General features: G+C 38.0%; 5 protein-coding genes across 12 annotated transcripts; 2 read left to right on the top strand and 3 right to left on the bottom strand.

Moving 5' to 3' along the window:
- Positions 1–49,581: 49,581 nt before the first annotated feature.
- On the top strand, positions 49,582–118,266 carry CNGB3 (cyclic nucleotide gated channel subunit beta 3). Its single transcript, XM_063327145.1, has 18 exons — positions 49,582–49,689; positions 52,262–52,337; positions 64,571–64,682; positions 80,027–80,181; positions 81,625–81,810; positions 82,391–82,599; positions 84,486–84,536; positions 86,829–86,915; positions 88,147–88,211; positions 92,070–92,192; positions 99,715–99,856; positions 101,780–101,939; positions 102,366–102,463; positions 103,522–103,605; positions 104,392–104,510; positions 109,082–109,228; positions 113,899–114,079; positions 115,253–118,266. The coding sequence occupies exons 1-18, from the start codon at positions 49,582–49,584 to the stop codon at positions 115,493–115,495; spliced, it is 2,346 nt and encodes a 781-aa protein (XP_063183215.1). The 3' UTR covers positions 115,496–118,266.
- Positions 113,860–149,073, bottom strand: CPNE3 (copine 3). 6 transcript variants are annotated; one of them, XR_010070049.1, is made up of 19 exons: positions 148,948–149,073; positions 148,421–148,529; positions 139,852–139,991; positions 139,081–139,260; positions 137,771–137,845; positions 137,246–137,317; positions 136,374–136,457; positions 134,742–134,831; positions 131,194–131,292; positions 128,349–128,435; positions 127,735–127,794; positions 126,677–126,810; positions 126,177–126,231; positions 126,024–126,075; positions 125,240–125,373; positions 122,894–123,130; positions 121,223–121,441; positions 120,032–120,129; positions 113,860–113,968 (listed from the first exon to the last, which is right to left on the bottom strand). XR_010070049.1 is itself a non-coding variant. In XM_063327147.1 (17 exons), the coding sequence occupies exons 3-17, from the start codon at positions 139,981–139,983 to the stop codon at positions 121,331–121,333; spliced, it is 1,602 nt and encodes a 533-aa protein (XP_063183217.1). In that variant the 5' UTR covers positions 139,984–139,991; positions 148,277–148,529; positions 148,948–149,073; the 3' UTR covers positions 118,443–121,330. The 6 variants fall into 6 exon arrangements, 4 of the variants coding, with proteins under 4 accessions (XP_063183217.1, XP_063183216.1, XP_063183218.1 ...); XR_010070048.1 differs by having other exon boundaries at positions 120,032–121,441; XM_063327147.1 differs by lacking the exon at positions 113,860–113,968 and having other exon boundaries at positions 118,443–121,441; positions 148,277–148,529.
- A 175-nt stretch (positions 149,074–149,248) lies between these two features.
- RMDN1 (regulator of microtubule dynamics 1) lies at positions 149,249–164,114 on the top strand. The gene is made up of 10 exons (XM_063327150.1): positions 149,249–149,465; positions 149,970–150,081; positions 153,185–153,272; positions 155,011–155,170; positions 155,875–155,964; positions 156,607–156,662; positions 158,760–158,847; positions 160,493–160,523; positions 161,789–161,922; positions 163,918–164,114. The coding sequence occupies exons 1-10, from the start codon at positions 149,325–149,327 to the stop codon at positions 163,954–163,956; spliced, it is 939 nt and encodes a 312-aa protein (XP_063183220.1). The 5' UTR covers positions 149,249–149,324; the 3' UTR covers positions 163,957–164,114.
- A 2,979-nt stretch (positions 164,115–167,093) lies between these two features.
- On the bottom strand, positions 167,094–224,193 carry WWP1 (WW domain containing E3 ubiquitin protein ligase 1). 3 transcript variants are annotated; one of them, XM_063327143.1, is made up of 24 exons: positions 223,771–224,193; positions 203,482–203,572; positions 199,684–199,822; positions 197,211–197,335; positions 194,251–194,388; positions 194,087–194,150; positions 191,776–191,957; positions 188,327–188,672; positions 186,680–186,775; positions 185,866–186,040; positions 182,539–182,593; positions 182,361–182,445; positions 182,134–182,262; positions 181,094–181,166; positions 180,932–181,003; positions 179,816–179,904; positions 176,993–177,152; positions 174,016–174,149; positions 173,770–173,910; positions 172,263–172,383; positions 170,955–171,059; positions 169,575–169,671; positions 169,187–169,259; positions 167,094–168,010 (listed from the first exon to the last, which is right to left on the bottom strand). In XM_063327143.1, the coding sequence occupies exons 2-24, from the start codon at positions 203,549–203,551 to the stop codon at positions 167,911–167,913; spliced, it is 2,769 nt and encodes a 922-aa protein (XP_063183213.1). In that variant the 5' UTR covers positions 203,552–203,572; positions 223,771–224,193; the 3' UTR covers positions 167,094–167,910. The 3 variants fall into 3 exon arrangements, with proteins under 3 accessions (XP_063183213.1, XP_063183212.1, XP_063183214.1); XM_063327142.1 differs by having other exon boundaries at positions 194,087–194,153; positions 223,771–224,192; XM_063327144.1 differs by lacking the exons at positions 197,211–197,335; positions 203,482–203,572; positions 223,771–224,193 and having other exon boundaries at positions 194,087–194,153; positions 199,684–199,823.
- A 21,478-nt stretch (positions 224,194–245,671) lies between these two features.
- Positions 245,672–264,719, bottom strand: ATP6V0D2 (ATPase H+ transporting V0 subunit d2). Its single transcript, XM_063327141.1, has 8 exons — positions 264,403–264,719; positions 258,543–258,714; positions 256,248–256,426; positions 253,453–253,532; positions 251,547–251,624; positions 248,117–248,293; positions 246,667–246,744; positions 245,672–246,106 (listed from the first exon to the last, which is right to left on the bottom strand). Exons 1-8 carry the CDS (start codon positions 264,530–264,532, stop codon positions 245,945–245,947), a joined length of 1,056 nt encoding a protein of 351 aa, XP_063183211.1. The 5' UTR covers positions 264,533–264,719; the 3' UTR covers positions 245,672–245,944.
- Between the last annotated feature and the right edge of the window lie 23,639 nt (positions 264,720–288,358).

The following is a 288,358-nucleotide window of genomic DNA, read 5'->3' as shown; positions in this document are numbered from 1 at the left end:
TGTTAAGTTCTTGGCATTCAAAACTGCCCCTGACATAGAGGGCCACCCCACCACCTCTCCTTCCTTGCCTATTCCTTCTGAAGAGTTGGTAGCTGTCATTCACTGCACTGCAGCTGTGTGTGTCTTCCCACCACGTTTCTGTGATGGCAACTGTATCACAGTTTCCCTGCTGTACAATGGCCTCCAACTCTTCCTGTTTGTTGCCCATGCTGCGTGCATTCATGTAGATGCACTTCAGCCAGGCTAATTGCCTTGACACTTCATTGGGGGGACAAGCCCTTATTCCCCCTGACTGCACTCAGATGTTTCTGCAGTTGCCAACCTATCACTACTCCTCATGTCTTTGCTAACACATGGGTCATCATCTCCCACCTGACTAAACAACTTTTGAAAAAGGGATTTGAATTTGTGTTTACACAAACAAAAGAAATTTCACTTTTTCAGTGGGAGTATGGCAGTTTCATTGAGTCTTTTTAACTTAACAATCATTTATTTTCTTTAGTTTATTATGGAATAGAAAACACATATCCCCCATCCCATAACCTAGTGGATAAGGTAAACTCACAGGAGATTTAAGTTTAAGTCTCCTGGCCAGGAGGAACTGAAGTTCAGTCTTTGTCCTGAATGCATGTTTTATAATCTGATCTCTGACATATAAGGGGTGGTATCCCTAGTGACATACCTCAAAAGAAAGCAGCTACCACATTTAAATCAAGTCCAAATTTATGCGTTTGGCACAAACTGATAACGCCTGCTACATCTGTGTCAGGGGAAACAGACAGAGACATACCTAAGCTCTGGACCTTCACCAGACATGAAACCAAACTGAGGTCTTCGGTCTTATTGAAACTGAACATTTCTGTACATTTCCAGACAAGTCTTTATTTAAAAATGGTGCACATAGGAAGCTTAAGTATCACAATCTAAGTAAAAATCAACAAGGATTTTTCAGTTTCAACATTTTGAATTGAGATTCAAGCTATAGGAATCTCAATTTATGGGAAGGTTTGGATGTTGGTTGAGGAATGGCATCATTTAAATCTAATATATTCTTTCACAAAGCAGGCTGTTATGGATGAACAAGAAAGAATCCTTGATGTCAGAGACAGTAAAATATAGATTATTTTAGAAAGTTCAAGGGTTTTCTTTAGCTATTTTGAATTATAATATATCCTATACAAGAAAGACAAAGGTTAACTTGTAGAAAACAGTTTCAGCAGGGGGTGAAGAACTGAGAGCTGAAGACATCTAATTTCCCTGTATCCATTGCTCTAGAAGGTACATTTATAGAACTGTGCGAGTTATGTTTAATAGAAGCCCAAAGCTATTGCTATCAGAGGGGAACTCAGTCTTTTCCAAAGCAGCTTATTAGAAGTGAAATTAGTAGAAGAGTGGAAGAAAACTGATAGATTTTCTCTGGGGGGAGATCTTTGCAGCGGGGTGCCTTATGAAAGCCAGAATAATTAAATTGATCCAACAGAAGGTGGAGTTTGCTGGACAGACTATGGTTCATTGGAAGTGTTTCCTCTAGATGTTTTCATTCTGCCTTTGTTCGTAAGTCTGACATGCATAGACACTGGAATAGCCTCAAACTAGAAACGTTCACTTTTTTATTTTCTATAGTACCTCATGGACAGGAAGACAGAGCTCCTGCACGGGTAAAGATGAAAATGCAGGACATTTTACCCTCTGAAGGAGAAAGACATAGGAGGTATACCCTGCCTAAAAAGGAAGTATAAATCTCATAAATTAATGCAAGAGGAGTAGAGGGGAAATCTAGAGAAAATAGAATTAGGTCCTGGGTTTTCGTCTCATTCAATTTCAGGCCTCAAGGGCCTTTTTCACTGTGTTGGCAAGAGGAAAATATTATCCTGGACATTTTGCTATCATATGAGAAGATTAGACTGAAGAAAGATTACAAATACTTTATCACTATGAATCCCAAAACCACTTTGGTATAATCTGAAAGGAGGTCCTAAAAATGTACAAATGTATTTCACAAATTTACCAATATCCTCGTGCTTGTGACTTATGTTGCAATTTGACAGAATAAGCCTGCTCTAGCCACTTTTAATAATAATTAATAAAATTTAGCAAGCAAGAGCATTTAAGCAAGCATGTTACTATGCTAATTATCTTAATAAAGTAACTACCTTAGTGAAATATAAGATACAGTTTCAAGGTAAGGTCACAAGGAAGACTACCTTCATAAGCTCATAAATAAATTTAGCAGATAACCAAATTAAATTTTGAGTTTGATGCTACAGGGCAAGGGATCTTGCATGTTCCTTTGCTTTTGCAGTGTACTTTTTCCATCTACTCTGCCCCAGGGACCACCTTTGTAGCTTTGGATTAATCAAGCAAATGCAAGTGTTTTCAAAAAAAAACCAAACCGCCACAAATCCAAATCCTCTTATGGCTTAAAGATTGTTCCACTGAGTCATACTGAGAAGTTTCATCATTTGAAAAAATCAATTAAACAACTATAGATTAAGGAATCTTTTGAGAATACAAAAGCTGAAACATAGCTAGGATACATTCTTGGAAAACACACCTTCACCTTCTAGTTGACTTTAGTGATCCACAGTCAGTAGTAGTAGTTTGTTGTAAAAAAATACTTCAATGAATGTATTTTCTCTGCAAGTTTTGAACACGTCTGTTAATGTTACTGTTTTCGGTATTTCTTAACGTGATCTGGATTTCTGACTGACGAAGAATTAAGGGAAATAACAGGAACAAATTCATGGCTTCTCAGGATGGTGTCAGTCCTGAAACTACAAGCTGCCTTTTATATTTTATCAAAGTAAAATGTATGCACAAACAATTAAAGTTTTCACAGGTTTAAATCACATTGGCCTTAAATCTTACAAGGGTATATATTAGTACTGGAGTGGCATATGGAATACTACCAGCACCCTGAAATTTTCAGAAGGAGAAAAATTGTTGAAAAGTATCCCTTGTATAACATAAAAGATGGATGACATTCTCATCATAAGCGAAAACAAGCTGAATAGCTGTCCGCCCACTAACTTCGACAGACAGAGATATCAGGACATGGTTTAAAGAAAGTGCATTTCATGAGTTCAAAAGATAGTGTTTGCCAGCTGCAGATATATAGGAAATTCATCAGAGGCAAAATGATAGCAAAAGAAAAAACCTCAGTACTACAAAAAAAACACCTATGCTATGATTATATTAATTTATCATTAATTATTATATTTCTCTCAAGTGTTCCAGGGTATTTCCAAGCTTTTCATTACCTCCTGGGAAATGATATCTTTATAATATGAATGTTTGGGGATCCTAAAAATCTACTTGGAAGTATTTGTTCATTTGGCAAGACAGGAAATGAACCTTTTACGCAATGCTTCATATGTCAGACATAGACTTGTCTCATAATACAAAAGATATTAAAGATTTCGCAGCTTACTATGTTTCCAGGTTAGAGAGTATGAATGAACAAAATTACCCTTGCTATAAGAAAAAAAAAAAGTTTTGTAAGAATAAGAATATATATATATGAGATATATATATATAAAATATATATATATACACACACATATAAAATGATATTTTTCTGTGACACCTTGGACAGATTATGTGACTTGGGTATTATTTTTTCCGTAAGCGGACAATGGCAGCCAAAGCAGCTGTCCTGCCACACGATGGGGTTTAATATTATCAGCATGTGAATTAAATGGTCTAAGTAACATGAATTTATCCCTCTTCTACCAGCCAGACTTTTCTTGACCAATAGGTATCAGAACAATATGGTTTTAATGAGTTTCCAAGGGAAACTGTTATTTTTACAACAATGAGCAATAGTGAAATTTCACAAGCAAGAAACTGAGTTTGGGAAGACGCAGTCCTATCCCTCTATATCCTACAGATCTAGTTAAAACATTGTAATGGAAGACAATCCTAACAATCTGGAGCCCATGGTACATAGCAGAGGAGTCATCACTGATGGGACATCAGTGGTTCCAGCCACATAACCTCCTGCAATCTTGGTGTGCACTGAGTGAAAGAATCCAGTCATGACACATGAGTTCCTACAGATCAAGTGTACCTAACTATGGCATAGGGGAAATACCTTCTTCAAATGTCTTGTATTTAGACACTCCCTCATCTATAGGATTGTATAGCTGTCTCTGCTCCAGAATTCTCCACACAGCCACAGCTGGACAACCATACAAACCCTACAATCTTGCAGTCCCTTGCAGTGGAAAATCATAGAGTCATAGAATGGTTCAGGTTAGAAGGGACATTAAAGACCATCTAGTTCCAACCCCCCTGCCATGGGCAGGGACACCTCCCACTAGACCAGGCTGCTCAAAGCCTCATCCAGCCTGGTCTTGAACACTTCCAGCAGTCTGGAAAAAAGACGGCTGAGGGGGGATCTTATCAGCACTTATAAATACTTAAAGGGTGGGTGTCAGGAGGATGGGGTCAGGATCTTTTCAGTGGTGCCCGGGGGCAGGACAAGAGGTAATGGGCACAAACTTGAACATAGGAAGTTCCACCTAAACATGAGGAGGAACTTCTTTACTTTGAGGGTGACAGAGCACTGGAACTGGCTGCCCAGAGAGGTGGTGGAGTCTCCAACTCTGGAGACATTCAAAACCCACCTGGACGCGTTCCTGTGCAACCTGCTCTAGGTGACCCTGCTCTGGCAGGGGGGTTAGACTAGATGATCTCCAGAGGTCCCTTCCAACCCTATCATTCTATGATTCTATGGGGCAGCCACAACTTCCCTGGGCAACCTCTTCCAGTGTCTCACCGTCCCCACAGTAAAGAATTTCTTCCTAATATCTAATCTAAATCTCCCCTCTTTCAGTTAAAAACCATTACTCCTTGTCCTATCGCTCCATTTCCAGGTAAAGAGTCCCTCCCCATCTTTCCTGTAGACCCCCTTTAAGTACTGGAAAGCTGCTATAAGGTCTCCCCAGAGCTTTCTCTTCTCCAGGCTGAATAAATGCTTTACTCATAATAATGCTCCTGCCAACTAATAGTAAGTGCATACAATGACCTCAAACAGCTCTCTGTGGGCACTTGTGAAATGCTTACAAAACTTTACAACACTTTACAACAACATTTGGCACAAATGGCAGACCAAGTTTTACAAATGTGGAGCTAAAAGACTTCCTGAGCAAGAGTACTGAGCAAATTCAGAGTTCTCCATATATCTGACTTCAAATAGTCTGGCAGCGAGAAGCCTAGGACTGTTTAACAGATCAAGGTGAAATCTTACAGCAAATACCTGAAGCAGTATTCATTCAAGAAGTACTGAAGTTAGATCAAAAACTATAGAAGGATTACAAAGAGCAAACTTCCTAAAATGAAATGCAACATTTGAGAACCAAGTTTCCAGAATGGAACTCACAAATACAAATTAGGAGCCTAATTTCCCTCTTTGTTGAATAAGAAGACTCAGACTCTTTTAAATAAGTGTATTGGTTTTGAGTGGCAAGGTTTTGGTAGCTGGTGAGCTACAGGGGTGGCTTCTGTGAGAACCTGCCAGAAGCTTCCCCTATGTCAGACGGAGCCAATGCCAACCAGCTCCAAGATGGACCTGCCGGTGGCCAAGGCCCAGCAAATCAGCGATGGTGCGAGCGTTTCTGTGATAACATATTTAAGAAGGGAAGTTGGGAGCGGGGGAGTAGTATCATCATCTTTCCAATTAGTAGATAGTTCTGAGATTGCTCTCTCGCCAATTAATTGTTTTGTTAATTAGACTGCTGACAGAGTTCAGAAAGTCAGCAATTCTGTAGCCTGAAAAGCCCCAAAATGAACAAGTGAACCAAGGAGAACAGACAGCAATTTTTTTTTAAGCCAGTCCGCCTTAATAAACAGGAGCATATTAACTTTCAATATCTTTACCAAGGCTCAGGCTTTTTTGCTTTTTTGCTTTTTTTTTTTCTCACTGACAGAACCTGGTAGTTGTTTAGAAAAGTCTGAAACTCTGACTAGCACAGCTAAAGTCCTGGATTCTGAGGTGGGCATGATAGAAAACATAAGCGTCATCAAGTCTGCGAGTAGAGGCTTCTTGCCTAACAACTCCTTTCTAGACTTAAAGAGTGACACTAGCAAGGTAGTGATCCCTAAGGTCAGCCTTTTACATGCGGGCTTCTTGTTGGTGTGCTTGCTCAACACCTTAAAGCTACTTCTTGCCTGTGGCTTTCATGACACAAAAAAATACCTTAGATGCAATATTGGGATAGAAGCCATTTTACACCTCCTTGCTGAACCCAGGTGACTATCCTAGGAGAGAAATTTGAGGTGTACATGGTCAGATATGATTAGTAATAGGTTGCTTGACTCTAGAGCTCTACAAAGCTATCTAGGACTCCAGTTCCTATTCTCATTTTGCTCTTTAATTGAAAAATATAGTGTTATCACATAATGCCTTGTAATCCATTTATTTCAATCAGATAACTCAAAGTATAACTTTGTCTCTTCATGAGAAGAAATAATATTGTGCAAACACAAGTTTTTTATGTAACTGTTTTAGAGTATTTGCAGGAATTGACAGAGGAAGTTCACTGCAAGGCATAAATATACACATTCTGGACATCCTGATCATATAAAATTCTCAAATCCCTATGCAGTTATAAGAAAACAGATCAATTATTTATCTTCTCTCCTGGCTATACACATTGAAATTTCTTAATTAAAAAAAAACCAAACATATTTAATCTATACCAGCCTTCACTTTCATTGACTGTGTACTTTAAATGATTACTGGGAAAATACATTGCAATTTTGCTTGTATGGATTTAAAAAAAAAAAACAAACTAATATCTTAGTGTTTCAAGTTACAAGTTTTTATTGGGCTAATTAGACCCAATTTGACAGAGTTCCCTTTTTGTCATGACACTCTGATCCAGCAGCTAAAGAAAACAGCAGAATTTGATCATGACAAGACAGAAAATTCAACACTTTTTGCTACAAAAATGGAATTCATTTTTTCAAATTTGTTGCCACTCTGCTGTGCATGGCAGTAGAGATCAAGAAAGCATTTACAAATGATGGAAAACAGAATGTCAGTAGGCAGTGAATTTTTACAGATTAGAAAGAAAGATGAATTTATAACTAAGGATCCTTTTCCTGCCTTTGTTCTTCAAAGGTAGCTGCAAGGTATAATACACAGGAATAGTTGTCAGTAAAGGGGTGAAGCTTTCTAAACATTATTTTAAGAATAAAATTGAAGTGTTTCATGGTAAAAGACTTAAAACATTTTATGTTCACTTAGAAGATTTCCCAACATCATAAAAACAATGCACAAAGGAAATTTTTCTATCAGAAAAAGTATTAAGGCATGAAGTTGCATTCATGGTACTTCATTTAAAATCTCATAATTTAGCCTAAATAATAGAGAGGCTATTTAAAAAACAAACAAACAAACAAACAAAAAAAAACAAAAAACCCCAAACAAGATTAAGAGATATATTCCAATCTTACTACATTGTAACAGAGTGAACTGTCAAATGCTCTCATGTAGATGAAAGATATGTTGAAATGCATATAGTAATTGTGCAGTTTAAGCATAATGAAAAACCCTTGGGACACAAAATTTTATGAGACCAATGAAGTCTCATTTCACATCTTAAAATTTTAGTTATTTTAACTTATAAATTATTCATTGTGAATACTTTACAGCTTTGTTAAGCTGTTGGAATTTGGGAAGAGGATTTCTTTTCTTTATGAAACTTCCTATGACAAGTACGTACCTGACATTACCTTAAATAAATATATGTTATAATCCATTTTTTTTTAGGGTATGGCCAGACCTTACCTCAGTGCCTCCAAACTCATAAAGAAACTACTTTTCCTTGCTACTATGCTATTGTGATTTTTAAATCAGAGTACAGAGTGATAACGTGGAAGAAAGAATAGAAGCATGAGGAGAAAAAAAGGTAGAGAAGTTAAATGCTCTAGCAGATGTAGTGAAGGGCTGTAAGAAACTATACATTATTCATTGCACTGCGTGTCTATGAAAAGGTGTTATCCAACCATGGCACTCTTACAGAGAATCTTAGAAATTCACACTAGAACTGAGCCTGTGTATACTTACATAAAGCAGTGGCAGACAGCAAACAAGGGTTGATGTTATTCCATACTACTAACTTGGTGGGCAACTTTGGTGGTGGCACTTTTGCACACACACACCCGCCCCCTTGCTTTTCTCAGCTTTGTAATATCTCCTTTATGAGCTGCAGTGGGACTCAATGACAAAAATACGTGTGTAAGAGGCTGACACCGAGCAGGGAAGCGTTAGTTTTGAAATGCAAGGAAACAGGTATTTTTTAGATCCTCTGCATTCAGGCCATATATCCAATGGGCAGTTCATTCCCATATTTCCAAGATGGAATTTGGCAGATAGTTCTGAAGCAAATGTAGTTTCCTTCAGGAGCACAACAAAATTAAAACAGGAGAAATGTCCTGGGTACCAAAGATCACTGGCTTTGGCTACTCCTAACCTTGTGCATAGACAAATTTCCTTGAAAATCTGGGAGAGGCACAAAGAGAATTTAAAGTCACAACAAACAGCATGTGGGATAGATCATCTGCTGTTACTGGCTAATGTACTCCACTACCTTATGTCAGGTCCCCATCATGTAAAATTCAGCCTGTTTTGTCACCAGACAAAAAAAGAAATATAATGTGTGGCTTGTACAATTGCCCTGATTCAACTGTTTTGTACGCTTGGACGTTTTTATCTTCTCAAAGAATTCCTGTTCATTTATTATTTTCCATCAGGAAGAATGAAATAACAGTGAGGGCGTTAGGTTTTTTCCTTTTATGTAGAAATGCAGCAAATACATTTCCACAAATAAATAGTTCAAAGGCAACATTCACAATTGCCTTTCAGCATGAAAATAGCAGAACACACAAAACATTTTGGAACGTTAGTCTGGTTTCATACAGTGCTTTTCAAATGCTGTGATAAGAGGTCTTTTCAAAATAGAAGACTGAATGATGGAAGTGTATTGACTGAAGGCAGGATCTGCCTTTTTTTGTTATTCCATATGTCGTTACAAGCTTTTGACATTAGAACAAGTTTTATATAAATGATGTACTCTGCAAGAACTGCCCTTACTCTAAGAAAAATACCAGAAGCCAGTAAAGATAGCAAGGCAAAAAGCAGTCTAATTTAAAATCTGTCAGAAATACAGAGGCCTCCTGGTGAGATTCTCTATGACAAGGTCTTAGATATGAGATTACATCCAAAGCCCAAGTTCTGTATAGAAGTTACAGCTTCAACTCAATAGCTTTTATAGCCCCTCACTTATACTGGAATTGAATTATATCGACTAAACAGCAAACTTTATCACTGTCTGTGGCTGAGGAAGCAAGTGCTGCACTGCCAAGTCGTATGGACACTTAAACAAGACAGTAACTAGGGCAGTTCACTTATAAAGCGTTCACCTGGCAAAGACAGCAGAATACTGTAATGCAATTCAATAGGAATTAAAAAAGAATTGGTCCCAGAGGTTTACATTCTCTGTCATGCTATACTCCGTAGATTTGTACATCTACAAAATGCCTGCGTGGGAGATTTTAAACAAGATCAGAATGGTAGCATTTCACATCACTTTTATGCAAACCACATTACTGTAGAGACTGTATTCCTTTTCGTATAGCATTTCTGGACTGTAAATCTAGGCCTTCTGGTTGAATGTCTCACATCATGGAGCCCAGTCTGCTGTCAACACAGTCACCTAACACTCTATCAATAGTGTATTTAGCATCACCTGCAAAACAGCTGGTCTCTTTGCCACAGTGCCATGATCAGAGGCAATTCCACAACCTCTGCTTCACTGCAAACCCAAGTTTTTTCATCGCCAGTCTACACCTAATATCAGGTAAGATAAACACAGAGACACTTTCATGATCAGTCTTATATTTAAAAAATATTTATTATATAAAAAATGGGTTTTTTTAAATGAATACACAGAAATACAGATTTTTATTTATTATATAACCTCCAAAGTATTTGGAGTTCATTAATGACTATTGGGTCCTGTTACTCTTTCATGTTGGTATCTTATTACATGGGTACCAGAGCCTAGAAGATTCCTCTCCTCTTCAAAAATGCTGTAGAGTACAAGCATTTTTCCATTATAATGGGGAAAGGCAATTGCTTCAATGTTATACTAGAGACCACATGCTGAATCAGCAGCAGAGAAAAGCTGAGCTCTCCGGCACTGATATCCACTCCTGTTTAATCGAAAGCTCTGGAGAGCCCCGCCAGAGTGCAAGTTCCTTATAAACACTAACCTCATTGCACTATCTCCCATGAGGATTACTAGGATGCTGGAGAAGAACATCTTGTTATTTCAAGATCTTCAGAAGTACCTTGCAGCGTGGAAGTGTACCTATAATCCTAAGAACTGTCCTTCCTTAGATTTCTCATCCATCCTCAGATTTCTCATCTCATTTACCTCCGAACTTGGAAATAGTATGCGAATCATTCGTATAGGTGGCCAGTTTTGAGTAGTTGCCTGAGACCTCAGAACTGTCCTCAGACAAAGAACAATTTCTCAGAGTATAACTTCCTGTCCTTTAAAACAGAACAAGATTTAAAAGTACAGGACAATCGACAGTTTTCAACTTGTGAAGGCTTTAAGGGTACAAAAGAGAAGGTTTAATTCTTTTCATGATGATTTACTTTTGAGGGAGATAAAGGTTAATATATTAAATGAAACTGAGGATGAGATTCACATCAGTTTATTTCATACACATAGATTAGTATGCATTTAAAGTAAGTCATCTGACCTGTTTTAGGAGAGGAACTGTCAAGAACCTTGTTTATCTATTCCTATTTTCAATAGAAGGAGCCTGATATAGTAAGAAAACATTTAGATGTCTAGGTTTTAAATGCCTAAACTGTAAGAGTTCACTTTCAAGGTCAGGGTACTGTCACTGTCACATCTTCAGGTGACAAGAACCCAAGTAAAGCCTAGGGTTGAAACTCAAGTCCCTGGAGACAACTGTCTTCTGTGCTAAGTTTTACAGCAGCACCATAGAGCAATCCCACGTTGTCATCACTGTCAACGGCAGACAGTGGGGGAAAACAGGGCCCTACTGTCTTCTATATCATGAATCTGTCCTCAAACCTCCTAACAGAGGTACTGTCACTCACTAATTTTAAGACATAGAATAAACTATAAACCAGGATTGTGGCATTGACAAGAGGAGTAAAAGGGGATCTCAGATCTGAACTACAATATCCCTCTTTCTTGTTTTGGATAAGAAGGTGGTATGTGTCTGTATTTTCTCCACAATAATCACTGATTTTTCTAGTGGAGCAAAGCAAAACAAGGACAAGAACTGAGAAGAACAAGTCTAACCCCAACGTACTCAGACAACACTTTTTTACCTTATTTTTACCAGACCTCTAGGTCAATCCAGGTAACAGCATTCAAGTCCAAGAAATTACATAGATGTTGAGATGGTTCAAGCAATCTACATGGACATGTAATATTCCCAGTGCACTTTGAATATAATTATAAGCCCAGCAGGAATTCATAAGGCATTGCAGAGAACAGCAACGACAATTATTCTTAACTGTAGGCCCAGCTGGCTCCCAATCTTAAACCAGCAAGGGTTTTGCTAATAACCATAACAATAGCAGAAAAATAAATACCTTTGCTCAATGCAATCATTATTTACTTGCATCCACCTCACTGGTGTAATTTAACATGGACTCTATTTTATCTGATCTCCTCATGTCTCCCAACCAGGATACCCAGGACATATGACACTACGGGATATTTTGGATAACTCCTCTGCTTCCACACTGCAGAAGAACCTCAGAGTGGAGCTGAGAACAGTGAATTAAAAAGAGACTCATGAAAATCTGTACAGGTCTCTCTTATTTAATTAATTTGCCTCCTAGATTGAATATAAACTTGTGTATCAAGGTAAGATATATCATGAGCAATGACAGCAATGGGGACTGTGATTTGTGTCAGGAAAGATTTCACAGCCGGTATCTGGGATTTTATTTTTATAAAATGAATTAAAAAATACAGTTTGCCAGTCACAACAGTAAACTTTTCAAGGAAGAGGGGAAAAAGACTGAAATCTGAGTGCAACTGAGTCAGAATGTGAAATTTGAATGTCTCCAGGCTGTTAATTCAGGAGAGGGTGTAGACTGGCAATTGCTAGAAATTATATGGAAAGTAAGTTGTGACATTCTGTCAAACTTCACCTGCAAGTACAGAATATTTATAAAAATAAACTCAGCTCAACCCTTCTGTTTCCACAAAGCATGAAAAATAGAAGATTGAGGTTATTTTCCCACTGTAATGAAAATGAATCTGTTTAATAGATCCAAACTGAAAAACATGTTTTGCAATTCTAACTAGTATATTTATCACACTTACTATACACAGGAATGTAGAGTAACATTTTCAAAAGAGTCCAAGATTTTCCACTGGCCAGACTCTGAGTTCTCTTGAAAAGTTTGGTTTTAGTTTAAACGAAATGTGCAGAACAGCAGTTCCCAGGCATCATTGGTCCTTGAGTAAAAATCCTGTGGAAGCAGTACTTTGAAAGCAGCCCTGTATTGTGTCCATCCCATTGTGCTTCATTTTAACCTGTCAGTTTCCTCTGACTGGGAGCAACATCACCGGATCATATACAATATTCCCTCCAACGTAAGAATTAGAAATCGTCGCTCTGAAATAGCTTCAAGAGAAATAACTGTTAGATATGTAGTTTTACTAAAGATATTTTAGACTATCAAAGATATTTTAGACTATCAAAGATATTTTAGACTATTAAAACTTTATTTTTTCCTATTTATATTAATTATTCAAAACCCAGCCCTACAAGCTGATACATGCAGATGGATTCTAATTCTTATATTTAAACCCACTGATTTTTGTAAAGCTTTTTTAAGCATATAGTCATATTACTAATACAGACTTAGAGCCCTTTGCGCCTCATTCTTTCCGAAGCAAAACCAGACAGGAAGTATCATTTGTCTCTGCATTTGTCTTTTATTGGCTCTAATGTAGCAACATTACTGTCCAGATTCATTGTATTACCTTATGTTTGTTTACATGCAAAAAATATATGTACGATAATGGAATTCTTTAAGATAATCATCAACATGCTTCTCTTCATATAACACTTCTTTAACTCAGTCACGATTCTCCTTTGTGCTTTTTTCTTTAAAGTTTTGCAATAACACTTTTTTTTTTTGTATAATTATTTGGCAGAATAGCATTGTAGTTACTTCTGCAACGTGTGCAAGATCTTTGGAAAGTATTATTAGTTCTAGAAAACAGGAATTTTTGTGACCTAGATGAGTGAAGATCTCATTTGTTTAAAAGTAAAACATAATTTTTGAAGAAAAAAAAATATTGCACTTTGTTTCCCACTCAGACTCGGGGGAAGGGAGCGCACAGAAAGGATGTTTTAGAAGTTTCCCTCAAATGGTATGCACTTTGCAGCCATTTCTGGTGAGATGTTAGCACACAAATCTATTCTTCTCAGACAAGTTTTGGCCCCCTCCCTACTTAAGATTTTACTGGCACAATATTTTAATTAAAGTATAATGCTTTACTGAGCAGAATATGGCTACATGTCACTCTATATGGCTTGCATATAATTATATGTTTATAATAGGGGAAGAAGAATTGAGATGAGGGAGTGGATTGGTTTACTTACTGCAGCAACCTTAAATCAGTGTAAATTTCCAGTGTAGGCAACACCTTACCTGGCTTCAGCAATCACACTCTATTATGTAGGAGCTTTTCACGCTGTGGTAGGAGCCAGACTGCTCTGAACTCTTGCAAGTTCTGAGAAGGCTTTGGGAAAGCTGGAGCCGAGACTGAGAAAGCACAGCAACAGGCAACATTTGAACTTCATGAGGAAACAGCCAAACCTGTACTGAAAAAGAGCAGTTAGTTGAAGTAGGCTATAGAGCTAAAAAGCCTAAAAGGACTTTGGCTGTGTGTAAGAGTATAACCTACTCTCAAATCCAAAAAAAAAAAAAAAAAAAAAAAAAAGGTATTAATGGGGTTTCTGTCAAAAAATAAAGCTATATTCTTAAAGGATGACCAGGTCAAATGCCAGGATCAAGTAATCTAAATCCCTGTATCCCTGTGGATGATGCAGAAAGCCAGACTTGCACTACTGAACAGGGAACGTATCCTGATTATGCTAAATTTGTGTGAAATTAGGCAGGTAAACAGTAAAAAAAGTAAAAAAGTACATGAAAATACTCTAAAATTCAGAAATGACAGAATTAAGATTGCCTATAAGACCTTGATAGCCTTCCCTATGTATGATGGCTGAGCTCAATGGTGTTAAATGGTGTTAAATACAGGTGGCGACTGGTCACAAGTGGTGTTCCCCAGCACTCAGTATTGGGGCCAGTTCTGTTTAATGTCTTTATCAATGATCTGGATGAGGGGATTGCGTGCACCCTCAGTAAGTTTGCAGACAACACCAAGTTGGGTGGGAGTGTTGATCTGCTTGAAGGTAGGAAGGCTCTACAGGGGCATCTGGACAGGCTGGATCAATGGGCCAAGGCCAATGGTATGTGATCCAACAAGGCCAAGTGCCAGGTCCTGCACTTGTGTCACAACAACCCCATGCAGCATTACAAGCTTGGGGAAGCGTGGCTGGAGAGCTGCCCAGAAGAAAAGGACCTGGGGGTGTTGGTCAACTGCCAGCTGAATATGAGCCAGCAGTTCTTGGCCAACAGCATCCTGGCCTATGTCGGGAATAGTGTGACCAGCAGGACTAGGTAAGTGATTGTCCCCCTGTACTCAGCACTGGTGAGGTCGCACCTTGAGTACTGTGTCCAGTTTTGGGCCCCTCACTACAGGAAAGACACTGAGGTGCTGGAACGGATCCAGAGAAGGGCAATGAAGCTGGTGAGGGTCTGGAGCACAAGTCTTACAAGGAGTGGCTGAGGGAACTGGGGTTGTTCAGCATGGAGAAAAGGAGGCTGAGGGGAGACCTTATTTCTCTCTACAACTACCCAAAAGGAGGTTGTAGCCAGGTGGGTGTTGTTCTCTTCTCCCAAGTAACAGGTGATAGGATGAGAGGAAATGGCCTCAAGTTGCACCAGGGAGGTTTAGATTGGATATTAGGAAAAATTTCTTCACCAAAAGTGTTGTCAAGCATTGGAACAGACTGCCCAGGGAAGTGGTGGGTTCTCCATTCCTGAAGGTATTTAAAAGACCTGTAGATGTGGTGCTGAAGGACATGGTTTAGTGGTGAACTTGGCAGTGTTAGGTTAACAGTTGGACTTGATCATTCTGTGATTCTGTGAAAGGTCATTTGCAACCTAAATGATTCCATGATTCTATGATGATAAGATCTCTTGTTCCTTAGGAGACCTGTCTCATTCATTCCAAAAAGGGGGGTGTTATTTGAATGAGCACATATAGCATGTCTTGTTTTGCCATAACTGAAATTTTTTTTCTAGCAATTTTTAATTCACTAACCTTAAAACTCTGCTCTGAAGGGGATGATTAAATTCTTATAGCATCCTGTGATGCTCTTCCTTCTAAGAGATGTTTGACAAGTGATATTTCATTTTCTTAAACTGTCCCTGACTGAAGATGGATGAGGATAATCCCCACTTTGCAAATAGAGAAGGCAATGAGATATCCCAGCCAAATCTTCCCAAATTTGCATGCCTAGTTTGAGGTATTAAATACTTGACTCACCTCCTAGTAGCCTCACTGAGCACTTGACCACTCAGTCCACAGCCGTCAGAGGGTTACAAACTTCTGCAAACTGGAACCCAAAGCCTTCAGTCAGGACCCCAGGAGACAAAGCATGAGACATCTGGTGATCAAAATGATGACTGGTTTTAGTGGTTTACCTACTATCAGAAGGAGCTCTGTGTACAAGGCAGAATCAGCAGTCATTTCTCCAAGGTCGAATTCATATAATTTGGAAGGAGGCTCTGCTTGCAATTCCATATGATTCAATACTTTCCTTATAATTCAGGTAGGGAAGCCACAGACTGCAGTTTCCTTCACAGGCAGTACAAACCTGAATCATGTCAAAATTAGCCACAACCATATACTACACACTGCATAATTAAAAAGCAGTCTTAATCCTGCCATATTCTGATTTATAACCGTGTAGCATTACAATCTCCAAACTTAAGAGTTCAATCATGTTTGCCTAGGTTAAAGACAAAAAACCTCAGACAAATTTCAGCATGTGTCACCACACACAGCCTTTTGGCAGGATTTTGGAGAGGCATTAGGACATTCATGGAGCCCTGCATTAAAGCATTCTCCCTCTCCAGCCAGCCTAATATATCATTCAGCATGTAGAAGCATGTAGACATGTAGAACTGCTCAACGTAAGTGCTCTACATTTTATATAGGATTGACTGGTTGAGGAAATTTATCTTTAGCTGCTCCAATCTTGGATTTAAGATTTTAAGGCTTCATAGTCCAAAGAAACATGTATCCCAAAGTTTTCTGGTCATTGCCTGTTCTATTTTAAGTCAAATCACAGAGGCAATCACTTGAAATTGTCTCACCACAGCCTCAGGTTACTCTCCTGAAATATCCCTGAAGCATTTTCTCCAAGGCTAGCCTATAACCCTCAGACCATAATCCCTTTGGAGCTCCATAGCAGGAACTTTGGAGTCTCTTGCTTTGTTACTCAGAAACCCCGTATTTAGAGGAGCAGAACTCGAAAGCATCTCTGCAAAGCTTCAAACAGCTACTTCATTTTATGCCAATGCTACTTTATTAGGCATGCTTGTTGCTTATAGATTCTGTATGTTCTGTATGTTCCTAGATTAAGGACTTCTTGGGACCATTAGTTATTTCAGATAGTCCACAGAGATGTAGGCCTACTTTCTTTCAAGTAGTACAGCAGATGTCCTCATAAACCTGTTGCCCACTTTCCCGGTACGATACTGGGTGACAGCTAAGTTGCACCCACACAGTCCTCTGGCTGAAGATGCTAACACACAGTAGAGACAGTTAAATTTCTTTTCAGAATGCTTTCCATCAACCTGCTAAAGCAGGTGACAAGATTTCCTAGAGGCAGTGGTAGAAGGCTACACAGACGTGGAAAAGTGCAGATATGCCCAGGAGTCAAATTAATCTGTTACACTGAATCAAGAGTAACTTCTTTTCCACTACTCTGTACTAATAATTGGGATTTATTTTCTTTATGTCTTCATACATGGTCTTAGTGTGGTACCATGCGCGATCCTGTATATCATATTGTTTATAGATGGCCACAGCAAAACAGCATTTCTGTGCTGTTCACCACGGCATCCATTGGTGAAAAACATCTCCCACTCCAGACTGACAATTATCTGAAGAAGTGACAGGGCAAAGTGAATTGATAAAACGTTACTTCTAATTCTTTTGGGGGAATCAAATCTGCCTCAAATCATGTTAATGCAAATTACTGTGGCAAATATGACATCTCTCTCTGAGAGAATGTTAATGTAATTTACTGTAGTGAATATCACATCTCCATCTGCTAAAGCAATCTGTTAAAATTCACTAAGATTATTATCTTCAAGAGGCAGAGGTTCTTAATCTTTCAGGTTGTTGTTTTTTAAGTTCCTTCTGATGGAAATAGTATCTAACATGTGATGTTGACTGACAACATTTGATTAAATTAAAAATGGAGTATGTAAATTCCTAGCTCTTCCCAGCTCACTGTAAAATAGCAGCTGCAGGGAAGCTAAGGCCAGAATTTCAATAGCTCAAAACATTCAGTTTCAGCCAGGATTTCATCATGAGTGGTAGATAGAGACCAAGACTGTGAGAGTAATATGATAAATTTCATATTTCCCTAAATTATATTAGCTTTTAACAAGTTTTTGCTTATTAACAGAGATCAAAAAAAAACTGCTCCAAAGTAAAATATCCTATCTTGAGAAACTATGGAAAAGTAAAAAAAAAAAAAAAATCAGTGACAGAATGCGATGCTTATGACTATTTCATTATTATGGTTATGCAGCGTTTAAAACAGCAGGATACAACCTGTAGGCACTATCTCTGTGGAAATCAGGTAAAAAAGGCTGAAATATCTCAAGGAACCACATCTCTTTCCTAAGAGCTACTCAGTGTAACCCACAATGCTTAATCTATAATAAAATGGGAAGACGGATATTTTTACTATTAATTGAAAAAGTTCCAAAGACTAATCTAGGGAGGATGTGTCATGTAACTACACAAAACATTACAAGATTCTATTTCACAAAAGTCTAAAATGGGTCCAAAAATGCACTACGTACTCATGATCATACAAATGCTGAGATTTGCGTTGAAAAAAATTCACTTAAGATTTTTTCACTTTAGCAGCTGGCAGGTATTATGATCTTAAATACAAAAATATCTATTAATATGTATTAGAATAGCACCTTCAGGAGAAAAATAGATAGGGTGCAATAGCACTTCAGCAGCTTTGATTAGGGTCCCTTGCACTGATCAAAACAGCTGAGTATCCCACTCTAAGCCACTTTTCCAGTGTTTGGGTGGATTTCACCAGACCAGGTAGGGAGCACAGAGGCTTGAAGGCTGAAGTCAGAGGCACAGAGCTTTGGAGTTGTGGGAATGGGGAATTAAAATACTATTACTAGGATCAGTAGGAAAAGAAACTAAGAGGTACCTCTTTTCTGGACGGAAGGGTTGCTTAACTTCCCTTCCCCCTTTCCTCTCAGAGGTTCCCTTCCTGGTGGTGGTGAAGCACAGGAGAACTTCACAAAGTCAGCTTTCAAAGTGAGACATACAAAATATATATAATCTCTGTTCCAGCCTCACTCTAACTGTATCTGGCTGCTGGGCAGCTTCTTCACTTTGGGGTATTGACACCTGCTGGCCAGTATAAAAATAGCAAACTGGTTTTTCTCAGGAACACAGTCCCAGAGCTGGATGCATATGGTTTCATATTCCTTCTCTGCCATATGGTAGAAACTTTCTAATTCAAACTGGTTGCAAGTGAAAAAGATACTTTTAAAACTAGTATATCTTTAAAAAATCTTTTTTTGAATTTGTTGTTCTATTAATGCCAAGACACCCTGAACAATGGAAGTGTTACCATGTCTTTCCAAATACTCCGGTATGCTATAAACAACAAAAATGTTCCTTGGTTTCTGATTTAAGCGGATTTCAATAAATTCAAAGAACTTTGTACTCCGTATTTTGCCTGAAAACAACTTAAACTGAAAGAAAAATAAAAGGTCCGGATATTGAGTCTATATATTTTTGCCTTTCCTATGTGTATGGAAATCTCTACTCCCACTTCTTCAGTTGTTTTGTATGTGTTTAGCTGTAGAATCTAAATGAAGGACACCATCCTTTTAAACATTCATACAAGTTAAATATTTTCAGTGGAATACTGGAGAGATTCATGAAAGAAAAGGCACTGAGGGTCAGTAATTGCACAGGAATGACATTTGGCTTGATATAAAAAAGTTTGGAGTCTGAGAGAGCATCAAGGGAAATGCAATATACTTGATATTTCTGCTTCCACTTTTCATACAACTTTTCTTAGGCATCCACTTTTGATTATTCTCAGTGACAGGATAATGGGTTAAACTGCCTTTTGGTATGGTCCCATACGAACATTCTAAAATACCGGAAAATGTCTATTAATGAATACGTGGTACCATAGACAAGTGTATGACCAGCATCCTGCTCCTTGCAAGTTGAGGCTTAGGGACAGATTCATTTGTATTCCTTTATGATCCCACTGAAGTCTGAGGCTCAAAAGAATTTTCTACTTAACTCTACATCAAATAATATCTCAGTAAGTGTTTTTCCTAATTATAAAAATAAAGTTTTACATTAGATATTCCACTATTGGCACTTGCTCACTTATATTTTACAGACTGTATGTTCAATATTCAAAACATATTAAGGGTGTAAATTCAGTTTTCCTCTTTAGCGTATGTTAAATCCCTCTATGAATTCCTCCATTGAAGAGTCTGAAGAGTAAAGTGGTTTTTATTAACTGCAGAATAATCCTTAGAATATTGACATTGACTTCACAATCTCCATCAGTTTTCATCAATATTTCTGAATGTTCCTGTGTAAATAAACCCTAAGAAGGGTTAACTTTGTTTTTCTTGATCTTTATTTTGGATAAACTAATGTATTCAGAGAATATAAAAATTAATTAGCCATGCTGATGAGGAAGACTGTAATATGACTGTCATCACATTTTCACTGCAGGCAAGATGGAACCACTCATTTTCACCATTTTAGCTCCCTTCATCTCATCCAAACAGTCTGAGCTGCTGTAAACTGAAATGGCAAGACGCATGACTGCAGGGACATTGCAATGCAGTACATTTGTAATGCCAGCTATTTTACATTTCAATTTATACAAAGTCTTCTCCACCTTCTCTAGCATTAGTAGACCAGTTTCCTATTCTATTTCCTGAGAAGAAACAGGAGGAATTAGAGTCATTGCTAGACAATGAGACACAGGTATTGAAACATTAATGAGAGAAAAGAGAGGAAGGAAAATCTCTTTGTAATCTTCATGAGTGATAGTAAAATACATAAATAAGCAAATATTGTAAATCAGCAGCGTAAACAAATACAAGTGTCATGTTTCTCATTGTGAAGAACGCATAATCTAAGACAGGACAGGACAAATAAAAATCAACAATATGCATGGGATACTAATAAGTTGAGGGAAAGAAGAATGATAAGAAGGAATAGGAGTAAGCGAGCTGACAGTCAACAACCTGAACAATCAAAAGCATTCTGGGTTTTGACAGACTTTTGTAGATGGAAGAAACATCCTTTCAATACTTCCCCATGATTGAATAAATTTCTTCATCATCACCAAGAAAATCTGCCCATATAAATACTCTTAGAAATAACTGAACAAATAAAGCCCAGAAATTAAATGATTTCTTGCAATATCTCCTCATGTGAAGGAAACACTGATTGGTAGCTTAGTAAAAATACAAACAAGCAAAAACACACAGGGAGTGCTGACTTTGTAAACTAAGTACAAATCCAGAATACAGTTTGTGATAAAAATTACTGCAAACCACTGCGCCTGGAAATATAGGTTGTAACTTTCATGAATCACCCTGTTGTTCATGATGTTCTTCTTCTCACTTTCCTTGCTTTAATTTGCAATTCTTTCACTTACATGGTCAGAGCATAACGCTGTTTCGCCCACACAGTTGGCGCTAGTTTCCAGGTCTTGCTGAAACCAACCAGAATTGTCAGAATGGAGGCAAGAGAAAGTGAATGCAACACCACGACATCTGGGGAGTTAGCTCAATTTCCAGTATGGTTTTAGAAACTCTTTGAAGAACCAAATGCTCTTGGTTATCTTCCCCTGCTTCTTAGCTCTACTGTTCTTGCGTTAAGAGACGAGGAATGGCATTTGGTTGTGTGTCATAGCTGGAACGGGCCCAGATGAGACTTAAAAATTCTTTCTTTAAAAGAAAAGAGTTCTGGGAGCACTGTTGATTTGCTAATGTTTCCATTATCCCTGGTACCCCTACTGAGACAAAGGAACAAGGGGTGAGCACACGAGTTTAATATGCTTATCCAATCCAATACTAACCTACCACCTGAAACCTGGTGGCATTCCACCTCCGTTTGCAGCATTTATTCCCAAAACACTCCTTCACAACTGCAGAACAATGTTCCTCACATTCTTCTTCACATTCCTGAGGGTGAAAGAAAGCGCCTGCGTTATTTGTAATTTTTTTTTAAAAAGTGTTAAGCACTGGGTGAAAATTAGGTGGCATGGAAGCACCGAAGTGAAAAATGCAAACTACTAACATCGCATCTTGAAAAGCATTTGCATACCTTGAGTCTCCTATTTGTGCTGACAATTGTGCTCCATGTTCCACATGCAGGCCTGTTTGGGGTTGGCGAGCTAGGCATCCCTATAACTAAATCCCTTTAGCATTCCAGCCTCATAAAGATGTTAAGAACACACCACCAGCGCAGAAGTTCATACAAGGCATAGCAGTTTCAGCTGTTCCTGTCAAATTAATGGGTTGAAGAGAAAGGAGTGCTGCCAGCCCTACACTCTAGATCAGAACTTTCCTCTAGGGAACAAGAAACCTGGGCTTTCCAGATATCAAAGGGAAATGAAGTTCATATTTTTCATAAGAGCATGCTAACCACCAGACAAGTAAGGCTAGGACATTCCTGCAAGAAAAGAAAGACAAAGTTGCCAAACTTGGTTCTCATGAGGATAGGGGGACTTTGTTCAGTAACTGCTTGATTTGAAATGCATAAAATACTCTTAGGAGCATGGATTGGGGACTGGCACCAGCCCTTTCTCTAGTAGGTACTCTAACATTAATGCAAAGGCATGCTGCCTCGTGCTTGTCTTCTTTTATTGTCCCTTGAATCTTGTGTTCACAACTGCATAGTGGTTCAGACTTAGCAAAAAGAGGGAAAAACATCACCACTGCCCTCCACCCTGTCTGTACTGGTGCTCTCCTTAACACAGCAGATGTCTCTCAAATACACAGTAGCAAGGAGTGCATAGACCTTAAACTGACCGCTTTGGTAACCACAAATCTACTACATGCCCCAAATAATATCACTTTGGTTTGTTTTAAAGGAGAGAAGCATGATCCAGCCAGTCCTGCCCAAATGCGTATCCTCAGTACCTATACTCAGGTGATGCAGAATTTCAGCAAGTTCCTACAGCGTGGCACAATCTGTTGGCCTATTTAGGCACCTGGCACTTGGCGTGGTTAGGTCCTGACTTAACTCAAGGTTAAGATTCTCACTGCTGGATTCCGCCTCAAAGATGAGTTTTTGCAGACGTGCATCACAGTATTTAAGTTTCCTTTTGTATCCAGAACTTCTGAAACATTTACCAATATCTACTTAGCTGCATCATGAAGCTGATTTAAAAATCAGAGATATTAATTTTAACTGCCTGGTTCCACAATTAACTCAGAATTATCATTCTGTTCCAGTGGTTCAGAATTTTAAAACTTTATTTTAATTGCCCTTAGACTATAACTTTCATATCTCCTCTAACATTAACAGTTTGAAGAGATAAGAGATTGCCAGAGGCGAAAGAAGAAAAGAATGGATTTACAAATGCAATAAGAGGACAACTTACGAAACAAGAAGGGTACTTTGTTTAATTTGTATTCTGCATTTGATTATATATCTCTCTGCATGCAGACTCTGCTTCTTACCTTTCAGGATTTCCAGGAGAATCTTGTTAATGCGCACATTGACCTTTTGCAAAGAACATAGGCAGAAAGAGGAAAATGTTTAATCTGTTTATTATTAATTTCAATCACTACAAAGGTTTCATGCAGCCCACAAAATATATATTAAAATGAAGGTTGTTAGTCTATATTTAAGTTTATCCCTGAGATTTCAGCAGGTTGAACCACCTAAGCTGTCTTTGCCAAAACTGTATGAAGAGATGACTGATGGCCTGCACCACGTGGTTTTTGGCCTTTGAGAGTGTCAGAGGAGGCAAAGTTCAGTATTCACAACAAGGCTGCATTTACCTCTAGCTATAAGCCACTGAAATATTGCTCAGAATCTGTGTGTGGAGATTTAGGGTAATTTTTTCTATTACTAGGAAGTCTTGCTTAGAGTAGAACATTAACTTCTTCATGTTCTGACATCACGCAAAACCCTGCGTTTCTGATTATGGCATTTTAGTGTTTGTGAACTCAGGTTAAATTAAGTGGTTTAACCACTGCACTTGATGTTTCTCTGCAAATGAAAGAGTAGGACAGAATTATGATTATGTAAATATTTTGGATAAGTATTTCCATACTCTTACACAGCTGGATCTAAATTCATTCCTCCCTCTGAACTCCCTGGATAAACAACATTTGGCTTCCTACCAACCTCATTTGTCCTAGGTCATTCAGACACATTATTACAACTCGATTCTAAAACAGTTTGGTTTGAAATAATAAAAAGTGCATGTGTTGCAGATGTGCAATTTCTTTTGCTATGAAACTCTTGTATTAAGCAGCAGAAACAAGCTGGAGGAGATACTTCAGGTACCATACACTGTCAATTTCTCTCCTGCTCCTTACCCTCAGTGAAAGGATGTTGCAGGTGTAACCCAGAAAAACCAAAACAATCCCTTTACTTTTGTGTATAACAGAAACACAAGGAGGGACACAGAGATGTCATACTGAAATGAGTCCAGCAGGGGCTATATAGATGGACAGCAGGCTGAAGCTGAAGCATGAAAAGTGAAGCTGAAAGCCAGGTTTGTTCAGTTTTCAGGAGAGGGCTAATGGTAATCTGACTGGAAACACTGCAGGGAGACGCTGGAGTCAGACTGGCTTGGTGGTGCCCAGTAATAAGATGATGGTGACAGACACAGGTATTAGGAAAAAACATCACAATGAAGAAGATCAGCCATAGGAACAACTTACCCAGCTGAGCAATCTTCATCCTTGAAGGTATTCAAAACTTGACCGGACAAGGTCATGAGCAAATGCCCTGGACCATCCCTGATTTGAGCAAGGGTTGGACCAGATGACCTCAAGGAGTTCCTTCATCATTCTACAGTTCCAGCTTCTGTACATGTTACCGTTGCCGAAGCAGCTGTGTTTAAATTACACGGATGAGCCAAGGGGATGCCTACTCTACAGAGTAGGTCCCAGACCCACATCAATAAAGTCAGTTTGTGGTTCTGCAAGTGACTTCAGCAGAAGCAGGCTCTAGGCTTCAATTACAACTATTTGCATTTATTCACTGGTGCAAGTTTACAAGTTCTGATACTCATAAAGAAATGTTTGAAGTTGTTTCCTAACAGTTCTGCTTCATTTAAAGCATATGCAAGAGTGAAGTAATCCAAATTCAAGAAACCCGAAACTACTGTTAATCTCCCCTCAAGATGAAATATTTTGTTTCATCTCAAAAACTAATTTAATAGCTTTGCTTTTCTATCCTGCATTTGCATCCATCCCTATACTTCATTTTTTCCATGTTTTTTCTCTGACACTTCAAAGAAGGAAAATAGAATATGCAGTGCAAATCAGACTAAGTTTTTCTGGGGTACTTACTCTTCATTTAAAAAAAAAAGAACTAGTACAGAACTTTATGGTTTTCATGGCTGCTACTATCCTATTGAGTTCTACACCCCAAATGATTTCTTACAGCAGCTTCAAGAAATAGCCACGCACAGGAGGCTGTGTACTTCTAAATCTGGGTTTATTACCTTTGATACTGCAATTCTTGGATTATTTGTTACCATGGTTTTACACAGATATGCCTCAAACCCTAATCAGACCTACAATGGACTTTTGTAAGGCACACAGACTTTAGAATCTCAATTTTTTATGTAATGTTTTTTGCATCTTTTTGAAGGCTTTCACCTCACTAAGCTATACAAAAGAATAGATGATAATTCAGACTCTACTGACACAAAAAGACCTGAATTTTTCCCTACAAACAAAAAAAAGGCAGAGAAGGAGAAGAATGAAAACATATGTATGACAAACACAGAAGCATTCCCCAGGCATGGTGCCTGGTGATCAGAAACAGTATCAGAGGGAGTAAATTGCTGTTCCAGCACCTACAAGTCAATGGGAATATCAGCAATTATTTTAGGCAGAGGAAAAAGTGGCATAGCTACACTAATGGTATTCCACTCCCTTGTAAGGAGCATCGCATTGATTGCAAATCACTGGGTTTCAATAGATTTCCAAAGTAGCATGTATGTAGTGGTGCCCAAGCTTCATATTCATCTCTCTGCAGGGTACACTACCAGTCTGAAAGACTGAAGAAAATCTGCTTTCTCCCTGTTTTTCAGCGTATAAGATAAACATATTAAGTCTCTTAGAGTTTGTTCAATCAGATCAGGCAACATATCCTGCATGCATTTGGACCGTGTAATTCAAAACTGGACTTTGTTTAAGCCCAGTATTATTTTCTATCTGAAAATGTTAGTAAATAAGGTGTTTCTGCATGTGTAAAGTGTTATTTACATCAGTTAATGACATTTTTAAGTGGCAGCTAATTTGTTTACGGTTTGTTAAATCATTTTTGGTTGAAATTTTGCAGTTCAGAATTTCACATTATTTCCCTAAAAACGTCACTTTCAGAATATCTATGTAAACATTTTCTCACTACAGCTAAACATCATAATTTCTGGCAAATTATATGCAAACATCACAGGTATAACTATGGGTATGGGTATGAGTAGGCAACTAACATACTGCTGTCAAGGTCAAGAATCTAGTGGAAGCCAGATAAGATGGAGCTTTGCAACACCACATGAACCAGTGTGCCTTATGGGGGTACATCCAGAGGAACATCTGCGGTAGAAGTTTCTAGTTATCTGTGCAACAGTGCTCACTGCAGTCCAATCTACCCAGCTGAAAATTGAAAACCTGCTGAATTTTACTGCTTTCAGTAACTTACCTGGTCTAGTTCCTCCACAGATCTTTTGAGTACTTCTACATTGCACTGGACCCCAACTAACTGATGTGTCTGCAGTTGGACCACACAGTACTGGGGTAGGAACTAGAACTATTCAGTTTTAAGGACAAAAGTATTATTACTGTTTCTACTTACCCAAGCCTATTCCTGCACTGGGTGGAGCTTAGATAGAAAAGACAACCTGGGCCAAAATGTAATGATATCAAATACTACTCTAGTAACAACTGATTTTTTAATGGTGACAAACTGGAAATATACAGGTATTATCAGATAAGGAAGGAGGGCAATTACACTTCTCACACAGCGCAAGGAAAATCAAGAGATACATCTGAAACCCTTGATGCTGAGGTACATGATTTAACTGCAAGACTACTGCTCTTCCCGCATTAAAAAATGATAATGACCGTCTTTCAAATACAGAGTTGTTGGAGAGACCAAGGGGAAGCCGTCTGCAATCTGTGCAGTACTGCATTTTCCCTTATCTTACATTCTCTTTTTCTCAGTAAAATGAGTGATGAACTTCATATGCCTATCTGCCATCCTTTGAATCTCAGTATGCAGACCTGCGTATCTCACCTTTAAATGTTTTGCACACTAGAAACTCAAACTGCTAATAATTGACTTCGGTAAGTACAATTTTCAGAATGCGACTAATGTATTTACTCTATTGACTGTACTCTTTGAAGTGTGGTGTAAAAGATCCTGCAGAGACTAAAGTAACTACCGCCCACAGGTAAAACTGCCATCATCTTTTCTGTATTGCCACTAACTGGCCTAATTACCCTCACAACGCAGCCCATTTTACTCTGGAACGATTCCGCCATCTTCAAAGCATGTCTTCATTTAAATTTAATCTGAGGAGTATCAGGCTCCAAACATGTATAGGATGATTTTCTTTTAATCCACAAAAAATCATAAGAAACTTAAAGTAGGTCAGTTTGAATCGTAAGTTATTTGATTTTGTCTCTTTTAAAAGAAAAAAAATAACCTTTTAGCGCTGGAGAAGCAAAGTCAAGAGGTTTGTCCATCATAATCACTTGACTTACATACACTGTTTTGTGTACCTTTTACTTCAATGTTGCTAATTTCTTCCAGTTTCCTGCTTTTTCACTCTACTTCAAAGGAAAATAAACTAGCACTGAACAAAATCTGTATTTTTCAGGCCTGAGATCTCAGACACATAACATATGTAAAGACTCAGCAGAAATTCTCCATGGTTATAACAGGTATTACAGTAGTTTATAAAGGCAGAACTGCAAAACGACTAGAGAGGATTATTCAAAACAAATTAAAATGAAACATGCACTGTAGTACTGGAATACACCTTATACACTTGTTAAGACTTCCAGGGCTTCCTTTTCTCTTTTCAAAGTGTTGATGTGGTTTTGTAAGTGGAAACAGTATGATTTTGAGCTTTGAAGACACAGCACTTGCTCCAAAGCCCAAATTATCACAAAAAGATAGGCATTAGATGAAACAACTCATGAAAAAAAAATATTCCTATATAGATAAATTTCTATATTTAATTGTTTTTCTTAAAAAAAATAAAAAATACGCGCGTCCACCACTTGCTTTTCAAGTTATTTCCTAAGCAGAAATAGCAAAACTCAGTGATCTCTGAGTGCGTGTGTCCCACAGCACCTCTCGTAAGTACAGTAAATTATATTTCCCCTTCCTCCTCCAGATCCCAGACTTGTCCTTCATCCTGCCCCACCACTTTGACCAAGCACAAGCCACCAAGCAGCTGGTTGACCCGGAGCTATGGACAAACTGAAAAGTATCCATAGACTTGGCTGGCTGATTCCTCTTTGATCAGCTCAGGGCTAACAACTGCCTGCAGCATCAGCAGGAACACAAATTCATATTTCCATATAATTTGGTGAGAGTTTTGTACCTTTAATTTTTTTGTCAGATTCGGCTAAACTGAACAACATAAAAAAAAATTACTGGGGTGAACTAAAGACAGGTAACATGACGGTAATAAGCCTGATTTTGTTAAAACAGTCAGGCATTATCACTTTGTTATTGCAAGAAATGCTGTTTTGATACAGTTTGAGTCATTTGTGTTTTGGACAGCTTAAAGAATTGTATAATCACAGAAAATCTGAACAAGTATCCATAGTAAATCCCAATTAAGGGTTGTTTATCATCCTCTGAAGGTACTTTTATCTTCTGGTTCAGTGAAAACTTTGCTTGATGTTCTAAAAGCTTAATGCAATGCTCTGCGTAACTTTGACCTTAAATTAAAGCAGAACAATGGAAATGCTATGTTTGCAGTATTATTTATTTGACCTGAAAATGCCTTAGGATTTATTGTAAATTTAGAGGCTGCAGAGCTCTGGAAGAAGCTTTTAGCAGTTCACTAATTTACTGCCTTTGGACATATCCTGAAAGGCAGAGATAGGACATTTATTTTATTTTTTTTGCTCAGACTTGGACTCTTTTCTGCTTACGTTGGCAAACACAAAACCATTAATAAGCAGAATAAAGAACAACTTTCCAAGAAATTAGTGAGGCTCACAGATGAAAGGGCTAGAACTGTTACCTATAAAGGATTGCATGTAGGGCTATTATTACTTAATTTCACAGCGAGTGATGTCTTCAGAAAAAAAAATATTATTGTTCATCATTAGAAAATAGAATAGTACACATGAAAAATTTTTAAACCTGTGGAAAAAGGAGTACTGGAGAACAGCTACCTTTATATAAAATAATATCTACTTTGTCCATGAGCATGTCTGATGGTCAACTGGCACACGTTTCCCACAAAAACCGCTACCAACACTTAGCAATTCAGTTCTGGTTGAGGGTATTTTTCTTAAAATTTTGTATCATAAGTCAAGGAGATTAACCCATTTGAAAATATACTGAATTATTCCTGACAAACTCTTTGCCATCCAGTTCTGATATTTATACTAAATAGTTTAACTGTACTGTGAAAGTTTTAAATATTTATTTTATTGTAGTAGGAACTCTAACTTTCAGAAGAACGTGAAAAATCTGCAGCTTCCCTACAACAACCAGTAGCTGAGCAGTTAAGATGCAAGGGCTGTGTGGGTGTAAAGATTCAAGTTTCTGCATAAGACAGTTTGGAGTTGTCCCCAGATCTCATCGACAGAAAAATGAGACAAGTGATAGTCCACAGAACTGAATGATTCTACTTTCAACTGTCTCCCTCCCTCGTGTAGCCCTTACTACCTTTACACAGGTTATAAATCAAGATACAAACTTAATCCACATAACCACAAGCAACATTTATAAAAATATAAATAATTTTTAAAAAAATCAAATGGTCTCTCTCCTGCTCTTTTCTTGATGAAAAAAATCTTTCCTCACTTAAAAAGTGTTTTCTGTCAGATTCTGTATGTGCTTTTCCAGGAAAAATTCAAGTTTGTTAAAGCAACAAGTTCTGATAGAAAAAAGCCATCCCACTGGAAAATTCCCCACTAGCTCAAGTCCCTTCCCTGAGGTAATATAGAGAGTTTTAATATTCATTCCTACTACGTTTTCACCATAACTTCAAACTGGACATGCTGCTGCTCTAGAAGCATTATCCTGGGTCCCTAAAATTGCTGCCCCAGAGGTATTTTGCCCATGGAAAAAACAGTTAAAGCTGAAGCTTTCGCTGTCCCTGTATTAAAACGCCTGCTCTTGAAGCTGATGTGAGCAGCAGCCCCGGAAACCAGTTGACATGGCGCAAGTTTTAAAGCACTCACAAACCTCAGAGATGCTGCGTGTCCTTCAGTGCCACCTCCTGCCATGCCACGGCTCTGTAACTGTGCAGAACTGCACAGGGTCTCAGAGCAGCCACCCCCTGCTCGCCCCAGCCCTCAGAGCGGTAGCAATGGGGCTGATGAGGCAAGGCACAGCCAGTTGCCGTCTGTCCCCCGCTGTGGTGCCTCTTCACACACAGCCATCCCATGGATTTGGGGGAAGCCACAGCAGTGAAGGACTCCTGCTCACTCCTACTTGCAAAGCGGTTTTCCTCAGTGCAGAAGCTGCTGCAAGGCAAGGCACTGAAAAGACACATTTCTTCAGTCAGAGCCTGCTTTCCCTCGTACGCTGCTTCATTACAGCTTAATCCCGACTGTGCCATTACAAGCTCTTACAGATTTGTTCTGCCCATATACTCTGGGAAGTCTATATGCCCCTATAGGTGAGCTGCAGATGGAAGACCCCTAGGCTTTGTCTCTCCAAGATTGCGGCATAATTATAAGAAAGAGTTCTACAGGATACTTGTTCCAATTTTATAATTTTTCAATGTTCCCCATTCAAAAAAAAAAAAGTCTAGTGTGAAACTGAACAGAGACATATCACGATCCAAGTTCAATCAAAAAGAGAAGAAATTCAGCATACAATCAGTAGCATTTTATCATTTTGCATAGCTGGGAGATACAAACCCTTCCAAATATAGTACTCAATATATACGGTATATGTAATATAATGCCATGTAAAAGCTTATTTATGTGACAGTGGCCTTAACGATAAATAAAATGGACTTGACAAGGACAGACTTAATGATGTGGCACTCTCATTTTAACTCTGATTCTGTCTCAGGACAGTGGGTAAGAATTCATCCATTCTTAAATGGGTTCTTCTAGTAAGGACTGTCATTAACCTCTTGTGAACCTTTTATAAACTGAGGAGTATTGAAAACGTTCTAAACCAGTAAGTGATGAAAATATGAAATAAATGTTGCAGAAACACAAATCCGCTGGGTTCTATTCTTTGAAATCTTTCACCTTGCACGGATTTGAAGACAAGGACTTTCTTTCCTTCATAATAGGTATAATCTGAGTGATTGATTGCATGGTTGAAAATTGAATTTAGTATTTTTGAAATATGCTTTGTTTAGGGACCCAATATATTTGAGCCTCCTTTTGTTTATGGCTCAGTAACTGCTCCACTAGCTTGCTTTCAAAGATGCAGCAATTTTTCCCCTCTGCTTATTGTCAGTTTCTCTAGAAAATTATGTATCTTGTTTAATGATTTTCTTCTCAAAATCTCTTTCAAGTAATTTAAAACTTTTTCTTTCGAATAAACAAACCTATATGAAGAAACCCTATAAAAATTCTTATCTCAAGGGACTGCAAGATTTTGTTCCTATCCAAATACAAATTCTTGTCACAGACTCAGTAGTCCATGATTCACAAATCCTATGGGATTGCCGCAAAGCATTAAAAACTTATACACAGAGGCATAGTTTTCATCAGTAAAAACAGCGTGAGAGGAAACCACACAGAACAGAGATCACTCTATACAAGGATGTGACTCCAAAGTTTATAGCTTCATAGAATAAAGCAGAATCCACAGAGAAATTATTTTCTTAATTTGTTTTTATTCCCAGGAAGACACTTACTGAACAATTAAACCCAAAACAGCAGGAAAACCCACTCACTATGGCCCTAAAACACACAGAATGGAGGGACAATCTTTAAATTTAAGACTTATTCCAGGATTAAGATGCCACTGTAAGCAGGTGAGAAGATGGAGAAGGTTATTCCCCCTCTTCTCATCAGTAGAGTTTATGCATCTGAATTTATCACAACTGTGACATCAATTCACATCTACCTGTTTGTCCTAGTGTGCAGCTATGTATAACCATCATGTCCTCTATAGAAAATATTCCCTTCGCAATATGCAAATATCTCAATATTTTTACCTTCAGAGCTCTATGAAAATTGATCTCTCTTCTTGGATGTTTTGTACTAAACATCCAAATAGACTCTCGGCTCTCCAGTCTCATTTTCAATACCTTATTTATTTGCCACTCCTATTCTCCCTTTAATCATTCATGTTGTGTTCAACCCATAACCTATTCTCTTCAACTAAATCTCTGCGAAAATCCTATTTTAAGTGAGAATACTTCATTAATTTTTCCACATATGTACATATTTCTTCAATATGGAAGTAACCTACCTTCTTTGTGGTTATCTTTTATGTTTAATTTGTCTATTCAGAGTTGTGGAGTGAATTTCTGAAGTTGAATAACTATTTGTACTTCATGTAAAAGCATAACATCCTTTACATATGTTGGATCATAAACTGAACTCTGTATTTCAAGATGGTATGGATTTCATGTATTTTTGAGTTTCATGTATGTATTTGGCACATTGATGTTAGGGAGTACGGGTCTGTTAACAGACACGGTGCCTTTTCACAGAATCACGGAATTTTTCAGAGTTGGAAGGGACCTCTAGAGATCATCTAGTCTGACTGCCCTGCTAAAGCAGGGTTGCCTAGAGCACATTACTCAGGACTGCATCAAGACGGGTCTTGAAAGTCGCCAGAGAAGGGGACTCCACAACCTCCCTGGGCAGCCTGTTCCAGTGCTCTGTCACCCTCACCATAAAGAAGTTTTTTCTCATATTTGTTCATAACTTCCTATATTCCAGCTTGTGCCCATTACCCCTCGTCCTGTTACTGGGAACCACTGAAAAGGGTCTGGCTCCATCCTCCTTAAACCCAGCCTTTAGATACTTGTAAATGTTAATAAGGTCTCCCCTCAGCCTTCTCTTCTCCAGGCTAAAGAGTCCCAGCTCTTTCAGCCTTTCCTCATAAGGGAGATGCTCCAATCCCTCAATCTTTGTTGCCCTACACTGGACTCTCTCCAGTAGTTCCCTGTCTCTCTTGGTATTCCAGTTGTGGCCTCACCAGTGCAGAGCAGAGGGGGAGAATGACCTGCCTTGAGCTGCTGGACACACTCTTCCCTAAGTTTTTGAATAGCTAGTCAAATAAGAAGATAAATGACATAATATGGGTGGATGTTATGGGGAATTTCTTTAGTTCAAATCACAGAAAACTACATTTTTGAAGTCTGAGGTAGCCAACTGAAAGTAAAATAGGCAGTCATCTAAGACAGCATGGCACTGCCAGCTACCCTTCCTACATTAAGCAGTCCCAACTTCTTCTGCATCTGAGGAAGTAGTAAGAATTATGTCAGCTACTAATAGGAGTGAGGGGAGATCATCTCCCAGCAGCAACCTCAGCCCTTCCATCTGTTCACAATGCAGGAGCAGAAAACTCAACCATCTAGCAGAGTTTGCTCTCATCCCAGCTCACAGCCTTGCCATGACAACACGGAAGATCCTCTTCTGTGAAAAAGCAAAAAACAATTTTAACATTTCTGATAGATGATGAGGCGACATTTTCCCCCCATTCATATGACATGTATCCAGTACCTATGTCTGGTACCTAAAGCAAGTGTAGGGTGCTGCACCTGGGGAGGAATAACCCCATGCACCAGTACAGGTTGGGGGCTGACCTGCTGGAGAGCAGCTCTGTGGAAAGAGACCTGGGAGTCCTGGTGGACAACGGGATGACCATGAGCCAACAATGTGCCCTCGTGGCCAAGGCGGCCAATGGCATCCTGGGCTGGACCAAGAAGAGTGTGGCCATCAGGTCAAGGGAGGTCATCCTCCCCCTCTACTCTGCCTTGGTGAGGCCGCACCTGGAGTAGTGTGTCCAGTTCTGGGCTCCCTGGTTCAAGAGAGACAGGGAACTGCTGGAAAGGGTGCAGCAAAGGGCTACCAAGATGATTAGGGGATTGGAACACCTCTCTTATGAAGAAAGGCTGAAGGATTTGGGTCTCTTCAGTCTGGAAAAAAGACATCTGAGGGGGGATCTTATCAATGCTTACAAATACTTAAAGGGTGGGTGTCAGGAGGATGGGGCCAGGATCTTTTCAGTGGTTCCCGGGGACAGGACAAGAGGTAACAGGCACAAACTTGAACACAGGAAGTTCCACCTAAACATGAGAAAGAGCTTCTTTACTTTGAGCACTGGAACAGGCTGCCCAGAGAGGTGGTGGAGTCTCCATCTCTGGAGACATTCAAAACCCGCCTGGACGCGTTCCTGTGCAACCTGCTCTAGGTGACCCTGCTCTGGCAGTGGGATTGGACTAGATGATCTGCAGAGGTCCCTTCCAACCCTATGAGTCTGTGATTCTATGAAAGCACATGAATTCATTAGACTAATCTAACATCCAAAGTCAGAAACCATTATAGGAATTTTCCTGTGTATGTTAATAGTCCATCTTTCCCCAAATACAGGAAAAACAACAAAAAATGTTAACTTTATCACCTCTCCACATTATTCTTTGTATTACCTTTGCAGAAGTAAACAAATAAAACATTGAACAGCAGCCATGGTCTTCCACTGTACAGTAAGGAAAAGGCATATCAAGATGGTGCAGGAGAACTGTAAACTGCAAATTGGGGTAAGAGCAGGACATCTGACTCAGTCCAGAACAAAGAAAAGCTGTGTATCTTCCGAGATGGGAAGGAACTATAGAAGGACATTGTCATCCCTGGGTACTACTGCAGTATCACTCTGTGGAATAAATACTAAATTGGCTAAAAATACAAAAGTACAGCATTGTTCACACATTAAGGAAAAGTATAAAATCAAGAGGCTTCTGAGGTAGAAAACAGCCGCAGCTGGCATGAAGGATACAACACCTGTGGTTCCCTGATAAGCTACATGAGGTACAGGACAGAATGCAATTATTCCGTGGCTTTACCTTATGATGTATAGTGGATACGGGAATGGGATGATACCATGAAACAAATAAGCTGCCAAGTAGCTGCCCGCTCGATACTCGGAGCCAACATTTTGTCAGATTTTGATGAAATGCTGTCCTTTGTGCGAACTTTGCTCATTATAATGTCATTATAATACCAAAACACACCTCCATCCAGAAGGCTACCCGCCTCCAAGGTGCGACCACTCCTTCTTGAGTCTGCGCCCTGAATTTCTTGTAAACTATACCTTTAATTGTGAAGTGAGAGAAATTTACACCAATCACGATAAAAGTATGTATGACTAAAGTCACTCAAACTCCACCTTGAAGATAACAAATAGTATAAAAATAGCCCAAGAGAGGGGGGATACCCAGGGAAGACACCATCGCAAAGAATTACATCACTGACTTCTGGGACCAGTCAACGGGCTGAGCCTTTCTTCCTCCCCATAGGGACGCCTTTGGGTAAGACTTAGATTATACCGAGTGCTTCCTTGGGAAACTTAGAAATTTCTCTAGAGACTCTCTTTTCTACATTTAGAGCCAGTCTGTATCTTTATAACTTTGTCGCACATTTTGTATATGTAACAATACTTTCATTTGCACGTGCTTTGCAGACAGTGTATTTATCACCGGCAATCCTAAGAACCTATATATCTGTTGTTTAAATAAACTGCACTTTTTTTTTTAAGTAGCTAGTCGTTTTGGTTTCTCACTGAATGTGACCAAAGACTCAAAAGTGGCCGTGCTAGTTCATGAGGATGACTAGATTGAAGGTGCAGTCCACTATTAGTATATCCAAATTGTAATAGTTTAATACATATTAAACGCGATTGGACTGATAATGCCAAATTGGGCATCACTCAGAATTTAAACCTAGCCGCACCTGGCCTCCCACCTCGGTGAGGAGTGTTACAATGCAAGGGGGTTTATTTTCTGCCAAAACCGCTTTGCCCCTTTTCATGCAACATACTGCTTCTGTGTTATGACTTATAGAGTTAACATGCCCCGCTGAACAAAGTTTGCCCATCTATTACAGAAGAACTCTTGATATTTACGTTCTTGTGACTTTGTTATAAGACCTCTAAGAGATGTCAAGTAGCTTCATCTACAGGCACTCATCTGAATTGCCCAACTCAAGAATTCAGTTGTCCTAATTCCTTCCATAATGTTCTGAGAAGAAAGGCATAAATGAGCCTAATCTTCCTTCAGGAAATCCCCCTCCAGATAGCTGGGATGAATCTCAGTCTCTGCTCTCAGCTCCCCAGTGAGACAGTAGTACTGCTTTAAGAAATGAGAATGAACGTTACGAGATGGGCACGTACTCAGATACTGTGATAACAGGGTCTCACAAATGCTGAGAAACAAACCCAGGGATAAAAACAAGGATAACTTTAAGGAGAATGTTGCTAAAACCTTTCCCTTGCAATACATTTTGTTTTTATGAAATACAAATTTTTCCTATCTTTTCCTTTAGCTTCATAACTAGAAGAAAAAGAATTCTGTATACCACTAGTGCTTTCTTTATAAGGGATCATCTGTTAAAGGCATTGTGATTTTCTACTGAGAAAATTGGCATGTAGCCAAAAAGTGGAGTAGAGTGATTTAAGAAGAAAATATATACATACATATAGACTTCCCATACAATCTGAGAACTATTGTTCCTAGACTGTTTCCATGCTATGACAGCAGGCTTTAATGATTACCATTCAAAACATACTTCTCATCATATACTGTTCACAGATCAACAACACATGTAGTGCATCAGAGAAGGAAAAAAATATAGAAATTGCATAAAATTAAATTAACATGGAAACCCAAAGGATAGTATCTCCTCTTAAAGGAAACGTAGCAGTCAAAAAAAAAAAAAGAGTGATTTGCATTCCTGAAACCTGCATTTCAAAAATAAATATATCTCAAAGCAAAAGCATCTCCCTAGGATACTTTTGTCACTGTATACTTGCAAAACAATCTCCTTATTTGAAGATATTTTTTTTCTAACTACCAAATCAAGTTGGAAGAGACTTTGCTGGGTTCCAGAAGTAAAATAAACTGTATCAAGTCAGAGTTTTTAAACACAATGCTTTTCCAAATTGTCATTTTCAAATTCATTGGACCGGTGTGTGACAAAGAGTAAATCAACATAAAAAGGAGAACAAATAAAATATACAGCAGGATTAAGAAACAATTAATACAACACAAAGAGCTGGCAAGAAGGTGACTGATGATTTGGAGCCTGCTATTTATCAAAGGCTGAAGCATAGTAGGTGGCTGAGGTTATTGTATTTTTCTAGCAGTGACATCTGGTTTCTTGGCAGATTCTGTAGGCAGTAAGCACCTAAGACATTTTTAGCTTTGCATGTGGTTAGGCTACTGAATCCAATGGGAATGCACAAACTCTTCTGTGTAGCTCATGACATAGTTACCTCATGTTACTGTGCTACAGAGCAGTACAGCAAAATGTGCTTGCTCCCACCCAAAGAATAAATACTTAAAGAAACATCCATATTATAATGTTTGTATAGTCAGTATGAACTACTTATTTCATTTAGAAATAGCAAGATGTGATTTTCAGTCTGTGTTAAAACAAACGGTAAAGACATGCCATTATATCACCAAACAGGCTCCTTCTCCTATGAGACCAGGATCATACCTGCACACTTAGAAAACGTTTGTTACTCGTTTTACCTCTTTTGGTCCTTCAAAACCAATACAGCTGAAAGCAGATGAAAAAGATTACACTTCCGTCCAGCTGCCAGTGGTGCAATTATCTGACGATTTCCCCATCTCTTGTTCCTCAGGGGAGCACTAAGCAGAAGTAGTGCTGAAAGCAGAGCTTGGTTATTTGTGAGAAATGGCAGAACATATCAGTAATTTAACTACAGGCTACTCACATTTTCAGAAGAACTTTTGGATGGGAGACTGGTAGCCAAAAGTTTGATTAATGCCTAAGATGAAGTTTGATTAATTTCAACTAATACATATCTATCAAATGTGACAGGGAAGCAAGACCTGATGACACAAGAGGCCCCTTCTTGTGCAACATTATCAGCTAGAATAAATTAACACATGAACAGTTTTAAGTACTATCCAGCAGGAGGGTAGAGACTGCAGCAGGAAGCCCTTAATCTACAGCATTTGGCTGTAAATTCACGAGACCTGGCCCCTAAGCATTCAGCATCATATTCGCAAAAGGTATTTATGTGTGCTTTATTCTGTAATAGTCATTTAGTATTTATTGACTTTAAAGGGAGGTAAGCAATGAAACCCTTTGTAGATTTAGCACTTAGCTCTTACCAAAGAGTAGAGCACTTATAATTTATTGGTATGAAAAAGATGAATGAACGAAAAAAAACCACAATACCAGGGCTTTGGCATTACCTGCAAAATTGCTCAATGTATGTTCTGGTAAACAGCAGACCCAACTTCTGAGACTTGAACTCATGACCCACTAACTACTTTTGGTCAATAAGCAGAAAAAACATACCTGATGAACCATTGTTACCACTTGCTTGATTCTAAACAAAATTTCTTCTCCAAATACCTAGCTAAAGAGCCCTGGCTGTGATTTGCTCTGTACATCAGTGATGCAAGAAGCTCCACTGCCCATTAGAAGTTGCCACTGCTTTTTCTAACAGACCACCAATTAAGGATCCCAAAAAGTATCACCATCAGCTTGTATGGGCTGCTTTCTCTATGACAGATTTGGCAGAGCGGTGGAAAAGAGGTTATAGAAGCTTAACAGAAAATAAATTAGAGTCAGGAAGCAGATTAAGGAGACCTGCTATAACATTTAGCATGATTTTAAGCAAGACTCAGTGCTAGGGCACGTACTGAAGAAGCAAGAGAACTCTAGTGGTCTTACGACAAAGTGAGACTGGATCTCTGGATTCTCTGGTGTTGGCATAGTAGGAATCAAGATAAGCACCTAAGGAAGAATATAATGTTTAGTGGTTGTGGAGGAGATTAAGAGGGAAATCAGAACATTTAAGAGACATTTTGCAGAATGTGAATGAGGAAGGAAGGAATTTTAGATTATTATATAAGTAGAAATTAATAACTATATGACTGACAGCAAGATAAATCGGTTTTCTGGGTTGACACTATGTTGGGGGTGAAACGGGGGGTAGTTTTTCTAAACTACTGAAGACACGTGTTTCTCAATATATTCACGGGTTGAGGATACAAAAGACCAGGGTAACTGGAGGCATGAGTAGATGCTATCCTAAATGCTCGCACACATGCACATAGAAGGAAGCAGAAGAATGGAGTTACTCAGGAACTTCTAGCCTGCCTCTATCAGCCAGATGCCCTTAAAACTAGGGGTTATTTGCTAAAGACCAAACAGCCAGGTATGAATAAACAGGAAAGTTGTAACTAAGAACAATTTTTCCAGGATTTAACCTGAATGAAAACTAACTACTGGTCTGCTGCTTTATAACTCTGGAAAAAACTATAATTTTAAAGAGAGACATAAATCTTCTGCTTTCCCTGATAAAATTTACTGCTCTTCATAAACTGCTTAATCACGAACTTACTAGTGCTTTTGATTAATGACTGGGGGAGAAAAAAAAAAGTCATATTTTATCTGAATAAATGGCAATTTTGTAGCAGTGAGAGCCGTAACCAAGCTAACTCTGTAACAGAAGGGAAATGGCTTCTTTCCAGCTTTTACGGCACTGATTGAGCTTTTAAATACTAAATAAATCTCTTTTCCTACACTGCTAAAATTTTCATTGTTCCAAGAACAAGCTTAAACCTGAGATGATATCAAATACATTAGCAAAGTCTAACACAGGAGGGGGAAAAAAGCGCCATATTTTAACCTGCCTTTTAAACTCTTCAGGTGTTCTGTGGGATTTTTACTCCTTAAATAGAAGTAGACTTCCAGCACTAGTGGCCTTAAAAAAGCAAATACTTTATTGTGTCTTACCAGCAAACATATTATATCACCTTTGTAATCTCTTTATCTAGGTTTATCTCAGGCACACAGTACTTCAGAGTCTAAGAACATTCTAGTATAACTCCTAACACTTAAGACCCAGTCTTCCAAAGGCCTACGGACATGGTGAACTTTAAACAGAGAAATAATTACATCAAATTCTTTTTTTTTTTTTTCCCCCCTCAGCTTCGCTGAAGGAATTTACCTTTTTTGAAGTTAGCCATATGCGCATATCTCAGCAGACACGGAATCGAAAAGTGTGATAGCTAATGGCAAGTAGAAGAATCACTAGTGTGAGTAACTGTCTCACACAGCTGTTGTACGTATGAGAGAATCACTCCAGTGTTACGTAGGGACACAGGAGACAGACTGGTATTTCACATGAGAGCAAGCTGATTTCAGGACATTGAGTTAGAGAAGGTTAAGTTACCCTTCTCCTTAAATTATGTGACAGCTGTGTAGAGGTAATCTTAAAAGTAAAGAAAGATGCTCTTGTGGAGAGATTGGAGTATTGAGGTTAAAGAGGCAGTCAACTAAAATGAAAAGAAATCTGTTAAGTTTAAAAATATTGTGGTGGTTAGCAGGGATCCAACTGATATTGTAGGATTTTCCTATCTACAGGATAGAAGAGTCATAATTAGAAGCATTATTTTTAATTAGGAGAGAATGTGCTAGTAATAATCTATCAGTTTAAAATTTGCAGATGGAAGAACAGCTTTTTGTTTGCATTGCTCTAAAATCTAAGTAAAAAGGGAGCACGAATTCTTCACAGCATTACCTGAACATAAGTAAGCCTATTGCTGCAAATATAAAGTGAATATAGTAGGTCAGCCAAATTAATATAGGAATTTTTGCCATTAAATGCTCTTCTCTTTAAGCCTGTCTCACTGTTTAGGGGGAGTGACTCAATGGTGAAATACTGGCAGCCTCTACAGCTTCTCTTAGAGCTGATCATGTTACCAGCAGTATAATCAATGTTATATTTGCGAATGAAAGGTCCAGGAGGAGAAGAAATGGAGCCTGACTTGTTCATAGAGTCATTACTCTTCCACCTTTTCTCAATGAATCATGAGCTGCAAAATCAAATCCAATCATTAACACAAGACCCTCATGAAGTACAGGACAAACAGGCCAGGCTTATTCAAAGCATTTTCCTTTTGATTTTCACTTCTGCAAGTTTCACATACCCGGTAAGTTCAAATTATTTGTTTAAAATTTCCTGGCTTTACAGTAGAAGCTACCACCCTGCTTTGCCCTTCCCAAATGACGGAAATGCAGGGCTAACTCTTGCTCTTGCTCCCCCTTCTCTTTTTGTTTTTCAGTTAATCTTTGAGGTGTAATCTACACAGCTATAGCGATTCAACAGGAGATGCTGAGAATAGCTCTTTTCATCTTTACAAAAGGTCAACATAGTACTACAGAAAAGTGGGAGCTGTGAGTATGAATCCCTTCTTGTCAGAGGTGAGAACTGAAGCCAGGTCCTGTACTTGAGCTTAGGATACAACCCACTAGATAGTTCCGTTAAAATATTCTCACTGCTTTCTTTTAGAAGATGAGAAAAAGCAGAAGCCAATCCAGCACTCTGAAGAAGTTAACCATGGTTACGCACTACTTTACTGGATCAAGCTACTTAAATAAAAAAGTGAATGTTTGCCTAACACCTGGTTTTTGTAACGCGCAACCTCATCAGCGTGAACTGGGCTGTTAATTTGTTTTAGAAGTACCATTAGTAATGGATTAAAAATAATAAGAATTCCTGCCCGTTCCACCAGAAGTTTCCCCATCCGAACAACGCATTTGGTATTCATCACAACTGCAAAAGCACAAAAAAATGTTAGAATCGAAAACAACTACATTGGTCTCAATCCATGCGTGGCAGGGAAAGCCTCCTCAGACAGTAATTACAGCTTTAAGTAGAGAAAAATACACAAAGGAAAACTGTAAAAGTTTGATGAACTGGTTGAAACTGGGGCAAGTCCCAATTCAGTGCTTTATCAAATATATCTAATTACATTTAAAAAGAGGGTTTTTTTTTAAGAGTTTTTTCTTTTCTCTGCTAAGCCACTGTCTGTGCAGTGCTCAGTTTTCAGTTTGTTGCTATGTTGTTAACTAGATTAGATAGCTTGTGTTGGTGGCATGCTTTAAATATTTATCTTAGCAAAAACATAAAGCCTAGAATCACTGCAGTGGGAAGAGGATGCTCTGACGGTACGTAGAAAATATGATGGGTTTAGAGGAATACATTACACACTTCTGAGAGCTTTCATTCTTTTGATAACACAGTGAATTTCAGCTTTCCAGAAGAGATGCAGTTTATAACCAAATTCATATTTCCATTTCCCTCAAATAGTGTTAACATTACTGGCTTGAAACACCCTAAACGCATCACCCTCTCTTCCTCTCCTCCCCACAATGATCAGTCGCTTACAGGACAGCACAGGAAAGCAGTGGCCACAGATATTTGCCCTCCACGGTTATTTCTGCTCTTCCCCACAGGTGCCTGCCTTGCACCTCTGGGTCTTTTTTCATCCATATTCAGCCATGTGTTCATCTCCCCGGTCCCTCTTCAAGAAAGTATGTCAAGCTTTTATAACTAAAATAATTTAAAAGTAAAGTAGTCTTAGGAAAAAACTAATGGGACTGCATCACTTAAGTTACCACATTTGCCTCTGTTTCTTAAATGTCTAGATTTTATTAACAAGGGAAGCTTCAAAAGCCCACAAACATTGAACGTGAAAGCCCAACACTATACTAATCACCTTCAGATATGTTTCAGTGTAAACAAAATAAAAATATCTTTTTCTCTAAGTCTTTCCTTCCCTTTAGTCCTATAAAAGAATATAATTGAGGAATGTTGAGGGGACATAAGTCAGGCACAAGGCATGAAGAATGAGATTATATATTGCAAACATTCTGAAGAAGAGATACTTACTTTGGGTTTGATTTTTTTTAAACAGAAAAAAAAACCCTTTTTTTAATGGGGTCTGCTTTTCGTCTCACATTAAATGGATTTGAGTTCCAAAACAGAACAGGTTCTAGACCTAAACCTCACCAAAATTTGAGACTGTCATGGTTCAAGAATTTCTCTGTTTTTCCTGTACACTGAAGTTTCCTTTTCCTCATGTGCCCACAGGTATGAAAGTTAAACTCACATGATGTTTTCTCACAGTTTTATTTAAGGTAATGAAATTTCTTTCTACCATTTTGCAAAGATAAGTACTACCATCCTTGTTCTTCATGGGTGTTCTACATAAGAGAAGCAGTGATTAGCAGTTAAAAAAGTCAATCATAACTAGCTAGTCGTGTGTGAAATCATATGAATGCGGTGACTAGGGAATAACTCTTACATTCTGGCTTTGAGTATAAAATCGTATGTAAAGGAGTGGTTCTGAAACAAGTATCATAATATATTTTACGAAAAAGTTGTTCGGATTTTTTAACAGCAAGATCCATTCCAGGTCGCCGCTATTTTAGAAGGCTAGAACCACATGTTCTTTTTTTGGGAGTCCTGGCATTTTACTGAGTGTTCTGGCAGTCAGCGTGTGCTTGCACAGTTCAGAGAAGATCTTACTGATCCTAGCAGCATTTAGGGGAAAATAATTTTACCAAAGTGACTTACTTTTCGACCTCTTGAGGTAAAAAGCCTTCAGGGGAAAAAAAAAAAAAAAAAAAAAACAAACAAACCCAACTTGTCCAGTGTTTTTCAGTAAAAGTTTTAAAATTCAGTGCACAGTCAGCCCATGCAGTTCCATGCTGAAATACAGGTTCCAGGCCAGGAGTCAGCTCTTTAAAAGGGAAAGGCTGTCTGCCCTCCCTATCTCTTCCTAGGGTTTCCTGCTGAAGACATTCAGCAGAGGAACCCTTGTCAACTTCCCTACTGTAAATAGGTGCAGTACATATTCATAAAAATGTGACAGTACAGAATAAAGCTTGAGCTCATCTTACATATTTTGAGAAATTCTAACACATGAGCATCATATTTTGAACAACTCCAGTCTCCCTTGAAGTGGCTCACACACAGAAGGCTTCCCATGGGAAATTTCCAGCTGACCACATGCAAGCAATTTCCCATCTAAAGGGTGTGGCAGAGAACCTATTCCCTTCTCTAGTAGTCTATTCTTCATGGAGATGCATGACAAATGGGAAGAGAAAGGGGAATATGACCCCAGTAGCATAAGATTACTGAATGACTACATGTGGCATGAGCACTGCTTTATATGTAGTTTGCTTCTGAGACAGGAAAGACCTCTTAGACATTACAAATCAGTATTGCTTACCAACTAAGGTGGTGAGGACACCCTAAATTACCAGTTTGAGATTATGTGGTCTTCCAGTAGGAACTGCAGGAGGCCTAATTCTTCCAGTGACCTAGCCCATGGCTGAGACTCCTCCAGGTAGATCTCATGACTACCTTCCTGGAGGGGCTGTTCCTTTTTTCTCCTAGGTCCAGACTCATTTTGGATATTCATTTAAGTGAGAGAGAGAGAGACTTTTGAGCACTACCCTAGTTGACAAAGCTTTCTCATGTGATGAGTCACATTTTAGGCAGTAACACAGTTACTAAAGAAATTCTGCTTATAAGGACACATAAGAAATACAGCCATAAACATCTAGTGGTGGTGCCTTTTTTGTTCTCAGGGGGAAAAAAAAAAAAAAGGAAGTAAAAAGACAGAAAGAGGAAAAAAAAGAGAAAGAAAAAGCTAGACATGCTAAAGGAACTGCATTTTCTACTAGCAGGCAAGAACCCTTCCTCACCTTTCATTACACCTGCAGACCAATGGCATAATTAAACATAAGTGGGCTTACATTTTCTTCTGTCTTATGCCCCATTGCTTTGATTCACAAGTTACTTTCATCAAAAGAGGTCACTAGCAAGAAGAGGCTTCAACCATCATAATTTTGGCAGGCTGACAGTCAATTTTGTCACCTCCTCCAACCCACCCATCACGTTATGGCATGATGATGGTATCACACTCAGGGCTAGCCAGGATCTGGGGAAGGCTCCAGAAAAATGAGTCTTCAGGATATGGCTCCTACCTTAACTAAGTAATTTTTATAGACGAATGTGAAAAGGAATAGGAAACATCAACACCCTGTCTTTTCCAGCCTATTGCCACAGAAGTGTTCCCATCTGTTTTTTCTCGTAAGCTGAACAAATCCTTTTATTTGGATTTGAGATATAAAACTGAATTTGAAAGGAAAAAGTAGAATCTGCATTTCTTGAAGGCCAAAACCATCAAGATTATTGTGTATTTCCAGATTCCTCCAGACCATAAGACCTATTACTGCCTCAAACAGGAGGTGGAGGCTGATTCTGGTACATTTGTGCCAGGGTATAAACTGCACCATAAGAAAAGCCTTATGAATCCGTGCAAGATCAGCTATATCAAAACAGCAAAGAATCACCTTTTAAGTAACTTTTGTAATTTCTAAAGATACGTCACTGAAGGCTACAGTTATAACATATACATCTGGCCACGGCTGCGATAATAGGCTTAAGGAGACATATTTCCTTTAAAAGCATAAATTAATTTTATTAAGTCAGAGTTAGATCATAGTATCACTCGATGTTGTGGCTTGGGCCAGGTTGGTCAATGGCAAGACAACAGATCCTCTCCCCCACCTCTCACTCCAAGGAGGGGAAAAAGAGAGACAAAGCGATTTATGAGTTCAGAAAAAACTAAACTACTTTAATGAAATACTAATAATAAAATAAAAGAGGAAATCATGAAATAGATACACTACATATAAATATGCACAAAACCGTATCAAGCTCCCAGGGAGATGTCACTGGCAAGCGCTGGAAAAGTTCCAGACTGGACTCAGTGACAAATGGGAACTGGAACACACTGACCAGGATCAAAGGCAGATGAAATGACGGGGTCCTCCTCAGATATCAGTTGTTGAAGAAAGAACCCTCAAGAAAGAGCCCACTAGAGAAGACCTAACCTGACCCCTTTGATCCCTCAGCTTTTATGCTGAGCATGGCAGATGGGATGGAACACCCTATCGGTCAGTTTGGGTCACCTGACCTGTCCACAGGTGTACCCCTTCCACAGGGTAAAGAACCAAGTCAGCTGACCCGGCTTGTCACAGCAACAAGTGTGAGCAAGAGCCTCTCTCGCTGAACAGAAAGTTGGCTCTGCTCTACCCCAAACCAGAACACTTGAGTTTAAAAAAGATGACAAATACTAGATATGAGAAATCTGAGCTCCAGAACCATTTTTTTTTTCCTAAGCGGGGGCAGGGGGGGAAAGGTCTTTTAACAAATTTCTCAAAATTAAGGAAGACATATAAATTAGTGCTGTGATTTGTGTTAATCCACAAAAATAGGCAAAACTGTGAAATATTACACTGTATATAGGAAAAAATATTATAAGTGCTAGATACATTTTCTGTCTGACTATTATTACAGAGTCTAAAGAAAGATGTACTACTCTTAGCTGTCAAGATCCTTGAATCACAGAGAGAAACTGAAGAAAGATACCTATGAAAAACATTACATTTTGCATCGTAGGAAGATCTGAATGGAAGGGAAACTCTGGCTTTGATCTTTTTAACATGCTACACATGATTTAATACAAAAATAAAAACTTCAGATGAAATCTGTTGATCTGTAGATTCAAACAAATGGAGCAACTGACACTGCCTGCTGAGGAATGCAAAGCAGTCCTTGTAATTCACTCTGTGCCTATTAAATACACTGGTAGTTAAATCTGGTCTCACAGGGCTTTCATGTATTTTATAGCAAGTATCAGGCAAAAAAACAAAAACAAAAAAAACCCAAAATCACACCAATACACCTTCAAGAACAGTCCTGAAGAAAGGAACCTCTTCTCATTAGCAACTGTCTGAATTCTTCAGAAAAAGAAGCTTCTTTTTCCTGCCTTTTGTAGATGCTTATGATTTGAGAAGTACTGCATTCTTTAATACAGGGTCCTGGTTTCAGCTGGGATAGAGTTAATTTTCTTTCCAGTAGCTGCTGTGTTTTGGATTTAGTACGAGAAGAATGTCAAAGAACATTGATAACACGTATTGTTTTAGTTGTTGCTAAGTAATGTTTATATTAGTCAAGGTCTTTTTCAGCTTCCCATAGAAGCTGAGAGGGAGCATAGTCAGGAAAAGCCAGCCTAAGGAAAAATGTTGTTAAAATTTTAGAAAGCCTATGCATATGCCAAATTTTTAAGTGGGGAAGCAACATTTCCTTGAAGAAAAAATGTGGGAAAGGGGGTAAATCATTAATAAGTATAGGATGTACTTTACCTGTATCTAGAGAATATGTAAAACCAGCTTGAAATACCTGTACCCAGTAGGGTTTACCATAAATACAGCATATAGTAAGCACTGGTCAAAGGCACTATAGCTAAGAAGCTAACTGGATACAGGCTATCTGCTTTGCTGCTGTACTCTTAATCTTCTTACTTAGTAGTGCATCATGATATTCAATTAACTGAAGTGATTTTAGCATGTTCAGAGTCTGATAAAAATAACTAAATAGCCATAGTACATAGGAGAGAAATGAAATATTCAAGCAGATTAATCAATTTACCAGGGTCAGGAGGTGAACTTGTACCTCCATCGGTATCAAAATATTAGGTTTGTTGTGGTCTGTTTATTATTTACAAAATCACATCATATGAAGGAGTTTCAAACATTTATTTAATTAGTCACAGACTAAACCAATATAACATTCATTAACTGCAGATGCCAATAGTTATTAACAGGTTCCCAAAGGCACTTTCCCTTTAATGTCTACTACATTCCTTTTTCACGCCTTTTAATTATAAGTTAAAAACAGCATAAACACTATAATAAAAAAAAGAATTAAAGCATGTTATTGTTTGGCATTTTTTTAAAAGACAAATGCGCATGATTTTGCGGAAATTCTTGAGATACTTATTTTTCTTTAATAAATGCTATGTATTCTCATTTTATTATGCTTTATGCACAACTTTACCACTTTTAATAAACAAAGATCAAAATTATTTATTCTAAAAATTTTAATAATGAAGAATTTAATTTTTACAATATGAAAACAATTGCTTTCAAAAGGCTCAGTCAGCAGGTAGAGTATGTGACAATTGAATAGTTTCCTGCATTAGCCAATTTAATCCACTAAAATTGCACAGAGTAAAAGAAAAACTAACTTGTTTTCTAGGATTTCTTCTGAGATTCTTCTGTTATAAGCCAATGCAAAAAGGTCATGGAGGCAGAATTTAACATCCAAAAGAAAAGAAACTACCTATTGTCCAGACCTGCATAAATAAATGAAAATACTTTAGATTTTAATTTATAATTTAGTCATTCAAACACTAAGTTTAAACACAGACTGAAACATTAGGAAGAATTGCACTGCTTTTAAAGTAAACCACAACACAGACCTTAATAAAAAGGCAGGTTCCAAGCTCTTGCTGCATCTAACAACTAAGAAAATATAGCAGGGGGAGGACGGGGAGAGGGACATGGACGGGGATGTCCCAGTTACAAGGCTGAAGTCCAGCCTACTATTATAAGAACTGCCTCATAAGCGTTGATGTAGGAAAAAGGCTTGCAAATTAACTAACGAAAATTGTTGGTTCATTCTTATAGCTACTACTATGGTAAAATAAGGATTAGAAACTGTTCTTGCCAAAAAATAGAAGCTCCAAGAAGGTAGCCATTGGGATGTTTTCAATACTTTAATATAATTGTCAAAAATGTAATTATAGAAGTAACTCAAAGAGTAGGTTTCTGCATTTCTTGATGCCTTAATTACCAGCATAAATCAATTATAATCTATTAGCTCAAATTCAGGGCTTAAAGTGAAGGCATAGACTTGTAATAAATAAAGTGGAATTAAGGACAATAAGAGACGAGTTGCAAAGATACTTGTTAACATGGGTTGAATCAACATGGCTTTAGATGTATTTGAAATTGAGTTTTACCTATAAACTAAACCATGTTTGATTTTATAGAGAGACTCATATAGAATGACCCAAAGCCTATAGAATCTCCAAATTATGTCCTAGTTATAAACTCTATAAAAATTTATATTTTACAGATTTGTAGGATACTCACCTAAAACTTAATCCCATCAAAACTGTAGCTAAGACTCCACATAAAATAGTATTGTCTATAAATACTTTGGAAATGAAAGATGAAATTATTTCCGTTCTTTAAAATAAGAAGGGTGGAATAAAACCAGGTATAAACTTGCTAAGACGAATCCTGGCAGGAGACCTTTTAGTGTCATTCACTCAATAAATAAATAAATTTTAAAAAGCTGCAAAGAAATTAAGCCTCTTGAGATCTCATGTAATCTACTGTGCAGCTGGTGATTATCGGTCATTTAATGTTTTGCATTTCTTGTTTAAGCTACAGGTGTCTTTAGGACTTAAAAGTTCATTTCTAAATATAAAATAAATGCATAATATCCACTACATTTAAGATCAGACGCTGATTTATTCTAACCAGAAATTGTTCTTTCTCCTCTGAATTTGTGCATGAAAAGTTGATTCTGTATATAGTATAACCATCAAGACTAGAACTATGTACATGATAAAACAAAAGTACTAATGGTGAGAAAAAGCCACGACTGAAACAGACTGTGCAAGGAATTTAAGGCATTAATCAGACCTAAACCTGATTAAGTGTCTAATTGGCTTAAGTGTCTAATTGTAAGAAAACACGTGCTATATACCTGTTCATGGTAAAAGAGTTAGAGGCATAAGGAGAGTTGAACAGGCAAGATGTTTAAAAAAATAAAAGCAGTATTTTCTAGAGCAAAATTATCACCTGAGGAAGCAGATTGCAAGAATGAAGCTGTCCCTCCACCACCCAAGGCACCTACAGGCCAGGTATAGTTTTTATTGCCTAATATAGACTCAGTAATATTACCTTTTGTTTAGAAAGTAATTATGTAAGTAAATGGTAAAGGTTGGATTTTCAAACATACTTTCTGTGCATGGTATGAGCCTTTATTTAGCAAAATCCTTTATTCCCCTCCTCCCTCCTGCCTTTTCTTTATGAAGAAAATACAGATTTCCTCCTTTTGCAATTGCTTACCAAATAGAGATACCCTGAAATAGTACAAGCTTATGAGAATTCTTGATCAACGTTGCAAATGGAGAATTAGAGATATTGGTATGGCTGCTTTTGATGTGCTGATGTATTCCTCTTCATCTTGTTCCCTGCTGGCAGAAAATGTCGGTATATCCTTTCTGAATTTTGGAATGGCATATAGGTATATATCAGCCTGCTTCCCTATAACTGTCGGAAAGGCAAAGTAGTTAAATAGCTTTTTTTAAGATGTATTTTATTTGTCTTAGTTTTACTAATATAAATCCTGCTTAAAAAATACAGTAAGCCATATTAGTCTATGGTGTCTATTTTTCATTTAGTAGTTCTTTACTGTAAAAGTTAACTCATTCTTTTCATTTTAATTAATGGAATATTTTAAAATGAGACAGAAGGATAGAAATTCCTTCACTTTTCCCAATAATATCTTAGAGAGCGTTTTGGCTTTTTTTCAGCTTGACATTATCAAAACTTTACTAGACAAAATGGCAACAATTTAGGATTTCACCAAATAATTAGGAAAGTGAAATGACTTCTTTAGAATCAGCCTGAGCTATTAATCTGAATTCATGCTGAATGAAACAATTGAAACTCCACCATTATACAGTTAATGTAAATAAGCAGCGTCTTTTAACAAATTCATATCAGTTGAGAATATACAAAGACTCTGACTTAATTTTTGGGAGCCTTGATTTACATGTATAAGAGTTCCACAAATTTTACAGTTTTAAATAAAACTGATAGAAACATAAGTGTTCGTAAGACTGAATCATTTCCTAGAATTGATGTTTTTTGGAAGTTCATAGGTTTGTACAACCTCAGGAAGATCTGTGGTTTAATCCAGCCTAACTACAACTCAAATCTGATTTTTTATTTATTATAAATGTGCAAAAAAATGTTGTTTGATGATCCATACTGCCATCCACACAAAATGTCAAAAATGTCTATGTTCAACAAACTTCATACACTGCAGATCTGCAGGCAAATTATTGCTCATGCTTCTGCACGTCAGTTTTCTTGGGTCAATAAACCATTGTCTTGAAAGAAGAAAAATCCTGGATCTCAACAGCTGATTTCTATGCAGCCTGATACCTCACTTGGCAAACTGCTCTAGGAAAAACATACGTATTTAGATTTCCCTGGAGACATGGATTACTCTTTTCACCAGAATAACTCCATACATCACCAAACACTCAGGTCGTATCACCATCAGCTGCACTATTATAGGTACTGTTAAGATGGAAGCAGATGAATGGGTCAAGAATTAAGCATTTTCTGCCTGCAAGGAGATACCAACTAAAGAGAAAAGAAGAAACGTACATAGTATCTGGTAACTGTAGAGCACTATTCTCACATTAATTTCTTATGCTATTAGGAGAAAGCCTGAAACAAAGAAAACAACCTTTACAAGAACCTCTAGTATGCACAGAGATTGATTAGACTTTAAATTTTCATTTATATATATAGTATCTAATTTAATTATTTATATATATATGTATATTAGAACGTCAGTGCCAGATTGTCTGAATAAAAGCAGACAGGAAAAAAAAAACCTTTCATAGAAAGACAACCCCAAATTAATCTCAGAAACTCAAACAAAGAGAAGGTAATTGAGTTTGGAGATAAAAAGGGGGGAAAAGTGCATGAAGACCTGAAATCTCCTAAAGTAAAATAATTTTCCATATGATTGTACTATCTAGTATCTTTCTCTATTAATCATCATGATAAACACCAGGAAAAAATCATTCTACCTGGTATAAAAAATGCTCATGGCCTTGATTAGCATTATGCTGCTACATAGCGCTGTGAACACCTGAGACTCCCCATGCACTTCTCACTCTCTCCTTCAAGCCAAGATGAACCAAGGTACAGACAGATACAGGAGGGCTTGGTTCATGGATCTAAGCCAGTAAGTGCGGGAGGAATTTAGTTTTTTGCAGTGAAAGTTGATACCGCCTCTGTATTTTGTAATGACTGAGATCCGTCATTGTGGTAAGGTAGCTCAAAACATATCAGGTCTATCAGCCCAGCAGAAGGTTTAGGCAGGAGAAGGACTAATTCATGAGATGCAGCCTGGCTTGTGAGTGGCAGCACTGAACAAGTCAGCATCAACAACTTGAACGAGGCTCTGGGCACATGCAGAAGCAGAATCCCAGCATCCAAGTACTTTTATGAACCCATCTCTGGAAAATCTTGTCCAAGAACACACAGAGAACACCCAGGAACAAAGTTCAGTGTGTGTCAACTTGGTTAATCAAATTTCTAGGAGAATGTTGCAGACATCAAACCGTCCTTATCATTCTCATCAACGAGCATCTACAGTTTCTAATCCCGTTGTTGTTTTTTTTTAAGGGTGAAAACAAAAAAACAGATGAACCACAGAAAGCAGAGGCCAATAAGAAAGCTGAACCCGAACCAAAGCAACAAGGTCAGTAATAAGCTTTTTATGAGTATTCAAATATCACCTGGACAAAATATATGTACACTATATAGGGCTGTAAATAAAATTGTTCTTCTTCCAAATACTCTGCCAGGTGCTGATCTTGTTTTTTATTTGTGGAAGAAATTAAGAACTCTGAATTCCCATTGACCCCAAACCAGTGATTTGTTACAGAAATACAAGCACTATCCAACAATAATAAAAGGCGACAAGGTTTCAAGCACACAGTTCCTTCATGAGCTTGTCCACTTTAATGAGCTAGTCTAACAAAATCTATTTCCTCTTATTGTAAGTTGACTTCTTAGAAACTCTACTTTAAAATAAAGGTATTTAGTATGTTAAGAAAAAAACCTGCCTATTTTTAATGTATCTTTTGGGTATACTTCTCATACTGCAAAGACGAGACAGGCTTTAAACTATCTGACATTCAAATCTTTCGTTGAGCAGCCATTCAAAACATTTTTCCACAAAAAAGGCAAGCAAAAATTTAAAAAAAAAAAAAAAAAAAAAGTGTCATTAAAAATTATTTGCCATCAACATTCAGAAGACATCCAGGACTAGAACAAAGGAACATAGAACTCAGGGCAGTAACTCAAGGTTAAAATGAGGGATATATCCCTTATAAGGATAAATAAGGATATCCTTATAAGGATAGATATGCCTAAGTAGCCGTTTGCTGAAAACAGTGGCAACTGGCCATGGCTATTCTGCCCCTCTGTTCCCCCACCTCCCAGTAGCCTATTTTGCTTATACCAGAACCAGAATGACTGCAACAGCCACCAAAATTAAGGTTCAGGATGGGTGAAGCAACAACTATTGCTGGGCCATGTCCCCTCTTCCCTCCCTCACAGCATCAATGGTGCAGCTCTTTCCTTTTCCATCCTCCAGCACCGGAGGAAAACACCAAGTCCAGTTTTCCTGGCACCTCATGCTTTTTCTTTGGGAGAAAAATTCAGGTTCATTTCACTGGAGCAGTGAGGCGTGGGCTGAGGAACTTCCAGCTTTCTGTGATGAAGATGATTTAAGGAGAGAAGAGTAACGGAAAAAGTCTACAAGGAAACTTGCATAATCCTTACTTGCGTTTTGTGTAATTGTAGCAAGTACCGCAATTCCTTTCCTCATATAATGAAACTTTAAACTAAGTCCATTTTAATGCAATTATCTTGTTATATAATGACTGTACCACTAAATCAAGGGAAAACAAAATCTGACATGAATTAAATGTAGCAATAAGCCAACAACTGAAGAAATAAAATCTGATGTTTCGTGGCTTTTTAGCAACATTAAATCACAGATGCTATCCCATGACAGAATGAAGTGTCATTACAGAAAATGTTTTTGTTTCCATCTGATCTAATTTTACGATTAACGTAGCTCATGAATCTATATTTCAGGATACTAAACTACTTTTTTTTTTTTCCCTTCTAAAATATAAAATAAGTGGTGGCATAGAAGCAACTACCTCATCAATTACTTTAGGAAAATATAAAAACATAGTTAGGCTCCATGTTTGGTTTTTGAAATCCATTGTTTTCTGGAAGGTGCTTCAAGACTCATTTTCAAACAGCCACAAGACAGTTTCTCCTTTTGCATCCAGGTATTAATGAGTTAGATAGACAACAGATATACAAGCCAGAGAACTTACACAGGCACCACACCTCAGGACAAGCTTATGAATTCCAGTACCCTATATATAAGTCCTCACCATCTGAGCTGAATAAGGAGCTCCATTATCTCTGGGTGGAGAAGTGAGGCTGATCTCAAGCAGTTCACAGGAAGGTCTAGGTAAAGACTGCTGCAAAACTTGATGAACTTTGTATCAGACCTAAAATCATGTGGACAGCTGCTCAAAAAAGGAAATGAGAATACCTGTGGGTAAGCAAAGCACAAGAGACCAGAGAAAGCATTTTGTGGTGTAAGTACAAATTTGGAGAGAATTATTAAATGCGCAGCCAGGGCTCAACCACACTAGTTAAGGGAGATCATTGAAATGGAGAAATTAAAACTAGTCAGATAAAAGCCTTTCCAAAATCTCTCATTAGTTTCTCTAGTATAACCAGAGTAAAATAGACCAGCAAAGCCTCTAATCATAGTCCCATTTTGCAGCTCCATAGTCCTGAAACACAAACCAAAAACCCAAGTAGAGCTTATCTTAACCCGCTTCTTCTCACATGGCCAAAACCAGCCATCACCTTCTCCCTTCCTCTTAGCACTTCACAAGGCAGCATGATGTTCCCAGCACAGATGAGAACTCAGCAGGAGGCACAATTGTAGCCTGTTTGGTTAAAACTTGTCCACTTACATCACTCAGCAACACCTGGTACTTTTGGCCTCTCTGTTGGCTACTCATTGCCTCATGTCCACCTCCTCAGATGTCCTCTCTCTCACTAGCTTGCTTTGTGATTAATTCTCTGCATAAGTAGTTCACTCTGTAATTAATTATCTGTTCTTAGTCAGTTTGTTCCATAATGGGTTCATTTTTTAATTTATTCCCTGCATTTATTTATGTACTTAACAAAGTGTGATTCACCTAATTACAGGTTCTCCGTGATATTGAATCCAATTGCTATAGTTTCTTTGCATATTTATCACCTCCCATAACTGACTGGCTATAGAAATGCTTCACTTGTTTCACACAGTGTTGTTCAATAACTCTGTTGGTGGTTATGCTATTTAGAAGGCCACATCCAGCCTCCACCTGCTAGCTGGTGCCTGCATTATCATGCTCTGTATCACAAATTTTTTCACCTACGTAGCAGCTCCTTCCAGTATGATTCTTTCCAACCCACCCCTTTTCTTTCCCTTTCTCTAAACACTTCTCAGCACCACATTTAAGCGGTGCTCTTCTGAAGTATGTCCTCATCTCCTTCTCCATTTTCCCTCACTGGAAACAATTTTCCTGTTTCAAATAGTCTGGTTTTTGGTCTTCCTACTTCTACTAAATCAACAAGTGTCTCAAAGATTTTTTCCAGATTCACAGACATGTTTATGCAGCTTTTGCTAAAATCCCTACTGACATTGCTTTGCCCTTGGTAGGACCTGAGTGAGAAAGCTAGACTAAAACTATCACAGGTATTTCCATACATGCTACAATTGTACCCCTGGAACATAAAGCAGACAGAATCTCCCATCTGGGAGATTCCCATGTTAATTTTCAGTGATATTTAGTATCTTCAGTGCCTAGATGCTTTGGAAAGCACACAGAGGATATATAAAAGGTTATATACCTACCTGCAAATTAAATGCAAGTGCCATTCTATAGCATGTGAGATTTTAGTGCTTTTGACAGAGTAGGAAAATCTATATCCTAAGTGAGAAGGATTTAAAAAACAAAACACCAGCAACCGAGAATTTTAATCAGCATCCCTGACCGAGTAGCACCTCAAAGAAAGGTCTGCTCAAAAGGAATTTCAGTCCACTCCAGACTCTCTCCCAGTGAGTATACTTCTGTTTCGGTACTCGAGGAATATTCACTTTTCCACTGTATATTTGACTAATAAAAGAAAAGCAGCAGAAGCTGCTGCTATCTGCCACCCTTCATATATTAGCCTAGTTGTTTTATAATAAGGGAGTGTAAAACCCATATCCTTCATGTTCCAGTAGAGTTCCCTAACTACCCACATAAAGTTTATACTAGAGAGATGTGGGAGGAAATTCTGTGGCCTTCCTAATTGCTGGGCCACTGTGCAGAAAAGAATGCAAAAACCTGTGAAGTCTGAGAAGACTGAGTACAACACGGAGCCCGGAACTAACCTAGAAGCTAATCGAAACACTAACCTTGTAGGAGGAATGAAGAACTTTGATTTCAGTATGTACTTATATTACAACAAAAATTAGTTAGGAAAAATTAGTTCTCACAAGGGGTATTTGACCTTATCGCAAATAAGCAAGGCCCAGCGCCAAGATTTCCTTTTCTTAGAGGAAAACTTTGATCACTAGCTGCTGTATAAAAGATGGCCAGTGCCTCTTCCTGTGGATAGAAATAAAGCAGATGTATTTGTTGAGAGTACCAAAATCCTGTTGCTGTGAAACCCCAGCAAATTTCTACTAATTAGGCACCAACTAACTCTATTCAGTTTACAACGGAGTTATAAGCCCCTGAGAAGGGACATTTGAATGAAATGTGAAATTTTGCAACTAAAACCTGCCTTTGTCCTGTTATGAATCTGCCTCTTAAGCTGCTTTACTAAACCTGTCCCCTAGCACCTCAAAATCTAGGGTTAAATGAGCCGTTTGTGTTTTAAAAAATACAAATCAAGTACAGCAATTTGATATAATATGCTGCAGCTCAATGAACCAAACCTGTCAATGCAAAGAGACTTTTAAATAATAATCTTATTCCTTGTCTTCTGATCCTTTTACTCTTCACTGGCACTCAGTCAACAGGCAGCTATTATTCGCATAAAATGTATTTTTTAATGATTACCAAGAGCTTGAACATGTTTAATCAGCTTGCTTCCAAGCTGATGTGATGTCTTTTAATTCCTTTCAGATCTTCATTTTTCACATGAGTGACAGGGCTAAATGCTAGGAAAACAAACCCAGCTTCTTCGTATACTCTTTCTTTCTTTACATGGAAAATAAACTTTTATAATACTTTTGTTCGCCACTGAAGAGGAGGGCTGACTTAAGATGGACCTGGTTTCTGATTGTTTTACTTCAACCCTGCTGATTTCTGAACTGTGCTCCCCTGCACAGAGCATTTTTTCAAAAACTTGTACTTGGAAAGTCACAAAGGTGTGTATTTTGTAATGTCAGAGATGAAGCTTCTTCTCTCCTTCTTCCATAGGTTTCCTGTGTGTTTATTTTTCTTGACATCTTCATGACCCTATAGCCACATCTTTCATGGGCATAGCTCAAGAACACCTCTGGGAGGCAAGGACAATCAGGCAAAGGATTAGCTATGTCAAAAGTAAGCCAGGAATTTTGTAGACCAGTTCGCTCATTCCCACTCTACTACTTCAAATGCAAAGTCGCTCTTTACTCCTGCTATTTAAGAGAACCTGTTCTCCATGTTATTTAGCAGGTGGTAACATTTGAGATGCTATTTAGGACTTCTAACCTACTTTGAGACTTTGAAATAGTTTGCAAAAAGAGGAAATGACAAAAACATCACTGTTTTTAAGTGCTTAAAATTACATTTCTAAGGGATATATGTCACTGAGATAGCTAAAAAAACAGATTACTCAAACATTAGCTACTCTGCCTCCTACTAGCAGGCTCTACCCATGTCTTTATGCAGTGTTTCTGATTTCAAACAATGCTATCTAATCTTAAGTATTTCCATGCAACATTAAAATCACCAACATTGTTGTTTGTATATTAACTAAAATAGTTTTATCATATGAGCACAAACACCAAGCTACAGAAGGTTTTGAGGCAGTCTTTAAATCTACATATTCAACAGAACAATGATAAAGGATTCCTTTATCTTTGGCTTTTTCTGTCACAGATGAAATATTTGACACGGTTATGATTTAGCAGCAATTCAAGATTTATTAATGGTTTCAGCTGGATCAAAAGGTTGAATTTTAGCAGCACTTAATCATTAACCAATTTCAGGATTAACAAGGTGATTCAGTAGAATATGTTGTAATTAAAAGAGTGACTTAATTACAGATTCGAGAATGACAAGATTCACATTAACTTGCTACAAGGTGCCCTAAATCAAAATATACGTATGTACATATGTATAAACACAAAACATACAAACACATACCATTCAAGGGGTTTCACACACACATTACCCAAGTCTGGGTTGGGTAGGACCAGAGTCCCTTTGCAGTGGGTGACCCCAGTGAGCTGACAGGTGCCCCTTTCAACTCCAAACACTCAGACGGACAGAAATATTTGGATTCAGTGACATATATACTCAGGAATACATTTAACTGCTACTATCTGTCTGCTGACATTTATTTATGTCTTTAACACTAAAAAATCACATTTTATTTGAAGTTTTTCTTCTCTCCATTTTATTCAGTAAGGATAATACATTTGTGATGATAGAGGCCAGTTATTATGGCTATGAAGAGTGTATCTGGACGTAACTGATGGAAGAAATTGAGCTTTTAGAGCCAGACTAGTAACTAAGAGATTTATGTTTTATTACTTTCTGGAAGAAAGTCCCTTCAGAGTGGCTGCTCCAGAGGCACACCTCCTGATGCTAAATAACCAGTAAGGTTGGTGGTTTCCACAACACAAAGTGCTTTCTTTCCTGTCCCTAAGCCTCCTGCTGCTGCTTGCATGGACAGAAGCAGGGTTTGTGTAGTAGAAAAGAGACTGCTTGCTCAGGCAATCTCTTCTCTTGCTCTGAACTGCAGGATGGCAGCTCAGCTCCTCCATCTCCATGTTGACCTTCAGAGGGAATAAGAGGAAGGAGCTGTTCTAGCCAGCCTGGAGAGGTGATAATAGCCTTTTGCAGGTCTAAGGCTTTTGAAGAACACCAGTTACAGCAGGAATAAGACTGGAAAGTAGAACAAATGATGAATTAGTGTAAAATGACTGACTTAATCTGCACTTCTGTTTGCTAAGTACTCACTATGTTAGGAAATAACATTTTATGCTCTACTGGTGGAAGGTTCATGATAACATTCATAGCCACAAGCTAACACTTATCTCAGTGGATCCATGGGGTTTTAGAGTCCTTTGCTGACATTGCCTATTGCCAGAAGGAAAGTCAGCAACACCTCCGTGGGGCTATGTCCATGACAGATGGGTTTTTTATCCACAAATACTTGTGTAAGCTTAGGACTGAAGGCTTTAAAAGAATCAAAATTATTAAGGCAAGAACGCCGTCTCTGCAGTGCTGTGTCCTGGCATTGACAAATCTGCCTATACCAACAGCTTCCTCTGTGGAAAACAGTCCTCAGGCCTAATGCCTACAGCTTTAGAACAGCATGCACAGTGCTAGATTTTAGAAACGTGAAAATGGAGTTGGTCCTACATTAAACTACATTTACTAATTATTTTGCTACTAAATCAATGTCTTAGTTTAAACTAAGAAAAACTTTGCCAGCTCTTCCAATGTTATGCTTAGCTCCTGTCATGGTTTAACCCCAGCCAGCAACTAGGACCACAGCAGCTGCTTGCTCACTCCCCCAACTGGGATGGGGAAGAGAATCGGAAGAGGTTGAGATAAAGACAGTTTACTAAGTAAAACAAAAGCCATACACTCAAGCAAAGCAAAACAAAGAATTCATCCACTACTTCCCATCAGCAGGCAGGTGTTCAGCCATCTCTAGGAAAACAGGGCTCCACCACACCTAACAATTTCTTGGGAAGACAAGTGCCATAAGTCCAAACGTCCCCTCCCCTCTTTCTTCATCCCCCAGCTTTATATACTGAGCACAACATCATATGGCATGGAATATTCCTTTGGTCAGTCGCAGTCAGCTGTCCTGGCTCTGTCGCACCACAGCTTCTTGTGCACTCCCAGCCATCCTGCTGGCAGGGCAGCGTGAGGAGCAGAAAAGGTCTTGGCTGCTTAGCAACCACGAAAAACACCAGTACACTATCAACATCATTTTCATCTCAAATCCAAAACATAGCACTATACCAGCTGCTAGTAAGAAAGTTAACTCTATCCCAACTGAAACCATGCCAGCCTCGCCTCACAATATTCTGCTTTTTATGAAGCCTGAAATCCTGGTTTCCTGTGATTATTACAGTTTTAATAAAAAAAAAACTCCAACATTCAGGTTTTTTGAGGTGCAGAGGGAAAAAAAACCTAAATTATCAACCAAAAAGGCTTAAAGCCCACAAATAAATACAAAATATCCTCGTTTTTGCTCTGCTGCAAAAATGGGAAGTACTCCACTACAGGCTATTCTGCAAGTGTATGCGTGTCTGTGGCAGCAGAAAATCAAATGAATTTGGAAAGGCTGTCAAGAGTCTCTGTCCAAAACTGTGAAGTGAAAAGTGCAGATAAAAAATTCTTTATGGAAACATGACTACAGGAGCTGAGCAGCCTCAGAATAAGTTGGATATACTCCTCCACCATGCAGAGATCTTCTGGCTACCCTAACCTGATCCTGCAATACTGTTCCAATCTTGGTTTACTGGAGGTATGAAAATAGGGGACAAGAATAAATAATGAAGATTTAATACTACTAAGCTTCCTCTGGGAGCATTGTCAACCTGACTAAGGTAACACAGGTTGATGTCCCACCAATAGCCTTTTTTTATGACTATTTTGCCTGGCCTAAGTCTCTCCTGGAAGAACAAAGACCTGTGGAAAATGAGCACAATCTGAAAGACTAAGAGAGTGAAACAAATTAGTCTTACAACCTCCATCTTGTTCCTTGCTCCTTGCTATCCTGGGAAAATCACTGGTATGATGAGGTTTCAGTGGGGTCTCAATTTAACCAGCTACCTTTTTGATGGATTCTACTGAGCAGTGTTTTGCCCACAAAGTTATACTTCCACAACTGAAGCTTTTCCCTTCCATCTTAGAACTGGCAACACTTATCCCAACTCAATTTTAAATAATATTACACTTATAGGGAGGCCAAATGATCTAGAATACATTGACACCAGTGGGCTGCATTCCTCAACTCCCACTACTAATATATTAGCAGCTTTACCTACTTATATGCCAATATAATGTGAATGCAAACATTTAGAAAAACTCAAATTTCCTCTTTTCTCAAATAAGCGTGGAACTATCTGTTTTTAAAATTGTTTTAGATGTTGGTGTCTTGTCATAATTCTGTCTCCTTTTTCTCACTCATGATTTTTTTACCATGACCAAAGTTATATAAAGCCAATAGAAGATTTCTTTGTTGTCCTGTAAGACTTGCCATCTACCTGCTGGATTATTATTTATTCTAGAAACCAATTGTTGTACTCTAAATGTCCCCTAAAGTGACTGCCACATTGTTCTTAAGGGCATTCATTCCTTTGGGTCTGGTCTCATAAATCAGAAGGGCATGAGCTAGAATTAAGCAGTGAAAAGTGACTAGGGTTGGTTTTTTTTAAATGTGACTACACAGACAGCCCTCACAATTTCACACAGAAACAAACTAAGACTTGACACACAGCTGGCAGTGGTGCTAGGCTGTCATATCCTAATCCTAATGCAAATAAGCCCTGTGCTGGTCCTGGAGATTTATGAACTCTAAAAACTTGTGGAAATTTGGAATATTCATGGGATTACAATGTTTTCCATTGGTTTGAGTCCAGTCAGCATTTAATGGTTAGTGTGGGTTCAGGCCTCAGACCGAATACCTTGAGAATGTCTAGCAGGCTGAGAAAGCATTATCCTTCTGCAATGAGATGCTTATATGCAAGCACCATATTTTTTTTTACTTTGTGGTCTTGCCTTCCCATACACATGTTGTCATTCCACAGATTGATTGTCTTATTCAGAAACCTGCTACTCTATATAGTCTGTCTACACTGGCATTTTATTTCAGATGAAGAATGCCCTTTTGAAACAAATCTCCCAGTTGTCCCCTAGTGTGTTCTGTTTTTTTCACCAAAACCCTCTAGGAATGCATGACTTATTTTCTTTAGAATAAAACTCAACCAGAAGAGGCACTCTGTGAGTCAACGTACTTTACTCAAGCTGCTGACGGTCATTTATTTTGGAGGATCACAACAGACCTGGTTTAAAATACAGCTACCTCAAACAGATATGTTTTGGCATGGATGCCAGGCCGTCAGCACCATTTCACTGTTCTGATTGTTCCTGGTTGTATTTCCTGCTAGTATAGATGTAACTACTGGCAATTACCATAACAAAGAAAATTCCCAAAGCGAGGTGATTATAGAAATGTTGAGATTGGTCTTGCTGTCACTCTTGAGTACATGGCTTTTTTGGCTGGTGGAGTCGGGGCACAGAGAACTGGGAAACTGCAAACCATGAATTCAGAAGGGGAGCAGAAACCACGGCAAGTGCTGAAATTTTTGGCTCTTGCATCTTCCTTTTTTACAGCTTGTTATGTTGACCACAAAACCACAGGAGGATTGTGGGCCAAGGAAAGCACAGAGTCAGTAGCATCATTTGTAGAGATCCCGTGGGGTAAGGGTTAAACAGAATTTTAACAGGTTAAGGTTCAGTAGCAAGACCAACAAATAGGTCCAAAACCCCTTTATTTTCTGTACCTGCAGCTCGTCTGAGATTTTCTGACAGAGAACGTCCATGAAATTCCTAGGAAAAATAAATGTTATTTCACCATGATAATGTATTCACTGTGCTAGAAGCCTGAATCCATTTTAAATTTCCTCCCTCCTAAAAAAAAAAAAAAAAAAAAAAAAGTCTTTTTGACTGGAACTCCCAGAAAAGCATTCTGAAACTCTCTAATCAAATGGTAAGAAACTTTTTCATCCTTTCTTGAGCCTTCCTGGGGACAGGAACATCAGCAGCCCTCTGCTTCCTCACTTCCTCGCTTCCCTGAATGTGTGCTAATCTGTACCTTGAAAATTACCTGGCATATCCCTCAGGCAAGATGAAACATTCCCTAGTGTTATATTTCCAACAGACTTTTCCTCAAGATAGTGCTGCAACACTAACCGCTGCAGAAAGGAAACAATAATCTGCATTTCCATTAAGTGGGCAAGATACTGTTATCAATTTAAGCCATAAATCCAATTGAATGTCAGAGTTTTTAATGGAATTCCTCAGAAAAATCTTCCCAGCTTACAGGTGATAAGTAATACAGATCCTGCAGACTTCATACTCAATAATGCTAAATTTCTCTCAGTGATTATTTGAAAACTAATCCCCAAGTTGACCAGCACATTGGGGAGCATGATTTTCTTTGCCTTCTATTCAGTTCCTTGTGTGACTCTGGCTTGAGTATTTCTGGCATTTTCTTACTCTGCAGGTAAAGTATCCATAGATACCTCTGTCTGAGTTTTGTCTTTGATCCTGTTTAAGAAAAGAATTCCTGTAAGAGCAATAGGGCTCACACAGGGCATTGTCGCTTCTTAACCTGCGTGCTGAGAAAAATCTTCTCTCTAGAAATGCCCCACTGGTCCTGTAATCAATTGCCCATCCAGTAAAAGTCTGAAAGAGCTCAAGAAACATTTCATTTGTTCTTAAGAGAAGCCTGGAACAAAAAATATTATCCCAAATATGAATAAATGATGGTAGGAGTGTAGTTTGGTTATCAAGTGCTGTAAACAAACTGACCCGCTGTCCTTCACTAAGTTTTGTTTCAATGCCATTTCAAGCAATCACTTTCCATCCAAGGAGCTTACAAGTTTACTGTTGTGACTGCTTTTAGCCCTCTGAAATGAATAACAGCTCTCTAAATATGGAGATTAACTATCAGAAAACTAATCTTACACTATCTATCCAAAATACTCAAGGTTTGTTCTTCTTTGAGCTGTCTTGAATTTAAAATACAGCCTGCACAACAGGTTCCTGATTTATTTGCTATGATGCTTTGCTGCCAAGATTTTTCCTCTGTAATCACATTACTTAAACTATTTATGAAGGCTGAGTTTGTTCCTTCTTTATGCAAAGTGTCAGAATGAAGACAGCTTTCAAATTATTTTTCAGTATGAACATTTAAAATAAAGATATAGGACTACTTGGAAAAGTTAATCACATAAGGCCACTTAGGTGGCAAGAGACTATATCATTTGCATAGAGTTTGCTTCAAACCCTACAAACTTCCCACTTAAACTCCTTTTAAAAAAGTTGCTTGTAACAAAAATGAATAAATAGACTAGCCAAAGTTCTACGTACTCACATCCTTAATTATATATTTCAATCACAATTTACTCAGCAACAAACAGAACTGTTATGGCATCTGAAGCAACAAGAGGTTAATGGCAATTCAAACACTGGTATGAATTAGCAAATAAGCTACTCTTCATTTTTCCTCCTGTATTTCACAAGGCATTTCTGGACAGATCTATCTATCTGACCTCCACATATTTTTTTTTAAATAAGCACGGACTAAGATTCTATCGTACTGCATGTGTTCTTGTTGCTTATGAACATTGAAGACCTCTGTATTGACCATTGTTGAGCAGGGTCCAGATGCATCTATATTAAAAAACACAAATAAGTTACATATTCTAAATGGTACACTCATGATAAGCATGTTATAGATCTATGCAGGAAATTATTCAAAGATCAAGTCCCAGAATCAGTGTCATATAATGCTCATCCACTGAAGAAATAATGGCAGCCAAGCTGTGATTCCTCCAAAAGTATTATCATAATTATTTAAAAATTAGTATTCAAAAATTGAAACCTTTTTTCCTAGATACAGTACCAGTAAAAGCACCTGAGCCTCCAGAAACTGAAAAACCAACTGAACCAGATAAGACAATTCAACAGGAACAGCATCAGCTCAATGATGGGAATGAAGATGCTAAGTGAGTAAATTAAATTAAAAAATTAAATTTTTTTTCCTGACATCTTGACTTAGTATTTCTGTGTGCCATGCCTCCTGTCCTGTAAGGATCTGAAGAGCTTTATTTCAATTCTAAGGCACCATATATATAAGGAATTCATTTAGCATGTGCTTTTGAAAGTTTGCTGTGTATGTCATCCTAAATTGCAGGAATGAGGAAAAGGATTTGCTCAGCTACACTTATATACTAATTTTAACAATGCTGTTGCTCAGCTATTATTTCTCTACCTGAGCAAAGAAGTAAGTCCCAGGATTCTGCCCTGAATGGCTGGAAAGTTTGTCACATCATTCTGACTTCAAAGGTTTTTACCCCACATGGTTTTTTTGCTGAGTTATACCATTAAATCAACATTAGTCTCTGTAACCAGAGGATTAATACTGTCTCTTCCTGAGAAGAGACAACAAATTAAACAGTAATGGTCCTTCAGGGGAAAATCTGGGGTCATTCAACATTTGGAAAAAGCTTAGGTGACTGTTTTCCTAAAATAGAAATAAGTGTGAAATCTAGAAAACAACATACTTGGAATACTCTACATTCATTACAGAAGCGTAGATTCATAGAACAGCTCAGGCTGAAAGGCTGCTTCAGAAGGAATGAGGTCCAAACTCCTGCTAAGAGCAGGAAAAATTTGGAGGTTAAACCTAACTCTCAAGTTAGATCAAGTTGCCCAGAACCTTGTCCTGTATAATTGTGAATGTATATCTTCAAGGATGGAGTTTCCACAGTTGCTCTGGGCAATCTGGTCCATCGTTTGACCATCCTTATTGTGAAAATTATTATTTTACATATAATCAAATTTTCCCTTGCACTAACTTGCTTCTGTTGCCTCTCATCCTTCTGCTGTACCTCCAACAACAGTCTGGATCCATGTTCTCTATAACCACACACTGGGTAGTGGAACACTGCAATTACCTCTATTTTCTCAACTCTTTTCATCTGCAGTCTGAACAAACCCAGCTTTCTCATCATCTCCTCATACGTCCTGTGCTCTATTCCTCAGTCATCTTAATGGCCCTCTGCTAGTGTTGCACCATGTGGTCAGTGCCTTTTAGGTAAAGGGGAGACCACAGCTGGAATCAGATGCAACTCATAAATGTCAGAAGGAAATAACCACTCCCCCTCAATCAGCTGGCTGTGCTTTTTCTAAAGCATAGCATGTAGTTAGCCTTCATTGCTGCAAGAACACACTGTGGATTCATATGAAATTTGATGTCCACCAGGACCCCCGGATCCTTTTATGCAAAGCTGTTTTCTAGTCAGTCAGCTCCGAGCCTTTACACTTTCATGGGGTCATTCCATTCCAGCTATGGAAACTTGCATTTGCCTTTCCTCAGCTTCATAAAGTTCCTGCCAGTCTGTCTCCCTCAGCCTGCTGAGATCCACTTGAGTGGAAAAATATGGATACACTCAGCCCAGAACAGAGTAGAAACTCCTCCTGCTTGCTTTTGCCTTCTATTATTTTGATTATCCTGATGACACAAAGCAAGAGTCTTTCCCTGACATGGAATTATTTAATTTATAGAGAAGATTAGCTATTTCCTCTCCTTCACCAAGAAAACCTTTGTAGTGCAGCAGCAAGGAATACTAATGCATACGCCTCTATAAAATAATACATGCAATTAAAAATAACTCTGACTAGAGTAACTGGAAATGTTATAAATAACTTGGTAATTTGAATGTGAATCAGTAGGTCAACAAAGAAAACCTAGATAAAGTGTCTCCTTGTCGTTGTAGGATATGTTATTAGATGCTTATAGTTCCACTGGTAAATCCTGTAACCATGGTTCACATAATTACAATATGCTCATGAAACAAAGGAGTATGTTGCTTATTAGTAGAAAGCAAAATCTGTCTGTTAAAAGGAAATTAAAAATGTTGATGTTAAGTATTCTCAGAGCTGTTCTGATTCACTGTCATGTGTGCATCCAGATATATCTAGTCAGTCTAATTTGAGCAACGGTTTCTAAAAATACAGTAAATCCGTGGTAAATTCTGTCAAAACAGTTACTCGCTAAATTCTGCAGGAGAGCTTGGGAGGCATGGTACTGATGTCATCACATTGGTATGAAACTAAACTAAACGGATCTATTATACGGCTTTCAGAGCTGGAGGGAGAACCATTTTAAAAATGTGCCTTTGAGAGAATTTAATTCATTGCCCCTGAAGATTCATGGGAGTATATTCAGACACTGTTCTTGATCAAGGTCACTACCTTATTGCGTCTATGTGTTCGAATTTACTCACTAGAATATTTTTAAGGAAATCAACTGTCTTTATCACATGAGAAAAGCTGCATAAATATGTACGCATATGGAGAATTTGTGTCAAATAGATACATGTAGTCTACAAAAACAGCAGAAAATTAAACATGCTCAAATCACTCTCTAGCACTGAGGCCAACTAGAAAAATACAAAAAGCCTCCTGAAAAAGTGCCAGTTGTGAATTTTCTTTGATCAATGCTAATTTCTGGGTATTCCCATACCTGGGAATTATTTGGAAAAGTGCTAGTTTGACTAGTCAGAACTGTATCAAGGACTGTTCATACAATTCAACAGGATAGTCAACTGACAGTCCCATTGTCCGGGAGTTTTCCCTGTCACTGTTTAATCTAAATTTGGATAATGTCCAAATGGAGATTAGTTATAAGTGGTGTCCCTTGGGGATCTGTACTGGGAGCAATGCTATTTAATATCCCACACAGACAGCGGGATCAAGTGCGCCCTCAGCAAGTTTGCAGACAATACCAAGCTGAGTGGTGCAGTTGATTCACCAGAGGGAAAGGATGTCATCCAGATAGACCTTGACAGGCTTGAGGAGTGGGCCCATGTGAACCTCATGAAGTCCAACAAGGCCAAGTGCCCAGAGCACCTCAGCTTTCAGGGAAATGATGTTAATAGAAAAGGTTTCACCATATTTTCTGTTACTGTGACTTCTAACTTTTTCAAATGCATCTATGCAGGCTCAGATACATAGACTAAGGAAGAGGGATGAAGGCCGTTGTCCTGTTTGAAAATGTACACTTTTCATTTAGAGCAGACCTGTGTTTGTTCATGCAGAATTTCAGGGGAAATTAATGAGCTTCCATGTAAGGACTTTAAATTTAAAATCTTAGGTAATATTGTTTTATGAACAATGGTACTAATGTAATTAACATATCTGAAATCATTAGGACTACTTATACGTATGATAGTTTACAAGATTGTGCACCAGCTGTATCCTTCTTCCAGTTCAGCTGCATTAGAGTAGCTTTTTACTCATCGTCCAGCACAGCCTGTATTATCTATTAATAGGAAAATAGGGTTTTGAACTTCCTCTGAAAGAACAAAACATTTTTTTCTCTTGCTAAATGAATGGCAGCTTTGACAAAGACTGCATTTACTCATGAAAATTCCCATAGAAATTGTCCATGAGAAAAAAAAGTAAGTCCGGCTTTCCTTCTCAGCATTTTCTCATTTTTGAAATACAGAAGTATACAGCGACGGATAAACAGTAGAGAGACACAGCACTGGTCTCAGCCACCTGAAGACTATGTCTGAAAGAGGAGACACACAGGAATGGCTGATGTGCCAAGGCGCTGAATTACAGCTGAGGGACTGAAACTTTTAATGCCTGTTTCCTAATGGCTTAGATTGGATTGCACACAATTCTGCCCTGTCTGCCAATATATTGTTTCTTCCCTCCATCTTTAATGATAATGTAACAGAACGATAGGTAATTTCCATGAATTGCTATTTCCTGAGCAATAATAATCTCTGGGAGGGAGGGCTAAGACTATGCTGTGTCTTCACAGCAAGAAATGAGGGAACAGAACAACACTCAGGACCTAATTTGCACTCTAATAGAAGACAGTGGAGTCTTATTAACAAGGAACTGGCATAAAACATCATTGCAGCTTTTATAATATATTGAGATTGCTTTCTGTTGGGGAGGGTTCCTAAAAGCGGGTATGCGCATACACAATCCTGCAACTTTTTGAAATGCAGTGCAAGCATTTCACATGAGGTACTGCACAGCACTTAAACAAATGCGGCGTGTCGTCACCAGGGAGGTGCAAGGAGCAGCCCCTACCGCAAGGACTGGGGAGCTGACAACATGGCGGGCAGGGCAGGGGCCTCCCCAGCCAGGGCTCAGGCCCAGCCCCAAGCAAGGTGGTCAGGGCGGGCACAGGGGCAGCAGCCAAGGCCAGCCCAGAGCCCAGATCACCAGGCAAGTCTGTGGTGACAAGACTTTTACCTTATGGCCTTGCACCAACACAGGGGCACCTCAGAAACACACAGGAAGGGCAGCAGGAAACTGCCGTTTTACGAGACAGATCTTGAGAATAAAAGGCTCTGATAAATAGACAATATGATGGTTTCTTCTGGTTTTGAACTAAAAGAAAACTTTTTAAATATGGTGAAAGAAGCATTGGCAATGTTATTTCTCTGCAGTGAGATAAACCCAGAAACATACCTTATCAACAACAAAGTTGAAGGAATATTTTAGGTACCAATAGAAAAACTCTCCTGACTCCAGAACACCTTGTTCTGCAAATGGAATATAACTATTTGTACACAGGAGAAAATGACATAACATGCTTTGTGAGGGTACTGTTCGGAACTCAAAATCTAACAAAAAAATATTAAAATGCCATGATTTAGGTGATCTCAAAGGTGACATAGGAGAGGCAAATGTGAGACCTTTGTATGATCCTACACTGAAGGCTGGGAACCAACATAGACCCTGTGGCATACGGTAGCTGATGAAGAGGAGAACTGTATAAAGTGTTTTCACATGTAAGAGTAGAGGGGAGACAGATGCCTAAGGAACAAGTAGTAGTTGATTGTTGATATCTGGCATTAAGGGATGAGACAAAGAAGTTGCAGCAAGTCCTAGAAAAAGTAGAGTATGGAAGAATGGTAAACAAAGCACCTGAGTGTATAGATCAGAGAAAATGGGATACAAAGATCCACCATGACCTCTTCTCTCCTCTGTGTCTTTTAAAAGCCTTTAAGCCCGGCTAAAGTGGTAAGAGTGTTCCATCTTCCCAGATTACCAAGGTGATTATGATGTACTATTTATACTAAGGCAGTACTCTGAAACCCCAGTCAAGGATCATGAACCCTACTCTGCAAAATGCTGTGTAAAATGACAATCCATATTTGCAGGCTGCATATCCAAGAGTACATAAAGAAAAAAATACATCAGGTAACCGGGACTTCAGATGCTTTTAGATTTCACCTCAAGATCTTACATATTCTGGGTTATGTTTTGAGAGGAACAAAAAATTATATCTGATTACACCACCTTCAGAATCTAGGTATTGTAAACAAAACACACTCATATAAAATGCACTAAATAAATTTTAATAAAATATAAAAATTATACAAAACACATTTAACATTCCCACCCAGCAAATATACTCTTCTTATTTTGCTTTTGCAAATTCAGAAACACAGCTTTCAACATTTTCAAAAAAAGGGGGCTCCAGTGTCACAAACTGCCGTATGAGTGCAGGTGTTTCAGGAAGACTGAGTTTTGTGCTCGTAGTTTGCCTTTTTCATAGACATATCCTATTACCTCATAGACTATACTAGTCTTTTTCAGGCCTATAAAGGAGATTTTTTTTTCCGCTCTAATTTGGCTAATGGCAAAAAAAGATAACAAAACAAACAAAGATTAAGCGGCAATTTGCTATGTGGTGCATAGCCAGGTTAATAAAGAGAACTCCTGCTGGTAGCATGTTCTTAGTGAGTAATGCACTTCATTTAGCTCAATTACTTTGACCAAGAAAATTACCGTGCTTATTAGTGCTTGCCATCCACTAGTTGCGACACATCAATTCACCAAACAGATGCATCTTAGAGAAACTATGTCCTACCACCAGAACAAAATCTCAGCACCCTGGTGAAACAGACCCAGTATCAACCCTCTGCAGGGTCTCCAGAAATCCTTGATTACTGTAGGAACATCAGGGACCCAAAAAGATGGCATTCATGGCACTAAACTCCAATCAGTTTGAGATGAAGTAAAACAAGGCCAATGCTGGGTACTTTTGAAAAATCCCAGTTGAAACATAGTTACAAGCGTATTTTGTAAAGGACTAATACCTTTCCTTAGTTGTTTCCCGCTAATCACTGCAGTAAACAGATGGAACGCATCCAGTACATTTTGTAAGTCTGACTGAAAAGACATTAACGGATTAAAAAAATCAAAATACTTTTCTTAGCACTTATATTCCTTCTGCTTAGGTCTTTCTTTCAGAGCTTGTCACTTTTAGTGCTTTTTGGATTCAAATTTCTGCAATGGCTAAATTGAGAACCTGCAAATTAAATAGAAAGGTGATGGTGTGCTGCCTGTTCTAAAATGGATTAAACTTGCAGTAATCATTGCTGAGATGTATTTTCCTACAGCCTTTAAATTCAATCCATTCTGCAGGATGCAGTTACCCGTGCTGTTTAATGCCATTCACCCTGAATGACAATCAAGTAGGTAGCCTGCAGTTTATAAGGTAGCAAATTCGGAAGTTTTCCCTTGAAAACTAAATCAAGCAAGTAAAGGGACAGGAATGTCATTCTACATGCTGCTTCTTTTTCATTTTTTTTCTTTCTTTCCCTGTATTATTTTAAATTATTTGTTCATAATATTCATATATATTTATTTCTGACTGCATAAATGGGAGAAATTATTTTTTTAGAATATGTAAGAAAACAAGATTATAGTTTGACACTGATTTATTGCTTTAATTAAAAGCATTTTGTGTAAATCCTCTATTGATCCAAAATTTTTCTAAGTAAGAAGATACTTTTTTGTGAAGGAAGAAACAATAATTTATTAAAATATATTATCTCTGCTATTATCTATTGAATCAATTGCAGGGTAAAAAGCAAAGCAATGAGAATTGTGACAGGTACACTCGTGTGTGTAATATAATTGCACCAAACAATTACAAATATAACAGTGTCTTCATAAATCTAAAAGACAAATCTAAGATATAATGCTTATTATCATTTAGTAAAGGAAAACTGATTATTACTTCATGACTAGTGTAAGTATTCATGCCTATAATTAATCTTATCCAACACCTGTTATTAAAATATCCCATCTCTAGTTATTTACTCATTTTCCAAATATTAGCTACTTCAGATGAAAATGTCCCATGTTGTGCAGCACAAGAGAAGAGTAGAGGAAACAGCAACAGGCGGAGATACGAGGATCAGATGAGAATTCAAAGGGGTCTGGGACCCCAGTCTTACTCAGTGCCCTGTATAAATGATACTTGGGAGATGTGTGATGATCTGTTGTCCATAGGGAACATGCCTAACTTTTTGATGAATTGGAAAAGAATGTGGCAGGAGCCTGCAGAAGGTGAAAGGATGGTCTTAGCGGTAGTTGAAGCTCATCTCAGAGGAATGGGTTCTTTCTTTCTCTCAACAGGTTTCTTTGTGATACTGGGAAAGCTACATGAAATGAGTACCTGCACAAGTGGCTGTATAGCAGTTTACCATTAACAAAGGTAGACTTGCAACGACGTTGATCGCACCAAGCTAATTTTATATAATTAGCATAGACAACAATACTATGTGGCATTAAGTTCAGTATAATGTGAAAGTCTACCAGGGTTCCCAACAGTGGAGCAACTTTAGTTACCATGCAAGCTGAATCCATGCCACCACTTCTTTCTCTTTTCTTTTTACCCTCATTGGTTGAATTAGTGCTTCCTAGAGTGTATATCAGCTAAAAGATTCTTATTCGGGTGCTCACACCTCTGCACACTGAAAATTATAAAATTAATGAGCATTCTTACTCAGCATACAATTATTACCCTTTTCCCAAATCCTTTTCATTTCAAATTCAATTATTCCCTTTTCCTTTGCAAAAAAAAAAAAAAAATTGCAATAGGAATTGACAATGTTCTAATAGCCAAAAAGTAAGATAAAAGAGTAGAGACTCTACTTTTTATCCTGTATTCACAGTGGATAGGAAAAATTGTACAGAAAGAGATTTATGATGAGAAAAGTTCTTACAATGAGACTGGTGAACCGTTAGAATAAATTCTTTAGGAAGATTATGAAATAGCTATCACTAGACATATTTAAGAACAGGTTAGACAAGAATCTGTGAGGAATGGCACAGGTATACTTCATCCTGCTTCAGGCTGTGGGGACTTGGATTATAGGACGTCTCAAAGACATCTACAGTCTTATGCTTGTGTGATTTTTTTAGCATTTGTATGAAAACAAACCAGAAATGAAATTTAATTTTTTCACATTTGAGACATTTTTTTACGACTTTTTTTTAAAAAAATCACTATGGCATATGTTACAGTGTTTTAATTTTAGCTTTTTATTCCCTGCGTATTAATAAAAACTGAAGAATAGAAAGTTTGAAGAAGGATCTGTTTTGTGCTCATGAACTCTGTACAGCACTGGATCATACTCTGATTAAGACATTTTTTCCTTAGCCATTGCATATTAGCTTATGCAAATAAATTATGAGTTTGCATTTAAATGTGTTTGAATGTAACAGATGTTATGTCTATATGAAAAGAAGTATCTTTTAAAATTCCTGATAAGAGGCAGATGCCCCAGACAGATCTAATCACTTACAGATAAGAAAGCCCCAATGACACAACAGCAGCAGATAAGGAAATAAGTGAGGGAAGACCGCCTCACTTATTATCATATGGTTCTTTCTTAGAATATTATACTTTTGTTCTAAAGCAATTCGTGTCAGAAAGGATGCTGCCCTTATTTTTTACATCATAGTAAATATCCAGAGCCATTAAACAACTTTGTATCACCAGTGACATTAAAGAAAGTGATTTTTCAAAGTTAATTGATACTTTCAACATTCATCCTACTTTCTTTTGCATAGCTGATACTGCAAAATTACTAATTAAAATGAAGTCTTATTCACATTTTAATCTGGTACCTCAGTGAGAGTTCCATGTGTTCAGCATTGAGACAGGCTTCTCCTTAGAGACTGCTGTAAAGAAGATTAGAGGATTCACAGCCTGTTGTGATTGAATAAGTAGGAGGATTGTCAAAGAAGCTGCTGTGACAAACCTTTGAACTAAACAGAAGGGAGCTCATGCAGCCTAGATGATTAGATTTCAGTCTGCACTGCATCAAGAAGTTTGTGCTGAGTCCAATGCCAGTAGACAACTCTGAAAGATAGTGGCTTCCTTGAACATTGTTGCTTCTATATCCATTTTGCTGTATGAATACAATGTGACATCTGGGAAATGGATGATCTCTGCATTTTATTTCAAGAACACTTGCTTAGGGCCCAAACAAGCATAATTTCTGTACAAAGGCTGTGAACTAAAGGAACATCATGAATTCCAATGGAAAGTTTTATCTACATGGTGTCCACGTGAACCTTATTAACGCTTATGGCCTATTCTTGCTTCTATGTATAACCAAAACTAACCTAAATATTATATCACTATGTTTAAATTAATGAAATATGCAAGAAGACAGATAATAGGACATAACTAACATCAGTTTAAATTGGAATTTCATTGTGAATAACAACTCAATCCTAAAATAGAATGAAAATAAAATGTATTTTGTTCTTCTTCATTGAAAAGAAAAGTTAATATTTACTGCCAGTATGTCAAAATATACTGCCAGTATATGCAGCAAATAGAGAAAGACATAATCTTCTGGATCAGTAAAGGTGGGTCTTTCAAACACTTTCCCTCTTAAAAGAAGAGATGATGGGGCAGAGGAAGATACCTGTTTCAAGACTGCTAATGAAAATAAAAATTTAATTCAGAGCTTTTTGAAATTCCATGGGATCTAATGTGTCAACAGTTTGTTTCAAGACTGTAAGATGATATATTTATCTTAGAAACTCATCTTCTTAGGACTTGAGCTGTTGAGATTTTTGGTAGCCATGGACCCAGTGTGGTCCCAGTGGACCCAGAATACAAGTTCCAAACCTTTATATATTTCAAGTTTGTTTGCTGAAGATTTCCTGTCATGCTGCATCCATTCTCTTATGTTCTTGGGAATCACTGCCTACAAAAGTTTTCATGATCTTAGCTAATGTAATCTTTAAATCTGTCATGCTTATTTCAACTGCTGCTCACTCATATTAGAAGGCGGTCTAGAACCCCAGTTTTTAAAAGCTTAGAAACTTTCTTCAGACCTTTAACTCATACGAATTCATGATGTTTCTATTCACGTTCAGTCTTATTACAATACTGTTCCTCAGCTCAAATACCTCTTTTCCCTACATGGTTCTCCACTAAAATATGGATTTACAAACAGCGATCATATTGCCTATCAATCTGTTTTGTTGTCCTTTTTAAAGCAAGGTTCCCAGTAGCCTTGATCATTCTAAGAGACTTAGAATACATTTTCCTACGTGAATTCACCTTTTGAGTATAGCTGGTCAGAATAACTCTCACCATTGGCTTATATACCAATATTAATGCTTCCTTCACTGGCAATATGTCAGATGCATTCTAGGGTTACATGTGCACCAATGTTTTTCATAGCCAGATTACAGGATGGCTCATAGACACCCTGCTGTTGACTAAAACACTTGGATATTTATCCCTTTGTCATCTGCAATTGATGATCCCACCATTTACAAAAGAAATTCCTACAATTTGTTTCTAAACTTACATGTCTCCATGATGCAGTATGAGATTTGTTCTTGTTTCTATTACTCAGTCTAAATAAGTCAATTTTTCCTGTATAGGAATCAGTTCTACTTTTTAATCTTCCAATCCAATGTCTTATCAAACGTCATTAGCACACTACTACATTTTGTACGAATATCATTAAAGAAAATATTAAAGCTCACTCCTAGAACTTCATAAGCTGCCTGTGCAGGTGAAGGAGAAGGATCGGCTCCTTTTGCAGGCAATTCAGGACAGAAACCTGTCTTAGCAATTCTGCACCTCTCCTCAGAAGAGCCTTCTACTGACTATAAAGGGAGCATAATCAGAGTAGCTAAAGTCAGGCTTTTGGAGTACCCTTGTCCCTGTATCAAGCAGATGACTAACACATTTTTTTCTGTTACAGAGAAACATTAGGTTTCCTAGCCAGTTAGGACGTGTAAGCTTAGACATGGAACTAGGGACAGATAGCGGGTTCTGGTTTCTATAACATTACCACGCTGGGATTGTCATCACAAATTGAGGATGTGTTTTTGAATCAATACCCTTCATGATGCCTACAACTACATTTTCCTATCTCACTGAAATTCTTCTCAGCTATACCATCATATTTTATGGAAAATTTGTATAGCTATGCTTTGCCATATCCTTCTGAAAACTGGTTATTTGAATTAGGGATTCTCGATAATTTATTCAAGACACCGAATTATTTTTTCAAGACACGAGTTTAAAATACAATCATAAATCATAATGCCAGTGCTCAACAAAAACAATAAAAGTTCTATTGCAAGATCGAGAATTGTATTTCCAGGTAGACAGGAGAAAGTTTCTTAACTGCTGCAAAAAGAAGCGTTAAAACTGAAATCAGCAAAAAGTGCTGCTTTCACGCAGCAGCATACGTTTATGGAAAATATTTTCTCAGGAATCATCTGGTAGACAAAAGGTGGAATTGAACTCAGGTATTTAGTGTTCATGGCTAAAAAGCAAGAAAGAGTTAAACTTCAGATTGCAACTTAGGAAAGGGTAAAATGAACTTATTCTGAAATAACTTATTGCATTTCTTGATCCCTGTTTTGGTTGAACTCTTGACACAGAAAACTTCCAAGCCACAGTACTTAACAGATGTTACGTACACTAGCACACTCAATACAGTATTTCCATGGCCTGTTCTTTCAAGGCCATTTTCTTCCACTATGCTATAGGTGTCTAAATCTTTTCTCTTGGCATGGGGAGAATTAAGGCACTGTAATTTTATTCACTAAACAAACAAGTTAAAACCTACAAGTTAAAAAGTTAAAGCCTACAAACTAAAAACATAAGAAAACTATGTTGTTATTATACTTCTAGTGTTACCTATGTTGCTATTGTTAAACAAAACATGTTTGTGGTAATAACAAAACTGTGTGCGTGGTATATGAGTTGTGGTCCTGACTTTTTCATTTCCTGGGCCATGTGAAATTATTACTTTTGCAGGGAATAAACACTTCCACTCTGTAAAGGACTCTATGGTGTAGTAAATAATATAGACCTAGGCCTACTGTAACATATTGCACAAAGGTCAGAGATAAATTTGCTTAAAGAATAATATATCAGCTTAGAGACAAATCCTAGCACTCAGTACAGCTCAGCGCAGGAAACCGAAGGCAAAGCATCTTTCTGCCCAGCTAAGCAGTGTGTCAGTAAGGCAGCAGACTTACCTCCAGCTGTGCAGATCTGCCCCTGTATGGCACAGACTATTCAGATACGTAACACAGACAGGGATGAACCAGGAATTGATCGATCCCCACAAGTTTGATCACCCCCTGAGAGCTTTCATACAGAGAATAAAACCAAATAGTGCCCAGTATGAAACCGGTACAGTCTGTAATTATAACTGTGAGGTGAGAATGAACATAATTATGGATTCAAAATAAGGCATTATCTATCTCCTTAACAGAACATGCTAAAAACATAAGTCAAACTAACCTTTCTCACAGGCACAAGAGTGCCTCAAAGTCTGAGGAGTACCAAACCAGAACCCGAAAACGTTGCATGTGGTATGATGGACAAATTAAAATTATTGTGTGGTCTCTTTAAAGAGAATTATCTTAGCAGGGTCTCTGACCTGGAAAATGTACTTTTGTTCCTGCTGGCTGTCATGTTCTTGTTTTTATAAAACATATATTAACAGAGTTAATAAAATTTTACCACATGAAAGAGCGCACACATAGTGAAAGAAACATCACCGAACAGAAAAGAGAGAAGAAAAAGAGGAAAGCACCTCAACTCTGCCCGGGAAAATGATCTCAGGCCAGACAGGAGGTGCTGAGCCAGACCATAATTTCCACCGAGAATGCCGCACGTGGTGAAAGGCAGCTGCATGGCACTGGCGTCACACATTCAGGGCAAAGCATCACCTAAGGCCAGAGATGGAGTCAAGTTTATTAAAAGTGATTTAATCAAGTTTGAATGGGCTTCATTGGCCAAAATGACTTAAAGTGCACCCCCACACAAGGCACATGTACAATACACACCTTCAAATTAGCAGTGTTCAACCTGCAGCCTCTTCTGTCTGTATTAACCAGAGAAAATTTAAAGTAACCGTTTCATTGCTAGAAAATAATGCAGAAGATAATGCAAACCAAATGAGAAGGAGGGCAAGGAAAATCAATTTCTCATCAACTGTGGGGAGAATAACTTTAAACAAATTCACATAGTTTCTAAGCAGTACCAAATAACAACATGGTTCCTTTGGGCTACACTGCAATGATAAAGCACCAAATTTATGATAGAGGAGATTTTAAGTTGTGTTGGAAAGGCTGTGAAATAGCAAGAAAATCCCACGCATCATATAGTTTATCCCTAGAAAGCTGATAGAACGGGCCTTTGGCTTGACATTTGTGATAAGTGTATTTTAGTATAAGATAGCTAATGCCCCGAGCAAATACAGCAACAGCAAAGAGTAAGAATTATTTGAAATTCTTTACATAGAAGCTGAAAAACTAATTGTGACATGTTAGCTCAAAACAAGAAAGGATTTCATTACACTGCAGATGGCCTGAGCAAAGGGAATATGTGACATAAAAGGAACTGTGATGAGATTACAAAGTATATCAGAACTGTTTGATTAATCTCCTGTCTGGGGAGTTTTAAGAAATAGACACTACAGAAGACTTAAATTGGAGGAATGATAAGCACATACTTCCAGACTTCTGCTTCTTCTGCTTTTAACAGCTTATCTGCTGAAGGATTTTCACATCCTTAAATTATACTTCCTTCGGCACCGTGATATGGGTTGTGTCTCCAGAAAACTGTGTTTCTCAAAAAGCTACACGCATCCCACTCTGACACTCTCCTTTTTTAGTTACAGCTCCTTCTGTTGGGAACTTCAAAGTAGATTCAGGTCTTGAGGAGACATGGTGTTTATTCAAAGATCACTTGGAGTGTTTTTAATTTCTTCCCTACCCAAGACATTGCCACACCACTTTCCCTCTACTCATCTTTGGGAAGCTCTTCTCAAGAATCTGGAAATTTCAGGCGCACCTCATTCTTGGCCTGCTTCTTCTCTTGCTGTAACATCCACGTCACCATGGAATTTGGGACAGAGCTGAAAAACTGACAAGAAAGAAAGAACAATTCTCTGCTGTACTCCCTGTATAGCTCCTGGCATAGCTGTCAGGGTTTCGGTACAGGGGCGGCAGTTGTGACCTGTGTGGGAGAAAGTCTCAAGCTGCTCTGCACCGGTCACTGCTGTTTCCAGGCAGCTCTGACACCAGTGTGCGACACCAGATGAAAAGTGTTGAGTCTAGGATACAGAAGAAACCCTATATCCTGGTCTCCACATAGAGGAAGTCCAAATGCATGGCCCAGCTGCCAGATAGGTGGCACTCCAAAACAGCCCCAGTGTGCATAATTGGATACTAGCAAGTAATTGAGGATGAAATTTCAAAAGAGTTGATCAAGCATTAGTTTTGGTGCAGAATATGAGAATGAAGGCGTTTGAAAATGAACCATCCTCAGGTTTGAAGAAATGCTGTGAGTGCTGGAACATCAGCTCAGTGTTACTATGACCCTGAGCAAACACACAGTGGGGAACTTCTTACGGGAAACAGAAGAAGCTTCATCAGGAACACCAGTGGTTTGTTTCCACTTGGTAAAACATGCATTTTTTTACATCATATTAGCTGATATCCATTACAAAAATGATATTAAATCAATTTTCCCGAGATTAAGAAGCATAAAGTAAGCATAATCTCTCCTCCCCTACCTGCACATCACAGTCTTTAACTCAGTTATGCCCTGTCATCATTAGGATATTACCATATAATAATGAGCACATTTTTTTGCACAGATGGTAAGAGCTTGCTTCTTAGCAAATACACAAGATAAGTTCTAGGCCTTAATTAGCCACAGTAGAACTTGGTGAAAAGCAGCAGTGGGAAGTCATTAGTGTAGTGGTCTATACAGAGAAATATCTGCCTGAAATATCGTGTAGACTGCTGCACGTAGCCAGAAATATCAGTTGACATAAGCAGGAAGCATGAGCAGTTAACTCAGGTGTCCATTTACCATGAACTAAGTGATTTGGATAAGCAGTGTGGCAAATAATGATCCAGTCTTAATGTCTGACTTCTGCTCAGAAGTAGATTTAGCACTGTGTCCTTCCAGTGGTTTCCAGTATATTCAGCTTTTTTCTTTTGTTTTAACTAGAACACAGAAGCCAACACCTTCAGGTTTCCAAACAAATGAGTATGCTGATGCCCAACTTCAACAGATTGTCAGAAAAATGCGCGAAAGGGCAACAGTCTATAAGGAAAAGCTGAAAGACCCTCTGCTGTCTTCCCCTGAGGGCAGTCCTACAGCTTGTAAGTGACTCCAGAAATAGCTGTCCATTTGTTGAGTTTAAAAATGAAAATTATTTTGTGGGAATAGAAAATACTGTCATAAAATTTTTGAGTAAGTATAGCGTGTTTACCCGCTGAAATGGATGTTTGTGCCCGTTGAAGTCAATATCCATATTAGTCTATAGTAAACCAGGTCCTTAGGTACGAGCTCCCTTTGAACCACATGACTAAAGAATTTGGGGAAAAAATCTTGGGCAATGTCTAGAATCATCCCTGTCAAGTAGTTTTATGTATATTAAAATAGCTCCCAGATATGTTTCTTCATGCAAATGAATCTGAAACATACGAAGAAACACATATATCTTATAAGTACATATTAGTCACTCTGAGATTAGATTTACTGTATGAAAGTAAATAAAATTTTGGCCATGGCAGCAATCTTCCAGACACACCGATGACTCTGAGCACATGCTTCAAATAGAGCAAACTCATCCGAAATTAATTAAACATTTACTTTTGACAAAATATGAAACATAAAACAAATACAATATTTTCCCTTTTTAGAGGAAAGTTCAACCTTTTTTTTTTTTTCCTTTTCACAAAGAATTGAGTGTGGTGATTTTATATTCTACATATTTTAGAAGCTCTTTATTGCTTACCTGGTTTTTAATAAGCTGGAAAAAATAGCGCCTGAAGTAATATAAACTATACCAGCTCATAAAGGAATTACTTTAAAAAAATATATATGTATATATTTCTTTGTTCTCTTTGTAGAACTTGCAATCATTTATTTCCCAAATCATTATAAATCCAGTTTGCCAGTTTACTGCTGGGACTGTGTATCTTACTCAGAGCTAAAGCCACCAGAATTAATGGGACAAATATGTGGAAAAAAATTATCTGTCCCAAAGACAGAAGAACTGGGGTCAAAGAGGTGCCCCAAGACTTTTGTAAGCCCAGAAACATACAAAACCATAGGCTTCCCATTAGTTTCACCTGCTGTATCTTGTATATCTGTTCTCAGGAGAGGGGAGAGATCAGCCCATGGCACAGACATCTTTTCTTATTTCCATCCTCACTGCATGCATTATTTGAAACAGTCACGTAAAGAGAGATGCCCAGTGGCACTAATGAATGCTAAATTATGAATTACCTTATTTCTTGTCAGTCTTTTATGGCATTACTTGTGGTCACTGTCCAAGGAAATACAGTAATATATATATTGCACTCTGTAACATGAAGTACCATGTTCTTGATAGAAAATGTACATGATCATATCCGTGGTGATTTTATTCTCCAATCTGTTTTCTAATGCATTCAGTATTATAATGAATTGTAGCTTTAGTCACTGCCAAGTGTTTTTAGAAGAGTTTTTAACATGGTAAGGCTCTTGTACATGTTAAACCAGGGTGTAATAATTAAGCCATTATTAAAATGTCACCCTCTGTGCCATTCTGTGGCTAGCACCATCAAAGAAGAAGCCTCCACCCCCACCAAAAGAAGAAAAAAAAGAAGAAAAGAAAGAGGATGCAGAAGCAAAGCCAGAGGAGGATCATTACTGTGACATGCTGTGCTGCAAATTCAAAAAACCTCCACTGAAGAAATACATGGAGTATCTGCGGCTACCAGACAGCATAGACTCATACACAGGTAAATTAAAAGCCATGCAATAGAATGGGGTAAAAGGCATATCGAAGTGACCTGCTATTACATAGTACCTGTGAGCCGCTGCAAGATCCACATTCCAGTTCACAACTCAGAGGGACACATAGATCCTGCCCTAAAGAACATTTATTCCAAACAGGGAAAAGACATGAAAAGTGATAACAGTTGTAAAGATGGTATGCACAAAGCTGGTATGCAAAACAACGACAATTAAAAAACAAGTCTTCTGATTCTTGATCTAGAATTTGTCCCATTCATTACGGCCAAATAATTCTTTTGTCAGTTATAACATGCACCAGCAGCATGCAAAATGTTTTGAGTTTCTTCAGATGCATTAAATTCTATACGCTCTCATAAACTCATCTTTTTCCCCTTTTTCAAATTCTTTGTGTGACTCCTAGTTCCAAGCTGTATCGCTTTAGCAGCCTGTGCCATTGAAAAAGGGTGACTGGTAGATTGCTCTGAACAGAAACATTCCCAGAGACTGCAGTACAATAAATGTGTCTAAAAGAATGAGAAAAGATTCTAAGTTCATGGCTGTAAATTCAATGTTTTTTACTTTCAGATCGCCGTTACGTAGCATGGCTCATGCTTGTGACAGTCGCCTATAATTGGAATTGCTGGTTTATTCCCCTTCGCTTTGTGTTTCCATATCAAACCCCAAGTAATATAATATATTGGTTTACCATAGACTTCATTTGTGATATCTGCTACCTGTGTGACTTACTGATTTTCCAGCCCCGCGTGCAATTTTTAAAAGGTGGAGATATAATAGTAAGTATTGGAAGTGGGATTTCCACGGGTAGTAGTTGTAGTGTACATTATAGAAACTCCCTCTAATCTGACGCACTTTTTCCTGCTATGTCAAAATTACGAAACTTTATTAATCAAAGGATAGCTATGTTCTTCACTGACATTCCATTATCCTAATTTTGAAGAACAAAATATATTCATTGTCTAGATACTTAAAAGAAAAAGCAGTTTTGAAAGTAACAGATGAGAGCAGTCGGAACAGGCATAAAGCTCTTTCTCATCAAGAGTAAATTGGTGCAGCTTCACTGGAATCTATGTACTCATACATGTATGCATGTGTTTGTATGTTCGTGTGGAACTTTCAGCTTTCTATTCACCTTGTGTAAGAATCATAGTTGAAGTGGTATTCTGCTAGGGCTGGACAGGATACGTGTGTTTTGTTACAGATTGTGAGATTGTGTGGGTTTTTTGCCAAAATCAGAGCAAACCCCTGTAATTTCAGGATGCTTTGAAAAGAATTTATTTGAGATATTTTGTTTTGGGAAAACATGTACATTCAATTTTGCTTCTTGCTACTATTTTTGTGCGATTTTTTTATAGAAAAATGGAAAATAAAACTGTAAGCAAGTACCTGAAAAAAGGTAAATCTTGCCCTTAATATATCAAAAGGGCATCTAGAATGTTATTTTTTCTTTAAAATCTTCCCTACTTTTGATTCTTTACCTTCCTATGGAAGAATACCTAATGTGGAAAAAAATTAGTTTAGATTACTTCAGTGGTTCACCAGTACCACTGATTACTGTGTCCAATAGACATAAAATTCAAAATTATATATCCTCAAATGTAATTTGGAACTAGCTTTAGTTCAGTGCTTTTACACAAAATGTTACACATTGTGCATACAAGATATTACTGATACCTTTACAAAGGAATCTCAGATAAAAATATGCAAATATAGTTTGGGTTGATATTAAATGCAGTGCAGTGTAATGTATTTTTCCATGTCAAGACATTCAGTAACTGGCAATCTTGCCTAAATCCCACAAAACTCAAGTTTTATGAACAAGGTTAAAACTCTAGCGTAGAAAGCTTATCGGGTATTTCACTTGAAGCTGTTTGTAAAATGCATAGATTTTAGAGTGTGAAGAGATCATCTACTGCCTGATCTCCTGCATTTAGTTTAATGCTTAAACTGATAACAGTAAAAAGTTGGCACGGAACTATCCTTAATATTTTAAAGTTATTTTTAAAGTGTCCTTGGTATAAATACAGAAAGTATAATAATAGATACATTTCTTTAGATACTTGTGATTACCCTTTCTTATTAAGGTATTAGCATCAGTTCCCATGGAGAGCAATTTAAAAATAAATAGCTAATCATTAGTAATGAATGCAATGTTGATTATTATAATGCTAATAATGGTAGCATGTTAATGCTAGCTTTCAAAGAGCTAATTTTGTACAGCACCATCGGAAACATTCTTTGCATTTTTCTTGGAACCACTGAAGTCAAAGAGAGGTTTTGGCCCTGAAATTGAAGGGGTCTGGGTCAAGCACCAACTGGTGGAGGTGTCTTGAGAGGGAAAATCTGTGGGAAAAATATAAGATAATTTGCTAGAGCAAAAGCCGGACTTGGAAAAAATCAGAGAAACCTCAAACCTGATTTTTTCAAGTAGGTCTAATAAAATCTGGTTTAATGTAAACTGGTCTAATAAAAGTACTACTTCTTCCTACAGATATTTGTCCATTCATACTTTTAGACCATCATTAATATAACTATCATCCCTACTATCAGAAGATTATTATTATCATTATCATTATTATCATTATTATTGTCGAGTACCAGAGGCTCATTCTTGACATTCTGTTCTTGACTATGCCTTTTTCTGCTTTTGTTATCACTGTAGACAGACAGAGTGGAAATGAAGAAATTCTACCACAGCTCTATGAAGTTTCGGGTAAGCAGCCCCTGTGTCACTGATGTGAATATGTAAGTTCTGGCTGTAGGATTTCACGGGATTTTTTTCATTCACTGAAAATCACTGTTGGTTTAAGAACATCAGCAGAAAGCATCGGCTTGATGGCAGGTCAGTGCTCACCAGCTGAAGATCGCCATCTTCATAAATAGTGCTTACTCGTAAAACAGAATATTAATTTTGAATAATAATAAATAAATTAAATAGAATTAATTAAATTCTTTGTTTTGATGAATTTGTACAAGGTCATCCCCGCACACACTGAAAGACAATAGCACAGTTTGCCAGGATCCATTAAACAAAATAATAAATCTTGAATTTAAATTATGACTCCATTCAGTTAACTCTCATGTGTGGTACTGAATAGGTCATCACTCACACAAGCAAACAAAAATTCAAACAAAGATTTTTGATGCTTATTGTACTCTGTAAAAACAAAGATGCATTTGATTTAGGAAAATTTTTCATTTTGTTCCTAAATATTGTTTTTTGCCAACAGAGGATAGGTACTCTATTGAATTCCTGATGCACATCCAGCTTTGTGACACTGAGCCCTCGTCCCTCAAATCTCAGTTATTGCCCCCTTCTCTTCGGTAAATACTTTTGCACCTGCCTCATTTCGGAGTTAAATTTGTCTCAGTGACTGGGGTATTACTACTTATATACTTGAGGTTAAGCTATCCAAAAGTGCAGGAAATATACACTATACAAGGAAGTGAGTAGAACAGAGTCAAACATACAGCAAGAGAACTAAGTGGATACGTATGGTTTTATTTCAAGTTCACACTTGCAGTATGTTTAGTGCTCTTGATTTCTGCAGAAACTAATGACAGTTTAGTGAAACTGGGAGTCAAGTGTTCTCACCAAATGCAAGATAGAGGTATAATCTGGGAATTTGACATATGATTAAGTATTAATTAACAGTTACTGATATTAAAGCACTTCTGACTAAATTTTGCTTCCTCTTAGACATATGTCTGAGAGAGGGAGAGAAGCCATAAAAGGCTGTTTGTCCTCAATCAATTTTTTGGTTTGGTATGCTTTTTTCACAGAGTTCAGGTATTAACTGCATCTTACTTGCATGGAATAAAAAATTGGTGCTGCAGACTAGTTGCTGCCAACACAAGTTATGTCTCCCGGGGCAAAGGCATTTCTGATTACAGTGAGATGAAGCCAACAGTTCCACATCCCTGTTTTGTTCCCAAATAATGTCAGCAACGGAGCAAGGCATCACAAGATCTTTAAAAAGGCAAAGCCAAGTTTGCCACAGCTTTCCTTCTCTCCACAGAATTCTTGGAAAGAATCACTGAATCACAGAATATAGGGGTTGGAAGGGACCTCTGGAGATCATCTAGTCCAACCCCCCTGCTTGAGCAGGGTCACCTACAGCAGGTTGCACATGGAACGCGTCCAGGAGAGTTTTGAATGTCTCCAGAGTTGGAGACTCCATCACCTCTCTGGGCAGCCTGTTCCAGTGCTCTGTCACTTTCCAAGTAAGGAAGTTCCTCCTCCTGTTTAGATAGAACTTCCTATGTTGAAGTTTGTGCCCCTTACCTCTTGTCCTGTCACTGGGCACCACTGAAAAGACCCTGGCCCCATCCTCCTGACACCCACCCTTTAAGTATTTATAAGTGTTGATAAGGTCCCCCCAGAATAAAGAATAAAGTAGGCAGATAAGAAGAGTGATGACACAGTGATGTACTGCAGGGAGATGTTGAAAATCTTAGTGGTATGGGAAGGAGAAGCATCCAAATATAACAAAAGACAATATCTATTAAAAAAAAAAAATAATCCGAACTTGCCATCCTACCATGAATCTGTTGTCTGAACACGACTTCTGCAGGTTGCAAACAAGGAGTCTAGTTCATCGTGTTCCCACAAACGGCAGCCTGGTTTTAAAAGTCGTAAGACTACTAAGAAGTGCTTGTGGAGTGCTCTCCCCACCTCTACTCATCAGCCACATTTTAGTCTTGTCAGAACTATAATTGAAATAGCAGAATGTATTAGTAATCAAACATCTGAGCTACTGTTAATAAACCCCATGAAACAGATGAAAATCTCAGGCACAGGGGACTTAGAAGCAGGGCAGAGCAAAGCTGCTGGGGTTTTCAAGGCGATAATCTTGCCTGCCAGTACTTTGGAAGTCAGAGGCTTAGCGTGCTGACTGTTCAAACATTATACTCAATCATGATACAATCTAAGTAGCTTTTTGACAGCAAGTAAATGCATTATGATTATTGTGAAGTTTAAATTGACCTCTCTGCTCTTCAACAGCTCGATGTGTTATCAATATTGCCATTTGAAGTTTTATACTTTTTCTTCGGATTTAACCCAGCATTTAGAGCAAATAGGATGCTAAAGGTAAGATCTATGTTAGTGATGGATGGTTAACCACACAAAAATACTTTTATAACCCAATGGAAAGTTGTTTACAATATCTAGGAATATGAAATTTAGAAATTGGAAAATATCTTCAGGATAAGATACAATGTCAGTAAACAAACCAACAAAAAATACAAGATATAATTTAGCCAAATGAAGCCCTTATTATTTTATTTTTATTCTGACATTATTATTTCCTGCTTTCAAAAGGTGTTTTGTGATTAACACTGGTTTGTTTCCTTCATTTAAATTAGATTATTCTTAAATTATCTGTTTAGTTTTCAAAGATGACTAATTAATGCCAATGTATCTTCCTCTTCTGTTGATAATGTCAGTGCTTAAAAACAAAGGAGGGAATTTTAAGGACAACTATACTCAGCATACTTAACAATCATAAACCCACTTTTGTTATCAATTCCAAAGACAGCTGGTGTTGTGCAATGAAGGGACTGAGAAGGGATTAGGCAACAGCTCTCTCCCTGCATTTCATGGTACCTAGCAGGCCATTCTGTGGGTAAATACAAGCGATACATTGACAAAGAATTGGCTTTCATTTAAAGTTGGAGGGGGAACAAGAACTCTGAGAATAAAATGAGGGTGCTCTTCACTTCAGTTTTCAACAAAACTTCAAAATTCCATAAATTGGAACCAAAACAATATGAAAAAATGAACAGTTAAACAGTACCTCGTGTTAGGCAAACAGATATGTACCGAATACAAACAAAGAAAAAAGCTACATGTGAATATGAAGGGCTATAACTAAACTACAAATAATTAACAGGAGGAATTGTTACTACATGGTTATCACCTAGTATGTGGTTGTCAATACATACAATCACTTACTGAGAATTACTGGAATTTCAGAAAGAGTAAAAAAGGTTTTTTTATGTGTGTAATTCTCCCTGATAAAGTTGCCCAAGCAATTACATATCTTTGGGGAAGTAGAAGTCATTCATCTGCAGCAGTCTGACCTAAACAGCAAAGCTATTTCTACAATCAGATTAATGAGACATTCAACACACAAAACAATGTTTAACGCAATTTTCGTCTCTGCTTTGCAGTTCACCTTTTAGTTAAATGTTTAAAGAAAGTCAGACTACTGAAAAATCCGTTATTTTCCAGATGTGTATGTGAATTAATACCAGTACTATTAGAAAAAGATGTGTGGTGAGGAATAGTGATTGGATTACTTAATTTGTTTTCCATTCAGCATAACACATTCTTTGAGTTCAATGATCGTTTGGAAGCTATCCTGGACAAAGCATACATATACAGGTATGTGCTTTTTTAACTCTTGTAGCATGCAAAGCTTGGCATAGAATGCATTTCATTTGGTTTCATGAGTTGTTAGTGAAGCACTGGATGGAATATGATACAGCTTTAAAAGTTCAAGATTTTTTTTTAATATCTGTCTTTTAATCATTAAAATAATAAATGTAAAGCTTCACTCACATACGAAATCTAACTCAGTTCAGCTGGCCTGCTTCAGGCAAAATGTTCACCAAACTGAGGCTCCTGTCAAAATTTAACTGATCAGAAGTACCAGAAGTTTCCTTAGTGAAAGAGCTAAAGAATGTTTCTTTACGTTGCTAATAACAGTGCCAAATCCCCAGTAGTTGTTTATTTGAACTTAATAAGAGTCATGAGCTTGAGCCTGTGTCAACATCTTTCTTCAAATACGTTCTCACCATGAACCTGGCATATACAGAAACTTGATCTTCCTCTGCATTGACTAAACTTGGAATGAGAATCAACCCAGAACAAATCTCAAATAGTGACTATAACTGTTGTCTGCTGCACTGTGTTCTCACTTTCTGCATTTACTAGAAGAATTTTGGATCCAACTTAAGCAGTCCATGGTCCGTCATAGGCCCATCAACAGTCAGTAATGCTGCTAAGACCCAAGAGAACCCAGCTACTGTGCCACCATTTTTGTCATCTACTAACAGTGTCATCATCCCTAGTTTACCATGTGCAATTACTATGCCAACAGATTTTATTTTTCCTGTCCTAATTTTGGGCCATATATTGTTCCTGGGCACTGCTGCAGCAAAAATAGGAATCTGTTCTTTATCATTTTATTCTATTTCATAGATTATTGCACTTAAATGGTAGACTTGGGATTTATACATTACGAATGAGATAGTTTATGAGATTTAGAAACTCTAAAATTTGAAAAGGAGGTTGGAACATCATCTCTTTCATATTTTCATATACCTGTGAAATAAAACAAAACTTAGAAGTTTGGAAGGTCTGATAAAGTATTTTTCAGATGCGGACCTTCACAAAGCTCATTCTTACATTGCCCCCTCCTTTCACTTATTGAAGAGTCTTTTGTGGTTTGGTTTTGGTTTTGGTTTTGGTTTTCTTTGTTTAAATTCTTGTTGATACAAGAGAAGACTTCTCTGAGTTTCCACAAGATGAAGAAATCGCTTTTTAGTTTCTGAATCACCGCCTCCCTATTGTCTCAAATTTCTAGCATCATTAAAAAGAATTACTTTCATCTGTCTTGCTTATATTTTTTAATGTTTTCTAATGTTGAGAACTTTTAAAATTAATTACTTTCCATAATATGTCCTTTGCTTTGGAGTCATAATGCAATGACCCTTCTGTATATCCTACTGCTGTGAGTACTGGGAGAGGCAGACTACTAATATGGATGGTTTTGAATCAAGTCATTAGTTTGTATATATCAATAATGTTGTGTATATATGGATTTCAAAGAAATGGGATCAAATTAGAACGCCCATTTTCACCCAAATAGATAATTTTGCAAAGGACAGAGTTTCGCACTGTATAAGAGTATGAAATGGGAAATGGTTCTTTAAAGGACAAGTTGAGAATGGGACGCGTGTGTCTTCAAAATAGCTTAACTTTGAAGGATGTGATGTTGATTTGTGTGTCGAAAAACAGAGTAGATGCTCATTTAGAAATGTTAAGACACACACAGCAAGACCTCACTGGTCCTGTAAAAATACACAAAGTGCTGGAAAGACAGAGCCAGTTACTCGGCAAAGCTCTTCTGCCTCGTTAGTTTAGACAGTTTTGTAGCATGGTACTGGTTGAGTGCCACAAATGTGTGTTGCTGCTTGTGTCTTTGCTTCCTGGTCACAGACCTGCTTATGTTTTCCAATATTAAATCACTTGAAGAATGTAAATATCACAAATTGAATCAATTTTTTACCTCATACTCTTAAGCGGTCAGAAACCTGAAATGTGTGAAATAGAGCATACTTCATAACTCAAATGCAATTTTAAATCCCACCGAAGATGTGCAGAAAAACAATGGTAGAGCACATGGACTTCAATATTGCTTAGCATATATAGGGCTAACAGTATTGACAGTTTATTATCTATAGGCTTTCCCATCAGTGCATTGTTAAAGTTTGTGGTAGGAAAAAAAAATGCCTGCAGACTGTGCTACCAAAATGTTATATTTTGTATGTGCAAAAACACCTATTAAGTATGTCATGCCATGCCCTGATACACTGCTTTAAAACATACTTCAGAAAACACCAATTCGCAGTTTTAGAGGTGCTCATTGGTAAAAACATTTATATGGCAAAGATCTTTTAATTGGCTTCCAGAATGCATTAGGGTAAGGAAAGAAAAAGGACAAATGGAGAAGAGAGGTTGTTATACAGGAGAAGAGTACCAATGGGAGCTAAAAAGTATGAAAAAGATGAGCTGTTTGTATAAACTACTACATTTTATTTCAATGTGACAATGTTGTTTTGATCTGAGATCCTGGTATGGTCACCAATTGAGTGACAAGGCACCAATTAACTGGATAATGTCAAACTAAACTTCTACACAGCAAGTGTATGTGCCTGGGTGGATTATCTTCTCAAACTCATTAGTTTGAGCTTGTAGGAATAAAGCTAGCAAAAGCTACTATATCTTATCTACCCATTGTGGTAGATTCAACATGTACCTGGAGAAATATTATATATATTGTAGCAAAGGCTTTCAGCACTCACTCACTAACTTTCCTCAGACCTCAGGAGGCCACTTGCATGGATTCAAAGTTGTGCATGAGACCCAGCATGGTCAATATTGCAACATTATTAGATCACATTGGCTATCTCAATAGCTTGCAACCCTAAAGAGAGCTTTCCTGGAAGCACACCGACATTTAAACAGAAGAGTGACAATCGTTTGTCAATATCCTAAAGAAGAAGAGTACACATAGGTAGATCGCTCAATGGCGTGGAAAGGCAAAAGAGGGCATGCAACGGCACCTGAAGAACCAGCAAGGGAATGCATAATACATAAGCACCACAGAGGTATTACATCCCATTGACTCAGTTTATAGACCTAGCTTAGTTAGAACTTATCAAATTTTCATAAAACCACACACTCAGTTACTGTGCACTACAAACTGCATTGAATTCTATCTATGGCAGATAAACTCATTAGCTACCAGTCTTCCTGTGTTTAGGTAAGTCCTGTAATTGTCCTGCTTATTTATCCCTTGCCTGTATAAATATTTGAATGGAGAGCTAAATCCAGGAGATCTTTCTTTTGATCCCCATGCACTGAACAGAGGATATACAATGAGATCATTCTTGTATTAAACAGAAAGCTGCTTAGTGCGTAAGTAGTTCGTCATTGGTGTTCTTCAAAGAACCGGCCATAAGCATAAGAATGGGGATTAGGAATGATATACCTCCTACTGTATCCACTAAATCATACTATTTAGCAGATCTACTGGAGGCTTCCAAGCACGAATCTTGTAAAGCAGTTCATTTCTGACCTCAGACATTTCTTGGCTTTGGTTCACAAGTTTAGAGCCTATCTTGAACAGAGTTTGGCGAACACATTAACCCTCTAGCCTCATGAATATAGCTTCACATTTATGCAAATATTCATAGAAGTGAATTATAAAATCATCAGGTAACCATAATTTAAAAATTACCCTGTGTCAAATATTGTAGGAAAGATATTTATTTGACTGTGGATAAACATGAGAGACAGGTAACTGCTAGCTATTTTTTCACAGAGTCAATACATGTGGGGAACTACTTATTGGATGCTTAATACAAACATTGTTGATCCAAAAAAGCAATGGGTTCCATATTAAAAGGAAGGAAAAATGTAAGTTGTTTTACAGGAATCTGTTTACTTTTATAGGGTCATTCGAACAACTGGATACTTGCTGTTTATCTTGCACATTAATGCATGCATCTATTACTGGGCTTCAGACTACGAAGGACTTGGCAGCACTAGATGGGTGTACAATGGCAAAGGAAACATGTAAGTCCTTTTCTCTTGCAAGAGCTTTTTGTTGATTTTGCTCCTTCCTGCATCCCCCTCCTTTTCCCATGCTTGCAGGGTATGCCCTTATTTACAAGTGCTTGGATAGCAAACTTTTAGCACCGTGACTGCTGATTAGCTGCTTTCATCACTAATACGTATTTGGAGGGCAGGTGCAGTGAATAATCAGTTTACCACTTTCAGCTTTTACAGGTTTATGAGTCAGTGCTAAGCACTAACTTAATTAAACATTTAGTAAGCAATAAGGGTCATAAATTAAACTTACTGATTGAATATGCACACGGGAGCTGTTAAAAGGGTTGCAGAACAATCCCTCAAAGGAATAAGAGGCACAGATTTTTTTTTCTGCCACACAACATCGTGTTATTAAAATGCAACGTTTTAGTCCGTCTAAACACCGTGCTGATTGATCTGAAAAAAAATTCCACCCACTTCCTCTGATCTTTTGAGAAGGTCGTGCTTAAACATGTGGCAGAGTGTCGCCAGTGGGAAGGACTGGATACTGGCTTGGTTTTCCACAAACTCCTTGTGACAGCACTAGGCTGGGTGCCAAGTAAGGGACATTCATTAAGATGATGGAGAGGAAGCAAGAGAAAATAGCTAAGTCATAATATATTTTGTGTGTAGTAAAATAAAAACGTATCTAGCAGGTTCCGATGTATGAATGGTCATTCCTTTCAAAGGCTATAATATAGTTAAAGCCACAGAAGCTCAATTTATTCATTAATTACATTCTTTGCAAAACCACATATAATACACTACTGCTGTCATAAATCAACCTTTAAATAACTTTTCATGTTTCTCTTGGAAATGTGCTCCTCTTCCTTGTAATTTTGTCAGACTTCATGAGTTTGGTGTGAAGTCACTGTCTTGAAGGGTAAGAAAATAGCCTTTGAGAGTAAAACATACACTTTGCGTAAAGCAGCACTGATTTTTTTATAATAAGCATTCTCTCAAAAAGAAAATGACATGGATGAAGTTTCCACACACCACTAAAATACGCAGCTTAAGTCCTGCAGTCAGACGTGCAAGCAGGCTCACGGAGCTCAGCGGGACCCCTTACGTAAGTGAAGTTATACACAGGTATTCATTCACAGGACCAAGGCTTGCAGAAATCTGACAAGAAAAATGCAGAACGAATTTCCGTTATAGCTATTTTTCTTAATGCCATTCTTGGGAATCCTTGCCTCATAATTAAAAAATAAGGTAACTAAGACTGATCGACCTGAAAACTGTGAAAGTGGAGCGCTTACTTGAAGACTGATCTTCAAGTTTTTAATGCCTTTTCAGAACAGCCTAGAGAACAGGCAAGAAAGTCTTCCTGTTTTTCATGGACAAGAATATTTTACATTTCACCAGGGAAGCAACTGATAGAAATTATTTGCTAGCTTGATCACAGACAATGCAGTTTTGCCCGGAGGCAATGGTCAGGTTTTTTAATATTTTGTGATACCTTTTCCATGAGAAGACAAAAACACTTCTCAAATGATGTCACACTGAAATCACATGGTATTTAGGGCAGAATTTTTTTAAAACAATAATAATAAACTGATAAATCAAGGTCTGCATTAAACTGAGGTGCTGAACGAAAATGCGTATTGAAATATATCCATGTAAGCCTCATTAAGCCATCAATCTACCTTATGTTGACATTGGTTGGTGAATGACTGACTTTATTCTTTTGCCCGTATCTAACTCATACTGGATTATACAGTCCCATGCACAGGAACCCCAAAGAGTATCCCGTGTTGAGCTGCATTTCATAAAGTGTAGCTTGGTATCCCACTAACAGCAAATGCCTTCTGTATGGCATAGTCATTGCTTTAGAGAATCAGGCATGACATACTGCCTGATTGTCAAATATTTGGGGATTTTTGAGGTATTGTGTGAGCATTAGTTATTATTGGAGATACAATGTGAATTTAAACATACGATACTTCTAGGTGTATTCATTTCTCTGGAAAGCAGAAATTAAGAACAACCCAGGACAAATCTGTCAGAAAATGTAACCAGAACTGCAGTGTATATGTTACGGAATAGCAGCGCAGATGTAATTTCCTTTCACATACCAGTCAGAGTTGCCAATATTTGGAGCAAATATGTCATTGTTCTCATGTAGAATAGGAACACATTGAGAAAGAAGATAAGACAAACATAGTTTCTTAGCTAATTAAAAAAAAAAAATGCCAGTAAGCAGTTTGACAAAAAAAATCAAAATCCTAGTGGTCTTGGATTGCACTGACCCAAAGCAAATGATCTGATACTGATTTAGTTGCATGAATGTTTTATGTAGAATCCCTGCTGTGTCCACAAAGTTTCTAGTTATGGCCAAAACCAGTTCCTAAAAATGTTAACACTTCTAGGATCTCTTTTTTTCTTTCCTTTCCAGGCTAAAAAGAATACACAGTCAACAGTTCCCCGTATCAATTTGATTATATACATGTTTCTGAGCAGGCATACTAACTGGCGACCTTCAATTTATAACTAACAGCTGTACACAGCATTCAAACCACACACAAAGTTATCAAAGTAGCTCTTTTTGCAAATTTCTGCTAGCTGTATTCTTTTCCAGCTTGTGTTCAGGCTCTAAAGTGTTAGTGCCGGTCTAAAAGATTTGAGAGCTTTTGCATGGCAGCCTTCAATTGAAGCTGGTGACTTGAAAAGTGCAAAAGACAGTCAGCTTTACCCTACTGAAACGCAGCCAAATTAGCCACACAAGATGTTTCCAGCTTTAAAACTGCACTCATGAGCTTGATATAATTATAGGCAGATAGACCTCAGTCTCTCCTAATGCATAAGGATAGCTAAGTGAAAAATTTGAACTATATGTGTTTATTTACAATCTAATTTAACTATCCCAGTAAGAGATAAGTTTCCCTAATTCCTCAGGAAAATGGACAAATCCTCTAGAATGGACAAATGGACAAAATGGACAAATCCTATTCAAGGCAGGAACATAATGTCATTTTTCTGAATTGTCCCATGGAAGTATCTGTCTCTTTCATCATTGCCCATAAAGGGAACTAAAACTAAGAAGTTAAAATTCTCATGCAACCCCTGCCTAGGTCAGCATTAACTTTAGTCAAACCAAATCATTACACTTTGCTCATGGTATATTTCTCCTGCTGTTTGCCAGTCATCCACAAGTAGTCTGCAAAATTATCCTGCAAACTTATTAATCAAGACACATATTTGCATCCTGCATATGTTTCTCTGTAGCTTGCAGCCTTCCTGCTCTGGGCGCAGACTTAGTGGATATCTGGAAGTCCCAGAAAATGGTCACTGTGCACGTCTAGAATCATAGAATCATAGAATGTGTTGGGTTGGAAGGGACCTTTAAAGGTCATCTAGTCCAAGCCCCCTGCAGTAAGCAGGGACATCTTCAACTAGATCAGGTTGCTCAGAGCCTCATCAAGCCTGGCCTTGAATGTCTCCAGGGATGGGGCCTCCACCACCTCTCTGGGCAACCTGTTCCAGTGTCCCACCACCCTCATTGTAAAGAACTTCTTCCTAATGTCTAATCTAAACCTGCCCTGCTCTAGTTTAAAACCATTGCCCCTCGTCCTATGGCTACCTGCCCTTGCAAACAGCCCCTCCCCAGCTTTCTTGTGGGCCCCCTTCAGGTACTGGAAGGCTGCTGTAAAGTCTCCCTGGAGCCTTCTCTTCTCCAGGCTGAACAAACCCAGCTCTCTCAGCCTGTCTTCGCAGGAGAGGTGCTCCAGCCCTCTGATCAGAAGAACTCTACTTCTTTGCTATGCATTGCCCAATGTGCAGTAAGACTGGCATCTTAGAAGCTGTCTGGCGGGTATCAGCCATACATTGCACTTGCAATAGGTCTGATGTGTCGCACTCGCAGCGCTTGCTGTACAGAGGCAGTTTTGTGCCTGCAGACAATCTGTGAACGCACAGCCCAACCCATAGGTCAGACCTAAAGCTTTCAGACCCGCTACTTGCTTTTTAGATGAAAGCTTTGTAGTTTACACCATTCTGTCAGAGATGATCATACCCACATCATACCCACTCAAGAAAAAAAGAGATGCCAAGAAGGAGGTCATCAGAAGAGGAGTTTATAAAGGCCAGCTCTTTACTCTGCTTAAACCCATCCTGGCTGGAATCTGAGAGGAGTCAAATGTCATAGCCCTGAAATAATGCTTCCCTGAGCTGAAACGAATGTGTGAATATCACCTTAAAAATCCCATAGCCACATGCACAAAGATTTGATTTACCTGTATTAACAAAACCATGTAAGAAGCTTAGTGTATTCTGAAATGGATTTTTATGAAGAAGATATTTCTATTGGCATAATATTACAAAGTATCTTATTTGCAGTGTTTCTGAATGTTTTCATACCTAGGACTTATTTTAGGGAAAAACCTAGTAGTTTAATTGCCTGAAGGATAAACACAGTCTCCATGTTGTGCAGAGGGAAAATCCCTTTCTTGTCGCATGTTGTTTGCTTCAACAGTAATTTTATAGCAGGCTAGCAAGCTTACCGTACGGTGAGCAAAGACGGTTTCCAGACACTAGCTAGTAGGAAGCAGAGCTGCTAATACTGTTGAGATACGGGTCTGTTTTTTCTTAAAAAATGTTCTTAACAAATTAAACAAATTTTACAACCTCATTTCTCCCCTTCTTAGGGAAAAAAAGCTGCTTTATGTTTCAACTGCGGAACTTTTATTTCAGATTAAAATAAAAACAACACAATGAGTAAATGGAGAAAACACAAAACCTGTGCTGAAGAGATAGTGAATATCATGTGACTTTGCCAGTAGAAAGTTTCTTTTGAATTAAAATTACAGAAGGATACACTGTATTAACTACACCTTCAGAAAAGGGTGGGCAGGTCTGAAAACAACCTCTCACATTTTGGATATACAACACAGCAGAGAACAATGCGAACCCTAAACTCCTTTGAGGAGCTGCTTTCATTCTTTGTAGACATTCCCAGAATGAAAATTATGTTGTCTGTCATGGTGGACTTAGTAAGCCTGGCATCCAAGGCCATTGGGGTGAGGGAGTTGGTTAATTACTTTCATTTCCTATAGTAACCAGCACTGAAGTAATGTTAATTTCTTTACTTTTATATTCATAAATTTTACATGTTTCAAGCACTACAGAATTCTCAGTGATGGCAAATGAATACGATATTAATATGCTTCATATGATAATTTCCCTCAGACAAGCTAGAGACATCATTTTATGCTTAAATCCGCAGTTCTTCCAAAACAGATCTGAGGCTTTTTCTTACTATTTATTTATACTACAGAAGTCTAAGAGAAAGCTGCCACTTATACATACTCTGCTGGAAGCTTGCATAGGTGATGGGTTTTTTTGAACCTGAGTGAAAATATTATAGTGGTGTAATCCAGCTGTTCATTTTGCACCCCTAACAAGGAAAAAATATATGATGGCAGATATGCAATGAGTTTTTTGACTTGAGGACTCTGAATGAAAACAGCCAGTTCTGTCTGTTAAATTCTAAAACTAGAAAACTATGGTAAAAGTGATCATCGTTACTGCACTTCAGTAATCTGCAATCAAGAAGAAAACTGACTTTGTAATGAAAAGCAAAAACCAATTGCTTGGTAAAGCCTGCCATTTTAGTGAAAGGCTTGGAAATACTTTCAGGTGATTAAAAAAAAAACCCAAACCCCTCATTGGAACTGGTTGTTATTATGAGTTTATTTTGTCATATTTGTACAAAACTGACCCTCCAATTGTATTGTTACGTGGACCATTTATTAGTAGGAGTGAAGTTCATGTCTTAATAAGAGAAGAGTTTAAAAGTGGAGGCAATCAAATTAAAACGTACACCTTAAGTCTGCAAGCAGCTCAGGTGGCCTCACATTCAGGGTAGGCATGAGAAGATGCATGCTATTTCAAAACAAACATCTCCAAAGGTATTTCTTCCGGTTTGGGTTTTTTGGGGGGGTTTTTGTTGTTGTTGTTGGATTTTTTATTTCAAACTCAATAAAATTCAACAAATAGAAGGAATTATCATTGCTTCAGAAGCAATATTCATAGATGAAATAATAGCAAATCTCATTGTACAAGTAAGGAAAATGAACTTCCACTCCTAATCATTAGGGAAGCTGAAGTCTGATTGTACAGAGACTTAAGAAGACGAATTCTAATTATTTGGGGCCTTTAAAAATATTCCTAAACCAATCACTCCTTAGCTCAGAAAAGAAGGAAATTATAGCACATTCACGACAATGGTTTGAACTAATTAATCCCTGCTGAATCCCTGCACCGTACGGGGGATGCTGCATTACTAGTGGTGTCATGTTCTACCACAAAATTTAAAACAGAATCTTATTAATGTCAAGGCACTTTGCGTATAAAAAAAAAGAATTAGTATGACTATCCTCAAAAAATCAAAAAAATTCATTTTGTCCAGGTCCACCGTTGTTTTCACAAACTTGTGTTATCATACTAATAGAAACACACCACTTGAATGCAATGGGCTTTGTCATGCGCAAGGCTGTACAAAGAGGGCTGTACAGACAGAACTAAAGGGTTTTGGCCGAAGAGCTCACAATTCAGGTATGAGAAGTGTGAGACAGCAGATGGATACAGGGAAGAAGTCGATATAAGCCACATGTTGAAGCAGAGTGTCGATGACTGACCATTGCTCACTGCTATATTTAGCTTCTAGATCAAGAAAGTTCTGAGAAAAATCTTGAAGAGTGTTAACAAGGTGATTTTGTAGCCATTGACGGACAAGTCTTCCCAGGCATGAGGGAAATCAGTAAAGAAGGCAAGAAAGTGTTTGTTAAGGTGATAGAAGGGGTAGTAGAGGCCAGCCACTAGGAGAAGTTAATGCAGGAGTCAACCTTTCAATGCTGAATAAATGAAGAGGTTTGGAGATGCTGGATTAACTCACAGCTTGTGGAAACTTGTAACTCCTGTTTGACATAACCCAGGAGGCAGAGCCAATGAAGGGTACTCAGAAGCAGAGGGAGGGGAAGACCGGTGTGGTTAAAGGGGTAGGAAAATGAATGGCCACGAGAAGGACAACACTGGATTTATTGTGCCCCCCCTAAGGCTTCACATTGGTGTCATGAAGTGAAGCCATGGAAGAGACCTTAAGATGTTTGTGCGTCTAGTATGCTACAGATAAACTCTGTGAAATCTCCAACACTTTTACACTGCTTTTAACATCATAGCATCTTCACTGGTAGCATTCTAACACTGTAATGTCCACCTTGGCTATTTGTTACTGAAGTCTTTTGTAATGCTGCATAGAGTTACTGGAGAACACTAAGTAACCGCTGCGTTGCCCATATATTCTTATTTTGGTACCAGTGAGAACATTCAGCCCAATATGATTTACATAACTGTATAATTTGTAAAATCATAACCCTTTATAAAAAATGCTGAGGTCTTTTGGACTGAAAAGCACCACTGCAAGGGGCGCCCAGCTCTGGTATGTATACACTTAACTTCAACCACAGAAGTACCTACAGGCGGTAACAAAAAATGTTATCTGTATCCACAGGTATCTGAGGTGTTACTACTGGGCGGTTCGTACTTTAATCACCATCGGTGGCCTTCCAGAACCACAAACTCTGTTTGAGATAGTTTTTCAACTGCTGAATTTTTTCCTGGGTGTCTTTGTCTTCTCCAGCTTAATTGGTCAGGTACATCAAAAAAATCAATAACTAGATACGTTCAAATTACTGTAATGTAGTGATAATATATTCAATTTAACGGAGTTTAGTTCTGGGAAAAAGCTTAGCTTCCATCTGAATGTCCCTCTATTTAATTGTCATCCATACTTATTTTTCTGACAAATACATGTGTTTAATCAGTTCCCAGTTTTGTAGCCCTTTTGCACACATGCTGATTTAAAGCCAAGACTCTGCAGGACATGGATGATTCTCAAAACTATGTATAATTCCTTTTTTCTTCCTCACACCCAAGGAGACAGCTTCTGACATTCACATTATACTGTTAAATCTGACATAAAAATTGCAATTGTAGGTATGACATTAATATGTAAAAATTAATTAATAATTCATGCTCAATACTCCTGCGAATAAAATGCTGTAAATGGAAATCCCATTATATTTTTCAAACTAGAATTCTGCTCGCTTCCATAAATTAAAATATATTTGTTAACCTGAAAATTAACTTTTTCCTATATCTCTTTGTTCTCCTTTGGTGGGGGGGGGGGGGGGAAAGCTCATAGCACAGAAAAAAAATGAATATAACTGAAATATTTCTGGCTTGTAACTATTAAACTTGGGCTTTAGATCCATAGGTTGAAATATCTTGCCCCCAGAAAAACAAATGCCATGGTTTCCTGTAGAAATCATTCCAGACCTTTTGATTTGTACATGCTTGTTATTGAAAGGATTATTATGAAAAAATAAAGCTGAAAAATTAAATTTAATTTTTATTTCGGATACAGGATTTCAAAAGTTCAATCAAACAGTGAAAAATTATATATGTCTCTTGCTGTTTAGAAGTGCAGGAAGAGATAACCATCATGAAACAGACTCTTGACTATAGGATTTAAAATTCCTCCATGAACAAGAATTACCAAAAATAAAACAAAGTGTTTCTTATAAAATATTTCTTCTGGAAAACTACTGAATTCTAGTACATTGAACTAAACTTCAGAGTTTGCGTATGTATAATTTTTTTTTTCCTAAATTGATATAACTGTCAATGAAAGCACCATTCCCCAAGAAGATTCTGCAGATCAGTTTTTGTAACCGGTATACTCATTTGCAGACTCAAACCTTAAATCTTAACACACAAACAGCTTCATCGCAGTTTGTTATAATTCCTGTTTATAAAGAGCCCTTACAAGTACTGAGTTATTCCTGGTTTGGCACACCTGCCTAAAAATTGTTATTCCTACTGCAATCAATTGCATCTCTGTAATAAAATGCAGAATTCAGCCCACCGGCACGCTAATCCTTGGCCACTGCAATATGAAGCTGTTCTACTACAAACACGTCTAGATAGTCATGCTTTTGAAGAAGGAATATCTATGAACATTAACTCATACACTTTTTAAAATCTAAATTACATTTGTATTGGAACGTTAAATGATGTTCCTGCACTAAAATCTTCAAGGTGACCTTTCAGGTCAAAGTGCATTTTTAGGATTAATCTAGATTCTCTTAACTATTTGAACAATGGAAAGATCTTAATTCTAGTGGTGCCAGCTGACGTTACTAGAAAAATTTAGCCCAATTTGCTTTACTTCTGACTTGCATTGCACATCAAATGCGGAGTAGCTCTATTATGGATTTTTAAGAAAAGCATTATCTATATTTTTCATCCATGTCCAGAAATATGAGACAGAAGAATAAGCTAAAACCCACAAATGATTCCTTTAAAATTATAAACATAGGCTTGCCAACACAACTAGATTAAATCTGTAATGCTTCTAAAAAAGCGGATGAAGCCCCTATTCAAAACACGCAGCTGAATATATCATCAGTGATTTTGCAAACGAGTGTTTTATTCTTTTCATATGTTGTTGACAAGATATTCAAATCAAGGCTATTTTTGCTGAAATGTGTAGTAACAACCACTGATGTTTGCAGATGAGAGATGTAATTGGAGCAGCTACAGCAGGACAGAACTACTACCGTTCCTGTATGGACAACACTGTCTCCTATATGAACACTTACTCTATTCCAAGAATTGTCCAAAATCGTGTTCGGACCTGGTATGAATACACGTGGGACTCTCAGGGAATGCTGGGTAAGGCTTTCCAATTCCAGTTACGTAGCAGCTCCAAGGGAGAGTGGTTGCAGAGATACAGATATAGGGTGAAATTCACATTTCTCCTTTTCTGAATTGCATGCAAGAAGTGAGAGGAGGGTATTCCCTTTACTTTAGAAAAGAAAAAAACTCTTTACTCTCTACTTTAGAGAAGAAAAAGCAATATGACGCTTACTACTTTATACATTCTATTAATTTATATGATGTTCTGGTTGTAACTTTAGACACGATATGTAACTTAAAAGACAAAAGCATATTAGCAGCTTCCTTATTTGAAATCATAAATGCTGGAATAGCTGGATTAAGTTATTTTTCTGTACAATGCTCATTTTTAAGGACACTCTTTCATTCTTCCTTTATATTTTCTAACTGAGTTTGCTTTTTCTTTTTTTGTTTCTTTTACAGATGAATCAGAATTACTGGAGCAGATGCCAACCAAAATGCAATTAGCCATTGCAATTGATGTGAACTTTGCCATTGTCAATAAAGTTGACTTATTCAAAGCAAGTAGTTTTACAGGAGAATGCAGAAATGTGTGGTATTCCTGAGACAGAAACCTTGTACTGCGCATCTTGCAACATTTAAGAACATGTTTGTTAATATGCAAGGCAAAATAGGCCTAAGAAGTATCTCAGTCAATGGAGACAAGTCAGGACAAAGCCTTTGAATTTTCTGTGTCAAAGCAGAGATTTAAAAAAAAAGGCAAATGAGATTAAGAACCAGACTTTTTGTATTGCTATATTAAAGCTGATGTTATCATCAGACTGTAAGTGATTTCAGAGTATAACTGACCTCAAGAATCAGACATACAAGACTGTATTTTTTAATACAGTCCCCCTTGCCTTGCTGTATACCGCCCAGCGCTGCCTGAGAGATCACTAACGCTGTGTGTTCCAGCAACACAACTTTGATGTAGTGAATGCTACTTTTTAGTAATGCTTTGCGCAAAGGAGCTTTCTCTTTGTCATCACGATAGTTTTCCAGAAAAACAACTTAAATGTGGTAGTTAAAGTTCGATTTTTGACAACAAAAGGCAGGAGACACTAACCTTAACACTAATTTGTTTGTTAGGATAATTGCAAAAAAATCACATAGTATCTCTGTATAAACATTACATTCTGCATGGTTTCTGACATATTCGCTGAAGACATGGAATTCACAGATTCATACCAACATTTGACATGATCTGTTTTATTTTCCCTGGAACAGTATTAAAAAAAAAAAAAAAAATCACATAAGAGACCCATAAATCTGTGAACATAGCCCTAACTGAGCTTCCATAGCAAATTTAGAAGTACAGAAGCTTAGTTCATAAAAAGTGAAGAGATGTTCAACCCAAAAGGAACTTTTTAAGCATCTGAAATGACAATTCTTTCAGTCTTTTCTCTGCTCTAAAAGCTGATCCTTATGATATTTTGAGTCCGCATTCCACTTATGAATCCCTGGACCCACGATCCCATGGATCATTCATGGGTTGTTGGGTTTTGCTGCCCAGCGTAAGCACTAATAATCACTTGTGTTACTGAATTAATAGAGCAATCAATTCTAACTCTTTTAACAGGGGTGCGATACCCAGATGATATATGACATGCTGCTAAGGTTGAAATCCATTGTGTATTTACCTGGTGACTATGTCTGCAAAAAGGTGAGCATTGTTTTCTCTTTCAAAGAATAATTATAGTATATATTTTAGAAAAAGAGTTCACGTATCGGTCAACAGTGTCCTTTAAATAAAATTAATCCTCAATGAATTAGGTAGCATGAAAATAATTAAGGTACTCTTTGTAATAATAACAAAAGTGCTCTCAAGTTTCAACTTAGAACAAGACAATATGGTTTTTATTACTTATATTATCAAACATAAAATTATAGCAATATGGGAAAGTAAAATATGGCTTATTAATGATACATCATGAAGTGTTAATATTTAAAATGAAGCAAGTTTATTTTTTTATACGTATATACATACAAACCTAGCCTACAGATTTCAATCTATGATGCTTTGCATGTGCTTCGTTTGTGTATTCAGAAACTAGTAGAGTGGAATTATCAAAAAATGTAGAAAATACACTTTTTAGGCCATGAAGCATAGGCTCTTTTGCACTTCCTTGTTATTAAATATGCTGCTGAAGTCCTTTAGTTGATGGAACAACTTGAACAGTTGATGGAAATGAACAGCTACAAACCTGATTATCATCTGGTCTTCTTTCTCCAAGCTGGCCTAGATAGTTTTACTCCTGTTCAATTATTGTCCCACGTCACAGTTATATCTGCCAGAGTCAGTCCTTGCGCTTGTGCTAAGGAAAAGTAGCGCAAACGTTTATTTCTCCATCATACCAGTAAACATGTGTATAAGAAAGGGGAAAGATATTTAAAGAGTTTGTCAGATCATTTTAATAAAACATGAGATCTTATGTATTTGTGTTCCCAGGGAGAGATCGGCAGAGAGATGTACATCATCAAACAGGGTGAAGTTCAAGTCCTTGGAGGCCCCGATGGTACAAAAGTTCTGGTTACACTCAGAGCAGGAGCTGTATTTGGGGAGATCAGGTAGGTCCACTGCTATTTTTAATACTTTCTTTAGAACTGATCAAATAATCAATGGTTCTTTAACTCCTCTGTGGCAAGCTACCACAGCTATCATGGCAGGCTAGAAAGTTGGTAGAAGCAACCACGAGGACACTGAGCATGGCGATGCAGGTCAGCAAAGGAAAATCTAAGTGAGCATCAGAGACTAATCCGGCAAGATCCGAGACCCGTGTTTTGGGCAATGTACACAGAAATATACAGACAGATTTATCCTTCAGCACTTCAAAGATTTAACACATCTTCCTGTTCTGAGGCCTGCAGTACAGCAGGAGAAAATGCATTTTCTTGCCTGTATAGTACGAGCAGGTGCCCTTACACAGCAGATGGTAAAAATGATAATTAATTTCCAACAAAGGCGATAAAAAAAAATCTAAAATAGCAAATAAAACTGGTTCATTTAGGAGCTGAAGTAGGGATTAAATTGCCAAAAATCAGGCATCCACATTTGAAAATGTATTTGTTTAAGAGCACACAAAACAATAAAAAGGCTGACAGACCAGATTTTTGGGTGTGAGTTTGTCTGGATGAGAAAATTTTTCTCAGGTAGTTACAAATGTTTTTTATATTCTCCATGTGGTTGCTGTGCAAAATCAATTCATTCTTATGCGCCATGTTCCCCAATTAGACAACCAAGTGCTAGATTTTAGGCACTGCATCCCCTGCTGAGGTTGGCCGGAGGAAAAGTAATAAAATACATGTGCTGCTGCATGCGATAAACTGGATTCTTGATTTCTTCCAGCTGCCTTCCTGTTATTGTTAATCCTCTTGCTGGTAGCTTTAATCTGCCTTTTGAAAAGCGGTAATCAGCTCTGTGCCAGGTTTACACTTATCTTCCACGTGTGTCTCCCTTTGTGGTAGGGGAAACATTCCCCTTTATCCAGTGACATGCATACAGAACTTGCTTAGACCTCAAGTGGAAAACGCCTGATATATCCCATAGATACAGACCTTTTCATTGAGAGAGAAAGTGAAATTATATCAGTTCTTTGAGAGAAGGTTATTTGAAACATATTTCTCCGTGTGACAAGATAATACCTGAGCAAAGTCTCAAAAAAAAAAAAAAATGCTGTATTGTAAGTTATGTGGAAAGGCTGAGAATGCACTAGTTTTCAGTAACGGCTGGATACTGAAAAGATTAAAGAAAAAAACTACAGCAGCCCAGCTACGTAACAAGCACATAAGTTTCAATTATTTATTAGTCGTGCATTTGCAGCGAGGACTTGATTTCTTAAACTGAGAAATGATAATGATTGGTTTTGAAACAAGGAAGGGATTTTCAAACTTTTGATCTAATACAGATAAGCGCTTGTTTCTATGTGAGAATTACACAACAGCCTTTAAAGATTCATTTCCCAATACGTGTTACTCTTCGCATAATTGCCAATACGGCCAGTAAAACCCTCGGCAATGCTAGAACTCTACGCTTCTAGTCTTTTTTTATTCATCATTGACCTACTGCGGCAGCATACCTGTTCAGACACACATAATTTGCATATAAATATCAGGCAGAGGATAAACTTGAGGAGAAAATACACAGCAACTGGCAGACATCTCCGAAATTGAAGAAAAGTAAAGACATGAAGCACTAAGTGTATCAGTAGAGATTTATCCTCTTCCTTGCAGTGAAGTGTTAGAAAATAATGAGTTTGTATAGCACCTGTCTATATAAGTTTTGTCAAGGTCTTCTGAATACTGTATAGCAGAAGGAAATGAAAAAGATATTCTTTAAGGGATGAAATACTGCTTCATTTAGTATATCCAAGTTTTCCCCTCAGTATTCATAGCGTGGTTATCACCCAATATCAGACTGATTTCCTTCTGATTTCTGAATCAAGATTTGTTTAAAGGAGTACGTCAGCTTCATTCTAAGTGGTCTAACTACATGGTATACAAGCCAATTGCTATTTAATCTCACTCTGTTCAAAATGTATGTAAATGATGCATAAAGACTCTGAGGGCAAAGGAGTTGAAGGAAGCACAAAATGTTTATTTCAAAAAATCTCCCCGAATTACAGCAGAACGCCAATGCAAGGCTAATGTTCAAGCAAGTCCTTTGCCAATTTTATCCTTGAAAATTATTACAGAAACAGATTAAGTAACAGGAGTTGCCTTCCAATTAACATCTTACCCTCATTACTACTTTCCTGTATAGATAATATCAGTTTGGGGAAGGAAAATAATCTCAGAATCAGAGGCAAACAGATTGCTGCCTTAATGAGAGCCTGTCCGTACAGACAATTGAGAAAGAGAGAAATTCAGCTATAACACAACACTTCATTAGCCCAGAGAAATTTACGCTTTAAGCCAGATGTCCTCATTCATCCGTTTACTGATATTTCACTAGAACATTTCCTATCAGAAAATGGTAATTCTGGAAAAATTAACACATTTCTCCATTATATGTATATTTTTGACAGGAAGATCTCTAAAGGCTTGGTCTCAGCTTTAGCCTGTCAGCTGTTTTGTAACTTTAAATTTATTAAAAAAAAATCAAAACTAAACGGAGCATTTAGCTTTGTGAAATATTATGTTTTCCACTTTGGCCCAGGATTTCCCATGAAGTGGCAGCTGCTGCTTTTCAATGAGCTCTGCCCTTTGGTGTTTGACATCCTGCTTAGAAGCAAGATTCAGACCTATTTCCCTTCCTGACTTACCAGTTCTCTCCACATGCACACAGGGGCTGAGCTGAGCCGCCACAACCCTGCGTATTCAGCTGATATGCACGCCACTCCCTGGACCAATTTGCCAATTTCAATGAACAGCAGCTTCCTACAGAGATCAGCTATTTAGGAAAAAAAAAAAAAAAAAAGACAAGCTGACTCATCACTTTGTCAACTTTATACCTCTAATTAAATTTGCTAGCACGAGGATGCAGAAGTTATCATCTCAAACTAATATTACAGCATTTCAGGCTAACAACTGGAGTAAAAAATGAGAGACAAACAATGTAAAATTCTCTATTAATGTAGATATTACAGTATGAAGAACAATTGCAAGGCCAATGTAGTTAATTTTTAAAAATTGGTCTATCATGTCACTCTTAGCACACTAGCCAAAACAGATTCAATCAGAAAGTCCATAACGCTGTCCTTAGTCATCCTGTTTGAGCAAGGACTGCCTTACTTGTAAAATTCACCTCACATCATCACCATAATGAAAAAGCTGATCTCTTTAGTCCTAGTCTGCCTTGGTAAAATGAGCTTTCTCCTCGGAAAGCCTGAAAATGATTGTTCAATGACTTGTTGAGAAGTGATTCATCAGAACTCAAAAGCTGTTTGCAATTCTCTTTAGCTGCTTTTCTTACTGTGCAAATAGTTTTATTCTATCTGAGGAATTGCGCAGAATTGCTTAAAGAGACGACGATATAGTGCATTTTCAGCTTGAGCTCACATATTGATTGCTATCTTGGGTTGGTTTGCAGAAAACTACTCTCTGTGTGTGTGTGCACGCACACCTTGCACACACAGTTGCAGAGGTCTCATACTATCCTTTATAAATCAAATATAATCTATTATCTGTATGATCTAGTATTTATAAATATGTTCAATAAATATATTTAATATGAAAACAGTTTTTTATGAATCAGTTATTAATATTTTGGATAAGTATTAATTCATGTTTTATGAGGTCCAGACTATCCTTTATTAATAACTTTTACATTTAGAGATTACTAAGTACTCTCTAAGTATATTAAATCACTGGAAAATATTTAAGGGACTAATTTTTAGCGTGGATCTACTTGAATACAGTGATAAAGCAATTTTAGTACTAAGAAGAAAATGCAACTTCTCTGGCTTATCACCACAGCTGAGAAGTGAAGTCTCTTCATTTCATTTGCTTAATGCAAGATAAACAATTTAATTTTTATTCATACAACACCTAATTTTTATGTTGATATCTTTCCCATGGCCAACCGCTGCTTGCTGAACTGGTCTAACGCCTTACTTTCAAAACAAAGTAGCCTTCTTTTTCTGGTAGACACATTTGTAACTGTCAGCATGAAAGGCCTTCCTAATCCTTATCATTTGACTTGCCAACATTCAAACATGAGATGTGGTATGTGAGAAAACTGAAAACCAGAGTCCCACAGAAGTTATTCACTCAGGAAAATTAAATTTCTTGGAGAATCATTCATTCATTGCAAATAATTTTTTCAATAATAAAGGACTTATGCTGCTCTACTTATGATGTAAATAATTTTCAACAATAAAATTGAGGACATGTCAAGTTCACTTGAGGACTAAAACAAATGCAGTCCTTGCAGTGGGTGTCTCTTGGGAGAAATGTCTTTATCCAGCAAGACCTTTCACAGCCCTGAGCATCTACATACTCCTGAGGAGTAATGATGATTTGCCTTCCCCAGGCAAGAAGGTATTTCTAATCCCAACTGCAAAGGGACTTTACAGAACATCAGATAGAACAGTTGGGTACATAAGCGAGCTTTACAGTGACTTTAATGGAGAACCACCAGCAAAGAGATTCCTCACTAGGGCAAGTAACGATGTGACTGACGATGTTTATTTTCATTGCAGCCTATTAGCCGCGGGCGGAGGAAATCGAAGGACTGCCAACGTGGTGGCTCACGGTTTTGCCAACCTTTTCACTCTGGACAAGAAAACACTCAATGAAATCTTGGTGCACTATCCTGACTCAGAAAAACTCCTCATGAAGAAAGCAAGGTATGTCCTGATAACGTTTTTTAAATCACCTTGTTTAGCTACAGAATAGACAGTTGTGGCTTCTGGACAGATTTGTGTTTCTTTCTTGGAAGAGTAATAGATGTAAACGCATTTGCTTTCAGAGGTCAGATTTGTCTGGTAGTATTAGTGGAAGCCACGGTCTTGGCAGGGATCCCAAGGTTTGTGGAAATGTGGTAAGTAGAATGAAGCCCTGAATGTAGTTGCCTTCTCCATTGCATTAAAGGTAATAAAACAAACAGGAGATAGAGATGCGCATCAGGACTCCTTACGTAGTCAAGAAAGAAACTGCAGGACAGACGTTGGTTAAGGATTAGGTTTTCAAAGATTCAACCAAACACCTGCAATTAATTCTACACAGATACGCTTCAATGCACACACAGACTTGTATGCATTTCCAAAATCTTAAGCATAGTTAGGACTTGTTTTAAAGTAAGGCACAACAAGATGGAAGTACACAGATTTGAGGTGTGCATTTTGTTCAAAGGGATTCTGAAATGGGATTTCAAACCCAAACTGCTTTTTTTCTTGATTTGGCTGTAGCTTGCTGGGATCGCCATTTCCCTAGCTTTTAAAGGGCAAAATATTGTCAGATTTTGCCATAAAATTATGACAAAATGAGCGCCTTGTAGAAGATCCAAATACATGAAACAGTTTGTCATTATTAGTATACTTCAGCACTCTTATTGTTTTCAGCTGTTGCCTTGTGTTGGTATCAAAGGTTGCTCACAGACTTGAAATTCCACCAGCAAAGACTAAACATAGCACAGGAGTGACATTTTGTTTAGCGGAAGTGCTAGCAGATGGTTGCATTCAGCATGTTACAACAGCCTTGGTTATCAAATGACAGCATCTTGAGAATCATCATGCCCCTGAGGAACAAGGAACCTAGCCACAGAATGGGCTGATTGCCCACTTTTCAAAACCAGCATCAAGAGGTAGAAAGGTGGAACAAATCCACTGACTGGTGGTCCACAGCATTTACCCTTCCTGACTTGTCTTCAGCCTCTTTCTGCAGAGTTGTATGACCATCATTACTTGTTATTCCTATCTCTCTGTCCCCGACTACCTTCTTCCACTTTCTTGCCCACCTTAATCATATACTCCCACGCCATTAAATTCTGCTTCCTCTAGACAGCCTTTCTCAACTGCAGGAGCTTAATAATCATCCATCCTTCTTATCTGCACTCCCATTTGGGCCCAAAGCCCTCTCTAGATACCAGACTAAATACAGGATATCCTGTTTAATTTTGAAGATATGCAGTACCTGCCCTGTGCTGGAAGCCATGTATTCTGCTTACCTGTCTAGGCATACACTAGTTCTTCCAAAACTCCTGTGTTCTGTGCACAGTCAGCCACATGCCTAGAAAAACAAGGCACAAACAGGAGATTTGTGCACTGTTTTGATAAAGATTGCAGTTATGTTCAGTTTTGGAACCAAGTTATCAGTTGCTCTGCCCTGGAAGGTTTATGTTAGAGTCCTCTGTGGGATTGCATTGGCCATCCTACACCTTGAAATAACTCAAAGAGTTATTCAAGCAAGAAATTTGTTCTTATGTCACATACCTGACAGTCACTATATGGTCTTTACATGACCACAGAATGGTTTGGGTTGGAAGGGACCTTAAAGATCATCTAGTTCCAACCCCCCTGCCATAGGCAGGGACACCTCCCACTAGACCAGGCTGCTCAAAGCCCCATCCAGCCTGGCCTTGAACACTTCCAGGGATGAGGCATCCACAGCTTCTCTGGGCAACCTGTGCCAGTGCCTCACCACCCTCACGGTAAAGAATTTCTTCCTGATACCCAATCTAAATCTACCCTTTTTCAGTTTGAGGCCATTACCCCGCGTCCTATCATTACAATCCCTGATAAAAAGTCCCCCCCATCCTTCCTGTACGTCCCCTTTAGGTACTGGAAGGCTGCTATAAGGTCTCCTCGGAGCCTTCTCTTCTGCAGGCTGAACAATGCCAACTCTCTCAGCCTGTCCTCATAGCAGAGGTGCTCCAGCCCTCTGATCATCTTCGTGGCCCTCCGCTGGGCCCGTTCCAACAGGTCCATGTCCTTCTTGTGCTGAGGACTCCAAAGCTGGACACAGTCCTCCAGATGGGGTCTCACCAGCATACAGTAGAGAGGCAGAATCACCTCCCTTGACCTGCTGGTCATGCTTCTTTTGATGCAGCCCAGGAAGCAGTTGGCTTTCTGGGCTGCAAGTATGCGTTGCCTGCTCATGTTGAGCTTCTTGTCCAACAGCGTGCCCAAGTCCTTTTCCTCAGGGCTGCTCTCAAGCCGTTCTCCACCCAACCTGTATTTGTGCCTGGGATCGCTGTGACCCAGGTGCAGGACCTTGCATTTGGCCTGGTTGAACTTTATGAGGTTCACACAGGCCCACCTCTCAAGCCTGGCAAGGTCCCTCTGAATGGCATCCCTTCCCTCCAGCGTGTTGACCGTGACACACAGCTTGGTGTCCTTGGCAAACTTGCTGAGGGTGCATTCGATCCGACTGTCCATGTTGCTGACAAACATGTTAAACAGCACTGGTCCCAGTACTGACCCCTGAGGAACGCCACTCATCACTAGTTTCCATGCGGACATTGAACCATTGGACTGCAACCCTTTGAGTGTGGCCATCTAGCCAGTCTTGCATAAACCCATGCAAACTGCTGAAGTGCACTTTTTAAATTCATGACAATAAAAGTTAAAGAAAGTTAAATCTTCACTTCTGGAATTCCCAAAATTACCAAGTACAAAACGCTGGAGAAAATTACAGTATTATGGAATTTACTGTACTTCATAAAAAGCCTTAAGTCAGGGCTTTTGCAAGGATAGAAAAGTTGCCTTGAAAACTGTACAGTAACCTAATAGAAACTGAAAGCACGGGAACCCTCTGCTTTTCACTGGTTCCATCTATCTTGGAACTGCCATCTAATCTTTACCCTCATCATTCATTCTCACTTCTTGTCATTATGGTTGCAAATCAGTACAGCTATAGAAGGGTGTGAAAATCTAGTCCGCCACATGATTGGCAGTAATTTTTATATCTTCAGGGTATTTTCTTCTACCGAAGAAGACCAAAAATAAGTACCACCATCTAACCTGACCTATGAGAGATGAGCCATGTTCAGTTAGTTTCGTAAACTATTACTTCCACAAGCCTCAGCAGGACTCCAAATTGAGCACTAAATGCTCTCTGAATTTGCATCCAGAAGGCCACGTCAGAGACTTCCACCTTAGTTATGAGGCATCCGCCCCCTCTCCATGCAACTTCTCCCCTTATAAAACTTTCATCTGCTTTGCAACACCTTAATTTGAGCCTGCACTTGTTTATTCTCCAGGATATAGGTAAGCAATTGGCTGCTCATGGCTTGGACAGGCTTACTCTTTCCTGGGTAAAAAACTGGCTGGCTGGGACCAAAGAGTTGCGATGAATGGAGTTAAATCCAGGTGGCAGCTGGTCACAAGTGCTGTTCCCCAGGGCTCAGTATTGGGGTCAGTTCTGTTTAATATCTTTATCAACAACCCAGACAAGGGGATTGAGTGCACCCTCAGTAAGTTTGCAGATGACACCAAGTTAGGTGGGACTGTTGATCTGCTGGAGGGTAGAAAGGAATTGCAGAGGGATCTGGACAGGCTGGATCAACGGGCTGAGGCCAATGGCATGAGATTCAACAAGGCCAAGTGCCAGGTCCTGCACTTGGGTCACAACAACCCCAAGCAACACTACAGGCTTGGAGAAGAGTGGCTGGAGAACTGCCCAGCAGAAAAGGACCTGGGGGTGTTGGTGGACTGCTGTCTGAATATAAGCCGGCAGTGTGCCCAGGTGGCCAAGAACACCAACAGCATCCTGGCTTGTATCAGGAACAGTGTGGCCAGCAGGACTAGGGAAGTGATAATTTCCCTGTACTCGGCACTGGTGGGGCCCCACCTCGAGTACTGTGTTCAGCTTGGGGCCCCTCACTACAGGAAAGACATTGAGGTGCTGGAACGGGTCCAGAGAAGGGCAACGAAGCTGGTGAGGGGTCTGGAGCACAAGTCTTATGAGGAGCAGCTGAGAGAGCTGGGGTTGTTTAGCCTGGAGAAAAGTAGGCTAAGGGGAGACCTTATTTCTCTCTACAACTACCCAAAAGAAAGTTGTAGCCAGGTGGGTGTTGGTCTCTTCTCCCAAATAACAGGCGATAGGATGAGAGGAAGTAGCCTCAAGTTGCACCAGAGGATGTTTAGATTGGATATTAGGAAAAATTTCTTCACTGAAAGGGTTATCAAGCATTGTAACAGGCTGCCCAGGGAAGTGGTTGAGTTGCCATCCCTGGAGATATTTAAAAGATGTGTAGATGCAGTGCTTAGGGACATGGTTTAGTGGAGGAGTTGGCGGTGCTAGGTTTACAGTTGGACTCAATAGTCTTAAAGCTCCTTTCTAACCTAAATGATTCTATGATTCTAACTCCAAATTAGAACAGTAGACTCCAACTTTACTAAAGCCTAGGGTAAAACCCTTACCTTTGCCAGGTTTGCTCTTGCCACTGGAGATGGGACGACAAAATTTGCTGGAAAAGTTGCTAGATTTTCATCCACGAACGTGACATTTTAGCTTTGCAGGAACTTTGCTCAGTTTCACAGCACTGATGCGTGTTCGTATTCCGTCTGTTCTCCAGGGTGCTGCTGAAGGAGAAGGGGAAACCTGCTCCAGGACCACCAGCGCAACAACCACGGGGCTTGGCCGATCTGTTTGGGCAGAAAAAGGAAACTCCAAAATTGTTTAAAGTGATGCTTGGAGGTAAAGGAAAAGAAGGCCTTGCTAAGCTGCTGAAGATGAAGAGAGAACAAGACATTCAGGTAATGCCACGGAAAAGAGAGTAGGTAATTCCAGGTGCTGAAGAGGGAAACAGGAAAGATACTGGGAAGGCCTGGGCAAACAGAGTAGATGAAAATGTAGCCTTACTGCAGTCAACAGCAAAACCTCCCAGTAGCTGAGATATAACCACTCTACCTAATCTCTGTAAACACTAATTCTAAAGATTTGGCTCAAATCTTCCTGGATCTCTTCTAGGCACAGCAGAGAAAGAAAACCAAAGAAAAAAAACAAGGAAAAAAGCAAGCAAACAAAAATCCTGAAAGAAAGTTAAGGATAAAATAGACTTTACAAAAGGCACCTGATCTTCTAGTTTTATGTAAACAACAATAAATACAGAAATACCCTAACATAGCAATTTGATCCAGCTGACTCAAGTACACGGTGAACTTTCCAATTCAAAGTCAGATTTTTGACTATCACAAATCCTGAAGACAAAATTTAAAGCTTAGCCCACACAGCTAAAACTGATTAAATCTCTAATATATTGCACTTATGAGAAAACTGTTATTTCAGCTGATGAAAAGTAATTCCCACATTATACTCTGTTCTGAGAAATGTTAATGTTGATAAGAACCTGCTCACTTCTACGTATTTACCCAAAGGTGGCAGAATTCTTTCCTGTCTTTATAGCTGAACTGGCAGTGTTTTTATTTATTTTTTTTAAGTTTAATAAAGAACTTTGGTTACACAAATGACTGCAACACTATGACTGGAGCAGAAACATTGCTCAACTTAACGTGTACTTGTGAACTTAACAGCAAATAGGCTTGGCCAAGGAACTGGGGCCCTAGGAAATATGTCAAGATTTACATAACACTTTTTCTTTCTATACTAGTGTAAGTACATAAAGGAAGGCAAGACCTAAGGAGGGGTTGTGTCCCCCAAAAGGTGCCTGTTTGACCCTCCTGTATTAACAAAAAGCAGATACTATCACTATCCACAGGCTTCTCCTAGGTTTTTATGTTGACGTTCTGATTCTGAAATTACATTTTTTCATTTAAAAACTGATTTTCAGCACCTGAATACAAATTTACATGGGCTGCATGCCATTAATCACAGTATCCATGCTGTGCCTTTCCACTGCATATACAGGATTGAACTACTTCCTGAAGTTCTTCTGTAGCATGGGAAAACATTTAACTTCTTGTTTCTAGGAAACTCAAGCTGAAGCAGAGAACAAGCCTGAACCAGAGCAGAAGAAACCCGTGGAGCCCACGGCATCATCTGTGCCCCCTGCACAAAAGGAAGAGCCGACTGCAGACACTAAGCCTAAACCACCTGCAGTTATGCACAGAGGAACCACTAACGAGTCTCTGATCATTAGTATGTCTCCATCCCCCAGAGCAGGAGAAGGAGAGATCCTTAAAGTTGAAGCTAAAGAGAAAACACAGAAATAGATGGTGCTTTGGGCTGTGGCCACATCTATTGCTGAATTCAGAGGGCTAGTGTGACTTTGCTTTTGGGTACAGAAGATTAAAAGCAGACACTACTCAAGAGAAAAGTCTACCCCCAGCTCCTCCTCTTCTCCTGAGGCAACCAGACAAATTACTTATATACTTACCTCTTAACCTTGAGCCTGAGGAGACAACTTCTGGTGTAATAGAAATTAGAGCTCAGACTGTATTTCAGGACCGCTTGCTTCTTGTTCGATCCATGCTCCCCCTTCTCTCTTACTCTGTTCTGTTTCTGCTTCTCTTCTTCCCTCTCCTGTTTATCCTCGCTTTCTTATTGCTGTTCCTGTTGCTCAGTTTGCTCTTAGTTTTTGTATGTGTTCTTTTCTATTTCCTTTTCTGGTTTCCCATAATTATCCTTTTTCTTGTTACTGCCCTACTGTTTCTGAGGTTACTTATGTTTCTCTCCATCCTTCTCTCTCCTCCCCTTGTACTTCTAATCAGTGACGTGCTTTTGTGACCAGCATGGCTCAGCACAGAAAGCTGCGATGCTGCGCATTGGGATGTTTTAGCTTGGGACCAAGGGCTATGAAACAAAACCATTGTCAAAAAGGTAAAAATCACAGAATACACAAAGGGGAAGCAGATAGCAGAATTACTGCCAGTCTTTTGAGAGCACGAGCACCTGCTCTAGTTGTCTTCGACCCTGGTGAATAAACATGGCAAAGACTTAGATATTTTCCCCCTCCCAGGGGCAACCTTCAACTCTGGGCTGCCACTTTACGCAAGGGGCTGGGCATTCATAATGCTCTCTGAAGAGCAAACAGTTGATACTGGCTAAAGTTTTGAAGAATCTTGGTATCTAAACTAGCCACTTCAAAAATAAAGGTTATTTTACAAAAAGCAAGATTTACACTTTCTGGCATAGTTTTAACCAATGGTCCATTTGTTCACCTCCATCGTAGACCTCGTTGGATGGTGCAAAGTGAGGGCTGAGCTACATGGTAGGTCTGATCTAAAGCAAACAGAGGGCTACAGCTGTTGAACAAGGAGCTCCCACACTGTCAACCTTCTGCATTGACTCATCACAGAAAGGGATGCAATATTAAACAAAAAGGCTGAAGCTGTGTTTTAAGCTTAATTATCAAATACTTTTTTCTCTTCCACGGGTTTGCGTCTCCTCTCTCTCCCTACCCACTTTCAGTCCCCACTGGATGACAGTTTTGGGAACTAAAACCATTACACAGAGGCCAAGCCAAGAAAACATAAGGGCAGGCTTCACAGCTCCTCAGCTGACCGGCCAACCAAGGCACCACACCAAAATTAAACAATTCACTTTGCAGTATCTGCTCTATATGATCCTGCGGGCTATGCATTCTGTAGGCCTCTTCTTTAAAGCCTTTGAACTTCTCCAGTCACAGGCAAAGCTGGCAGCCTAGCCAGAATCACTAGGAGCTTTGCCTGAGTGAAAGCTAGATGACCGATTCCATATGTTGTATATTCCACACATCCTCCACGACCAAATTTCTTTCAAAAACAAAGTTCTGTGGCATTAGCAGTGAGGTCAAGGTCCAACTGTTACATAGGAAGAACGATCTTGATTTGTGTGTTACTTGTTATTTGATACGTAAGAAAAAAAGGATGTCACAACAGAGGTAGAAAATGATAAGATGCATCATAAAGATTTGTTCATCTATTGCACAGCCAGGAATGTCTCAATACAATCTCCAAATTAGAAATATTGCAGAACTGCTTCACAAGTGAAGTCTTCTGTGAATAATGATGATCTATGAATTGCCGACATAAATGGTATCAGGTAACTTCAAACATTTTCACTGTTGGCATACTTAAGCTCATCAGTCACTTGCTGACGTACGTTAGAAAGCAAGGGCCGAGCCTGCAGCAGCACGCATTACACTGCAGCAATGCAGCATCCCACGAGTTGCTGCTTCGCTACAGCTCTTAAGAGCTCGGGATTGCAGGAAAGGCTTCTGTTCTGTCTGCAAAATTACCAAGTTATGCCCAGCTCTTGAGTTCCTTAGACCCAAAACAAAAGAGGAAAAATGTCAGTGTTTGTTGAAGATTGTGGCCACGCAGAAGTAATATCCCTGTGGTTTTCTCTGACATCCTACTTTTCTGTTGTTGGAGTATTTCACCCTTCCCAGAATTTGTCCATTTTTAAGGGTGGGCAGGAGCAAGAAGGGTCCAAGAAGCCAAGCTGCAACCATTCATAGGGTTTTTCCATCAGAAGGAACACCACAAGAAAGGTCAAGATGTAAGACGTATGAAATCCTTTCAGGAACTAATTCTGCCCTGTGGATTCCTGACTGGTGAAGTCAAGTGAATTACTCTAGAACACTTAGAAGACACTAATTCCAGTATCAAAACTCACTCACATGCTGCGTGGCATCGCACTCTGCTGCAATGCTTTCTCTCTGGTACCTCTGTTTCCCAATAAAGCATCTCAGACTCGACTGCACTTGAATGCAAAGAAACTGAAGGGTGGCACAGGACAACGTATTGTCCTGCTAAAACTAAAAATACCAAAAAAAACCCTATAAATAACCAAATCTCCAGGCCTCTCTACTTAAAATGTAGATGCTGAAGAAGGCTGGGAAAACCTGATAATAATTGTATGAAATAGCATGTAAGGAGAACTCTAATGTGGCAAAGAGCATGGAACAGTCACTGGTAAAACATCCAATTTCAGAATATCTTCCTGCTAAAAGCCAGCATGAGATGCTTTATGAAATATACTCTGCACATTCAGAACCACCGAGGGAAAAGGCATTTTTCCTCTCATCTGGTAATACTTGTTATAAATCTGAGCTGCTGAGCCTGTGGAATACTGATCACAGGAACTGCAAAAGCAGCATTTATCATTACGTAGGAAATGCTGAGTACAAAAGCACAATGGAAGAACGGTATACTGAAATTATATTTTTAATGCATAGGCATTGTAAATCAGTTAACTTCATCAGAACTGAAATACATAGGAAAGTAAAAAACTCTGGTTACGCGTTATTTCTCTCCTGTACAGATGTATATATTACGATCATTAAATGGCAAAAAGCATCCGATTATGAAGGCTGCTATGCATCCTTTTTATCACAAGGTGGCGCAAGTGGCACACAAGCACGCTTCGCTTTACAAAACTGCCAATAATTTGCTTTGTCACCCTCAAGCTAATAAGGCATTTTTTACATGTAAAAATAAACAAACAAAAAAAGGCAAAACAAAAAAATAACTCCCCTCCCCCTTGACACACCATCATCTGCATTCTTTGACTGAGAACATTGCTTCAGCCTAACTTGGAAGTTTCCAAATTTTCCAAGGGGCTGTTAGCTGTACGCCTCTACAGGTTACACCAGGAAAATGGTTCTTGCCACCGTCAGGTCTGAAACATTTTCCTTTACCCAGAACAGGTCCCATTAAGCAGCAGATGTCATCGATACACTATTTATTTCCATACGCTTGAGGAATCTGGGGGTACTTTTCCAGCAAGAGATAATGAATTCTCTACTACAGAAACTCAGAATTTATATATAGAATAGAGACAAAAGGGTTTATGTATTTTATATGCAGCAGATATTTAGTATAGTAATTTTAGTATAATAATACCTATTAACATACTTAAATGCATTTAAATGTGCTTCCACAGCAACTTAAAACAGAACTGGTAACAAAACTCAGATGCAGCATTATATTTTTGGCAGACAGCTCAGAGGAACTTCAGTAGTATCCTGTACTCCTATCAGTAGTACTCGTCCACTGCTCTGAATCTACACAAAGCATTAATACCGCATCCAGTTATCTCTGTACATGGAGCATGTTGCAATGAAAACAGTTCACTGTTCCAACAATCATACAATATCAGTATGCAGCAGCGTGACTTAGGTTCACTACAACTACTTCCTTATCTTAATATTTTGTGTTGCATATCCGGCATGACACTTAATTATAATTTATACATAAAGTAACAACGCATTTGCACTACACTGATAAAAAGATGACTGTAGATTTTTATATAAACAAACACATGAATTAGATTTCAAAAAAGAAAGAGCTTGGCTTAACATGAAACAAAATCTCCCCCTTAGTATTCCTCTACTGAAACTATTTAGGACCCCTTCCAAGGAAAATGGAGTGAAGAATAACGTATTAATCCATGATTGGTAACTAATCAACTGCCTACAAAACATTTAGTATGTTGTACAGGATGCGCAAAACAATCTCAATACATGTATCCTTCATCCATCAATGTTAATGCAAAAAAGTGTATGGGGAAAAAAAAAACAACTCAAAAAACAACAGAGCAGCTCCAGCAGATAAAAGAGTCACATACACCATGACCTGGTGCAACCTTGAGTGCTCAAGTATGGTAAATTTAGTGCTAGTTACACTAAACACGTTACAGCTACACCATCCAGAATCAGATCAGTCGGGTGTCTAACTCTAAACCACTTCAAATGTGAAACTGCAAAATTAATGTTTAGGATGGGCATTTTGGAAGTGATAAATAAGACCTTTACATCCACTTACGTTACATGCACTGGCAGGATCAGAAGAGCTCCTCAGAAAGCAGTATGCAACTGGAAGACAAGGAAGCTTCATCTGTCCACTAAGCACATGATTTACACCTGGTGTAAACAGTGAAGAGAAAGCTCAAGCCACGAAAATAAACCAGAAACTGTCTGCCCTAGAGAAACGCAATATGATTATAGGATTAGAGCTTACAGACTTTCTTATGTCTTCCGAGGGGGAGGGAAGAGGCAAGATGGGGGTTTTTGCAGGCACTTTTCATTAGTGAGCTTATGAAAAAGAAGCACGATTCAAAATATGACAAAACCAACATAAGTAAAGTAGCACTTTCAAGAACTGTCTTTGCTTGAAAATATGTAGTTATAGATCAGACAAAACTTTTTAACTGAAAAGTGCATTCCCACTTCACAAAAAGCCTTTTAAAGATCAATAGTCATGATTGTTTTATGGAAAAAGACACAATAAAACAAAACCCCAATCCTGTTTTCCAGCACAGTACACACTGAAACACACCTTATAGCCTTTACACTAGTAGCCTCAAAGGCCACTAGTATTTTTCTGAGATGTTAGAGGTTTACCTTGATTCACCATAGTTATTCCTGTACCACCTTAAGAGACTGCATACTATAAAAGAGTTTATACTTTAATGACTTCTTTGGCTCATGTTCACACAGCCCTGAATCCCAGGCATTGGCCAAAGGCACTGAAGTGCCAAACGTGAAATAGGCATGCCAGGAGGGCCTTTACGCTCTGTTCTGGCACTTGTCTAATTATGAAACTCCTGTGACAAAATTGTGTTATGGTGGCTTAATACAGAACCCTGAAGTATTCCAGATTCGCTGAAGCACATAGAAAATTTTATCTGCTTGGTGGGGCTACACCCTCTTTTTCATTTCAGACTGGTTTTCTGATCACTGGAAAACTGCAGTCCTCAGTGTTGATCCCCACAAAAGTAACTGAACGTTCCCACTTGCTGTGTATATCAAACTGGCAGCTGTCCCACTTCCAGCTGTTCTCCCCCTTCTCTCTGCATATTCAACCTCTTTTTTTTTTTACTCTTTTCAAAACAAAATGCACCCACATAAGCCCTATCTTTCAAATCAGCACCAAGTTTTAACACAATTATAATTTTTGGCCCTCAAAAGGCACACTTGGCAAAGTGATTTGCAGGCAAAAGCTAACAGACATTACCATACAGAGGTGAGTGTATACATGTATATAGAAGTATCTTGAGAACCCAAGCCTGTAGATACAGCGAGTAAAACAAGCGCAAAGTCTCAGCTCCCCTGCTCAGCCCATTCACTTGGCAGCAGGATTCTTGGGAGGCTGCAGTTTGTAGGTGCTGAAGTAGTTCACCACTTGCTGAGGGACTTCTGCCAGGACACACTGTGCCAGAGCTTCCTTTGGAGACTTGTGAAAAAAAGAACACCAAGTTTCAGTTTCCACCAACTGTTAATGGTGATCCTAAGATGGGTAATAAGCACCTAGTCTACTAAGCCAATTTAAAGTCTGACATTTTACAGAGGTAAATTACACAGTGCCCTTCTGGGACAGATGGAACTTCCCTGACATCTTTACCTTCTCACTCCCATTACCAGAAGCCAGCTGGCTGCCTTGCTCTCCTGAAGTAATAGGAGCTGGGTGTGCAAGGTGCTGCCATGTCTGAGGATACCTTTTGTCATATGAAATACATGCGCACACAAAGTGCAGACGTCGAACTTCAGCCTTGTAAACACACTTCCACTGTTTGCTTAAGATAACCCTTCAGGGGCATGTCTAATCATCTGCAACCTTTTGCACCAAGTCTCATCCCCAGTAACTGTATTGCTACAGAGCAGCTCTTCTAGACACACTATTTTTACTCTAAGACTAGTATCCATGGGAAAGCAAAGCACCCCTTTTTCTAGAAACCAAAAGCATGTGAATATATAATTTTATACTGAATATTAACTCTATTTCATCTACATCCAGGTGCATTATTCAGTAAGCATATGCTATATTGATTTTGCTCTCTTTCTCCTTTCAGTTTGCCTGAGTTGCTCTGAGTTTAAACAACAAACTTGTATCAAAAGTGAATATAAAAATACAAAGACAAAATAAGAAGGTATGAGGAGTATTATTGACAGGGTTAATATTAAGAACCAAAACAAAACTAGAACATATTAGGATGGAAATAAAAATACTGATCTTATCTTCCCCCTCCTGAGAAATTTTTTGTGGTTTTTTTTTTAAATCAATTTTTTTTTTTTCCATCGATATGACCTTTAAAAGTCAGACTATATTAGCCTGTGAATATTTTATTGGGTTCTACAGCAAAAAAATCAGGACTCCATTCTTTCACCGTCCTTTATTTTTTTATGTATTTGCATAATGAAAATGAAAACTGTCACCATTATTGTGCCCACACACAAATTCTACTGATTATGACCTCCCCGATTTAGTCTTGAATTTTAACACTGCACTAAAATGTGAGACTAATCCACATTTACAAATAGGCATCCACAATAAAAAGGACTTTTCCATAAGAACAAAAGCACAGTAAGTTCTTCTTCTCAAATGAAAAACACATCCATCTGTTTAATCAAGTCTGAGGTGATTCCCCTGTAGCAACTTGTCAGAAATGCAGTGCTCAAACCAGAAATGGAGTCCTTTTAAACGTGAATCAGCTCACCTAATGAGAATTCTACAGATGCTGAATTCTTCTGTCCTTTTTTTTTTTTTTTAATGTTTGATAAAGACCTATCTCAGACTTCAGAGTTCATTTTAGAGATAGTGCAAAAGCTTAGGAATATACGTAGGATATGCTAGCAAACCCAGCATGCCTCTACAACATTTATTAAACATGCCATTAAAATTACTTACATTTTGGAACTTCCTGAATGGCACGAACTGGACAATGTCTCTGACAGCTGCTTCTCCTGATGAGGACCTAAGAACTCCATTGTCACCATCAAGAAACTCCATAGCATCGAAGTCTGCTCCTCCAACACCAACAATGATAATGGACATGGGCAATTTTGAAGCATTAACTATGGCAGTTCGAGTTTGATCGAGGTCTGTTATCACACCATCCGTTATGATCAGAAGTATAAAGTATTGCTGTCAAATCAATAAACATCACCTTATGACAACGCAATAGAAAACATGTAGGCATGTACATTAAAAAAATGCACATACAGACTACACACTGTTGTCACTTTGAGCATGTTCAATGCACTCACTGAGTTTTTACAATCAGACATCTAAGTTGTGGTCAGGCTTCATCTGTACAATCTAAAGAAATTTGTAGGGACAACATAATCAATCTTTTAAAACAAGTAATCTTTAGGCAGCCACCTTCCAAAAACCCAATGGTATCACCCTTTTCCTCTCCGAAATCCCCAGACAAACCAAGAGTTAACCTGCCTTCTAAGTATTTGTCCTGGGATAGAAGGCAATTTATTGAGGTTTTGGACAAATTACACCTGTGAAACTTGTATTTGTCTCCTTTCTGGTCTATCAATACATTTATGAAATGCTACCCTTTGCTTCATTCAGTTAAGAATAAATGAACAAAAGAATGCCACCAAGGGTAATGGAACAGGCCTTCATTTTTTTCAGTGTATCCCTAAAATCCTAAATATAGATTAAAACACATCTTTTTCTGCTGAAAAAAACAGCATGCCCATTTTCAAATCCCTTTAAGCATGCTTTCTAGCTGCTTTATGAAGTGAATTACCAAGGCATCTGAGACCACCTTGCAGTATTTCAATAATTTGTTCAAGTACCACTTGGATTGCTGCCACTATACTGCCAGGGCTTCTAAACGTTGGCACCTTAGCCTCCATTCCGGATTGAAGTACCAAGGAGCAGCTAGAAGTAAAAAGTTCAGAAACTATCAAACACTTTTTGAACTTCTGGTCTTCTCTAACTTCATTCATTTCAGATGATTACTGGGCAGCACAAATTCAAGTTCCAAAGGTACTCCCAGTATTGTTAGAAGTCTTCCTCTTCAGTACTTTGCTCCCCATCTTCCCCTATCTGCCTCTGAAATAATTGGTTTTCCCTTATCTCCTGTGTTCAAGTATCACCTTTTTTCATTGCTCCCCACCACTCCATTCCCCTACTCCAGCAAAACTGTCTACAAAGCAACCATGATCAGAGAAGGCTAAGACCAGCAGCATGATAGCACATCCCGTTGGATTTATTTCTCTCTTCTTACACTTCCTCCATAAAGGAAAAAAACACCAAAACCCAACTCAAACTATCTACAATACGCGTTAAACGGCAAGGCTGCAAAATTTCTTCAATGTATCCTTTCAGGCAGAAAAAAAATAAATCTCTTGCTAAGCATATTGCACACTCAGGAGAAAAAAAAAAGAAAGATTACAAGAGGTTTTGCTCCTTTCCCAATATATATTCGTGACAGTTACTACTGCAAGACTACCAAGACAAAACCTCATAAACCTCTTGACATACGAAAACCCATAGCTCTTTTCCAAATTGGTTTCCACAGGTACTTTTATATGCAAAAATAGCTAATTTTATTTTCTGATTTTACTACCCATCTGAATACCAGTATTTGCTATAATCAATGATTTAGGATAGATATGGCTTCAGGTTTGCTGAACTTGCATGGATTATCATCTAAATGATTCGATACTTCAGATTTGCTCTTCAGACTTCCTATTTCTTAATATGATCAACTCATGCATACCATTTTAATACGGAGGAGGGCACAGCACATAAAGCTTTATAGTATGGACAGTTAATTGTCTTTGTTGATACCTAGGTGTCATGAACTATATCCTCCATTTCTTCGTTACCTTACTTAATTCTCTCAGCTATCTGACGTGAAACGAGGTTTAGTTGATTTTTCTCAGCTGAAGTTAAATCATTGTCCTATATGCAAAGGTTTAAATTAGACTAACAGCTGTATAGCACTGCAAGAACTTTGAACAGAAGATACTGTAAAGGTGCCCTGTATTTTTAAGTTGGTATTTCAACTCTGAAGAGTTTGTTTAGTTAATTTAGGAGAGAATTGTTGTGTACAATCCGCAAAAATCAGTTTTTATCTTGTGTTAAGGGTACCAAACACTAATTCACAAGGTAAACGGCCAGTTGTTGAAACAAGTACACTTACAAGCTTAAAAGAGAAAAATAGTATTCAGAAACCAAAAGGGAAAGAACAGAGTAAGAAAAATACACACTCTCCCATAAAGAACTTACAGATGCTGTTTGCTGTTGTGTAGCTGCAGCAGCAAATCTTGCCACATGATTTATAATAGGAGAAAAATTTGTTGGCCCATATAACTTCACTTGAGGAAGACAAGCCCGATATGCATCGACGATGCCTTGGACTCCTAGAGAACACAAATAGATCATATTGATTTTTTCATATTAGAATTAGGATATTTGGAAGCACTTGATCTTCCTAAAACACTGTATGTATCAGTTATTTAAAGTGACAGTGCAAAGATTTAAAACTAGCCATGATGAAAAAAAACGATTCACGAGCAATGGACGTCTTCAGCTTGACCAATGTTTAACGCACATGCTTAATGTGCTTGGCTTTATGTGAACAGAAAGGCCAAATACTGTGTGCTCAAGCGTGTGTCACTGAATTACAGCAGTTCTCTTTGCCTGGCAGCCTGTGGTAGTTGGTGTGATCAGAGAGCTCACATTGAACAGGCACTAGCAGCATCATACTGAAACCAGACAGCTCCACGCCAGCAGTGAAGTAGAATGAAGTGGCTTGACAACATGAGAACTTTTCCCAGCTTACCTGTACTGTGCCCTAGCTGTTTAAACCACTTTCACAAATCATTACAGAAAAGAGACCAAATGCTATTTCTAATAACTAAGGGAATGGTTATAAAGTTGTTTCCTGCTACATGGCTAAACTCATTATTTAATTGGAACAATATGTTTCACACTTCTCCTTCAAGTGGTTTTCATGCCTTCAACTTAGACATTTTATTCTCTGGGTGTGATGTTACTTTCTCAGACTTACCATTACAGAATGGGTTTGATGGGTTAAAATTTAATGGGAACTCATGTGAGACCTGTCAACAGACAAAAGACATAGTCAGGGCCGGATATACAATCTCCTCCTGAAGTAAGTGCTTTTACTTGTCTTATGTAATGCATTTACACATTCCATTACCTGAAAGGAAGGAGGAATTTGTGCACCAAATCCAAAGGCTGGAAACATCTTATCTCTAAAAAAGCAATTTTAAAGAAAATAAGTGAGTGCCTGCCTTTAAAAGCTGTCATAGTTCAGTAAGCTTAGCTAATCAGTGCTGCTCTTGATCATTAAAAATGTTGTTTATTAAGCATTAAGACACAAAATTAAATGGCAGTTCTCCCTTGTAATTGTTTTTAGGACCAAAACCAGTCTTTAACACCAAATTGGCAAGAACACAAGCATTTATTTAAATTAATGCTGCTCTTTACATTACAGATGAAAAGCCTTGCTTGTCTGCTGTAAACAGAAGCTTCTGCTTGTGATTATGTGACTGTGCAGTGATTATGAAGTCTTTTCTTAGCTCTATGCTCAGAAGTTTCATTCCCATATACCTGCTGACATCTTCAACACTGGTTTAAGAAGCTACCACAAAAACTTACACGTCTAAAAAATGATTTAAATAAAAATCTAAAACTTACGTATCATAATCCTGAATGACCAGTCCTACAGACCAAATGGCTGTTAGGTATTCGTTAACTCCATTAGGGCTGAGGTAATGCAGAGAGTCTGGAGAGCGGGGGTCCCCATTGGAGCCTGTAAAATCTATCCCCACCTGTCAAATGTAGTATTTGTATCAAATTCCTGTTAGAGGTAAAATGATGTTTCTTATCTCTGTCAAAGCCAAAGCGAAAATCATGAAAGAGTTGTAAGTAGTAGTTACCAGGGCATCTACAAATCTAGCAGGTACACACTTAGATGCAGCTTTCTTGGAATATCAGCACTCTTAGAACAATGCCACTACAAAACCAGCAGAAGCTCTGCATCTCTCAGAAGGGCTGAAGTGACTTTCATCTGTCAGGTTTTCACTGTTTACTTTCCGTTACCGTTCACGGCAGCTCTTCAATAACTGTTGAATTAATTTCATCCTGTCTCTTGCCATACACATCTTTCCTCTCAGAAGCACAACTAGCCAGACACCACAGGAGCCTAGAGATAAGTTCTTTCTCTGACCTCAATAGATCTTCTCTGTTTTTGTGATGAGGCATATTACCAGGGTGAAGACATTACTGTTATTTGTGCTGCATTTGGTTCGCGAATTACATAACTTAAGGGTCCTAAGCCATACGATGGCTTCTTTAAGTTGCCTTCATTAAGCAAAGGGCCTTGAAAACCGCCTTCAAGGGCAAAAGTGAAATCTCTGGTCAAAGGGGGAAAAAAAAAAAAAAAAAAAAGAGTCCCCTTACGAAAAGGAAACTCGAAGTATATCAGAAAACTGTAAATTTCTCCTTGGCCTCCACCCACACAGCTCACCTAGCTCTTAACAAACGTAACTACAGGTTCAGAACTTTCTGCCATGAATAATTTTTTTCTAAACAGACTAGATGGACTCTGGCAAAATGGCTTTCCCCTTCCACGCTACAGAGCAAAAACAAACAAAAAAATTTACAATAATCAAATGAAGAGCAGTAGCGATCAACTATATACTTCAGTTTGTTCCAAAACTCAAAAGCTACTTTATATAAATGATTTAACTTACTGTGAAATTCAGCTGACACCCACCCATGATGTAATCAAGGAATGTGCACTCTACTATGATCTAAAAATAGAAGATAAAAATTATTTTTTTTTTATGGGAGAAAAACAGTAAGTATTATTGCAGCAACTTCTGAGGTTCCAGATTTATCTTTACTCATGCAAAGCACTACTTTTACTCTATAGAGATCCCATCCACATTTACAGTGTGTGCCATCACACACTCAATGAACCAGAATCTGGCCTTTTAGAAAATTACAGGCAGACAACAAAAAAGCACTGTAATTTATAATAACAACATGTAACACCAGACTTAACCAGATTTTAATTCACCATAAAACATAAGTTGACAAACGCAGTGATTCAGGAATGGCCTTGCAAATTGTTAAGTGACTTTTGCCATATAGATGGCATCTTCAAGAGAAAGTGAGAGGACAGGACACATGATTCAGTGTCAATCTATCTCCTTATATGAATCAGAGCCCTTAAATATTTACTGTCTCTAGAGCTTTCGACTTTTTAAAGTTTCGTACAGTTTGAGGGTGAAGGCATACTAGATGAGAGTTGTTATGCTCGAACACTTAAAAACAAAGAGTCATACTAGAATGTATTACTGACCTCACAGTGCTTAACGCTGACAATGCCAGAGTTCTTATAGTTTTTTTTCTTCTGTCTTTTCTTTTCATTGATGCACTCAAATTCAACCTGCACGAATGCAAACAAAACCAACCAAAGCACTATAAATATCATTTATGCAACAAATTTAATAATTCTTCATTCTAGGACTGGTACTTTGGGCTTGTTTAGGAATTCAGTTTATTTCACTATCAAGCAAAATTAAACCCAGCCTGCCCAAAATCAGCAAGAAAAAAAAAAACACATTATCAGAATAGAAATCTTCTCTCACCCAAAAGCTTACAAATATGTTTGTTCAGACAACTTTATTTTCAATAAGACAAAGAAATTCTGTACCATTTTCCCCTCTGAGGATTCTACTAACAACTTTCTTTTCGCTAAAGACACAGTGATTCAGGCAAAGCATCACAGCTGTAGCAGTAACATACAAAATAAGAGGTACAATTTTAAGCTTTTCAAAATCAATTGTTGAGGCTTCACCAACTAAACCAATACCTTAACCTCCAAGCGCAATGAACAGCTAAGCCAGGTTAAGAAGCCCCTGCCAGCACACAGTCGTGATGGCACAATGCAGCATCTGGTGCATAAGTAGTTGGAGGAGGTATTCCAGTCACGCTTTCTGGCTCAGTGCCAGAAACAGGTTCCGCTGCTTTGGTTTAAGTTAATTAAGTTTTTAAAAGTGATCTTGCAATTAATCTCAAGCGAAAAAATGCACTAACAAGGTCAGCACCTGAGAAGTCTACATGCCTCTTGTTTATCTTCTTTTTTTTTCTGGACATTTCACCACCAGCATCACTCCTACTGGATGGAAATTGTCTTTCAGGGACTTGGTTTTATACCATGTCAACTGGTGAGGTACTTGCCAACAATGGCCACGAGATACCTTGCATTTACAATCTTTCAACTACATTTTATAGTCCTCCAACCAGAGCTCACTAACAGTATGCTTTGGGGGAAAATACCTTAAGGGAAGGGATTAAAAATAAATAAATCAGCAATTCTCCAGAGAATGAGAAGCCACCCAGTTACTTCAGTCATACAAGATGAGCTTTTTCAGCAACTGAGGATACAGAGTCACACCCGTGCTCACCTCAAGGAAACTTGAGAGAAGTTGTACCAAATCTCCCACAGGTGCAGCTGATGCCAGAATTGTGGGAGTAACTGAAGATCACACTTGGAGTACATAAATTCAAGTTCTAATGTGCACCAGAAATATTTTACAGACATTACCAAATTAATCAGATCACACAGGAATAGGGGTTAGTTCCTTTTAAAAGTAGAAGAAATCTGGAGCACATTATTTGTGTTGACTCTTATCTTCGCTTCATCTTACTGACAGCAGTAAGTTACTTAGAGTAGGTAGGTACATGAGCCACAGTTCTCAGGAAAATAACTTTCTTAAAGCATTTCCAAAACCAGCACAGGCAGATTATAACTTAAAATATCTTTTCTTTAAATTCAAAAGAGACCACACCTATTATGCTACTAGGGGAGCAATGAAAATAGATATTTGTATTCTCGAGGAGCCTTTACACAACACACTTCACACTGCATGGGAACTGACTATCACAGTTCTTAATAGAAAATTTGTTCTTGAAAGAGTAAACATACACATGTGCTAGGTTTGTTTAATTTACAATACTGCTCTATTACAAACGTGCAACTTTGTAAAGAAGAAAAATGTCTTGCTAAAAGATTCATAAAATCTTCATTAAAAAAAACAGAAAAAAACAATGTTATGAAATCCTGCTTCCCAATCTATTTTTTGCACGCTTTAGTTACAATAATAAGAAGGATCATGGTCAGCGTTGAAAGCTAAACTGATACCATCTGGCCCCTGAGAAACTAGAAAAAGAAAAAAAAGAGAAAAATACTAAGAGCTCCAAGTAGGCAGCATGTGAATTACCTGCATACGATATGAGTCCAAAATTCCTTATATCACAATATAAAACCTTAAGAGGCATGAAACTGAACAATGCATAATTCAAAGTGAATTCAGACACAGATGCCTAAAAGAAAAGCATGGCAGGGCACAAAGCAGCAATTAAAAAATTACTACAGTGAAGGCTGACTATTCACATTCAACAGCTCTGAAATTCAGCACAAATGCAACACTCATGATTTTAGAAAAGTACAAGCAGGCACTCGATATATCCCGTTATTATTAATGCAGGAGCAGTTCTGCAGGTTTTACAGAATTAAACGAAAAGATGGTAAAATATTTTGATACCATGTAAGGTTTGCTATGCCACCTTTCTTCTTCTGAATGTAAACCTTGTCTATTAAAAGGTTTGCAAATTGTTGCAGTTCGTAAGAACAAGAAGGGTAAGTTCACTTTAAAGAAGAGGTACCTAACGTAACACATTCGGTTGCATTTTTGTGCAGCGGCATAAATGTTGATTTTTTTTCCTATTCACTAAAGTATGTATGACAGTTGGTAAGTGCCATCCTTGAAATAAAGGACCAAGTAAAGCCTGAAAACAATACCACAAGCTTTGGTCTTTTAACTGCAACGAAGTTTGTACTGCACTCTATCTTTTAACTCCCAATTTTTTGATTTCTGTATTTTTATGAATAGTGATATTCATTTGTGCTGACAGTTGGTTATTTAGATATGTAATATTAAAACCTGTAACCAAGATATTAATCCTAGGAAGGTGGATGCATAATGTAAATGCTGAGTCAGCCTCAACTACAGTATCATTGTTAAGGTGTGTCCTAACACAACTTCGATACCAGCAAGTCAAGTGATGTCAAGTTTTGCTCCAAAAATTAGTAAAACAGCTTATCAAAACCACACAGGCAGCTTAGACTATGTAAGACTTACAGGTGAGGACCGAGATGCTTCCTTCAGTTTTGACATCGTAGTTTGAAAACTTCCTATGAGATCATGAGACCCATCACTATCATAGTCATAGCACTCGACCTAAAATGAAGCATTATTCAGTGTCAGTAACAGAAATGGCCCTACAAAAGCAATAAACACTGCAATGGCACTTCTGGTTCAGGGGAACTCGAACATCCAAAACATTCCTACATCTCTATATTATGGACTTTTTCTCATGTTGCAGTCCTAGAATTGCACAGAGTTGCATTTAAAAATTACCGATTAAGATAGGGTAAAAGCCAATATATCCAGCGTCAGATTAGGTCTTCCAGTGAAGTGGAGACGAGAATACTAAGCCATGTCAGGTCCCACGTGAGCGAGTAACATCAGCTATATTGAACTATGTTTTGGGTGTGAGGGGATGTCGGGAAGAGTAGGAGAACAATCTGTAGGGTTTTTCACTGTCATCATGGATTAATTTTTCAGAGGTATTAAGGAAATTTAACTATCTCTGAGCATCCAGCTAAAAATCAGTTATTCGGTGATCATGAGAGTTTTATTAATATTTTTATATTACTTTATTAATCATCAAGATAACGCAAAGTTTATGAGTATATGAAGGCTCAGCCGTTAATCTAGAAACAAGAATTGAATTTATTTTTTTTTTTAAGATTATCAAATTTAAACAGTAACTATGATCCACACTTCACGGATCTGAATATCAACTAAAAAAAATCCCTCTTTTCCTACGTTCAATGTTAACTTTTACCATTCAATCAACTCATCTTTTAACACTTCAACTCACCAAAAAGGCACAAGTGAAAAAATAGACTTATTTTCTGTTTGAGAATCTACCAGTTTGAGTGACCATAATTTTACCACCGTTACTTTAACCTTACAGTGTCCTCAAATTTTGTTTTTTCTAAAAAGCTCAATTTATGAAAGTGCCCCAACTGCCTTTCTAGGTAAAAAGCTGGGTATTTATCTATAATAGCATATGCTAATTCCATCCACTTCTGATATTTTATTTCAGTTTAGCAACACAGACATGCTAGCTAAATTAAATTAATCAAATAACAGAAAAAAAATAATAATACCAATAATGATGATAAATAATACTAATAATAAAGCAAGAGTCAAAGTAGGAACCCCTGTTATTTGGAATCAAAACAAACTTCACAAAAATCTTTTCTGAATAGATAAGGCTTAAACTGAACAGCTATTTTCATGTCCATTTTGCCAGACTTAAAATTATGTATTATATTCAAGAAACAATTTAGTTGATTACTTGGCCACTTCATTTAGGAATAGCAAAGTAAAACAAACAGCTTCAACATACACTTGAGCTTCTGAGAGGAATTAACTTTTGCGAAAACAAACAGTAGTACTGAAGTACAAAACAGGATGCATAGATTGCAAGTTCTACATCGTGCAAAACATGCCTGTTACAGTTTCACTACTCCTACACCACTCTGAATGCACTAATAAATAAATAAAATGCATGCACATGCACTGAATAGCAACTTAAATCTCATACAAGCAGCCACAGTACCAGCAGACTAGTGTTCATGGCAGATGCTATGTAAACTCTTTTGAACGCCATAAATTAAGCCAATCAAACACTCAGCCAAGTGCTTCAGCACCTGAAATTTAAAAGTGAAGACATTTCCTAAGCCAATAGTCATGATACCTGTTTACATTAGCACAGTGTTGGTTTTTTTTCCTCTTAAAGGGATCAAAGTTTGTCTTGCTTGATGTATTTGACGCATCTAAGCCAATTTTCAATACTTACTCCAGGCAAGAGAGAAATATTTCTTTTGTTTCATGTATGCTCTCCTGGACACACAATAGCACCAGGGAACCACGTAACAAAATTGGATATATATTTTCCCCAGCAGAACTAGGCATGCTTGCTCCAGATGAAAGGTTTACATTTTCAACACAGAAAAACTTCACTGACTGCAAACATACTCACATGGAATATATAAATCCAGAAGATAAAGAATCACTTGGTTTGTGCATCGCTGGGCATACACAAACTAAGCCATTAAATAGGTGAAAAGCCACTCATTATGGAAAAGTTGGTGGTTTTACTTACTATGACAAATAGCCCATTACGTATGCAACTGCGCACATATAAAAGTGTTAAAAGTAGTGTTTAATCCTTCAACAACATTATAATACAATTCTCTTTGTGTTTTAATGCTTGAAGTGATAGCTCTCAGACTTCTAAATTCAAACATAATCCCACCATCCACCTGCGTGTCCATAAGAACTCCAAGTAAAATTTATTTCCTCTGGAAATAAACCTACACTTCTGAGGTAAGATTCAAAAGAACATACTTTATTAAAATTATGATAGATATATAGGAATAACTCCATCTTAATAGATATATTTTAAGCAATGGTCCATAGTTTTAGTATGATTGTTTACTGAAAAAGAGAAATATATTTACCGTATACGGAGATGTAAGAGCTGTCACAGCTATTTTGGGGAAAAGGGAAGCAGAGAGGAATGAGAACGGAAAAACACAGAAGCAGCAAGGGAAGCAGGCTCTGGGCTTGTAAAGTTGTTTGTTAGTCTCCTCTATAATTATGTATTTAAATCCGTACGGGTGCTTGTAACACCTAGATCCCTGTGGCTGTTAAGCATTTTCCAGAACTGCCCCAAGTCATATGACTAATACCTGTCAACATGCAGATTAGGCTCTCATTTTTCCTTCCCAGAGGAAGAATGGCAAGTATAGCGGTTTGTTTCATTTGTTTTTTTGTTTTGTTTTTTTTTCAAATGCTAAAATATCAGGTTCCTAACGTGTTCATAATAGCTTCTAAATGACATTTTGTTTGGTTGTTTAGCCTCCCCTGAAGGGAATTCCTGAAGAAAAATATTCAGACCTTAAACATAATTTATTCAAGATAAGATTTGAAAATACAAAGAGTTGGAGACCAGTTCTGGTAAAACTATCACTTCACAGGTTTGGTTGACTTTCTGTCAGAAAGTTCAGTTTCATCTGAGGAGAAGAGTTGCAACATAGGGTATCCACAAGATACATCTGTTACCTCAGCTAGCATATTGAGTGTTAGTAATTGCATCAGGTAGTACATTAAGAATTTCATTAGTGTTACCTGTTGCATCAGTAACAGAGTATTACAAGATCTGTAACGTAGAACAAAGCATATTCTAGCCTTTAGCATGTATATTTCACTGTACAGCATCTTAACACCATCAATTGTGGCTGATGCAACACTAAAACTGTTTGATCTAAATAAGAAACTGAATTGGACATTTCAAAGCTCCTTATGTTCAACTGTTTTCCCAGACTTCCAAAGACCAACTTTTACGAGATAATGCATCACAAATGTGAGATGCATTTTCTTTTTCTTAAAACATGCATGTATCTCTGACTTTCAAATAGGAGTAAGAAACCTAATGCTTTCAATTCAACTTGAAACAAAAAGAGGCAATAACTGAAATAACACATCTTCCATTTATTACATATTTTCATTTTTTAATGCATTAATTCATACACACATTTCATATACATTACCTTGATTGACTTATCCATGTCACTGTAACACAGAGAATTGAGAGAGATTTTAAAGGGCCTCCAAGCAGGATTCAGGTTGTTTTTAATAACCTGTAAAAAACAAACAAAAAAAACCCAACCCACCAAAAAAAACCAGAATCGTATTATTCACAAGAGTGGAAAGTAGTCATCGTAATTGGTCATGCCTTCACAAACTAAACATTCCTAACATGCAGTATCATTATCCAAAAAAGATGGTCTCTTTCAACTCCGTATTTTTCTAGACTGCACTGCGATCTACTGTTATCATTCAGCTACTACACTGCAAAACAATAAATTTCTGCATACACACAAACACATATAAAAGCATGACTTACCAAAAAAACATGGAAAAAGATTACATTGGAATTTCTGAATACATCAACGCTTTGGAGACTACAATTCACTCCAGCTTATATTTATTCTGAAATGTCACTTATTGAAATATGCCCTCAAGAAATTCACAGTACAGTTAAGCACAAACAGTGCACGAGGATAAAGAGACGCCCTACTGCACACAGTTTCTCAAGCTGAATGCTAAACAAGTAATAGTTAACAGTAATACTGAAGAATCTTCAGAATTTGCCAACTGGAATGTATCTGTAATATACCAAATACACCAAATAATGACCTAATAAAGCATAAGAAACTACACACAATAAGTAACACTTAACTAGTAATACCTAGTAATAGTAATACTTATACTTCCAGCACCGTAGGAGTGCAGAGAAAGAAATACCTCCTCCTTTGAAAATGAAAACAGTAAATAATAGTAACCATAAAAAGGTTTTTAAAATCTGTCACATAAAGTACTAATCCTTCAGCCAATTCTGGGCTGGAACAGCAAATTCTGGATTCATTATTGAAACTGAAGATGACCGAAATCCTCATGGAAGAGATACATTTTATGCAGAAGAACCACCTAATGATAGAAACTGTTTTTATAAATCTGACACAAAAAGGATTTATAATTCTTCAATATCCATCCTTCAAAATGACAATGGTCACCACTTTAAATGTACACAGTACCTCAGTTTTGACTAGCACCTGAGCTTCCACTACAGCGAGACATTTTGAATCTACTCCTACCCTGTCAGTTGCTGGCACAGGACCTGCGTACCTCCCTCCTGGGTGGAGGGTTGCTGCTGCTCAAGCACGTTTTCTCTCACTCAGCATTACCCTTGGCTCACCCTTGCTATGCAAGCATTTGGTATAATTACTTTCATTAGCAAAGGGTACAGCTAGGTGACACTGACCTAAGAACAGCACAGTCACAGGAATGCCCAAGTTCTAACCTCGGAGTAGCACTGAGACAAATGTTCCTGTGCGAGTCTGCAGTACCTCTTCAAAACATTTGTTTTATTCTAGACTGAAGGAAGTTTGGGGCCGGGGTGGGGGGGAGTATTTCCCGGTGGCATAAACCAGAATCAGAGTAAGGTAGACTTCCTGTCCTATCAGAAAATCAGCGGAAGAGTGGAGGTGATTTCTAACCCGTCTGCATGTCAACTACCAGACCATTCTCTTCTTTTTTGTAAGGCACTGTACCTCTAGTGCTGTGACACACTGGAAGTGAAATAACCTTAATCTCTAGGTTGTTGACTGAAAATATCCTACCTCTGTTCTGTGAACCATCACCCAGTTTCCATCTCCAGTCTGCTTGTGGAATTCCAGATAAGGATCTGACTTTCCAAAAAAATCCTGTATTTAAAGAACATGTAATTATCCCAGAACAGCCTGTGGCATGAATTTCATTAAATGCTAGTTAAAACACACTTAGATTAACAAAAAGTAAACTACATAGTCAGAGAAGAAAAGCTTTAGATGAAGAAATGCAAGTCTGATAATATTACCACCTGTGAAAGACAGGAAGAAAATGTAGCATGTCCGTCAATTTAGGATAAAAGTTCTGCAGTGTCCACACACTGAATACCTGACAGCTTAAGCAAAAGAATACTTACAAGTACTATGACAGATAGTTAGGAAATTAGGATTTCACCCAGTTAAAAAAAATTATCCTTAAATCAACGGGGAAAAATAACATTTTTTCCATTTTTTTTTAATTTTTGACACAGTATTTTAGCCAGCCCCAAAATATTTAACGTAACAGATTTATACACTCCAACCACACTCTTTACCATTTATTTCAGAGAGCTAACAGGTAATCATTCATACAACTACTCAAATCAATAGATATACCAAAAATACTTTATCTTTATGATCAAATGTAAAGATTTACATTTAAATGGAAGCATGCTATTCACAGAATATTCCTGCAATGCACTTGTCTTATTTAGAAATATGTTATAATTCATTTCAAAACAGTCAATGAAGTTACTCTGAAGCAATCTTTCTTCAATTTCTTTTTTAGCGTAAAAAAGAAAGTCTTAATAGATTTCATTATTTCAGCAAAAATAAGAAAGAACAATTTAATATTTCCTTTTTGAGAAGATTCTGAATTTACTACTTTATCAAATAAACAGCAATACCTTATTGTCCAGTTTCCTTGCTTCGACTTCCAATACCACCACCCTGTTATCCTTCACTTCTTCTGCTGTAATCTAGATAGGCAAACAAAACAAAATACTTGTTTTGTATTTAGGCACTACATACTTTTGTATGTATGACAAGTCCTTGACAGGTCCCTGAAAAATCATGTTTGCTCACAAATGAAACATTAAAAAAATGGGGTCAAGGGAAGGAGAAATGATTTGACATTGGGATTCACTAGATGATGATCATGACAACTAAAAATACTGCCCAAACAGTAGCACATCAGATGCCATAATTATTTTGATGGACGCAATGAGACTTACAGACACAGAAGGTGGGCTAGTCTCCTTTTGGATGACAAAAAAAATATTAGTGGAGGAAAAAAAGAGCTTTAAGATACTTTTTACAGCACTGTAGATTAGACACACTGTGCTGAAGCTCATAACTAGCTAAAAAAAACCAAAACCACAAAAATATATAAGGATAAACAGTAAAGAGATTTATTGTCTTAATTGTCTTACCGTAATACTTCCTTTTCCAGCAGGTCTGCCATTTTTAAGTACTAATGGTTTTGTCAGAGTCCTGCTAGAAACTATCTGCCAAGACAAAATTTGAATATCAAGCATTATTAGCGCAATTTAACAGATTTTCAAAGGAATTAAATGAGATAGTACTGTATTTTCATTTGGGGAATTTTTCCCCTCATTATGAAGATGACAGCACTACATTTACTTCCCATGATCTCCTATAAATAAATAGGTAGTACTTGATACATTTCAAAATTTTAAAATACATATTCAGATGAACACATGCAGAGTCTCAGGAGCAATATGAAATAAAATGTCTTGTAGTAACTTGATACACGTACATGGACAAAGATAATGAAGTAGGGTTTGATATACTAAAGCTTCGGCATTTCACGGCATCATAATACTTTAAGTAGCAATCTCAAATTGTTCTGAAGTTTTCCGTACATACCATTCAACCACATGCAAGCCACATTTCATAAATGGCTTCAGCAAACAGATTTACAAACACAATGTTTGTCATGCAAACAAATATCAACCTCCCCCTGCAATATTTCTAGTTGATTTTATTTCATTCTCTTCAGGCAATGCTTTCTCAGAAGTGTGTCTATTCCCTCCGCAGGTCATTCTTTACTTTAAGAATGAACGATTAATTTTAAATTATTACTGAATTTCATTTCATTCACAATGCCTCCATGTTCATAACGCACTTAAAATAAAATTACTTTAGACACAGGGGAGGAAAAATCCCAAGAAGATTCTCCCGAGAAGTGCCTTCAAAGGATCTATTAGAAAGAACAAGTTAAAAAGCAGCTGCCCAATCGTGACAGCACAAATAGCAGAATTTGACAGGGAAACAGGAGTGAAAGCAACAGTAGGCAGAACCAGAATCGCTGCTTGCCTTGAGTGGAAAGCAAATTACAAGGTTAACATGACATAAGAGTGTTCACAAGGGCCGGTATACACCAATTCTCTTTTTACAGAGCGTAAAAATAAAAATTTGAATATTAGAGTAAATAAACAGCAATTACTACTTTGTGGTTATTGATAGTCCACTTTCAGATAGCAATCTGGACAGTCACCATTCTAGAGTACATTTCAGGGCATCATCTCAAGACCTTTTGCAAATAAAATGTATATACACTGAACTGAGGCTTGAAAAAAAACAAATGAAGGGAATCCTATTCAACTTAAGAGTACCTCAACTACACAAGAACATGGTGACAAATTTAAGATAAAAGTACTTAATGATTTGCATGAACTTACATTTTCTTAATTCTAAAGGAAATCATCTGCATACTTACTTGTCCCAGTGTACATTCAAATTCTCCTAAGAAGTCATCATCGTTCAGATCATAGGTTTTGTTATCGATGTCATATATTCCAAATTTAAGTTTCTGAACAAGCTCAAAATAGTAATCAATTAGGAATTTCTTGGCAAACTTTGGGTTCAAGGAATTCTTAACTCTTTCTGTGCGATCAACCTGAAGTTAGAAAGATATCACTTTATCCAGGAATTCACCAATGAAACAAGCACTCAAAAAAGAAGTATCAAACTATTAAGACCTTCAAAAGTTCTTTTTAGTATAAAGTATAAACCCATATCTTTCTACAAACTTTTCATCAAATATAAATAACCACATTACAATACAAATCCCACTGCTGTAAATCAGAGATATTTGAGGACCTGTTTTTCTTTGCTCCCTGTAAGAAGTGTCTGTTCCTGCACAGGAAGACCAACATAAAAATGGTAGATTGTCCAATGCAGGATGAGATCCTAGTTTTGGAGTACTGTATTTATAAAGGCACATTTAAGCACTTGGAAGACTTCTTCTGTTGATCCACACATGGCTGGGGGAACAATGTTAGAAAACAGACAGGTGTAATTATTTAGTAGAAAATGATTATCAGTGTCCTACCTGTATAACTATTATAGACATAATCTAATGAAAAATATTCAGATATGCTGGTATATAATTAAAATATTTTAATGAAATCATACGCTCCAGTGTTTTAAAAGGTTCAACAAGTTGGACTCTGTTTTTAGCAGATTCACGAGAAGCATCACACTGTACCTCATACCACTGCTGACCACTCGTGTTCTGGAGTAGCACACACAGCGGGTCTGACTTGGACCCAACATCTTTATCCAAGAGATTGGTGCAGGCAATAGTCAGCTCCACCTTTGTCACACACTGTGCCGCCATTTCTTAAGCTAGAAAGCAGGAACAGAAATCATTATTTTAAAAAATGGACTAAAAAGCAAACAATGGGATAATCACAATGCATTAGTTCTCTAATCATCATTATAACTGTCAGCCTGTCAGGAAAAAGATTTGAGGCTCCAAATGCAAATTTTAAGATGTATGATGCACGAACATTACAGTATTACTGTCATTCTCTTGGCTTTGCCATGCAGGTATAAAACTTCTTTTCAAAATCTGCACATAAGAAAAAATACCAAGTTTCTTAGAATGCCTGAGGAACCAAACTGAAAACAGGATACACCACAAAGAAAGCACAGTGACAATACAACTTCGGAAGCTCTAAATTACCTCCTGCAAAGCTCACATGAATGGCAGTATCTTATAATGTAGATATTAATAATAAATCAATGAATAAGGGAAAAAAAAATCCTATTATATACTCCCCCACCAAACATTTGTAACAAAATGCTGAAGCCACGAGTATGGCAGAATTGGAAAAAAAGTTTAAGTGGGTAAAAAGGAATAGGAGATCTTGCTTCAGTAAATCTTAAAACACAACTATATTTTTTAATAATAGGGATAAACTACTTTGAAGTCAAGTAACAACTGAGAATTAGGAGGAAGCGTTCTTTCTGGAGGTTCATTTTAAAAACAAATAACAACCGAAAGCTTTCTCATATGTCCTCGTAAGTATCACAATCAGTTTCCATTAGAATTAGAAGACCAGCAGATATTACAAACCAACAGAAACAACTTCATTAGCCGTTATGAATCCCACTCTGGAATAACATACATTTGCAAGCCTAATTAGGTCTGAGCAGCAGATATTTTCTATATGAAAAAAAAAACTCTATAATTATACTCTCCAGAAATACAGCTGATCATTTCCAGCACTCTTTGGGAGGTGAGCCTCTACAGTACAATTGTCCTTGACTCAGAGGTTAAAAGTGCCAAGTCTTTCCACAAGCAGCCTATCTGGGAAGTTCCCAAGCCTCTTTAGCTTCAGGTTCTCCTTCTCTACAGTAAGCCCACAGTCTAAGCACAGTATCTCTCTGGATTCACTTACCTTGAAAGCGCATGGGACACTAAACAGAGTTAAGGAAGGAAAGGCAACTGCTTCTATCCAACCAGCTCACTTGCATCATACACATATAGCGTACTTGAACGTGAAACTATACTTAACCCAAGCCATCTCTCTTCCTTTCACTGTATTCATATGACTTTTGGTGTAAAGGAACTTGTTTTAGAGGCAAAAAGGGGAAAGAAAGATGGAAAAGAGGAACAATGAACTGAAACCAGGAGAAAGTAAACACTGTGGTCTGAGGGAATTCTCCTGAGGCTTCCTTTATTCCACTAGGACACACTTCACACTTTGCCCCTCCATCTCTGTTTTGCGATATTAGAGATGAACCTTTTGGAGACTGAAGTAAATGTAAGGGATCTGTGAAGGAACCATTTGAATATCCATGCACATACACTACTTTTAAGCAGCATGTCAGATTCATGGAAATCCTCCTGCACCTCCCAAACACCTAAACATGATTCCATCTTTGATTATCCTTTGCTCACATGACTTTACTAAGTTTCAGTCATTGTCCTTGAGGGAAAAAAAAAAAAAAAGAGTTAAGCTCTAAGTTTCAAGTATTTAAATTGTTTTTAAACTAATGTATTTTAGGCTTAGAAAGCCTTCCTTTAAAAAACAGTCTGACCCCTTTTTCCTGGTTCCCTTTTTATACTGATATTTTCCATTCCCTATTTGCTTTCCTGGCTGCCAGACAGAGCTCGTTAACAGTCAGTGGCTTTGCCCATAGAATCCAGCGCAGACCAGTGCATGACTCCTTAATGGCTGTTTCCAGAAAAACAACTTTCTGCTGACAAAATGATGTTCTAAAAGCTACCGATGCTGCAACAGCAAGTAGAAAGGTTTTTCAAGAAATTCAACAGAATTCAAACTTGAATTGAGATATACTTCTCAAAACAGTCAAAATTTTCTTGCTCTAACTTCCCTGAAACTCTTTATTATTAAAGTCCCCAAAAGGACTTATAGCCAAATTTCTTTTGTTAAAGTAACGTTTCCAAAATCACTGGTAAACTGTGGTGGGTTGACCCTGGCTGGACACCATGTGCCCACCAAAGCTGCTCTATCACTCCCTTCCTCAGCTGGACAGGGGAGACAAAAATGCAACAAAAGGGTCATGGGTCAAGACAAGGACAGGGAGATCACTCAACAATTACCATCGCAGCCAAAACAGACTAGTGCCAATTAGGAGTCAGAATAGGGAAATGAGAAATAAAAACCAAACCTTAAAACACCTTGCCAAACCACTGCCGTCTTCCCAGGCTCAACTTCACTTGCGAAATCTCTACCTCCTTCCCCTGAGCAGTACAGGGGGACAGGGAATGGGGGTTGGGGTCAGTTCATCACACATTGTTCCTGCCACTCCTTCCTCCTCGTGGGGAGGACTCCTCACACTCAGCATGGGGTCCCTCCCATGGGAGACAGTTCTCCACGAACTTCTTTAACATGAGTCCTTCCCACAGGCTGCAGTTCTTCATGAACTGCTCCACCGTGGGTCCTTTCCATGGGGTGCAGTCCCTCAGGATCAGACTGCTCCAGCACGGGTCTCCCATGGAGTCACAAGTTGTGCCAGCAAACCTGACCGTGCAGGGGCTCCTCTCTCCGTGGATCCACAGGTCCTGCCAGGAGCCTGCTCCAGCATGGGCTTTCCACGGGGTCACAGTCTCCTTCAGGCATATCCACCTGCTCTGGTCTGGGGTCTTCCATGGGCTGCAGGTGGATATCTGCTCCACTGTTAACCTCCATGGGCTGCAGGGGGACAGCCTGCCTCACCATAGTCTTCACCACGGGCTGCACGCAATCTCTGCTCCAGCACCCAGAGCACCTCCTCCCCCTCCTTCTTCACTGACCTCAGTGCCTGCAGAGTTGCTTCTCCCACTCCTCTCTTCTGGCTGCTCCCGTTGTTCCCCTTCTTAAATACATTATCCCAGAGGTGCTACCACCATCATTGATGGGCTTGGCCTTGACCAGTGGCAGGTCCATCTTGGAGCTGGCTGGTGTTGGCTCTATTGGACATAGGGGAAGCTTCTGGTGGATTCTTGCAGAAGTCGCCTCTGTAGCTCTCCCCCTCCTCCTACCAAATCCTTGCCAGGCAAACCCAATACATAAACAGATAGCATCCAGTCAAGTTAAAAATCCAGTCATCTTTTTCTACTTTGCATGTGTGCATGTCCCACTTCTCTTACATCACAAGTACTTTCTCGCATGAATATGTCAGTTCTAGTTACTCTCTCTCCTCCTCCACACGTCACTGACTCTCCCACTATGCATCTGCTGTGGGAAAAGAAGAGATCTAGCAAGAGGTGCTGTGCAAAAAGAGTCCTTTAACACACAGAGAAAGGTAGAATAAAAAAAGCTACTTTCCTTCCCCAAAATACAAATGCTCTTGTATGAGACCTAATAATTGCATTCATATTAGATAAAAGACAATCTATAACAAGAATACGCATTGCTCCAAGTGGAGGATACTCAACTTGAAACCCAGATACAAAAACAAAACTTCCCAAATCCTGAGATGGTCTGGTGATTTATTTAATCTCTTCCATTTCCAGTTTTGTAAAATCCAAGATGAAAAATAATGCAAGGCATTGTCCTCAGAGGTTTTGAGAATATTCGGAATCAATACCTGTATAATGGGTTGAAGAGGTCCATAATGCTTCTAATGCATTTCAAGAAATAATTTTGCTATTTTACTTGAAAAAAGACAACATGATTATCCATAATACCATGACTGATACATTTTACAGTAAGTAGTTGTATATAACCTGATTTTCAATAACATTATAAACATTAAAAGTTATTAAAATGCTTACTAGTGAAAATAAGTCGTCTCTCATTAACCCAAAACAGTATTTACAGCAGTAAAACTCAGTAAATAAACAACAAATACTTCTCTTACAACAGCGCAGTCATTACAGAACTTGCAGAGGGCACACAGATCCTTCACATGTGTGAAGTCAGAAGTCTTTTAAACAGCAATAGCTGTTGGAGCTCTGCATATGCTGCACGAATCCTCGTAATCCCTTACTGCATGAAAGGAAGCATGACTTCAGCTCCACCCAATTCTCCTCAGGTCTGAAACCCTGTGTTAGCTGAAAACTTCTGAAACAGGTTTGGGAGGTGGGTGGTAGGATTCCTAAAGATAAACATTCTCAAGGATCAGAGTCATTGTCAGGTAAGCAAGCATGCTCTTTTTGATGACTTGATGGAATACAGAGTCCAGCAAATTGCTGTCTCTTCAGGATGGTGGAAATAAGAAATCGCAGCCACACTAGTGCATTATCTCTTGAAATGCCATTCTACAACACACTGCCAGACCTAGTAGGCAAATCAAACACAAAATATTCTAGATACACGGCTGGATGACTTGCACATTTGGGATACTGGAATAACTTTACATGGGCAGATGATATTGTTTGGGCTCTGGTAGGACGAGCCTTGATTGCCAGTAAATTACATCACATCACAAGAGACTTATTTATTCAATTAGTTATTGTTATGAAAGTAACTATGCTCCCCAATGACCAAATATAATTAAAACCTCTGCTTTTCTCAAGCTATCAACTGTTTGTCCTCTATGCAGGGTACACCATAAAGTGAGGTAACACACACCAGAATGGGACCAGATGACAGCTCAATAGTCCTTTTTATTTGAATACCTTTTATGACCACAGGAGCGTAAGAGGCTCTTAAAAAAACACTGATAATTCTGTACAGGAGAATACTGACAATTACTATATAAACTGTGCAGCAGAATTTGCAACATCCAGACTCTGAACTGCAGCAACGTACAGTCACAAGGGAAATACTTGTTCCTGATTCTATGCCTTGTCTAGGCTGCTCAAGAGCACGATTAGGTCAACTAAGTATATTACAAGTCCTTCTGCTTGAGCTGTTCATTATCAAAGCAAAACTGCAAGTCAAGGACTTGACTTGTCTTGCAGTTCCACCGATTGTAATGTTCTTTGAATTCCACTAATGGTTCTATTGAAGATAAGTGGCATCTGTCAAATAACACAGCCAATGTCTGCTTTTCAACAGAAACCGTCAGCATGGCATTCTACCTCGAAAGGAACAGATCTATTATCAGAATAATCTTCTAACAGAGCATTTGAACTGTCACCCTGCAGCAGTCCTGTCAATGCTGCAATACCAGAGGAGAGTACAGGCTTGCCCAGATAACCTTCCAGAGTAGTACAATGATATGTTTGTAGCAATAGGTGCTTCCCAGTCTGACAAGCAGAAATACATAACCAAAACATGACCAAAACACTCATGAAGTGAGCACTGGGTGTGGTATCATTTCCTTTAGTCACAAGTCTCAAACCTGTTCTGAGGTAAGCTATTGCTGTAATAGGACATTTGCTAGTGCCTGTGAACTACTAATAACAATAGACAAAAAAAAAAAATAATACCTATTTTGTAGTTACCTAAGGGCCCAGAGAGACATAGAAAAATGAAACAAAAGAAAATTAAAACCAAGAATTGTTATTCCCATAAATCAATCAAAGTAACAAGTTCAAATGCATATACTTTGAGGAACTAATGCTCCTCTTGAAATAAATAACTTGTGCAACAGTTTTACGTGCCCATGACAGCAGCACCATAAAGATTATTTATGGGAAACTCAGAGCCTTAGTTAGAGAACAAAGTACAATATAAATTCTATATTTAAAAAGTCCAGCAAGAAAAGCGCTTTAAGATTTTAAAAACAAAGATCAGATTATCTTTTTTGTGCTATTCATTTAATGCTTTTTTTCCAATAAGGTGATAGAATTTTAAAGTAGACCAAAATCAGCAGCTTGCAAACTCTCAACGTGGCTTGTACTCCAAGAAACCTATGCTTTCCTACGCTGCTAAAGGTTGCCCAAGAAACTCCATAAAAACACTATCCCACAATGGTCTGGCATATCATTTTGTATCTCAGAATAAACAATACCACTATCTTCAAACTAACACAAAATTACATTTTATATAGCCCAGATGTATTTCAAACCTTCCTATAGGCAAACCAAGAGCTCTCCTGTCAGCTGTCCTTCAATTCTGTATCATAGCAGCTACTTGCACTCTGCGTTCACTGTGTCTGGGAGGCATCATACATGCTCTGCATATATATATAGGCAGTGACTCTGAACACAGGCACACAGCAATCATGCTACTTCCTGGAACCATCAGATTATTGCACGTGTGCTAGCCACCTACCATGAGGACTTGCTAATAACCCTCCTGGATGTGACAGGCACCAGAAGCAAGTTACCACCACTAGAACTAATTCAGCTGGCTCTAACTGTGCCTTGAACAATGCACTGAGTGAACAGGTATGCTCGATCCAGCTACAGGATGGGAAGGATCTACAGGATACAGTCTTCTTTCAACCACAGAAACAAGTATGAAGCAAGTGATACAAATCATTAAGACTATTTCTTAAAAAGAAGCTCGGACCCAGCAACCCAGCACAAAACTCCTACATTCAGAAATCCTCCAAGAGCTTAATAATGCCACTTTTAAATCCCTCAGTGACAGTCTCTCATCTAAAGCAGTATTAAAGACAAACCAAAGAAATTAACCATGAAACAGTAAAGAGCACCATAATTCTTCTTCTTGTCTACGTGTTTCCACAAGCCACACCACAACTTCAAATGTGCCGCTAGAAAGGGCCGTTATTAATCTTAGCCTAACTGACCCAAGAAGAGAAGTAATTTTGTTGGGTTTAGCAGGAACTAATATTGACAAATACTAACTTGATCGTGCATTATTTATGTTGGAAGAGCACCCCAACTTTCACTGAAAAATAAACAGAACAGGGAAGGAAAAAACTTATCTTACTACTTAACTATGTCCCTAAAGGTACTTCGTAAAGTTAACCACGGTAATGACAGCATCTGATTCTAAGTCAGAATAAGGGGGGGAGGGGGGGAATTAAACTCCACCCCAGGTGATAACATTAACCTATCTGTGGAGTTGGGGTTTTAGTTTTATTACCCCTAAAAGGCGGCTCTTTGGTGGTGTTTGTAAAAAACAGCTACTATGGCTCCCCTCTAGCCTTAAATTCTGGAGAAACATTAATGCCTTGGGCATAACACAAAGCTGTAAAAAAGGCTGTAAAAACAACGTGGTACAGCACCGCTACCTTGGAATTCAGGCAGATGACATTCAATAATGGCTTAGTTATTCAACCTACCAGAAATGGACTTTTGCTTTCAACAGCTGAACTACAATTAGTCTAACAGTCACATATAATGGATTTGTATAGATTTAATTCTGAGATATTTAACACAAACATACTTGTTGGAAAAACACTGCAACAGAAAAACAAGACCACTTCTGTCTGGTTCTCCTTGCTCCTCTACACATCTTTCTTACTTACTTTTTTTCTTATAATGCCTGTTAGTGTTCTGCATGCCCTTTGAAACATCTTACCTCTGTGATTATACATATATAAAGTTAAAATTTAAAACTTCAATTGAAAAAAAAATAATCTGGGATGAAGTTTGACTCTAATTACTTTTATGAAATAAACTTTTTTGTGCCATCACAGAAATATCTTTAACTTGAACTTTCAGGGACATAAAATTCCCCAAAAAATAAATGTAAGTTTTGGAGGCGGGGTGATGTATATTACCTTGAGGGTACTTATAGAATCACAGAATGGTTTGGGTTGGAAGGGACCTCAAAGATCATGTAGTTCCAACCCCCCTGCCATGGGCAGGGACACCTCCCACTAGACCAGGCTGCTCAAAGCCCCATCCAACCTGGCCTTGAACACTTCCAGGGATGGGGCATCCACAACTTCCCTGGGCAACCTCTTCCAGTGCCTCACCACCCTCCAGTAAATAATTTCTTCCCAATATCTAATTGAAATCTACCCTCTTTCAGTTTGAAACCCTTACCCCTCATCCTATCTTTACACTCCCTGATAAAGAGTCCCTCCCCATCCTTCCTATAAGCCCCCTTTAGGTACTGGAAGGCTGCTATAAGGTCTCCCCGGAGGCTTCTCTTCTCCAGGCTAAGAATACACTTTGAAGATATGGGTAAGGAAGCAAAAGTGAAGAGCTTTCGTACTGTAGCTTTTCCCTAGTGGAAGAGTAAATTATGACAACATGCACGTCAGCCAAGGCTTGTCTTACACATATCACACAACTGCAATGACACAATGGAATAAAAAAGAACAAACAAACAACCCAGTCGAGCAGCAGCTCAGGAAGAAGAGCGTACATTTTTTAGGAAAAATGAAGACTTCTCAGTCTCCTTTCTGAAGGGTGAGGGCGCTTCTCAGAGCGGTGTGACACCGCCACGCAGACCGGCGCCCAGGATCTAAACCTCCTGCCGCGGGGCTTGAGCTTCACCCCGTGCCGCTACCTGAGGGACGGCGAATCAGACGACCGATTCCTCCACCTCCGCAGAAAGCCTGGGTCCGGTTCCCCGCGGAGAGCCGCCCCGCTCCGGCAGCAGGAAGCCGGACAGACACCTGAGGGGATGTTGCACAAGAGGAGGCGGTTAGGACCGTTGGGACGGCCGCCAACCGCCGCCTGCTGCCGGGGAGGGGCGGCCCGGCCCTGCCTCCCAGCCCCGCACCTCTCTCCGCCTTACGAGGCGGCAGCCGGAGGGGAGAAGCGGCTCAAGCGGACCGCAGCCCGAAGGAACGACGGGCGGCAAGCATCAACTCCCTCCCCGCCGGCCGGAGGGGGAGCGAACCCGGCGGCAAACGGACCCTGGAGAACTCGCCCCTAAGGCGCGGGAAGGCGCCGGGGCTCCGCCAGGCAATAAGCCGCCGCCGCCGCCACCCCCGGGACCCCCGAGCGCTCCGTCTCGCCCGCGGACAACGCCCAGTCCCGGCGCCGCTGCCCCGCGGACCCCTCGCCCCCGCGGCCGGGCCCCTCCCTCACCTCCGGGGCCGCCGACAGCAGCGCGGAGGCTGCGCACCCCCCTGGCGCCTGCCGCTGACACGCCCACGCCAACCGGGCGCGCCCCGCCCCGGGGCCGCTGGCGTCCGGGGGCGCATGCGCAGATTCTCCCTCCCCCTTCCTCCCCTCACAGACACCCCTCAGCCGGGGCCGGCGACCTGGCCGGGGCTGAGGTCGAGGCGTGGCTCAGGGTGCTGGGTCTACGCAATGGCTGGCGCTCGGAACGGGTGGCCCTTGCCCTTGTTTCCCCTTCTCGCCCGGGCAGGGTTGGGGGACGGACCGGTTCCTCCGCTGGCGGGGGCGGGGGGGTGGTGCTGGCGGCAGCGGCGCTCGGCGGGGGTGGCGGCCGCTCGGTGTGGATGGCGGCGGTCATGGCGGCGGCGTTGGTGCTGGCGCGGCCCTTCCGTCGCGGCCCCGCCTGCCTGAGGAGGCCGCTCCGGCGGGAGGCGGGGGGCACCACGGGCGGCCCATGGGGCCGGGGCGTGCCCGGCGGCCGCGAGGTAGCGAAGTAGCCGGGTTGTGGCGTGGGGGTGGCGGGGGCGGCCGCTTCCAGGCTCTTCTCCCGCCGCTCGGGGCCTGTCAGCCGGCGGGAGGGACGGAGGGAGGGAGGAGGAGCAGCTGTGGGGACTCCGGAGGTAGCGAAGGGCCGGTTTATTTTTGCAAATGCTGGAGTCCCTCTTCTCGTTTGAAAAACCGCGAGTTTGCTTTGGTTTTGTTTGGTTTTTCTTGCTTCTTACCTTGCGTTCGTTCCATATTTATGGTTTATTTTCAGTCTGGCGTTCTGTTCGTATTTTGAAACGTAATTCTGAGCCTCTGTTGAAAAAACTTAAAAAAGAAAATCCCCTCCTGCTGATGTGATGTGTTGGGTTTTTTTAGCTTTAAAAAGACTTTGTTCAAAATCTGAACTATAACTGGTGGTAGACATGAGAAAAACTTTTTGAATTCTGAGTGACAATGTTTATTAATGTTAATTAAGTGTTAATTAATCTTATGATCCCGTGCAGGTGCTTAGAAAAAACCTTCAGAGGGGGGTTGCGCTTTCAACAGGGTCCGTTTTGATTTATGAAGCTCACAAGCTGATTTCTGGCTTTGCTGAGGTTCATGCAAGCTTCAAAGGTAATATATTCTAATTTTGAAGTATGTAGGCTATTCTAATGCAAAGCTTAAAATTTTTAGTGCCGGAATTATATAGGAAAATGGTGTAACGTTTTTGATTTCCGCTATTAAGACTGCATGCAGTGTGTTTCCATGACAGGATGCTTTTGAATTGGTTCAGGGTAGCCTTGTAGCACTTTAACAAGTGATTCATTCAAGTGTCACTGAAAGCGTATCTAGTAGCTCATCTGGTCTAGGATATAACAGGTGCACAAGGTGTATGATGCCTAACTTGTTGCACAGCCTTTAAATAACTCTTAACTGAGAAAGATATGGTTCAGTTAGGAACGCAGACCAAACCTTAATCAATTTCTAGAAATCTTAGTTCAGATTTTCTATATGAACACAGTGTGATTCCCATTTAATCTAGTCAAGCAACACTGAGATTGCTTTTCAGACAGAATTGAGAAATGTCTTGTATTTTTGTCACACTGAAAAAGGGGAAGGAGAGCCTTGCTTTACCTACCAGAAAAGAACAGAACAAGTGATAAAATGTCCTTTTCAAGATCTGAATAAAGATAGTCTTACTACCTGAAGAAAGGTAATAGTATCTTAAATGGGGATATTGGTGCAGCCTTTAAACTTGTCTGTCAAGTTCTAAATTAAGGGGTTTTGAGAGTAAGCCTAACAATGGAGAATGAGCTGAAATGTATGCTTACTGTATAGATTAGATAGTAGTCCATTCAGATAACCTGTTTCTGTGTGTGTCAAAGAGAGGAACATCTTAGATGTTTATACTTAAATAAAAATTCAGACAATAGGCTTTTGAACAGATAAGGAACTGTTTCATCTGCTGTAATGGAAGGAGCTTCAGTGAATAGATTTACGATAGCTACTCAATACACAAGTAAGAAAATTTCCAATGACGAACATAAATCACACTACTTAGTTACCTCTGGGCTTTTTTAGTTACTCTTACTTGAATCTGGCATTTAGGTTGACAGGAATAGCAATGTTAGTGGGCTTTCTATGCAAGACAAGTAGTAGATACGGTGAAAATAAGAGTGAAAAAGAAATGTGTGAAAGATACTTTTAAAGAAATAGAAGTCTAATAATTTACATAAAACATCTGTTGGGAAATGTGTTCAGAAGTTCGAGTTCTGAGCATTTAGTCATTGGATACGTTAGTAGTGTTCAGGGAGTCTCAACAAGCAAACACTGAAGATAATACTGAAGATGTCCCATGAAGCTAATCTTTTGGACACTAAAATCCAAAGTCCGTGTAGACTGTTGTCTTATCTTATCTTTGAAATGGTTGACAGAAAGCATTTAGAGATGGCAGGGTTAAAAATTATCCAGAATGCTCTCCTGATTTTCAGTGGCTTATATTCTAGGATCTTTTTAAGCTGAAGAGGAGGCTTTTGTGTTTAGTAGCCTTCGATGTTTGTTTCTTCTATAAGTAAAACTGTGATGCTGTGAAACATGACTGTCATATTCAGTAGATAACTGGAAAAAAGAAAGCTAATAAACATGATTAATTTCTATGAAAGACAGGGTAGAGCTTATGTTTTGACTTTGAATCACAGAATGGTTCGGGTTGGAAGGGACCTCAAAGATCATGTAGTTCCAACCCCCTGCCATGGGCAGGGACACCTCCCACTAGACCAGGCTGCTCAAAGCCCCATCCAGCCTGGCCTTGAACACTTCCAGGGGTGGGGCAGCCACAACCTCCCTGGGAAACTTGTTCCAGTGCCTCACCACCCTCACAGTAAAGAATTTGTTCCTGATATCCAATCTAAATCTACCCTTTTTCAGTTTGAGGCCATTACCCCGCGTCCTATCATTACACTCCCTGATAAGGAGTCCCTCCCCATCTCTCCTGTAGGCCCCCTTTAAGTATGGAAGGCGGCAGTAAGTTCTCCCTGGAGCCTTCTCTTCTCCAGGCTGAACAACCCCAACTCTCTCAGCCTGTCGAGTTTGATTGTGGACCCAGGAATAACACCAAAGACATGATAAGCATAGCCAAAAGTTCTGTAAGAAATTAGGCGAGGCTTTTGACTTAAAATGCAATTGTTTTCATGTTTTGAAGTTGGCATAAGAGGAAACTCAGTTTGTTGTTCTCCTGTACAGTTACATACCTCGGTAGAATTAACTACCTGCTTCCCTTTGGGTCTTTTTCCTCCTAATCCCATCTGTTCTCGTGCTAGATTTCTGTATTATATGGTGTTTGATATTTTCGTTCCTGGAATGCTGTTTTATGTGCTATATACATATTATATTTATTTATATATTATTATATTCAGCCAGTTGCGGAAATCATACTCCCCCATCTCTGTTGTGTTTTGAAGTATTTTTCTAGAAAAAGAATTAAAGTATCATAAGAACAATAGGTACTTAGTTCATAAAATTATACTCTAGAAAGCCAATTTTGATTTTGAAAATTATTTTTGCTTTTAGTATCGTGAACACATAGAGGTTTCAGTAGATGAGCTTTATTTTTTTGGAGTCATGTTTATGTAAATCTTAAGGAATTCAGTCAGAAAACCTTTGAGCAATGTTTCGTTTTGGCTTGTTGAGTAAGATAATGGGACCCGCTCAATCTGCAGCCATATTCTGGTGAAACTGGAACCATACTGATAATGAAAATTATATTTTTTATTTTTATTTTTATTATTAGATTTAAATTCTGTACATATGCTAATGAAGGGTGTTTGTTACACTCAGATTCCTGCTGCACGTGCCCTCCTGGTCATGTTTTTCATACTTTTTTTTTTCCTGCCGTTTTCACAAAGAAGGAAACAAATCACTTCTAGTAGTCTAATTCATTGAGAAAGATACTTTTGAATGTTAAATCCGTTAAGTATCCAAAGCTCTGTTACTGAAAGCTATTTTGTAGGCGAATACTCAGCAGTGTTTCTCTTCCTAGATGTTCATTGTAAATGTAGCTTATCCAGTGCTGCTGTGCAGTGTAAGTTCTTTGGAATGATAGCCTAAAAAGAAAATACACCATTTGTTCTTGTGTTACAGCTAGGTTGTCTTGCTCTAAAATGTTTTCTTTATGCTATAATGTCCTAATTACATGTAATTTGTTCTTCTGTTTCCACAATTTTAATTCCTTCTTAAGTGGAAGAAGTTATAGAGCAAGCAGACTACCTGTACGGGAGTGGAGAAACTGAAAAGCTGTATCGGTTGCTGGTTCAGCATAAAAATAGGTACTTGGTTGCATTGAGACTTCTTTTCTGTGCTCTTCTGTATCGGTTTTTCAACTAATGTTCTTATTGTGGTATGCTGGAGAACCTTGCTTATTTAAGTAGGAAAGAAGGGCTCTTGATCTTTTTCCTCCTGATGGAAAAATGAATCAAGAAAGGACGGGTAGCTGTAGAAGATGAGGCTTAACACTCAAGTTTTTCAGTCCTGCAGAGGAAGGGTTTTTGCTTGTTTGTTTTGTTACTCTAAGAATCCTTTAAAATATAATGCAAAAACTCATCATGTGTCTACACATTAGTAAATGATCAAAGTGCCTGGAATTCAAGTATTAAAAATTTTTGAGAGTCACTGCTGACCAGCTGTTCTTTCTGTTCTCATTTGTCTGATGTTACGACTTGAGTCTTAACAAAAAAAAAGCTCCTTACTCATGTAGTTATGTCTTAACTGCACAAAACATTATTGATAAGCGAACTGGGACAAGGTGTTTAAGGAAAAAGCAGAAAATGCATTGCAAACTGAAGAGTCCATTCCTTTGGAGGAGACAAGGCACCTCACTCCTAGAACATTTCTGGAGGAAATAAACTGTTCAGTTGTTTTCAGTAGTTTTCTCCTTTTTTTTTTTTTTAATTTTTTTTTCCTCCTCTCTGTCTTGTTCTTGCTAGGGCATAAGTGTAAAGCCTGGGAAGTTAAATGAAGGTCCTAGCCTGTAAGGGACACCATGTCATAAGCAAGGTGTAAGCTACTAAACAATACTAATTATTCTGTGAGGAGTAATGATTCCAGTAGCAATACTTAACATTTTTGTGACTTGGCTGAAAAATGAGTCTGCTAGTTCTATGTTACTGTGTTAATTAGAGCAGGACTGCTGTGCTGTGAGCAATGACTCAGTTTTACTCCAGATAAGAAAACTGGCTTTTATTGATGCTCTGAGTTTAGCAAGAACTCGTGTGTGCTTTTTAATATTTCAAGTTTCTGATAGTTTTGACTTCAGTATTACTGGTGGGGGGGAGGGGGAAGTTTTATAGCTAGAACCTCTGAAAGACTTTTTAAACTTAAATTTAATATTAAAGTCTCTATTAAAATAGTAAGCCAAAATTAAAATGGTAGTTAGCTATAAGTATTGTAAAGTGCAAGCAGTGTTTCAAAAAAGTATGTTAACAAAATAAAAAAACTTAAAATCCCTCATCTTTGGCTGTAACATATCACATACCATTTGATACAGTGATATAAATAAATACATAAATGTGTAGCATTGCGTGATGGTAGTATGGCTAATCTGTTTTTTTTTTTCACTGTTGCTCTAGGAAGAATTTCATTATCTAGGTACAATTATAGGGAAAAAGCTGCATAATATTTTAAACGTTCCTAGTAAACATTAGCATCAAATCAGTGGAATGCTGGAGAAAATACTGTCTAGCTAAGAATGAAGCAGACCTTGTTTTCCATTTGGTGTTTTGAGTACTGTTGGGTTTTTTAAATGTGCATCATTTTTGATAAAATAAAGTCCTTTCCTACAGATATGTTTGCTTCACAGACCAGAACGAAGGTATCATCAGAGAGTCTGTAATGGAGGGCTTTCATTTGTTGTTTGTTACCTTGGGGTTGTATATAGCATAGAATGAGAGGTGATACGCTGTTTTCTTGTCACCCACTTCAGATACATATTGAAAGACTGGTTTAAGATCTTTGCTTGCTGTGTTTCCATTATTGCTTTAAAACATTAATGTTTCTGTTCATAACTAGTGATGACGCGGAGTTGTTATGGCGGCTGGCGCGGGCATCACGAGATCTAGCTCAGCTTAGTAGTACTTCTGCAGAGGAGAAAAGACAACTGGCGTACGAAGCCCTTGAGTGCGCAAAAAAGGCGCTTGAAAAAAATGAATCAAACTTTGCAGCACACAAGGTGAGCCAAGCAAAATAACTTAACTGAAATCTTGTTCTTTGATTTCTGTCAGTAGAAACTGGAACAAATGTCATGCTGTTTCAGCAAACTTCAGCTAATTTAACTTTTCAGTTGAGAATGAGTGAGATCTCTAATTCTCCCTAACTTTTTTGAAAGATCAGAGTTCAGACTTCTGCAGCTAAATTTCCTCTATGCGGGAAACGGGAACTGGTTAAATGTGTGCAGGAGCATGGAAAAAGGTGACTGACCAGTTTGGTTACTGATTGTAATTGATTACTGATGTAATCAGCTCATCCTTCTCTGATGTACCCTTAAAAATGTTGCAGATGCCGCCCCCCATTCAGCATGCTCTTTCTGTGCATAACAGGAGCTCTGTAGAGTTTCACTGGAAATACTTCAGGCTCTGGCTTCATTCTGCTCTTTTTTTTTTTGTGCTGCTTCTCTTACATGCAGAAGAGTAACAAAGTATAGTCAGTTGCGTTGGGCATTTGTATAAGGAGGGGACGTTGATTCCCTTACGTGTGCAGACCTGCAGGTTGCTCTGATGCTGCCTGAGCTGTTCATAACAAATATTTCTTGGTTGTTGTTGTTAGTGGTGGTGGTGGTGGAGGCAGCTGTTCTGTGTTGTTTGTTTTTTTTAAAAATGTACTATCAATAGCTATAGCACTGTATTAAATATTTTATTTTTGTTCTTTGAATTACAGTGGTATGGAATTTGCCTCAGTGATGTTGGAGATTTTGAAGGAATCAAGACTAAAATTGGAAATGCCATTGTTATCAAAGAGCACTTTCAGGTAATGTAAACTTTTTTTGCGTATGACAGCATTAATGTGTCCAGTATGTCGATTGTGTGACAGTTGTGGACTGGTTTTTGGTGAACATTTGCAAGTGTACTTCTGTTCAAATCTGGTGACACTGGGTTTTGGGTTATTGTGACGGTCCTGAATGCCCCAGCAACAAGGAGTACAAATTATCTCCTGCAGTAAACTAAGTTCCTATAGAAGAGAGTCTTCAAATAGCTGAAGTGTTTCTGAAACCTCTTAGAGCTAGATAAAATTGAGAAATGGATGTGTGGCCATCCTTTTACCTGTGGCTTGTGTATCAGTAAAGAACAAATACTGGAGAAGATAAAGACTACTGATTTTATATCACCACCAGAAATTATATCAAAATCTGAACACGCCAAGTCGCATGCGAAACTCGTAATGACCTACTAAACAGAAGTGCTTAGAAATCTGTCAGTGTCTTCAGTTTTTTGGAGGTGAGCCAATTTAGCTGTGCACTGAATAAATACCGTATCGCCTTGAAATTATACACACTGTTAATCTGGTTTACTTAACAGTAGGATAACAAGTCTATTTTTTTAATGTATTTTAATCCAAATATGGCAAAACAACTTTTTACATCTTGTGTTTTTGTTTTTCCCCCCTCACTAGAGAGCCGTTGAACTGAATCCAAAAGATGCTACAACAATTCATCTTATAGGCATATGGTAAGGTCTGTTTTGAAAACAAAAGAACTTAGCGTGTAGCAAAGGAAAATGCCAGAATATAAAATGTCGTGTATGAATTCCAGAAATGCTTGGAATAATTCAGTGTTTAGTAATTAGTTGATGCAAACATTGAAACCTGTTGAACAGATGTAGGACATCATGCCTTGAAAAAGAAAAGTCTGGCTTTTTAATTCTTACGCAGTTCAAAAAGATGAAAAATAACTCTTCGGTCAATTTATTTGTTTTACTGTATGGAGCTATTAAAAACTCACTTTGCAGATGTAAGTATGTTTCCATAGCAGACATCAGAGATCGTGAGTACTACTCATTTTGTTCTGCTGGTGTGAATGGAGACAAAACTCAACGCTGAATTTACATCGAATTTCAGTGATGGCTGCAGCGTCATACAATCTGTATATAGTGAAAAGCTATCAAAAGTGAGATGTGTTCCTAAAATACTTCCATTATTATCTGTGATGGTACTGTATTTTAAAAGTTATATTTAAGTGAGGGCAGCTTATAAATGCAAAAATCTCTGAAACTAAATTTACTGCTCAGTGAAATTGGTACTAAGAATTACTGTTACAGAGCAAGCAAAGGGACTGGAAATAAAACTTTCCATACTAACCAGGGCATTCTGTGGAAGCGGTGAGGTTGAAAGCAGTATCTTTTATGTGTTAGTGAGAGACTCCAGACCACATTTCTGGTTATTTGTCTGAAAGAGACTGAAGCTGCTGTAATGTTTTACAGGAAATATCTACTGTAAGATTGAGAGATTGAAAATAAATAAAGCCAATGTTTCGTATCTTAAAAAAAAAACAAACTAAAAACCACAGCCACCTCCTCTATGTTTTTTTTCCTGGACTCTTGAGTATCAAAGTAAACTGCAATCTGCTGCTCCAGAGTTGGATTTTTTATTAGTTTACAAACTTACTTCATTTTTCCAGCATCCACCTCTCATTCCCACATGACCTAACCATTGCAACAGTCCAGATTTTTAAACAGAAGCAAATGCTACTACCTGAATGAGCTGTAAGGTCAGTTTTGAGATAGGAGGCCTGCTCTGGAAAGTACTTAAGACATTGTTCCTAGGGAAAAATTAGAAAATATGATCAGAAATGTGAGACTATTATTGCTTTTGGCACTAAAATATCCCCGTATTGTATATTTAAATGTACTCATTATTGAATCCCAGAGCGTCTTCATCTGAAACTGGGATTTGCTATCAGCCAGTTCTTCAGTATTTTTCTCTTTTCTCTTTCTGGTCTATCCTGGATTGAACCTCTTTTATTGGCATTTCTCATAAGGCACATCTGATGGCAGAATTTCAACTCAGACTGTGTATTCCATGCCTTGTCCCCCTCTCCTCTGAACACTTCCATATTTGCATTTCTTAATTTCTCACCTCCTCTAAAGTGCTCTGTTTTACACAGTGAAGAATATTTTTATACTCATTGTGGGAGGGTACTAAAGTGAATAGTGTTATTTAATGTTTACACCTGGAATATTCTACGTGTTTGAAATACTTAACAAATCCTTTCAGCATCTCCAAGTGACTCATTACCTTTGTTATTCAGTAAATAGGAAAACAGCCTAGAACGGCCCAGCCTAGAACACCCGTAGGTTGATTCTTGGGTTTATTTTCATTCTTACAGACAGAGTCTTTCAGGAACGTCCTGCAGATCTGCTTTATATTAATTGAGAAAAACAAGGTAATGTTGAGGCATGGCAATGACGTTACTCAGTTGTGCCCTGTTTTTGCAAATATATTAGAAGAATATCAAATAACATAAATCGTTAAAATCATTCAAGCTCAACAGCTGTCACACGGTTAATAAATGTCTCCAGTTTTGTGTAATGCAATAGCAGTTCCCAGTAAAAGACACACCAAAACTTCTTTAGCAGAGCTATGCAGCAACTTCAGACGTCTTGCTATTTTGTTGTACAGTTGTAAGAATTTGCTTACAGAGCTTGCAGCGTGGCTGGAGTTGTTCTGACTCTTGGAAACAACAGTTATGAAGTCCAAGACATGAGAATGTTATTTGAAAACAAGAGAAAAATGTGAACGGTATACACAAATGTTCCCTTTTGCTCCAGGTGTTACTCCTTTGCTGAAATGCCATGGTACCAAAGAAAAATAGCTGCGACGCTATTTGCCACACCACCAACCTCCACATTTCAAGAGGTACAATATGAAAATGTTTCGCAGATTATTATTCTCCCCACAAAGCTGCTGATACACTTTTACTAATTTTCCTGACAAAGCTGACCTCTGCTTATGGAATAACCGTGGACTTGTGAGTTTACAACTGTCATTAATAAAATGACAATATAACAGGAGAGTGAGGGATATCTAAAACCATAAAGGTCTTTACATTTTTTCAGCTGTGGCACATAAGAATAGTGAAAATTAGTTCATGCAGTTTGTGCAGCAGGAGATAACAAGCTATATGTAACTTAGTTTGTATTTACTATTGTGATCTATTGCAGATAACTGTACTAGTTCAAGTGCTGACCGTTTACGTGGTGGTGTTATACCATGTACTTATTCGATAGAACTATTAGAATTTTCCCCTTTTTATTAAATGCAAAAAGTAACAGCTTGTTCTGTTGCTTACCACTAACAAATACCTTCCGATCCCCTAGCTACATATGGTGTGACTTATTTTTTTTTTCAGTTGAAAGTATTTTGGTCATCTTTGCTATGAAAATTCCTGCTGTCCTACACCCTAAAACGTGTTGTCCAGACATTTATCTTCTAGGCTGTCTGACACATGCAGCGTGCATCTTATTTAAACACTTGTACATACATAGAAACTTGAAAATTCAATTGGTAATAGGAAAGTTTGCTGCAGCTGTTACTATCTTTGTTTAGATCAAGCAATGACTGTCCCACAATGTTTAGTTCTTTTAAGGCGAGGGGGGGCAGGAGTCACTCGAAAGTAATTGCAGAAGGCCGCTTGCTGTTACACAGAAAGCAATTTAAGCTTGGATTGAAAAAGAAAACTTTTTTAATGGAATGTCAAGCTTGTAAGTTTTGCTGAAGAGCACTCTCGGAAGAATACAAAGTGTCAGCCAGGATCTCGAATGCTGCAGAATCTTGCCAGTCCCAGCATCGAGTTCTGTAGCACTTAAAGTGGCTGAAGAAAGCAAACTTGGCCCAGAACCTGTAGTTGAGCCATACTGGCAAGACTTCTGCAGTTACAGTTTTAGTACAAAATCAGTTTTGTAGATCTGTCCACACTTTAAGTTCTCTGACAGTATTTTCACTCCAGCTAGTAACGTCAGGAAGAGGAAGGAATGGACTGAAATTTCTGATGTGCAAGACAGGGGAAACTAGATGAAAAATGTGTGTGGATTTCATGAATGTCTGCTCTCATGTTAGAGGATACCAACTGGTGCTCTGTAGGAGTTAGTTCTCCCTGAAGTATTTCTCAACATTAATGGCCTGAATAATAAGATTTGTTTCATCTATTAAATTTATACATGAGAACAGGCCAGAGGATACAGAGATGTGCTGGATCGTAGAAATAAAATTCAAAATGATCTTGACAAGTTGAAGGCTGGAAAAACACGATCCAATTTGCTAGGACAAATATGAGGTACTGTACTTCTGGAGGAAGTGGAGGGAATAGTTGGATAAGTACTAGTTCTGTTGAGAAGATGTCAAATCTGAAATACGTTGAAGGAGAACCGTCAGTAGCATGCTGAATTAATAAAAATAAGACAGGAAGTCCTTCAGTTATGTTAAGCACACGTGTAAGGCTTTAGTTTGACTACTGTGTTCAGTTTGTTCTCCATTTTAAAGAAGACAACCTTATCTTTTGCAGGCTCTTCGTTACTTCCACATGGCAGAGGAAGGTAATACTTCTAGCTTTTCTGGACTGAATAATATCTTTTATGGATGATGACTTGCAATAAACCGCTAGCTTTTGGTACTATCTTAATAGCGTATGATCTGCTGATCACCATAACAGCCTGCTGTGCTAGGCAACACGCTAGACTGTTAGATGGGAATGTTTCATCAGAGAGGCTCAGTGTTACGCACTTACTATCATCAGTTGGACTATAACATGAGGGTTTTTTTCAAAATAAGTATTAAAGTGAAATTCGTGCCTTCATTAGTAACAAAGTACTCTTCCCCAAGGCATTCGACTGGAATGCAGGGGGAAGAAGCAAGCAAAAAACGAGAATTTTATGTCACTTTTTCTAAATTTTCTTAAAGTTCAAAAGCCCTCTGTATTCTAAATAGAACAACAGAGAAAGCACACTTTTTTCTTATTTCAGAAGCCATTTGGATGAAAGTGCCAATCTAACTGGCAGTAAAACTGTCCACATATAGAAGAAAATATGGACCTATTTCTTGAAGAGTGAAACCATAAGCAAAACTGAGTAGCCGAAAGATAAAGGAAGACAGTGTTCTATGGAAGATTTGTATATAGTTATATCAGTGAAGTTTAAAGGAAAAGTTCATTGTGTATCTTTCCCCTGGGTGTCAAGTAATGCAGCTGTGAACTGGAACAGTGGATTTAATCTCAAAATTTGCTTCCCAAACGCCTCCGTATGTTCTGAATCCTGACCTTAGGTCCAGCAGCAGAGAGAGCCTGTGCTATAAATATGAACAGTAGGCACCACTAGTCTTTAATAATGATTGATTGCCAAAGCATGCTTTGTAAAAGCAACTTCTTAAATCTCTCCCTAAAAAAAAGTTAAATGTGCGTACAGTCAGTTGCAGGTTTTCTTCCTGTGCAGCAAAAGCTAAGCTAATACCTGTATGTGCGTGGTCTGAAGCTAGGAAATGTGCCCTCTGTGTCTTTGCCTGTACGTGCTCAGCTGATTACGCTGCCTGTTGCACCTGCTGGGTCCTGAAAAGCAGGAAATCTGCAAAGCAGATTTGTGAGGAATCTAGTTTTCATTTAATATATTAACTAACAAGCTGCTAGCTAACGTAACTGTATGAAATGGAAAGCTAGCAAGTAAAAGATTTATGTTGCCTTCCTTCTGATCCAAAGGCAAAATACTATTCATCTTTTCCAAAATAAGTATTTAAAGGAGCGATACTGTATCATGGCTTTGATAGCACACTGCTTCTTCTCATTTAAAGCTTTTCTCCTGTGTCTGTACAGCTGACCCAAATTTCTACAGCAAAAATTTGCTCTATTTGGGGAAGACGTACTTGAAGTTAAACAATAAAAAGATGGCTCTTCTGTGGTTAAGCAAAGCGAAGGAGTATCCTGCACATACAGAAGAGGACAAACAGGTAGGAAGTTAAGAACTGTAATAGTACAGTTATATACTGTAACCGACACGAGTGACATTGTGGCAGTGGAATGTTTTATAAAGTTAACTCAAGAGTACGCTGTAGTTCGGCACTCCTATTCCAGGATCGCATCCAGACACCAAAAAATTCAAGTATACTGGTAACAGCCTTGGAACACAATGGTTGGAAATACTTTATTTTTGGTAAAGAACTGTTATGCTTTCTTCTTCGTGATGTTTTTGTAGTGCTAACAACCACCCACCCTTAACTGTCTTGAACTAAGGCAGGTGCCCGAGTTCACCTATGTCTATTTGAGCATGGATTCACTTTTCATATGCCTAAAACTGGGAAGGTAGAAGTCATATTTTGAAAAAGCTAAGAACCACATGAACAGGAGGAAGAAAAAAAGCATGGAAGTATCCAAAACTTGCTAGATCCGTAAAACTTAACATTGCAGTCCTTTCCAGGCCCCTAGGGAGAGGTTCGGACTAGCCAAATTGAGACAAATGGAAGTAACGTGTCTTTGACAGCAAATCTCCAAGGGTAGGTGAGATGAGGTACTTAATTACCCTTTGGAACTGCTCAGAGGGATCCCGGTTTGGATGGCATCTGCTTTGAGTAATTCCAGGAGGGGTAATCCATGAGGCTTGTTCAGATCTAATACCGTGTTCAGTGTAAACCACAGCAATTGCTGTTATCTTTCATAAACAACCCCATTAGCATCATGACTAACAAAGCCTGATTTCCAATTGATTTTTCTTACGGTTGATTGCCCTCTAATTCATTTAGCATTAAGCTGCAGCGTGAGATGCTTTAACTGTTGGAGAAAACATCCAAATGTGTTGTGACATTCTGGATGTCCTAATGGTAAGAAATACTTTGGTAGGATTTTGCACTTTACACCTCAGCAAAAACACTACTGAGGTTTCCCACTGTAGATCCTCTAGTAAGGCTCAAACTGTTTCTCCCCAGAGTGAGCTCCCTCAGTAACATCTTCCAGTAGAAATATAAGTAAGGGTTCCATTCCTCCTGGGCTTTGCAAAATGTTTAGGAATTTAACAGCCTGAAGGAGTAATGGTCTCAGGTATGTATGAAATTGGTCAATTCTTCTGACAGTTACTAGTAGTTGGAGGCACATGTGAAACGAGACAAAAGCTTGCCTTTCTTTAGAAACCACGCAAAAGGAGTCGGCAGTGATTTCTGTGCAGTAGCCAAGTTGTTAAGCCGCTTGCCGGCTGCAGCAGCGCGTGGCCCCCTGGAGGGTGCAGAGCTGCTGAGCCGAGGGGCAGTATTCGCTCAGTTCTCTGCGTGAACGTGTAAAATGCAAATTCATTGGGAACTGGACTTGGTAGTCCAGTAAGAAGGAATCTGACCTGTGCAAAGAAATTGGAATTCTTGTGTCTGCATTTGGCAGAGGTTGGCATTAGGAGGTTTTCTGAACGTTTTTTACCCCCTGGTATCTGCAGTACTGGGCTTACATTGCGCTGCTTGCTCTGTCAGGACCAGAAGTTTGTTGGTTGGGTTTGTTTTTTGTTTGTTTTTTAATACAGATGTTAGATCATCATATTCAAATTTTATTAGATTTTACCCAGAATCCCTAGGCAAAGAGAGTCTCACTCAGAAACAATCTTCTCACACTTCCTTAGTCTCCAGAGTTTTGAAAACTCTGGGTTGGTTGGTTACGGTCAGGAATAGGACAATGTACTACGTGCTGCTATTGCGCTACAGCAAATCAAGAGCTAATCATCTGTATTCAACCCAAATAAACTTACTATATATAGTAAGTGAATTACACTGAAGGCACTGGCTTACGTGGTTTTATTCTCACTTGTGTTTCAAGTGTTGAGCATCGTGAACTACAGGAAGAGAACTGACTTGTTTTAGGAGGGTTCTGAATTTACAGAACTGTGGTGAAACGTTTGTGTGTTTGCATGGTAAGTTCTGCTAGAAAAGCCTGTAACTACCCAGCGTCCTTATTATCTTTATTTCTTCCAGGTACAGAAAGAAGCTTTGGAGCTGCTTAATTCTATATAATAGGAAACAAGATAATGGGAATTCAGTGCCTCAGGACTGAGCAGCATAGGAAAAGGCCCCAAATACTACTTTGGTTTCTTGAAGCTGTTAATAAAAGTAAAGCCTAAACCCACTCTCTCCATCTTGTTCAATTAAACTGCCAACTAGAAGATCTGTTTCATTATGTGAGCCTGTCTCTTGATTTACATGGGAATAAAGGACTTCCGTGGACAAGCAGAGTATAGATTGGAGGGGACAGGCTGGGATTTGCCTGGGTTGCACAGGTTTTTTAATTAAGTTTTTTTTCACTGTTCAGCTACAAGTTATGTATGAGGAATAATAAGAAACATGACTAGCATAACTTGAAAGGAAGGAGGTACAGGGCCATGACATAACTATAAACGTGCAATTTTTTCTACAGTGTTCTCCTTCTGTGGGGTTCGGCGGCCTTCAAGAGTAATAAGATATTCACGCTAGTGTTTGTTTGACTTTTTGCAAAAAGTGCTGTGGTTTAAGAAGAGTGAAGCAGGGAACATTTGAAAAAAAAAAAAAGCCTTTTATGGCCGATATCAACATATGCGGTGAGCAGCTTTCTGTGAAATAGGAATACTTATTTGCACAGGGAGAGGCTGGGGATTCCGAGGACTTAGTGGCCGCACAACGTTTGCGGGACACGCGCACTCCTTCCCCTAGGCTCTGATGAGGGGAGGAATGCATACTGCCAGGTCATTAGAAGGGGCTTCTGTTTGTAGAGATAAAGTAAAGCTTCCTTCTTGTTCTTGCTACTATTTTAAGCAGAAACTTTCCCCAGAAAAATAAATTAACCCAAATTAGATATCCAGCATAGAAAATATTTACAGACTTTCCAAACAACATGTTCTGATTACCCAAGAGAAAAAGAGGACCGCATAATGAAAAAATGGTAGGCAATCAAATAGGCAGGCTATTGCCAGTAGGAAGTCTAACAATCCGGAACAAATTGACTATAAATACCTAGTGTTTGTTTTAATAGAAGAGGATACTGCAGTCCATAGGAGGAAGTTGAATGGCTTAGACTAACAAACCAAGCCTGTGCCAAGTAGTAAAAATCCACGGCTGAGAGACAAGCTAGAGCTTTACTTCTAGCCCCGGGTCACAAAACTAGTTAAAAGATGGTTTTCTGCACTATGATAAAGTAATTCCTATTTTTCTATTAGTAGAGCGACAGAATTAAGTCTTTGATATGCGACAGTCCCGGGGTGGATGGCATGTAGTGTTTCAAAGCCATTCTTTGAATTTCCTGCGTTCGTACACTACAAAAACATCTGCCACGCACAAAAGTGCTTCTGGTAGCTTTGTGGCAGAGGCACCTGACTTCTGTGCCTCTGCTGCTGCAGAGACCAGCGGCTGCACAAAGAGGAAGGCTCTCCAGGTACCAAGTGAAGGTTGCTGAGTGTTTAGAGCAGAGCAGCCGAGTTGTCTGTGGGAAGAAAGGACCCATGAACTACGCACACAGTTGCTCCTTCAAGTCGTGTTACCTCCCTGGTTCCCCCATCTCATCTCCAGGCTTCGCTGCCTTCCCTCTCTTTGCTCGCTTCTCTCCCCTCCAGCATGGCAGAATTATGGGGAATGCAAATAGGAAAAGAAATAGCTACACGGCCGTACTGAAATTCCCAGAAAGCCCAAGTTAACTGTAAGCACACACGCACAACTATACAAATCGTGGTGGGTTTTTCTCCTCTTAAGATCTATGCTTTCAGTCAGTCCTTTGAAACCAATTAATAGCTCATATACGTATACAGAAGGCCACTGGGTTTGGTTTTTTCCTTCCTTACTAACCCTTACCCACAGGAAAAACTACGGGGGTTATGAGACAGCTAAAATTATCAAAACAATAAAGCAACTACATTCTCGTGATGTGCTGTCTTTTTTATTATTTTTTTTTTTCCACTTACTCACAGGTTCACAAAATTCAGCAGTTGGTAGTGGTTGACCAAGTCATTCATTAGTGCAAATTCACGAAGTTCAACTCTATGACATTTAGCCCTCTTAACTGTGTAAACCACACACACTTCTGTTGCCCGGCCTTTGACATTTGGCTTTGGGGTTTGGTTGTTGTTGTTGGGTTTTTTTTAAAGCTTCCTCCATTCTAACCAGCGTTAAGTCATAATTTAAGTGGATTTGCACTTGAAATTAATTTAATGCTATATTTATGAAAATGGTTTTGCAGAAGATATTTGGTGTAGTATGAAAAACTCTCAAAGTGGTGGAAATTTTTGAAACTCTTACAGAAAGTTCACGTAAGAGAAGAGTCTTCTGAGCCCCTTGCGCTCCTGCTGTTCCCAAAGCTGCGGCAGGTTACCAGCTCCACAGAAAGCTCTGCATGTCGAACACAAAGCCTCAAGAGAATACAATATGTAGAAAAATAAAATTTTGGCAGAATTCCGTTGCTGTATTGGAAAGATACATGAACAGATAGAGCTACTTCTTTCTGCGTGTACACTTTTAACAGTGCAATACGATATGTTACAGAAGTGCTTTTAATCATACTCTAGGAAATCATTTTCATGTGTGTACAAAATTCTGTATAAGTCAAATGTAATGGAATTTACAGCTAATATTTAAAGCATAATACAAATGGTAATTTTAAACATGTTTTGACTCTATAATAAGGAAGCGTGGTTTGCTAAAAGTAGCATTAAACATAATTCACATGAATAAGGTGTTAAATTTAAAAAAAAATTTAACACACATCTTTGCAGTTCAGCAAATGCCCTCAATGCCAATAAAACTAATTTTAAAATGGCTTTATACTATTGTGCACTTAGGACAAACTTGACCTACCCAAAAGAATGACAGGTTTTAGAGATACTCAATTCAGATACATCTGAATTTCTGTAAGAACTTAAGAGGAATGAGAGTATTTAATACTTTAGAATATTTTTATGTGTGCAGAGCTTATACAACTTCAATTTTATTTGGGTTTACTGGATCCAATAACTGAAACTGAACATGAACACAGCAAGCAGCAAAGTTCGCATTAGCTTTTGTATACCCTTATAGCTCAGTTTACATTAATATACTCTCTAAAGTTGTAAAAAGGACATCGCAGACTGAAAAGGGAAACAAGAAACAGCAACAACAAAAAAAGAAACCTGTAAGACACCAGACCAAGGAGAGAATGTGTAATATTTTCTCTTTTATTATTTTTTCTTTGAAGATTACCTAACATCCTCGTGGTAATAACCCAAGGTAATATGTAAACAAATTTCAATGCTGCTCAAATGAATTAAAATATCCTGTTCAGCTCCTACAATAAGTCAGAACAGTGGCACCAATTCCTTTCAACATTAAATCACATTCATCTTATTGTACATGACTCTTGTGCAAGTAGTAAAGGCCTTGGCTACATCAGTAGAGAGGGATATATCAGCTATTTACGACTTTTAAAAAATTAAACTGACAGAACAACATATTCTGTCGTCTCAAATACCAGCAGCATTTTTCTACATATTTAGGATACGTGTGGCCTAAGCCTTTAACACCTTTTAGAACAGCCATGCAATAAAACAAACTTGGAGATGTTTCTTAAAAGAGAACACAGAGCAGTTTGAACATTTTTCTGAATAATAAAGCCAAGATAAAGCAAATCCAGGCCCTTTCAAATGGCTGCAACTTTTCATACACTTAGAGCTCTATAAAACTAGAGCCTATTAGTATATATATTTATATTTTTTATATATATTTTAAATAAGTCTCTTGTCTGCTTTCAAAATTTATGAGGGTTTTTTCTGGGCTTTTGGAAGGGCAATAAATAAAAGTAGAAAAGGCTGAACTGTTTTGCATATCTTTGTGGAAGAACGGAGAACAATTATACTTTTAGAGTTCCAGAAAGATCACTGTACAGAACAAAAAGCTTATATACAATTAAGTGTGCAATTTTAGTTGGCTGGGCCTTTCATTATGCAAGATCTCCTTTTGGACTAGAAGCCACTTCTACTCTTGACCAAATCCCTCTGTCTCTTCAATGGCAAAGAGCAGCTTCTCTTTCAGTTGTTCATAGCTTTTATATGGTGGTAAATCCAAACGATTAAAACTAAGCAGAAAAAAAACAAGATTTTGTTAAGTTTATCTAAATCCCTTGTAGAACACTACAGAACTCGACTGCTACAGTAACAGTTAAAAATGTTCTGATCTAACAATTAGAAATGAAGCAATAGCAATCAGTGCAATCTCACTGCCTTGACATTCCTACAAGCAGTACAAACAAACAAAATCTGAGAGAAATACTTCAAGAAGCAAAAGACTGTTATCACATCAGATAAACACCGGAACCTTTGAAGACTAAAGACAGCCCAAGATACAGAGAACTAGAATACTCAAAAAAGGAAATGTTCACCATGAAGTTCAATGTCATCCCAGTTTGATGCGTCTGCAAATTCCAGCAGAGCATGGAAAAGCTGAGTTTTTCTCCTGCCTGTGCATGCCTGGGTATAGGGTTTTTTTCATTCTAAATTTTGCCCTAAAAGGCTTCCGCCAAAATTCCGTTTCATTCCACACCTTCCCCAAAATTACCTTAGACAAAGGGGGATGTTTAACTCTTGGAATCATCGCTTGAAAAAGCACCACCAGTGGAGAAAATGGTAAAAGGAGGAATCCCTGAAGTAGTTTAAAAGTATGATGAATATTACTGTCACAATGTTGCCAAAGGAAGGTGTGTCCCATTTGCACAGAGTATATACAGGAAACTCGTCCATGTACCTGTTGCACCAGTTTGGCATAGGAATGCCAAGCCAGTAACAGTCTGAAGCCTGGCAGGAAAAAGTATGTATTCTTGGCTAAACATCCTTGGTTTGAGTGTTTGCTGTGATTTCTTTCACACTCCTTTTTCTCATGACTATACATTTATCTTTTATAATGTTACTGTATAATAAATGTATCTAATAACTGTAGATACCTAATATATGACTTTTGTTCAGTCATTTAATATTCTTTAAAATAAAGAATTTGGGAAACACCTCTCAGTTCTATGCAAGAAGGATGATACCATACTTTTGATAGATGTGATACTGACAAACTGTGTACACGGCAGTAGCAAAATTTAAGAATAGGGCGACCAGAAAAGTTTTCAAAACTGGCATGCCAGAGCAATCAGAGAAGCTGAAGGTGGAGACAGAGAACTGATTCAAATTAGATTTCATTTGATTCAGTAAATGCAAGACCAGAAAAGAGAACCACTAAAGGTACAGCAAGTTTATACGTAACAACTCACCAAGTATGACTTCTTGGTAACCAGGTTTCCTTACCAACTTTTTCAATGCAGAATTTCTGGGGACCATTACTTCCTAGAAAAGAAGATTAAAAAAAGTGTAATATCTTCCTTTTAAGTAGTACACGTGATACATACATGACATAAGACACAACGCACATACAACACTCATTAGCTGCTACTCAATGTTACATGAATATGAACATTCTTCTCATAGAAATGAGATAATTTCCTAATAATTTATAGATATATTCATGGGATTTCTGATATAAAAAGCCCTTCTAGATCCAAACTGATGCAGATGAAGTTCCTGCTATCTGTACACTTGCAGCATGGTTCGTTTGCAAATGAAACAGTTACAGTATAAAAGATTTGGTCACCTTTTACTTACCCATAAGTTCAGCAAATCCGCCCAGTGGCAATCTGCAAGTGCCAGTGACAAACTGCAGAAGTCGCATGCGAACCTCATTGTCTGTTTCTTTTACAAACTAGGCACAGAAATTCAAATTACTTAATAAAAATCTTTAACATAGCTGGAGAAAAACAAAAACCCCACAAGACTGTTGGAAAAGTATAATTCCATTTTAAAGGACACCACCTTGAGAACAGTTTACCTTTCTTGATTTCATCAAAATTGGCTGGAGGGAAAAGACAGTGATTTCAGATTATATGCACTGTCAACCGTTACAATGTGAAGGCTGAGAACAGCAAATAAGAAGATTATTTTTTTTATTTTATTCTACACTAAAATATAAAGCATGCCAATGGTTTATATGAAGACTATTGCCATTCCGATTAAACACAGCAAGAGCCCAGCCACAGGCTCTGGGTATTTCAAGACTGAAGCATTCCCTGGATGTGGCAGCCTCAGCAAGAGAAAACACCATCCCTAACAGCTGCATCACCTTGTAAGGGAATTCACTGGGAAAGGGAAGAGGAAGAAAAGAGAGAAGAGATGGAGAACATCTCGGTAAGAGAGGGGGCACTGACAGAACTAGATAGAATTTTGACTGGTAAAAACCTGGATAACAAAATGAGTATTTTTGTTCAATAAATGTTGAAACCATATCCAAGCTACTTGAACTTCTAGTTAAGATTCTTTCAGTACCAAGCTTCTTAAAAAGAGATCATACCATCAGACCTTAAATTATTCTGACAATATAAATAAGTTAGAAAATAACTGATTTGCATCATTTTCTTATAGGAACTTTGTCAAAAGCATCTCTAAATGGTGATTTATCACAAGACAGGAACTGCCTAGCTGGGACTTCTCTTTAGGGAAATTCATAGAAACTGGGAGCCCGTATAACATTTTTGGAGTTTTTTCCCTGAAAATAATTCTTGGACAACTTCATTAAAATACGAGTTATAACCAGTCAGTGCTAGACTGGCACAGTTAATAAGACGATAATCATTAACGATACGTGGTATTTCAGGTGTACAGGTGTATTACATATAAGAACATTTAGAAGGTACATCACTGCTAAGAATACCAAAAACTCTATTGTTGTATAATCAGTAAGAAGGACAAGATATAGAAAAAGTAATCATGATGCAGCCATCCAAATGTAATGTGGGTACCTATCTGGCATTTCCCACCCTAAAGTACGCTCCCTGAGAACCAGCAATCCTCCTTTCCTTCTCTGAAAAGAAAAAAGAAAGGAAGCAACAAGAACCTTCATTCAGATGTCATCCCTCCACTGCATGTGTCGTTTGTGTTACAAAACAAAACCAAACCTAAAGAAGTCAGAAATTTTACTGTTCAACATACCTGCCAGAACCATATGATCTGCTTGCTATTCCTTGTATAATGACGATAAACAGTGTTCCTCTGCCAGTCTGCTAAATCAACTTCTTGCATACCACAGAGCATAACCTAGAAAAGGGAATGATTACTTGACAATATATATGTCTACACACATAAATTAAGAGTTAATTTTGTATGATACACACTAACGAAAATGGAAGTTCTTGCTCCCAAAAAAGGCCCAGTAATTTTTTCATTTTACTCCACAGTTAGATTTTCCTTTATCCTAAGTTTGCAGAACTCCTCCAAAATTGTTTATGTATTTAAGTGGTCTGAAAGCCTGCATATCAGGCACTTAGTTTCTTCCAACTAATAATTCAATAATAAAAGATATTACCTTTCCCATAAAAGGAAATTCTCTATTATAGAGGATATTACCTTTCCCATTAAAACCTTGCCTGATATTCCAAGCTGATGATGATGATTACATTGCTGCTACTGCTATGACTAGTAAAGATAAAACACTGAGAAGTACAAGTCTGCAAAATATTCATTACGAGAGACAATGAATGCTCGAAGTGCTCAAGGCAAAGCCCCCTAGAAAACTGAATACTAAATAAGAGAGATCAAAGTCCTTTTGCAGGAAAAAAATCCTATTTAATTTAAGAAGCTTTCAGAACACTGCTCGTTATGTACAGGCAACCTTGGCAGCTCTCACAGAAATAAATAAGCACAGCACTACAGAGCCTTTTGTCCCTGCTCCAAGTCTGAACATAGGTCAACCCCAACACTCAACATAGGTCAGGCTGATTGTTAAGTAAACATGGTGCATGCAAGCAATTCCCTCGTGTTACACATTGAGGATCTCCAAAATTCCGTTTCAAACCTTGTTGGTTCCTCCAACTATCTGTCCTTAAGCGTAATAACCTTAGAACCCATCTTGGACTATGTCTGTGAAACTAAGCAATCACTATACACCAGAAACAACTTCTGTGCCATCTGCTACAAGGTAATTCTACTCGTTTACCTCAGAGGGAAAAGTTTTATATGACGAACAGATCCATCTGTGATATTCTGATCCTTTCATAGAAACTTGCAAAACACATTTTAATACTGAGGATGGAATCTAAAATTCCCAGCTGCTGAGCACCACAAAACACTGATTCAATAGATACTGGCTTTTCACCATGATTTACCCCCACTGCTCCTATTAAATTCTCCATGTTCCAGAAGTCATCAAATGTAGCATGCCACAGATGACAGATTCATGCTGACCCATCCATTTAATCATTCCCTTTGCAAAAGGTAAAAATGTTGAACAGAAAACCTCACCTCCAGCTCCTTTTCATCAAAATAGTGTAGCCACTGTAAAGGAACAACTTCATTAAAACCATCAAGAAAAGCTTTGGTTTGTTCTCTAACTCCCCGAGAAAATCGCCACTCAGCCATTAGCCTGGGATGGAAAAAAAACCAAACACAAATTAAACATCAATTAGCACTCAAGATGAAGAAGTTCAAACATGTATGATTGCGTGTGGCTTCCTATGAGGTAACGCTCCCTCCAATTTTACTTTCTTACACTGTATGATTCCATAGACTATAAGGGACCTACCATAGTAACATTATCACAAATCTACAAACTCAGACAACAGTAAGAGTAGCAAGATGCACTGAGATTGCCATTCCAGTTAAAAAAAATATTTATTATTATTAAGCTTTCACTAATCAAAATTCAGCAGCCTTTTCATGAAAATAATGCTATTTGAGCACTATGATTTTGTTATGGCAAAATTGCTTTAGCTTAAAAAGTGCATAATCCTTGTGTTTCAATGCTAGAAAAGAAAAATTTTCACTGATCTTAAAATACTGTTTTCGAGCAAAAAAAACACCATGTAGGCAGAGCAATAAGAAATACTGTTGCTTATAATACCTATAACTATGGCTGCCCAATACTTCCAGCATAAGGCTATTTCCAGCTTCAACAAATAGTAGTAATTTTCTGTTCTGAGCTCCTGATTTATGCTAAGATTTGGAGAAAGAGGTAACGTTTTTTTAAGTTTCAACTAAAATGGTCATGCCACTTCTGAACAAAAAAAGAAAAGACAATAAATACATATACATACTACAGAAACTATTTCACTGAGAAACTAAATTTAAGTGGAAACTTTATGCGCAGCACTGGACATACGCTGTATCACAGGAAAGGATCTGGGTACATCTGCTTTTGAGATCACCCTGAATAGATGGATCAGAAATGCAGGTTCAGAAAAAGAAAGGCAGTGATAAGATCAGGAGAGAAGCAGGAAAGAGCAGCATAAGAGAACAAAGAGAAAAAATAATTTAAGTCACACCACATTATAAACCGTTCTGAATTTCAGTTTCCACAGTGACAGCAAAGTTCTGAACGATTTTGAAATCCTCTGTCACATACAGGTCTTCCCTCCCCCTGGATCTGTTACCTGAAGTTACTGAAAATAGGTTGCTCATTTTCAGTTTCATCTGTTCTCTCGTTGTACATGTTAATGACAAGACAGGTCATCTTTTCTCTATCCGGTCTTATCTTTTTTTCTCTCTCTTTTTTTTTTTTTTTTTGGGGGGGGGGGGGGGGGGAAGGGAAGGTCCAGAGAGAGGGAAGAGGGGAGTAGGAGATCAAAATGTACCAAGAGATCATGTGTACCACAATACCAAAATGTACTAATATACCATTTCAATAATAGTCCCAAGAATTACATAGTAATGGGGTGGGGGAAGGAAAAACAAATCATATACTGTGTCAAAAAAAGACTAGAGCAACAGAAGAAATACGGACCGTTTTTTTTCAACATCTACACTTTCCTACCCAATATATTCTTCTTTGTTCTCCTCCGTTACCAAGATATTTGAACCTCCTGATTTCAGCTCATGTGAGGTTACTTTTCCTAAGAGCTCCATATCCACACAGAAGTACATTTCCAAGTTACACTCTTCGATGTTATTATCCCTGAATGAAAAGAAAAAAAAAAAAAAGCACAATGAATTCCATATAAACAAAAAAAAAATCCATAAAACATCACCCCCACCCCCCCCAAAAAAAAAAACTACAAACCTTATCCAGATTAGAGAGTTGTAAAATTCAGTATCAATAGATTCTAGGTCCTTAATAGTGAGTTTTTTGCTCAGCATTCGTTTGTAGAAAGGCAGAGAAAAACCAGTGTCAATAAATTTCCCATGAAACAATGCCTGTTGAACAGAAAAGAAGTCTGTTTAGCTTTCATTGAACTACTGAATTATTCAAGTATTTCTGGACTTGAATTCTTTTTTTCCTTTCTCCTTCAAATAATAAAAAACACCAAGTAGCAGTAGCAGCTTGGTATGTAAAAAGAACAAAACATCCCATTACATAGGAAGAAAAAAAAATATTAATTGACAAAATTTATCCAAGCATATGTTATCATTGCAATTTAGAAATTCTCTGATTAAAAAAAACCTTCTCATAAAAGGACAGAGCCTATGAAAGAAGAAATTACTAAGTTTCCTCTTTACTATGTGAATAGGTATTATATGCCAAGTGTTATTTGATCCTACTTGATCATAATATTTGATCCTACTTGACTACTACTGCCATTTTTTACTACGTAAATACATCCTACAAAATCATCCTTTACACAATGCTACTGCAGCTTGTAAAAAGCAGTTTAAAAACGCAATCACAGACTGCTTCAGAAAGAGCTTTGGGAATCACATTTTTTATAGGCAAGTCACAGAACTGAGAAATGAGATTCTCCTGCAAATTTGAAATTGAAAAAAAACCAAAACATGGTCACACTTGTCTCACCACAACGCGCACAAAGGGGGTAAGCTAATGTCTAGCACTGAAGCGTGGCATTACACACACACACACACACACACTGTGTTAACCTCTGTACTGACTCAGCGCGTCTGAGAGCTAACAGAGCACAGCTATACCAATGAAAACCTTTTTTACCCCCATCCTTATCAAGTACACTTTCTTCACTAAAATACCTCTTTAAAAAAAGCATCCTAAACACAGGCCAGGTATGGCATTCATTGCTTGTCCTTCCTTACAGCTGAAATTCTATGGGCAGAAGAGCCAATGTAACAGCCCATTTCCTCTAAAAAAGACAAGGCTCCATATTTTTTCCCCACCTTCTAATTTTCCCCCTAAGGACTCCTCTATCATGCATTTTCTTCTGCTTTAGGAGAGCCTAAAAAGACTCTCTCAGAGGCATTTATTTGTTTGTGTATTTATTTTTAAACTAGTCTGTACTTCTCATGGGAGAGTGAGCTGATAGAAACGGAAAAATTAAACGTCAAGTGCAGCATCCAGGCATACAATTTCCTGCTTTTTGCAAAAGTAAGTTCTTAAATCATCTCATTTAATGTTGATGATAGTCTCAGCACAAAATATAAAATTTGTCTCAGCCAACCTCATTTAACAGCCTTTTGTTACAGAGTAAGATGTATCCTTTATGTTTAACCCCATTTCAGTTGAAAATACTGGTGGTTATTTCACTACTTAAAAACAAAAAAGTCTTTATGATCTGAAAATCACAACTATTTTAGAACTGTGAGAGGACAGAAACTACGTCTGCACTTAAAAAGCGTATCTAGACTCCTTAAAATCATTCCCACTTACATTATTATCTGAGCTATTTTAAGCCACTAGAGGGTATCCCAGGATCTACTGCAGAAAGTGCCATCCATTATAAACCATGAATATACTCAAACCTGGCAACTGACCACATTAGGCACCATTACACAGGTCTCTCTCCCCCCCGGCTCCCTTAGAGAATTTAAACTAAAAATACAAAAATACTTCAGGAAATAAAAGTTTGCCTTTTAATTATATTAAATACTTTAATTGAGTTCTCTTCTATGATCTGTACTTTTATGAAGTAATTTTCCTAAAGGTAACATTTCAATTATGGATTTATCTTATGCACCAGATCAAAAATCACTGACTAAAAGAAACAGAATCTGGCTCTAGCACCTCACTGGCTTTATCACGTCTTCCTGCTAAATGGCATTATAGCTTGCTGAGGGATCTGAAAGAAAGAAAAAAGTTGGCAGCCTACTGAAAGTGTTAACCCAATGAAATAAATTTTAATGACAGCATAGAAATGGGGAACCATAGAACCCTTGAAATCCAAGGTGTTATCATCAAAACTGAACAAATTGGTTTGTCAAGAAGCATCTATAAGAAAAGCAAAACCAAGAAACCCGCCAAACCTCACTCATTTTAAGTCTGAAAGTACTTTTCCATTTATGTTACACTTTGCTCGTATTTATTCTAATTTCATACAAAAAGCCTGAACAACAGGAGAAGACGACAGTCTCTTCAATCTGAAAATGCATTTTTTTTCTACTCTTTTTAGTTTCACCATTCACTGTGTTCAGGGATTTTGCCAAGGGCAACCTGTAGACATCATGATGGTTATGTGGAAAGATGACCGTATCACTACATGGAAGAAAAGAAACGTGACAGAGCAGGAGTCCACTATAGAAAATTGACTCAGTGATACCAGACGAAGAAATGACACGACACACCTCATCAGCTTTTAGGCTAACAGAAACCTGATGGCAGAGGATCAGCTCCCTGCCAGCTTCTGCTCTCCCTAGTATCTGACCTTTGTATCCAAGAACCTATGTTTAAATTAAGGCTCAGTGTACTCCGCAAAACATTTCTAACTCATTTTTTTTGAATACAGGAAGGTATACCAGGTCTAACTGAGGAGCCTTTTTTCGGAAAATCTTTGTCACGTTTTTCAGAGCATCAGTACTCAGACACTCAATCAAACAGCAGTTTGCATGAAGTACACACATCCAATTGATAAAAACAAAATATTATATTGAATATCATATTAACTTTCATCACTATTCCAGGAAACTTGAGTGTAGAAGAGACTTAACTCTCAGGGAATATTTTGGCTCAATAACCTTATATGCCTTAATCTTCCATTTCTAAGAGATTAATATAACCTTTATTAATTGTAAAAACAAGTACTGTTCAGGAATAAATGTATAGCTACAGCAAATAATAAAACCTTAAAAATCTAACCTACCATGGCAATAAAGCGCCCAATGAAACAGAAATATGAAAGATGGTCAGGATTGATTGTTGATGCTGGATTTATCTGCAGGCAATAGTTGCTCTTGCCAGCATATTCAAATAGGCAGTACATAGGGTTCAGTACTTCATGGGAAAGCAAGAAAAACCATTCTCTAAGGAAAAAAACACATGTATACACATAAAAACCATCAAATACAAATGTTTATCACCATTCCCCTTAGGTAACTAACAAAACGGTCAAAATATATGCAAACTCAGAAAAATAATATAAACAGTGTTGTATTAGAATCACAGAATAATATATGGCATTATATAAGTCTTAAATATAAAAAAATTAATTATTAAAAACAATAATGTTAGAAAGTCATGGTTTCCAAAGTTTAGAAATTATTGTTAAGATTGTCACCTTGAACACACCCTCATAGTTGCATATTAGCAACATTTTTCACATACAGAGTCCTTGCCTCAACCAGTGCACAGTATTTATCCTCCTGATGCCTGATTTACTGCACGCAACTCAAATCTTTATTCAAAAAAATTACAGATTATTCCACGGGCAGTGCTTATTATAAACAACCTAGGCAAGGCAAAACAAAACAAAAAAAACCCAAACCACAGCACACCTTATTTGCTTTCCCAATCTGACAGCAGAACACACACTGCTTTACTGTGGTTTAACAAATTACCATGCATCGGTAAAGTCCACATGACACGACAATGTGAAAATGCATTTTTGTTGAGGTTTAAGTAATACATGTTATTCACCCCTTTCATAGGTTCCAACGCAGCTGACCTGAAAGAGTAATGGAGTCTGGTATTTCAGTGTTAGAATAGCTGATTTTTAGAATATTTGTTGCTTTATAGTATTTGCATATAATCAGAGACCTCAGAAGCACTCACAAACTCAGGAGTTTTTATATCAGGCCCTAAATGCTTGTAACTGAACAACCAGGCTTAGGGAAAAGTCGCAAAAAAACCCTAAAAGTCTATCCTGTAATAACTTCAGGGACTGAATTCCATCTTGACTGCCTTTCAGCCATCACATTTGAGAGCCATCTTTTCCATCCCTGTATTTACCTGAGACAAGGGAACATAAATGAGAAGTTTGCTGGCATGTTTCTCCTAACAGTTCTATGAAACTCAAGTCATGGATCATGGTTTGCTATAATATGCTTCCAAGCCAAAGGCCAAGTGGAAAGAGTAAACACAGAAAGGCAGCCAGGATACGATAATCTTAATGGGGTTCTGTGTATCTTTTAATAAGCACAAGAATGTTGTACAGCATTCTATGCCAGTTTTATACCGAGACAATTATACTAACTCTGCATAGAAGCATCAAATTTTATAGGCATTTAAATTAGATCAAAGCCAGATAACAAGGGAGGAATCAAAGAAATCAGTGATCAACAAGAAGTTTGCAGAAGCAATGAATTTTTCACATCAACAGCTAAAAGCAGCCACAAGATATAGCATCAGATTGGCCCTACTAAACATAAGGTAAAAATCTGGAGGGAACACTGAGTTTAGCCTGCTGCGAGACAGGTGATAAATCAGGTGCAGCAGCTTTCTATATTTGTAGTAATGCAGTATTAGTGTCACTTAAGACTTCTCAGCTCAAGCTACAATTCCACATACAAAATCTTGGGCAAGACTTACTCCTAAAACTATGAAATTATTCTATTTACACATTATTTATTTCTTTATTCTGCTGCTTTCTCTGACTAACACCCTTCATCTAAATTATTCTAACATCACTTCTTTGGAAGACTTTGTTTCTCTGGAACAGATTACTTGAACTCTCCTGGTTTCCATCCTATGCCTAGGGCCACCATGATAAGGACACCAAACAAACAAAACCTGTGCAAAGCAAAAAACTGGAGTCCTCCCTGCAGTCACCCCCCAAAAGCCTATCAGATATTGTAATTCAGAAGAATAACCACCCATATATCCAAAGAAGCTCAACCTTCAAAGGTAAGCTTCCTTACTTATAAATACTACACATTTTCACTGAACTTCATTTTAACACAGTAAGCTACATAAAACCAGAACAAAACCAAAACAGAACACCTTTACATTACAAAAAGAACAAACAGGAAAATTTTTATGACGTATGACTGCTTCTAATTTGCTGGACCTGCAGTAGTACTGAAATTTTCATCCTAATAGTAAGATTTCAGTCAAGTAACTGACAGCAGTAGTCAGTGATTGTCTTCTATATGGGCAACAGATGAAACACTTTGTCTACAGTTTTCCTGTCATCAGATTTTTCCTCCGATTTCCACTTCAGATTCGAGAAAATCTTTTAGCTGTTTCATATTCCCACGCAGCCTACATAGTTTGTTCATCTGCTGTTACTTCATGCCTGCACTACTCTCCTCTTGTTTCTATCCCTTCTGTTCAATATCAGTCCCAATCTGGTGTTCACTTGTTTTTTTCCTAATAAGCAAAACACTATTTTTCCACAATCCCCACTTCCAGGGAAGTGAAACTTACACTTCCAGGGAAGTGGAACTTACTGATAGGAAGTTTCTGAATTAACTCAGTCTAGAGCACTTAAAAAAAAATCCAATTTAAACATCAATCTTTGTCAAAGAACTGAACAACTGAGACCACAGTTTTACTACTGCAAGGTTATAACCCACAACAATAGCCAGTGCTCCCAGTTCCACCTCCTTAAGACATTAAGGGGAGCTAAAAAGGTAACCAGGGTCAGACTGCAAAAGCAAGCAGTTTCTTTGCCAACAGAATGACATTAGCAATCAAGGTTAGAGCACTATTAAAGAAGAAAAAACTATTTTAAACAAATTTCTTTTACCTTGCCAAGCCACCATAATCCAATCCTTCTTCTCCTCTGAATATAACATATAATCTTCTCCTCAAATCATAGGGTTTTAATGCCATAATCTATCAAAAAAACCCAAAAATTGTAGCAAGTTATACATTATGCAGTGTCAAAGCAATCGCTCCTTCTTATTCAGATTTTATTTAATTGACATAGAAATGCCATATATGTCAAATGTTTACCCAGATTTCACAAGCAATTAGACTATCTCATGGAGTATGCAATCAATGAACCGCACACAAAAAGACTGATTTGAACTTTGAGCAGCAGACTGCTAGCAAATGGGAGAGCGTATCTGGAAAGTACCACTATATGGTTGCCCTGTTCTTATACTCCTCCTAAGGCATTCATTATCATTAAAGGAAAACAGGCGAAAAGGCATTTCATCTGATATATTACAGATTTTTGGGTTTGGGCAAATCACTTAAATAATTTACTCTAATCCAAAATAAGTGTAATGTACTTCCACTAATAACATACTTTTTACTTCTAGAGAGGTTTTGATGTGGTGATAGTGGCAAGAATTGTCACTGTTACACAGAAAGAAGGAACATACATTCGCTGCAGACTGTAAGAGCTCAAGAACTATAAGCTTCAATTACACAAATTTAACCTCTGAAGGACAAAAAGCAGGACATCAGTTTTAATTGGAGAAAACAACATTTTGTAATGTATATAACCACACACAAGAATCAGAAAAGCAAATCCACTGTGGTTAAGTTAATATGGTATGCAATGTGGTTAAGCTGTGGAACTCTTTACCACAGGATGCTGTAGATGCAAAAAGTTCACAAGAGGAGCACAGACAAGCTCACAGAAGAAAAGTCCCTCGAGGACTATTAAAATACCCAGAAACCACATCAAGCTCAAGAAGCATTTCAATTGTAAACAGTTGGGAGCTGAAAGATCATTTGCGAGAAGTATTACATACATTACTTCAGTTCTTACAGTCTTCCCTAAAAATTCCCCTTTGGCTAACACCAGAGGAAGATTCCTGTGCCTGAAGGCCCATTAGTCTGAACTGGCCATGGCCATTTTTGTTCTTACGCTTTGTCTTGATACACAAACACAACATCTTTGCAGGCTTACTTGCTGGAAGGAATCCTCAAACAAAGTCTGTCTGGATACATTGATTTTCACATGACTTGGCAGTGCATTGGACTGTAATCAGAAGGCAGTGATGTTAAAAGGCAGCACATATAAATGTAAATTCAAATAGTTCTAAAAAGTAAATAATTACTTAAGCAGTACCTGACATAAGTAACGGAAATGAGCAAGTTTCCACCTAAAGCTACGCTCATAAGCAATCTGTGGCCCTTTATTTCTGTAAGGAAATATATTTGAGATACATTAGCCATAAATTAGACATCAAACAGTACTTTCAATGTTAAACAACAGCATGTAGGTTTCAAACACATAAAAACTGTTATTGTAAGGTATGATCAGAAACAAAATGCAGTTGATGGTTTGGTCAGACCCTCCCCCTGTTTTTTTTTTCCATTTAAGATGCTAGTCAATTTAGCAAATTTGAAAGGTAGAGATCTAGAGGATTTCAAATCCCTATTAATCTTGTAAAAATTACAAGCCAGGTAAAGGAGAGAAGTCTAATTTATTGTCTTCACTGAGAGAAAGACTGAAATTAGGCTTCATAAATTCAGCTGCTTGTGTAACTATGAAGGAATTTCTAGTACAACACTCTATAGGCTCTTTGAATGAAAGGTCGTCGACATGTCATCAGAGGTAAACCCTACCTTACATAAAAGACATTAAGACAATGTCCTGCTTTGAGATAGAATAAAACCAATTTTCCTTTTCAGTAACTATAGGTTGGGGCAATACTTCTGACTGAACTATTTTTAAAAAGATTTGCTTGTAAAATTTTTGAAAAGTATTTAGAACTACTTTGTTTAGACATTAGTGTTGCTAGACAGTGTACAACTGTAAGCAACATCATTACAACCATTTGCTGTTTCTTTAAAAATTTAACTTAGTTCCATTAGTTCAATATTCAAGTTCACCTCACTTCCCCTCTCTATTTATAAACAATTACAATCTTGATATTTGAAAAGTGTATAAAAACTATTGAACCTTAGAGCAGCATAGCAAAGTGTGTCACAGATAAACAGACAATTAAAGCTTAAAAATAGACTGAATTTACAGGACAGCGATTTGTTCATAATTTAGTGCTCAATTCCAGCTAAAAGTATAGATTGTCTTCTAGTGTGAGAAGACTTGATTATTAAACTATAGCAAATTAAAACATTAAAAAATACATTTAATTTCTCACTTACACAGAAGATTTCCCAGTACGAGGATCGTTGAAGGTGGTGGTTCTTGTATTATGGTCAACAAAGTATCTGACACCTTCTCTGGTATATCTGATTTCCCAGCCCTCCGGAAGAGGGTCCTCATTTTGTAAACTGCAGAAGAAATTGCAGACAGTACTTTTTCCCCCATATCATTACATATAAGAATTAAGCAAGATCTTTTTATCTGCACAGTCAATATACACACCTACCCTTGAGTTCGAGGGTCTTCCCACTGTGTTGTCTTTGTGTTATGATTTACAAAATACACCCTGTCATTTGAATCCACTCTCCTTTCTAGAGGGAAAAAAGAAAAAAAAACACTATACAACAATTGCATTCCGAATTTCTGTACTGTCAATTCCTGAAATTAACAGCTAATTAACTTACCCCAACCTGGTGGTAAAGGCCCAAGTGGATCATTTTCTGCTGACAACATAGAAGCCTATTTAAAAACAAGAGGATGTTCAATTAGGCCAAATATTATTCATATTTTTTTCCTTAATGTGTTCTAAAATTACTACTAGTTCTGAAGACTATCCATTCTGAAAAAACATCATGCCATTTTTAGGTTTTTTTTTGTGAACAAACATAGATTCTATGATAGTAAGATATGATTTGTGCACTTGGGCTCCACTGTTTCTAACCCAACGTACCCTCCCTTTCCCTTGCTACAGCAAACTTGAGAAAGAGTCAGTGGTCTTAAAGATGTACAGTTCATAAAAGTTTTGCAGAAGCACATATAAGCAGATCAGCACAATGTTCTTGGTTAAGAACACGCTTTACCATAAAAAACATTTCCAACCACAGTGATTACTGCTAACATAGGGTTTTTTGCTTCCTCAATACATGATGTCTTCCCTGGATGTTTGGCTATTTTCAGACTTTGTAATTCTCTGCAAATGCAGCTGCATTCATTAAAATATGCGGATGATTAAAGTTATACCAACATACAGTAAAGTTAAAAGGAAAAAAAATAAATAAGAAAACCAGATTAAATTATTATGGAAAGCATGCTAAACTCATAATATCCTGTAACCTTGCAGAAGTCCCCAGGAACTCCCAAGAATACAAAGCATAGGAAAAATAAAACGTAAAAGGCAGAAATCCCCAAGACTGCAGAATCCATGTTATGATTTATAACTAAAATCCACTCACTAAAATTTTTTGTACGCTAAGATTCTTTTCTTTTTTTTTTTTTTGCGCACAATGTGATTTTGATATATGGGAACCAACCTACATTTTCCAAAGAGTATCCTTAAAGATCACTTTGCTACTAATACTGCTTTAAAAAACACTTGCAGTCCAAAAACCTCAAATCTCCTTATGAGTTTACAACAGCAAATTCAGGCAAAAAAAGCTATGATATTTTTCCTGTGAAACAGAAACAGAGCAAGGATCAAAAGAAAACGCAATAGTTACACTCAAAATCAAGCTGCCTCTCTGTTCCAGCCACAAGCTACTAGATGTGAACAGAGAATTACTATCTCAGCAGCAATGCAGTTAGCCTTTTCTGCTTTTGGGAACTGCACAGCCACAATGACCCTGTAACCAAACATTTCTCTGTGGTGAGTATAAAAAGAATAGCAGGCAAGAGAAAATGCTGTCTGCCAAAGAACTGAATGGTGGCATGATTCAGATTCCCGACCATCTTAATGGGTCCAAGGATTTGTGTGTGGCTGCTGGCTAATGTGTATTTAACAGAACATACTGAAACACGAGGCAGTGGCACGGGATGAGCCAGATTCAATACCAAAAGGAGCACAATATATTAACCCAGGTAAAAATAAAAGTAACTAAAATCACTACATCCTGCCTATTTTTCTTTCTTCACATAGTTTAGCTTTGAGCATTCAAGGTAATTGAAACATTCTCTCACTCATTAAATGTATTAATTCACTTTTTCCCAAAAAATAAATTGCAATCTCACTTATAAACTGATATAAAGCTAGTCCTGGTATTTCGCCAGAGGAAGAAAAGTTAGCTGTAGTTTGACCTTAACAATTCTAGAAGAAAAGTACACGGAGGCAGTACAGTTTAAAAAAAAAAAGGCATTCATACTTTTTTCAACATAATTTCAATTTTTTTCCCCTAACAAAATGTGAGTTCTAGGTATGCAACTGATATACTTAGAAAACAGAATTCAAAAAAGATGCAAATAGATGAGTTCTCTTTTCTCTTTCTTCGAGTATATTCTCTCACAAACAAATCCTAATTTAATGATTCTAAGATCAGATGGGACATTTTAAGAAATAAGTCTGTGGTTTTCAGTAGGAGTTATTATTAAACGAAGAAAGGAACATGATTTAAGTAAAAAAATATATTGTTCCCTGAGAGAATAATCTAGCTCAAAACAAAATAAATCTTAGGATCAGGAAAAGTAAGTTGCTCAGTGAGAGTTCTTGGCTTGATATGTTTCAGCTGTGATTCTTGTATTTGCATTAATAGGTACCAATGTGTATAAATGCCGGAAGGCAGGGTGCAAAGAGGACAAGCCAGGCTCTTTCCAGTGGTGCCCACTGGCAAGACCAGAGGCAGCGGGCACAAACTGAAACACAGGAGGTTCCCTCTGAACATCAGGAAACACTTTTTCACTGTGAGGGTGACTGAGCACTGGCACAGGTTCCCAAGGAGGTTGTGGAGTTTGTTGGAGATGTTCAAAAGCCATCTGGACACAGTCTTGGGCAACTGGCTCTGCCTGAGCAGGGGGCTTGGACCAGAGACCTCCAGAGGTCCCTTCCAACCTCAACCATTTTCTTTCTCTAATTGCATAAGATAAATTGACTTTGATGCACAGCTCCAGGGGTTAAGAAAATTAGCGGTGGTGCATGTTTCTGCTATTGCTAGTGATGAGATATAATGTCTAATTACCTAACGAGAGGCTGATAACTGTTAAATGTAAGAATACTGCAGTACCCTTTACTTCAGAGGGGTACCTGAATAAAGTCCATCAAATTCAAAGCAAAGTTAGGTCTGCGGATGCATAGAGTCCTAGTCCAATGAGGCTGTTTCAGACTTGTACTTCAATGTTTTCTTCTTTAAAACAATCCAGCTTTACTACATATCACTTAAAAAGTCTCTGGAATTGGATCTTTTTTTTAAGAGACTAAGCATAATTCTTAAAACAGACCGTTTAGAGTGACAGTGACATGCAGGCACCCTCATTCTTAACTCTGAAAAAGCAACTATCCTATTTATCCATTCACAGATGGAGAAATGATATTTTCTTCAGGTAGAGAAGTAAGTCAGTAACTATCTGAGATAAATGGAAAACCACGTAGGAAATGCCAGAGCTGAACCAGGTGCATAAGCTTGAAAATGAGCTCAAAGTAAAACAATTGCCACCTGTACTAACGAATGACTCCTAATCAATACAACAGTTTTGAAGGCCATTTAATGTTGAGAATGCCCATAACTCAGCTTTTGTGTTCCTTTTCAGTTAAGGGACTGCTTCGGTTTTACCTCACTACTGTCATTAAATGTCGTAAGTATCATGCACTACACAAGGCTCAAGTCAGGGAACAGACTCCAAAGGGAGTACTTTTTGCTTTTAAGGACAATTTTTGTTAACATTTTTTAAGAGAATCAGAATCACTATGACAAACGTCTCGTAAGACATATGATTGAATAGTTTTAAAATCACTTTAGAAAAAATTAATGAACACAAAAGTATTCCTATACCTCTCTACTCATTTCTAAATTTTGTGTAAAAGTTACCGAATAGAGGTATCGTTGGTTAAATTGTTGCATAGCTCCCTGCAGCTGATTCCGTTGAGATTGCCATTGCTCAAAGTTCCTGACTGATTCCATCGTTGGTCGCTGCCACGTTGTTGTTCTGGTGTTGTGGTCCACATAGTAAACTCTCCCACGATCATCAACTCTTCTTTCCCAGCTTTCAAGAAACACAAATGTTAACAGCTAAATTTTTCAGTACTATTATGTAACTAATTTTCTCTTTATGCTAATTTCCCAGACAGTACTTGAATGAAGTACTGGGGTCACAAGCATGATTTTAATTTCTAAAGTACACAAAAGTACTCCCCAACTTTATTAGTAAAAGGACAACCACACTGATTCAACACAGATGTCAAGCAATCACATGCTCAGCTCTCTGTCACCTCATTTTTAACTTTGTAAGTTCCTGTGACGATAAACAATGTTGGCAGGTTTCACAGAAAACACCGCCAGGAAAGCTGAGGTTTGGAACCAGTGCACTACACCTAGTAGTACCACCTAAATAATGGTGGTCAAATGTGCATTATTTAATGCTTTAGTTTTAAAGGAAGAACAAAATCATTTAGTAGCTGTATTTGAACAAGTGATCAGAACAAGCGACATATACACTACCAACATTCCTATAACAATAGCTGCAATTAATATAAGTCTAAATTAACTGAAAGGTAGAATTTCTTAATATATGATGTATAATACAGTTTCGATGAGCTGCTTATAAAAGCCGGTATTTTTCCCACACCAAACAAACTAACAAATAGTACCTTTATCATATTTAAATCAAAAAAGTCTACATTACCCAGGAGGTAAGGGCTGTGGTCTTTCCCATGTTGTAGTTCGTGTGTTGTGATCAACATAATAAGTTCTACCATGAGGATCCTTTCTTTGCTCCCACCTTCAAGACAAAAAGACTTTCATGTAAGCCCCGGTGAAAATGCTTCCTTAGGACTTATTTCCCACTAAGCCTAAAAAGTACCTTGGTATTGAGTGAAAATACTATGATCCACAGCTTATTTAAACACCAAAGAAAACTCACAATAGAATACATATCAGTTACTTTCTACTTGAACTGATATCACCATAAAGTCTTCTTTAAGGGACTTAGTACATAAAATACATTAATATTCACAAGCATTTTCAAATTCTATTTAAGATACCTGAAAACAAAGTCAATTCACTGTCTGCTCAAGGCTTGGATGCTAAAATAACCTCATTCAAAAAGTGCTTAGAGATGCATTCTTTGCATTTCCTCTCTCAAAAAAAGGGGGAGTTTACATTTTGTAGCACTGTTCCCTATATCCAACAAAGAACAGGATCTTTCAGAGTGAACCTGAAATGTGTCCTATCAGATGGTTTTCCTGTGTTTCTATTTCCTGTCCTGGTAAATTCTCTATGTGATATCCCTGGGGATTACTTTTTCAATTTTAGTTGCAAAGCAAACTAACGTTAAGATGGAGAAGATGAAACATTATTATCAATTCAAGTTTCATGCTGCTGAGAACTGCCATAATGCAATAAATGTATGTATAAGCGGGAGAGTAAACCAGGACAAATGTTAGACAAAAAGCTGAAGCCATTGCTGGCATTAGATATATGTTTGTTTTTCTTATATACATAATTAATTACCTCCTAAAAACACAGGCAGAAAAACATAGGAGCTGGTACAAGACAGGCTCTCTGAAAGATCAGCTACAATGACACCAGGTATATACACTTGGGGTTAAGAAACAATTTCCGTGTTCAGAAAATGCTGAAATAGTTAATATTTAGAATACTGCAGAAATGTCAGTATTTCCAATTAGTTGCTGAAGACATTTCACCCAAACAAAACAGTATAAACAAAAAAAATTTTTATATATATATATATATTAGAGCACACGATATATTTTCATTTAATGTCTAAGCACATCTTTAATTTTGCATTTAAGGTTTAGGATTACAGAAGTAGTTTCTAACAGTCTAGTAGAATTAAAAAGTTTCTAGGTATTCTGAGCACATACATACACTTCCAATCTGTATTTTTACCTATAATATTATTGATCTCACTGTTAGACAGCAAGCACCTACCACAATTTCTAGACCACTTTCTTAATTTTCACTTCTCTGTATTTTGGTCCCTACTACATTCTCATAGCTTAAGAACCAAAGGAGTAACAAATTATGACCCAAATAAATTTGAATATATCAAATGAAGTCTTCATGTCCATAACGCACAAGAGTTTAGATCACAACACTGCCTCAGCAAATTAGTTACCATTTGTTACTTTCTGGGTCAAGAGCTACTAGCTAGTTATAGCAGCAGTTATTAACCCCATTTGAGGTCAAATAACTCCTTCTCAGCAAACTGACCTGCGTTTGGCAATCGCAATATAGAATTAAATTTCTGTTTCTTTATATGCAAGTTCAGATGTAACATAATTACAGCATTAAGATCAAGCCCACATACCCTGGTGGCAAAGGTTCTGTACTGGCATTACCAGGCTGCTGTCTCACAGGTTCTGCAGCTGCGCTTGAGGTGGAGGAGGAGTCCCTTGGTTTTGCCGCATCTGCCGCTACACTGTTTCTAGCATTAGGTTGAGCACAGTCCGTTGCAGCTGTAGGTTCTAGTCCAGCAGACACAGCAGGTAATGCAGAAGTGTGGCTTTCGGAACAACTAGTTGCTTCTGTTGTTGACTGAGGTTCTTCTGTAGTGTTAGTGCAATCTGAAGACACGGGAGCTTCGGCTGAACCTACTGGAGCCTCAGAGACAGAATTATCAGCTTCTGGTGCAGAGGCAGATGACTCGCCGTTAACTGAGAAATGGGAAATAAGAACGTATGTGTATCAGAATCTGATGAAACTTACTTTTCAAATGAACAACTTTTGGAGTAAACGACATGGAAGGAACATGTTTAAATCGCACTTATATGCCATAAGCTGCATGTTTGTCTAAAATGACAAAAAATCACAATGCACCTACCTCAGTTAAAGCTGTAACTGAAACTTACAGTCTGCAAGCCATTCCTTATACTTCCCTGCTACGGTAATTTCTTCGTTTCTGCAAATCTTGTGCAACTCAATGTTACACCTCACTCTTTAGATTAGCAAAAGGTACCCAGAAAAAAGTACTGCTTTATTTGCTTTGAAACTTTGAACTTATATCAACTTTAAAAAAAAAATCATGATTAGTATGACATGAAAGAAAAAAATTAAGAGACAAATAACTCTATGAAATCTGGAAAACTAAGAAAGTAGGTGCAGATTGCTTTTTTTTCCTTTTCAGAGCTGAGGTACAGAACCCTACAAGTAAGCAAAACCCACCCATGTGTGCCTTGGAAAAAAATCCCCCTCCAAAAGCAGTACTAAAACACAAAAATTAGTATTTTGCTAATGTAACTTATGTAGTTCAATGACTGAAAAAAATTATTTTAGAATCACAAAGCAAATCAATTTCTGTCTTTTAAAGAACAATACAAATGTCATCCAACTCAAGCAAGCATAATCTCACAAAAGGTTTAAAGAAGGCATGGATTTATCAGGAAAAGAGGGCTAAGGCGGCTTTATTACTCTGAGGCCCACTTGGCCAGCAGTACATCGATAACAACCATCTGCAAAGCTTAGCAGAACAATATCTCAGTACAACATGATTTTGTCTTAGACAAGCGAAATCAAGTATGGCAGTCAGGAGCATGCCCATTAAAAGTCAAGGCCCTATAAAAAGCAGTGCAATATAATTCACAGCTTTCATTTTCTGCACCACTAATCAACCCCAGACAGTGACAATTTATTTAAACTCACCCGTTTCTACCTATTCTACAGTTGGAACTATTTTTCTACAAGAATAAATATAATATGAAATGTAGACTTAAAGTAATTTTCTGTCTAACAGCATACTATCAGCTTACAACTCTAAGGACTGAGGCCAATACAATTGCTCTATGCTCATAACCTTATTGATACAGATTTGCAAAATTTAACCCTAGACTAGTACCTATAAAATGCTGTTCCATCATTTTAAAGAGTTCATTTACTTCAATTCTGTATAACACTCTTACAAATAAAAAAATAGGTAGATTCTACCTGTTACTTGCAATATGTATATAATGTCAGCAATTTCTTGCTTTCCCAGATGGTCAGAAAAGCAGGTCAAAGAATTACAAATAAACTTGTCATCAGCAATATATTTAAATTAGCGAGTTATTTTCTTTAAGGAATTATCACTAGGTCATAAATACTTTCTTGATATGCATAATGATAAGCATGATTTTACAGGCAGCAACAGATTTGTAAGACCTCTAAAGGCATTGCTTTTTGAACACAACTATTCCAGGGTAATACATCAGTACTTCCAACTCACACAAAACAGGTTAACTACATTAAGACATGTCAAGACTTTATATTATACCAAGCAGATGTAAAGTATGACATTAAAAAAAAAAAAAAATCGTAACTACAGACAATCTGATCAAATTTCTTCAAACTTCTGCTTTAACTAGCAACAATTTTACTTAAACAGGAAAAAAGCCAAGTGAAATTTCAGCCTTCATTAAAAAAAAATCAATTCATCCACATGAAAGAGTGAATGGGATAACATAATGAAGTTAGAAGCAAAGTAACTGATAAATCATCAGCTCTTTTAGTAGCTGATCTCCAAAACAGATCTATAAAACATTACATCAGCCAATTACTTCACAATTAGATCTAAAACAGCAGTTCTGGCAACATCACATGAAATTACAATCCTGCTAAGCACAACAGTGGGAGAAAAAAAAAAGTCTGTCATCAACAAATGCCGGAGACCTATTTTATGCCTTGCCTTAAAAATGTGTCCACCAACTGGTACAGTAGTTGAAAACTGTTATATCAGTGCCTCTGTGCAAGCTCAGTGATGATTTCATCAATATTACTATTTGAACAAATCAATTATTTTTGCAATTACCCTGTCCTAATACAGATTTCAAATGGATCTCTCCACTACAGACGAAAAAGGGCGCAATGCCTAAATAATATATATGCCCTCTGGCCTTCAACTGAAAAAAGAGGGGAATCAAATTCAAGTTCTCCAAATAGAGAAAAGCTTCAGAGAAGGCCTAATTTAATCATTACCTTTTAAAGTTCCTAATTGTTTCTACTATCTTCCCACCATACCCAAGTTTCTCACTCTATTACAGAAAGTTTGACAGTCTGTTCTACTGTTTAACAGCCTGCATATTTCTATTTAAGGTTATCTTTTTCCTCTGCTATCAGTGTAATCTCTCTCAAACAGCTGAGAAAAGGCAGAAAGTACTTAGAAAGCATAGTCATTATTAGATGTGAAGTTCTGCCAAAGGAACAAAAATAAAGTAATACTTCCTTTTCACTTGTTTTACTGTATTGAACGTTACTTGTAGTCATAATTAAAGTTTTTATGTCCAAGAGGAAAATGAAATTTAATATTTGCCAATACCTGCTTTGAAACAGCATACCTTTTCAAAAAATGGAAGGAAAAGAGAGTCTGCAACACATCTCAACTCAGAGCACGGCAGTTCCCTGACAGAACTAAAAATCACATTTACCTAATGGCAAAAGAATCTTAACTATAGTTACTCAAATTAATTGTGAAAGAAATCTGATTTTTTCCTCCAGACAACCTGTATTACAGGACAGACAAATGGAAGTTTTGGGTGCTTTGCATCGTTCTTCATCAGAGAAGAGAACTGACGGAAAGTATGAAAGTTAGTACATTTAAGAATGGATCTACTCCAGAAAAATTCACAGAAGTGGACAGGCAAGATTATAAATTCAAGCCCAGAAACATCCTTTCAGTATTTTTGAAATCTAATAAAAAATGCACAGAAGAGAAGATCAACTTCAGATACATTTCAACCAGACAAAAGCGCCTTACGGAACATGCTCTCATAACTCTCTCATTCTTACCAGTGCTGTTGACAGGCTGAGCTGCAAGTGGTTTTGGTACTGGTGTATTTTTGGGTCTGGCTGCAACGTGAGTAGGAGATGGTGTGCTGTCTCCATTAACAGCTTCTATACAGAATGTATTCTGTACTACAGAGTTGGAAGGTACTTGATTGTCTATCCCATTAGAAATGTCACAAGCAGATCTTGGTAAAAATAAAAGATCATTTTAGGTTACCACAAACAACATGTTAAACCATTATGCAACTAAACCAAATCCTACACTAAATAATGCCAAACACATAAATAAAGAAATGGAAGTAAATTCACAACAGTTTGTAACACAATGTTTGCAGTCTAGGTAAGTCAAGCGCAAGACCAAAACAACTAAGGAACAAAAGGCAAATTTTGGTTTTGAGGATTACAGATACTTAGGTAAGATTTTCCATTTCCACCTCACCTTTTACTTGTAATGACATATTAGAATTGAGTTGGGCCTACTGATGTGCCTGCCACATCTTCCAAAACCGCCCTAGGGACTGTTTCAAAGTGCAGCTTTGAGCAGGAAAAATTTTTCTCTCATTAAGCAAGTGGAACAGTTGGGTTTGTTTGTCATATCTCCAAAAATTATTCTAGTCATAACATAAGAAAGTAACAAAACTCTCCCTCAGTAAGAGGAAAATAAGATGAGCTTCTCTACGCATAGGCAGGATGGAACATTGTGAGGACAGATATACACAGGCAGCTCTGTGTTTATAAGGCCACATGGAAATAAATATAGTGCAAGGGCTTGTGAATGGAAAGTCTTGTTACACTGTTTTTACTTAAATCTACCCCAAAACGCTTAAATCCACCCACCAGAGACTCATATTGTGAAAATTACATTCAACGCCAACTCCCCATCTTATCAAGGAGTAGAGGCTAAAAATTAAAGAGAAGTTAAACAGATGACCAAAGATGTGAGCACTGCTAGAAGTCGCACTTTGCAGAGTAAGGAAGTAAGCAGCAGCATTTCCACACTACCTTACCCAACTCCGAAGGTGTATTGTAAACAGAGAATTAAAGTTATTATCCCTTTTCTACTCGGGACTACAAACCCAATTTGCTTCCTAAAGACATTCACAGAAGCTATTTTAAAATTTTCCTTCATCTCAATTTTGAAACTGTAAATCAAAACTGTTGGATAGTTGTATGGAAAACTGCTGCAATCAATGCATCAACATCAAGAGCAGGATCCCAGTAAAAGCCACACCTCCAGCAACTGCAGTTAAATGAAAACAAATCATTGTTACTCTCTTTGAAAATGGTATGAAGGTGTATTTCAAATTACTTTTAACAGTCACAAATCTTCCTAAGGAAAGGTAAGACAAAGCAACTTTTTACCTCACTCACTCACATTGGGCACCCATGTGGGAACAGAGACAAACCTCCACATATTCAAAAAAAGAATCAAGTCAAGTGTAAAAGGACAAATGCACCCCTGTCGCTCATATGAATAGCAAGTGTATATTTTTTCACTCCATTGTGTGTAAAGAACTTAAACGGGAAGGGATTCACTGCGAGGTAACTGAGCGGGCCATAAACATTAAATTGATCTGAATGTTGACCTATTTGTCTCGCTAGTGGTGAGGAGGCAAACAATCTACTCCTACTTCTCTCCAGGCAGTCCTTGAGCTGGTACAGAGAAGCTAAGTATGAAGCTCTAAATTGATCCCAAAGCCTTTTTCTTGCCACTTCAGATTGAAGCAGGCAACCCCTTTGCCTCAGTGCTCTGAATACTGCTTCCTACACGCAATACAAGTCTCTTAAACAACCTCCTGATCACGACCTTAAAAAGAAACTGGGTGAAAGGGAAGTAATTTAGGCTTTTTTTTCTTCTTCCTTCCCTTCAGATGGTACGTGGCAACAAGCTGGTAGACATGAATAGAAACGGTTCTTAAACAGCAGAAGAAAACTAATGGAATAAGTACACAAAATCACACTGAACCACTGCTCCCCTAATCTCTGCTGCAGCATTTAGTAGACTTCCAATCAGTTGAAGTTTTAAGTTCAGAGGGCTACACACCCAAGAGGCAATGATAAAGCAGGGGAGAGCAGACTCTACCAGCAGAGGAAGAAGAGTTGTAAATTTAATTCTTCTTGAGATAAATTACGTAATTATCATACAAGCAATGTTTCTAAAGCCTGTGGTAACATAATTTAGGGCTTGACAGTTCAAAATTATTCCCTTCAAAATAATTAAAAAAAAAAAAGAAACACAAACAACACAAACATTTCAACTGATAAATTTGCTAATATACTTCACAGAGCGTAAAACAAAAAAGTAAATTCCAACCTGGATGTACTTCTTGCTGAACCATCTCTGCTTTCATGCACAGCCTCGCCATTTTGCTGAACTTCTACTGAACAGTAAGAAACAAATTCAACAGAAATATTCTATTATATCTTTTTAAAATCATCATCAAAATATTACCATCTGATTTAATTATTTAAACTTACTGGTTGCTGATGAACTGAGATTTGTAAGAGATTCTTGTTCAACAACCAAACCATCTAGCACAACTGTCAGTTCACCTGTTTGCACCATGCCACTCTTGTTTTCCAAAGAGAGTTTCAACTGTTCTTTCACCTTCTCCACTAAAAATGGAGTTGGGGTGGGCAAGGGGAAAGAAGGAGAGAAACAATAAAGGAAAGGTTAAATTCTAAAGAACATTAAGAAACCTTCAACAGAAAAACGTGACACGTATTTAGTTGTACAAAACTGAACATGAGATATTCAGATGATTCAAATCAACATAGAAATCACTAAGGAGCTGTGTATATTTACATCTGCTGTGGGTAAAAGCACAGTTTGTTGTAAAAATTAATTGGCCGTTTGCATAGTATATTCTATAGGTATGCTATAGGATCCACATGGTTTCAGTACTTTGTTGTTAATGATTTCCCACATCTGCTGTTTCTACTAAGCCCTTTTGAAATTATGCACTACTCACGCAACATGAGAAGGCTTAAAGTCAAACAACTTCTGAACTACACATCCAAATATTACAAGTCACAAGGAACCTCATTCTACAGCCAGACCTTATATTCTTTTCTCATATCACCTTCAAAAACGAATTCTAAGAGATCACCGAAAAGAACATCACTTTGAGGAAGTAAATGCAAAGACTGCATAGAGTCCCTCCTCATTTTTTAAAATTATTTTTAGTAAATCCTTGCAAGCATTTTCGTAGATCCCAACTCCAAGGACTAAACAGTAACAGAGAGAACACCTGAAGTAACCAAAAATTAAATCAGAAGCTATTTTCACCAAAAGAATCTTTGAGATAATTGAGATATACAAAAAAATGTGTACATGGTGCAGTGAAAGAATTCAGTATGACTGATAACCAATGCACACATTTGTAGAGACACACATAATCCAGAGGTAAAACATGCTGTGGATGCTGCATAATTCTCTCTAAATCAAATACCACTAGAACAGCAGCTAAAGCTACATGTCATAAATCCAAACACAGTCAGCTATGAGTTCTCATTAATCAGGTTAAAATGGTTAAGGCCTTTTAGTATTTGCTGTCTCAGATTAAAAGATTAATTTTTCAAGATATACCACCGTATTTCCCTCCATATGATAGCATATGGAGCTATTCCAAGCTAAAGTTAAAACTCACTGTGCACTTCTATGCGTTAAACTAGCACTTCCTTATTTTTTTCATTCCTAACATACATCATAAACGAACAATAAACATGAAAACAGAGAAGGCTACCATAAGCTACTGCCGCGTATGCCCAAACTGTTAACTTTAAAGAGCAGTTTCAACAGCGTAGTTGGGCAGCAGTTACTACCAGACACCTACTGCTATATTACAATGGATTTCAAAGTACTTTAAATCACTGGAGCAAGCACGAAGCTCCCAAATCTACAGAATTACTGATTTAGCAATCTGCAGTTTGGAAAAAGGTACTATCTGAAAAAAGAGAAGAAAGAAACTAGCCTACCACTGAGTTGTTAAATTAAGATATTTATAAATCCTTGTTTCTACAAAGGGTGATTGGCTTAGCTTCTGCTATTTTAACAGGTTCGCTCCCCAGACCAGATCAACAGTTGGCTGTAGTCCAACAGAGATGGCAGGAAAGCTGGGAGGGGTGCAGGCAGCAATTCAATACTGGCGCTGTTTAGCAGGAGAAAGTAACAGCACTAATTCTAAAGTTTCTGCATTTAAAGAACTTCCCCTTTACATTTTCTCCAGTCAACAGCCTTTCAAGTGCTGTGTTTCAGATTAGGTATCAATAACTGAATGACTGAAGGATAACAATCAGATAATTCTACAGCTGAATTATTGGATAGTTCGGCGTATGTCAAACTGCTGACTTGCCCAAATCAGAAACACCGCACATGAATTACTTCTGGTGCAATGTACAGCTGACTCAGTCACCCATTCCCTGAAAAAATTTGCCAAGTTTTCGGATCCCACATCCACTGGATCTACAGTAATAAAATATTAACTATTTTGTTAGAAGTAGTTAAAATATTAACTATTTTTTGCTATCATTATTACAATACAGTTTCTTCTAATACAGTGGTTTTTTATATTTAAAAAAGCAGCATCTTTTCTGCTTAACTGTGGAATCTTGGGCAGAATCTCTATAATACTATTAAGAAACCCCACTTGATTTTGGATTATGTTTCAATTTTCTGTAAGAATCAGAAAAATGAAGCTTTTTTTCTGGCTCTCCTTTCCCCCCACCTCCCTAGACAGAGCTCTCAGGTTTGTATATCTAACTTGTGAGAAAGGTTAGAGATTGGTTTAGCTGGAATTCTACTGACACTCTGGAGTGGAATTTAAAGTGTGGATTCACCACCTTCTTGTACTAATGAAAAAAAATTTTAAAAGCAAATTAGATAAAGACGACCTGTTGTAATTCTATTAAAGACAATTAAAATTAGAAGTTACATAGAACACAACAATCTCTAATGTACTAAAATGAAGTTCTCAATTGTTTCATTAATCAGTGGTTCTTACTGCTCTCTGAGCAGCTAAATTATGAGGGAAGAATATCCAGCCTTTCTATTAGCAATTTCAGAGAAGGGCAACATGAAAAATTACATAAGACAGCTTTTCTGAAAGTTTAGACTTTTTTTTCTTTTTACGAAGTCTAAAACAGATCTTCTAGCAAATTAGTTATTACTTTGCCACAAAACATTGTATTTAATCACTTCTGCTTTTACTCAATTTGTAGTACCTCATACTCTTAATGTTTGTTTCAAAATTATTATATCCCATTGTTACATTTAAATCGCTCTCGATAGCACAGACATCTCTAGAAGAGACAAGTAAAGACATCAACTGAAAGTCAGTTGTAATTACATGTATAGTTAGTAGTCTGATTGCCAGTTTGATATATAGACTAGTAATAATAATTCTACTTTACTCAAAATATCCTTCACGATAACTTACATTTTCTATTGTGTATTTCCAAAGCTTGTCTCAAGTCTACAGTGGCTCTTCCTAATAAAGCATCTGCTTTTAAAGTGTGATGGCTCCACACTCTAAATTCCAGCGTAGTCTGTGGAGTCACATTCCTGCATATAAAATACATTTTTTAAAAAAATATAAACAGATTTTAAAGTATTCGTTCTTGTTATTAAAAGTATTTGAACTTAATTCACTTTCTCATATTTGTGGTATTTCTTGATACTAATTAACTGAAAGAAGTTTTTGTACTGCAAGGGGAAGTTTCTAACCAAGAACTGCAAACATTATTATATTTATACTTGTATGAAGATCAGACTTAAAGTGCATTACTACGATAGCATAAGGAATTTGAGGAGTAGCAGAATAACCTACACTAAGCTCAAATCTCAGTTATATAAAACATATCTTACTTTATGAAAGACATATTTTCCTTATTCCTCACTATTCCAGAATTCTAACTAAAAAGTCACATTACGAAATGTGGAGAAAAAGGTATTACGTATATTTGTCTGTCACTAGAAAGAAAAATACTAATTTTTTTTAAAAAAAAAGCAACCAATCAGCTACTTGCAAGCAGGAAGAACCCACTTAACAGGTGTCAGCTTGCCATGAAAGTGTTGATAAAACATTATTTGTGAATCCACAAATATATATAAAACCATAATGCATACTCACAGAAATCAGAGGGGAAAAAATCAAATGATGAAGCTAAAGTGAAAACTGGAGGGAAGCAGAAAGGTAAAGGACCCAATTACAGTAATATTATGATAACCTTTGGCAGTAATCAAGAACAAAAATGGGAAGCTATGCTAGGTCCTGGAGAATAAGTTTTGTAGTACAGGATCTAGTACTATAAGAGTGCTCCTGGCTGTGAAAAATGGAGTAGAATCCCTGTACGGCAAAAAGTCAAAGGCCACATATCCATCACTACTGGATACAGAAAGTTATATCAGCACTGATGAAAACAATACTAAAAACAAACCCCACCCTCACAACAACAGGGATAGCTTTATAGTCACTTGAACGTGTTGGACAACATGGATAATTTTTGCCGAAACCCAGGAGCTAATATAGTTTTCTATTTTGAACAGGCTACCTTCTAATGGAAGTCTTACTAAAAGATCAGCTCGACAAAGAGAAGAAAAAAAACACCACCTACACACAGAGAATATATTGCTGGTGCTCATGCAGACCCATAGAAGTGAGGGGAATGTGGTAAGCCAGAGAGCTCACTTACCCTCAAATAGAGTGGGCAACTGAAGCAACGATACTATTCCAATAGCCAGAAAAAGAAAGGGGCAGAATACTTATATATATAAGGGTATGATCCTAAGTAAGTAATACCGATGATGGAATGAGTCTGTCTGGCTGTGCTGTGCATACCAAATTACCTCATTTCTATCAGCTCAACAAATCCTGCCAAACCAAACCTGCCACCCTCAACAGAAACTCTGGTCTCTGTGAATATCCTGATAGCTCTGTACTTGTGCTAATAATAACTCCTGGAAATCATCATTAGGTTCAAGACTATATTATTCTCTTTGTAATATTGCAAAGGGCTAGTTAATCTCTACTAAACCTGAAACATTGAGAAACATGGCACTGGAATACCCTACTTCCTTCAGCCCAGGTCTGTAGTTAATAAGTAAGTGTTCCCAAGCAAACAATTCCCCAATGTTAGGTATGTTGTACCTCTCCCCACTCTCCAGCACTGTCAGTTATAGGAACCTGGCGCTGTTCCTACTACTAACAAAGCTGGCTACTGCACAAAGACAGGTCAGATGCTGTAAAATGTACTGGCCTGTGCTCAACGCCACTTGATAGTATCTACGCTGTTTCCAGACCCAAATGTGAAGCAGTACAATCCTGCTTGTACAACAAAGCATTCTAGCCAGTGGCACAGTGCAAGACTGCCAGTTCTTCATAGAGTTATATTCAGGTGTATCTACACCTGTAGCATAGTTAAACTAAATCCAACTACAAGAAGGCTAAAAAGATCAAATATTAGGATAAGCTGCAAGGTCACTCTGCAGTAAACTGTTCTCTGTGTGTATCCCTTCATTAGGAAATTTAAGGGAAAAAGTGACCTTCCTCATAACTACTACTTATCCAGCTGAGATTTTTTTCCTTTTAAAGTTGAGAATGACATGGTTATAATTAGTAACATCTGGAGAGGAATCTTAAACTCGAGTGATCAACAGTACTCACAACTATCAAGAGTATACCATGTATAGCAACAGTACGCAAGGAACACTCTCTGTACAAAGAAATAGTCTCAAAACGTTTTAAGAATTGAGAAAAAAAAATTAATTTGAGATAAATGTCATCTTATGTCTGCATTTAGTCATCAACAGATAGAGAAAACTACGTAGGCAGCCAAGCTTAGTAAATATTTACCTGCCATGTCTGCCTAATAAATAGTATTAAACAACCGAAAAAAAAAAAATCTACTTACACTGTCAGCTGCTCATCCCATTTTGGATTTGAAGAACTACTTGATTTTGCAGTTTTCTTAATTTCTCCATCTGCAGTTAATTCCGTGTAGAAAGTTGTTCCAAACCAATTCTTTTTCCGTTTCAGTTTGGCACTAGAAACTAAGAAAATACATTGCTTTATCTATAGCAGCATACTGTTGCTGAAAAACAGAAAATATACTCCCTACACAGTGTATGAAACACAGCACAGCAATGTTATTCCTCACCTTTTCTACTTCTGCTGAACATAAAGAGGTCAATGCTAAAATGGTAACTTTTATTTTCAAAAGCTACTTTGTCAGATAGTTGAAACTAAGTGTGACACATTCTCTTCAACACGTACTGGCAGGATGGGTTGGAGACACAGCGTAACAATTATTTCAGGCATAAACGCTGAAAATCATGTGGTTTCTTTTGTTTATTTTCTCATTGTTCTTCCTACTTTTCCCTTAACTGAAAAATACCTAAGTATGATACATCCAAGACATTATCAGGCAGATTATTTTTTTTTTTTATTATAGGTACTTATGAAAGCACATTCAGTTCAGGCCTATTTCAAAATGTCCCTGTATAGCAAAGCCTGTATACAGAGCTCGTTTCCTTGCCTTTAATACCTGTTGTGGTTAACCTATGGTTTAACACACCAGTTTGTTAAAGTAAGAAATAAACTCTCAAATTTCCCCTATTTAAACAGCTTTGCAAATGAACTTAACATTTCAGCTAAATATTCAACAATTAAGAAATGGCAAATGACGAAAGAAGCTTTTTTACCTCCGAATGACATGTTCAGTGCTCCTGAACATAAATCTGTTCTCCCACTTCCTCACCTAGCTGAAGAAGTCACTATAAAAGCCAATAGCAGCCTAACTGCCAATATTTTAAATTCTATTTTAGGCAGATGTTGTCTTCAAAAGACCACACTGATGGACTCACAGCTGTACCTACCTGCTGCCTATGCTTCTCTCTCATTCCTCCCATACTTCACTGTGATTCCATTTCCCTTCACTTTCAAATTAAAGCAAAGTTGAGTATTTTCAGCCACTTGGAAATAACTCTTCCCTGTTACTTTTCTGTATGGTACTTGCTAATTCAAAAACAAGTGGAAGTTAACTAAACTGTCTGAAAGGGAGACAAAAAATAGAAGATTCTAAAGGCATTAGCCATGGACTTTTACTTAATTTCAATTAGAAGGGGCACACTTAACTCTTTCACATTTGAAAAGTCCAGCCTAAGTCATGTATCACATATCATAAAAAGGAACTGCAGCCTTGAGAATGATAAAAGATTAAATGTAGAAGACTAAAAACATAACTCCACACATGGGTCATATTTTTCATCTAAAATCATGATATATTTTTTAAGCTTTAACAATCTCTGTTTCTTCCACATTTTTTCCTCCATACTTTGCTTTCTAAATGCAACTGCAGTATTTGTTAAAACATAGGTATTTAGTCATAATATTGATGCTTCCTTTTAGTTTCCCCCTTTTTGTCTGATTATGTTTTAAGTCATTAAGTTTTCGGTTCCCAAAGGCGGAAGGAGACCATTATCATTTTTTTGGTTAGGACTTCTTTTAAAAAAATTAGAAGTAAGTAACAAATACTAGCAAAAGACTTCAAAAAGAACTAACACCACAAGATATGTTGCCAAGTATATTTGAAAAAATACTAATGGCAAAACTTGTCAGCAACATGCCATAACTGTCCAAACTCGAACAACTTACCACTCCATATGAATTTCCTTGTCTACAAAATGAGTATATGCTACTTGCTGCCTTTACAAAAGTGTTTTTTAAGTATAGTTCTTGAAATACAAGTCTAGATCCTACAGCAGCATAAACTAATCTGAGCATAAACCAGTGTAGGTCAGTAATACTACAGTCCCACATTCCTCTGTCTCCTAATTCTTTCCCTGTACTGCCACTGGCGTTCCTCTGATCTTGCAACAAAGACTGGTTAGAGAACTAAACTTTCAGAAGACAAACCCCAAAAATTGTACAGATTTCTTCCCACTTCAATCCTTGAACCACGTCTCTTGAAGTCAAGAGAAGCTCCGGTGCCAGAAAATTATAAGACTACTTGCATAAGGAGCGGTACAGTACAGGATATCAAAATAATAATTTCTGCATATACAGATCTGAAGTTACAGGTTATTTGTGTAACTCTGTTACAGTTATACGTACTCAAACTACAGGTGGCTCCACCTATGCTATTAGTTATTGGCAGTTTTGATGATTCATCACATTATCAAGTTATGTGATCTATATACAAGGTTAATCAATTGTAAGGTTCCTCTCTTATCTGATTTGATAAACTACCCATTTGGGGGACTCTCCAACAATGTATTTTTTCTCAGATAACCTGGCCATCTTTGGACCATCCAGCATGATGTATCTTTCTTGAGATGCAGCGTTTTTCAAGATATGGTACCTTACTCATGTTTTTTCCAAATTTTGCTCAAGATAGCCTTAATATATTCTTGGTCACGCACTCATTCTTAGTTCAGAGTTCCCAGGTTTCTCAGGATCCCTGGGAAGTTCAAGTTATTTATCAATGGTAAAATAATACTTCCATACATACATACACACACATACATTTATGTGTGTATATATTTATGCAAAATATCGAACTATTTGATGGCAACATTTACACTTTTAACTACTGTTAACACTGTCACAATTAGCTATCAAACTTGTTTACTTAGATGTATTTTTCTTATCTTTGGACTACAACGAGTCTTTGTTCTGCTCTGCCATGCCACAGAAAGAGCAGCTAAGACTGACACCAAAAGTCACATCTCTGACCAGTTCTTATCCGTGAGTAGCAAAATGCATAACCTACTTGGCCTGTTCTACATCTATTGAAAAAAGTGTCCCTAACACAATCAGAAATTTCCAGAATTGCTTGTAGCCCACTGTGTTTCCCTTCCAGCAGATACTGAAATGGCTGAAATCTGCCCCAAACTATGAGAACCAGCACAGCAAAAGGGAAAAAGTAAAAAGTCACAAGATGCAACACAGTAAATTCCTATTGGATAAAAGGAAAAACATTTTCTCAGTGATGAGGTTTATCACCAGAACAAGCTGCTCAGGAAAGCTGTGTCATCTACAGCCTTTGAGATACTGAAAATTCAACTGGACAATATCCTGAGCAACCTGATCAAAGGTAGCCCTGCCTTCAGCAGAAGAGTAGACTAGGAAATCCCCAAAGATCCCTTCCAAAGTAAATTATTCCATACGGCTGTGTAATCAAGCCTGCTGCCCTGAGGATAATGCAGAATACCTGTGTTATTCTCAAAAGATGTTTACCTGATAGGTAATCAAAGACCTTAATCTTTTGATGGGCTAGCAGATTTTGTAACCTCCTCCGGTTCTTATTCAGCTTCACTGTAACATTGCACCCATTTTCAGCTTGGGGTTCACTACAACCATCCATCTTTTTTGTAGGATTTCAATAATATATGTTCCCTACACAGAATTTGCCATTAATTATTTGTTCCCAAGCAAAATTCCTTATATTTGTCCCTACTGTTTTACTGAATTTCTTTCTTTTTCCTAATTTGAAGAGATCATTAAACACTGTCATCCAACTCACTGTATAACTTCTACCAAGCTTCAATTCATCTACACATATTACAGTCATACTCTTAACTGTAAGATTAAAGTTATTAATTAAAATATTAACTACATTTGTGCATTTTTAACACTTATTTCAAAGATTGCTTTTTTAGGATACATATGTTTTCCTGTAAAAATCCCCATGATACAAATCACTACTTGCCTGTTACTTGCATCTGTAATCTTCCATTATGGTTGTTACTTGTATCAGATCTTGGTGAGGCTGTGGCCATGTCAGAGGTTTAGACTTTAGCCTAAAAAAAAAAAAAAACGCACACAGGTAGCTTATTAAAAAGTAGTTATCTCTGCATGTTAGTTAAAAATATTAAATAAAATGTTCAATTAATAAGCAAGTTACCAAATGTTACTTAGGTATGGCAGAACACATTATCCATATCACCAGTTAAAATAAAAATTACTTGGAAATTTGTCCCAAGTTAACTTTGAGGATGCCAAAACACTCCAGTAATGCATACATTTTATGCAGTTCAGAACAACTGTGTAAAGCAAGAAAAAAAAAAAAATTCAGTTGTGATATATCATTATTCCTGTCTCCAGAAGGTATGCTTATGATCTGATTTCAGATGAGCTAAGCACCAACAACTTCAAATGATCAAAACGGCTGAAATGTTTACATGCTTCAAAATCAAGCTGTCCCCAGAACGATACACTCAAGCGATAATGCAAGTGATTCAGACAAACAACATTTGAATTCTATCCCTAGATTTGCAATCAGCTTTCTATGCCCCTGTTGTCCACCCACAAATCACCCCCCTCATCTATTGAGACAGTAAACACTTTACAAGGACCACCGCATCTCATCATTTGGTGACTAAAATAGCGTGGCTCTCATCGTAGCTTGGGCATCCCAGCACTTGAAGGACACGCAGACATCACGCCCATCCTCCTGGATTACTACATCCCACATAAAGCTGGGGGAATATTTACAAAAGTAAAATATTCTCTACCAGACACCTGTTTTTCATGAGAAAATAACACAAATATTTAAAACACACTTTCCATGATCTGGGTGAACTTATATTAATTTCTGTGAACTTTAATTGGAAACAATAATAATATGGTAACAGTTGTCACTGAACCTTTTTGATCGTGTACAAATCAATTATGATCAGTAAAAAATTTTTGAGCATGCCCCCCCAAATGTGTATATTTATTTATATTAGTACTACTGTATTAATGTATTATGTACCTTATAAAACATCTAAAAATAGAAATTAAAAAGGATGAGATAAAGATGAAATAAACAGTATTTTTAAATAATTTTTGTTATTAATGGTACAAAAAATCCTTTTTGCCCTCGCTAATATTTTTTTTTCTGTGAGAGCCACGTGACTGAATATGCTTCATCATTTTTTAAAATGTTGGCTTAACACTTTGTCATACAGTGATTTAAAAGTCTGATTCTAAATTCAGTTTATTTCGATCCTTGGTTTTAAAGGTTGTCATAGCTGGAAAAGACAATTTACAAAAGCTACGTACATCCAAATGAAAGTGCATCGCTGGCTTCACTTATTAAATCGTGACACTCATTTTTCATTCCCATCCACTAATTATATATAGGTTTCTCTTGAAATTTGGCCAGTAAATTTCCATCTTTCCTGATGTCAATCAGTTGTTATTGCAAACTAATGGAAGGCGTTGCATTTTTATATTTTAACAAATGGGTTGAAAATCCCCTGAACCTCTTCATTTGGAACACTTTTAACAGGTGAGGAAATTCTGTTTCCAAGTTTAAGTGTATAAATGTGAGTTTTTATAGATGACATCCATCTTTTCTGGCAAGAAGATCAGAAAATGATAGAAACATTTCCAAACACCCTTTTTCAAAATGCCCTCTCTATAGCAGAAGTTTCTTTCAAAAGGCAGACACTTTCTTGCTCATTGTTAAAATATCACCTTTACCTTGAAGGGACACATTAAGTGTCTATTTTTTTGAAAATACCTGTTAGGCAGCATACGACTGACAGCCAATTGTCATCACAGAACAGATCAGCAAATTCAGAACACTTGTCTTCTTGTAAAAGAAAAACGTGTAAGTAATCTTTAAGCTCTACAACTCTTCCAAGCACTCTGCCACGATAATCAGCAAATCTCTGCATAATACAGAAGATTTTCATGGTCACTCCCCATGTCATTGCAAACTATTGTAAAGATTCTACTCTTTAAAGGTCTTGTTTTCATACAATTAACCACATTGATGTCATCCTGCAGCAATTTGTGCACTTTTGGCTCCAGCTTCCTTGTTGCTTGCCTATAGAATAGTTTAGGTTGGAAGAGACCTTTCAGATCATCGAGTCCAACTGTTAACCTAGTACTTCCAAGTTACCACTAAACCATCTCCCTCACCACTACACCTACCCATCTTTTAAAAAGCTCCAGGGATGGCAACGCAACCACTTCCGCAGGCAGCCTCTTCCCATGCTTGATAACCCTTTCAGTGAAGAAAATCCAATCCTAATATCCTATCTAAATCTCCCCTGGTGCAACTTGAGGTCATTTCCTCTTGTCCCGTCGCCTGTTACGTGGGAGAAGAGACTGACTGCCACCTGGCTACAACCTCCTTTCAGGTAGTTGTAGAGAGCGATAAGGTCTCCCCTCAGCCTCCTTTTCTCCAGGCTGAACAACCCCAGCTCCGTCAGCCACTCCTCACAAGACTTGTGGTGTAGAGCCCTCACCAGCTTTGCACAATGCAGCACTTCCATGTGTGGTGCTCTCCTTGTAACCTTACCTCAGAATCTTTTTTTACTTCAGTCAAAGCTGCCACTCCATCAGCGGTTAATTTGTACAGTTTTTACATTGTAAAAAAATGTTGTTGTTGTTAAAGAAGTCATTTACTGTTAAGAATGTATCTTCTCTGGTACATCTTTCCTGAATAACTTAGATCTTTGTGTATTTCATTATCGACACAGCATCTAGCAACTACCGTAAGCTGAGCCACGTTACAAATGTCTGTACTTCCATCCAACTGTACAACAAGGCTCCCACACTGTGCATTCTGTTCCAATATTTGTTTCTTCAAATCTTTGGCAATGTTTTCCAGACATCTTCCAACAATGTCTGCTGACAAAGGAATGCATTTTAATTTGTCGCCATATTCTTTTCCATGTATTATTTCAGACATTTTTACTGCAGCAGGAAGATCGAAATGTTTCCCCAACAGTACATGACTTCTATGTCTTTTGCTACTGAGAAACCTCAAAAGAGGCTTCTAAAGAGTTCATCAGGTTCATCATTAATAATAGTGGATGTATATCCATATTTCAAATAGCTTTCTTGATAAACCCAAATTTTTTTGGCCAACACCTTGTCAGATCTAATTGCCATTGTTTTTACCTCATAATGCAGCTGATCAGGAGCTCATACTAGAAGTGTCAGCTCTGTTATGTTCTTGTTACTCACTGTGCTCACATTATTATTACCTTCAACCCGTGGTCTCTTTGCAGGAGCTTTTTAGGCCACTTACTCATTTTGTGAGGGTTAGTTTAATTAAAACCAGATAATACAATCCAAAAATCCATCTAACTGGGCACATATAAACTGCTACTGTAAGCCCCCAACATGTTCAGAAACACCATATCCACCCTCAGGACACCTAGTGAACCACACATGACACAGGACAATCTGACATACAGACTTAAGTGATGGTGCCAGTGTCAAAACGTACATTAAACAGAGCTTAATTTCTTTCTTATTTTTCAGATAAAATGTTAAGTCCTAATATTTTCTTCCCGCACCTCAATTGACGGTTTTGCGCACCCCTGCTTTGGAGGTCACTGATATGGAAGACATCAAAGGAGCAACACATGCAATCAATTCTGTGGCAAGTAAACTCAAATTCTTCACAAAAAAAACCCCAAGATCTATAATCTAGTTCTAATCATACATTAAAAAATTAGTTTAGCCATACTTTTATGACTGACAAATTATGATTATTTTTACTGTTTTTTTTTCCTCCTACTCTTCAACCTGCATAGTTCTAAAATGCTAGGGGGTTTGGGAGGATTTATTTGGTTGGTTGGATGGATGGTTGGTTTTTGTGGGTTTTTTTAACTCTACTCCTAGCATGCACAAAGCAAAATAAATATAGAAATATAGAAATAAAGAAATAATCTGTGTCAAAGTCCTCGGGTAGACAGTTCATTGCCTAATCTACTCAGACTTCAGGTTTCCGGTGCTGACTTATCTGCAAGGCACACCACCTGCCCCGACCTGAGTTTCTGGCTCTGCTTGCTGCTAACTGCATTTGGCAAACACTTCTTTGCCAATCTCCTGATAACAGGGAAATGACAATTTCCTACATTTAGCTTTACATCTTTGCCCTTGAAGGAAAAAAATTACCATGATGGCTGGGAGAAGTTATTACAATGCCAGGGAGATCCCAACTGAGGATGGAGACAAAATAAAGTTAGGCTTCAGGTTGGCTAAGGGGCTGCATGTTTCTGCAACAACTACATGACTGCATCCCATGTCAACAGTGCCTGATGTTCTGTTTCTGTCCCTGTAAAATGAACATCCTTCTACAATAGAAGCCTATCTTATATTCTTGCCAATATGGTACACCTAGGTACATCTACACAGCAACAATTAGTTGCAAATTTTAGTATGTTGTAAACAAAATACTGCATTAACTTGTATGTCAAAAAAAAATACCACCATTTGTTTCAATATAGCACAACAGTAAGTCTCAACCAGGTGCATTCATTACCAAATGTGTAATGTCATTCAATATGTACCTGCTTAAACTCCATGAATAAGTACATCGTCTACTAAAGACTGAAAAATAAATTAATGAAATACCACTAGCGTGGTTGTCTTTATTTCTGGTGTTTTACTAGCATTTTGAGACTTAGAGAAAATTCTTCACAGAAGTGTAAATTCATAAATGCTGTTATTGTTAACCATTGTGCTATATTGAAAACAAATGATGGATTGTGAAGCTGAAAGTTAAAAAGTATCGCTGGAGCAGTAAACACATATTTATAAATTGACTGATGCTCTGATTCAGTAATTGAAGAGTCAAGCCAGAAGTAAAACAAAAAGAATTGTACCAAGTTTAAGATAGTAGGGTCTAATTATCTGTGACATAATTTCACAACAGATGGAAAATCCTATCACACAAAGCAGTTAAAATACAGGAAGAATGATAAATCTGTAGAAAAAAAAAGAAGTTACACAGCATGGCTTTTCAATTTAACTTTAAATCAGAAGATCTGCAAATAAGGAAAGCTTCAAGGGAATACTTATCCAAGAAGTGTGGTCTGCCCCTGCACCAGTTACCTACAGGTCAACCCACGGAAAAAAAAAACCAAAACAACAACAACAAAACCAAACCCAAACAGAATGACACAGCCAGGAACTCAGAAACCATCCATAAAGCTGTGGTAGAGAATTTCACAAGCCACTGTGTCCCTCAGCTGAAACTGATTGCAGTTTCATCTGACACAGAGAGAAGACTGAACAGAAAATAAATATAACTGTAATAATGAGTTATATTCAATCACAATGTATTTGGGTTTACTGATGGGGTTTTAATGACCCCTGATTTATTTTCTTGCTAATGTGACAATTCTGTTCCAGAAATAATATAGAACATGGCGCATAAGGGAAGAAAAAAAATAAACATGAACAGATTACACCATGAAGGAGCACTGTTGAATCAAAAGTCTTCCTGAATGCCCAAAATCGAAATAAGAAAACTTGAGATGTAGTTGCATGAACGAGCAAGGACAAAGTAAGTAGATGAGCAAAACGCCTAAATATTACTAAGCTCCCCACTAACATCTTGAATTCAATTTACTTTAAGTAAGAATTTAGTTGTCTAGGTAAAATCACCGTAATGCCATAAATATTATTTTTCCTACATCAAAGCATATCTTCCAAAAAGAATGGAAATGCAGAAAAATCTTTCCTCAACAGTTTTTTTTTTAAAGAAAAAAACAAGGAAGCTCATCTATTCAAGATATTCCCCCCCGCCCCAAGCAAAAAGGTGAGAAAGGCTGAAGGAAGAAGGATACAGTGGGCAAGAAATAAGTGAACTGAAACTCTAAAACCTATGGCTAATTAACATAATAAATAGTTCTATGAAGAGTAATGGGAAAATAACAATACTGACATTAGTTATTTTTCCTTATTACAAAGTATAAATACTAACATCAGAAATGCCCCGGGTCCTTTACTGCCAGCAGATTGTCTTGCTCCTTCCTCTTGAAAGTACTACCAAAACCATCTTCAACTGACAATATCCCTCACTCCTTTACATAGAAGTAGCTTACAAGCATTCTCTAAAAAAAAAAAAAGGAATTACTTAAGGCTGAGAGTGCTGAAAAAAGACCCAAAAATGTTACGTAGTAAATCCAACTTTGTCAAAACAGAGGTGAATAAACCTGTACAAAACTCCTCATACTTTCTGTTATCATCACCACACTTTTTGGTGTGAAACTTCAGGCCAGCCAAAACAGTAAGGGACAGAGTAGCATTTCATTTCCCAAGTTTTTACCAAGCCCACAGCACATACACATGTGTATAGTTATGCCAGTGACTTCCTTAGGATCTGCTTTGACATCAGTAGAATTTCAGCTTTAGCAGTCTCCTCCCCAGGGTCTATAAGGCCTTGTCAGCAAGGCAAGCCATTAGTTCTTCCAGACAACTACCAGCTTCTCCAGAGATACTTCAACATCCATGATACATTGCAAATATTTTGTTTCAAGTTTCAAGTCGCCAACCCTACAGCAGACCTACACAGATGTGAACAGGAAAGCAAACTGCCATTCTTCCTGAATCACAGAACATCCAGAGATGGAAGAGACCCAAAGAGGAATATCCAGTCCAACACTTGACTCTACACAGGGCAACCTAAAAGCTAAATGATGTATCTAAGAGCACTGTCTGAACACTTCTTGAACTGGAAGCATTGGTCAGTTCCCAGAGCTATGATAGCATTGGTATTAGCCAGACTTGGTGGAATGAGTCCCATGACTGGGGTGCTGGGATGGAGGGCTACAGGCTGTTCAGGGCAGGCAAGGTGAAGTTGTTGTGGAGAAGTATGTAAGGGAGAGGTTTGATCGCACAGCCCTTACAGTTAGTGATGATGTGGTTGAGAGCCTCTGCGTGGGGATTAGGGGGATGGGAAACAAAGGAGATGTAGCAGGTGTCTACCACTGATCGCCCAAGCAAGATGTTAGCACTGGTGAGTTATTCTATAGACAATTAGGAGAAATCTCTGCATCAGTAGCCCTTGTCCTTATGGGAGATTTCAACTTTCCAGACATCAACTGGGAATACCACACTGCTGTGACAAGCAAGTCTGGAAAATTCTTGAAGGTTGTGGAATCTAACTTCTTGTCACAAGTACTCAATGAGCCAAGTAGAAAAGATGCCCTCCTAGACTTGTTATTTGTGAACAGAGGAGGACTCATGGGAGATGCAATGGTAGGTGGCTGTCTTGGCCATAGTAATCACAAAATGGTCGCATTTAAAATTTTCAGCGTAATGAGAAAAAAGGTCAACAGAGTTGCTACCATGGATTTCAAAATAGCAAACTTTATGCTATTCAGGGAGCTATCAGCAAAGTACCCTGGGAATCTGCTTGTGCGGGCTTAAGAGTCCACAACTGCTGGTCAGTTTTTAAGAACCACTTTTTTTAAAAGCACAGGAGCAGGCAATTCTAGGATGTTGTTAAGTCATGCAAGTGGGATGCAAGACCAGCTTGACTGAACAGGGAACTCCTTGTGGAGCTCCAGAAGAAAAAGAAACTGTACGATCTCTACAAGCAAGGTCAGGCTTCACAGTAAGATTATAGAGCTGTGCTTTGTATATGCAGGGAGAAGACACAAAAGGCCAAAGCTCAATTAGCTTTGAAACTAGCAGCACTGTGTCAGACAACAAGGGCTTTTTTAAGAACATTAATAGCAAGAGGAAGTCTAAGGAAAACATTTAACCAATACTTGTTGAAGTTGGTCACCTGACTAATAGGGATGGAGAAAAAGCAGAGGCATTCAATGCCTTTTTTTTTGCCTCAGTCTTTAATAACATTGGGCTACCCAGTCCCCTGACTTGGAGAACTAGGAGTGGGGCAACAGCAACTTTCCATCTGCGGACACTGAAATTGTAAGGGACAAGCTAAATGTTCACAAATCCCTAGGGCCTGATGGGATTCACCACAGGGTACTGAAGGAGCTAGAGGATGTTATGGCAGGGTCCCTCTCGATCATCTACGAAAAGTCTGGTAGTCTGGAGAGGTCGCTGCTGACTGGAAGCCAGTCAACGTTATTCCAATTTGCAAGAAGGGCATGAGGGAAGACCTAGGAAACCTGTTAGTCTAACCTCAGTTCCTGGAAAACTTACAGAGATTGTCATACTGGGTACTATTGAAAGCCATTTAAAGAACCATGCAATCATCAGACATAGTCAACATGGGTTAACAAAGCAAAAGTCCTGTTTAACTAATTCGATATCCTTCATAAGGTCACCTGCCTCACGGATGAAAGCAATGCAGCAGATGTAGTTTGTCTGCATTTTAGTAAGGCTTTTGATACTGTCCCTCACAGCATCCTTCTGGACAAGTTGTGGGATATCTGTGGGATAAGCAGGTTCGCTGTGCACTGGGTGAAGAACTGGCTGAAAAGCAGATCTCAAAGGGTAGTAGTGAATGGGGCTACATCTAGCTGGCAACCAGTCACTAGCAGCATTCCTCAAGGCTCAATTCTAGGGCCAGTTCAGTTCACTGGGAGGTGCTGTTGACTCTCTTGAGGGACAAGCAGCCGTACGGAGGGATCTAGATAGATTGGAGCATTGGGCAACAGTTAATGGGATGAAATCTAAAAAGTCCAAATGACAGATTCTGCACCTGGAACAGAGTAATGCCAGGCACAAGTATAAATTGAGAGAGAGCAGCCCTGCAGAAAGGGATCTGGGGGTGCCGGCTGACAGCAGGCTCAACATGAATCAGCCATGTGCCCTGGCAATCAAGAGTGCCAACCACATCCTGGGGTGCATCAAACGCAGTATAACCAGCCCATCAAAAGAGGTGATTATCCCGCTGGATCTAGCATTGGTACAGCCTCACCTCGAGTACTGTGTGCAATTCCAGGCGCAAAAATTTAAGGATGTGAAGGTCCTTGAAAGTGTCCAGAGAAGGGGAATAAGGCTGGTTAAAGGGCTGGAAGGAATGTCCTATGAGGAGAAGCTAAGGACTTTGGGTTTGTCTAGTTTGGAGAAAAGGAGGCCAAGGGGTGACCTCATTGCTCTCTCCAGCTTCCTGAGGAGGGAAGCGGAGAGGGAGGTGCTGAGCTCTTCTCCTGGGTATCCAGGGACAGGACTTGTGGGAATGGTTCAAGGCTGCACCAGGGGAGGTTTAGACTGAACTTTAGGAAGCATTTCTTTACCAAGAGGCTGGTCAAACACTTGAATAGGCTTCCTAGAGAGGTGGTTGATGCCCCAAGCCTGTCAGTGTTTAAGAGGCATTTGGACAATGCCCTTAACATGCTTTAACTTTTGGTCAGCCCTGAAGTTGTCAGGCAGTTGGACTAGATGATCATTGTAGGTCCCTTCCAACTGAAATGTTCTGTTCTACTCTATTCTTGCACACCAACAGACTTGGGGACATGACTGCTTCCCTGGGGAGCTTGTTCCAGTGCGTGACCACCCTTTCAGCAAAGAACTTTTTCCCAATATCCAATCTGGACTTCCCCTGATGCAGTTTTAAGTCATTCCTTCACAACCTCTCACTGGATACCAGAAGGAGATCAGCACCTCCTTCTCTGCTCACCCTCATAAGGAATTGGTCACCCCTCAGCCTCCTCTTTTCTAAGCTGAACAAACCGAATATCCTCAGCTGCTCCTCGTAAGTCATGCCCTCTAAGTCAAATCATTTTTGTTGCCCTCCTTTAGACACATTCTAATATTCTTCACACAACAGGTTTGATACAAACATTGATGTATTTATCTTTCTTAAGCCAACCTGTATGCAGTTCCCACCCTCCACCCCAGAAAACAAGTATGTGTCCACTCATATTGGTATGGAGTACCTAATACAAACCTAAATAAGAAAATATTTCATTTTCTGTATTTTTTCAAGCACATTCACTGACAATTGTTTCAGATGCTGCAATACTGATCCATGCATTATCTACAACATCTACAATATATTGCCAGCCTCATATTAGGGTCTAAGAAAAAAATACAATACAATTACAGAGGTTTAAAAAAAAAAAACAAAACAACAACTGTTTTTCAGAGTGTTATGCAGGAGGTCCAAACAAATGACATACTGTGATTCCACTGCACACATTTGCCTGTTCTGGTTTGCCTCATACTTAGACTAGCAAAGACCTTTTTAGCCTGGTTTCCCAAGCAAACATCACATGTATGGTTCATACTGTCCACCTGCCTCTTCCAACTCTTCCTTTCATCTCCATCCCTCTAAATGAATCTGTTCACCACCAGATTCGGTTAAAATAAACTGAGAAGTAACGTCCTCTGATACACTAAGTTTCCACGAGCTTCATGAAAATCAACAGCTAGGCAGAGGAAAAAGACACAATTTCCTGTGGTTGCTGAGCAGAGGGCTAAAGCATGAACTCAAGCTACCCATGCTGCCTGGCTCAAAGGCTATGCAATCACTACAGACACAGCTCTGAATCAGTCTGAGCTGGAGCTGTGAATAGTGGCTTTTTTACTACAAGTAAGAAGGGGCTAGAACAGCAGAGGGGGAAGAGATTTGCGATGTAAGAGAAATTTGTATGAAGTCTAGTTCCACTGCTCACAGAGCAACTTACCGGCAAAATATTGAGAGTACACCTGGCTTGTGAATCTTAATCATGATGGTGCTTCTAGGTCCTACTACAATATCAAATAATGAAAAATATCACAATGCCTCCTCTGTGTATTACATATAGGACCACACGCACAGTGAAATAAATAAACAACTTCCAGGTTGCTTGAAGAGCGCAATGGTAGTTAAATGCTGACACTCTAACACATACGTCAAGAAATTAGAGAAGAGTATTTTCTCCCTTATTTAACTATTCAGCTGAATACCCGTCATATCTGCCAGATACATAATTACGCTAGCTACACACTAGTCTTTAGTCTCCCTGGGTTGCCTTCAGATATAGATAATCCTAGCAGTTGATATCAATTACTGTTTATCAGACTTGCACCAAGAGCAACGTAAAGTAATATACTAAGATACAGCTCTAAAATATGGGCAGATTTTAGTATACCTACACTGCAAAAAGAAAATTTTTCCATAGTTACATGCAGGCACTTCCATATTAAATATCTCCATGGAAAAGTATGGGCTTCAGTACGGGCAGGCAGCCTGAGCACATACCAAGAGTGTTCAGATAGCTTATAAAATCCACTCATAAGAATTCATGCCTGTCACCACCACCTTATTAGTCACAATAGCCATGACTACTGTAAGCCCATCTCTGCTGCAGTCACAGCAACATTAACAAACTGGTAAATTCAAAAACAACATTAAAGATATTAACCAAGAGTGCTGCTGTTTCCATTACACCCTCCATCTTGTTTTTTTGTGGAGATATGAAGACACCATGATTAAGGAATACCAATAACGGGAAACAGATTAATACTGCCTCAGAAAATAGTCTTCCAGTCTCACCATTGTTCTGACAACAATTCAAAGAGGAGGGGAAGAGAAACCTACTCAGTGTTATGGCATAAAATGGCAGAAAGGGCCTTTGCGCATCTTTCAGCAGGAAGAGGTTTGATGTGATCCACCTCTCCACAGTAACTCTACCTCAAAAAATAGCTCAAAGAGGTGTAAGTAGAATTCACTGCGTTTGTACTCTCTTTTCTCTGAATATTTGCTTTTTAAAATGTGCTATGCAAGCCTCTTTCCATCTGTCAATCTCTTGTTAAAGAACTAAAACATGTCTGTCCTAATTCCAACCACAGACTGCACTTATCTTACCTATTACTACCTGAAAGCACTCACACAAGCATTATCATTTATCTTTTCAAAAATAGCCCTTCAGTCTCTACAGTGCTAAAGAATTTAACCTGACTCAACCCGATCCTTTGTAAGGCTCCCAGGTGATGAATAATTCTCACTTAAAACAAAGAGTTGCCTGCTCCTACTAGTTATTTTCCAACACAATTCTAATCTGAGTTAATCTGATTCCAGAACTTAACTACACAAAAACGGCAAATTGAGAACATGAAAATGAGTAACACGTAAGTCTTACCAGAAGAACCCAAAGCTTTACTTCCCAAGGGTCAATACTGGACCACATGAATACCTATTACAGTTAACTGAATGTTATGAAGTAATCAATGGGCTATAAGAAAACTACTTAAATGTTGTAGTAACACAGTGTTCGAAATATTAGTTATTTTCATTTTAAGTGAGCAGATAGAGACGAAAAATGTATTCTCATGAGGGTCAGTATCCTTTCTGGTGAAAAGCTAAAGACTAAATTATACGCCCAGCAGGTCCAGGGAAGTGATTCTACCACTTTACTCAACTCTCATGAGATCTCACCTGGAGTACTACATCCAGCTTTGGAGTCCTCAGTACAGCAAGGACATGGACCTGTTGGATTGAGACCAGAGGAGGACCACAAAGATGATCAGAGGGCTGGAACAATATTATGAGGACAGGCTGACAGTTGGGGTTGTTCAACCTGGAGAACAGGAGGCTCCAGGGAGACCTTATAGCAGCCTTCCAGTATCTAAAGGGGGTTTACAAGAGAGATGGGGAGGGACTCTTTATCAGGGAGTGTAATGATAGGACGAGAGGTAACAGTTTTAAACTGAAAGAGGGAAGATTTAGATTAAATATTAGGAAGAAATTCTTTACTGTGAGTGTGGTGAGACACTGTATCAGGTTGCCCAGGGAAGTTGCGGATGCCACTTCCATGGAAGTGTCCAAGATCAGGTGGGATGGGGCTTTGAGCAACCTGGTCATGTGGGAGGTGTCCCTGCCCATGGCAGGGGGGTTGGAACTAGATGACCTTTTAAGGTCCGTTCCAACCCATACCATTCTATGATATAACCTCAAATCATTAAGAGCCAATTCTTGAGAACAACACTGCCTTGAAACCAAGTAACTACAAAAACGTACACAAAAGATCATCCAACTCCCCACTGAAAGAAGTCAATTTTCAAAAACGTTTCCTTTATTCATATTCATTTTTGAGGAGCTTTTGAGGGCAGATATTAGAGACAGAGGAATGACAAAAAGGGAAAAGCATCTTCAGCATCCTTTATCCACATCACCTCCACTTGCATGACACAGTCATCACACAGGTCTTCCAGCCTGAAGAGTATTAAGAATCCTTAGTCATAAGCCTTCTTCCTATAAATCAGTCATTCTTGCTGTCCTTCTTCGTACCTTCTCCAGGTCTATCATGTACCTTTTGAGGCAGGATGGAAAGTGGAAAAGATGAAAAAAAAATGCACAAAGCATTCAAGATAGGAATGCACTGTGGATATAAACAGTGGCATGATGATGTTGTCTGTTTTGTTCTTTATTCTACTCCTACATCTTTTATATCAATGTTTGAAACCATCAGCTTTTAAGCTGGGGTGGGTGCGTGTGTGTGTGTCAATAAACATCTGTTCTTACTTCCCCTCCGTTAACAGGGAGGGATTGAAACACAAAATTTTCAAGTATGCAGAAAAATAAGCCCAAAGTGTATGTCTCTGATAATACAGATTTATTTAATCTAATTTTAATTTCTTATGGTTTTTCAAGCTTTGAAACTGAACCAACAGCATCACAGATTTACTCAAAATAGATAAGAACATCAACCAACTCTGAAAACAAGCTGTCTCTGGTAGTTAAAAAAAAAAAAATCCAAGAAAGGCTGTAGTGGGCACTCTAGACTAACTTGGTCACAGGAAGTATTTAAAAATGTTTAGTTTATGCACTGAAGTACAATCTGTATAATTTTTTTTATTAAAACTCCTATTACTTAGTAAGAGATTTTCTCCTTGTCTGTATAACAATCTATTCCTTATACTGAATCATACATCAGCCAATCCCAACTGAATCTTGTTAAGAATTACTTCTTGATAGACCACCCTACTCAGCTTTTCTAAGTGTGCTCTGACACCTCCCTGTTTAGTTGTATGGAAGAAGGTTAAAGCACAGGCTGAAATTTACTCGTACTCTATTCAGGTTCTGTAGGCCTCTGCTGGAGGCCTCCTCTCCCTTCACTTTTTACACTAAACAGTATTTTCCATTTTATTAGTACAGGAGCAGTACTAATCTAATAGTTTTCTTCCGAATCAGTTATTTTTTCCTGATCAAAGATGGAATACAAACAAGAAAGAAACACAACAGTCCGTTTGTAGAACAGCTACAGCAAGGAGGTCTCCACATAGTACCAGAACCATTTGCCATACGACAGTAACATTTAGCAGTTTACAAATACACTGATGTAATTAAACTAAGAATAGTATGCAAGCTAGTATATGTTATATTCTTACTACATTTCAATATTTACTTTTTATTCCATTCCCAATGGGACATTTTCATAAAGCAATTCGTAATTACATCAGGCTCTTGTTACCAAGTACTTAATTTACACCCCATCTTGATGAATAGTTCTAGCTACTCCTCCCAATATGCATTAGGTCTTGTATGTTAACACGAAAATCAAATATTAAACTAGCCCCTGTTACATCTCTCTGAAGTTTCCACTTAATCTATAATTTCACCACCTATAGATTTTGCCAGTTCATTAGTAAGTCTTGTTGACATGTTACAAACTAAGACTCCAACTAGTTTTCTTCCCCATAGCTATTCCCTTAACAATGCAGTTTTACTCACCATGACAACATAGCTTTGTCAGCAATCTCTCACAAGACATTCAGTCAGAGATTTATTTTATTTTTAAATGACACAAATATGAGTCTTCCACCAAATTTTTCAATACTAATTGAATTTTTTCCTGTCCTTGTAACTTGCATCCAGAAGTCAAAAATACACTTTTTTCTTTTTCTTTAGTTAGTAAAAACATGGTCAGTTTAAGGCATATGTATCCTGATCTGTTCAGCAGTTTTAGTTCATGCTTACGAACAACCAAAAAAAAAACCAATCCCAAATAAGCTTACTGAATTCCTCAAGTACTAGCAAAGCACTGTTTCAAAACTGGACATGTGTTCTTTTTCACTTCTGATGCCTAAGTATGTTGTGTAATTTTACAGATTATGAACTTTATCTTTCCTGTTTACTCTTCCCTATTCTAAAACTACAACTCCTTTGATTTGATTTATACTGAGAAATCACTGGCTTCCTTGAAAAGCACATACAAAGCAAAGTTGTCTCATATTTTTCACCCACCTATACGAGGAACAGATAAAAGGTTTTGTTTGTTTGTTTTTTAAAGTACTCTCCTGCTAATCTCCTGATCCATTTAAATGCTTATAGCACAAAATCTTGGTTAGAAACCCTAGTAACTAGAAAATGTGTGCACAATGTACTTTTTTGTCTGCACTCACAGAAGCACAGACAAGAGCTCTCTTCTGCCCACTTCAGGCTGTAAGGTGAAGATACTTGAATGTGTAAAACAAAGTTATTTTGCTCTTTATTTTTAAAATGTGACATCCTCTTCTCGTCATTTTTAAATTGTTTTCTTCCATCTCCACAATGATTTTCAGCAAGATAGCTCTCACATCCTAACAGAAAAAAGTAGATGGAGTAATTTGGTGCTATTAGAACTATTTGAGAAGGTCAGTTACAAACGTGTATTTGTGTTCTCAATGCCACTTACACACAAGACAAATCAAAAGAATGTCCTCCTGTGTTTTTAGTAACAGATATTTATATTTGAAAAAATTATTCTGAAGTGATTTGAGCCAATGAAAGATTCCTTGCATTAGACATCAGAGGCTGAATATCACTACAAAAGAAAAAACTATTTGCTGTACAAGTTACATCACTCCACATTAACATCCTTAACAGTGAGGATGTTAAGAAGTCTTCAGGTTTTGAACTGGTTACATTTAAGTACCCTCAGACCCTAGTCACTTAAAGCAGAACATAAGCACCTCTAATATATCCAGCAATAAGAAAAACTGTGATTGATAAAAAAAAGTTTCAAAAGCCCAAGAATGTATAGTGCTTTGTTAAACACATGCTTCACTCCAATTTTTATTAAAGACTTTATTTTAGTCAAGCCATTATAAAGTAACACAACCAGCTAAGTAACTTCCAGTTTATTCTTCAAAGTCAGTAGAATTTATAAGTTAAATCCAAATCCATATTCTCTTTAAATAGAACTTTGAAAGTGCTTTTTTGACAATACTGAATTATCAAACTGTACACTAGATTACAAACTTACACAATCCTCAACATTAAAATAATTTGTTTGCCATATATCTGCTGTTACAGAACCACAGCAGTATACAGTCATGGAAATCCGCAATGATTAATTGCTTCATACTACATACTACTTGTGTAGTAGCTACTAAGACCCATACGTAACAGGAAGATAGAAGTCTCCCCGACATATTTGCCCTGAAATGCTACGAAATTAAAAAACAAACAACAAACAAACAAAAAAAAAAAGAAACAAAAAAAAAACAAACCAAAAAAAAACCAAAAACAAAAAACCAACGCACAAACCATAGCACTCTCCCAGGTAAATAATTCTGATGTACTGTAACTCTGACAGCTGATAGCTTCCCTGGAATCTCTCCTGTTCCTCTGTAAGGCAACACTACACTTGCAAAACAGAGATAAACTTGAGTATGCTTCTGGTTAAACTATTAGGTTCTCAAACACAGCAAAAACATATCCCAATAAGCAGCAATTAGAACTTTTCACTTACAGAAAGCAACTAAGAACAAAAACTTGGTCTTAAAAGGTACTGTAGCAAATTTTAGCAAAAACCATGCCACATCACTGTTGTACAGGGGAAAAAAAAAAAAAAAAAAAAAAAAAGAGGGTGCACCACTCATAACATCTTTTCGACAAGCCTTTGGAATGCCTCTTCTGGACACTCCAACTCCTGCTGATGATGAGGAGGAGATTTCTCTCACCAGCCATATAATTTTCCTTCAAGAAAACAGAAGTGAGATCTCTGACACTTCTAATGGTCCTTACCTATGACTATTTTATCTCACTACAGGAGAATGTCAGCAGATTATGAAAAATCTGAACTAACGCACCCACAGAGACATAAAGTGGCCTACTGATGCAAAGAAAATAAATGTTAAAGAAGGACCTGGATGTAACCAACTCCTATCCTCTGCATTTGTACATATACCAAAGCAATACAGAAGAATATCGCCATACATTGCGCAAATCAGAATTCAAAGGAAGAGTTCAACAGTTGTGGTTTACAAGTTTCATAGGGACGGCAAAAATGACAGGATTGCGGTTAATCCAACACTACCATAGAAACTGGGAAGCCCTGCCCCAGTTTACAGACTTTCATACAGGAAGGCACAATGAAGCAGCTTTTCTACTGACTGAGTCATATGCAATTAATACAGAGCTAGAAAGCCATATTTTTTTTTTAATTGAGGTGAATGTCACACTGTGCAGAAGCAGGTAAGAGTAGTACTAACCTAGCTTAAACGATATGATATTTTTAACAGTAGCTTCACTCCTTCTCTTCAGTCTTTAGGAAGAAAGAGAATCTTTTTAACCAAGCTAAAAATAATTTCCAAGAATCACATAGGCATAGTTTGCAGGAAGCCTTTTTTTATTGTTTTTGTCTATCCATTCCCTCTCCAAACCTTCTCACTTCACTATCTGCATTTCACCCAACTAAATTCTAGGATGAACTTGGGGGTTTAGGGGGGGATTTGGGTTGTGGGTTTTTTAAACTAACAATGACTGCTTACTCTAAGTGCATAAATAGTTGCCATTTACAATTAATAAACGTGACTTAGGTAATGATTTTTTTTATTATGGTACCTTAGTTTTCAAGTCTAGTGTTTTTATGGCCTAGGAATACTGAAGCATGAAGAAACTGAATGCAGTATCAACTTCCTATCATAGATCCTTATCCTCAACTCTTCTTGGTATCCAAATACCAGGAGAAATCTCTCTTTCCCCACACATGTTCTTTCAAAGCAGGAAAGTGGGTTGAAATCCCAACTTATCAGAATTTCCAACTTCATATGGAAAGATAAGAAGAAAAATGAAAAGCAACAGAACTAGCAGACATTCCTCCTTCTTCCAAGGGTTCCACAGACCCAGGAAAAGGGGTTGGCTCTGAACTCTTGTCAGTTTCCCCATAATTTAAGAAGCCCTTGTAGACAGGTGATTATTTAAACTGTATTGCCAACCCTTTAACAAAAACACAAAGGCTGACTTACGATGTTTTGTTCACTGACGTTTAGCAACAAACAAATTATTTTTCCAACAAAAATAATCCATATCTTTTTGGTAACAGGGCATCCCATGCTGAGAGATTAAATAAGTCCTGGGTTATGTAAAAATGCTTTCATGTTTTCAAGTACAATTATGCATTTAAGGGAATTATTCTACAGTCTCATTGGAAAAAGACCACTGATAGTGTTACAGTTACACAATCTAAACGCATTTATAGGATCAGACCTTTAAAATATAGTTCAAAATACACACCAAAGAGGTGACAGAAGGATTCTATACCTCCAGTTTCACAAGCAACATCAGGTGAAAGTACTCCTAGTTGCCCAATTTGAAAGCATCTTTGTCACAGAATGAATCATAGAATCACAGAATGGTTTGGGTAGGAAAGGACCTTAAAGATCATCTAGTTCCAACCCCCCTACCATGGGCAGGGACACCTCCTTGTCAAGAGTCCAGATAATCTGTTCTTTTATAACTGTAAAATTTTTCTCAAAAGGATGAAAAATCATTCAGATTTTCTTCTATGCAAGATTTCTTAGGTAAGTATTACAATCAATGAGAAATAATAATTCAGTTTATACTTTGACTAACATGGACTCAGATAAGGCAGGATACAAAATTAAAAGTAAAAAAAAGCCAGTCCCAGTTAGTGAAGCATTATCAAAGCCCAACAATAACCAGTTTGTTTCTACATCACAAAGGGATTAAACTAGAATATAGATTTTAAAGGGAAACTGTTATTACTATGAAGGCCATCTTGTCTTTCATGCATATGACCATATATAACCCAGCCACCTGCAGTCAGTGACAGTATCGCCAGTGTTATTAAACTTGCATAACCTGATAGGGTTTTTTAATGCAAAATATCCCAATGACTTTCTATATGACCCAGGTGCCATGTGAAAATACAACTGAAATATGAAAACCTCTTTTTACAGTTTCACCCATACACCTTAAGAGCTCCCATTAAAATGATCAGATAGCGTTAAGTCCTTTTCTCTCTTTGATGTACAGTTTAAACATTTATAGATCTGAAAGCAGAGCGAGATCATCCTAGTTAAACTGGCATGAGAATTGGTATTGTTCCAAAAACTAAGAGGACTACAAATAAAACCAAGTAAATAAACACTTACACCGAGTTGTAACATTTTGCCACAACATAAACAAAGATAAACGACACAAATAGGGCTTTCGAGGTCTTGAATCCACACAGTCTGCTCTGCAATACACACACTAAGAGGACCCAGAGAGACCGGCGGACATGTCTAACTTGAGCAGCAACCATAACCTCTTGTGAGGAGGCACACTACACACGCTCTGAGGGGTGACAGCAGCTCATTAGAGAAGGGAAACGGCTCTTCACCTCCTCCCTCCCCAGTTTCACCGAAGGAAGGTGACCCGAACCGTAGCAACATCCTTCTCCTCTGCCTTCATCCCGCAGCTAAGCGGGCCGGGGCCGGCCGCGGAGCTGCCTCGCCGGCTCCCGGTCACTAATGCCTCTCGCAATCCCCTCAGCGTTGACACGGGTCAGGACTCGGCCCTCAGTCACCCCCACTCGAAAGGCCGCGGACAGGAATAAACAAGGTTATTCGCCTGTCACCGGACACCCACGACACTCCCCCTCTCCTGCCCCCACACCTCCCCAGAGCGCCCACCCTCCCTCCCCTGGCCAGGTGCGGGCCAGGAGGCCCTCAGCCCTCTCCAGACATGAGCCAGGGGGGAAGGAGAAAGCAGGGAAGCACAGCAACCCTCCAGACACCAAATGGGGGCACCGAAAGAGGAGAAGCAACAGCCGCCACCCCGCCTCCGGGCCCGGGGGGGAATGGGGGTGCAACGAGTTGAAGTGCCGGAAAAGGCAGACCGAGACCTTACTACGGCTCCCTTCGCCATTTTAGCCCCCACGCCCATTCCCCTCCTCCCCGCCCCTCAGTGACAGGGGCAGCTCGCACCGTCCAGAGCCCACCCCACTGCCCTGGCCGCCCCCGCGGCCCGACGGCGGCGGCGAAGAGCGAGGAAAAAACGGCAGCCGTTTTTCTCCTCAGGCCGGCCGGGCTCTGCCGGGCCAGACCGCAAAGCTAAACGGCTGCGGCACAGCCTGTTTTGTTTCCTTACCGTGGCTCGCAGCCTCACAGCTGCCGCCGCCTCCTCCTCCTTCTCCTTCCTCCCACCTTTTTCTTCTTCTTCTTTTTCTCCTCCTCCTCCTCGCCGCCGCGGCGGCTCCTCACCCCTCCGCACCGCGCTCCGCCGCCGCCGCCGCGCAGAATGATGCCATCTCACAGCGGCATCGGCGGCTGCTGCACAACAACCCCCCTCCCGCCGCGGCCGCCCCTGCACCTCCTGCTCCTCCTCCTGCTGCTGCTGCTGCTGCTCCCGCCGCCAACGGCCGGGCCAGCACGGAGAGCAAGAACTCGGGGAGCCGCCGCCGCCCGGGCGGGAGGGCCCAGTCGGAACCGAGTAGTGCGCAGCGGCGATGGGAGCGGGGCGGGGAGGTGGAGGAGAAGGGGAGCCTGAACCGAGGCTCTTCAAAGGGGACAGGGCTTATTCCTAGCGCCAGCCCCGGGCTGAACCAAGTCGGGCGCAGCGGCGGGGAGAAGGGCCGAGCGGACGGAATCAACCTCTCCGACGGCAGGGGAGGAGGGGCCAAGCCCCAGCGCGCTGTCCCCGGCGGACGGCACCCAGGCGCTGGGGCTGGGAAGGGCGGCTTTTGGAAGTCGCTGCCCCCCCCGCCCCGAGAAAGCTCCTCGGCGGCGCCGGTGCTGAGAGCCGGCACACCCGCGATAAAGACCGGGGGTGTCTGCTCCACCCGCCTCGCGGCCGGGCCGCGCAGGCGGGGCGGGCTCCTGCGCCCCGCCGGGAGCCTCCGCTGCCACCCTGACAGACCGGAGCCAGCGGGATCGGTCCGGCCGGTCCCCTTCGTCTGCCGCCCTTCTCCGAATCGCTGATACTGTCCCTCACGGCGGAGCGGCAGCTCCTCGCAGCCCAGGGCGGCGGAGGAGCCGCTGAGAGGGACGCCGCGGCCCGCGGCGGGAGCAGCCGGGCCGCCCCAGTGCCTCAGAGCTACCCTGGGCCCCTCAACAGTGTCCCCGGCGCGGGCAAGGGGCTGGCTGTCGTGAGGCACCGTGAAAGAAGGCAGAGGCACCCCCCATAGATTTAACAAACCTAAAAGTGCTTTTATGCACGAACGTGAGGCTCCAGTTGTGCCTATACGTTGAAGACTGAGGAAGCTTTAGCTCCGTACCGCACAACGTAAGGCTGTGGAGGCAGCGTGAGCTTTTGGGCATAAACAAGGCCTTTGAGTGGTTGTCTCAGAAAGTCCAGCATCGCTGTTAATTGAAAGGAACAAAAGCTTACAGTATGAGACCCTGGAGCAACTTCCAGCAAAGTCTGGTATTTTGTTGTTTTTAAACAGCAACATGAGGGCCAGCAATCTGATTTGGGCATATAAATTCCATCAGGAAACAAAAGGGAAGCTCTTAAAAGTACTACTTTCCAATCTATTCATTCTTTGTAGAAAAGCTGTAGGAAAAGAACAGACTTTGGAAAAGCAAGAAACGTTAGGTACAGTTCAGCTTTAAAAAGCATCTTAGACTAGACTTTTCTAAAGGAAAACAATTATAGTCTTCTCTAACTGGTAATAACTAGTGCCCAAAAACTGTGGTAGTTTATTTACATGCAGCACTTAGAACATGTGAATTGTACACTCACAAAATCCATCGTAGGCAGTAAGACTTGCTGTTTACAGTTAGCAACCCAGTTGATCCATCTGATTTGCAGACTTCAAGAAATACTGTCTTCTGTCCATCAACTAAAGCTTACATTTAAAGAAAACTACAGCCTTGCTTTTCTTCTGAGGTTGTCCAAAATTAGGTACTTACTTACTCCAAGGGACTACTTTTACAATCCTCTGGTAGCACTTCCAGAGTCTGCTAGTAAGCTCCATCCCTCTTTCCTGCTTGCTTGTTTGTTTTTCTGAGGTAAAGCAATCCAATTGAAATCTAGAGAAAAAAAATACCTATACCTTTAGGTAGGAACACTTCTTGATGGGGAAAAAATTGTATTTAGGAACTTTCCACTGGATGCAACGTTATATTCCCAGCAGCAAAGGGCAGGTGAGGGTGTAAACGGCAATATTTCTATCTCTGCTCTTTGCATAAACTATTAATTTCTCTACTCCTAGCCTTTGCTTGTTACTAATATCAGTAATCTGATACTGATACTTCATTATTTCTTGATAGGTTATATGAGTAAAATTGCTAAGTGCTTCTTTCTTGCCTTATGAAAAGTGTGTAGTGGCTGGAAACAATACTCTATACACAAGTTATGGACTTCTCTGGCTTGCCTCCTCCCAGTTTCAAAGCAAGCTTTGTCATACATTTGTCTCACCCTGGGAAACAGTGACATTCCAAGTATTATTCCCTCTTAAAAGACATTTGATACATTTATGAATGCAAAATGTCACGAGTTTGTTAATGTCACAAGTTTCATTTTAAATGTCTTACAAAACCTCAAGATTCTTGCATTTTTCCAACTACTTTTAGGGCAGTAAGTAATAACTATAGTATATAACGGTTAGAAGCCATACATTGAAAGCTTGCTGAAAACATTTAAGTTCTACTTAAGAGTTGTACTTGTTATCTGAAAAACTGCAAACGCAGTTTTCTTCATTTTGCAGATAACCACCTTTATTTTTTCTACTGTGCTGTGGCCAGTAAAGATTACAGATTCTATCATACAGTGCTGAAGGCTAGGAGGAATTAATGCATGTTTTCTTGCCTCATTGCTTCAGAGCTTTGCCCTTTAGAGGGTTGAAATACATTGTGAACATCAGGTAAGGTCTCATAAGCCACTAAATTTATCAAAATATAAATCAACTAAAGTTGGAACTTTGCAAAAGAGTCTGCATGAAGTTTTCTTTGAAATAAAATGTAAAAGTAGCTCCTGTACACAATATTCCTGAGATAGTAATTTATGAGCCTATTAAAAGTTTTTAACCACGTCTCCCTGGGTGTATTTCTGACATTTTTTTCCTTGCAAAGTAAGGACAGTTTTGGAGAACTCAGATTCAGAATAGGTGTCTATAAAATAGACTGCAGAATACACAGGGTTTATCTTTAGATAGTATTAGATCTTTCCTGACATAGTTGAACAATGTACATTGTGGATTTTAGGATGGGCTTTTGCAAAATATAGGTTATAGAAACTAGAGTGTCCACTGGCTGGAGTTGTATCTTTCCTTTTCAGTGAATGTTTTTGCTGTTGTTACTGTATGCAGACGATTGGCAGTGGGCACTGCTAGCCTTTCATTGGAAGGTCTAGGTGAGTTGGCAGTAGTTTTGCTCAAACTATAGTTCTGGAGAACTCTTCTAGAACTTAATGGGAAATGAACCAGTAAAACTGTAAATTGATGTCTCTAGTAGCACATAAAATTACTATACAATACCATCTATTTTCATTTCTGCTCTTTTTTAATTTCTCAAGCATCTTACAAAAGCCTTGTGTTAAACTGTAATCCCCTCATGCTACCAAATACTTTAAAAAATTCTACAGAAGAGTGAAGTGTAATAATTCAACTTCTTTAACCCTAATGCAGTAGTAAAAGATGAGGCTGAAACCAAATCTTTCTGCCTTTAATAGACTCAAATACAAGCTGATTTCACCTGAGCATAGGCATGCAGAACTAGTCCGTGTATATGTGTGATTTCTGTTGTTTGAAATGAGCAAAGTTTTAAAATACAAGTCTTAAACACAAGTGGTTAGGTTGGTTGCTTATGAGGCCTAATCTTCCAGCTGTGAAAAATTCAAGAAACAGTATCTAATGAGAGCAGAGGGAAGATTTCTCTGATTATTGTTATTTTTTACATGGAGATTTATTATTGCAAAACTCATACAGAGTAAGAAAACTTTTGGATGTTTCTTTGGACCATATTCAAAAAAGCATTTAGGCACCTGAATTGTGATTTAGGTAGAACTTAAATTCTACCTTCAAGCCACAAAACCCTGTAGATGTAGTCACCCAAGTCTGCTGGTGGATGTGCTCAGTGTTCACAAGCACGTGCTGTGGGCACCTGATGTCTTCATTTCAGCAAAAGAATTGCTACTTGGCTTATGCCTGATTTGTTTGAGGTCCAGACAGTGGGTAGTTGATGATCTGAAATCCATGGAGGGGTGGATCAGAGAGGGGTGGTTAAGGGTATTATCCAGTACACAAAAGATCTGAAATCAGCACAAAGTAGAGAAGTTGCAGTAAGGACAGAAGCAGAGGGGAAACATAGTAGCAGTGATCACCAGGCCTACAGTATCACCATGATGAGAAAACTTGGGGCCTGGAAAAGCTGCGTTCTGTGTCCTAAACTCAAACCAGTCTCTCCTCTCAAGGCAAACTATGACCAACAAGAGCTGTCTGATTTGGGATCAGGATTATCCCTCCTGTGCCAGCTCTGTGCAGCTTCACAAAGGCGCGCTGAAGTAGTGCAAGAGAGTATTGCCGGATAACTCAGCGATTAGGGAACATAGCTAGAACAGCTGGAAAGTTTTAGTTTCTGGTCCTTCTTCCCAACAGTGTTCAGACGTTGTAACCAATGGCTTTTCAATGCACAATATTGGCTCCTGTTCCAGGACAATAAACACTCCCTATAACAACTGAATGTCTGCACTGTTGGCATTCGCTCAGAGTCTCCTCATATTTCTCTCTCTGATTCCACGATTACTATGCTCTGAAAGCAGACTGAACATAGTTATGTATATGTTATATTTATGTACATATATGTGTTTGTGTCTGTAAAACTATACCTTAAATATATATTGTCATTACAAAATATCTTATTTATATGGTAAGGGGCAAGGGTTTGTCCTCATGGTGGTATATGGGTTTTTGATGTTAAATTGGAATCCTACTTTAGTCATTTTTTTACTGCATAAAATTTAAAGTCTCTAGTTTTACAATGGTTAGGGAACTTGGGTGCTGCACCTTCCAATTATTTACTGTCTCATATTTCCTCCCATCTCTCTGAGAAAAGCATATGTTGCTTCTCGTTTAAGGTATGAGATATGAATTCTACTATTATGCATGCAATATTTGACACAATAAGGTTCTAGTCTGTAATATAGGGCTTTTGCATATGTAGTGGTGTAAATAATACATAACAGTCATCACCTTGGGCACACTTAATTTAACTTGATGCCTTGCAGGAATTTGGTGTCTGGTTGCATTAAAATGATTGTGGAGAAATTAAAAAAAATGATATATTGCAAAGACTTGACTCTAGTTTGTAGAAATCAATAAAATTGCTTGCCTCTGGTTTTAGACAATATTAGTTCCTTTATCAAGAAATTTGGAAATATGAGAATCTTTTTCCTACACCAAAAAAGTATTAATTCAAAAGTTGAAGTTGTAACTTTAAAGGTTGAGTGACTGATTGAGAGGGGTAAAACCCATTGATTTTTATCTACAGTTCCATAAAATTTATTTTCTTGCTTACAAACATCTTCCAAAATGGCTGTGTTTTGAGAATATAATTATTTCAATACCTTGACATGTTGTTTTTTCAGATCTGTTATTCATCATTGAGGGACTGCTGAGTCAGCAATGAATTTATTAGTTTTTCATGTAAGCCAGGCGTTTGTGTGCCAAATCCTAAAAATCTATGAAAACAACTTGTCAGAGTGGTGGTGTTTCTGGTGGGCTATCTCTTAGCAGCATAGGATGTAAGACTTATTTTGTGGGGAAAAAAAGAGTTCACAAACCAGAACATCTCATCTCCTGTTGTAATTAACACAAATATTTGCTTTAAGTCTCTTAATGCAAGGTCTTCTCTAAACTCAGAAAACTCAGATTTTATGTGAACATAATGGAATGTATTTGAAAGGCAGACAAAGCATACAGTTATCTTTTTATCATGTACTGTTTTGACACTGACAATAGCATGAAATTTATTAATGTAAATTCACTTCTCTTGAAATTGTGGCAGATAAAGACTGAAGTCTCTTGTTTCGTACAAAGTTACTGTTTTGAAGGATCTCTGCACTTTTGTCTTGGAAACGGGGCTGCGATAGGGTGAGGTTGGGAGCAGATAATGAGTGGGCTGGGTGTGCCTTAGGTGTCTGAGGAGACAGAGGTCATGGAGAATGAGGGACTCTGGTCCTAGCGTATGAGAGCGAGTGGTAAGCAACAGAGGAATGTGGGAGCATAGCAGCTCACCTTGGGGTTGGAGGAAGAAAGAGAATAGGATTGTCTAGAAGGCATGAGGTATGGGGGGGGCATTTAAGTAGGGGGAGGGGAATAGTTTGGTTTGTTCTGTTCGTATTTCGGTAGCAAGATTTTTTATTTTTTTTTCGTCCCAATAATGGACAATGAGTTCTGGAAAAGAAAATCAGAGTATGGCAAATTATTTTAGCCTCACTTCCTGTGGAAGCAAGATACATGTTTACTGAGTGTGTGTTCAGTGACCGGATAGCCCTACATCTGCATAATAACTTCTTTGAATTCAGTGGCCAACTTCTTGCATGTCTTACAAAGACTGATAAATTCCTACAAACTTTGAGAAAATAGATGGCTGAGTATAGTAGAATACTTCTGTAAATATCCCCTAGCCCCCTGAAAGGGCTACAAACAGAAAGCTACATCATTAAATTGCACACCGTTAACTACTGGAGAATGGGGAGCAGGGAGAGAGAGAGTAAACAATAAGCCAGCCAGCCCTTATAAATGCCTGCCATTGGAGAAGGCTTCAGCTGGAGTTTGCATTCTTAGGCACCAAAGTCAATCAACCATGAAAAACAAATCTTTAAGAGACCAAGCTTCATTAGTTCCAGGACTCCCTGGGTGATGTGATTTAATTGCAGCACCACCTAAAGCAATGTTATGCAGACCACAGTCTGTGGATAATGGATAGTCAATAAAATATCAAAAGTGAGATCAAAATCAAGTAAAAACCAGAAAATCCTGCACAGCCATATTCTCCCATACATACAAGCAAAATGGAAGAGGAGAAAAAAGATAAGGATAAATGTTTGGTCTTTATTTTTGTTTGTTTCTGAAAGAAGGCCATTGTGACTACTTCAGCACAGTAAGCACAAGATGGTCTCTGAGTTTGTTTTTCTTCCAGAGTTTAAGTGTTCCTTCAGTTAAAAAGGTTGAGAGATGTAGTGGTTTGGAGACCACAAAAAGAGAATCCAGGTTCTGATTGTTGTAAGAGAGCATGTGTCCTTTTTCCTTTTTTGCCCTATTTAGGTAGCATAAGTGAAAATGCTCAAGTAGATGTAATTCATATTTGTCCTTTGTGAGAGCAGGGCCTAAGGGAACCAGAGTCAGACATCAGTCTGAGCTGCAAGTTACTCTTGTCTTTTCTTGATACTTCTCTGAGTGTTAATCAGAAAATCTAAGAAATCCCAATCTCCAATTTGGTATTTTCTGAGACTTAACCATCTATTTTTTTCTCTTAACATTACAGAGGTTGCTATAACGTTCACGGTCATTTAAGTGCTGAGAGCTCTCTCTTCTGTGAAAGAGCATTTTCTGCATATTGCATTTCTGTGCAGAACTCTTGCCATGACTTTCTTTTATTCTAAGGAAAAACAAAGATCTTGAACCTCAGCTTTCTTCTGACTTGCCTCTGTGACGTGTCTTGGATTCTTACCTGCAGGCCTTTTTTTCTCAAGCCCTAGTGCTCCTTTTGCCTCTGAAAATCCTCTCTACTTTTCCTGAACTGGAGATAAGAATGAGACCATGATACTGTATGTATATCACTAAATAAAATAGACTTACAAATCCATGCATGTGTTTTAACAGCTTCTTGTGAAAGTCTTTTTTTTGTCAAGTATCTACAGTAAAGTACTGTTTTGTTTCTTTATGTATAATTCCAATGTTTAACGTAAATTAAATGCATTTCAATTTTAAGGCAATACACATCCTTGGTAGAAAACAGTAATCTTGGTGAATGGGACTTTTTAAACTGTTAATAGGAATAGACTAGAGAATGTTTAACTTTGCCACTTTTGACTTTCTTACTATTCTCTGTTTTAATGCAGCTACAAGACATTGTCCCCAGATTGTTATTAAAGTTTCACTAGCAATTTGTGCATGTTGTATATTTTAAAATGAGATATAAAATTTATATTTATATATACTTAATTTGCTATTTAAAATCTTTTAGGCACAAAAGGGAGTAATAATATTTTTAAACTTTTTTTTCTTATGACTTATACAGGAGTGTTTTAACCAATTAAATATTAATACAGAACAACACTTGCATGTTCACTGTAGAAATCAGTGTACTGTTGCTCTTTAAAAGCATTTAAAAATGCATTGCAGTTTTTCTTCCACATTCTGCACATTCAGTTTAACATGTAAAATTTTTTAGCACAAATCTGATGGAATGACAAAAGACACGTTTGAAATAGAGCTGATTTTCTGCTTTCTTTTGTCTTCTGCGTTCACCTAGATGACATCGGTTGCTTTGGTGTGCCAGTTTGTGACATGGTCACTAAAATATTGGCAATGTCACAAGTAATTCAATGAAGTCTAAGTCAGTATTTCCTGCTGTAGTCTCAGCTGTTTGTGGTATGGTGGGGGGAAGTGAGCTCCTGCTCTGAGTGAAAGCCCATGACTTTTAGTTCAGAAAATGCAGGTTTCTCCATAGTTCTTTCTCTGATAAAATACTTTGAAGAAGAGGCTTAGGTCAGAAATTTCAAGTGCATTTATTCCTATATGCAAAGGTATGTGGAAAATATATGCAGGAGATAAGCTCAAATAGATTTGTTTTGTTGTGTTTTTAAAGGGTGAGTCCTATCTTGCACATCTCTGTGTATGAAGTGTAGGCGTCTCCTTTGGCTCTTTACCAAGCACTGAGTGAATTACAGAGCTGACGTGAGATGCTGTGCACCAAAAAGTCTGCTTTATGAATACGGCCTCAGGGATGGTTCCTATTTTCAGAAAATAGTACTACCCATCATCCTTCTTACATTCACTGGGTGGTTGGTAGGAGAAAAATGAAAGCAGCGTTAAAAGGAGAAAGGTGATGAGTATGGATTGTGTGGAATAACAGGAATCAGCAAGATTAATGTCTATATACATCATCATCATTCCTATTCCTATTCCTATTCCTATTCCTATTCCTATTCCTATTCCTATTCCTATTCCTATTCCTATACCTCCTGCTAACAATTCTAACTATTCCTGAGGGAGAAACAATATATAGCATATCGCAATGAAACATGCACTGGAATAGTTCTTTTTAAGGCGTGTTATTTTTCCTCTCTAGAATTAAAGGACAAATACTGCTTTGGTATTCATGAAGGAATGATTAATTAGAGGGAGTAGTATTTACATGGAATTTGTTAAATTTAACAACAGTGTTACTTTCAAAAAAAAAATAATTTTGTCACACAAAAGACATGGCTCATTTTCAGCCCTTTTCCAAAAAATTACTAGGGAAAAAGGTATATTGACAGATGTAACACTTTTCAGGCAGTTGGTTACTGTATTTAAGCCTGCACAACATTCAAAAATGGTTTTCCAGCAATATCCAGTGATGTTTCTTGATACTTGCTTCCAGTAAAATAACAGTTTATTTGAAAATGCTGAAACATTCTAACTTGTGTTGAATACATATAATAATATAAAACTGTCACTTAGCAAGACCAAGTTCCCTAAAATGTCACTTAGCAAGACCAAGTTCCCTAATGGTACAGATTTTATTATGAACTAAATGAAAAACTACATTTAGGAGGAGAGGGTTGACTTGCATTTCTCAAATACAAGTCTTTCGTTTTTTTCCCCTATTTCCTAAGATGTATTACATTAACTTTGTTAAGGAGTGTGCTAATCTTGCCATATTCAGGGAAGTCGCAGGCCAATTTTGTTGATTTGTTGTGGGATACAAGTTTATTTTCTTATTTATTTTATGAAAGTAAAATGCAAAGAAAATGAGAGAGACTAACAAAAGTGGAACTCAATGAAACGAGGGGTAAAACATTCACGTAGCAACAAAGTGAGAACTGGTATGATTTTGGATACATTATTTTTTTAATGGTAAGTCACTGAAGGTTCAAGGTCAGTCCCTATTTGAAAGGGAAATGGCAAGAAAAGCAGAAGGAAGTGCAGATATTTCTGCATAAGTAATATCCCTTCTAAAGCAGAGATAATACAGAGTTATTCTGAAATAGCTCGTTCATAGCAAACAACTGTTTGGGCTTTCTGCAGAGCTATGGTTTTGTTCAGTTACATTAGCCTCTTGGTAGTAATTGAATCCGATTTCTTTCCTAAAACGTTATGCATAAGAGTGATCCACATACTTCGTCTTTGCTGTTTCCAAGGTATTACTTTTATTTTTTCAGCAGCTGTGCTTGCTGCACTACCAGTGGCCAAACAGCAAACACAAGACTTGGACAACAGCTAAAATGCTGTAATTTAATTTTCAGTCAATCTGCATTACATTGTAATGGAGACAAGAAGGCATTTTATTTTAAAAAGCAAAGCTTGAACATACAGATTTAGTGTAAAAATTACAATTTTTTTTTCTATTTAAAAGGATCCTAAAGTTTCACTGTCATTTTTAATATGTTGAAATACGTGCAAATAAGTAATGGATAACAAGACTGAGCTGCAAGCAGTGGTGGTTTTTTTTTATTGCAACCAAAATAACTGACAAAGCTGGATAGACTCCAAGCTGAAGACTCAAGTCAAGTGATCTTTGTGAAGGAGTTTAATTTTGTAATCATTAGTTAGGGGAGTTGACTCTTTGTCCCATGATGGTCAGTTATTAAAATCTCTTCTGCTCTTTAGCATTGCCAGTATTTCAGTTATGAAAGACCTGTTTTCTTGTACTGCTGACCTGGAAGGTCTATGTGAGTTTAATACATTATTTTTCTGCATGGTTTAATGCAAAATCAGCCATCTAAAACTTCCAAAGTATTTGTTGTTGTTGTTGTTGTTATATTCTCTTGTAATTAAAAAAAACCTGAAAATCACTGTTAGGAGATTGTAGACCAAGTGTAAAGTGGATCAGGAAAGTCACCGTGTGGAGAGTTTTTCCATTGAGTTCAGTCATTCACATACTGAGGAAAAGAACTGACTTAGACCTGGCCAGTAAACTGACTGCTTGTAATTTCTCTGATGTATGTAATCCATTTGATGGCATGAAATGTTGTCAGTTTTATGAAGATTCCTATAAGGAGTTATCAACGTGTGCAGCAATAGTGGGTTTTTTAATTTTGGTTTTAATACAAAATTAGTTTATTCTGATTTTTTTTTCCTTCTGTGTTTTTGCTAGATGACTCATTTTCTAACTAATGTAGTTCTGTCTGTCTGACAAGGTAGTATCATTCCCAAGTATCTAACTTTTCAAAAGCCAAAGAGGTTAGTTCAGTTTAAGTTCATCAAGTCTTATACCTTCATTGGTTCACATACATTTCTAAGTTCACTTCTACCCAGTGCTCTCTTTGAGAGAGTAAGGCATGAAATATGATAAATTTAATTTTTCTTTGCTTTTGGATGGGAGTAAGATACTTAGAGCTTGGAAGCAGGTCATTTATTAATTTAATGTGGCTTACAGCCTGGAAGAAAGTGGGAACAAGATATTGTATTAATGTGGCAAAAAGCAACCCTAAGTGTGTTTGTTATTATTGATAATGACAACTCATGTCTTTGTGTAGGCCATAAATACCTGAATATTTTATATAGGTAGGAGGTAAAAAATTCTTTGCTATTCATTTAAGAAGACAAAAAAAGTGTTTTGAATTTTGCTTCACAACTTAAGTTTCATCTTGAAAAAAGTTTTTTTGCCACAGAACAAGTTTTTTTTCAGCTTAACAATAACTGTAGTGTTGTCTGGTCTTCTTTCTGAGGTAGGTTCCCTTCACTATTGAGTATTTTCTCATATAAGAATATAAGACCATGCCTGAGTGTGGAGGGCAGGAGTGCAGCTATATCATGCACCATGAATGTATACACTTATACATGACCATTTCAAACTGTCAAAGCTCTCATTAATTTGGTGGATCCCATTTGTAACAGAGAACTGATAGATTATTTTCTGAAATAATCTGTAGCAATAGGATGAGGGGTGACAGTTTTAAACTGAAAGAGGGGAAATTTAAATTAGGTATTAGGAAGAAATTCTTTACTGTGAGGATGGTGAGGCACTGGGACAGGTTGCCCAGAGAAGTTGTGGATGCCCCATCCCTGGAAGTGTTCAAGGCCAGGCTGGATGGGGCTTGGAGCAGCCTGGTCTAGTGGGAGGTGTCCCTGCCCATGGCAGGCGGGTTGGAACTAGATGGTCTTTAAGGTCTATGATTCTATGAAATTTTGGTACTGGTTATGTTAGGCTTCATAAATTACTGTTACAGGTAGAGAAGCCATTGACCTGAGTGTGAGCGTTGTTTTTCTTAGCAAAGGAGAAACTGCACCCAAACACATTTGGACAAAATATGACTTGGTCTGCATTACTGCTTATCTTGTAAAAGTCACCCTATGGCAGCTTGTATTAACTTTGTCTATGTTAGCAAATACCTCCTGAAAAACAGCTTTTTTTTTTCCCTCCAATTCAGACACATTACTTGAGGTAAATACAATACTGTCTTCAAACAGAATTTCTGTAAAGCTGGACAGTTCTGAACTGATATTAGAGAACCATTAGATTATGTCATTTTACTTTTTGAGGTCTATGACAGGTTTTGGTATTGGTCTGTGTATTTCTGAATTTTCTGATTTCATAGAGACAGACTAACTGTTTTTCTCTCAGTGGAATTAGATCATTGTCCCCATTCTGGATGCCGTGTGACTTTGCCAGAGTATGTCAGTTATTTGCTCTTTCTGTGACTTGAAATACTGTCAGAGTAATAATCTGACTTTGTTTACCAGCATCCTTAAGTAGGTGATGGAACTCTTTTGGGAGGCTTAAATTTCCAAAAGGTTTTATTTATTTTTCTTTCTGCTTATATTGTGTACTTCATAAGTGCACGAACTGAAATGTTTTGAGAGATTTTTTAATAATCATCATTCTCATTAGTGTGCCTGGTGCTGTGCCCAAAACTAATCTTAATTGGTGCTCTTCAGAAGTTGTGTACTGATTGGAAAGAGTCCAGAGCAAACCAACAGACATCTAGAAAATGTGATGTACAAGGAAAGACTGAGGTTTTTTAGGTTGTTTAGCACAACAAAAGAGAAAACAGAGAGTCTTTTCAGGGTAGTTATTCTTTGATGATAATTTGACCTACTCTTAGGAGGGTGAACTATGCATTATTGGTAAGATTATTTGGGAAATAAATCTTTTTTAAAGAATCTTCTGCTAGAAAAGCTGGGCCAGGACTTGAGAAATGTGTGCTCAGTTCTTCTCTCTTTTGCCAAAGTGGCCTTGGGAAATCACTCTGTTCTTTGATCCGCCGGCACTAACGTGTTAATTTTTTTCCACTCTGTTGTTTAGAGGGCTTAAACCAATTAGGACTTTGGCACTGAAAACAGAACTCCGGCAGGCTTGAAGCTTTTGATTCTAAAATTGCTCTAAGCAAACCTTCTTCAGCCTCTGACTCTTCAAAATGTCTAAATTCACCTGTCATTTGATTTCAGAGCTTTGCAGTTGGCTTGCTGGATTTTTGCCTTTTTATGTCTTTTGCCCAACATTGTTTCAATCTGAATAAGTTGGTGACTAAGTCTTGCTTAAACTCACTTAGGAGCAGGAACTGGTGCAACTCCAAGTTATTTCCTGTCATGCAGAGTCACTGTACATCTGCAAGAAGTCTAGAGACCTAAAATCCCTTGGTTCCAGGGCGTACTTTAATCTGGTTTCCAGTGTCTCAGACTTGCAAGTTCATGCCTTAAAATTATGCTGGTTAGGACATTTAATCGAGCCTGGGTTGTTCAGCTGCTAGCCGAAACTATTTCAGCTCTTTCACTGTTGGCTATAGATAAAGAAGTGGTTCTGGCAGCAGAAACCAACCCCAAGATCTCCCTGCTGAAGGATTTAATTGATAAGTTAATGCAGTTGTTGGCATCTATACCTAGGAGCAGCCTCCTTTTCCAGCATTGCATAGTCCACTTATGCTCCTGAGAAGTATAGCTGTGCCCTGCGCTTAGCGTTTGCTGTTGATCAGCGGTATATGTCTCTCTGCTCAGTGTGCAGGATCCATTTTGCGTTACTTAAACTGTCCAGACAGTACATGGAAAAAAATAAATCTGAATGTTAGGGCATCCTGTGAAGTGGCCACGTACTTGGCAGTCTTTCAGTTTTTAGCTCTTAGATTGTGTGCTCCGACGGTGGGTGAAGGGACTTATTATCTTAAGAGCTATAGGCATTGTAATACAAATTAAAACGTACCTACATACCTACCTACCTCACCTATTTTGTAAGTAAAATCAAAGAGTAGAACATATTTGAAAGCTTCTACATTTTAGTTGCTATCACTTCATTAGAATACAAGTGAGTATTGTTTGGTAAATATGTTTTGTCTGTAGCATTTCAGAGGCTCGTTACTCATACGGAACTGTATTATCACTTTTACTCCCTAAGAGCACAAAGCCTAAGTAGACAAAAAAATGTTGCAGTGGTTTAAACATGTTAGAAGGCAGAGAGCTGGGTCAACTTTGTCCTTTATCGTTCTCCTCAGATGGTACATTCCCCATATTACCAATCTCAACATTTAAACAAAAAAATGTTTAAAAGCAGCATCTGGCTGAAACCGAACCTAACCATCATTAAGGTAATGCTGATTATGGTTGTACACATGTGGATCCTGCACCTCCTTGGTTGTTTTAGCTACTTTAAACGCCTGTTCCCACCCTTCCCGGTGTGTATAGCCATAGTTATGACTAACTGCAGTAAACTCTTCAGGATTAGGGGTTTTGCTTAAAAATACTCTGGGATATTAAACCATATCTGTGTATTTCACATGCAAAAATGAGGGTCTTGGTATTGTTCTGAGCTGCCATTTACAAAATTTAATTGTGTGATATTTCTTACCAAATGGCAAATCGCTGCCTGTCCTGCTGCCGAGAAACCATACAAACATCAGATGAGCTTAGTTTGCCTAGTGATCAGTACTACTTAACTCTCCAGTAGAGGAAAATCATGTCTGATACCATTCATTGGGTGATATTAACAACAATATGGATCTTCCCATAGCATTGATTTTCTTTTGGAGTTGGAAGTCCTGGCTGCCAATAAAGAGGCTTCTGAGATTAATCCTGTATGCAGTTCCTTAAGAAGATAGCAGACTTTTTTTTTCATTCTTGATATCATTAGAGCAGCATATGGACTACTTAGTGTAATTCCAGTCAATAATGCCTTTTAGTAAACTACTGTTCCCACTTTCAGTTGGCTTTGTGTTTGATTCTAGTATTTGATTTTACTGATTTTACAACCCTAGAGTTTAAATATCCTACTCCTAAAAACGCATATGCCATCCATAAAGTTTTTCCAGTGCATATGGAATACAGCTGCTTGCATGCTAAGTAATACTTACAAGAACTTTCTAGTTTCTTGATTTTCTGTTCGTTATCCTGTTTTCCTGCTAGGTCTCAAATCCAGTTCTGGGCTGTAGAGTTCACAGTACTCCAAGTTCTCTAAAGAATGGTTGCAATCTGCTTTAGTAACTTGATTTTTTTTGGAGTTAATTCCGAGAAATGTGGAGCTGCCCACTTGAAGGACAAGACTGGACAGCTGGATGGAATGTTTGTTCAAGGTCTGGCCCACACCTCTTGAAGACTTTGTGAAACATTTGATTTGCTGAGAGATACTTTGATAAAATAGCATTTAGTGCACATGTGATTAGTACGAGTAGGTCTGATTGGAAGGGCCGGCATTTTGATCCTTGAGTTAATACTTTTGGCAAGGGTTTATTTTAATGTAAAACTTGGCTTGTGCTTTGGTAAGGATAAAGTCCTGAGAGATAAAGATAAACTGCAAACTATAACTTATTGGTCATGATTCAATCGCAAGGACTGATCTAAAAACCACAGGAGGAAAAAGCTACACTGATACGATTATTACAGGGGGGTTGGACTAGATGACCTTTAAAGGTCCCTTCCAACCCAAACCATTCTACGATTCTTTGATTCTATTATTACCTTTAGACTGACAGCCTCTGTTGCACAGTGGAGGTTGTAAACTGTTACTGCTCTTTTTAGGAGAAAAACATTAAAGCTCACACCTTTAAATGACAGACTCTTTGCATTAGGATGACAGAAATAAGGCTTTGATATGTAATTCATGACATGGTTTTATGCAGTCACTTTTACTAGCATGCTTTAATAGCAGTGGCTTTCACTGGTTTCAGTGGCTTTCACTGGTTGGTTTCCACATGCCTATATTGAGGAAAATGAGGAGGGTTCATGCAGCTGCCTCTAAATATGCTAAATTGAATAGAGCTGTTTAATTAGCCAGATGGTCAAACCTCTGAACCGAACTGAAATGCACCAACTCAGAAGTGCTCCAATTGTAGATCATGAAGACCAGCGAGAGAAGCAGTGAAGATAAGGTTGGCAGACTTCTCAGTTATTGTTTTCTGCCAATGAAGAGTGTTAAAGAAATGTGCTCAAAGACACTGATAGCATCAGCCATCAACACTAATGCATCTAAGGGTTCTAAGAAAATGTTATCTATCTTTTTCAGTCAGCTGCTCAGTGCTTTGTGACCTGTGCTGGGCACAGTGACCGTGCTGGTTAATTACCCAGCACAACAATTCTCAGCGTCCTGGCTGCTGCAGGACACTGTACCGCAGTCTGCCACACCGGGCAGCTCGAAGGACAGGCTCAGGTTTTTCTCATAAACCTTGTGTATACAGCACATGTGAACACAGCAACTTACTCACCCCGGAGCTTCTAACCCTGCTCCTACTGAATTCAGTAGGAGCATTGTCATTCTTTTCCATCAGATCAGATCAGTGGGCTATCACCTACAGTAGTTTTTACTGTCTGTACTTATATGCTTTTCTTAAACCATTTGTTAATTTTTTGTGCCATAAAACAATTTTATAACATATTGTTTAGAGTCATTTGAAATTTGTTTGTGGTTTTCATACATCTACAAAAGTCATAATATTTGCCATAAATAAACTTCATCTGTTTTATTTTGGCTCCTTTGGTTTCTGCACATTTGTAACAGTGTTAGTACTCCCTCTTCATGTAACAGATGATAGATAAAACACTTTGGTTTTTTAACAGTTATGATAGTTTTAGGAAATGATTCTAGGAAAAAATTCTTCACAGAAAGAGTGGTCAGAGACTGGAATAGGCTGCCCAGGGAGATGGTGGAGTCACCATCCCTGAAAGTGTTTTAAGAGTCGTTTAGATGTGGTGTTAAGGGATATGGTGTAAGGGAGAACTTTGTAGAGTGGAGTTGATGGTTGGACTCAATGATCCCAAGGGTCTTTTCCAACCTGAATGATTCTATGATTCTATGATGCTATGGTTCATTCCTGTCTTTTGCTAATATATATATATCATTAAGCCATTTCTATGGAAGCTCTGGTCTAGGGGGGAGACTTTTTAAAAGAATAATGTCAACTTTTTGAATTTTAAAAATTCCCTTCCTAAGGGCAAAGAATATGTGGCCTCCTCATCTTTGTTTCTTGGTTTGTCCAGATAAAGGGCACTTTTTGTCCCCAAACTCCACCATACTCAAGCTTGTTTGGGTTTTTCGGTTAATACAGTCGGAGGTTGTAAACAACACTGGTAGAGGGATCGGCTGAACTTGACCGAAGTATTGTTATAGGTATACAGAATTTTTATGAGTTTAGATCAGGCCTGTAGTTATTTGAGTGGTCTTGTTGCCTTTGTGCTGTATGGTACGAGGAGAATGATCTAAATCAGTTTAGTTGAAAATGCAAAATGAGTTTCCTTTGCTTTATTTGACTTTAATGGATTTTATTATGACTCTTTCAGATGATTTAATTTTTCTTTACATTTTCACTGGAAAAAAAGTGTTGTGAAGTAACATCTTCTAATTCGTTCTAGATTGATTTACCCAGCGTTGGCTCTCTCGATTTCTAGCCAATGTGTGACTCCGTAGAAAATTTTGTAGTTGATGCGTGTGTGTGTGTGTGTACATGCATGTGCATATTACAAAACAGAAGTTTAAGAGAACAATACAGCACAAAAAAAAAACAGTATATACATTTTCAATGTAATACTAACGGGATAAGAATATTTAGTTTTTCTAGATTGGAAAACAAGAAAATATGGCCCTTATCAAGGACCTTGGAACTTCTACCTGCTCCTTTTCAAACTCAGTTTGAGTTGCTGTTACATGTTAGAAGTAGCAAGTTAGAACACATAATAAACTTCCATAGGTTATATTTTTGTTAAGTAATGCTGAAAAGCATTGCCAAGTTGCCTGTATCCCTGTGCCTGTGCGACAGAGCTCAGTGAGGGTTTCACTGACTGTCCCGAAGCTGACAGAGGTGAACGTAGAATCATAGAATCATAGAATTGTTAGGATTGGAAGGGACCTTAAAGATCATCTAGTTCCAACCCCCCTGCCATGGGCAGGGACACCTCCCACTAGATCAGGTTGCTCAAAGCCCCATCCAGCCTGGCCTTGAACACTTCCAGGGATGGGGCATCCACAACTTCTCTGGGCAACCTGTTCCAGTGCCTCGCCACCGTCATGGTGAAGAACTTCTTCCTAACGTCCAGTCTGAATCAACCCATCTCTAGTTTTAATCCATTCCCTCTAGTCCTACCATTACCCAACATCCTAAAAAGTCCCTCACCGACTTTCTTGTAGGCCCCCTTAAAATATGTAGCAGTTTGGGCTGAGTGGGAAAAAGGGCACGTATGACAAAGTTATAAGGTCCTTTGGTGGAAATTACCATTTTAATCTGTTTCAAAAATATAACAATTAGTTTCAACTTGTTAGTATTTTCTTGATAATAAATAACCTATACTGTTTTGTGTGATACTTTCCTCTTAAACATCACTCCTACATGTCAGTATTAAGATAGCAAAAAAAGATTTCACCAAGTTTTTTAAAAGGCTGGTGACAACAGATTACACCGTGCCGGAGGGTGAGAGCCACCCCTGGGAATGTCATATGATGGCAGACAATAATTGGAAAGATGGAGTAAAAAATATTTTAAACAGAAATTCTGCAATAATCACCTCCTAAAAAGACTTAAAAGATACAGGCTTCGGGCCTTTATCTTCCAAGAGATGCAGAACTTTAAAGTTTCATATTAACAGATGAGTTATGCTATAAGAATGGCACATGTCATTAGGCTTGTAACTTGTATTTATTGCAGTTATCTATTGTATGCTTTCAGAGCAATTAGTTTTTCTGCTTTTTACTCCTGGAGAAGCTTCAAACTAATAGAAAATAGGGCGTTCATTTTTCTGGCTTGCACGCTAAAATGGGATTGTCAGTGACTGTGCTCCACATCTGGAATGTTTGCATTAATACTGCCAGCTGAGTTATGTGAGTTGGAATTATTTTTTTTTAATGGAAAGTCCCAATAAATATGGATAGTCAAATGTTTCTCACTGTGCGTCATTGATATGAAAACTTTTACCTGGGTTCTTTGAGAGGTTTGTCCTGCTGTTTCTTGAATCCCATTTCTTATTTTGTCTTTGTCATTTGGGAGATATCCCAATATATTGAATGAATTTCTGTGTGTTTGAGATGAGGTTTTGTGCCATGTAAACTGTTTTAACTGCCTGGAAGATATTATTGCCATTTATTATGTCTTTTTTCTGTGCTTTATATTACAGCATTTCTCCACACTCTTTGGTAAAACAATCCAGTTGTCTATCACATCATTGGGCTTTGTCGTATCTCTTGTTTAAACCATTATAGTAGTCTTCATGCTTTATAATTCTGATGTAAATCCAAATGATGGCCAGCTATCCCTCCATTTACATACTATGGATCTGCTGTTGTGGTCTTAAGTAGACTTGTTGAAGTGCTAATTATTTATATATATATATTTGTGTGTGTGTATATATATATATACACACACACACCAGCATGAAGACTAATTTAATAACAAGAGAATGATGTAAATTATATTATTTATAGAAAAAGTTAGGTGTGTGAGGACTTATAACTTTAAAGTCATAATTCCTTTCTTAGTCTGTTGCTTATCTTGCTTATTCTTAAACTGAATATAATCAACGCCTAGTACATCCTGTCCTTACTTAGCAAATATCAAGAAAGCTGTTTTGAAAAAAAGCATCAATCATCACTGATGCTGCCCTTTCTGTAGCCTAAAGGACAGTTCTGCTGACAACACAATCGTGTGAGCTGCCGTTTCTGCTCATATCTATGGATACAGTCTGTATCCACAGGCTGTAGCAATAGCAGCTGCATATCTTCCCTGGCACAGAATGATTTCGGGTGGAGAGCAGATTCTTTCCCCTTCAAATCACTTCAGAAAATTCTTGGCAGAAAGCCAGCTGATGTGTTTTGTTCAAGTCAGGAGGTACAGAAAAAGTATTCATGCACTGTGCTAAGTTGTGTGAAGTCAGTTTCTGTGTTGCAGACCAGTTGACTTTGTTACTCTTCTGCTCGCAACATTATTTTTTTTTAATGCAATTACTAAGAAAAATGCGAACTTAAGAGAATATAGCCCTATTACTTTCTTCACTGCAGTTTGTGATACAGTTGGTGATACAGGTGTGAACTGGAAAGCGTTGGTCACAGATTAGACTGGGAAATACAAATTAAAAAATACAAGGTAGTAAAAGCAGTGCAAAGAAGCAGCTACACATGCCAAAATGAAATTGCAATCCACAAATCTTACAGTTCCATTTCTTTTTTCTTTTTTTTTTTGTTTCTGAATTACTAGATCTACTAAGCAAAGAAGCCTCAATATAGAGATAAGATTTGTATTATTTTCTCCTTACACTTATTTCTTTTTAGTCAATTTTTCTAAATTCCTACTAAATTATTTCTAAAGGAAACTCTGAAAGTATTTTTTTTTTCAAGTAACAATGTAAGGTTCTCTGTGATTCACAATAAAACAAAATATTTAAAATCTTCTCAATTCTCTATTATATTAGTGCAAGATGCTCTGGGATATAACTGTTTGGTTACATTTACAATTTAGGAACTGTGGTTTTAGCTATAAAAATGTTAATGTTTTCTATTTTTTATGTATGTATGCATATGCAGTTGTATATATTATATAGAGAGATATGTTATAACTCAGTTCTTAAAACCATGGTGCCTGAATGTTTTCCATAACTCTGAGGTGTTGACATCAGATATATTTTATTTTTCTGCCTACTCAGCAGGAAATGGATTTTATTTCTGTATTGTGTTACTGAAGGCGTAATCAGCTGAAGATTGAGATTTGCTGTTGTGCAGCCTGAAACTAAGGAGTGATGCAGAAAATCGAGGTATGTCCTGTTTCAAAGATAAGAGGGCAAGTATTTTGAATGGAGTAGGAAGGCAGAATATTGATACGGCTTTCAGAGTCCTTCCTTTTTCTTCGGCAGAATTAATCTTGTCCTGCTCCAATCTGGCTTCAACTGTTGACTCTATTTGTAGTTACTCATCTTAGCCAGGTCCTCAAATAGCTCAGAGCTGGTGTTGTTTGTGTCTGATGTAAAACTGATACAGACTTGGCTGGTATTTTCATTCATGTTTCATAATCTTCCCTAGTGCATGCATGAAGACAGTGTCTGTGGTGTGCTGGGAGGATATCTTTGTGTTGCTGTGGAGTAGATCAGACACACGTTTTTTGATGCTTACGGTGCTCCTCATGTGACCATAAAGGAATAAGTGAAAACATTTTCATGAAAATGAAGTTACTTACATTTAACCGTAGAGAGGTGTCACAGTTAGGTTCAGGAAGCTCCCTCTTGAGATTCCTTAAAGGGAATCTCAGAGTAACCCAGAAGTTTCTCTCTTATTTCAGTATTAATTCCTTCATACAATCTTGTATGCCATGAAAAGACCATAAGTGTAAGATAGATGTAGAGGTTTAGTTGGCCCTTTGAGAAAACTGTTAATTCAAAATTAAGCTTTTCAAATGTCATTGATAGAAAGGTTGCTTCCACAAAAGAGAAAGAATAGACACGTAAGACATTGCAGGGAGTTTTTATTGATCACTTAAATTAAAATGGGCACAGTGAGGAACAAATCTACCAAAAAAACTCTGAATAAGCCCATTAATATTTCCTTATAAAGTACTCGTCTGTCTAATTACATTACTTTTTCTTATACTCCTGCATATAAGGAGGTTCATTAATACAATTTAAAACATTTGATAAGAGTTAACATTGAAATAAGATTTTTCTTCCTTTCTATGAAATAATGCATCTTTTCAGGTATTACAGGGTTATAAATTCTCATATTTAGAAAATTGGGATGTAGTTGTTAATTTTGGTTCTGTGTCTCTGAGAAATGCATTCGGCAATCCATACAATATTCCTGCACTCTTGTTCTTTTAACTTCACATAGGCATAAAATACTCCAAAGTGAAACTGGTTGTTGAATGCAAGAACATTCAGCTTTACCTATGCAAAAGATGAAACAAGTGTTAGAATAAAATATTAAAGAAGGCAAATGTGATTTTTATATGGTAGCTTTTATGGTCAAGATTTCTACGTAACTTTGCGACCATTACTGTATTATACTCTTTCTACTCTTTATTATATTTTTACTCTTGAGTATAAATATAATTGAAATGTCATTTGTGGATTAATTTTAGCAATAGAGTACAGCAGCATTACAGGTAAGTAAAGGACAGTGGTGAAATATCTTCTTCAGCAGACTATTCAAAAGAAATTTCATTAAGCGGTTTAAATTAGATGGATTTTGGGTAGGCTATTAGGGTTGACAGTTCTATAACTAGTCTTCAGAAGAATGTCCAGGGATTTTTATTTTTTTTTTTAAAGGTAAATCCTTCTATTTTAATTCAGCCAAATGTTGACAGATGTAGAAATACTGTGTTCTTGAATACAAAGCTGAATGATGCAGTATAGTAGAATCAAAAGCCTAGTACTTCATTCTTACTTTAAATATTATTCCAGGTGGGTAACTTTCATTTTGATATTTTAAGGTTAGAAGCTCTCACCTCATGTTCAAAAAAAGCATCTTCCAGTGTCTTTTCTCCAGTGCCAGTCCCTACACCTTCAAACACAGCTTTGTATTCCTGAAAGCATAGACAACGACCCAATGGAAATAAGGTACTTTTGCATTCTGTGCAGCACAGATACCTTAGATTACTTTATTAATTAGTCTATGTTAAGTAATCCTTCTGTATAGAAGAACTCATGTATAGATTACAGTTTTACATAAATCAAAAGTTAAAAGCATATAGTCATCAAAAGAAAGAAAAACCACATTTGTTCTTGTATTTCTTGCCGTCATTTCCTACAACTTAAAGTAAATTACTGAAGGGACTAAAAGAGATTTATTGTAGAATGACATGTGACCTTTCACTCCTTTGGACAGAGAGCACTGAACTTCTTGTACAAATAGTATCCATCGGAGACAGAGCTGTAAATGGAGCCAAAACCCTGAACTCTGATCCTCAGTGGCTGCTCATTTTATTTCCAGTAGTCAGCTGGATTTGCTTTATCTGCGTTAATATTGTCTCTAAATCCATTAGTCTGATATGTCATCCTGGAATATTCTGCGCAGATATATTTTACTTCATTTCTTATGCGTTACATTTCTGTGTAATTTGTTTCTCTGTGTATTTGTTTTGTTTTTCCTATAAAGTAGCAGTGCAGTATAGGCCTAGTACAATGGTTCCCAAAGTCATCTAAATATCCCACCATCACATGAATAGACTTGCTCTGTACCACATGGACATGGTGACACATGCTTCTAACATTCTGCTTACGTGCAGGACCAGATGTGCACCTCCAGCTTTGTTTCTTCTGTGGAAAAAGCAGTACACCAGGCAACATTTTTTTTCGTGTACCTACTTGGAGGTAGCTTAAATATTATAGATAGTCAGAGTACCACAGTTAGCTCATAGAGCTTGTGTTGCGTATTGATTCATCTTTATTACAGCACTAGTAGCATTAATATTAACAACTTCATCTACTTCTTTGATTCAATCAGTGATTTAGAGAAAACTTCAGAAGGGCATTTTTATGGTACACTAGCAATAAATCAGGTTTGTACTGATCTGTGACACAAATTGTTTGGTCAGCTCATTTTAAAATGACTTACGCTTTTGCTCCAAAGTCTTAGAGGCAGCAGCTGTGAAGTGAAACTCAATTTGGGGAGGGTTAATGAAGTAGGAAGAGTTTTGTTTACAAGAACGTGATTTGGTCTTATTTAAACATCACTGTAAGAGGAACTTTGTGTCACACTAAGGTAATAATATGTCTTCCTATCAAAGGCCTTTGATTCCATATGTATCGTTACGGGATCTTTTGTATCTTCGCTGATTTTTTTCTCTCTCAAAAATGCTTTTAACTTATGTGAATACTCTTTAAAATTTTGCTGACATCAAGAGATGTTAAGTATTTGTGTTTTGTCTTTTTGCTTTAAGAAATTAGATTACATACTGCATAGTAATCTGCAACACACTTCACTTGCTCGTAGTCATCTGCACTGGCCAACAGGTGTAAGCCTTCTGGATAAAGTTTTCCACAGGTTGGATACAGCTTCTCTCGGTCATCTTTACTCAGCTCAGTGCCAAATGAATTAATGGTGATGATAAAGGCACGTCTGTCTGCCTCAAACTTAATATGCAAAACAAAGAATAAAGAGGTATTATTAGAGATCTCATTCTAAATCAAGGTGGGGATATGTTTTTTTTCAGTAAGCTAAACAATGGAAACCTAAAAAAAAAAAGTGGACTTCAGAGCATTAGAAACATAACATTTTTAAAATTGTAAATCCTCATTTGCAAATACTTGTTAAATTTTAACTAGAAAATCAAACAGTTTTGCAAACACAGCTTTTATTCTGTGATTTTTGTACTGAAAATATCGTCTCTGCTACTTCCTCATTTCCCTACTTAGTTACTCAGATGTTGACAACAAAAAATCTCCTCACACCCCCATCTGAAGTTATGAAATAATACTCTTATAAATAATAATAATAATACAGGAAAGGACTAAGAATCAATAGTACTATTCTGATGTAAGTAAGAGTGCTGTTCAGGCTGAATGGAAATTCTGGGGAAAAAAATAGCTTCTGAATGCACATATTAAAACGATAATTTAATAAGGTGGAGAGGGCTGTTTACTTGCCAAGTTAAAGTTTTCAAGTGTTTCAAATAACAGTTAATTTTTAACGAATAGAATCAAAGGCTTTATTTCTTCTGCCAGGTTTAGATGCCTGTAGTATCTGTATGTCCCCTGCAGCAATAGACTGAAAGTCATTCTCATGTCTAGATCTCAGGTTGTTCTTTTGTACAAGGCAAAATTTCACTTGCCTTTCTTCGAGTGTGAATTAAAAATGTGATGGTAAATAAAAATGATCCTACTCAATTCTGTCTGATTTAAATCTATTCTTCTGTCTTGAGATCTAAATTAACTATAGTTTTATTTATTTCCTTTATTACTTGTTTCACGTTGTAAGAACAAGCAGAGCCCTTGCTAATTGTAGGGATTATGCAGGAAAATCTTCCAAGTGAAGCATATACAACATAGGCACAATTTACGCAGCTTGCAAAATTTCTTATGCTGTGATTTTTTTAACTGTTTTAAGCAGAAAGGTTCCCTTTTCTGTTGAATAATAAGACTGCAGTTGCAACACAATTCTACAACTTTAGCAGTTAAGCACTTATTCATAGATCCTACTCCTGTGTACTGGAACACACTGTAACAGGGACCCAGCTGCCCTCTGGCACTGACTTCAGAGCAAGGAAAATGAGTAAACAATAGAGAAATAATGAGAAGAAAATAAGTGTACTTGAAAAGATTTCTAGCTAATGAATAACAGGGACAAATTTCACTTGCCTTATTAATATGAACAGGCATATCAGCCCTAGTGAAACTGTTTTGGAAGGACAAATGCTTTGTTTTTTATAACTTGTTAAAGCCATGTAGAATCTAGCTGTTAGATTTGTAATATTTTGTTGGGAAAAAAGCATGCTCAGATGCAATGTCAACCAATGCTAGCAGGTTTGGGGCCTACTTCTGGCAGCTCCCAGTTTGAGAAAATTCGCAGGATCACTTCCATCCACACAAACCTCTCAATTCATCAAATTATTGTCACATGAGGTTCTCCGTAGTGATTAAAGCCATGAGGCGGTTACTTGGTGACTTGTGACATTTGATTGCTGCAGGTGGAGGTGGAGTCACAGGATGCCCATCTCCTAAGTGCTTTAGGTCCCATATGGGAAACTGAAGTAGCACGTCTGCTACTTGAGGATTAGCGTGGGGCCCTAATAACAGGTACAGCACTATCTGCAGTGCAGTCCTGCATTTCCTTGCCACATTCAGGGTTAAACATGCAATGTTTGTTGTCTATGGCGGAAGAGAAATCATCAGTAATTTTAATGTGGAAGGTTGGCACCGTGACTGATAGCCAAGGAGTTGGGGAGCTAAATACCTTAGCTTCATTCTGATAGGGTCAGGATGGTAGTCTTACATATAAGATTACAGAATAAATAGCAAGTATTCTTTTGAATAATTAAACCTTGGCTTTTCGTGAATTCAGCCATTAGCAATCTATCTGCTCTATGTGTGTCTTCAGATTATTAAAATGTTATAAAAAAGAAAATCTTCTACAGAAAAGTTTATTCTCATAGCTGATTGACATTAGGTAGGGATTTAAAAGCAGCTTATCATAGACCAAACTGCTACCACTGGTATAAAGAGAGTTTTACAACATGCTTAAACTAATGTTGTGAGTAATCTGCTCTCAGCATGAATTTCTAGCTAAAAGTGAACTTTCTGAAAAATCTGAATCAACTGTGGGAAATGTCTTTACCTCTGCCAGTCGATCTCTTGATTTTTATTTTTCAGAAAAGAATAGTCAAAATGCTTAATTTCTCATCAATTTAACTTGATTAAGGATATTTTCTTTAGAACATAAAGTGAAACATTATGACCTGGTTAAATAAAATATGAAATTGCATTCCCCTTTAGGACATTGTTTCATAAGATGTAATTTAGACTCATTCTTTCTTCAGGGGTGAGCTCCCAGGGTTATTGTCTCTCCCCTATAATGCAAACTCTGATGTCATCAGAGCTCAGTGAATTTTGTTCAGTTTCCAGGGTGTAAGTTTCGGTTATCCAGAAAAAAAAAGACTCCTGGAAGCCAATGGGTGACCTGACTCTCAAATTCTGCAAGGAATTGTGATAAGATGCATGAAAAAAAACTGGGCCTGAAAGCTGAGAACTCAGTTTTAGAAATTTCTGCATCTTTTATTACAATAACAGATAGAAAAATATCATTCACTATGCTGCAGGTGTGCTTTGGGGAGGAGGACGTTAGGAATTTTGTATGTCATGGAAAAAATAAATATTAAACTTTTCTCAGTTGACACAAAAATAAAACATGGAATGTTGGACTTTTCTGTATGACACTAGTTCCAAAGGTTACTCAGCTCTAACTTCAACCATTAATTTTAATAGCAGAGTAAACAAACATAATAGTGCCGTGAAGCTTAAAGATTATTGATTAGTAAAAATACAGTAATGCCAGACCTTAGCTATCCCAAATTTAATTTGGAGCTAGGAGGTGCAAAAACAGTCCACTTTGATAAGGGGCAACAGTTTGAGATTAGTGAACCATTTATTCTGCTCTGATCTCTGTTACAGAAAAATATTAACTGAGGCTAACTCCTCCCTGATAATGGACTAGCTGCTTCTCTAGTCAAGAGGTAAAAGTCACCTAGAATAAAGTCTTCATTACATCTTAAAAAACCAATTATTATTCAGAGGAGACGCAAACATTTGACAGTTAACTTTGCAAATGGAGAGAGAAGGAACAGGAAAAACAATCAAGAATTTTCATGTACAAAGACTGAATTTTTCTTACCTCAAGAATAGGTCTCATTATTTCTGCTGTAGTACCACCTTGTTTTTCACAAAACTTATAAAATGCCTCAAGATAAGACTACATGAAAGAAGAAGAAGAAATGCTACTTGAGAGCTGGATCAGCATAGCACACAGTCATGAACCTCATTTTTAAATGCTTCCATTATTATATATCCCATTATTATAATTCTACAAATGAATTTAAATTCAAGTATGTGCTTAATTATTTTGCTAGATTGAAAGTTGAAATATTAAAATGCAAATGTTTTGTTATTACCAAAATTATCAAAAACTGTTATAGGACAAATATTATGTTTTCTTTGCTCTCTAAAGAAGAAATTTCTTGAGCTCCACTGAGCTTCCACTGCATAATAAGCAGATGGCTGAAGAAAACTCTGCATTTATAGCGTGGAGGAGGGGATTTGGGAATATGCCACGGCTGTTGGGCCTGCACTATGAGGATACACAAATTAATCCCTACTGCTCTACCCTAAACCCTGGATTAGGACAGAACAGCAGACAAAGCTTCTGTAATACTGGTCTGCAGAGCCCTCTTGTCTATTAAGGATTCTGGCCTCTGCAACCATTTCAAAATACCTGTGCAGGAAGGACCCTAAATATGTCAGGGATGCTGTTATCCCTGCCTCTCCATTCCCCAAAATACTGTCTTAGGGAAGATTTATGTTATCAAAATGCATTTGCTACAACTTCACACAATCTTGTTTAAAGAAGCTGTCACTAACTATGCAATTAAGTGAATTTTAAGTAGCGACATCTCAAGGGGGTTCTGCTGCATGGGATTATGCATTAGGTTCTGTATAGTGCTATCTGATAGTAGAGCTGAAACATAATTGATCACATTGACAGCTGAAGCAGAGGAGAGAGGATATATTAATAATTTAGAAGTCTTTGCAGAATGATCCCCTGATATTTAGAAGAGTGAGAGGAAAAAAAGATTGTTTTAATAAGTGTAAATGTATGGTCATCCACAGAGGATATAAGAATCAAATCTCTATGTTATCAAATGAAAAAAAAAATGTCTAGTTTAGTAGTACTGTGAAAGAATTAAAATACTGGGCATAACTGATGTTGTTTTGAATGAGAGAAAGTAGCAGAATATTTAAGAATCAAATATTGTCTTGGGAATTTATAAATATCATTTCTAGGGCAAACAGAAGAATTTTTTTTCTTTCCCCCTAGTGCAATCATATCGCTGTAAGAATACTTCCTGCAGTCTGGGGCATCCACTGTGGAAGAAAGATAACAAAGAATTTGGAGAGAATGTGCCAGGAGGAACCATTAACAGAATGAAATATGTATAGCCTTTTTAAAAGACCATCCTAAGAGTATTGACCTGTGTGCCAATATTTGGAAAGCGTTTTGAAAATGCAAGGCACATGTTAGATGCATATCCTTACAGCAGCGTGCTGTAGCAATTTAAAAAGGAAGAAAATAATACAAGACCCTTAAGTAAAAATAGACTCAAGGCAATTAGACCTTTTCAAAGCAGATCTACCTTTTAGAAATAAAAATAAATGTTAGCCAAAAACCTGTCTAGGCTCACTTAGGAGCTAACAGTTCCGTGGCATTTGGTGGATAACTGAGTTATTCATAAACAAATTAATCTGGATATTAGCCTGACATCTAAAGCATTTTCATTAATGAGATATTAAATTAGAATTTGGATGCAGACCTAAAATTTGAAAACTCTCCAAACAGTGGAGTAGAAATGAAAGGAGCTGGATTTGATTCCGGGACTTGTCATCATCCAGGTGACCTTAGACAGCTTGCTTTATCTCACCATGCTTCTGTTTCCCCATCCATAAAACAGGGTTAATGATACTGACCTCCTTTTCTGAGACACTTTGAAAAACCCCAACTGTTATCGTACATTGCAAGAACTTGCCTTGTACAGCTTGTTGCGCATTATTTCAATGTTCATTTCATCCAGGTCATTTTCAGACAAGCAGTCTTGAAAGAAAGCAGCTGAAAGCAGAGTTTATTATATTGCAGTATAAGTCTACATGCTGATAATATGCAACTCTTGTCTATTGCCATTCACCACTGTGTAAGCAAGCATCTGAGGTTTCTGTTGTACAAGAAAGAATGATATAACAGAGAGGAAGAGAAAATCTCTTGTTTTTCCCCTTATCCTCCTACTCCCTCCTTTTTAATGAGAATCCGCTGTGAGGGAAATCAATCAGTGCCTCAGCCAGAGTCCACATCTCCAGAGAAAATCAGATAGGAAATGCTAATGAAAGCCCTAATCTTCTCTGAAGTATATGGTCCGGGCATTAGGGAGATTTTCTAGTGAGAAACATGAAAGACAATTTTTGTCTTAAATCATGCAGGTATTCTGCAATTGTTAAAGAAAATACTCTTTCCGCTTTCTCTTCTTCCTCTTTGGTTATGTCTGTAGTGGGGGAAAGGCAACAGGTTGCAATTAGTAAGGGGCACAAGCTTTGACCTTGACCATCTGTGCTTCCAGGTCCTCCACAGAACTGGCTAAAGAGCAAGCTTTTGAACAGGGGGGCAGAGGATGAAGTTCATTTGAGCAGCTGGACTGCTTAAAAAAACTGTATTCATAACCGACGAAAGTGTGCCAATCCCTCACTGTTCCTAAGCTGTGCCAGGGCTGCATGACAGAGTGTTGTTTCAAGTGATGGCAATGGAAGGTGGTACCTAGAGACAGCACGCGAGGCTGACCGTGTTTTGTGGTCTTCTCCCTTCCTACTCTTCCAGCATCCAGATTTTGGATGAAGAACATCAGAGGGTGTAGCCCTGACAGTTCCCTTTAATATCTGTTTGTAGATCCCTTGCCCGTAAATTTGTCCCATCTTTTTAAAGATCTGATACTGCTCTCTGCTTTTACAAACTTGTGTAGCAAAAAAATAAAAATTAATTCCAGCAATTTACTACCAGCTGTGTAAAAAGAGTGCTTTATTTTACCTGCTTTAAAACTATTTTTCTACTGGGATTTGGTACTCTAAAGAATTTGGTAAGCAACAGTTCGTAGCTCACTGTGGACAAACTGCTGCCCTCAGGACTTTGCAAACATTGTCCATGTCTCCCTTCGGCCTTGTCCTCTCCAAACTGGGGTCCAGCCATTTTAATCCGTCCGCACACGGCAGCACTATCCCCTTGTTCGTTTTAGCTGTCCTGCTCCGTATCTTCTCTGATTTGACTGTTTGGGGTGTCCGTGCCCAGGCACCAGCAGCGGGGCCTGTGGGGCGGCCTCCGTGAGGAGAGGCTGGGGCTGCCCCGTGCCGGACACAGCCGGTTCCAGCCGGTTCGAGCAGACGCACTGCAGGGCACAGCCGAGCTCCTCATCCGAGCTGGTGGTGCCTCTAGGAAAACGTATTGAAGAAAGGGCAAAACCCACAGGATGTGGACAGGAGGAGGGAAGAAAATTTTGAGAAACAGGAGAGGGAACACCAAGGTTGGAGAAGAAGGAGGAGTCGCTCCGTAGCTCTGGAGCAGGTACTCCCTGCTGCCTGTGGAGCTGGAGCAGAGACTCCTGAGAGGAACTGCAGCCCATGGAGAGCCCACGCCGGAGCAGAGGGTAAGTGTGAGGCGGAAGGAGGGGCAGAGAGAAACCGCCACATACAGACTGTAAACTTCCCCCCGCTCCTTGTGCCGCTCATTGCCTCTCCGGAGGGACCGAGCATAGCCTGTGGTGATAAACAAGGGGCAAAGGAGAGGAGCCTGGAGCGAAGGAGTGGCAAAGGGGGAAGACAAGGTGTTTTCCCTAGGCGTGTAAGTGCTTCTTTCTTGTTTGTCTCCTAATGCCTGGGTCAGGAATAATTTACATATGTATTAATCAACAATAAATCAAGTTAATTTTCCCCAAGTTGAGTCTGTTTTGCCTGCAACGGTACGTCGTAGGTCATCTCAACCCACGAGCTCCCTTTTCCCCCTGTTTTCTCCCTCCTTGGGCTGGGGGCGGGTGGTGACCGAGTGGCTGGGTGGGAGTTTGGTTTCTGTCTGGGGCCAATCCACCACCACTTCTTGAGATGCAGAACCCAAATCCATTCACAGTACTCAAGATGAGGGCACACAGTAGTTTCATATATGTTCAAATCCATCCGGTTCCATCTTATTCTCAGGACCCTTCCCATCACCGCCCCACAGCCTGTTAGTTTTTGTTCGTGTTGGCAGCTGTAACACATTGAGCAGAGTTTCATCCCAATTTCAGAATGTGACATTCCCAGCCCTCACTGCATTTTGCTTTTAGATTTAGTTCTTCAAAATAGGGATTTTCTTTGTGTTTGAATCACGCCCAAATCCCAAGAGGGAATGTAGATTCTACCACAACATCTAATATTTATTAGTCACTGTCTGCTTCTCGATCCTTAGTGAGGGATAGGCAAGACTTCATCTTATATTTTTTAATTATAGATGCAGATGTTGAAACAAAAATCTAGATGCTCTGAATCAGTGGCTACTTTGGATATAAAAGATATCCATGACACTTCTTGAGTAGCACGTTTTCTTTGTGTCTGCTACCCAAGGTTGATATAGAAGCTGTTAATCAATGTTACTTGAAAATGTCCTGAACGCCACTTCAGAAGAGCTTGGTCCACACTTCATGTTTTGTGTTACCAAAGCACATGGAAAACATGCTACTCCATCTGAGATGTTCTTAAGAATACGGGATGAGTAGTTTCAAGAAGCAAATAAGAAATAATTCAGTGTTCCTACCTAATGGTGTGTCAACCAAAATTGCGTTGAACAGCTCAGTGGGGTTTGAGGCAATGCTGACCGCTTCCATTTGCTCAAAGCTCCCCAGTGGATGGCACTTGGGAACAAGTTCAGCTATGGGCCGCTGATGTAATGTGCCAGTTATTAAGAGAATTACGTTGTCAATCATATAGCTGTATCTGTATTTGAAAGAAAAAGAAATTTATCTTTCTAAAGAATTTTCCTTTGAAAAAATACAAACCCAAGACTTTTGAAAATTAGTAATAATACTAAAGTCAGAAACAACCACAGTACTAGAAGGTTTGTATGTTCACTCTGTATCAATGTCTCAGCAGAAACAAACAGAAGTTTTTAAATAGCAAGCAGGTAACACAGTACTAGTTTTAAACCACACGACTGGTATGGAAAAGAAGCACTTTTAAAGAAGAGGAAACCGAAACATGAATATAATAAGCATAACAGCTGTGAAATGTAGATTCACTATAACATGTGACAATGAGTGGCATCAAAAAGTAAATAACCTGAGCTAGCACCTTCTCTAGTTTGGGATTTTGTTACTTCATATAGGCCATCTGGACAGAGAAGAAATAAGTGGGAATCTTGGCACTAAAATTGCAGAGTTCATGTGGATGGACTGATCTTAGGGCTTTCTTCTCACTCAGCTTTCAACATCCTCCCGTGAGGAAACTAAGAACAAGTTCTCACTGATTTCTTCTTTATTGATAAAAGTTTTCTTTTCAGTATAAGTTTTCTATCAGCTTCTTACTAGTTTTGCTGTCAGAGAGGCTGATAAGAGTTCTGTTAGTGACTTGGAAATGTGAAAGCTATTCCCTTGGGATGCTTATAACAAGGATGCCAGTCTTCAGCTTGCATTGTTGATTGAGAACACAGCTAAAGACATATAGGGATTAATATGACCTCACACAAAATCTGGGAGGGGGCGCAGGGACCTGGGGAAATGCAGTTCAATGATTTAATAATTGTGTTAAATATCTTAAACTAGTGTCTCCATTATTAAAAAACAACAGAGTGCAGAGATTATGCATACACGTGTACACATGCATGTCAATCAGTATGAAAAAGGAGCTGCCATAATTTTCATATTTTCATTTTCTTTTCTCTGAAGCAGAAGGTAAACATTGTATGCTCAGGTCACAGCTGTCCTAGGGCAGTCTTTAAAAACCTGTTGATATATTCACCTAAAACTGGTCATCTACACTTGACTGCCCGCCCCCCCCCCCAAAAAAAAAAAGAAAAATTATACTTTATTTTGCTGTTATGATAAAAATACTCCTTAAAAGTAAGCTGAACAGTCCGGTGTTCTTGTTATAATATATTAAAAAGATAAGATCAAGGGGAGTTAGGTAAAATATCCTGCTGATATTTCACTAATCCATGTTGTTGTACTCTTATAAAGCAGATCCCTGTTCTTAGCGTTCAGCCTTTCATTTACATGTTTTATCTGTTTAGACTGGATATTAGGAAAAATTTTTACATGGAAAGGGTTATTAAGCATTGGAACAGGCTGCCCAGGGAAGCGTTTGAATCACCATCCCTGGAGGTATTTAAAAGATGGGTAGATATAGTGCTTAGAGATATGGTTTAGTGATGGTTTTTGTCAGAGTTAGGTTGATGGTTGGACTTGATGATCTGAAAGGTCCCTTCCGACCTAGGCAATTCTGTGATTCCATGATTCTATAACTGTATTGAGATCAGAACTTTCTCTTCATCTGGCATCAAAGAGCACTTGTACTTTTTAGAAAGCCACTTGGGTCTAAGTATCTTGCTATACACAACATAAGTTTTTCTGTTTCTAATGTTCAAATGGTATAAAAAGTATGGTAGGTGTATGATGTGTTGTCTTTCCCCCTTTAAAAACAGTCTAGAACTTGCCACATGCCTAGGAATTAAATCACTGCCCTGTACATCATGAAATTGCTAATCTTGCATGAGTCACCCTCACAAACTTCAATTTTGCAAGTTCTTTGACTAAAATGATGTTTGAAAATTGTAACTACTTTTCTCAATCTCTACCACTCCTCCTGCCACTCTCCACAGAAAAAACATCTGCTTATGTTCTTTAAAATAAGTAGTTGCAAAGACAACAGCTCTTCATATATATATATTCAGAACTTACATTAGCAAATAAAGTATGTAAATGTTGCAGTATAAAAGTAATTTTGCTATTTTTGAAACTTAATAGAAATTCAGGTACGAAGAATTTATGTTGTTTTAACTTGCAGCTGTGCTTTTGCTTTGAGTCTATGTGGTAAGCTCTGCGGAAACATTACTTACGTGATAAAATTCAGAAAAGTGGCAAGTGGTTCAAAAGCATGGTTTCTAAAGTAATGAAATTCCGTGAGTAGTTTTGCTTTCAGTTTATCATCGATGGTGGAAATAGTGAGAGGGCCGGTTTCATTAGCCAAGAAGTTGCCATAGTCTGTAGTCTGTAGATGTAACTTGAGATCTGAAATTACATTCAAGGAAGGTCATGAAAATAAATTGTTGTTATATTGTCTAAAAACCAAATCAAAAAACTTTTAAACTGTTAATTTCTAACATTATATTTTCATATTAAGGGCCTGATCATACTCTGTTGAAAAGGTTTTGACATAGATTTAACGCAAAGTAAACGCATAATTATTGCTAATTTGTGCTGCCTTCTACCAGTAAGGCTTACTGCATCCCACAGGAAAGCACAAATAATTTACACCTTTGTCAGAAGTTTCACTGGCAACTTTAGTTTCCAGCCACACCAGGCAGAGTGCTAATTACTGCACTGAGTATGTAAGTGCTGAGCCCCTTCCCAATAAGGTTTGTTCAATGTTTGGATTTTTCTGATTTATTCAGGGTACCAGTCTTGCACCACTATAATAGGTCAGTTGTTTTGTCTCCTGCATTCCTGTGGACAGTTACGTGTCAATAGGAATCATCCTTTAACTTTGTTAAGGTCTTAAATTTTCATATGAAACATTTTAATCTCAGGTAACACTATAAACTTATGTTATTAGGTTGCCTGAAGAAGAGGAGAGAACGTATCTTGCCTGGCTCAGATTCTGGGCTCCAAATGGCTTCTGCAGTGGAGCACTTCAAAGGGCACAGTTACTCTCTCAGCGTTTCTGATCTGGCTTTGTCTGATTGATGGCTGCTACTACCGCACCCTAAGAAGCTGTTCCAGAAACTTGGGTTATCGTGACATATTCTGTCTGAGCTCCCAACCCTGATAACTGGGGAAAATAAGTTGGTAAGACAACAAAGTTGAAAGCAGCTTTTGTAATAGCAAAGAATTCATTTGATAAATTTCCTCTGCTAGCCGTTTTCCACCATGAGGCAAAAGCAAGGATTTGAATCAATTCTTAGTGTTCAAAGCAGTTTGACATTTCCTTTTAGAAAAGCCCCTGCTATTATTATGCTATATTGCATAATTATGTTCAAATGCTATATTAAAACTACCGTAAATTATAGATTGGGATAATATTATGTGGTTTGGGCATTCATAATGATTAGATATCCAGACAGAATCTGAAGTGATATTTAGGGAAAAGGACAGCAGCACTCCCACTGACTGGAAAAAAGGTGTACCTATAAGGGAAATTAGTATGCAGTTAGCAAGGTGTGCATTTATCAGTATAGCAGCTACTCTTTCCTAATTCCCCTTGTGTATACTTTCTTAGCATGCAATAAGATTGCCTACACTGAGACTTAAAGCAAAAGAACTGGCACATTGCAAATTCAAACTCCTACATCTAGCACTCCAGCTTACTGAGGGAGGTAACCTTCAGAGTTTTCTGTGCAGTTTAGCTGCCACTTGAGCTCATTTTAGCAATTACATCAACAAACATAGGACATCCTTACTCAGCTCGCTTTCTGGAACTGTTAGCATTTCTCTAGATCTTCCTGCAATAGACTGAACTTATGCTATCAGTGTAAACTAATTGCTTCTTAAAATTACATAGGTGATCACAAAACTGTTGACAAAAGTAGGCAAAGGTAATTGGTCTTTCAATAGTCAGAGTCAGATTCTAGGAAATAGTCATGATTTCTGTACAGGTTTCCATGTAGGAAGAAGAAAGAGAATCCAAATATGAAAAAGGAAAACCACTTAATTCAAGAAAGAAAGAAAGTTAAGAAAGATTTAGAGATAAATAAAAATGCAGAATTATGTACATAAATAAGTCTAAATATGTAAGACGGACATTTTAAAAAATCACTGATATTTTCATATCACATGTACATTTCCTGTGAAAATTGATAATTTTTACTTTCTCTTTTTATTGCAAAGGTAAAAATACTTGGCATATGGTGGGATTAGATAATACTACCTCATTACATGCAGGGACCTGAATTCCAGCTTTCCTCAATTCCTTTTCAGATTATGAAATGACAGAATTCAGTGCAGCTCAGAGACTGCTCTGCTGGTCTTAAATGATCTCCTCATGGCCGTTGGCATAAATAAGACCGGGGGACTAACACAGTCAGACACTTGCACTAGTAACATGACCTCATGACCTGGCAAGAGTAGCTGACTGAGCATTACGGGGGCCTCAGATATTCCGGTTCACCAAAACTTTTTAGTGATGGTGGCTGCTCTTTTTCTCAGGGGCTCCTGGAGACCTACACAAGACCCTGTGCTTTTGAGAATGTCCACAAGATCCCCAGGAATGAAAATTCCTTTATTTCAACTGTCAGTATTATTACCATCTGTCTGCATAGTGTATTTCCTCATACAATTATATGCAGGAAAATCATATGTAGGAAATGTATGACTTTATATAATGTGATTTTAAATCACATGATTTTACTCACAATTGAACAGCAACTAAACACAATGGTATTCTAAAGGGAATTAATGCACAGAAGGAGACTAGTTTAAGAAGAATCCAGTTTAGACAGGAATGATGCTGGTAAGAAAGAAGGAGTATTGCTGCGAGAACTTGAACAAAGCGTTAGCCTGGTCTCTTGGCATCAAGCGTATGGAGTCTTGTCTGACTCCTCACTTTGATAGCCAACTACCCCCAGCTTTCAGTTACACTGTTATTTCAGTCACAGCGTGCTGGCCTGTCCTGGCTCTGGCAAGTTACGTGAACTGATTTCAGTGATGTTGGTGGGAGCAGAACTGGGCTGCTTGTCCTTCTGTGACACAGGCTTTCTTCTAGAGAGCAGTAGCGTTTCCATCAGACAAGGAATTGGGGAAAGAATAAAATGCTGAATTTTACACACCTCCCCCACCATTCTACTTCAAACACTGTGAGCTGGGTTCCTCTGTGGATCTCATTCCCTTGAAAAAGATGATGCCATAGGGCCAAACTAGTAGCAAGCCATATTGCAGAGGTTTCAGCCAGTGTTGCAGCCCACAAGGTAGCTCCATGGAAATTATAATAATTCAAACAAGACCCAAAGGATGTCTAAGTTAAATTGAAGGCCTCTTCTCTCTGTGTGGCCCTGAATTGAGAGGACACAGTGGTATCGTAAGTCAATTAGCATCCTCTTTTTTTTCTTTCCCTCTTACTGTTATACTTACTCTGTGACTATCAAGCAGATGTAAAGCACTAACCTACAGTTTTTCTTGTGGTTCTTCTGTACTGACTTTATGGTTTCCCCTCTAGAGATATCAAAACCACTTTGAAATTAAAAGATCTTTTTGATTCTATTTATGGGTTACTTGGGGTGGGTTTGATTTTGTTTCTGCCTGTTTGTTTTAGCATATTTATAATACTTTTAACTTAGGCCAGTTTCTGTGGTCTGGTGCTATGCCACAGAATGCAGAATGGGGTAAATTTATTACCTTTTAATGTGAAGACACAAACTGAAGGCAGTATTGGACATGCACAATAGTACTACAGTACAAATCCACATGCTGAATCTTTAAATTGGAAACAAAATACAATGTATGCATAAAGCTCCATTTTTTATTTTAGAGATAAGGATCTGTGGGTTTGGTGCATGGTACACTTGTGGTGCAAGTTCAATATTACAGCATCCTATATGTGCAGAGAGATAAATGTATTTAGTTTCATGTACAAATTCAATACTTCTCATATTTTCATTATAAAAAATACATTTGGTAGATAACTGGTGGGAATTATTAGCTGTCTAAAAGAAGCTGAAAAAGTTACAATGGAGAAAGAGATGTAGCTGAACAGAGAAAAAAGGGAAGTGATAGTGGGTAGCAGAGATGTGCTTGTAGGCGGGTTGATGAAGGCTGCTGCTTCTGTTGCTGAAATAATTTGCATTCTAAAATTGAATGAACATTAGAAAGAAGGTTCAAAAATAAAAAAGTCATTGTTCTTTCTACTATAAATGTTACTTAGAAAAGCATTTTATCTCTCTATTGTGATCTATCCATCCGTTGCCTGCTCTTAATAATGTTGAAGGTTTATATATCTCAGAAATGTTTGAAAACTACTTCCTCATTGCAAAAAAAATTCTTGTAGCATAACTTAAAATTTAGATAGTTTTTCTTAACTAAACTTAACATGAGCGAGTATTTTTCTGGGAAGGATGAGGAAAATCCTTTTTCCTTGTATGTTTTTAAAAATATTTAAACATGTATATCTTCATCTTACTCAGAAGTAACCAGGATTTTATGGGGTGTTTGTTTTTTTCATGGAGCCTTTGATGACATCATTGATTGACCTTCTCTGCAGAGTCAAGCAGAGTAGGAGCAAGGTTTAATAATTCCATCATTCTGTCCTTTGTGTCTTTTATCGATGTTTGAAGCTCTATTAGCTTCTTCTGAAGTCTGTATATTCACAGAGCAGGACTTTTTGACTAAAACAATTAATACAATATCAAGAGTGTCTGCAGAGTCTTTAAGTTGCGTAGATCACAACTGCTGGTACAAATAGCCTACAGAAACCGTTGATTTTGTCCAGCTGAGACAAGAAATAGATTTCAGTCCTCTGAGTAAGTGTCCACATGTGTTGTGTGTGTCTAAACTGCCATTCTATCAAATGGAGAGCAGATACAGCTCTCCAGCTCATCAGCTGGAGTAGGTACATGCACTTGACCAGCTGAATAGTCTCTAGATCCCATTGACTGTGCTGACAATCTCTTCTTTAACTATGAGAGGAACTTTATCCTGCTGACAGGTAAATACCTGCATGTATCTATTTAAATGGAGTTGTTTTAATTTGCAAGATGAATGGCAAGCAGCCTTCTCAGACTTTTGTTGTTATTATATTAATAGTTTAGAGAGCATCAAAATTCTGTTGCATATGGTAATCATCAGGTTCTGCACTTCTTATTCTCCCAAATCCATTACTGCATACACAAAGCAACCAATGCTTAAAACAGAGTGAACTTATTATTTCTCCTTGTTCCTTTTTCAAATTAGTCTAACATACTGCATGTTATAGAAATTATTTCAGTGTCCAATCATAGCTTTTATTTTGGACTGGGGGAAAGAAACTTTATGTTCCTTTAGAAAGGTGGTTTTTTTCTGTCACATTTTTTTCCTGCCAAGTGTCTAGAGATATGTCATATGATTCTTTGTACAAGTCTGTCTTCATCAGGCTGTGACCAGTCTTGGCCACAGAAAGCTGTTTTGGAAACTAGTGTGTGTTCTCTTTATTACTGTGGCAAAGTCACCTTGAAAAAAAGCTTTTTTTTTTTTTTTTAAGCTTGAGAATAGTTCAGTTTTATCAGTTTTATCTTTGTGAAGTCTACTTTTCTCTTCCTGGTAAGCAGAATGTCCCCCACTGCCCTAAAACTCATGAAGTAATAAAGTACTAAAATTCTATCTTCTATAGAGAAACTCAGAGCCAACTGGTAAGCTTTTAATAAGATTTTGGGAACTATTTTATCCAGCTGAAATGATATGAAACTTCTATACTTGAACAGTTCTATAGCGTGGTTAAAATCTGTGAGAAGGTTACCAATCTCCATAGGAACTCTATGGATGAGGTTTCCAAACCTTATCAGTTAACTAGAAAATCCCATCACTTGGATTGCTTTGCAAATCACAGTCTGTCCAATCCTAGGGTGATTTCTATGGAAAGCTATTAACTTAAATATGGGAACAGTTCTTCCAAGGACATCAAGGTTATCTCTGTTTTTTAAGATAAGCTCTCAATTCTTCAGTCTTTTACCTTGCCTTCTTCAAAGGTCTAAGCAACAGTATTTCTTCCTAAATAAAATAAACCAGCAGACTTACCTTCTAGTGTCTCGCACTGTGCTAAATTGACGTAGTCCGCACTTGTCAAGATCCCGGCTTTGAACCCTCGGACCAGACCTTCCAAGTAGCCATGGTCCACATTGAAGTAAAACTCTGAGTATCCTGGCATGGAGAAAAGGAGATTTAATCTCTCTGCTGGATACTTGATGGTACTGAATATCTGCCACTCACTGTTTTCCTCCTCTTTGGACGGAGTGACAAATAGTCACTGATTTCCTGCCAGCCTATGATTGTGTTTTACCAACTGGTTTCTTCCTGTTACTTGCTCCTAGTGTAGTTCCAGTACACTTGATGCTTACACAACAGACAGCCAGCAAATCCAACTCCATCCTGTCAGAGCCAGAAAATGAACCTATTATTGTTGAAAGAGAAGCCAAAAAGGAAGTCTAAGATTTAACCATTGCTTACAAGAGCATTCTGTACTGATTGGAGAATGAGAAAACATATTACAAAGCCTGATAGCATTTTTGCATTTCTTAAATGTATTATAAACAAGAAGTCATTTTTGAATACCTAGTGAAAAAATATTTCTGCACTAAAATGGTGGGCTGCAGTAAAGCGTCGCCTATTCAAGGAACTTCGATGGTTTTTCATTGTTTCTGTATACCTTTTGTTATTTAACATATTTGATTGCTGGAAATTTGCTGCTGCTCATCTCTATCAATAAACACGTATTCGTGAAAGATCTTTGAAGGGTTTCATTAGCCTTTAGAGTGAGTATCCAGAACTTACCTCAAAACTATTGTTTGTCCAAGTTCAAATCAAAATACTCTGGTTATAATCACTAAGATGTGAAAATAACTCACATTTTTTCTCTTACAAAATAAAGATTATAAAAATAGGAATCCTCATTTCAATAATGCAAATTTAGAGCCTTTTTAGAATTCCTGGTTTTGATTCAACTTAAACTCAAAACTGATAAATCTATCAGTGACTTTTATACTGAACTGTTAAGTCTGCTGCCTTTCAGATTTAGGTGCCCCAAAGCTGACAGTTCAAAGTGGCTACGCTTCTGTAATCAATACAAAAAGTCCTTTTTCTCCCTAAATTCACTAGCGTATGTAATACATGTCTGCAGGCTTTGCTGGCAGGGAAAGTCTTACAGCAAACTACATGATATTTAGATATGTAGTTAACTGGAGCTCGGGAACGCTGCAACAAGGTGTCTGAAGACTGGTGTATGGTTGGAGGGTTAACACCTACAACAGCTGTCTGCCATCCATGTCTCAACACTTAGACTCAGTTTTCAGTGCTTTGAACATGTTTGGTGTATTATGTCAGCTGAAGACATGTGGCTTGGCTTTTCTATTGATCCATTGTGCTGAAATGTGACTGCAGCGAGAGCTGTGAGTCGGCAGCCACAGGAGCAAGGCTCTGAGTATGAGCCTTTTTCCCCTGTCCTGGGAGCTGAGAGACTGATGACAGCTTGGTACTTGCCAGGTGATTCCTGTCTGTACCACCTTGCTCCTGGCACAGCGAGGCTTTGCAGGCCATACAACAAGGCACGAGGTGCCTGGGTGTTTGCTGCCCAAGCAGCCACCCGCTACCTCCTCTGGGAAGAAGGTCACTAGCTAGCTGGCTTCTTGGCTGGCTGGCCAGGAGCCTCCAACAGACAAGAGGTGGCCACAAGCCACCTGGCAGGCCAGACTCAGCCAAGGGAGTAATACTACCTCGAGGGTCAAATTAAAATTGTCTCAGGCTGGTTATTACTACACCTGTAAACAACTGCAGGGAAAACAATGACAGCATTTAGACATTTAAAAAATCACATGCTGAGATATGCAAACTCTAGTTAGTTGAGAGCTCAAATGGTGCCTAGAGTGTTAAAGTTTGCTCCTTGTAAATTAGGCTTACAGTTTTAAGTCAATCAGTTCTTAGCATTGCAGAGTTAACCCAACTAAAGAAGAATGAGACAGATTAGGCCTGTTAGACAATAGAAATAAAACCGCTCCCTCCCCCACACAAACAATTTGGTTTTATCTCCCAAGTCTGCACACCAGCAGTGCTCAGAACCTCCTCGTGCAAGAAGTTGTCAGAAGTTTGTTGATGATGTTTCAAAAACTGTCCGTGCTTCCATATTGACACATGAAGATAACCACATTTTAATTTAAACCTACTTTTTTTGTTGTCATCATCATTGTTCTAACATGTTTCACTCGACAGCTTCTGATATGAAACAAGGAGAAGTAATAACACAAGGAACACATTATTGTGTACACTAAGAGCAATGTTTGGTTTTAACCCCCTCATCTCTAAAGTGTGTATTACATAAACAAGTAATGTCTCGCAGCAGCTGAATTCAGGCCTCCCCCAGCTGCAATCACAGCGTATCAGAAGGTGGCACGTGTCCAGCTGGTGGCAGTCCAAGGTTACGCTGCCGACGAGCTTCCAAAGCTTCAAGCAGCAGAGCCAGTGCAGAAATGGCTTTGCAATAGGTCCTAAATTTAGCAAGGTTTGGGGTCATGTGAATACTGCCTGGCAGGTGCAAATACCACCACTGGGGATCCTCCAGTGGGAAAGTGCTACCACGAGATCCATAAATACTGTCAGGACCATCGCTTGAAGTATTGCCACTCAGCAAAGTTTCGTGAAATCTGTGTATTTTTGAACGAGTTCAGGAAATAGCAAAATCAGGCTAAAGTCTTGAGTGATTTTATCTGTTAGGGGACAAGGTCTCAGAGGGTATGATCCAGGTTAATAGGCTGCATTCAGTAACATCAGGAAATGCTCGGTTCTCTGATTTTTTGTTACAAGAAGAAATGATGAAAAAAGACAGCTTTAGCAGCAGCTATTTAGACACAATGTGTCTATTTAACTAATGCACTGAGTTTTTATAAAAAAAATATATGAAAGAGCAAGTTTCTGTTTTAATCTGTTTTAATTTCTTCTAATGAGTGGCTAATACTATATAATTTCTTTAACATTTTGTAGTGGGTAAGGTTTTAATAAAAAATACATAGTGCTTTATATTGATGAACTTATTTATATAGGGCTGTGAATTGGCTTTAAGAAATCACCATGTGAGAAGAGACGGTACTCTTATCTGTTAAGTTTGTGGAGTGCAAAGGTTGAGATATTTTTAAAAAAATGTTTTAGCAGTGAGCTAAACAAATACTGGTAGCATGTTTGGGAGGAGAGGTTAATTCAGGTTAAGCAGAATTAGCAAAATGAAACTTCAGATCTAAGAGCAGAATTTAACCTTTGATACTGACAATTTTTGAGAAACTGCGAAACAAAATGCATCTATTATTTAACCACAAGAGGTCATCATAGCACTGCTGTAAACCCCCTTTCTTCAGTTCTTTTCACCTCCACTGAAAGAAGGAAACTCAGAAAGAAATATGAAAAAAGTTCTGGCTTTTTTTAATGTGTTTTCAGCTAATCTAAAGTTAATAATAAAAACTACATATACTGATTATTTTCTTGTAAGTGACAAACAAAATATTTCCATTTTAACTGCATTTCTGCTGTATGCACAGATTTTCTCTGAGCTTCCTCTTCTTTTTTTTTCTTTTTTTAACAGTGTTGACAGCTCCTAGCCACGAGGTTAGTACTGAAGAACAAATGACAAAGAATCAGCAGAAAAGTGAGTAAGTGGTGTTATATCAGTTGAATGTTGACTAAATCACATGAATTCAAAGTTACTCTTTTTTCATTACAAGTACTTAAAGATGCTATTTTTTTTTATCTTGGAATCTCATTTAGAAGCCTATTTATAACAGCTTTAGCCAGGCAGATCTCTGCTTAAATTGTGGTTTTGCTTGTCTAGAAACAAAATTCACTCAAGTCCTGACAGCGCAGTGGCTTACACATATCATTAGTGTTATGTATGCCAGATTCACTGCTATCAGTATATAGCGCTGCTTCAATGTGTGGGTGAAACAACTTTCTTCATCTCTGTATATATTGACTCTTTTTGTTTGGATGTGGGAGATTTTTGACCTACCACTTGCTCTATGCTTCCTATAATTTCAGTGGAAAGTGCACCTCCCTTACTTATAAATCAGAAGTGTTTTGAAAAACATAACCCATTCTTTCAGCTGCCACCCCCCCCCCCAAAAAAAATATATTTTTTTATTTAGATCACATAGGCAAAAAACATTATGAGCTGTGCACTATTCAAATTAAAACTATTTTAATTTTCTAATGCAACTTTATAGTATCTAAACTGTCCTGGAGACTTTTGGAATGCAGTGTTTCCAGTGGGTTTTTTTCTTACATATCTTTGCACTGGCTTTGAAAGCCAACTATATCAAAACTCCTTAAACTTCGTAAATTTTGGAATATTCTGCTGTAAATTTCTTACAGTTGTGACCCATTCCTAAAAATCCTTCCAAAATATGATCTGTTGAAATCCTTAATTTTCTGAAATAATAGTAGGACAATTCTGATTGCAATATGCAAACTGAGATTCCGCTTTCTGAGGTGTTGAGTACTTGCAGTTCTTGTAAAATGAATATCAAACACAATTAGATACCCCATGGACCCTAGCATTCTAAGTAGCTAGAAGTATGCTAGCACGGGTAGCAGAAGTGTAGCTGAACTACAGCTAACACAGTGATGTTTGTCCCAGTGTCTGAGCTTTGACAAACTGCTCTCAGCCGTGAAGAAACAGCCTAAATGCAGTGATACCTTTAGCTGCTTAAAAATTAAAATATATGAAATAGATAATATATATTGCATTTTCATAAAATATAGGAAAATTAAGAATGATGATAGGCTATACCTGTATAGACATAATCCAGCTACCATGCTTTCTAGCTATTTTTAAAGCATGATAAATATGCATTCCCATGCAGATCTTATTGATAGCTGAGCCCTCTTGTGCCAACAAAAATGTTCCTAGCAGGCACACCCGGTGCTAACCCGCCCCGCAGCCAATTTACACTGTCTTTGCTGAGAGTCTTCACAGCAATTACACACCTCCAACTGTCCTATCACTCGATTAGCTTTTGATTGAATTTACATAAAATATGTCTTTTACGCCTGTTCCTTGTTAGAAGTGTTATTTTGATATTTTGATGTTCACAAACATCACAGACATCGTGGTATAAAATATCAAAGAGGTTCCTTTTTCCCCTCCCTTGCCTTCAAAAGATAATCTAGCAGCTTTGTAGGTCAGCAAGCCTTTTGGTTTTTTGGTCTTTGTTCAAGGAATTACATGCCAGTGTAATAAGAAGGATTTTATCAGAGACTTAAAGTGGTAAGTCTGTGGAGAGAAGCCAGGAGAAAATCATTATCAGTAGATGCAAAGCTAGAGAAAAGCAGATTTCAGAGAATTAACAAAGCTCTGAAATGCTTTCAGAAGTTAAACTGGAACTTTACAAAATTTATACATTTACCTGTAAAATTGGGCTACTTTGCTGTGAATAACTTGTACTTTTGGGGGCTGACATTCACATGAACTGTGCACCCTTCTGCTCAGGACTCAATTTCTGGCTAATGCCAATAAGGATGGCAAGAATTAGGATACGGTGTTTATCTTTAAGGCCATTTTCTCTGCACTGTGTCAGGTCTTTTTTCTGTTATTTTAATTTTTAGTCCACTTCCTGAGAAGTTTTTATGCAGGTGAACACCCTTTTCTTCATGGAACTGTTATTCATTAACTGTCACAAAATTCACAATTAACAGGTAGTATCTCCAGATTCCTTCGGGTATCATGAAGGTTTTATCCGTGATAAATCCTGAAAACAAAAACAGGATGACAAAACTTTGAAATATGAAGTGCAAAATACTCAATGTGAAGCACAAACGGTCCATTATTTCTCCACAGTCACAGTTTTCTGCTGTACCAACTCCCCCACTCTGAGGACCATAATTGGAATGGTTTCCTTATCTCCCTGATGATTTTTAACACAGATACAAATTCTTACAGCTTTTTTCTTTGCTGATAGACCAATTTGCCATTAATATTTCTTTTTGACTGTCAACTTTATCCACTTAAAAAACAGCCAGAAGATGTACATGACTGCAAAAAGTATCATTCTGTTAACATGACATTAAGTTGATTATAGATTGCAGAAGAACCTTTTATTTCTTGCTCTATAAACATAGCAGTTTAGCACTCTGAAGCAAAGAACATGACTGTGGGTGTACTGGTGTTACCCTGTGTATCATACCAGACGTTTGCTAGCTGTGGTATGGTAGCTTTCTATGGTAGATAATTACAAACCTCATTGGGAGACAAATGGAATTAGAAAAATAGATTTTACTGTACTTTGAAATGGTAGTTTCTTGAAGGGTAGAGTTGCAAGATATTAACTTCTGGATATAATTTAATACATTATATCAAAAAAATCTTGTTTCAGATAAAGCATTAACATGTATCATCAAAATTCAAGTTTAAACATTGAACAAATATATAGTTACTTTTAGTGACATAATAGTCTTTGGTGTTTCTGAGCTCCTTCAGTTTTAAACATCGATATAAGGAATTTATTAAATGCAGAACATTCTTATTGTTATTACGATTTGTTGTTTTCCTTTTGCTAGCTGCCACCACCACCTGTCTTAATTCATATTCTTGAAAATGGATTCCAGAAAGCAGGATAAAAACTCAAATTATAATATGGATCTGATTATGACTTGAGAGAAAAGCTGCAAGTGTGAAACCTATTAAATATTCAGATTCAGAATGAAAGAGAATAAAATTAGAAGCATTAAATTCTTACTTTTGGCTGTCTTATATTATGCTGTCACTTTAAACTTGGTTTCAAACCTACATGTTCCTACTACTTTAGGTCCTTGTTAAATAATTATTTAATGGGAAAGAGCACCTATATATTCCAGACAATGAAAAGAGACCTCCTATTACTTCTTCCCTCATGAAACCTAGGCTGTTGCACCAGTTTTCACAGCATTTTATGTTACTTTACATTCTACAAACATTGCGTACCAATGGACAACATACAGTGCATCATGTAGAAATAATGTGCATAGATTCAAGATGAGTCTCTTCCCATGGGCTGAAAAGGGCTGTGATTTAACATGTGAAAGCCAAAAAGACTGCATTAATAGGAGATACAAGATAGGGTCTGGAATTAATGTGTTGGGATTTTTTCATTTCAGTATCCAATGTAGAACAGACAACACAAAAATAAATTTGAAAATCAACGAGCCATGGAGCTATTTTTTCCACTTCCTGACCTGACTGGAAATGGAACACCTGGGGAAGAGAAAAAAACAAACCATCTTTCTGGAGGGAATGGTTTTCTAGTATTTTTAGCTCTGTTGACTTTCCTACTGCTTAGTAAGTGAAGATGACATGAACGTGTATTGCTGAAAATCAAAAAGCACAATTTAAGAAAATTGATATGAAGAGGACATTAAGAGAGGCTTTTACTAAAAATTGTGAGGAAAACTTGAACAGGGTTTGAAAAGGAAGAAGGATTCTACCAAAGGATGCAAAGGTCATTAGAAATTCTCAAGAACAACCGTGAGAATAAGGTAGGAAAACTAGATGAGCAGTAGTGATCATAGGGGATTTTATTGCAAGAGGAAGCAACCAGGGGTGGGATGGACACTGGAATGACTTCAGTCATTTGGGATGGAGAACATCTCCTACATTGTATTTCTTGTAATCTTTATTACAGTTCAATTTTCCATTTATGGCTTCTACCTTAAAAGATTGTGAATACAGTCTTAAACCTGTGATGTACTGCAAAATCGGAACTCTCTTTTAACAGAGGGATGAACAGGATTTGACACGAGGATGAATATAATTTTTTTGGCTTTATGAATCGGGTAGATTCAAAAAGAACGTTGTTCAGCTTGACTTGAAGCCTGATGTGTTACAGATTTTTCACTAGATGGAGCAATAGTATCCTTCTTAAAATGCTGGCAACTCACTGAACCACTGTGCCAGGAACTTTAAATATGCAAGGACTTTCTGAGCTAAATCTGTATATGTTGTAAATGGGGCATTTAAATCTTTGCAATATCCTTTTATTAGATTTGAATATTTATTTTCAATTTCTGGTAAGCATTTTGCTAGCTCTGATACCTCTTAAGGGTTATTCAAATGTATGAGTATTAATTTTAGTTCTGTTTTATGCTCATCTTCATGAATAATATATAACTGATAGAAAAAGTAACATAGTGCAGATAACAGTGCAGATAACAACTTAGTACTTACATTTCTTTTTTTTTTTGGCAAATTCAAGCTCATTTGTTACATATATATTTGTGTGGTTACAGTTCTGCAAAATGTCATTTTACCTCAATGCAAGTTTTTGCAATTGTTTCTTTGCATTTTGTTCAAAAATTTCTTTCAAGGTAGATAACTTTAAAAGATAGTGATACTGAAATTTAAAAATAAATTCAGAAGCCTATCTTCTCAGGATTTTTGATTCAATAAATATTAGTGGTAAGGTTTAGAATGTTTCAAGGTATGGCATTTATGGCAAAGAGATCCTTCTCTTGATATCTGCATGAATAATGATTCTTTATCAAAACATTAATTAATCTTTTCTACAGGACTATATTTTCAAAAGAAAGATGACTATTCTTTCACAAGAAAATGTCAAGGTGATACGTTTTTAATTTTTGTTCAGTGCTCAATAGTATTTATTTATTTATTTATTTTACATTTTAAACTGTACATTTCAGATCACAGCTTGATTTGCTCCTCTTCTGTTATCCCAGTTCTTTGGCTTTAGACCTAGAAAATAATATCTGAACGTGTGCTATTCTGATGGTTTATGAAATGACTGTTATTTTTCAGTCTTGCATTTGTTCGGTGTCTGATGTTTTTTGAAAGAGCAATTGGTTAAAGTAATGGCAAGAATTAATTTATAAAATTATATAAATATATCAGGCATAGATTCACACCAAGGAAGGAATTTAGTCTGATAATGCATTTGTTTACTGTATTTCCTCCACATGTAGCAGAATTAAAATATTGTTTACTTAATTATATAAAAAGATTAGAAAATAAATAACCATCAGATACAATAAAGACAGCTTAGGACTGCTACCAGAAAGGCTGATAAAATAAATCCTAAATTTAGAAAGAGAGCACATAGAAATCATATTCTGTTATATTTTATTAAGTCCCTTACTAGCTGTGTAAGCTTTTTTTTTTGATAGATTTCTCTCTTTCTGACACGCTGGAATCTCATTCATAAATTAATCTCAGTCTTCAGTAAAATGGCAGAGTTGGTTTTAAACAAGTACTGTGTATTTTTGAAATCTGGATGTAGAGTTCTTTGAGTCCCTTTATTCATTCCTGGTTAAACAAAAGTGTACGTCAGCACTCTGAGTACAATGGGTGACTGAGCTGCCAGAGCACACCATCGTAAGGACTTAAACGCTAGACGTGCCAGTACAATTACGGATAAAAGTTCTTAATACCACATTTTCCTACCAACCCAAATGAGCACGTGAATCATGGGAGAAGTTATTTCAGGACAGTGAAGAGTCATATATTGTGTTCAAAAAACGCAAAACTATTTAATAGTAATAGTAATGCAAATGCAGTAAATATTCTGGTGCCGCCTCCTTTACTGAAAAGTAGATGCTAAACCCTCTTTAATTCCAGGGCCTGATTATCCATCTGTAGAGGGATCCATGGGACAGGTGGGAGAGACAGTACAAAAATTTGTTTACCCCGTTACTGGGGCAGTTAGGATCTGATTTAGCATTAAGAAGTACAAACGGGGATTTCTATGGCTCCAGTGCCAGGAAGATTGAATGAAATGTCCAGAAGTTTTGCATCTCTGACCCTCTTAGTCCCAGACCCAGTGCATCAGAAAACGAGGTATAACGAGTTATCAAACTTTTCACCACCTTATGGACAGGATGAATGGCAGCAAACAGGTCAGAGTTTTGTCTGACTTCAAGTAGAGAAAGAAACTATGAAACTTGTCTCTTTCTAAATATCATCATTTTCTTGTCTCTATCTAAACATCATCATTTTCTTACTTAAATGAGTAAAGTAGCTGATATTGTCACAACAGTAATTTGTAATAAAAATGTATGAAAATCTTAAAATACTTTGAGAGTAAAGGATCTGTTCCACGAGATGAATAACCAGCATATTCCTGTCTGCATAAATAAAAGCAGATTCGCCAAACTGAGACTTTAAACTGTATAACAAAATGTGATGATTTTATGCAGTCATAGAAGACAGGTAAAGAACTTGTTTAAAAATAATACGATTAAATGCCTGGTTAATTCCCTAATCTCTGTATGCTCTATATATTATCTCGAGCAAATTACATTTACAGTTCCTTGCCTTTGATATTATGAACAAAAGCAAAATACAGCGAAGGTTTAAGCTGGTACTGTACATACACTCTTTTCACTCCAGTTGGTGCATGTGTGAACACATGATTAGATATGGAAAGAACTCCAATTATAGAGAAGATAATTTACCGGAAAAAAGTTAGGTTGGCCTTCTCACAGGAAAAATTGCTTTAACTTACACTTCTCTACACCCTCTGCTACTGCAATTTCAGATAAATCTACTGATTCCCAAAGAGTCACATAGAGTGAGTAAGTGTGAAACAAGTGTAACAAAAAGGTGCTGCTGAACAGCAGCTGGTTATTGTCTTGAATTTAAAATTAAATTCACGGAAAATATGAAATTTTTCAGCATAGTTTGCTAAATGATATATTGATTAGGTACATTACTTTTGCTACAAGATTTTTGAGTTAAGGAATTCAATTTGATTATGACCCAGAGAATTTCCAAGGGATATTCACAAGATTACTTCTCAATTACTTTAAAATATTAATGACTATGAACCAGACACTGTGCTAGAAATTACCAGGATTAGTTTTCAAATGATTGTAATTTTTACTTTGTTTTTTAAAAAAATTCATGTTTTCCTTCCTCTTCCTTCCCTTCTCCTGCGAAGCAAATAAATCTCCTAAAGTACATGTTGCTTCAGTACTTTTCTGCGCAGTTCATATTCTCTGGCAGGCTTCTGTTCACTGGTTTTCTTCTAATTCATGATGCTATGCATTAATGCCGGTGAGGATTCTGCAGAGCTGTCATTCTATTCCTGCAATGGTTATGTTATATCTGAGCGAGCTTATAATTGGTTTAAAAGGCTCTTAAATAAAGGGCATTTGTCCCGCTTTGGCTAGCTTGTGTAGTGTCTGCTTATAGCTGCCAAAGACATTAGTCTTGTTCGTTTTTAAGTGAGTTTCCATGGACAATAATAATGCAGATTGGCCTCCCTGCCAGTTTGTTGACTTCTTAACTCAGATTCAGTTTGAAATTCCCAACATTAGCCGTAACTCGGAAGGCAAGTTGACAGGATATCCTTAACTATAAAAATATTTCTTTGTGCTTGGACTAAAATTCTGGGTAGATTTTTCTGCAGGGCTGACATTTTAGATCAGACTCTTTAAAAGCTAAGTTTTTCTCTTACAAGTTTTTATGAATGCCAACTGTCAAGGAATGTACAATTAAAATTGTGCAGGCAAGCATGATATTAATTAGAATAAAAACACACCTTCTCATAAAAAAAGTTTTACCATAACTATATACTTAAATTAGTTACTCCATAATTTCATAATTTTGCTTCGCAATTAAAACACAGAATTTATTTACATTAAAGTTACAAATAAACATTTTAAGTAATCCCTCTGAAGTCATTGAGTCTGTTCGCTGAATGTTAGCAGTCAATTATTTGGACCTGGTTATTTACACATTAAAATAATGAATTTGAACTTTATGAGTTGAATATATTATCTTTTTATTAAACAATTAAAAATTGAGCTATTTAATGTAAAGGCAAGGATTTAAAATTGCAAATTGAAAGGAGGTTGTAGGAATCTGGGGGGAAGAAACACATTCGTTTCTAACCTGTTCTTTAGAAAAACATAGACTATACAACTATTTCAGAATGATTTCAGATGCCTATTCCTGATGCCCTAACGAAGGGCAGAGAATCAAAACTTTGGGGAAGGTGAACTGGATAATCCATGAAATACTTTACATCTCTAATGTATATACAACCCAAATTTTCCAAAATGGTTACTCATTTTTCCATTTCATAAACCTAGTTTGTCTCTAGGTACACGAGCTATAAATACGAAATGTCCTTGAAAATCTGATCCATGGAAGATGGTTCCTAGGCTAAAGGAGGGTGTAGTGCAACAGATTGCCAAATTACATTGGTGAGACTGGTGTCCTAATTTCCACTTGTCTCTGGAAAATATGCCTGGGTGTCTGGGACAGAGTGACCTCAAATTAGTGGCCTTTTCTGGAAATTTTTTGTATGATTTTATGGCTACATCTGCCTCATCAATCAAATCAAAATACAAACTACTGAGTAAAACATAGAAAGACTATATTCAATTGGCAGCATTTCATATCACTTATATTAATGCCAGAAGTGCCACTAAGGGGAAAAACCAAAAAAATGAGATGAGAAGAAATGTTACTTGTCATATGAATGCTTTGTGTTTGAGAATTAGCTGAATCATCTCCTGAAACGAGAACTCCTGTTATAATAGCAGCACAGTCATTGTACAGAGGTCAGGCATGCTTTCCATGAACTAACATCTGTATACAAACACACACACACACAAATACATACATAAAGTACTTCTGTAGAGGGACTCTGTACAAGTCCTGCAGGACTAGCTCGGAGGAAAGAATGGTTCATTTCTACAGTTCTCATTCTGTTCTTATTCTTCTGGCTCTGGAGATAGAGTCACATTCTCCTCCTCTCTGTTAAGAGGTAGAAATTGGCCTCGGTTAATGAAAATACCAGCAAGTTTCTTATGTGACATCTTTAGTTGTTATTATAAAATTTCAGTTCTGATTTTTTTTTTACGATTTTAACTTTTTATGGGAAAGTTAACTTTTCAAAGGGGATAAGCACAGCTTAGTTGTGGAGAACAAAAAAGCATCTAACCTCAGGTATGCCTAATCTTGACTGTCCTCTGCAAATCAATGTATCTACTGGTTTCCCTTTTAGCATACTGATTATCAAGTCAACATTTTCTTTGGGCAGAGTATGGCTTATTGGTGGTACAGCCATAGATGATGAGTGGACTTGTGTATAAGCTTTTTCAGTAGCAAAAATTAGGGCCTTTGCATGAAATGAAATGTGTTCAGATCAAACTAGACTGGTTTTGTGCTGTGCTCTGACTGCTAAAGGAATACCTGCAAAAATATAGAGTTCTCTTATAAGCACTTTTGATATGAGTGCTTTTAGTCTCCAGTTTGTCTAATTAATGGTGGCTTTACACACTTTTTTTTAAAAGTATTATGAAATAAAGCACTTCTGTCTTTTTGAATTACAGCTTTTAAAGCGTGACCGAAACATGTAAGTATCTAGACAAGGAAAGAGAGCAAGTTTAATTGTTATTTGAGCTCTAAGATTTAAACCAATGGCTTTAATGAATGCAACTGAAACTCCGGCCCCGCAGTTGCTTTCCTTGCCTGTTCTTCCCTTGTCTATCTTTCTGTATGTTAGACTTTTATGTTGATCAGTCTTTTAGGCCAAAATTATGTTTGGTTACCAGAGCAGAGACCTGAGGCTTCAGTTGCATCGTGTATACTTCATCCAGTTGCACCACACATAAAACATGCTGAATTAACAAAAAACATTCCAAAACACTCTAGCTTGAGCAGTGTCAGAAAAATATCTGAAATAAACGCAGGGTACCATATAGGCTAATTTATAATATTTCACCTTTTCATCAAATCTATAGAATATTTACAAGGTGCTCGACAATGCAAAGAATCAACTTTGATTAAAACGTTAGATATTTATAAAAATTGTTTGAAATTGATTGTCTAGTTTTGGTTTAATCAAGCCCTAGTTGGTAAAGTAGCTTCAGAGCTTGAAGGAACCTGGAAAGATCATTTGGACCCTTCCCTGTCTGTGGTAGGATCAAATACTTCTGACTTCTGACAGATATTTGTCTGCCTTATTCCTAAAAACTTCATAAGCAGTTTGCTGCTGTGTTCCACTGACCATGGTTGCACAGTCCATAGAAAGCTTATTTTAATGTCTAATATGAATTTTCCTTACCGCAATTTGAATTTATTGCTAGTTTATCTTATCCAGTATAGACATGTAGAATAAATATTACTATTATTGCTATGTGATTATTTATATATTATTACAACAAATGTTTTTTAGACCCCTGATCATTCTTTTTGCTATTCTTTGGATTATCTCCAGTTGCTTCATATTTCTCTTGAAGTGCAGCAGAATTTAAGTAAATGCTGTGCCTGTGTCTGAGCTAAGAAGGATTAAGGCATGATTAAGTGAACTCCAAAGTGAAGTTCTGGATTTTATAAATGGTAACCTTCTGATAAGACTGTTTTTATGATGCTATTATACACTTTTGTTGTCTCAAGACATTTATTGTCTCAAGTATTTGGAGAATATTCAGGCTCCAAAATTAGACTTTTGGCCAGTTGCAATATTCACCAGATAAATTAATGTTATCTCTGCTTCTCCATTCCAGAACTGTGTTACAGTTCATGTAGACATAAATGAGCTAGCTTAGCTACCAAATACCTTCAGCAGAGCACAAGCAGCATGGGCTTCAGCTGCAACAAAACTCCATGTCATCAAAGCTACTTTGCTTTTACTGCTTCATATAAACAGTTGTTCATCCTCCTTGTATTGTCTTGTGGGTATGCTCTAATGTCAGGTTCCAAGGCATAGTAAACTAAGAAGATACCCAGCTCAGCAGGACAATACTCCCCAATTGATTCTGCAAAATTTTTACATGATTTGGAGATTAGGGATATTTTTTTTTAATATATTCAATTGTAATCAAAGGTGAGAAACATGTGGAAACCTGTACGAGCATTTTTGTGATCCTGCATGTGTGGTATAATTTTTTTTTCAGCAAACAATGATTACCTCATCATTTACACTAGATTATGTCTATTTAAAGTGAATTCAATTAGGATCTTAAACGTTTTTTTCTGCCTTCTGAATGTAGATTTTTCTTTGGGGTACCTTTTCTTTGTCACTTAGACAAGCAGCATACAAACTGGAGTTTCAGTTCACTGTATGAGTGAAATGAACCCCACTTTAGGCTACTTACAGCCTGAAATAAAAGAAGGAAATAACTGTTATTAGAATTGATAATGATTTAATCTATAAAATCTAAATTAAATAAAAAACTATATGCCTTGCTTCAGATTACAAGTTACAGACAAACAGTCTGATGTTATCCCCTGTGGAAGGGGCATTACAAAAATTTTGCATACTCAGATTCCGGCACTGCTGGAGAGCTAGTAAGGCCTGTTCCTGGAGAGATAAAAATAATTCTCTGAAATGTCATCTTTCTGTTTCCAAAAGTTGAATAGATGGTATTTCAGATTAATTTAAATGTATTTAGGATTAGTTTGTTTCACTAACTGTCTCCAGATAATAATGGTCTTAATCATTGTCCACACACTTAATCGTATATTACAGCAGAAGTTCATAAAAGATATATAATGTTATCGCTTTAATTTATTGTAGCTACCAAACATGTTGATTCAAGACGTAACTGCTTAGGTATAACACTTCTGATCCAATGTGAAACTTCTCTAGTGAAGCATCTTACTCCATAATCTTTTTATGGAAATCTTGTGCCTTGTTGTGACTTGCCTACAGAGCTGTCTTTCCAGGTTGACTTGGCACATAAAATTGACTTCATTAACTCAAGCAGAAGAAAACTGTATTATTTCTTGCTGTCAACCTTATGGTTTAATGACAGGGATGGGGAAATATTAGGGCATTTTGCCTATAAATTTATACAGAGATGGGCTTTACTTCAGCCCTAAGGGGCTGAAAATGATGATAATATGCTTAGCACTTAATAGCAATGTGTGTTTTCAAAACTAGTAAATGAACTTTAATTATTTATTTCGCACAGTGCCACAGTAAAGTAAGTAACTATTAGCAACCATTTTTTTACAATGGGAGAAAATGCTTTGTAGAAGGCCAAAGAGCTTGATGAGGTCGCATGGGAACAATTCTCATATTTGGTGTATATATAAGGCATCTCACCTGGAACCAGTTGCGTATTATACCATCATCATTGCAGACAGGCATTAGCAACCTAAGTAAGTTCCCTTAAACAGTAAACTTTGAAAACATATGAAAAACACAAAGGTTGTAGTATTCTACGTTTCTGCCTCTCACTGACTGTTTCAGGCAGATGTTTCTGGGTTAATAATGCGTTCTATTGAAATTTCAGCTCGTTGCACTACAGCATCTGCTAAAATGAAATTGCCTCTTAGTCAATCTTTACTAGAAATGTTTGTATAAAGGCTGTATATGCCCTCTTCTCATGTATTATATGACTTTTAGGTGGGTTCAACGGAATTCATACATTTGAGAATAACCATACTCTTTCTTATTCTTGAAAAGTTTCTTGAAGGCCGCTCATAGAGTTCTGAGAATTTGGCATTCTCAAGAATGTACAAAGCAACTACATTTAAGATGAACAATAAAGAAGTCAAAAGAAACCTAAACCCTAAATTCAAGTTTTCTTTTTAATATATTTTTCTAAGATCAAATTTTGCTATGTAGACAAATTACCATTTTATCTCTGGAGAATGCAGAATGCTTTTTTGTAGCGCCTTGGATTATTTTCTCTTACTGTCTTTTCTTTTCAAACAAACTGTACATCAGTCAGCAGAGAAGCCCAACATAGTAAGGGGAATCTATTTGCTGTCTTCAGCAATCTAATGGGAATTTATAGACAGAACAAAACCAGACTCTTTTCACCTTTTCAGAGGTGCACAATAAAAGACAGGAGAAAGAGCTACAAATTACAGTGAGAGAAATTGTGCCTGGATATAAAGAGAAAAAAAAAAAATCAGCAATTTACAAGTATAACCAAAAGCACTGCAAAAGCAAATGAGAACTTGACTGCATCTGGCCAGCTCTGACTAGGTTAATCCAGTATGGCCTGGGAAACAAAGAAATACAGATGGACCTTGTTATGCAACTGCTGCTCCCTTCACACTTTTTGTAACATTTTGGGGGCAGGAGACCAGAGGGTAACAGAATCCCTGGGGACAATCAGTAATTTGTCTTAGATAAGGAGAATGTCAAAGAGATTGGCCTGGGGTTGTGTGATTAGCAAGGCTATTGACAGCTTATGTTTGCGATTTAATTTAGAAAGCAATAAATAATTAAGACAAATAGTCCCTAGTGGCTGGGAAGAGAGGGAAACACCATGAAAGGATGTCCGGACATGTAAAAGGCAGAGCCTGAGGTAGAACAGTTAGGTGTTAGGGCCAAGCTGGCAGCCAGGACCTCGCACACTGAGTGGTCAGAGCGCTCCTGTTCCAGCCTGTCCCCCCAGTTCGTGGTGCAGGTCTATGCTGACTGACCCAGTGGAGCTGGGAGCTGATTTGTGAGTGCGTGATGTGAGTGTGTGCTGTACAATAGAAATCTTGGAACAGAAATCATTGCTCAGCTGCTACATCCATCCTGTTAAAAGGAATGTTAATAACTTTTGGATTATATGAGACGCGTGGCTCTGTTTTTGTGGTTACCCCACCCAGTTCCCCTCTAACACTATCCTTGGAGATTTTAAAAACTCAGCTGGAGCAACTTGATCTAATGTCAGGGTTAGCTCTGCCTTAAGCAGGCTTTCAGAATAAATAGTCTCCAGAAGTCTATTCCAACCTAAAGGATTCTGTGATGTCATGACTGCAACTTACAGCAAAAACTTCAAGAAGGTGTTGCTTCATGATTTCTTAAAATATTTGGCTTTATTTGTTATTGCAGCAACAGAACTGACAATTTACAAATATCAAAATCCTACGATATATGGGTACACAATGACCGCGTACCAACACATTCTATGACTGTCACATCCTATGATGTACGTGGTTAAAAATACAAAATAATTACTAGTTTCTCTAAGTGTTGAAGTGTTATTCACTGAGGAAGATAATGAAATACTAAAATTCATGTAATTTATATGAAATCAGTTTAACCATCCACAAAATACGTTTTGCATACCTTTGGATCCCAGGCTAGTAGATAAATAAGAACTACAAACGAAATGTCAGTAAATGGCCAAATGGCCAGATTCGTCTCCCAGGCTAGTATGTCCATTAGTGCAATTTGAAGAAGGATCAGAGATCAGTGCTTTTCAAGAGAATGGAGTACTGTTAATATTTTCTCATATTACCTTTGCCTTTTATAAAGTCAAAAGTTTTGCTGCCTTACATGAGTTTTTCTACACGACAACCTCTCCACATTTCATCTTCTTTAATATGTCTCTGCTCACTCACTCTGGCCTCTTTCAGAAGACACTGGATGGAAATGTAAGTACACATACCGTGTGGGACATGGAGAGGGGATCCTGCAGATCTTGTATACGTCAGACAAACTGCACATAAACTGCCAGCAGAATCTGACACATTCTACACGTGTCAGACTCAGTGCTTATATACAAGTGACAGATGCTCAATGAGTCCAGAGAAATCTGAGCCTGGGATACAGAATCAACGAAGGTCTAGAAATGTCTCTTCATCTAAGTCTCTTGGTAATTTTGTAGCGCCGTCAGAGTAACTGTTCCAATCTGCAGTGTCTGGCTTTCCCAACAAATTAAGTCCTCCTTTTTTCTGCTCAGACAAAATTTCCAGGTGGAACAAAAAAGGAGACATCTGAAGAAAACTGGTTGCACACCTCTAATCTGCTTATTTCATATTTTGGGTCAGTGTATGTATTCACCCTGATGACTTGAAAATAACATGGTTCCTGGGACATACAAACATCAATTGAGTACTGGTCCAGGCACTATCATATGATCTGTTCCAGGACTTCCAGTATTTCATGAATTTTGCTGAATTTTGACATGGAGCTTGGATGAAGGCCTGTGCCTCCCTAACACAGTCTTTGATGTTCTTTATCAATGCATCCTTCTGATTGTTTTTAGACAAATTTTGACTTGGTTGGTGTATTATCTAGAGTAACTTCTCCAGTGGAAGCAGCTCTAAAGCAAAGATGAAATGCAAGTCATGCAGTTATTCTTTGTGGTTTCTTTTATTTCACCTAAACTTGCTACCACGCTCCACACTTTGCTTCCAAACATAACAAGTATCCCTCTTTGTTTTATTTATATACAATAGTGAGTTAAAAGACAGTAAATATCTGGCAAGGAAAAAGAAATAGGAAAGGACAAATAGGTGATTACTGTTCTTTTTTGGTTATAGCTGATCAGAAGATAAAGCAAGACAAAAGCTAGGAAGTAGGATGATATAATTTTATTGTTAGACCAGTCTCTCTCTGTGTGAGGAGCTCAGGAAACTCTTCAGGAGGCACTGTCCAGAAACTTGTATGAATGACAATAAAAAGGATGTGAAAGGTCATCTGTGCAGATCCAGGTTTAGGTCAACAATGACCCTGTGTTCTTTCAATATAATAGTTTCCTTGGTCCCAAGAGGCTGTGAGTGACCTGGGACTTTTTTTAAGTAACTATTTGCCACATTGTGCCTTCTGCAGTGACTTTATGGTGCAAAAAAAAGTCATATACCAGTGTGTGATGCATGAATATTTCTAAATAGCCTATGAACCACTTACAAGATAAGCTTGTGGGATGCTATGCAATCAATACCTTTGGAACCATGATGAGGGAAGGCATTTAAAGGAAAATTATTTATACTCAATGAGCCTTGATGAGAATGAAGTTTTTATGAAATGAATTAAAAGGCTTGTGGGATGATAAAGCATCACAACTGGTAACAGAAATTTAAAAATTTCATAACAAACACAGTATATAGTTGTATGGTAGACTGTAGTCTGGCTTAGTGTTGCTTTGGAGTTTCTTGCTTTCAAATGTTAATCTTAACTTTGACCTTCCTATCAATTAATGTATTTTGCTTATTATGTTTTGTTCGCATTCCTATGGGCTTTTTATGGTACTCAGTTATTTTACTAAAAATGCTAGCTTCCCACAGTACCCTCCTCTACAATTTAAGTTAAGGTAGGATTGTGTTTTGCATTAAAGATTCCATTAGGTGGATACATTTTCCAAAATCGCAGAAGATAAATTTGCTTCCACCACCAGTCAGCTATGGGGATATGAATAACTATGGATCCAAAATCCAAAGGGGAAGTGACTGGTTATAAAACAAGACTTACCTTAGACTCTGTGCATGTTAATATTTAGCAAAGCAACATGTCACGTAGCTATGTGGAAGTTTTCAAGTAAACAGTAAAGATTTTAACTGAAGTCTATTTTAAATAGTCTCTATTGTTCTGTCAGCTGCTTTACAGCAAAATTACCAATTTCTAGTCCTAATTATGCCCAAGTACTGACAACACTGCTGTCTGTGAGATAAAAGTGTTTTGTTATTAGAAGACCTATCCACTGTGAATGATTTAATTTTCTGCTCCTGAAATCATCTTAAATTACGTTGTTCATAAGAAAGTGACTGCAGACAGAGGGTTTTTATTTGGACAAGCCTCTATGAATGAAAATTCAAGGGCTGGACTCTCATTTGTCTGCCTAAAGATGCTGTTATATTTTAGGTTCACTTCATTTTGGAAAGTTTGATGGTAACAAAGGAAGACAGTCTTCACTGAAGCTTGTCTGGTGTAGGGAGGTCCAACTTCCATCTCCCTCATCTAGCCTAACAGAAAAAAATGTTACATCCTGCTGAACAATAGCAATATTGGGCTTTCGTGCAGAGAGACTTTAAATAGGGTCTTCACAAAGTTTTAATGGAAGTGCCTTATGCCTGACCGGTGTTCAACTGCTTTTCAAGCTGCTGGTGGGCCCTTCACTAACACATATCAGAATTTGGTTCCTACCTGTTCCTTTTCTGTAGTGGCGAGGAAACCTTTAGGAAAGGCTTAGCCTGTGGTTGGTTCTGCAGTGGCACTGTGGAACTGAACTTCACAGAAAAAGACATCTCTGGATACAGAAAAGGGCATCTCTGGAAGCAGGGAAGTGCTTTCAAGAAGAGTTTGCTAGGTTGTGTGTGGAGAAGCAGTAGCGAACATTTCTCTGCTGGTGAAAAACATGACCCTGCAAAGGAATGGTATTGGGAAAATAATGTTGAGACTGGAGCTGTGCAGGCACCGGTTCTGCAAGCTGCACAGGAGCTTATTAGGAAACATGACTTTTATGCATTTTGTTATATAAAGCAACCATGCAGAGTTTTGACCTACTGTTACAGCTAGAAACCGATAGCTGGAGACTAATTCTTCCAGGTCCGCTGTGTTTGTGCTTGATCTATGGGTGATGTGATACCACTTTTCTGATAAAGGAGAAGAAAAAATACCAAGTGCTTCTCAAATGCTTGTCACAGAACGCTTTCAAATGTGATTTATTAGAGAGTGTTAAGAAATGATGAAGTTATAACCTCATGTCTTATACAAAAAAAAGATAATTTGGAAAGCTTAAATGAAATTAATACTTATGACATAGATTATGTGGCAGCATATATTTAGGCAGAAATACCTGTAGAACAGCAATAACCCTTGGGTGTCTTTAATGCACTCAACCAGTTAAAGATATTAGAAAGGATTATAACTAACAATTCAATTTCTGCGCATGTTCGAGCAGCAGACTACTACTTCCTGTTTTCTAGATTGCTGGGAAAGGGCAGATTGCTGTCTAAACCAGAACATCAGGAAATTAGTGCTAGCAGTGTGTAGGTTGCTGCTGAAAACAGAGGAAGTAGTTGAGATCGTTGACAATTTGCCACGAGTTTGGCTTTGTGTTAAAAGCTATGGGTGGCCCTGAAGTATTTTTTGACAAACAGTAACTCAGAATAGTCTGCCTAAGAAACAATGTTCTTCCTGCATAATGCTGTTAGCAGATTTATGTTGTCTGGCATTAGGATGTTGCTGTTTCTTTTGCATGTTAAAGAGTGCATGACTATGTTTTTTCGATATTTGAGATAGTCAGTGTACACCTGCTTAACAGCGATGTTATATTTCCTATGTCTTCCTATGTCTTATGTCTTCCTATGCCTTCTTTTAAGAGGCATTTTGAATCTTCCGGGCTTCTGTGTTAATTAATTTATTTCTATTAAACATTACTGAGATATCATAATTTGTTTTTATTGAACAGAAGCTTATAAACAAATCATATATAGTTTAAAACAGAAAACAAGAACATTCATTCTTAGTGTGGCATCAGTTTAAGAAGTTTCATCAAATTTCCTTCATTCATCTATACTGGCACTCCAAAGCAGATCCTAATTGGGAATGTACGTGCCGTTCATCACACAGTGATGCAGATGCAGTATCTAGGTCTCTGAAACATGTGACTCCAGTGAACACTATATGGGTCAGTTGCCATTTAATTTCTGTTTCACTAATAATCATAAAGAATGCCATAGGGGCTTTTAACAGGCAGTAATGAAACAATGGCTTTTGAAATACCACTCTCAAATCTGAATGAAAATGTCTGATAATTGAATTTAGCTATCTCAAATCTTGGCTTGGGTTTCCTGTGTTTTCCTAGTTACATTCCTCCACGCTTCCAATAACATGGCAGTTTCTATAGAGTGTGTTTGTGTGTGCAGGCAGACAGCTCCCTGGTGACACTTCTCTTTTGTCCCTGAAATACAAAGAGGGATATATCACTCGACTGAATACAAAGGACCAATTCTACTAAATCAGCTTGTGGCCTCATTAGTGGACATAGCAGTTTGCAAAATTTAATCAACAAAGATTCACAATCACCTTTGCTAAATATTATTAATTACTAGTTTTCTTTATTATAAGCCGTTTTACATAATCTATCTAACTGCTACAGATACATGCATTTATAGAAGACATGGTTTTCGTTGTGATTACTTTAATATGAAGGGCATAGTGATGGTAGATCTTTCAAGTAACTTTTCAAAATAATTTCCTCACATGTGAATCCAAAAGTTTTTTTATCACAGTTCAGTGGGATTCTTTTTATGGGCACAGTAGACGGGTTTAGAGACGTGAGCTTATACACATTTTTAATATGTTATCCTCATTTCAGATTATTAATAGCTGATATTAATAACTAACTCATAACAAATATGTGAAGAGAAAGTAGACATGTTAATAAAATAATTATGTTATCTTTAGTCCAACTAGTGAATTAATAAGCTATTTAGGATTCATGATACACTGATTCCAGTTACTGTCTGGTACTTCAAAATACTGGTGCACAAACTAGATTATGTAAGTATTACTTGCTCTTCCAAGAAAATTGAGATAAAAGGTACTGAACATGTTGCTGTGCAGCATACCAGTGATCCCAGGTCTGTAAAACATGAAGTACTTCAGATATTTTGAATATTTGGAAAAATAGTTTAAAAACTGCACCTGAGACAAGCAAGGAATACAAGCAAGTCAGAGTATCACTTTGAGATGGAGAAAAGTTCAAAACACAAATGTATTTGCAGTGTGTATTAAAAAGGCTTGTAAGTTTGTGAATTACAAAGCCCTCAGAGAGGGTTCTCACACTCCACTGTATATATTCCATTTTGGAACCAACCCAGTTACTTGAATCAGAACTGGAGCTTCCGAAAAAGTTCTAGAATGGAAGCCCAGCTGCACTGCAGAATACGAGCTCCTCACCAGGATGCTTGCGGGATTTTCCTGTCTACAGCATGATGTTGCAGCTCATGCTCTCCTGTGAGGTCTGGCTTTGCAAAATGATGCCTAGAGATAGGCAGAGAATATATTTAATATTTGTTGCTTTCCATTATTAATGTAGTTTAGAGTAAACACCTTTGAAACTGTGATGACTGATGATAAAATTCTTGACTGAATTTTGAATATACAAATTATTTTGAATATATTCTGTTATCTGTCAGACTTTTTAATTTACCATTTAATCCTCCATGTTAATTCATATCTCCCAAAATGGTTTGTGTGTCATTGCTTGCCTGATCATGCAGTTCAAAGTATAAACGGATCATTTTCATTAGAGTAAGGCCCCCAGTGAAGGCAGCAGGTTTGGCAATTGTACCTGAAGGCTCAGTGTTACAATTTATGGC

Source organism: Chroicocephalus ridibundus, chromosome 2 (assembly GCF_963924245.1).
Source record: "Chroicocephalus ridibundus chromosome 2, bChrRid1.1, whole genome shotgun sequence".
NCBI lineage: Eukaryota > Metazoa > Chordata > Aves > Charadriiformes > Laridae > Chroicocephalus > Chroicocephalus ridibundus.
This window is presented reverse-complemented; position numbering and strand designations above follow the sequence as displayed.

Bases quoted from the DNA above. Each gene is read 5' to 3' on its own strand.
- ATP6V0D2 (XM_063327141.1), bottom strand. From the start codon at position 264,532: ATGCCAGGATACTCAGAGTTTTACTTCAATGTGGACCATGGCTACTTG. The intron at 258,715-264,402 runs GTAAGTCTGCTG...ATGTAATTTCAG, and splicing joins ACAGTGCGAGACACTAGAAG to ATCTCAAGTTACATCTACAG. The intron at 253,533-256,247 runs GTAGGAACACTG...CTCTGCTTTCAG, and splicing joins TTTGGTTGACACACCATTAG to CTGCTTTCTTTCAAGACTGC.
- RMDN1 (XM_063327150.1), top strand. From the start codon at position 149,325: ATGGCGGCGGTCATGGCGGCGGCGTTGGTGCTGGCGCGGCCCTTCCGT. The intron at 155,171-155,874 runs GTGAGCCAAGCA...TTTGAATTACAG, and splicing joins CAAACTTTGCAGCACACAAG to TGGTATGGAATTTGCCTCAG. The intron at 160,524-161,788 runs GTAATACTTCTA...GTGTCTGTACAG, and splicing joins CTTCCACATGGCAGAGGAAG to CTGACCCAAATTTCTACAGC.
- CNGB3 (XM_063327145.1), top strand. From the start codon at position 49,582: ATGTTTAAAAAAATAAAAGCAGTATTTTCTAGAGCAAAATTATCACCT. The intron at 99,857-101,779 runs GTACATCAAAAA...TGATGTTTGCAG, and splicing joins TCTCCAGCTTAATTGGTCAG to ATGAGAGATGTAATTGGAGC. The intron at 104,511-109,081 runs GTAGGTCCACTG...TTTTCATTGCAG, and splicing joins GCTGTATTTGGGGAGATCAG to CCTATTAGCCGCGGGCGGAG.
- CPNE3 (XM_063327147.1), bottom strand. From the start codon at position 139,983: ATGGCGGCACAGTGTGTGACAAAGGTGGAGCTGACTATTGCCTGCACC. The intron at 137,846-139,080 runs GTAAGTATGCAG...TTGTCTTGGCAG, and splicing joins TTGAATGTACACTGGGACAA to ATAGTTTCTAGCAGGACTCT. The intron at 126,232-126,676 runs GTAAGTTTTAGA...TTGCTTTTTTAG, and splicing joins GTCATTCAGGATTATGATAC to AGATAAGATGTTTCCAGCCT.
- WWP1 (XM_063327142.1), bottom strand. From the start codon at position 203,551: ATGGCCACAGCCTCACCAAGATCTGATACAAGTAACAACCATAATGGA. The intron at 179,905-180,931 runs GTAAGCCTGCAA...TTTTTTTGATAG, and splicing joins TTGAGGATTCCTTCCAGCAA to ATTATGGCATTAAAACCCTA. The intron at 174,150-176,992 runs GTAGGTTAGATT...TCTGTTCAACAG, and splicing joins TTGGGCGCTTTATTGCCATG to GCATTGTTTCATGGGAAATT.